This window comes from Anarhichas minor, unplaced genomic scaffold, assembly GCF_050575085.1.
Source record: "Anarhichas minor isolate MPS153535 unplaced genomic scaffold, ASM5057508v1 ptg000080l, whole genome shotgun sequence".
In the NCBI taxonomy this organism is placed as follows: domain Eukaryota; kingdom Metazoa; phylum Chordata; class Actinopteri; order Perciformes; family Anarhichadidae; genus Anarhichas; species Anarhichas minor.
Window position 1 is genome coordinate 3,369,927 of NW_027466526.1, and position 288,358 is coordinate 3,658,284.

The following is a 288,358-nucleotide window of genomic DNA, read 5'->3' on the forward strand; positions in this document are numbered from 1 at the left end:
TAATGATTGTCATTTTGTTTGTATAACCCAGTGTATCATGTTACTGATCACATTTTTTCAAGCAGCAAATTGACCATCTGAATTTTGGGAACTCCCCTTCCTGTCTGTCTGCAGGTCGTTCCGGCGAATGCTAGATGTCAACCAGAACACACACTGACTTCCCGAACCTGCAACCAACAGATAAGATGGAAGAGCAGCAGCGGGATTTGATACATCCAAGGAGAGGCTTTTTTTATTATTATTGTTTAAGAGCAACAGAAAGTAGTCTGTGTGAACCGGCTGTGAGGTGTGATGCTTTCTGCCAGTTAACTAAGCTACCGATCAGCAGCCTGCACCTTCACACATACACACACACACACACTTGTATACACAAGTTGTCACTTTCATCTCAATCAACTGAACAAGTTTTGGTATTTAGAATTTGAAGAGGCTTTGCCATGAAGAAACTATAATATAAAGCCTTTTGAGAATTTATTCTCTAACTCATGCTTTGTCATTCACGGTTTATTGTTCTGAAAGTGACCTGTAATGGTAATTTTTTATGTAGTATATATTTCTACTTACTTAGTATATATTTCTGCTCAGTATATTGTATTCATGCATAAGTAATTTTGCTCTGAACTTTGTTGAACTTCACCGTGTCTCTGTTGTGCAGAAGAAGAGTTCACATAGATAACTAACTGTGTTTTATGAGAATGTTCCACCACCAAGGCCTTTGGGCCGCTTGTTTTGGTTGCTGACCGTTTGTTTTTGAATGTTGTTCCTATCAGTCTCAGACCAAAAGTCTGAGACTGAAATGTGTGTCACATTGGCCATCGGCCCCCACCTTTGCTCATTCTGTATAAAGAAAGCTTGTTCACTTTTTTCGAGGTTCTTCCTCACTGAGACTGTACGCATTCTGTTGTGATGATTGAACCTTCTCTGCGCAGAGAATAAATACTTAACTTAAAGACAACCTGGTTTTTGGTATTATGTATTTCAGCATGAAAAGACTCACGCAAAGCGGGTATGGGAATTCTTTCCATTACAGACCGCATACAACAGTTAACACAAAATTATTACAAAGAAATTCCTCAAGCTTCCGTCAATGTCTCACATTACTTCTGTTCTCTGTATTGTGTCTGTAAGGTAAACATCGATGTAGATATTAGTCGCGTACTGTGACCAACCTAACCCGCTGTCCATGCTTTCATGTCACATATGTATATGAAATCCACATAGTCAAGAGTGTTTAGAGTGCTGTTGTTAATTCATGATAATCTGTTAATTCCCATGTTTAGCTTTATGGAGGAAAGTAGTGGATTGCACTGTTCAGATACACAGCAAAACTCTGTCATGTTTCTATAAAAGAACTATTGAAACCAACAACTATGAACTATGGGATATTATTTGTGTGTGTGTATGTGTGTGTGGGTGTGGGTGTGAAATGGGGGTGGGCTACTACCGACCTCCCTCTCCGACAGTGGCCCAGTGATGGAGCGGCCATGTTTGAATGGTGATGGGTGAGAAGTTGTACGCTTTAAAGGTCAATGTTTATGTGTCTATGTTAGGTCATTCTTTTGTTCCACACATACACAACCCGAAGAGAAAAGTCTAGTTTCTCTTTCTACAGTCCATTTGGCCATTATGAAGAAGTATCATGGTAATACCATAATTTTAACTCCCAAATTATCACAGTATTTCAATGATGCAAAAATACTATGATACTGTAGCCTAATATTATAAAATACCACGAGCAAGCACAACTGGCATTGAATGAACAGTCGTCTAATTTAAACAGAAGGAACAAAAATACACATGATTTGTTGGCTTCAACAGAAAACTCTAATCATTCACCACTTGCAGGGTTTCACCAAGAGATGGCGCTACCTCCACAAAAACACATTCAAGCTATAGCGTTGTTATTTCTTCTTCAAAGAGATGGTTACATAGGCCTCAGTGCTTTGGAAAGGCTTTCTTTAACTTGGCCAATACAAACCCAAGCCAAAAGCTTTACACAAGAAAAAGGCCCAACAAACAAACCTGTGGGCTTTGGGTCAGGTTGTTGATCACTAGCTGATAAATAGGCTAGAGGTGGGTTACTTGGACACAGCCAGCCAGGCTCCTCTGCCTACAGTCTTATGTTAAATTAGCCAGCTGCTGATGGTAGTTTCATATTTCTAACACAAATATGAGAGGGTCATCATAAATTGTCTTCTAACTCTAGGCAAAAAAGCGAATATGCTTATTTCCCAAAAATGTTGAACTATTTCTTTAATGTGCACAAACAATTATACACAAGAGTTAATGTTCAGCAAGTAAAGTTTAACTCCAGGTACTGTAAAGCATTACAATCTCTTGCAGAAATTGGCCTAGCAATGTGCGTTGGTAATAGTTGTGCATAAGTAAAACATATCTTATTAAAGGAAGAGAAGCAGAAACATGCATAGATTTTAGGGTTATTTCAAAATGATTTCAGACTCATCATATTAAAATAATAACAGACATATTCACTCGAATCCTCTGTTTACATACAAGGGTCTTCCACCTCAGGGACTTTCACCCCAGTGACTTCCACCTCACACAGTGTCAGGAACTGTCGTCTTCCAGGAATCACAATGTTTACGTAACGGCCTTCCATCCCGCTACACTGAAAGGTTGTGGAGGCCCCAGCTGACATAGACGGGATGACAGCACATCTGACGAAAAAGAAAACAGAATTATGAGTAAAACTACATCACAAGACAAAAAACTCTGCTTAGATCTCACCACTGGATCTATTATAGATACCGATGATGCTGTTGGAGTGAAACATAGGTTTCTGTTAGGAAATCATGTACTTATCCAGGACACTGATTTCCTGTAACTTACACAAGCAATGTAAAATGTTGAAATATAATATAAAACAGAAAGTTGGGTTACTTGGGATTAGTGTTGCCATTGTCATCGAGGGAATTTCCAATGCGGATCTCAGCACCATTGATCCTTTGATGGCAACAATCCTTTCTGTTGGTGATGGTGACGGTGTCGACTTTATACGTCTTCAGAAGGTCCAGTCTCCACCATGGTTTCACCTGATTTCGTGTATGGGTACAGGAGTTCTTGAAATAGTTGCTAGCACGGTTTCCGTCAATGGCCCGAGAAGCGATGGCATTATAGGCGGTGGAGGACTGAGTCACTTTTCCAACTCTAGCAATATTAGGTCCTAGATAAAGTCACAAAAGTTATTATTAAAGATTGGGGAAGGCACAGCAATATTACATGTTTTGATCTGACCTAAGCCACCAAATAACAGGCAATCAGCATATTTGAGTGCACTTCTACTGTGACTGTCTGCTCAAAGTTATCTATTTGACACTTTATTTGGTACAAATAATAACAATAATAATAATATAAAAATAACACCAGTTGGAGCAGTGTTTACTTATGAAATGTGATATTGAAGATAGACTAAGAAAGGCACACATATTACATATGTCTATGTACTACAATTGGAATTCATTGGGGGAAATATCAATAAATTGATTGAACTACTTAAAAGAGTAGTCTCACCCAAATTGCCACTTGTCTGTCCGAGAACAGCCAACAAGACAACGACCACAGCTGGAGAAATCATCCTGTGCAGCAAGTTCATAATGTTATTAAACCTATGCATGCATTTCTACACACACATACATTAATATACATAATACGCAAATACATTTTTAAGAACACGACCATAGCAGGCAGTAGTATATAGATGGTATGATAGCGCGTTCACCGTATAGTGAACAAGTTTGCGCGTGCACGTGAAAAAGCGTGCATGAGTCATTTGCATTTTCTTTTCTTTTTTTTTTCGAATTTGCATAATAATCTGAAACCTGAACTTTTTTGCGCATGCATGAGAGTGCGTGTGTCCGTAGAGGGGCGTATAGGAGGGCGTATAGGTGTGTGTGTGCGACTGAAACTTATTTAGGCCTGCTCATACTGTAGAGCAGGGGTATTCAACTAAAATTCCAAAAGGGTCAGATTGAGAAAATGTCTGAAACATTACAATAATATCTAACTCGCGCTATTTAGTGCCATATATATATATATATATATATATATATATATATATTCAAGAAGCCTAGTAGTAGTAACAACGTCTCTGTGTAGTCAACAACTGTCAGATCAAATAAAGTAAGTACACATCAATTATATTTTAACAAATTATTATTCTCAGTTTTCAAATTTACCTGGATGGATTATAAATAATACATAAATAAATGTTCTTCTCATTTCAAGTAAAATAAGAGCTGGATTAAAGAATAACTGACATAACAGAAAGCTTTTCAGAAAGGTGCATCTTAAAATAAAGTAATTCATTTTAGAAACATTAATTTCACTGAATTGTCCTGCTGCTTTAAATTCACTTCATTCAGGGTGACGTGATGTCAATACAAAAGCCACAATATTATATTTTGTCATCTAAAAAGAGAAATCAGTGAGCATGGACTTTATGTGTGGTTATTAACACTTGTTTCAGCTCTACGTGTCAGAATACCCATATTTGATTGGCTGAGCAGCATCACCTGATGTGATTTACAACGCATTGTCGGTGTGTTTCATGCACCGCTGAACAAGTGCCGTAACGGCTGAATAAGACGCGCCGGTTAAAGTACAAACTCTCAACTTAATATGTATAACTCCTAATTATCTGTCGGTTTTAGGTCCTGGGTCCGGACGCAACAGCGTCTCGGTCCTCCAGTGGGGGACCCGTGCTGTAGAGACACTAGGTGTCTCCCTTAGAGGGGTGAGCCAGGAGGGGAGGTGTGTGAAAACTGAACTTTTTTGCACGTGCATGTGTGTGGCTTGCAGCGAACGGGGATGCGCTGTACCGTAGTGCAATCTCCCGAAACGTTATTGGCCGACAGTCTACTGTGAGAAAGTGAAACATTTGCGCCCCCAGTGGTCAAAGCCTGCGTAAAGTCTGCGTTAATTGAAGAATGTGTAATGTCGCCATCAAGTGGTCAATTTATATTGGTGGCATCAATAAATGTAGAATGGATATTTGCTCCCTGATGTTGTCAAACTGTGGTATCAGCAGCAGAATCATGTACCACTATTTACTCCAAGCACATGTTAGTTTGTGTATCACAATGACTTCTTTCATGATTATTGTCATACATGTACCACAATACACAAGATCTGGAAATAGAAATCTGCACATTGGTCCACCAGCTGCTAGACGTGTCCCTTCATACGTAAAGATCTTTAAGACTTTCTTTGTGTTTACAGGAGAGAAAAATATGCACACAAGATTCCCACGTGTGGAATATGAAGGAGTCCACAGGAGGAGTCTAGCACACGCCTCACCTCCTTTCAAAGTAGATGTTGCACACACTGTTGTCATCATCTGGATTGATTCCATGTGTGTAAAATTGTCCATTTCAGATTGTAATTAGCTATTTATTGTGATACCTGTTGAAGCTATAATAGAATGACGCTATAAATAGAGAATCTCAAGTACATTTGTGTCTACATAATGCTACATAATTCATGTCATTTATTCAGGTCTTTTTTCAATAAAATGCATCTCATTCCAAATCAAAATGATACATGTGAGAGAATGCTGTTTGTTTACTTTTGTCACTTCTGTCTTTTTAAATTCCCTTATGACACCTGGGAGGCTAATTAGAAGTAGTTTTATATTTTCTGAGGCTGTTTAATGTTTCTATTGCAAAATGATCTGATATAATTGTAATATAGGCATGTGCTCTGACATGTAAGTAATCTGGAACTCTATATATCCGTGTCCCTGTTGTTGATGAAAACAAACGCACCCCTGTTGCATTCATTAATTGATATTCCACAACTCGATGTTACTGTAACACTTAACACTTTATTGAATACAGTGCATGAAATGGAGAACAATCAGAAAAAACAGTGCAGTCATAAAATAGAAGACTACAATATGTACATGAAGATCTAAACTATTTACAATGCATGAGTATGTACATGAAGATCTAAACTATGCTTGCTGATAACACCACATCACTACAGTTAAGTTACTTACAATGCAACTGTCCCATAATTACAGATATATACAGGGTGTCTACAGCTCATCGCTCCACCTTGTCCACAACAGAAGTGAAGTGTTCGTAGCTGTCGTACACTGTGTGGTCCAGACCTTTTGATGTTGACATCATCTTTACAGGGCAGAAAGCCTTTCTGTTGTACTTTTTGTCCCTGGGTCGGTTGGCCACAGCATGTACAGACAGGGAGATTCTGCACTCGTGACACCTTCACTCCTACTGCAGAGGGCTGTTCCAGACTCTTTAGCTTGTACTGCGTAGCTCTGGCCCAGGACGGTGGGCTTAACTCATGAGGAGCAGACATTGTGGGCAGAGTAGTAGGGACTGATGTAGGAGGAGGAGCAGGCAGTATGGCCGTGTGGAGGGGCCAGCAGTCTCAGCGGTTGCTTTAGATGCACAGAGGGAGGGCACAGGTCTGCTGATGGTAGAGGTGGCAGAGGTGTTTCTAACTGCCGGTAGCACAAGTGGCAGTGGTGGTTGAGGCTGGGAGAGTGGCATGATTATGTCCGTCCTTCTCTTCAACACTTTAGTCCCTGCCGTGCTGGGTGTGGGCACATACTCCATCAGAGAGTAGAGTGGTGGAGGGAGGACTGCCGGCTGGTGTGGTGCTGGAGGGAGGTCAGCAGATGAGATGGAGGTGGTTTTTGTGACAGTGAAGGACTGTTTAGTGACATGCAGGTTAAGAAGGCGCTCTTGACGATGTATGAAGTCCCGTACTGTCTTAATGTTTATTTTAGGGAGAGGAATGCCTGCTTTGCAGAGGATTGGATCCTCCACCAGAATCCGGTGCTGGATTCTCTCGTAGGCCTTCTAGATGGTGCTCTTCTCAGGACTGCTGCGAGACCCTTGAGGTGAGACCACAGCAGTTTCACCAGCGTGTACGTGGGCCTGTTGAGCACTGATGTCTTGTTGAGCTGGTGCGTAGCGCTTAGCCATCTTCAGCCTCTGGATCACAGCAGCATCAACAAGATGGTCCCTCTGTGTGTGGCAGTAGAGGGTGTTGCCCCAGTGTGTTCTGTACAGCTGGTTGAACTGCTGCGGCTGCTTGTCGTGCTCCTCCACTGCATTCCAGGCTTCAAGGACCTTGTTCCTCTGCTCAGTGGTGAGAGTCAGCTTGTCCTCTGTCAGGCTGACCTCCAGCAGAGCAGAGCCGAACTTTTCCAACCTTTCGAAGCCAGGAAGGGGGTTTGGACTGCAGGCATCCTCCTGTTGAAAAGTTGACATATAAAGGCGGTAAGTTCAAATGTAGCTGAAATACACTTGTAGAGTAAAACCACAATAACAAAATATTATTATTATAATATTAGATATTGTTATATTATAATAATACATTACTAATATAACAATGAACGTACAACAGGCCATTGATATCCTTTTAGCACCCAGGGAGGAAGAGGAGGAAGTGTCAGAGCAGGATGACAACTGCTGATTACAGATTAGATTAGAGATCTCTGAGGGAGAGTTCATATAACGTTAACTCATATATCATATCTCATAACTCCTGAGCCTACAACACTGACTGATTCCTCTGATATTTGATCAACTGTTCCCTTTGGATAAGTTTCATGTTCTTACTCATGGCAAAACTAAGAGTAAGACATCAGAAATATGGATCTTCTATTATTCCATATTCCCGTCATAACCACAGCAACGGAGACAAAAAACACGCTGACAGAAGTCTTTGTAGTTCATACATTCTCTTGTCTTTAATAATATAACGTTAGATGGATAATAAACACCCGAGCAAGCAGGTGTTTATGACAGCACGTAAATTATTAAAAGAACGAATTTAAACCCTCAAAAATACTGTCTCTGGAACACTGGCTAATAGTTGGTTATCTATTGATTAATGAGGGCCTGTTTTTGGATGCAAAGAATATTTGGCATTCGTAATAATGATTTAAGAGGTTATATTTAGGGACGCTAGATAACGTTAACGTTATCTTACCGGACCCGGCCCGTACTCGAGCATCAGGATTTGAACCGTATATGCAAGAGTTAATGGGTTAAGGCAAGATAAAATGGATATTGACAGTAATACAATTTCGAAGAGATGTTATTGAGAGCTGCTAAACGTGAACTAGCGGCGAAGTCTTAGCTAGCTAGCTAACGTTAACAATATGTCCGTTTTTTTCCACCCGACCAAAAGACAATTGTGCAGTATAAACAGTGTTCTGTATAAATAATTATAAAGACAAAAATATTTCAGTCTTACCATAATTACTGCAGGGTCAACGCAGTGGGTAGATTCGCAACTCTAACTTGACGTATTCAAGATTTGCAGGTCAACTTGTGATTGGTGGTCTGCAGTCGGTTCCTCCGATCCAATTGGTAGTCCACAGTCAAACTGACCAATGAGGACGCGTAAATGTCTACAGTGACTGTAGACATTGCACGACTGTAGACTCGAGCTCTGCGAACGGCATGTCTTTCAGGCTATGGGGAGGGCTATTAACAGGCCACTTAGTGAAGAGATCAGTCTCTTGAAACATGATGTTTTTATTTATAATGTTTGTGTAGCAATATAGTAACAAAATATTCAACTTTAGTGGATATCTTAAGTTTTATTTTTGGCACTGTATTAATTTAAAGGGCTACCCAGAAGGCAGGAGAGCAACATGTATTTTAGAATCTAAAAGAATGGAAGAAAATACTAAGTCTACACTTATGGGAATGCAGTTTTGTTTGTGGATTCACATTACAGTAAAAAGGTCCACACTTGTATTGTATGGAATGACAGAGGTCCACCGTTGGCAGGTAAATAAAGACACAAGTTCCCTCTTAGACAGCATGGAGTGACATAAAAACTCCATGTATGGAAAAGACAATTTTCAATTTTCAAGATCGACACTATTAATATTAAGTGTTACTCAGAAGGCATGGAAGTAATGAGAACTTCAAAATCTAAAAGAGGAAAAAACTAAAAAACAGGATGAAATTAGGAATAAAAGGGTCCGCATTTGGAGCCTTTTCTTTTCATTTTAAATAAATTGCTAAAAATATATTTATTAATAGACTTTTACTAGCCATTGAAAGATTTTACAAGTACTGGATTTCCATCAATTTTACAATGAATCTATGTCCTCAATCATTATTTACAGGAATTTATTTTGTTGATTCATAGTATAAGAAGAAAAAGCTATGGAGCGACATCCAGGAGGTATGGGAGGGGGTGAGCCAGGAGGGAGGTGTGTGAAAACTGAACTGCTTTGCGCATGCATGAGAGGGTGTGTGTGTGTGTGTGTGTGTGTGTGTGTGTGTGTGTGTGTGTGTGTGTGAGAGTGTGTGTGTGAGTGGATTAAATATGTCAGTATAATCTTTAAATAGCTGTATCAACTATTACAATTTAATCTAAGTTTACATACTTATTTTAACTTCAACCAAACTTCTCAATCGACCTTTTTTTTTTTGATGTGAAACACCTTGTTTAATTACTATTTCTTGAGTAGCTTGTAGTGTAGTGTAGTATCTCAGTCACTCTGAGTTGGATAAAACATCCATGAGAAGTTAGCTACTCTGAACCACAGGACACCAACGACACTCTGTAGACAACGAAGGACTGACACAGATTTTCACACTTTTCTGGCACAGATTCACACTCATTTCTCAGAGACAGCATTCCCCACCTTTCAACCTTAAAGTTAGGAGCTGTGAAGCACATGTGTGCTAGTTACTCCACTTCAGTGTTGAGGATTTTTCATGTCCACATCATGAATTGAAGCCATTAAAACATTTGCAACTCTTCCTAAAAAGGTGTGTAACTATGTAATAAAGTCACACTGTGTACAGTATGGCTTTATTATACAGGCCATGCACAAGGTCATTGTATGAAATGTACACAGAGAGATGAACAAAATATAAATTCCCCTTTGGATGGTTACATCAATTCAGATTGTTGGTACAACTATTTTGTAAAACTACTGATTGTTTCATATACATTCACAAAGTCACCCAAGTTATCATGCGTTATCACTTATTGTATAAATGATCATTTTAAATCAACTTGTCATCGGTCAAGACAATGTATCATGTGTAATATATTCTTAGATATTTAAAAAAAAAAAAAAAAAAAAAATGAGAACCAGAACCATCTTTAAAAGGCTGAAATGAACGGCACATTTGTGTCTCAATAGCACTTAATCACTGTGTAGATCGCTGCTCAGGATTGTGTATCCATGTTGGGCTCCTCACACAAGGTTCACAGGAGTTTTGGTGCCTTTTGGAACGGTTGGTCACTTTGACATTTTTGGAGGACTAAAACCAACCGTGAGACTTTTCTACTTTTACTCTTACTCGAGAGGTAAGTTCCATATTGTATTTTTTAGTTTTTTTTACAATTCAATTTGTTGGTAACACTACTTTGTAAATACTGATAGCTGCATATCCTAACCTAAGTGATCAAGCTTCTCCACACATCATTTATATACAATCATTTTTAATACATTTATTATAGGTCAAGAAAGTGTATCATCTGTAATATATTCTTAAATGTTTCACAGAAAAATAAGCCTTGTACTTCATTGCTTCTGAGGAAAGATAAAGTCATGTTTCAGAAAGAATTCATCAGTGAGGAGAAAGCTATGTTATAAGATTAGAATATAAGATTATCCAATGTACATACAGTATTGAACAGATAATAAAAAATGCACACGCCTCATGCACGCTTTTTCACGTGCACGCGCAAACTTGTTCACTTTACGGTGTACGCGCTATCATACCATCTATATACTACTGCAGGCTAAATTAAAGCTGTGTATCTGTTAATAATCCGGGGTGGAAATCAAAAAGTTAGTTAGGCTAACTTTGTATCACAGCACAACTACTACAATTACTACTTCACTGTAATTCAAGTTGTATCTGTTACAATGAAAAAATAAAGTTGATCAGCAATTTGACCACAGACCTACCTTGTAGCTCTCTTGCACCCTGGAAGCAGCTTTGATCTGCATGCATGGAAAGCAATTATTTTTATACTTTTGTGCAAAGAATGATTGACAACTGCTTGATCTTATAAATGGCCTTGTCAAATAATACGTGTTGTTTTTGTATCCCATTGAAAGGTCAATGTGCTTGTCTAACCATAATATTGGTCTTGAGGGCACACAGATAGGGCACACCCTGTGTTTGCTCAAATAATGGATGAAGTTTGTGACAGGTAACAGAGTCAATCTACACCTACAGAGTTCTGGTGCAAGACATCAGTAGACATGTATCTGTTAAAAATGAAATACAATGAAAGAAAACAGAAACACAAATCTCTTTTAATAGAAACATAGAAATAGAAATAATAGAATAGTGTCAGGATCCCTGTCAGACCAGACACCTCCCATGGCCACACAGCTGCAGCCACTCCAGCCGATTACCTTCTGCAGGCTGACACACCAGACTCAGGTCCCACTAACGCTTCCCCTGGCACTATATAAACTCTGGTCCTGCAGTCTGGGGTTGTCAGGTCGTACCGTCTTTCACCCGCTTCAACCCCGTTGCATCTTCTGCCTCGAGCGCCTGCCTCCGGTGTCCGTCGGTCCGGGAATCCCCCGTGCCCTCCGTTGTGTTAACGGACTACACACCGCTGCTCTACCCTCCGTGGTGTTAACGGACTACACACCGCTGCTCTGCCCTCCGTTGTGTTAACGGACTACACACGCCGTCAAGCTACCAGCCCTCCGGTGTCGAGCCACGGGACTCACACCGTCGATCTGCCTACTCTCTGGTGTCGGACCACGGGCTCCACACCTTCCTGTCTTCCTTACTCTGGCTAAATAAAGTCTGTTTCACCGTACTCTGTCTCCTGTGGTCTTGCTATTGGGTCCTCACCGTGAACTCACGTGACAAATAGAATAGAATAGAAACCCTTTTTATTTAAGATTTTTAAATGCAACAACTCTAAATAAATGTAAGCATAAATAATTTGAGTATACTGACTGAATTGTGCTCAGTATGCCTTTGAGAATCAAACCGCAGGCATTGATCCTGTTGGAGGATGTAGTTTGGGTTGGTATTGAACGGTACTGCATTGCAGAGAGAGATGTTACTGCCATTACGCCCACCGCCTGCACATTATAGCCTTCATGAAGGTTTTATTGCAGGACTGTTGTATTACAATAAACTGTCTATAACACAACAGTCCTACAATAGTCAGTATCAGTTGTTTCCCCTGGGAACTTGGTTTTTTAACTTGGTTTTTCTGTATTTAGTTGGGTTTTCTGCCATTGCAGCTTATTTCTATTTTTTAGAATGTGTTCGTGTTTGATTGCATTGCCTGTATTCGATTGTAGTTTCCATATTTACAGTGTGTTTTATTATGTTGCCAATGTGATGTGAACTTGATGAAGATGTTTTTTCTGAGCCATTAGGGCCACACCTTAATGTAGTTTGTTTCCTTGCCATATCCGCTTTAACTCTACTTTAACCACAGTGTAGTTAAAATAACCCTAATCCTTTTCTAAACTTAACCACACCTTTGCAGTGAAACGTGAAAAACAAATAAGAAAACGTACAACAGGATATGACGCCTGTAGTCAGGTGATAATTTTGTCCGGGTCTAAAAACCTCTGGGAGGCCGGTTCAGGGAACCGCAATGTGATACAACTGTATTGATAAAACTGTATGAAATAAACTGTACTTGTGAATGACTGGATCTAACAGAAACTAAGAATTGAGGTGGAAAATACTTGACTAGTGTATCTCACCGTGTAGATAACAGGGGTGCTAAGATCAGTGGCTCGGGTGTATTCCATACACACTGATTGTTTGCGTTCTGAAAGTCGAATTCCGGTGATTTCCTAACTGAGTATCAATTATCACAAGTCAAAGTTTGGATCGCGTAATTGTGTGAATAATTGTGTATAAGGATAACAATAGATTGATAAAACAGAATGGCAAATCTTGGACAGATATATGCCGCAGCAACACTGTTCGCACAGAGTAATGAGACAGGAGAATCAAGAAAAATTAAAAAAGGAGTTAAAACTAAAAGAAGATTATCAGAAAGAAGGCTTGTTCCCAGGGGAAGACGCCACAGATTACAACATGGACATGTGGAATAAACTGTATGAGCAATCAATAGAGCGCACAGAGCAGGCAGAAAAAGATCACAAAGACAATCAATGCGTAGTTAAACGTAAAACCAAGAAGGCTCTGGCCGATGCACAAAATAAACACCGGATTTTTGTCAGAGGACTGAATTCGTTCAACACAGCTCATGAGAATCAGAAAGCTAGAAAAAAAACTAAAAAAACAGGAGATAAGAAAGAACAAAGAGGGAGTGAAGGCGCCACTAGCCCCCACCTCTCCTCCTCAGTTGCAAGGCAAGGCAAGTTTATTTGTATAGCACATTTCAACAAGGTAATTCAAAGTGCTTCACATAAAACCATTAAAAGCATCAAAACATAAGGCAAAAGAAAAGGAGATTTAAAAACAATTAAGAACATTCATTGAAACAATAAAAAGTCATTAAAACATTAAAAAACAGTGTAAGAAATAAAATACAGTAGTAAAATGCAGGAAATTGATTAATATATTAATTGAATGTGGTTCAATTAAAGGCAGCAGCAAACAAAAGTCTTCAATCTTGATTTAAAGGAGCTGAGGGTCTCAGCAGACCTGCAGCTTTCTGGGACTTTGTTCCAGATATGTGGAGCAGAAAAACTGAACGCTGCTTCTCCATGTTTAGTTCTGACTCTGGGAACAGAAAGTAGACCGGTCCCAGACGACCTAAGGGGTCGGGATGGTTCATAAGGTAGCAGCACATCAGAGATGTATTTTGGCCCTAAACCATTCAGTGCTTTGTAAACCAACAGCAGGATTTTAAAGTCAATTCTTTGTTTGACAGGAAGCCAGTGCAAAGACCTCAGAACTGGAGTGATGTGATCCACCCTCCTGGTCTTAGTGAGGACTCGAGCTGCAGCGTTCTGAATCAGCTGCAGCTTTCTGACAGACTTTTTACAGAGACCTGTAAACACACCGTTACAGTAGTCCAGTCTGCTGAAGATAAATGCATGGACAAGTTTTTCCAAATCCTGTTGAGACATAAGTCCTCTAATCCTTGATATATTCTTCAGGTGATAGTAGGCAGGCATTGTTCCTGTTGGGTTTTTTTTTAACTTGTTTTTTCTGTATTTGGTTGGGTTTTCTGCCATTGCAGCTTATTTCTATTTTTTAGAATGTGTTGTTCGTGTTTGATTGCATTGTCTGTATTTAATTGTATTTTCCTTTTTTACAGTGTGTTTTATTATGTTGCCAATGTGATGTGAACTTAATGAAGATGTTTTTCTGAGCTGTTAGGGCCACACCTTACTGTAGTTTTAGTTTCCTTGCCATATCTGCTTTAACTCTACTTTAGTGTAAATTACAATAAGGATTAGGATTACAATAACCCTAATCCTTTTCTAAATGTAACCACACCTTTCCAATGAAAGGTGAAAAACAAATAAGAAAACATTGTATAACAGTATATGACGCCTGTAGTCAGGTGATAATTTTGTTCTGTAAAGAACAGGGAAATAATGAGAGGCAACAGGGAGTGTGCTGATCTGCTTGACCTCATTATAGACATGTTTTAAAAACGCAAACATCTCTGAGTTAAATAATCTCAAAACAGTCGGTGTAAAGCCGTCTCTTTCTACAGATCAGTATAGGAAATTCCATTAGCAAAATACCAATCTCACCAAACTTAAACATATAAAACTGCATTGAACACACACTTAACCAAACAACTTTTAACATGACAGCCGCCATACCAAATAATTAACATCACAATGTAGTCTCAAAATAAGAGTGTGATTGGTTCGAAGAGGTACATTTGAGATATCACTTCTCTCTTTTCTGCATTTCAGATTCATACTCTTGGAAATGACGGTAACACAGTGAAATTAGTTCAATTCATTCAATTTAATTTCTTCATAAAGAGTATTAAACTGACAAATCTTTAGTCAAAAAAGTAAACACACATCGTCCCTCCCTTAGCCCCTCCCTCTTGATTTAGTGGCTGACCGTTATGAGGGCGAGGCAGCATCGAGGTGGTCAGAGTTGGACCGGAAATTAGACGAATTTGCATTAAAAATAAAAGCCTAAAATATTTCGTAATATTGGTCATGTGTATGGAATCCGTTGAAGCTACTTTGAATGTTTCACAAGTGAATTCCCTGGCAGTTTTGTGTATTTCATGTTTGTTTCATAATTGTGGGTGTGTTTGTGTTCCACGTGTGGGAGGCTGAGGATGAAAAAGACATTTGTTGTTTATATTTATTTTTTAATGTACTCCTTTGTCTGTTGATGTGAAGACTTCCTTGAAATTGAGATGGTTGATATCAAGGAGTTTATCCTCACAGCAAATCTCATGACAGTGTTGATACACTCTATATCCTTGTATGGAACATTTCTTGGAATAATGTGTATATACTATATACACATATAAACATAGTGTGGAATGTACATAGACAGAAATACAAGCCAAGTGCTGACATTGGCCAGAGCCCTGTAAAAGCCAAGTGACTAAATGTTTTTTTTTCTTTTGCCTGTCCCAAAAGTAAACCTGCATCTGGACTTTTAGTGTTTGTGGCCTTTTCCTGACTTTTTATCTGTAAAGCCAAATGAGTGTATTTCCAAATTATTTCGCATATTTATTGATCTCTTTTAAGATGCAATACAACTGTGATAATTGTGTTAATTACTTAAGACGAAGTTCATGTTCTGTTGTTGAATATTTTCCCATAACCTGTGTATTCAACTTATTGTATTATATTTATTTTGCAATGCTCAGAGTTCACGGAAGGGATATCTCATGTTAGGTAATCTCATATTATGACATATAACTTCAGTACAATATATTATTCACTGCGGCTCTATTAGGCCAATCAAAAAACTGAGTACGTGTTCGACGGTGCTTTTAATTTGAAGGTCTTTACCGGAATTTCCGTATTCATTCTGCGTGACTTGACTCTGAGGAGAAATTATATCGAATCTCTTACTCAACTTGCCCAATACACTTTGTGGCAGCAGCAGTTTGAGGAAGAAAACTTGGCAGATCTAGGAATTTACCGATAAATAATTCAAGAAAATACTTGAGTTGTTTAGTTTGATAGCCCAAGCTGTTGCATTATGGACCCCTCTAAGTCTGCAACCGGTCTTCCACCGGAATGGGCCGGTGAGAAGTCCACTATGGGCCATGTGCCCCCTTCACCCTACCAGGACTACCCGAACCCGGGGTACCCTCAGCCCGGCCAGGGATACCCACAGCCCGGCCAGGGATACCCACCACAGCAGCAGGTAAGAAGCTCAACACCGGGGATAAAATAAAAATGCGAATATTTTTATTGCAGATAATAAGATACTACTCCTCTCCCCATTACCCTGCTGAAGATGATAGCAAGCCAATGAGAACACATTTTAATGTTGGTATTTTCTAAAGAGTCCTCTTCATGTGTATTAATGATGTAAAATAGAAGGAAAAAAAAGATGCTCAGATACACATGCTCTCTCTCTCTCTCTCTCTCTGTCTCTCTCTCTCTCTGTCTGTCTGTGTGTGTGTGTGTGTGTGTGTGTGTGTGTGTGTGTGTGTGTGTGTGTGTGTGTGTGTGTGTGTGTGTGTGTGTGTGTGTGTGCTCATTATCTGAGAATAAGTGGCAGTGGGTTAAGTCTTCACCTCAATCTTCACGTACACAGAATGATATCGTATATCATCACTGCCAACCAGGCTTAAATATTAGCCTCACCTTTCATGAAGAATTTACGTTGCTAATATGTTAATGATTGTCATTTTGTTTGTATAACCCAGTGTATCATGTTACTGATCACATTTTTTCAAGCAGCAAATTGACCATCTGAATTTTGGGAACTCCCCTTCCTGTCTGTCTGCAGGTCGTTCCGGCGAATGCTAGATGTCAACCAGAACACACACTGACTTCCCGAACCTGCAACCAACAGATAAGATGGAAGAGCAGCAGCGGGATTTGATACATCCAAGGAGAGGCTTTTTTTATTATTATTGTTTAAGAGCAACAGAAAGTAGTCTGTGTGAACCGGCTGTGAGGTGTGATGCTTTCTGCCAGTTAACTAAGCTACCGATCAGCAGCCTGCACCTTCACACATACACACACACACACACTTGTATACACAAGTTGTCACTTTCATCTCAATCAACTGAACAAGTTTTGGTATTTAGAATTTGAAGAGGCTTTGCCATGAAGAAACTATAATATAAAGCCTTTTGAGAATTTATTCTCTAACTCATGCTTTGTCATTCACGGTTTATTGTTCTGAAAGTGACCTGTAATGGTAATTTTTTATGTAGTATATATTTCTACTTACTTAGTATATATTTCTGCTCAGTATATTGTATTCATGCATAAGTAATTTTGCTCTGAACTTTGTTGAACTTCACCGTGTCTCTGTTGTGCAGAAGAAGAGTTCACATAGATAACTAACTGTGTTTTATGAGAATGTTCCACCACCAAGGCCTTTGGGCCGCTTGTTTTGGTTGCTGACCGTTTGTTTTTGAATGTTGTTCCTATCAGTCTCAGACCAAAAGTCTGAGACTGAAATGTGTGTCACATTGGCCATCGGCCCCCACCTTTGCTCATTCTGTATAAAGAAAGCTTGTTCACTTTTTTCGAGGTTCTTCCTCACTGAGACTGTACGCATTCTGTTGTGATGATTGAACCTTCTCTGCGCAGAGAATAAATACTTAACTTAAAGACAACCTGGTTTTTGGTATTATGTATTTCAGCATGAAAAGACTCACGCAAAGCGGGTATGGGAATTCTTTCCATTACAGACCGCATACAACAGTTAACACAAAATTATTACAAAGAAATTCCTCAAGCTTCCGTCAATGTCTCACATTACTTCTGTTCTCTGTATTGTGTCTGTAAGGTAAACATCGATGTAGATATTAGTCGCGTACTGTGACCAACCTAACCCGCTGTCCATGCTTTCATGTCACATATGTATATGAAATCCACATAGTCAAGAGTGTTTAGAGTGCTGTTGTTAATTCATGATAATCTGTTAATTCCCATGTTTAGCTTTATGGAGGAAAGTAGTGGATTGCACTGTTCAGATACACAGCAAAACTCTGTCATGTTTCTATAAAAGAACTATTGAAACCAACAACTATGAACTATGGGATATTATTTGTGTGTGTGTATGTGTGTGTGGGTGTGGGTGTGAAATGGGGGTGGGCTACTACCGACCTCCCTCTCCGACAGTGGCCCAGTGATGGAGCGGCCATGTTTGAATGGTGATGGGTGAGAAGTTGTACGCTTTAAAGGTCAATGTTTATGTGTCTATGTTAGGTCATTCTTTTGTTCCACACATACACAACCCGAAGAGAAAAGTCTAGTTTCTCTTTCTACAGTCCATTTGGCCATTATGAAGAAGTATCATGGTAATACCATAATTTTAACTCCCAAATTATCACAGTATTTCAATGATGCAAAAATACTATGATACTGTAGCCTAATATTATAAAATACCACGAGCAAGCACAACTGGCATTGAATGAACAGTCGTCTAATTTAAACAGAAGGAACAAAAATACACATGATTTGTTGGCTTCAACAGAAAACTCTAATCATTCACCACTTGCAGGGTTTCACCAAGAGATGGCGCTACCTCCACAAAAACACATTCAAGCTATAGCGTTGTTATTTCTTCTTCAAAGAGATGGTTACATAGGCCTCAGTGCTTTGGAAAGGCTTTCTTTAACTTGGCCAATACAAACCCAAGCCAAAAGCTTTACACAAGAAAAAGGCCCAACAAACAAACCTGTGGGCTTTGGGTCAGGTTGTTGATCACTAGCTGATAAATAGGCTAGAGGTGGGTTACTTGGACACAGCCAGCCAGGCTCCTCTGCCTACAGTCTTATGTTAAATTAGCCAGCTGCTGATGGTAGTTTCATATTTCTAACACAAATATGAGAGGGTCATCATAAATTGTCTTCTAACTCTAGGCAAAAAAGCGAATATGCTTATTTCCCAAAAATGTTGAACTATTTCTTTAATGTGCACAAACAATTATACACAAGAGTTAATGTTCAGCAAGTAAAGTTTAACTCCAGGTACTGTAAAGCATTACAATCTCTTGCAGAAATTGGCCTAGCAATGTGCGTTGGTAATAGTTGTGCATAAGTAAAACATATCTTATTAAAGGAAGAGAAGCAGAAACATGCATAGATTTTAGGGTTATTTCAAAATGATTTCAGACTCATCATATTAAAATAATAACAGACATATTCACTCGAATCCTCTGTTTACATACAAGGGTCTTCCACCTCAGGGACTTTCACCCCAGTGACTTCCACCTCACACAGTGTCAGGAACTGTCGTCTTCCAGGAATCACAATGTTTACGTAACGGCCTTCCATCCCGCTACACTGAAAGGTTGTGGAGGCCCCAGCTGACATAGACGGGATGACAGCACATCTGACGAAAAAGAAAACAGAATTATGAGTAAAACTACATCACAAGACAAAAAACTCTGCTTAGATCTCACCACTGGATCTATTATAGATACCGATGATGCTGTTGGAGTGAAACATAGGTTTCTGTTAGGAAATCATGTACTTATCCAGGACACTGATTTCCTGTAACTTACACAAGCAATGTAAAATGTTGAAATATAATATAAAACAGAAAGTTGGGTTACTTGGGATTAGTGTTGCCATTGTCATCGAGGGAATTTCCAATGCGGATCTCAGCACCATTGATCCTTTGATGGCAACAATCCTTTCTGTTGGTGATGGTGACGGTGTCGACTTTATACGTCTTCAGAAGGTCCAGTCTCCACCATGGTTTCACCTGATTTCGTGTATGGGTACAGGAGTTCTTGAAATAGTTGCTAGCACGGTTTCCGTCAATGGCCCGAGAAGCGATGGCATTATAGGCGGTGGAGGACTGAGTCACTTTTCCAACTCTAGCAATATTAGGTCCTAGATAAAGTCACAAAAGTTATTATTAAAGATTGGGGAAGGCACAGCAATATTACATGTTTTGATCTGACCTAAGCCACCAAATAACAGGCAATCAGCATATTTGAGTGCACTTCTACTGTGACTGTCTGCTCAAAGTTATCTATTTGACACTTTATTTGGTACAAATAATAACAATAATAATAATATAAAAATAACACCAGTTGGAGCAGTGTTTACTTATGAAATGTGATATTGAAGATAGACTAAGAAAGGCACACATATTACATATGTCTATGTACTACAATTGGAATTCATTGGGGGAAATATCAATAAATTGATTGAACTACTTAAAAGAGTAGTCTCACCCAAATTGCCACTTGTCTGTCCGAGAACAGCCAACAAGACAACGACCACAGCTGGAGAAATCATCCTGTGCAGCAAGTTCATAATGTTATTAAACCTATGCATGCATTTCTACACACACATACATTAATATACATAATACGCAAATACATTTTTAAGAACACGACCATAGCAGGCAGTAGTATATAGATGGTATGATAGCGCGTTCACCGTATAGTGAACAAGTTTGCGCGTGCACGTGAAAAAGCGTGCATGAGTCATTTGCATTTTTTTTTCTTTTTTTTTTCGAATTTGCATAATAATCTGAAACCTGAACTTTTTTGCGCATGCATGAGAGTGCGTGTGTCCGTAGAGGGGCGTATAGGAGGGCGTATAGGTGTGTGTGTGCGACTGAAACTTATTTAGGCCTGCTCATACTGTAGAGCAGGGGTATTCAACTAAAATTCCAAAAGGGTCAGATTGAGAAAATGTCTGAAACATTACAATAATATCTAACTCGCGCTATTTAGTGCCATATATATATATATATATATATATATATATATATATTCAAGAAGCCTAGTAGTAGTAACAACGTCTCTGTGTAGTCAACAACTGTCAGATCAAATAAAGTAAGTACACATCAATTATATTTTAACAAATTATTATTCTCAGTTTTCAAATTTACCTGGATGGATTATAAATAATACATAAATAAATGTTCTTCTCATTTCAAGTAAAATAAGAGCTGGATTAAAGAATAACTGACATAACAGAAAGCTTTTCAGAAAGGTGCATCTTAAAATAAAGTAATTCATTTTAGAAACATTAATTTCACTGAATTGTCCTGCTGCTTTAAATTCACTTCATTCAGGGTGACGTGATGTCAATACAAAAGCCACAATATTATATTTTGTCATCTAAAAAGAGAAATCAGTGAGCATGGACTTTATGTGTGGTTATTAACACTTGTTTCAGCTCTACGTGTCAGAATACCCATATTTGATTGGCTGAGCAGCATCACCTGATGTGATTTACAACGCATTGTCGGTGTGTTTCATGCACCGCTGAACAAGTGCCGTAACGGCTGAATAAGACGCGCCGGTTAAAGTACAAACTCTCAACTTAATATGTATAACTCCTAATTATCTGTCGGTTTTAGGTCCTGGGTCCGGACGCAACAGCGTCTCGGTCCTCCAGTGGGGGACCCGTGCTGTAGAGACACTAGGTGTCTCCCTTAGAGGGGTGAGCCAGGAGGGGAGGTGTGTGAAAACTGAACTTTTTTGCACGTGCATGTGTGTGGCTTGCAGCGAACGGGGATGCGCTGTACCGTAGTGCAATCTCCCGAAACGTTATTGGCCGACAGTCTACTGTGAGAAAGTGAAACATTTGCGCCCCCAGTGGTCAAAGCCTGCGTAAAGTCTGCGTTAATTGAAGAATGTGTAATGTCGCCATCAAGTGGTCAATTTATATTGGTGGCATCAATAAATGTAGAATGGATATTTGCTCCCTGATGTTGTCAAACTGTGGTATCAGCAGAAGAATCATGTACCACTATTTACTCCAAGCACATGTTAGTTTGTGTATCACAATGACTTCTTTCATGATTATTGTCATACATGTACCACAATACACAAGATCTGGAAATAGAAATCTGCACATTGGTCCACCAGCTGCTAGACGTGTCCCTTCATACGTAAAGATCTTTAAGACTTTCTTTGTGTTTACAGGAGAGAAAAATATGCACACAAGATTCCCACGTGTGGAATATGAAGGAGTCCACAGGAGGAGTCTAGCACACGCCTCACCTCCTTTCAAAGTAGATGTTGCACACACTGTTGTCATCATCTGGATTGATTCCATGTGTGTAAAATTGTCCATTTCAGATTGTAATTAGCTATTTATTGTGATACCTGTTGAAGCTATAATAGAATGACGCTATAAATAGAGAATCTCAAGTACATTTGTGTCTACATAATGCTACATAATTCATGTCATTTATTCAGGTCTTTTTTCAATAAAATGCATCTCATTCCAAATCAAAATGATACATGTGAGAGAATGCTGTTTGTTTACTTTTGTCACTTCTGTCTTTTTAAATTCCCTTATGACACCTGGGAGGCTAATTAGAAGTAGTTTTATATTTTCTGAGGCTGTTTAATGTTTCTATTGCAAAATGATCTGATATAATTGTAATATAGGCATGTGCTCTGACATGTAAGTAATCTGGAACTCTATATATCCGTGTCCCTGTTGTTGATGAAAACAAACGCACCCCTGTTGCATTCATTAATTGATATTCCACAACTCGATGTTACTGTAACACTTAACACTTTATTGAATACAGTGCATGAAATGGAGAACAATCAGAAAAAACAGTGCAGTCATAAAATAGAAGACTACAATATGTACATGAAGATCTAAACTATTTACAATGCATGAGTATGTACATGAAGATCTAAACTATGCTTGCTGATAACACCACATCACTACAGTTAAGTTACTTACAATGCAACTGTCCCATAATTACAGATATATACAGGGTGTCTACAGCTCATCGCTCCACCTTGTCCACAACAGAAGTGAAGTGTTCGTAGCTGTCGTACACTGTGTGGTCCAGACCTTTTGATGTTGACATCATCTTTACAGGGCAGAAAGCCTTTCTGTTGTACTTTTTGTCCCTGGGTCGGTTGGCCACAGCATGTACAGACAGGGAGATTCTGCACTCGTGACACCTTCACTCCTACTGCAGAGGGCTGTTCCAGACTCTTTAGCTTGTACTGCGTAGCTCTGGCCCAGGACGGTGGGCTTAACTCATGAGGAGCAGACATTGTGGGCAGAGTAGTAGGGACTGATGTAGGAGGAGGAGCAGGCAGTATGGCCGTGTGGAGGGGCCAGCAGTCTCAGCGGTTGCTTTAGATGCACAGAGGGAGGGCACAGGTCTGCTGATGGTAGAGGTGGCAGAGGTGTTTCTAACTGCCGGTAGCACAAGTGGCAGTGGTGGTTGAGGCTGGGAGAGTGGCATGATTATGTCCGTCCTTCTCTTCAACACTTTAGTCCCTGCCGTGCTGGGTGTGGGCACATACTCCATCAGAGAGTAGAGTGGTGGAGGGAGGACTGCCGGCTGGTGTGGTGCTGGAGGGAGGTCAGCAGATGAGATGGAGGTGGTTTTTGTGACAGTGAAGGACTGTTTAGTGACATGCAGGTTAAGAAGGCGCTCTTGACGATGTATGAAGTCCCGTACTGTCTTAATGTTTATTTTAGGGAGAGGAATGCCTGCTTTGCAGAGGATTGGATCCTCCACCAGAATCCGGTGCTGGATTCTCTCGTAGGCCTTCTAGATGGTGCTCTTCTCAGGACTGCTGCGAGACCCTTGAGGTGAGACCACAGCAGTTTCACCAGCGTGTACGTGGGCCTGTTGAGCACTGATGTCTTGTTGAGCTGGTGCGTAGCGCTTAGCCATCTTCAGCCTCTGGATCACAGCAGCATCAACAAGATGGTCCCTCTGTGTGTGGCAGTAGAGGGTGTTGCCCCAGTGTGTTCTGTACAGCTGGTTGAACTGCTGCGGCTGCTTGTCGTGCTCCTCCACTGCATTCCAGGCTTCAAGGACCTTGTTCCTCTGCTCAGTGGTGAGAGTCAGCTTGTCCTCTGTCAGGCTGACCTCCAGCAGAGCAGAGCCGAACTTTTCCAACCTTTCGAAGCCAGGAAGGGGGTTTGGACTGCAGGCATCCTCCTGTTGAAAAGTTGACATATAAAGGCGGTAAGTTCAAATGTAGCTGAAATACACTTGTAGAGTAAAACCACAATAACAAAATATTATTATTATAATATTAGATATTGTTATATTATAATAATACATTACTAATATAACAATGAACGTACAACAGGCCATTGATATCCTTTTAGCACCCAGGGAGGAAGAGGAGGAAGTGTCAGAGCAGGATGACAACTGCTGATTACAGATTAGATTAGAGATCTCTGAGGGAGAGTTCATATAACGTTAACTCATATATCATATCTCATAACTCCTGAGCCTACAACACTGACTGATTCCTCTGATATTTGATCAACTGTTCCCTTTGGATAAGTTTCATGTTCTTACTCATGGCAAAACTAAGAGTAAGACATCAGAAATATGGATCTTCTATTATTCCATATTCCCGTCATAACCACAGCAACGGAGACAAAAAACACGCTGACAGAAGTCTTTGTAGTTCATACATTCTCTTGTCTTTAATAATATAACGTTAGATGGATAATAAACACCCGAGCAAGCAGGTGTTTATGACAGCACGTAAATTATTAAAAGAACGAATTTAAACCCTCAAAAATACTGTCTCTGGAACACTGGCTAATAGTTGATTATCTATTGATTAATGAGGGCCTGTTTTTGGATGCAAAGAATATTTGGCATTCGTAATAATGATTTAAGAGGTTATATTTAGGGACGCTAGATAACGTTAACGTTATCTTACCGGACCCGGCCCGTACTCGAGCATCAGGATTTGAACCGTATATGCAAGAGTTAATGGGTTAAGGCAAGATAAAATGGATATTGACAGTAATACAATTTCGAAGAGATGTTATTGAGAGCTGCTAAACGTGAACTAGCGGCGAAGTCTTAGCTAGCTAGCTAACGTTAACAATATGTCCGTTTTTTTCCACCCGACCAAAAGACAATTGTGCAGTATAAACAGTGTTCTGTATAAATAATTATAAAGACAAAAATATTTCAGTCTTACCATAATTACTGCAGGGTCAACGCAGTGGGTAGATTCGCAACTCTAACTTGACGTATTCAAGATTTGCAGGTCAACTTGTGATTGGTGGTCTGCAGTCGGTTCCTCCGATCCAATTGGTAGTCCACAGTCAAACTGACCAATGAGGACGCGTAAATGTCTACAGTGACTGTAGACATTGCACGACTGTAGACTCGAGCTCTGCGAACGACCGGCATGTCTTTCAGGCTATGGGGAGGGCTATTAACAGGCCACTTAGTGAAGAGATCAGTCTCTTGAAACATGATGTTTTTATTTATAATGTTTGTGTAGCAATATAGTAACAAAATATTCAACTTTAGTGGATATCTTAAGTTTTATTTTTGGCACTGTATTAATTTAAAGGGCTACCCAGAAGGCAGGAGAGCAACATGTATTTTAGAATCTAAAAGAATGGAAGAAAATACTAAGTCTACACTTATGGGAATGCAGTTTTGTTTGTGGATTCACATTACAGTAAAAAGGTCCACACTTGTATTGTATGGAATGACAGAGGTCCACCGTTGGCAGGTAAATAAAGACACAAGTTCCCTCTTAGACAGCATGGAGTGACATAAAAACTCCATGTATGGAAAAGACAATTTTCAATTTTCAAGATCGACACTATTAATATTAAGTGTTACTCAGAAGGCATGGAAGTAATGAGAACTTCAAAATCTAAAAGAGGAAAAAACTAAAAAACAGGATGAAATTAGGAATAAAAGGGTCCGCATTTGGAGCCTTTTCTTTTCATTTTAAATAAATTGCTAAAAATATATTTATTAATAGACTTTTACTAGCCATTGAAAGATTTTACAAGTACTGGATTTCCATCAATTTTACAATGAATCTATGTCCTCAATCATTATTTACAGGAATTTATTTTGTTGATTCATAGTATAAGAAGAAAAAGCTATGGAGCGACATCCAGGAGGTATGGGAGGGGGTGAGCCAGGAGGGAGGTGTGTGAAAACTGAACTGCTTTGCGCATGCATGAGAGGGTGTGTGTGTGTGTGTGTGTGTGTGTGTGTGTGTGTGTGTGTGTGTGTGTGTGAGAGTGTGTGTGTGAGTGGATTAAATATGTCAGTATAATCTTTAAATAGCTGTATCAACTATTACAATTTAATCTAAGTTTACATACTTATTTTAACTTCAACCAAACTTCTCAATCGACCTTTTTTTTTTTGATGTGAAACACCTTGTTTAATTACTATTTCTTGAGTAGCTTGTAGTGTAGTGTAGTATCTCAGTCACTCTGAGTTGGATAAAACATCCATGAGAAGTTAGCTACTCTGAACCACAGGACACCAACGACACTCTGTAGACAACGAAGGACTGACACAGATTTTCACACTTTTCTGGCACAGATTCACACTCATTTCTCAGAGACAGCATTCCCCACCTTTCAACCTTAAAGTTAGGAGCTGTGAAGCACATGTGTGCTAGTTACTCCACTTCAGTGTTGAGGATTTTTCATGTCCACATCATGAATTGAAGCCATTAAAACATTTGCAACTCTTCCTAAAAAGGTGTGTAACTATGTAATAAAGTCACACTGTGTACAGTATGGCTTTATTATACAGGCCATGCACAAGGTCATTGTATGAAATGTACACAGAGAGATGAACAAAATATAAATTCCCCTTTGGATGGTTACATCAATTCAGATTGTTGGTACAACTATTTTGTAAAACTACTGATTGTTTCATATACATTCACAAAGTCACCCAAGTTATCATGCGTTATCACTTATTGTATAAATGATCATTTTAAATCAACTTGTCATCGGTCAAGACAATGTATCATGTGTAATATATTCTTAGATATTTAAAAAAAAATAAAAAATAAAAAATGAGAACCAGAACCATCTTTAAAAGGCTGAAATGAACGGCACATTTGTGTCTCAATAGCACTTAATCACTGTGTAGATCGCTGCTCAGGATTGTGTATCCATGTTGGGCTCCTCACACAAGGTTCACAGGAGTTTTGGTGCCTTTTGGAACGGTTGGTCACTTTGACATTTTTGGAGGACTAAAACCAACCGTGAGACTTTTCTACTTTTACTCTTACTCGAGAGGTAAGTTCCATATTGTATTTTTTAGTTTTTTTTACAATTCAATTTGTTGGTAACACTACTTTGTAAATACTGATAGCTGCATATCCTAACCTAAGTGATCAAGCTTCTCCACACATCATTTATATACAATCATTTTTAATACATTTATTATAGGTCAAGAAAGTGTATCATCTGTAATATATTCTTAAATGTTTCACAGAAAAATAAGCCTTGTACTTCATTGCTTCTGAGGAAAGATAAAGTCATGTTTCAGAAAGAATTCATCAGTGAGGAGAAAGCTATGTTATAAGATTAGAATATAAGATTATCCAATGTACATACAGTATTGAACAGATAATAAAAAATGCACACGCCTCATGCACGCTTTTTCACGTGCACGCGCAAACTTGTTCACTTTACGGTGTACGCGCTATCATACCATCTATATACTACTGCAGGCTAAATTAAAGCTGTGTATCTGTTAATAATCCGGGGTGGAAATCAAAAAGTTAGTTAGGCTAACTTTGTATCACAGCACAACTACTACAATTACTACTTCACTGTAATTCAAGTTGTATCTGTTACAATGAAAAAATAAAGTTGATCAGCAATTTGACCACAGACCTACCTTGTAGCTCTCTTGCACCCTGGAAGCAGCTTTGATCTGCATGCATGGAAAGCAATTATTTTTATACTTTTGTGCAAAGAATGATTGACAACTGCTTGATCTTATAAATGGCCTTGTCAAATAATACGTGTTGTTTTTGTATCCCATTGAAAGGTCAATGTGCTTGTCTAACCATAATATTGGTCTTGAGGGCACACAGATAGGGCACACCCTGTGTTTGCTCAAATAATGGATGAAGTTTGTGACAGGTAACAGAGTCAATCTACACCTACAGAGTTCTGGTGCAAGACATCAGTAGACATGTATCTGTTAAAAATGAAATACAATGAAAGAAAACAGAAACACAAATCTCTTTTAATAGAAACATAGAAATAGAAATAATAGAATAGTGTCAGGATCCCTGTCAGACCAGACACCTCCCATGGCCACACAGCTGCAGCCACTCCAGCCGATTACCTTCTGCAGGCTGACACACCAGACTCAGGTCCCACTAACGCTTCCCCTGGCACTATATAAACTCTGGTCCTGCAGTCTGGGGTTGTCAGGTCGTACCGTCTTTCACCCGCTTCAACCCCGTTGCATCTTCTGCCTCGAGCGCCTGCCTCCGGTGTCCGTCGGTCCGGGAATCCCCCGTGCCCTCCGTTGTGTTAACGGACTACACACCGCTGCTCTACCCTCCGTGGTGTTAACGGACTACACACCGCTGCTCTGCCCTCCGTTGTGTTAACGGACTACACACGCCGTCAAGCTACCAGCCCTCCGGTGTCGAGCCACGGGACTCACACCGTCGATCTGCCTACTCTCTGGTGTCGGACCACGGGCTCCACACCTTCCTGTCTTCCTTACTCTGGCTAAATAAAGTCTGTTTCACCGTACTCTGTCTCCTGTGGTCTTGCTATTGGGTCCTCACCGTGAACTCACGTGACAAATAGAATAGAATAGAAACCCTTTTTATTTAAGATTTTTAAATGCAACAACTCTAAATAAATGTAAGCATAAATAATTTGAGTATACTGACTGAATTGTGCTCAGTATGCCTTTGAGAATCAAACCGCAGGCATTGATCCTGTTGGAGGATGTAGTTTGGGTTGGTATTGAACGGTACTGCATTGCAGAGAGAGATGTTACTGCCATTACGCCCACCGCCTGCACATTATAGCCTTCATGAAGGTTTTATTGCAGGACTGTTGTATTACAATAAACTGTCTATAACACAACAGTCCTACAATAGTCAGTATCAGTTGTTTCCCCTGGGAACTTGGTTTTTTAACTTGGTTTTTCTGTATTTAGTTGGGTTTTCTGCCATTGCAGCTTATTTCTATTTTTTAGAATGTGTTCGTGTTTGATTGCATTGCCTGTATTCGATTGTAGTTTCCATATTTACAGTGTGTTTTATTATGTTGCCAATGTGATGTGAACTTGATGAAGATGTTTTTTCTGAGCCATTAGGGCCACACCTTAATGTAGTTTGTTTCCTTGCCATATCCGCTTTAACTCTACTTTAACCACAGTGTAGTTAAAATAACCCTAATCCTTTTCTAAACTTAACCACACCTTTGCAGTGAAACGTGAAAAACAAATAAGAAAACGTACAACAGGATATGACGCCTGTAGTCAGGTGATAATTTTGTCCGGGTCTAAAAACCTCTGGGAGGCCGGTTCAGGGAACCGCAATGTGATAAAACTGTATTGATAAAACTGTATGAAATAAACTGTACTTGTGAATGACTGGATCTAACAGAAACTAAGAATTGAGGTGGAAAATACTTGACTAGTGTATCTCACCGTGTAGATAACAGGGGTGCTAAGATCAGTGGCTCGGGTGTATTCCATACACACTGATTGTTTGCGTTCTGAAAGTCGAATTCCGGTGATTTCCTAACTGAGTATCAATTATCACAAGTCAAAGTTTGGATCGCGTAATTGTGTGAATAATTGTGTATAAGGATAACAATAGATTGATAAAACAGAATGGCAAATCTTGGACAGATATATGCCGCAGCAACACTGTTCGCACAGAGTAATGAGACAGGAGAATCAAGAAAAATTAAAAAAGGAGTTAAAACTAAAAGAAGATTATCAGAAAGAAGGCTTGTTCCCAGGGGAAGACGCCACAGATTACAACATGGACATGTGGAATAAACTGTATGAGCAATCAATAGAGCGCACAGAGCAGGCAGAAAAAGATCACAAAGACAATCAATGCGTAGTTAAACGTAAAACCAAGAAGGCTCTGGCCGATGCACAAAATAAACACCGGATTTTTGTCAGAGGACTGAATTCGTTCAACACAGCTCATGAGAATCAGAAAGCTAGAAAAAAAACTAAAAAAACAGGAGATAAGAAAGAACAAAGAGGGAGTGAAGGCGCCACTAGCCCCCACCTCTCCTCCTCAGTTGCAAGGCAAGGCAAGTTTATTTGTATAGCACATTTCAACAAGGTAATTCAAAGTGCTTCACATAAAACCATTAAAAGCATCAAAACATAAGGCAAAAGAAAAGGAGATTTAAAAACAATTAAGAACATTCATTGAAACAATAAAAAGTCATTAAAACATTAAAAAACAGTGTAAGAAATAAAATACAGTAGTAAAATGCAGGAAATTGATTAATATATTAATTGAATGTGGTTCAATTAAAGGCAGCAGCAAACAAAAGTCTTCAATCTTGATTTAAAGGAGCTGAGGGTCTCAGCAGACCTGCAGCTTTCTGGGACTTTGTTCCAGATATGTGGAGCAGAAAAACTGAACGCTGCTTCTCCATGTTTAGTTCTGACTCTGGGAACAGAAAGTAGACCGGTCCCAGACGACCTAAGGGGTCGGGATGGTTCATAAGGTAGCAGCACATCAGAGATGTATTTTGGCCCTAAACCATTCAGTGCTTTGTAAACCAACAGCAGGATTTTAAAGTCAATTCTTTGTTTGACAGGAAGCCAGTGCAAAGACCTCAGAACTGGAGTGATGTGATCCACCCTCCTGGTCTTAGTGAGGACTCGAGCTGCAGCGTTCTGAATCAGCTGCAGCTTTCTGACAGACTTTTTACAGAGACCTGTAAACACACCGTTACAGTAGTCCAGTCTGCTGAAGATAAATGCATGGACAAGTTTTTCCAAATCCTGTTGAGACATAAGTCCTCTAATCCTTGATATATTCTTCAGGTGATAGTAGGCAGGCATTGTTCCTGTTGGGTTTTTTTTTAACTTGTTTTTTCTGTATTTGGTTGGGTTTTCTGCCATTGCAGCTTATTTCTATTTTTTAGAATGTGTTGTTCGTGTTTGATTGCATTGTCTGTATTTAATTGTATTTTCCTTTTTTACAGTGTGTTTTATTATGTTGCCAATGTGATGTGAACTTAATGAAGATGTTTTTCTGAGCTGTTAGGGCCACACCTTACTGTAGTTTTAGTTTCCTTGCCATATCTGCTTTAACTCTACTTTAGTGTAAATTACAATAAGGATTAGGATTACAATAACCCTAATCCTTTTCTAAATGTAACCACACCTTTCCAATGAAAGGTGAAAAACAAATAAGAAAACATTGTATAACAGTATATGACGCCTGTAGTCAGGTGATAATTTTGTTCTGTAAAGAACAGGGAAATAATGAGAGGCAACAGGGAGTGTGCTGATCTGCTTGACCTCATTATAGACATGTTTTAAAAACGCAAACATTTCTGAGTTAAATAATCTCAAAACAGTCGGTGTAAAGCCGTCTCTTTCTACAGATCAGTATAGGAAATTCCATTAGCAAAATACCAATCTCACCAAACTTAAACATATAAAACTGCATTGAACACACACTTAACCAAACAACTTTTAACATGACAGCCGCCATACCAAATAATTAACATCACAATGTAGTCTCAAAATAAGAGTGTGATTGGTTCGAAGAGGTACATTTGAGATATCACTTCTCTCTTTTCTGCATTTCAGATTCATACTCTTGGAAATGACGGTAACACAGTGAAATTAGTTCAATTCATTCAATTTAATTTCTTCATAAAGAGTATTAAACTGACAAATCTTTAGTCAAAAAAGTAAACACACATCGTCCCTCCCTTAGCCCCTCCCTCTTGATTTAGTGGCTGACCGTTATGAGGGCGAGGCAGCATCGAGGTGGTCAGAGTTGGACCGGAAATTAGACGAATTTGCATTAAAAATAAAAGCCTAAAATATTTCGTAATATTGGTCATGTGTATGGAATCCGTTGAAGCTACTTTGAATGTTTCACAAGTGAATTCCCTGGCAGTTTTGTGTATTTCATGTTTGTTTCATAATTGTGGGTGTGTTTGTGTTCCACGTGTGGGAGGCTGAGGATGAAAAAGACATTTGTTGTTTATATTTATTTTTTAATGTACTCCTTTGTCTGTTGATGTGAAGACTTCCTTGAAATTGAGATGGTTGATATCAAGGAGTTTATCCTCACAGCAAATCTCATGACAGTGTTGATACACTCTATATCCTTGTATGGAACATTTCTTGGAATAATGTGTATATACTATATACACATATAAACATAGTGTGGAATGTACATAGACAGAAATACAAGCCAAGTGCTGACATTGGCCAGAGCCCTGTAAAAGCCAAGTGACTAAATGTTTTTTTTTCTTTTGCCCGTCCCAAAAGTAAACCTGCATCTGGACTTTTAGTGTTTGTGGCCTTTTCCTGACTTTTTATCTGTAAAGCCAAATGAGTGTATTTCCAAATTATTTCGCATATTTATTGATCTCTTTTAAGATGCAATACAACTGTGATAATTGTGTTAATTACTTAAGACGAAGTTCATGTTCTGTTGTTGAATATTTTCCCATAACCTGTGTATTCAACTTATTGTATTATATTTATTTTGCAATGCTCAGAGTTCACGGAAGGGATATCTCATGTTAGGTAATCTCATATTATGACATATAACTTCAGTACAATATATTATTCACTGCGGCTCTATTAGGCCAATCAAAAAGCTGAGTACGTGTTCGACGGTGCTTTTAATTTGAAGGTCTTTACCGGAATTTCCGTATTCATTCTGCGTGACTTGACTCTGAGGAGAAATTATATCGAATCTCTTACTCAACTTGCCCAATACACTTTGTGGCAGCAGCAGTTTGAGGAAGAAAACTTGGCAGATCTAGGAATTTACCGATAAATAATTCAAGAAAATACTTGAGTTGTTTAGTTTGATAGCCCAAGCTGTTGCATTATGGACCCCTCTAAGTCTGCGACCGGTCTTCCACCGGAATGGGCCGGTGAGAAGTCCACTATGGGCCATGTGCCCCCTTCACCCTACCAGGACTACCCGAACCCGGGGTACCCTCAGCCCAGCCAGGGATACCCTCAGCCCGGCCAGGGATACCCACAGCCCGGCCAGGGATACCCTCAGCCCGGCCAGGGATACCCACAGCCCGGCCAGGGATACCCACCACAGCAGCAGGTAAGAAGCTCAACACCGGGGATAAAATAAAAATGCGAATATTTTTATTGCAGATAATAAGATACTACTCCTCTCCCCATTACCCTGCTGAAGATGATAGCAAGCCAATGAGAACACATTTTAATGTTGGTATTTTCTAAAGAGTCCTCTTCATGTGTATTAATGATGTAAAATAGAAGGAAAAAAAAGATGCTCAGATACACATGCTCTCTCTCTCTCTCTCTCTGTCTCTCTCTCTCTCTGTCTGTCTGTGTGTGTGTGTGTGTGTGTGTGTGTGTGTGTGTGTGTGTGTGTGTGTGTGTGTGTGTGTGTGTGTGTGTGTGTGCTCATTATCTGAGAATAAGTGGCAGTGGGTTAAGTCTTCACCTCAATCTTCACGTACACAGAATGATATCGTATATCATCACTGCCAACCAGGCTTAAATATTAGCCTCACCTTTCATGAAGAATTTACGTTGCTAATATGTTAATGATTGTCATTTTGTTTGTATAACCCAGTGTATCATGTTACTGATCACATTTTTTCAAGCAGCAAATTGACCATCTGAATTTTGGGAACTCCCCTTCCTGTCTGTCTGCAGGTCGTTCCGGCGAATGCTAGATGTCAACCAGAACACACACTGACTTCCCGAACCTGCAACCAACAGATAAGATGGAAGAGCAGCAGCGGGATTTGATACATCCAAGGAGAGGCTTTTTTTATTATTATTGTTTAAGAGCAACAGAAAGTAGTCTGTGTGAACCGGCTGTGAGGTGTGATGCTTTCTGCCAGTTAACTAAGCTACCGATCAGCAGCCTGCACCTTCACACATACACACACACACACACTTGTATACACAAGTTGTCACTTTCATCTCAATCAACTGAACAAGTTTTGGTATTTAGAATTTGAAGAGGCTTTGCCATGAAGAAACTATAATATAAAGCCTTTTGAGAATTTATTCTCTAACTCATGCTTTGTCATTCACGGTTTATTGTTCTGAAAGTGACCTGTAATGGTAATTTTTTATGTAGTATATATTTCTACTTACTTAGTATATATTTCTGCTCAGTATATTGTATTCATGCATAAGTAATTTTGCTCTGAACTTTGTTGAACTTCACCGTGTCTCTGTTGTGCAGAAGAAGAGTTCACATAGATAACTAACTGTGTTTTATGAGAATGTTCCACCACCAAGGCCTTTGGGCCGCTTGTTTTGGTTGCTGACCGTTTGTTTTTGAATGTTGTTCCTATCAGTCTCAGACCAAAAGTCTGAGACTGAAATGTGTGTCACATTGGCCATCGGCCCCCACCTTTGCTCATTCTGTATAAAGAAAGCTTGTTCACTTTTTTCGAGGTTCTTCCTCACTGAGACTGTACGCATTCTGTTGTGATGATTGAACCTTCTCTGCGCAGAGAATAAATACTTAACTTAAAGACAACCTGGTTTTTGGTATTATGTATTTCAGCATGAAAAGACTCACGCAAAGCGGGTATGGGAATTCTTTCCATTACAGACCGCATACAACAGTTAACACAAAATTATTACAAAGAAATTCCTCAAGCTTCCGTCAATGTCTCACATTACTTCTGTTCTCTGTATTGTGTCTGTAAGGTAAACATCGATGTAGATATTAGTCGCGTACTGTGACCAACCTAACCCGCTGTCCATGCTTTCATGTCACATATGTATATGAAATCCACATAGTCAAGAGTGTTTAGAGTGCTGTTGTTAATTCATGATAATCTGTTAATTCCCATGTTTAGCTTTATGGAGGAAAGTAGTGGATTGCACTGTTCAGATACACAGCAAAACTCTGTCATGTTTCTATAAAAGAACTATTGAAACCAACAACTATGAACTATGGGATATTATTTGTGTGTGTGTATGTGTGTGTGGGTGTGGGTGTGAAATGGGGGTGGGCTACTACCGACCTCCCTCTCCGACAGTGGCCCAGTGATGGAGCGGCCATGTTTGAATGGTGATGGGTGAGAAGTTGTACGCTTTAAAGGTCAATGTTTATGTGTCTATGTTAGGTCATTCTTTTGTTCCACACATACACAACCCGAAGAGAAAAGTCTAGTTTCTCTTTCTACAGTCCATTTGGCCATTATGAAGAAGTATCATGGTAATACCATAATTTTAACTCCCAAATTATCACAGTATTTCAATGATGCAAAAATACTATGATACTGTAGCCTAATATTATAAAATACCACGAGCAAGCACAACTGGCATTGAATGAACAGTCGTCTAATTTAAACAGAAGGAACAAAAATACACATGATTTGTTGGCTTCAACAGAAAACTCTAATCATTCACCACTTGCAGGGTTTCACCAAGAGATGGCGCTACCTCCACAAAAACACATTCAAGCTATAGCGTTGTTATTTCTTCTTCAAAGAGATGGTTACATAGGCCTCAGTGCTTTGGAAAGGCTTTCTTTAACTTGGCCAATACAAACCCAAGCCAAAAGCTTTACACAAGAAAAAGGCCCAACAAACAAACCTGTGGGCTTTGGGTCAGGTTGTTGATCACTAGCTGATAAATAGGCTAGAGGTGGGTTACTTGGACACAGCCAGCCAGGCTCCTCTGCCTACAGTCTTATGTTAAATTAGCCAGCTGCTGATGGTAGTTTCATATTTCTAACACAAATATGAGAGGGTCATCATAAATTGTCTTCTAACTCTTGGCAAAAAAGCGAATATGCTTATTTCCCAAAAATGTTGAACTATTTCTTTAATGTGCACAAACAATTATACACAAGAGTTAATGTTCAGCAAGTAAAGTTTAACTCCAGGTACTGTAAAGCATTACAATCTCTTGCAGAAATTGGCCTAGCAATGTGCGTTGGTAATAGTTGTGCATAAGTAAAACATATCTTATTAAAGGAAGAGAAGCAGAAACATGCATAGATTTTAGGGTTATTTCAAAATGATTTCAGACTCATCATATTAAAATAATAACAGACATATTCACTCGAATCCTCTGTTTACATACAAGGGTCTTCCACCTCAGGGACTTTCACCCCAGTGACTTCCACCTCACACAGTGTCAGGAACTGTCGTCTTCCAGGAATCACAATGTTTACGTAACGGCCTTCCATCCCGCTACACTCAAAGGTTGTGGAGGCCCCAGCTGACATAGACGAGATGACAGCACATCTGACGAAAAAGAAAACAGAATTATGAGTAAAACTACATCACAAGACAAAAAACTCTGCTTAGATCTCACCACTGGATCAATTATAGATACCGATGATGCTGTTGGAATGAAACATAGGTTTCTGTTAGGAAATCATGTACTTATCCAGTACACTGATTTCCTGTAACTTACACAAGCAATGTAAAATGTCCAAATATAATATAAAACAGAAAGTTGGGTTACTTGGGATTAGTGTTGCCATTGTCATCGAGGGAATTTCCAATGCGGATCTCAGCACCATTGATCCTTTGATGGCAACAATCCTTTCTGTTGGTGATGGTGACGGTGTCGACTTTATACGTCTTCAGAAGGTCCAGTCTCCACCATGGTTTCATCTCATTGCGTGTATGGGTACAGGAGTTCTTGAAATAGTTGGTATCACGGTTTCCGTCAATGGCCCGAGAAGGGGGGCCATTAAAGTCGATGGAGGACTGAGTCACTTTTCCACCTCTAGCAATATTAGGTCCTAGATAAAGTCATAAAAGTTATTATTAAAGATTGGGGAAGGCACAGAAATATTACATGTTTTGATCTGACCAAAGCCACCAAATAACAGGCAATCAGCATATTTGAGTGCACTTCTACTGTGACTGTCTGCTCAAAGTTATCTATTTGACACTTTATTTGGTACAAATAATAACAATAATAATAATATAAAATAACACCAGTTGGAGCAGTGTTTAATTATGAAATGTGATTTTGAAGATAGACTAAGAAAGGCACACATATTACATATGTCTATGTACTACAATTGGAATTCATTGGGAAAAATATCAATAAATTGATTGAACTACTTAAAAGAGTAGTCTCACCGAGAACATTCACCCCAGTGACTTCCACCTCACACAGTGTCAGGAACTGTCGTCTTCCAGGAATCACAATGTTTACGTAACGGCCTTCCATCCCGCTACACTGAAAGGTTGTGGAGGCCCCAGCTGACATAGACGGGATGACAGCACATCTGACGAAAAAGAAAACAGAATTATGAGTAAAACTACATCACAAGACAAAAAACTCTGCCTAGATCTCACCACTGGATCTATTATAGATACCGATGATGCTGTTGGAGTGAAACATAGGTTTCTGTTAGGAAATCATGTACTTATCCAGTACACTGATTTCCTGTAACTTACACAAGCAATGTAAAATGTCCAAATATAAAATAAAACAGAAAGTGGGGTTACTTGGGATTAGTGTTGCCATTGTCATCGAGGGAATTTCCAATGCGGATCTCAGCACCATTGATCCTTTGATGGCAACAATCCTTTCTGTTGGTGATGGTGACGGTGTTGACTTTATACGTCTTCAGAAGGTCCAGTCTCCACCATGGTTTCATCTCATTGCGTGTATGGGTACAGGAGTTCTTGAAATAGTTGGTATCACGGTTTCCGTCAATGGCCCGAGAAGGGGGGCCATTATAGGCGGTGGAGGACTGAGTCACTTTTCCACCTCTAGCAATATTAGGTCCTAGATAAAGTCACAAAGGTTATTATTAAAGATTGGGGAAGGCACAGAAATATTACATGTTTTGATCTGACCAAAGCCACCAAATAACAGGCAATCAGCATATTTGAGTGCACTTCTACTGTGACTGTCTGGTCAAAGTCATCTATTTGACACTTTATTTGGTACAAATAATAACAATAATAACAATATAAAATAACACCAGTTGGAGCAGTGTTTAATTATGAAATGTGATATTGAAGATAGACTAAGAAAGGCACACATATTACATATGTCTATGTACTACAATTGGAATTCATTGGGGAAAATATCAATAAATTGATTGAACTACTTAAAAGAGTAGTCTCACCCAAATTGCCACTTGTCTGTCCGAGAACAGCCAACAAGACAACGACAACAGCTGGAGAAATCATCCTGTGCAGCAAGTTCATAATGTTATTAAACCTATGCATGCATTTCTACACACACATACATTATATACATAATACGCAAATACATTTTTAAGAACACAACCATAGCAGGCAGTAGTATATAGATGGTATGATAGCGCGTTCACCGTATAGGCAACAAGTTTGCGCGTGCACGTGAAAAAGCGTGCATGAGGCATGTGCATTGTTTTTTATTTTTATTTTCCGAATTTGCATAATGATCTGAAACCTGAATTTTTTTGCGCATGCATGAGAGTGCGTGTGTCCGTAGAGGGGCGTATAGGAGGGCGTAGAGGTGTGTGTGTGTGACTGAAACTTATTTAGGCCTGCTCATACTGTAGAGCAGGGGTATTCAACTAAAATTCCAAAAGGGTCAGATTGAGAAAATGTCTGAAACATTACAATAATATCTAACTCGCGCTATTTAGTGCCATATATATATATATATTCAAGAAACCTAGTAGTAGTAACAACGTCTCTGTGTAGTCAACAACTGTCAGATCAAATAAAGTAAGTACACATCAATTATATTTTAACAAATTATTATTCTCAGTTTTCAAATTTAACTGGATGGATTATAAATAATACATAAATAAATGTTCTTCTCATTTCAAGTAAAATAAGAGCTGGATTAAAGAATAACTGACATAACAGAAAGCTTTTCAGAAAGGTGCATCTTAAAATAAAGTAATTCATTTTAGAAATATTAATTTCACTGAATTGTCCTGCTGCTTTAAATTCACTTCATTCAGGGTGACGTGATGCCAATACAAAAGCCACAATATTATATTTTGTCATCTAAAAGAGAAATCAGTGAGCATGGAACTTATGTGCAGTTATTAACACTTGTTTCAGCTCTACATGTCAGAATACCCATATTTGATTGGCTGAGCAGCATCACCTGATGTGATTTACAACGCATTGTCGGTGTGTTTCATGCACCGCTGAACAAGTGCCGTAACGGCTGAAAGATTGAAAGATTTTACAAGTACTGGATTTCCATCAATTTTACTATGAATCTATGTCCTCAATCATTATTTACAGGAATTTATTTTGTTGATTCATAGTATAAGAAGAAAAAGCTATGAAGCGACATCCAGGAGGTATGGGAGGGGGTGAGCCAGGAGGGAGGTGTGTGAAAACTGAACTGCTTTGCGCATTTATGAGAGGGTGTGTGTGTGTGTGTGTGTGTGTGTGTGTGTGTGTGTGTGTGTGTGTGTGTGTGTGTGAGTGGATTAAATGTCAGTATAATCTTTAAATAGCTGTATCAACTATTACAATTGAATCTAAGTTTACATACTTATTTTAACTCCAACCAAACTTCTCAATCGACGTTTTTTTTTTGATGTGAAACACCTTGTTTAATTACTATTTCTTGAGTAGCTTGTAGTGTAGTGTAGTATCTCAGTCACTCTGAGTTGGATAAAACATCCATGAGAAGTTAGCTACTCTGAACCACAGGACACCAACGACACTCTGTAGACAACGAAGGACTGACACAGATTTTCACACTTTTCTGGCACAGATTCACACTCATTTCTCAGAGACAGCATTCCCCACCTTTCAACCTTAAAAGATAGGAGCTGTGAAGCACATGTGTGCTAGTTACTCCACTTCAGTGTTGAGGATTTTTCATGTCCACATCATGAATTGAAGCCATTAAAACATTTGCAACTCTTCCTAAAAAGGTGTGTAACTATGTAATAAAGTCACACTGTGTACAGTATGGCTTTATTATACAGGCCATGCACAAGGTCATTGTATGAAATGTACACAGAGAGATGAACAAAATATAAATTCCCCTTTGGATGGTTACATCAATTCAGATTGTTGGTACAACTATTTTGTAAAACTACTGATTGTTTCATATACATTCACAAAGTCACCCACGTTATCATGCGTTATCACTTATTGTATAAATGATCATTTTAAATCAACTTGTCATAGGTCAAGACAATGTATCATGTGTAATATATTCTTAGATATTTAAAAAAAAAAAAAAAAAAAAAATGAGAACCAGAACCATCTTTAAAAGGCTGAAATGAACGGCACATTTGTGTCTCAATAGCACTTAATCACTGTGTAGATCGCTGCTCAGGATTGTGTATCCATGTTGGGCTCCTCACACAAGGTTCACAGGAGTTTTGATGCCTTTTGGAACGGTTGGTCACTTTGACATTTTTGGAGGACTAAAACCAACCGTGAGACTTTTCTACTTTTACTCTTACTCGAGAGGTAAGTTCCATATTGTATTTTAATTTTTTTTTTACAATTCAATTTTTAGGTAACACTACTTTGTAAATACTGATATCTGCATATCCTAACCTAAGTGATCAAGCTTCTCCACACATCATTTATATACAATCATTTTTAATACATTTATTATAGGTCAAGAAATTGTATCATCTGTAATATATTCTTACGAGCAAACTTGTTCACTTTACGGTGCACGTGCTATCATATACTATATACTACTGCAGGCTAAATTAAAGCTGTGTATCTGTTAATAATCCAGGGTGGAAATCAAAAAGTTAGTTAGGCTAACTTTGTATCACAGCACAACTACTACAATTACTACTTCACTGTAATTCAAGTTGTATCTGTTACAATGAAAAAATAAAGTTGATCAGCAATTTGACCACAGACCTACCTTGTAGCTCTCTTGCACCCTGGAAGCAGCTTTGATCTGCATGCATGGAAAGCAATTATTTTTATACTTTTGTGCAAAGAATGATTGACAACTGCTTGATCTTATAAATGGCCTTGTCAAATAATACGTGTTGTTTTTGTATCCCATTCAAAGGCCAATGTGCTTGTCTAACCATAATATTGGTCTTGAGGGCACACAGATAGGGCACACCCTGTTTGCTCAAATAATTGGATGAAGTCTGTGACAGATAACAGAGACAATGTACACCTACAGAGTTCTGGTGCAAGACATCAGTAGAGATGTACAGTATATGTTAAAAATGAAATGAAATACAATGAAAAAAAACAGAAACACAAATCTCTTTTAAGATTTTTAAATGCAAGAACTCTAAATAAATGTAAGCATAAATAATTTGAGTATACTGACTGAATTGTGCTCAGTATGCCTTTGAGAATCAAACCGCAGGCATTCATCCTGTTGGAGGATGTAGTTTGGGTTGGTATTGAACGGTACTGCATTGCACAGAGAGATGTTACTGCCATTACACCCACCGCCTGCACATTATAGCCTTCATGAAGGTTTTATTGCAGGACTGTTGTATTACAACTAGAAAATGCATTTCCTGCTGAAAATGCGTTGGAATGCTGAAAGCTGAAATGAATCTCAAAAACATTGCTGAAAATAGATATCCAATTTTTAAAAAAATTGCAAAAAGCTTAATAATTCAAAAAGTTGAAAGATTACAAATATGAAGTCATATGTAGCTGAAAGTATGAGAAGAAGGCTTTGAAAGTTGAAGAAGTTTAACAGGATTTGAAGATTTTCTCCATAGAGATCCCATTCAAAAGAAAATTGCAAATAGCTTAATATTTCAAAAAGTTAAAAGATTACAAATATGAAAAGTCAAAGCACCCCTCTCCTGAAAGAGCTGAACATTTTGATATTCGAACGGTTTCTGTGGCTTAAAAAATGTCAGCAGTAGTGATATTTGTAGTATTAGTAGTACTAGAATTTGTAGTTGTAGTAGAAGTATCATTAGTAGTAGAAGTATTAGTATTTAGAAGAAGTAGTAGTATCGGTAGTAGTAGTAATAGCTGTAGTAGTGGTCGTAGTATTTAATATAACAGTAGTAGTATAAGTAGTAGTAGTAGTAATAGTAATGGCAGTATTTGAAGTGGCAGTAATAGCAGTAGTAGTAGTACTAGTAGCAATCGTACTAATAGCTGTAGTAGTATTAGTACTGGTAGTAGCATGAATAGCAGTTGTAGTATAAGTAATAGTAGTAGTGGTAGTAATAGCAGTAGTGGTAGTAATAATATTGATGGTAGCAGTAGTAATCGTAGCAACAGCAAAAGTTGTAGTAGAAGTAGTAGTAGTAGCAGTAGTAGTAGTAATACTAGAAATATTAGCAGCAATAGTAGTAGTTGTCGCAGTATTAGTAAGAGCATTCATTACTTCAAAAAAAAGCCTAATTTTCAGCTTAATGTTTAAATACAGTTAATCCATGAGGCTTTTATTTTGAAAGGGTGGGGCTGGGTGGGGGAGAGAGGGGGAGAGGAGACATAATCATAATGTTTGACACATAAACAGAGGTTATTAAATGACAGGCTTCATCACAAGCATTTCAGTTATATTTCACTCTGTGGGGCTTTTATTTTGAAATGGGGTGTGGGGGGGAGAAGGGGAGAGGAGATGGACTCATAAGAGGAGATGGACTCATAATGATAGGTAAACACAAACAGGTTATTAAATGACAGGCTTCATCATAAGCATTTCAGTTAGAATTCACTCTTTGGGGCTTTTATTTTGAAATGGGGTGTGGGCGGGGGGGGGGAGGAGACATAATCATAATGTTAGATAAACATAAACAGGTTATTAAATGACAGGCTTCATCACAAGCATTTAAGTTAGAATTCATTTTGTGGGGCCTTTACTTTAAAATGGGGTGTGTGTGTGGGGGGGGGGGGGAGTCCTCTTAAAATCTCTAAGACCTGAATGACTGTATGAGAGAGAGACACAGACAGAGAGAGAGAGAGAGAGAGAGAGAGAGAGAGAGAGAGGGTGAGTGAGTGAGAGACTCTGATTTCTCTGGCAATCTTTCTCATTTGGAGATTATCCTATGTTTTATCATTTACAGCTTACATGACTATTGTCCTGCTCTGCCATGTCTTTCCTCGTCTCTCCCTCTTGTGTCGCGGTGTGTGTAAATGTCACTCGAATCAGGAAACTTATCAGAATACCCACATTTGATTGGCTGAGCTGCATCACGTATATTTCTAAATCATGTGTGTGCGGCTTCCTGTAAAAAAGCTCTAAGACCTGAATGACTGTATGAGAGACACAGAGAGAGAGAGAGAGAGAGAGAGAGAGAGAGAGAGAGAGAGAGAGAGATAGAGGAGCGCGTGTGTGTCTGTCAGTCTGTGTGTTTATCAACATCACTAATGAGCTTAATCAGAAACACCTGTGTCCTTGCAGCCTTTTCATGGAGATTAAACAGGGAAACACCTCTCAAACAAATCCTCAAAACTCCCATAACCGTAGCTCCTATTGCTCCGATATTATGCATGAAGAGTGAAGATTGTGGACACAGTGGCAAAAGACAAATGTTTTTTTCACAAGAATCTCAAGCTGCTCTTCACTCTAGCGGTGACATCACGCACTCTAAGCTGCGCAATACACACCCATTATAAAGTCAGAAAAGGAGTGAAAAATTAAAAAAAAGTTAAAAATGGGACAGTTCAAAAAATATAAAATATATCAAAAAGCTGAATAATGCGGCAATAGATCAGGGTTTTCTCAACATTTTAAAGTTTAAATGGTGTCTGCAGCTGAAAGTATGAGGAAGTAGAAGGATTTGAAAGTTGAAGAGGATTTGAACATTTTCTCCATAGAAACCCATTCAAAAAAAAATTTGCAAAAAGCTTAATAATTCATAAAGTTTAAAGGTTAGAAATATGAAAGAGCTGAAAGAGCTCTGCTGAAAGAGCTGAACATTTTGATAGTTGAACGGTTTCTGTAGCTTAAAATATGAAGGAGCAGAAGAGTTTCAAAAAGCGTACGGAAGAAATATAATTATTACTAGAAAATGCATTTCCTGCTGAAAATGCGTTGGAATGCTGAAAGCTGAAATTAATCTCAAAAACATTGCTGAAAATAGATATCCAATTTTAAAAAAATTGCAAAAAGCTTAATAATTCATAAAGTTTAAAGGTTAGAAATATGAAAAGTCATAGCACCCCTCTGCTGAAAGAGCTGAACACTTTGATAGTTGAACGGTTTATGTAGCTTAAAATATGAAGGAGCAGAAGAGTTTCAAAAAGCGTACGGAAGAAATATAATTATTATTATAAAAATAATATAAAGAAGTATAAAGATTTGAAGAACAATAGTTGGAATGCTTAACAGCATTCCAACAATAAACTGTCTATAATACAACAGTCCTACAATAGTCAGTATCAGTTGTTTCCCCTGGGAACTTGTTTTTTTTTAACTTGGTTTTTCTGTATTTGGTTGGGTTTTCTGCCATTGCAGCTTATTTCTATTTTTTAGAATGTGTTGTTCGTGTTTGATTGCATTGCCTGTATTCAATTGTATTTTCCATATTTACAGTGTGTTTTATTATGTTGCCAATGTGATGTGAACTTGATGAAGATGTTTTTTCTGAGCTGTTAGGGCCACACCTTAATGTAGTTTTAGTTTCCTTGCCATATCCGCTTTAACTCTACTTTTACCATAGTGTAGTTACAATAACCCTAATCCTTTTCTAAACTTAACCACACCTTTGCAAGCACATATGAAAAACAAATAAGAAAACGTTGTATAACAGTATGTGACGCCTGTAGTCAGGTGATAATTTTGTTCTGTAAAGAACAGGGAAATAATGAGACGGGCAACAGGGAGTGTGCTGATCTGCTTGACCTCATTATAGACATGATTTAAAAACACATAAACATTTCTGAGTTACACAATCTCAAAACAGTCGGTGTAAAGCCGTCTCTTTCTACAGATCAGTATAGGAAATCCCATTAGCAAAATACTAATCTCACCAAACTTAAACATATAAAACTGCATTGAACACACACTTAACCAAACAACTTTTAACATGACAGCCGTCATACCAAATAATTAACATCACAAGGTAGTCTCAAAATAAGACTGTGATTGGTTCGAAGAAATACAACAAGCAAGAGCATTTGTTCCCCCCTGTAGTAGAATGATAATGTGTCGAGCCAGACCTTTCTTTAGCGCTAACACAGTGATTTTGAGACCTGGTCTGGCTTTCCGTGACGAGCCTACATTTGCATTTAACTATTTAAAATAAATGTTATTGACATGATAGGGTTTCTTTCTCAATATTGGAGTAATTTTTGTTCAAAATGTGGGTGCTGTGCAGAGGAAGAAGTCAAGAATTATAGGAACTAGAAAATGTCATGTGGCTACTGCCCAAACATGTTGCAATATACGCCAATATTACCAGTAGTAAGATGTATCATTGAGGTTCATTTGAGATATCACTTCTCTCATTTCTGCATTTCACATTCATACTCTTGGAAATGACGGTAACACAGTGAAATTAGTTCAATTCATTCAATTTAATTTCTTCATAAAAGGAGTATTAAACTGACAAATCTTGAGTCAAAAAAGTAAAACAATAAAATGACATATGAATACAATAAATGACATATCAACTATATGCAGATGGCTTGTAATGACAGGAAAAGCACAGGTGTAATTATTATCATGCAAGGTGGTTACACCTGTGCTTTTTCTGTCAAAACATGTCTGACTGCTTGAGAGACATTTCTGTGTCCTAGACATGCTATGTCTCCCCCTAGTGGACACCGGTATATTTCAGAATCAGAATCAGAACCGTTTAATTCCCAAAGTATGTTGCACATACAAGGGATTTGACACAGTGGATAGTGTATAATATTAAACAATCAACACAGTGCAAAAAATAGAAACATATTAAAATTTACAATAAAATATAAAATATAGTGCACAGACAAACAGATAACAGTACTTTAAACAAGTATAATGTAAGTGTAATGTAAACGTGTCAAGTGTATTTAAATATAGAAACATAGAAGGGATGTGCAGGGGAGTGTACCGGTAGGAAATTGTCCTGGGATGACAGAGTAAGTGGGGGTCCCGGGCTTTGTTGATGAACCCGAAGACGGGAAAAAAACTGTTCAAGTGGCCTGAGGTCTTGGTCCTGATGGACCGCAGCCTCCTAACAGACGGAAGGGAATCGAACAGTTTATGTCCAGGATGACAGGGGTCGGCTACAATCCTTCTTGCTCGCTTCAGGGTCCTTGAAGCAAACAAGCAAACAAGTCTTGGAGGGACGGCAGATTGCAGCCAATCACCCTCTCAGCAGAGCGAATGATGCGCTGCAGTCTGCCCTTGTCCTTGGCTGTGGCTGCAGCGTACCAGACTGTGATGGAGGAGCAGAGGATGGACTCAATGATGGCTGTGTAGAAGTGCACCATCATTGTCTTTGGCATGTTGAATTTCTTCAGCTGCCTCAGGAATTACATCCTCTGCTGAGCCTTCTTGGTGATGGAGCTGATGTTCAGCTCCCACTTGAGGTCCTGGGTTATGATGGAGCCCAGGAAGCCCAGGAAGGACTCCACAGCGTTGACGGGGGAGTCACACAGGGTGATAGGGGCAGGTGTGGCTGCGTTCTTGTAGAAATCCACAACCATCTCCACTGTCTTTAGAGCGTTGAGCTCTAGGTTGTTCAGACACAAGGTCACCACATGGTCAATCTCCCACCTGTAGGCGGACTCATCCCCACCAGAGATGAGTCCAATGAGGGTGGTGTCATCCGCAAACTTCAGGACCTTGATGGACTGGTGACTGACTGATGGGTGGTACAGAGGCATGGGCCCCTGCTGGACTGGGGGAGGGGGACCTGGTGGTCTGGAGCTGGTGGATTGGGCCATGGGGGATGGCGTCCGGACTGTCCCATTGTCTTTCAAAGCGACAGTAGAACTTGTTCAGCTCGTCTGTAGGTAATTCATAGAGTGGGGGCTTTAGGCTTGTAGTTGCTGATCTGTCTGAGACCTCTCCAGACAGAAGCAGAGTCACTTGCTGAGAGCTGGTGTTGCAGTTTCTCAGAGTACTGTCGTTTAGCGTCTCCCAACCTGTATTTTGTCTCTTTATACATGTCTCTGTCCCCACTCCTAAATGCCTGGTCCTTGTGCAGCCTTAGCTGTCTGATGTATGACGTCACAACATCTGTGGACTCATCCAGACTATTGGTAGCAGTCCTGAAAACATCCCAGTCTTAAGCCCGCTTTGTATCTATTATTCTATTCAGCTTTTGTACTCATCAAACCATTCAGTTAGCTCTTCAACCACCTGCATTATTTATGTTTCTACACGCACGCACTGACGCAGACACAGACACACACACACACACACACACACACACACAAACATCGTCCCTCCCTTAGCCCCTCCCTCTTGATTTAGTGGCTGACCGTTACGAGGGCGAGGCAGCATCGAGGTGGCCAGAGTTGGACCGGAAATTAGACGAATTTGCATTAAAAATAAAAGCCTAAAATATTTCGTAATATTGGTCATGTGTATGGAATCCGTTGAAGCTACTTTGAATGTTTCACAAGTGAATTCCCTGCCAGAGGATGAAAAATACCTTTGCTGTTTATATTTATTTTTTAATGTACTCCTTTGTCTGTTGATGTGAAGACTTCCTTGAAATTGAGATGGTTGATATCAAGGAGTTTATCCTCACAGCAAATCTCATGACAGTGTTGATACACTCTATATCCTTGTATGGAACATTTCTTGGAATAATGTGTATATACTATATACACATATAAACATAGTGTGGAATGTACATATACAGAAATACAAGCCAAGTGCTGACATTGGCCAGAGCCCTGTAAAAGCCAAGTGACTAAATGTTTTTTTTTCTTTTGCCTGTCCCAAAAGTAAACCTGCATCTGGACTTTTAGTGTTTGTGGCCTTTTCCTGACTTTTTATCTGTAAAGCCAAATGAGTGTATTTCTAAAATATTTCGCATATTTAGTGATCTCTTTTAAGATGCAATACAACTGTGAAGATTGTGTTAATTACTTAAGACGAAGTCCATGTTCTGAAGTTGAATATTTTCCCATAACCTGTGTCTTACATTTATTGTATTCTATTTATTTTGCAATGCTCAGAGTTCACGGAAGGGATATCTCATGTTAGGTAATCTCATATTAATCTCATATTAATCTCATATTGTAACTTCAGTACAATATATTATTCACTGCGGCTCTATTAGGCCAATCAAAAAGCTGAGTACGTGTTCAACGGTGCTTTTAATTTGAAGGTCTTTACCGGAATTTCCGTATTCATTCTGCGTGACTTGACTCTGAGGAGAAATTATATCGAATCTCTTACTCAACTTGCCCAATACACTTTGTGGCAGCAGCAGTTTGAGGAAGAAAACTTGGCAGATCTAGGAATTTACCGATAAATAATTCAAGAAAATACTTGAGTTGTTTAGTTTGATAGCCCAAGCTGTTGCATTATGGACCCCTCTAAGTCTGCGACCGCTCCTCCACCGGAATGGGCCGGTGAGAAGTCGACTATGGGCCATGTGCCCCCTCCACCCTACCAGGACTACCCGAACCCGGGGTACCCTCAGCCCGGCCAGGGGTACCCTCAGCCCGGCCAGGGATACCCACAGCCCGGACAGGGATACCCTCAGCCCGGCCAGGGATACCCACCACAGCAGCAGGTAAGAAGCTCAACACCGGGGATAAAATTAAAATAAAAAAAGCGAATATTTTTATTGCAGATAATAAGATACTACTCCTCTCCCCATTACCCTGCTGAAGATGATAGCAAGCCAATGAGAACACATTTTAATGTTGGTATTTTCTAAAGAGTCCTCTTCATGTGTATGAATGATGTAAAATAGAAGAAAAATAAATAAAAAGTAATTTGAGCAACAAACGGATCATTCATAATATAATTATCCTCATAAGAGTCCTGGTGGCAGGGACTTTTAAGAACTCTGTCCTATGTTATCCCACTGAGCAAATGTACCTTAAAAATCCGTTACATTTGATCAAGGTTACTAAAGATTGGAAAATGAAAGTTAAGAAGACGTCTTAGCCATAGACGGTCATCAGTCACACAATAATCGTCTATAATATGACTGTAGACTTATAACATTTGTTAATTCTCACTTTTAAACGTGTGTTCACCAGTGTTCAGCTTTAATCTACCTATTTTTCGACATGGACTAAACAAAAAAGGTGGCCTGTCATGGTAAAGTCTTTTATTTGAAATGGATATAGATTATATAAATGTAATTAAAGTCATATATACAAATGGGTGAAATTGTTATAATTTCAAAATACAAATATTAGAAATGAAAATACTATTCTACATATTTTTTAAATAATATATAGAATTTTTAGACATTGGGCATTATGTAATATGTTGAACATCATAAAAACAATTTTGAATGGTCTACTAAAGTGCATTTAACAGATAAACAGAACTGAGCATACACCCTTTTTCCAGGGCTTCACCTGACAAGAACAAGTCGTGCTAGAAATCAGTCTGGAGATGATGGCAATCTTCATAAGCAATATTACACAATAAAAAAATGCGTAGCACAAGTTATTGATGGACAGGATAGTCATTTAACTACATCTGTGGTAACAATTGGGTCATAACTACATCTGTGGTAACAATTGGGTCATGACAGCTGGGCAGATGTGTGACATGTCATGTGGTGTAAAAGATGGAATGATGGAAAAAAAAAAGGCCCTCTGAGGTTTGCTGGATGCCAGGTATTTTCCTTGACGGATCAGTGTTTACTGTCAATGAATTAACTTTGTTAAATGATTCATTACAGACGTCGATCGTATTAAGATGATAATGAAAGGAAATTCAGCCAAGGATTATCACAGTTTGAGCTTTAATATATATGGATGATCTAAATATCCAAGTTGAATTAATGTGATGTCTCTTTTCTTTTTTCCCTGATTATAAAGAAATCAGCTGAAGACCACCTCTTTGGTCACTAAAAGCACCAAACAAATCTGTTCAAGAAGCGAGAATTTCACCATTGGGGCCTGCTGTGGTTCAATTGTAGTTTTGTTTCTTGTTAAACCTCCCAGTTTACCGTAATTCATTCACTACTCCCCCCTCCTCCCCCAAAACGTGTTTACATTGTCCCTGAAAGTGAGTTTGACTTGTGCTTCTGGGGTGTGGCCTGCAGGGCTATGGAGCTCCGCCGCAGTATGGAGGTGCTCTTGGGCAACAGCAGTACCCGGGAGGACAGCAAGCCACTGTCACAGTCCAGCCGACAGTGTACGTGACCCGAGGCCCGCTGGATCACCCTGTCAACGACTACTTGTGCTACTCCATCTTCACCCTGCTGTGCTGCTGCCTGCCACTTGGAATTGCTGCCCTCATCTACTCCATCTCAGTGAGTTTGATTCACATGTATTTACAGTAAATTGTTCATGTATACACAAAGCAAAATGTCCCCCAACTCAAACCCAAGTAATTTAATTCTGACTATGTGCCAAAACAGAGCCCATGCTGCAGCTGAACCGTGCATGTTTCAAAAATACAATAAACTTATAATGAAGAATCCCTTTTAAGTAAAGAAAAACAGATGGCATCACACATTTCTGTCTTGTATTTCTGTATTGAAACATGTCTAATAATTCCAGTAGCGCTGATGTCTTTGTGTCTCGAGGTAATGACAGTGGATTAATGAGATTGATTTGAAATTTTAAAAAAGAAGAAAAGTAACCTCTACTCAGCTAAAGAATAGCTAGGTGAGCTTTCTACTTTGTCTGCCACAGCATGCATTATAGCTACAGACCAGAGGATGAGGAAAGAATTTAACATCTTGTCTAAGGTGATTATGTAAATAATTTATAGAGGACACAGGTCTCGGCAGAACGCATTTGCATGTGAGCGGATGAGTGTGTGTGAGCCAAGTTTGAGGAAGAGAATGAGATTTACTGGAAGGGGTGGAGATCTGTGAGGAAGAGAGCAGAGAGAGGACAGGGAAGATAGTGTCAACAATAAAATGGAGAAGACATTTTGTGGTCCTGAATGTTGTATTAGGTGAGAGGTAGACTGGTCTCGGTTACGAATATAATTTGCTAACTTAAGGAGGTTAGCATTAAGCTATACATTACCTCCCTTTAGGAGTGATTCTTCACTTTATTGGTAGTCCTGTCTTTTTGTTGGGTGAGGTAACTCAAAGGTTAGTGAGTTTGCTTTTGCACTGTGTCTCAGCACACTTCTTCGGGAGGAAAGGTTGACTGATTGTTTCCATATGGTCGATGTTTAGTCCTCACAGGGGAAAACATTCTTGTGTAGCTTCCTACACAAATCTATAAACAAATTAAAAGCCAAATATAACATTTATTCAACCCTGAAATATTTAAATATATTTACTGAGAGCCTTACTTGCACATGGAAAGTGGACTTTCTTTGAAGCTTTAAATGTCCTTTGAAATGTCTTTTATGATGGAAAATGTCTCATGGGGTTTCGGCTTGTTTCCATGCAATGTGTGGCATGAGGAATGTTTAATTATTAACGAGAGCAATGAAGTATACGGGTATATCATACACTGCAAAAAAAATCCATCTGACCAAGTCATTTGTGTGTATGCATTTTGTGTGTGTGTGCATGTGTGTGTGTGTGAGTGTGTGTGTATTTGTGTTACTGGGTGCGTGCAACTTGCGGTGGCATACCTTTTATAGCAGCAGCAGTTGTTTGACTTTATTTTAAGACTTACTCCACATTTAGTATTCTCTATTTACCTTGATGTTTGAAAGCAACGCACAGAATAGAGTCCCACATGTTGTTTCTACATTCTGTCCTCTGATCTTTAACAACAGATTTAGTTGTTCCATTATATTAGAGCTCAGACCTCTCCTGCTCTTTAGTGAACAATCTCTGTTTAATATGTACGCAGAGCAAAGTCCATTGAGGTCAGTTTATGGACAGTAGACCAGTTGACTGGTCCCAGTGTCTGCATCTCTAGAGACAGAATACCGCGACTGTGACAGTTATTCAGCCAGTATCCTTGTAAGGCTGTTACTGTAATGAACATGAACGTCAGCTCATAGAAAGTTACGCAAGATGATGTCAGCTTATGTTTTTGTTATTTATTGATCAACATGCACACCATGACTGATATAGTATCTGTGATAAGCTAAAGTCGCCTGAGCCCGATTAGCTAAACATTGTTTACATTTTGGAGGGTCTGTTAGCTGCGAGCAAATTACATTTGAGATAAAGTCAGAATTTGGTCATTATAAGGCCAGATCTGATATTATGAGGTTATATGTGTGATGTTTATCGTCGATGGACAAAAGCTCACCTAGCTGTTCTCACCCCTGGAAAGAGTTGGCTGATTTTGTTACAGCAGTATGTGTACAGGGTCAATGCATTGTGGTTAATGATTCTGAGAAGAAGAGATTTGATTTTGTCAATTGGGTCATGAGGGTTAAAATGTTAAGATCTTGTCCGTCGCTTATGTGAAGACAATATTTACATTTGGGACTTTTTTGTAGATATTCTATATTTCTTAAAATGAGATATTGAAAAATGTATTAGCAGTCAGTACTGAAAGATTGTTTTTTTCATATTTTTGGGAATTGAACTGAACCTTTAAGTTAAAAGACTGGCAAGTTCAAGCATCGTCCTCAAAGGGTTAAAAACAGAACCTAGTGTTGATGTAAATTCAGCTTTAGCTCATAAAGCCTTGTGGAAACCCCCAGTATGTCTCAACCTGTGCTCCTATCCTGCAGAGTACATGCTTTTAGATTTAGCAATATCAGAAGTTCTAACATATTTCACAAGCATTATTCACGCCTTCCTGTCAAACAAAAATACACTTAGTTTCTTTGATATATCTCAAACTTATCATCTATTACTTCAGATCTTATAACACTTCAAATGTATGAAATGATAAAGACCTTTGCAAGGGTCCACATGAAAAACAGGCCATGACCCCAGTATCTATTTCATGACAGTAAAATAAAAATCTAATTATTCTTTCTTAACAGAACCGCGTCAGATCGACACTCTGACAAAACTCGCTTTTTGTGAGATTATAGCGGCATGAATGAATAGCAGAGTCTCTCCAAAAAGACAGGGGAATGTTGAAATGTATGAAGTCATTTATGGTGCACATTGCTGTTAAGTTGAACATATATAATGTATTTTGTTACCACGGTAAACAAAATAGTGTGTTTTGGCAGTTCATTTGTATCAGATTTTGAAATGGCTGTGTCCATGTGGTTCCACTCATTTAATGTACAGTGAAGAAGTAGTAGACATATAGTAACTTAATTAGATTATCCGTAGGCGGTCTGGAACAAGAACAGAAACAATACTAAGCTGTGTACATATTGTAGGAACTTGGCTGGTATGTACACAGCTGTAACAGATTGTAGTTTCCATGATACGTTTACACGCCTCATTCTGGCTCTCAGTAGAAAAGAAAATAGAATTTTATTTATCCCAATGTTGAGGAGACAGTGGTTGCAGGGTGCGTTTAATGACCTCTTCTGCTGAAACTTTCCACTACCTTTGAGGTGGCAATAGTCTACAGCCATGCTAGCCACTTCGTGAGATTGCACTATAGCTTTGAGCTAAATGCTAACATGCTCACAATAGCAATATAGAGTCATTAGTTTTATGCTTATTTGGTTTTTGGTCTAAAATGTTGGCCCGATGACGGCACTAGATGGGATCCCCAGAATTATTTTTATTTTGTATTTATCATTGAGGTACCATTAAGGTCCCTACAAAATTGAATGGCAGTCCATCTGAAGGTTGTTGACATATTCCAGTCCAGACTAAAGTGGTGCACAGACGACAGACCGATATTGGCCTCCCTGGAGCAACTTCCTAGCGTGACGAAAAACATAAAGCCGAGGTTATCAGCCGTTTAATTGCCAAAGTATGTTGCACATACAAGGAATTTGACATGGTGGATGGTGCATAACATTAAACAATCAAAACAGTGCAAAATACAAGACATGATTTAAAAATAGAAACTTACAATAAAATATAAAAATATGGTAAATAAACAAACAGATAAGAGTATATTAAAACAAGTATATTATTAAAGTGTCATGTGTATATTAATAGGGAAAGGAGCGCAAGGGTGTTTGAGAAGAAATTGTCCTGGGGATGTAAGTGTCAGAGTCAGTGGGGGTCCCGGGCTTTGTTAATGAGTCCAACTGAAGACGGGAAGAAACTGTTCTTATGGCGTGAGGTCGGGGTCCTGATGGACCGCAGCCTCCCGCCAGATGGCAGGGGCTCGAACAGTTTATGTCCAGGATGAGAGGGGTCGGCTACAATCCTTCTTGCTCGATTCAGGGTCCTTGAAGCGAACAAGTCCTGGATGGAAGGCAGATTGCAGCCAATCACCCTCTCAGCAGAGCGAATGATGCGCTGCAGTCTGCCCTTGTCCTTGGTAGTGGCTGCAGTGTAGACTGTGATGGAGGAGGAGAGGATGGACTCAATGACTGTGTAGAAGTGCACCAACATTGTCTTTGGCATGTTGAACTTCTTCAGCTGCCTCAGGAAGGCTCTGCTGAGCCTTCTTGGTCACGGAACTGATCTTAAGCTCCCACTTGAGGTCCTGGGTTATGATGGAGCTCAGGAAGCGGAAGGACTCCACAGCGTCTACGGGGGAGTCACACAGGGTGATAGGCGCAGGTGTGGCGGCTTTGCGGGGGTTCTGACTTCTAAACAGCCTGTTGATGTCTCTCTCCAGAATAGAGGGAGTCGACACTGGGAGGGGGGAGTGTACACTAGGATAGGTGTTACAGAGGCATGGGCCCCTGCTGAGCTGGGGGAGGGGGACCTGGTTGATGGAGCCATGGGGGATGGGGTCACTGTCCCATTATCTTTCAAAGCAACAGTAGAAGTCGTTCAGCTCGTCTGCCATGCGTAGGTCATTCATGGAGTGGGGGACTTAAGGTTTGTAGTTGGTGATAAGTATGTATGTAAGTAAAGGATGTTACATTCGGCCATTTCGGTGTGTTGTTCAAATGGTTTGAAGCCCGGTAGTGTAGTTCTCTGACCTTTAGTTCTAACGTCATAACGATCCAACATAGAATTTGCACAATGCTTCATTCATTTTGCTTATTCTAAAAATATTTGGCAACACAGTTTAACGGTAAGCTACCATTGGAAGAAAGTTGATCCACAAATTTTGCCGTAATAACAGCATTTCAAGGTGGGGCTTAAGTAATTAACTACAACAGTTGTGTGGGGGCATTAATGATGTTTGGAGAGGGCGTCTTTGTTTCAGTGTGAGCGTTTGTCCTCAGTATGTGGACACACAGCTGCACAAACACAAATGCCAATAATCCCGGGTTCCCACCGGTATTTCTCAGTGAGAAAAGTAAAAAAAAATGTTTTTAATGTTTATTCTAATACAAGGATCTCAATAAACAATCTTCAACCATGCAGGGATAATACCGTAATCAGCAGTAGAATGAAGTCCACTTTGTTGAACAGTTAAAAATTATTTGTTGATCCTCAGTGCAGCATCATTGTTAACTGTATGTTCCTGCAGTATTTCCTGGAAGTCAGACTCGGACTACTGTTGACTCCTGACCAGTTGCTTTAGCTCTCTGTAAGTGTCTGTCTCTCCCCCCCCCCCTTCTGTTTCATTAAATCCTGCATACTGAGCCCACGCTCCCTCAAACACTTATGTAGACCAACACTGCAGGGGCACAAACACCAACGTGCTGCAACCTGAATGTCAGAGTTTCCCTTCGGAAACCTTGTGGTTAAGATGACAATGACTAACAGACAGGAAGGAAGATGCTCGATTCCCCAGTTTGCTTTATTTCCGTTTCACCAAATTTCTTGTGGGTTTGTTGTTGCTCAATAAAATGGTGTTTCACAAAGTAATGTGTCACAGTGATGTATCACAATAGCTGTAGTGTGAAGTTCAACTTTTCTGAAATGCCCTGCACTGTAAATAGCATCATAAACAGCATGAATGGCGGCTACCACATGGTCACAAAGACCTAATCAGTGCGGCACTACTGGGACTTTCCCTGGATTTCCCTTGAAAAGTGTCTGTTCGTCGCTGCTCATTGTGCCCACATTATTCTCTTATGTACATAATAAGGGAACTGGATGAAGAGGAAGGCAGAGAGAGAAGCAGAAGAAAGATACAGGCAAAAGAAAAAAGAAAAGCAACTGAAAGAAAATGGTCAAGACTTTGAGATCGGGGAGCAGAGAAGACAGAGACAAAGACGGACAGTCATGTCTTCAGCTGAAAGGCCAAACAGAAAAGGAGGCAGAGACGGAAACAAGATAGGAAATAACAGATAAGTACAGGGGGCGTGGTGAGGGGATATGGAGCTGGCTGCTGGAATCTGTCTCACTTAGCATTATCTCTCAGGCATTTCAACCTCGATGGTAAAGAGGGAAGAGTTACTTCTCAAACAAACCTGTCTGGAAACTGACTTAATGTCCATTTTAAGTGTTTCTGCCGAGAAAAGCAATACTTGGACAATATAATTCAACAACAAGGATTCTGATTCTGAGAACGATAATTAATTGCACCATTGTGTGTCAGCTCTCTCTTTGGGGGACTTTGATAATGAAGAGAAATAACTTTCTGCTGGACTCAGCATGAGACTTGAGAGTTGAAGTTCTCAACACAGCAGCGACTGGCGAGTTCGGACAACAGTCGCTTTTGTCAGGATCCAACATCAGCGCTCCATGTGTCTCGCTCCAAGCCACTCCGGGCTTCTGTGACAGCGTCATGAAGCGGCCCTTTGTTTCCCAAAGCATGAGCTTTTCTTATCGACACTTATCGACAGTGGATGAACATCCAGACAGTAACTTCCTTACAGTGTGAAGCCATGATCTGCACTTCCTGTCCTTCTGCAGAAACACAGTGCTGCAATAATACAGTGAAACCCTCATGTTTAGGGACATTTATTATTAAATGTTATAGATAAAAGAATTCACATGCAAAATAACATTTCTGATTTTAAAATGTATTTAAAATATATATATACAAATTTGATAATGTCTGACGAAGTATGCAAGTCAAATTCTAACTCTCCAAATGATGAAATAGCTCTACATCAGGGTCCAGGAACAACATGATTGTTGCACTGTAGTTGTATTTCGGGGCATAGTTTCACCATGAGATAATATCCGCTTGCTCGTCTTAACACGCTACACTATTCAGCTCCCCATTTCCTGAGATATTGCATGCAGCCATTTCCCATCAGAATGAGTCCAAATATAACTCTTAGGAATGCATTGCTTTTCTAGAGAGCATTGCACGCTGTTAGGCTGCCAGTTTTAGGGATTAATGTCCCACTGGAGGCAGTTATGTATGTGTTAAACCATCGAGCTGCAGAGAACAACATGAAGTCAAACATGTGAGGTCATGAAGGACTCAGCAGAATTGCGTGCTGTAAGTGATCATAATCATATCTGTTTACTGGAAGGCTTTGACTCTGAGGTATACGAGTACTGTTGAATTTCTGTTTGTATTAAACGTGATACCAAACAGTCAAATATTTACACACAGAGCAATATCAGCTCATTTGGAGATGTGGATTTAATATTAGACTTACTTTTGTGTCTTGATGAATTTATGTCCAATATTCACTTAGCTGTTTTAATAATGCTCCACTGTGTTCACCAGTGACATTAGGTGCTGGGTACATAGTGTACAGTTGGTTAATCAGAGCCTAATCAGAGTCGTGATTTTCTTTCTCTTCTGTGGGTTTCCCCCCACAGAGTCAGATTATAATACCTCACAGAAGGGAGGTTTTAAAGACCGACCCAGTGGACCTTTGAAGTTGAAAATCGCACAGAGCTCACTTTGAGGAGGCAGGCCTCCCTGAAACTGGCTTCGGTCTTGAGGCTACGCCTGTTTAGCCTCCATAAGCAACAGCAGCCACATGATCTCTGGTTTCCTAAAAAGTACCTGCAGAACACAGTTCCCGTGTCCCTGCATCTGTATGTAACTGTGATAGTATGAAAACAGGGACGTGTGTGCAAACCAGAGCGAGCGGTGTCACAGAGTGGAATGCGTCTCCTCCTTTGAGCTCGCCTTCAGCGATATCAGATGAAGGCTCGGGGCTGAGTCAGGTTGGAATGAAGGCTAGGGATGGGGGAGGTTTTTAGCAAAGTGATGCGAAGACGGACGGACTGAAAGATCCTCCGCCATTGTGACTTTCTTTTTGTCTTGCGTGAGAAAGCCCTTGCAGGATTTTGGTATCAGTTCCATTTTTTTTTTCATCAGCTCCATTGACTTCTGCTCTCTGTGATTTTCTCACAAATATCAGCCCCGTGCTCTCCCATCCCCATCCTTCCCCACAATGATTCAGGCTGCTCTCATGCACAGCAAACCACAGACAGACAGACAGACACTGGCCATCAGACAGGCCCACTCACAGAGACAGAGCACTCAGGTATTACTGCTGGCAGGCAGCCAAACAAGCAGAAGCAGGAAGAGGCATCAAATACAATTAAAGCACCACTGTATCAGTCTGTATAATATAATATAGTGATCCAAAGATGCATTCAAGCAGCTATTCCTAAAATACCCCCCCGAGTCAAGGTTTTTATTTTTATCAAACAACCTTCAATATTAAACTTCTTACAGGGCATTTCAGAAAACCTTGTATTCTTAGCGGATTCAAGAGGCTTTTTCTTTTGTTATTTTGTAACCATAGATGGACACCTGCTCATCCTGTGGTTTCTCCCATAGTTAAGACTGTTTGTGTTCATTTTTCCTAATCATTTCCTGGTAAAACTTGTGTAATTTGGTACTAACTGCTGTTTGCTCCTTTTTTTTGTTGTTGCTTGGAACAAAAGCACAATTCAACTACAAAGTTAATATTAATTCAATTATTACAGATTTAAAGTGGTGCTTTTGTGTGATTATTTGTGGAGATACTCAGTTTTACAGACCTGTTGATGAAAACAACTGATATAGAAACAATGTAAAAAATATCATCTAGACGGAGGACAATAGGGGCGATTGCATCTAATTGATTTACTTTGAGGGGTCAATGTTCTATTATTATTGTTGAGTTTGTAGGAAATTTGGGTTTAGAACTATGTTTTAGGAAATTATAATAGAAGTGTTTAATGATTAATAAATAAGAAATCATAATTAGAAGTGTCTTGGAATACATAATTAGAAGATTCATAATTGTAGAAGTGTTTTAGAATTTGTAGTTTCAAGTGATTTGTAGTTAGAAGTGTATCTTAGAATTTGTAGCACCTTTAGCTCTATGCTTGTGAAACGTGTGAAGGTTTTTGCCAAAAGTTGCAAATCTTTATCTTTATATAGAATGTTTACCATAGAAGTGTTAAGCCATAAAAGACAGTCATTGAATGTTTTAAACTGTAAAGAATAGTATGTTGGGAGTAAGGGACAGATATATTTCTAGACAGGCAATTACAGGTCATACCCGTGCGAGGGTCCTGCGAGGAGGAGGAGCCAACTGGATTTAGCCAATAGGAACTACGGACATTATGGGAGGTTTTTTGAACTATGTAAGGCGGCGGATAAAGAAATTCCGGCCTCTTGCTCCTGTACCACTGGGTGGGTGGTAACGACTATTGGGGTGAGCAGGTCATATTCGGTGTAACTGTAAATGATGTACTCCACTATGCAATTGTTTTAGCATGAGAGGTATTAAATGCTTTGTTTATAATTGAAACCGGTTCTCTTTGTGTAAGAGGCTGGATTACATGCGGTTTCCACACAGTCTAGAGGTTCCATGAACCTAACAAGTTATATTACATGTTGTCATAGGTAGAAGGAAGCATCAAGGTGTTGAAAAAATAAGTGACCACAGAAACATGTTTTATTTATTATCCAAATTCCATAACATTTCACCACAATAAAAGAATAAAAGAATAAACCATCACTACAACAAACCTTGTAGTGATGTGACAGTGCTGAGCCCCATGGCTAACAGCTCCAGACAGCATCTTTCCCTGATACAGACTTTTATCTAATCTAATCTTGTTGAAACAGAAAGAAATATATATTTACCAAAAGCAACAGAGGCACGGTTTTTGCAACAGGATACACAGCTGTGGCTGAAATTGAGCCAGACAGGTGCTGGTTATCATAACCAGCTTTACTAGAGCAGACAGGGCCTTCTCATGACACCTACAAAACACACACACACATTCCTGCAGCACTCTATTGTGTATATGACTGGATTTGAGAGTTATCATTTTTGCACTTCTGGTTCCCTCGTTTCAAAGTCAACGTTTTGTTCCATAATATGTCAGTTAATACCTTCGTCGTGGATTTGAAGCTTTTACGTGTCTGACAAGTGGCTGAATGAGAATATAAAATCTTCATCACACCGACTAGTCCGCCTTCACCTCATTGTGTATGATCTCACTTATGTGACCGTGGTGTAGTCCGTTTACGACCTAACGTTAGCTTTTAACTTCTGCCAATTACATTCCAGCTTCAAAAATCATGAAAGCGTTATTCATTTGTGAAGATTATCTTACTGATCGAAACCTGTAAGTATGATACACTTTTGTTTGCCACAGAGCTAATTTTCTGCAATAATCCAAATGCCAATGGAAAAATCCCATTGGCTTTTTGTCAAGGGGAAAAGTGCAATGCTCCTTTCGGGGCTGGCTTCCAAAAACACGTCATTCCTGCAGCACTCTACAGCAGTGTGGTAATGAGAGTGGGGGTTTGATTTGATTCAGGCTCTCTGGCTACACTCTTGATAAAGGCACAGGGCTCACTAACCCCACAACAGGCCTCTTGCTTCATGATCGAATCTATCAGCACATGGTTTGATAAAACTGGACACCAGTAAAACCACCTTCATCATTTCCTTTTGTAAGAAATCAATCTTCTTATGTCCTTTTATGGGTTTTTTTGTCCCAATATTGAGGTGCATTTTTTACACATGTGTCGGTTTATCTGAAAACATCTGTATTCAGTCTTTCTTTTCCTTCTTCATCTACACGCTAAATGGTATTTGAATAGTGGAAATAAATAAGAGATTAAAGCTGGGTTCACCTGGTCAGTTTGTATTCAAAAGGGACTGTGTGCTTTAGATACTATACCAAAATCTCAGCAAAACTTGTTTGTAAATCTGACAGATTACAGTTGAAAATGTAACCAGTAGTGATTAGTTTTAGTTCTGCTCAGCGGTTGGCAAATATCAGAACTGTGTGTTTCTCATACACTGAATGTTTTTACAGACATGACTGTTAGTCCATGATCATGTCGTCGAAGACAAGATTTAACAATTAAAAATGATAACTGCAGAGGGTTTTTGACAAACTCTGCTCTCAAAGTGAAAAACACAGACTTTGTGAAGATGGAAAGCAGAAGTTGAGTGAAAAAGATCCATTTTTAATTATATCTATAATACTAATATATTATAATTATATACATATTACTAATATATTATAATTATACCCATATTACTAAAATATTATAATTATGTCTATATTACTAATATATTATAATTATTTACATATTACTAATATATTATAATAATGACCATATTACTCATACATTTTAATTGTATCCGTATTACTAATACATCATTAATAATATTAATGCATGTCTCTCCACACTATATTATTGTGGACATGGTCTAAGTCATGCTATTCCACCAAGCCAGACAAGACTCTTTATCTTATCTTTAAGGTATTTCTCTTTGTGTACCAACACTTTATTTTAGATAAGAGGTAAGTTTAACATTGAATTCATAAGGACAACATACCCTCTTTAATTGAATTTCTGTTGCGTTAGCCACACTAGGTCTGGTATGACCAGTAGCTCATGCTGGCTAATGTTAGCTGATGTTTGCAAACCAAAGATAGATATTGCTGTATTACTGAGGTTTGGATTGCACTACGTTTTATCATTTACCTGTAATGGCCACTTAATGCCCCAGTCAAGCAGAGTTATGTAGGGTTGAATGCATGGCCTGCTAGCATAGCACTGCAGGTCTTGCCCATACTATACTACATACGTCTATTATGTGATGCACATGTCTGGTTATTCAGTACATAAATCGAACCTAATGTCAAAAAAACACAAGTTTAATTACATTCTTTCACATGTTTTGTTCTTTAAACTCACTCATATCGATTTCAAAATATTTTTCAGGCCCGTGAAGCCAACCATGCCGGGGACCAGAATTCGGCGGAGCGGAGCAGCAGGATGGCCAGGACACTGAACCACGTGGGCCTGGGACTCGGCATCGGGTTCTTCATCCTCACCATCGTTTACATTGCCGTTCTGGCAGGTTCATTTCACTAAATCTGTTTCATCATCTTTCCCATATTTCTAGTTCAGGTAATTAGACCACATGAGGAACATTCCTGGTCATCAGGAAGAATTTTGAGTTGAAAATGTGGAACCCTGAAGTCCCCAGATTGGCTGAAGTTTATTGATATATTAATCCACAGAAGATGGCCATGTCATCCATTACTCTCCAACACTGTAGAGAGTAACCAGTACAACCTTCCAAAGATTCAGATTTGTTCAACATCTGTTGTGTCTATGATTTGCTTTTACTATGTTATCACACATCACAAATCAACAAAAGATATATATTTCCAACTTTGATGCCTTATAAATTCACTGTAAATCAGTGTTGCTTCACCACACATGTATTATTATCCAAAGCCTTTTATAATCCGTGTTTGAATAGTAAATGATTATCAATACATAGTTTGTAGTGTGTCAAAATATATCTTGAGCTGAGGTTTGTTCAGTTTTGCAATTGAAAGATTGAGATTTGTCTGATTGTATGATGGCGGACATTTTGCTGCCCTTTCAGCAGAATTGTTGGCTGTAAATATTCACTTAACAACCTCTAGCTTTCTTAAAAGTATGCAAACATAGAATAACATACTACTAACCAAAGGATACTTCAAAAATACTCTCAGAAGTAGAGATGTGGCTTTGAATGGCTCCTGCTGAACAAGGGAAAGAAGAGATGTTAAGCCTGTTTGTGTACGGGGTCTGAGAGTGCACACTACAAGGTGATCTACTCCTCTTTGAATTGCACCAAAGTCCTCCTCTTTATTCCAGCTGAACGGGAATGCACAGCTTCACATAAAATCTGCAGAAATTTAGCAACAGCAGAGCCAATATGGCTGACTCAGCCAGTTGCTCCATCAGTGGCTCTGGCTCTATTTTAAAAGCATATCGTTATGTGTATTGGTGTTGTTTGTCATGCAATGTCTGTATGTTCTTTTATTAACCAAAGCTGAAAAAGTAAGATTTACTGTATAACAGATTTCTTTATAAATAAAGTGAATATATTGAGAGGGAAAAAAGACTCTGTGCTGTCTACTCTGTTTAGATGATTTATATCTGACCAGTATCAGAGTCCAGAGCCTAGAAGTCCAGCTCTCTGAGAGTGGCACTATTAAACTTTAACTGCATCCATCAAAGGCTGGTCTCAAGCAATGTATCAGACAACAAATGTGCATTCTGCAGTCAAACAAACATTCCTTTGTGGACTTTAAATATTGGTGCCTCAAGTTGCAATCACATGTAGTAGTGCATCTGTATACAATTGAAGTGGTAAACAAAATAAGCTCACTATTTCAGTTTGTCTCTGTAGCTGAAGTTTCTTGAGTTGGAGGAGAAAAGTGGCTTCCTCCCAATTTCAGGTAGAGGCTCAGGTTCCAGGGAAGGACTGCAAGAATGTGATATAATAATAGACAATTCTAGGCACTACCTTCCCTAGAGGTTTTCAATCGTACTATAATGCTTTGGCAGGTATTATATTGCATTCTGTGTGGTATTAAAGGGTCTTAATAAAGAGTAATTAAAAGTAACTTGCAGTCACCCTGTTGTGGAAGAATGTTTTTTTCTTTTGTTCGCTCAACATCTCAGGCTAGCCTGAAGCTGCCAGTACCCTTTGTGTAGTTTAAAGTGCAGACATTATAACTGCGTCAGGGTTTTTAGTGTCAACACAGAATTGTTTTCCTACATTATGTAAGCTGTGCAAGAGAACAAACTGACATGACACAGCACTACAGCTGTGGAGTAGATGGTTGGTGCGTCACTATGAGTTAATGGAAGTGATCCAAGGCTGTTTCGGTAAATGATTCGCCTCGGTTTCCTGCTCCCACAGCCCCTCCCTCATTGTTTCCTTGGACACAACTTTATCTCCTTCAAGAATTAGAAGGAGGAGTACTGGCATAATTACGTTATATTCTTAACGTTCTTCTCCTACATCCTACTGGCCTAATATCTGTTTCGATTTTTTTCATCATGAATTTACTGCTTGTATAACACCAGACATCTGACAAGGCTCAATATACTTTACAGGTTTATCTCATTCTTTTTTGTACCTAGAGTTTTTGCGATCAGACTAACCAGGATGAGACCTCTTTGTTTGGGACCAGATATGAGCAGCCGGCCTGTTGACGACTCAAACATGTTTAATTTTCTCCTTTTTCATATGATGAAGTAATGCAACTGGATCAACGTGTTGTGACAACTTGTGCATGTGGTTTTCTATTTTTAAGGGAACTTTATTTTAACCACTGAGCTCAAAATGGATCACAACTGGGATCATTTGTTAAAAGAGCTTTTTGAAGCGTGATCAGGCATGTATTCATGGATCATCATTATGTGGCTTTCCTTTTGATTTCATCCAGTTTAATGGAGGATTCCTTATAATAAGTGTTTTGTATTTAACTTGTGTTTGCAAGAAATAGAGGCAGGTTCCCAAAAATGTCAATGTTTTTTAAATTAACTCCTTAACTTTTAGTTTCTTTTAACTTGTCTTGTTTGGTGTTTTCTGTCTCTAACTATGTGTTTCTTATATTGCTGCCTGTCTTGGCCAGGTCTCCCTTGAAAAAGAGATTTTTAATCTCAATGGGACTCACCTGGTTAAATAAAGGTTAAATAAAATTTAAAAAAATAGCTGCCTATTTTGCACTCTCTATATTTTTAAAGCCCAATGTAGGGACAAGCACTGCAAATGAGCTTCGGTTATAAATGCATCCGATTTGTCTTCCTTCCCCGCTCAGTGCTTTAGCGAAAGTGCAGTTGTCTGTGGTGAATGATTCTCTGCAGGCCTGGATCATCTTCCCTGCATGGAAGCCATTAATAAAAGCCAATATCTGTCATTTAACTTTAAAAGACGCAGCGCAGGCTGACTGAGCACGCAGGAGGCAGGAGGCCCTGTTTCTGATGATGTCAACTGCTTGACAAAGAGGAGCAAGGTGCTACGGTGGCACAGGTTTGACACATTTACAGCCGTTGAAATCTACCTTAATCCATCTTCCATCGGAAATAGACCACCGACATGTGTCAAGTAGCTTGCAGCTTGCTTACAGTATAACCACTGTGCTCAACAGTCTTGTGGTTGCTTCACTACACACGAGTTTTGAGAAGGACCACGAGTAGCAACGATATGTGGTAATATAACATTCACACGGTGCCTTACGGAAATGTCTGATACAATAAGGTGTTGTTTGTATAGTACATGTAGAGAGATGAAGAATGGAAGTATTTTAATAAGAAAGCTACTGTTGCAAAATTCCTACTTTTAAAGAAAAGAGTTACTTAGCACATTACATTACTGTATATATGTCATGGCAGTGTGTAGCTTCTATTTCACACTTAACTGTGTTGTATATTTATCATAAGCTCAAACATCCATAAAATTAACCATAATTCATACTTAAAATATATGAGTTCAGCACTTTCTAACCCCTCGACTGGTCGTGCCTATAACCAAGTGCAAGCTGCAAACATCCATCGTCTGCGCCCACATCTGATGCCGTGACCTCAATACCACTTTGCAGTGACTTTCTCTATGTGTGCTCTTACTCATATTTGCTTTCAGTGGTGGTGTACTGACGGTTTTCTGGTATGAGATCATGATTTGATAAGATCGCGCCATGCTGATCATGTTTCAGAAAGTATTCATACAGGTACCTGCACAAGGTAAACAGTTTTGTTTTTCCTTTCTTTACTCACAACAATCCTTTCATTCGGGCTAATATCGAGAGTGCCAACAACCTCCACCCCTTTCAGCACCGCCCTTTTTGGCTTTTACCGCTGGTCAGGATATGAAACGGGAAACTTCATTGTTTGTTCAGTGATTATCGACTTCGTCCTGCAGAATTTCCAGTAAGGTAAAAACACGGTTAACAGATGGGCTGTAATATTACTTCCCTTTATTGGAATGTTAAACAGCAATATTGATGCCGAACAGGCATTACAAGGGAGCAGCCGTAGAGTCGAGAACACATGCATGCTGTTCATGAACAACAGCTGTAATGCTGCTGCAGTGCTTCTGGCTCAACAATGTGCTGTCTGCTGCCCCCTACTGGCCATAAACAAGCATTGGACACAATAAACATGCAAGTCAATACAACTAGAAAAGTACAAGATTGAATGTGTGTCTGAGACAGTCTGAACAAAACTCACCATGGTTATGTAAATGTGGGATTGATTAAAGGGCTCTGTTACTGCATAGCAATATGCAGGTGTCTGTGTTGTGTCCACTCCCTGCCCATTGGTCGAAGACAAGCCAAAAGCTCTTGTTTCTATGCAGTCTACGCTTTATTGAACGTATGCAAATAAGTACAGATGGAAAATAAAGTCAAAGCTTTTTAAAAACAGGCAAACAAACGAAGTCTCCCTTTCAGCGGTTAAATACAGTACAATTTGTGCAATACAGTCAAGTGACAGCACCGAGTACATCCTTCAAAGTCATTCGTGGAGTTCCAGTTAGTTGATTTTTCCCATCAATTCTACATTCCACACAGTTTTGTTTAATGGAAACCGCTCTTATCTCAAGTGCTCTTGAAGTACTCAGAGCTGGCACTAATGTTGGTGAACAATTCATTGCTTCTGGAACAACGCTGGTCAGCAACCTCAAAATCCTTGTTTACATCACTGACCCTTACTGGAACTTATCTTGTGTTCTCAGAGAAAGCAACACCAAATGTATAAAGAAGCCATTGTCGGGGTTCGTACGGTCATGGAAAACCTGGAAAAGTCATGGAATTTTAAAATGGTTATTTCCAGGCCTGGAAAAGTCATGGAAAAAAATAAAATCCCAAAAGTTTTGGAAAAGTCATGGAAATTTGTTATATTCATATTTTCATGTCGTTCATTTACGCTGAGTTGCCAGCCAGCGTTTCTCAGATTGGAGTGAGACGAGGAGAAAATGTGATGTGATCTTCGCAATAGAACATCTTTGATGTGTCGAGTCTTGGCCAATCAGCGTTCAGATGTCTACAGCGTCTTCATTTCCCTCCGTTAAAGTTTGAGTTACGTTATGTTCCGTCACCGTTCAGACTTGCTGGGTTAAGTTAACGTCCACAGCATGCGGAACTTTGTCGACTGTTAACGTTCGTCATTATCGCGATTTAGAGGGAAAAAACGTAGCGTGATGAAACATGCAGCCCCCCCGTGTTCCGGTTCAGTTCACGCGGTCACTCATTAACGTTAAACCGGAACACCGGCGCATCTGGTTGCAGGTTGTTTTGTTTAACTCAAAGTAGAATGAGGATGATTTCGTGGTCAGAATAACTTTCATGACCACGAAACATGAGACCCAGATACTGATGAGATGATGAGGTCAAAGAGCTTCAGGAAGAGGAGGCTGTGTGTGTAGCGCAGCTTGACGCAGGGCTGAGCTGTGAGTGGAGCTGGGCCTGGATAAAGGTGGAGGTCTAAACAGACGTGAGTACAGCTTCCCGCTGTCACAGTGTTTTAAATACATTGATAAGGCAGGGCATGCTAAATGCAGCCTCTGCTCCAAGGAGATGAACTACAGCAACAAGGGCTCACATGTCCTCTCATCACACTGCCAGACACTGTTCACTGTGATGACCACAGCCAGTGTACCAACAGTCCCACGTGCAGTTGCTCTCAAGAACCCTGAAGTAATGAGAGGGTTAAGGTGCCTGTACCTTCATTTCAGCAGGTTGCTAATGCAGAGGTGTGTATAGATCACAGCTATTATTTTACTCTTGATAAGTTACCTTAGCCAGAGTAGTATCATTTTCATTTAAATAATTGAACTGGATTGAATGCATATTAATTGCAAATAGAAGATAGGCCACAATTCTAACGGCTGTACAGTAACAGTGGAAGTTAATATGAAGCCATACAGTAACAGGGTTCAATGAAAAATTTGCACTACAAAAGGGAAAGCAATATGTGCACTAGCTGGATGCTGCTACCTACTAAAGCTCTTATTGATGTGTCAGTGTCAACCAGAGTATATTTATAAATGTTTATTCTTTTAATCAAACTATTGTCTCTCATTCGTTTGTGTCATTTAAGGTATACTGTATGCTTTGGAATTCTCATTGTTAGTTTAAATACTACATTTTCTCACTTTTTCATGTATACACCGAGATTTCACAAAATGTTTGGTCATGGAAATTTGGTTTAAAGTCATGGAAAAGTCATGGAAATCAATTGGTCAAAATGTGTATGAACCCTGCATTGTACCAACAGCTGTGACACCATATTTTGGCTAAATACATACTACATCAAGCTGCTTAACCTTAGGAGTTAAGAATTACAGATAACTTAAGGTCAATTAAGTTTATCAGCTGATTATGTACTGCACATGAAATAGATGTACTTTGTTGTTTGGACCACACGCATGAAGTATCAGCAAAAGCATCACAGACCGAAGGCCATACTGAGTGAGGACAGACTACCTCATACTCAACAAGTACATTAAGTATAACTCCTTATGTTTATTGTACATTTAAGCAATATTTACATACTTAAAATATCCCTTTGCGGCTTGCCATACGTGTGTATTTCAAATTGCAATAATTTCCACCATCTCTTCACTTTAGAAAGCAAAAGGAGAGAAGTTATAATTGAAGAATGCAACACAAGACTTGTAAATGTGAGTATGGGGTCATCACAGAAAACCAAACTTAAGTGGTGCAACACTTGGTGAATATTTTTTGTACTTCAGCTGGAGGCTGAAAAGTCACCCACTAGTCTTGAGTGCCTCCTAATACATAGAAGAACCATGTTGAAATCTATCTGCTGCACGCAGATTAAATCAAGGCAAAACACACAGGAACAAGGAAGGGGAGATAAAGGGATGGAGTTTAAAGACAAGACAGATTTGTATTTAACCATCATAAATGGATACATGTGCAACCATAAGCAAAGCTTGTCCCAGATATCATCATCTTCTTCATAAATAGTATATAAATGAGTGAATTGCTTGTAAGGGGTGAGAGGAAAGGAGATCTTCTTAGTAGGAGCGGATGGCAGGAGGGACAGGGGCACAGACCTGCTCGTCCAAAGAGTGGTCGATAACAGGGCGGTACTCCAGGGTCACCTGTGATGAGACAAGAACAATGGATAAATCACATATTACTGACTATTCAGGCCTGCAAAGTTAATAATGGTTACTACACCAGCCTGCTGTAAGTGTTACAACACACACATTGAGTGGGATCGTACCTTTCCAGTCTTGGAGTCGACGTAGGACATAGTGTGCTTCCTCCAGTGCTGCTCGTAGGGCACCCTCTCCTGACTCTCCAGGGGCTTTGAGAAGTCGAACTCATCGAGACGGTCCTGGAATATATTAAAGAAAATCAATATCAGCTGCAATACAGAGTGAGAAGTTATGTACCCAGTTATCCACGAACACAAAAAGAAATACAAAGTCAGTTTAGAAAAGAACAGATCAAGCGATGGAATGAATGTTCGGAGCAAACAGTGGGCGATTGATCTACATCTAAGGTAAGCAGAGAATAACAGAAAGAAAAGGAGAACACTGACAGAATGGTGAAGCAGAGGAAAAATCACTGCAAAAACAAAACAATGGATAAAGAAACCGCATATACACAGAGTACAAAGTGTGGTCCAACTGACCTTGAAGTCCTCTCTGGCGTGGGCTCCGCGGCTCTCCTTTCTCTGCTCAGCAGAGTGGATGGTCTGGACGGCGTTCAGCATCAGATTCTGCAGCTCCAAACTTTCCACCAGGTCTGTGTTCCACACAATGCCTGGAAGAGAGAGGGGAAGTTATTTTATCACTTACAGTGCTTCACAGAGTAATACTGCAGGAGACGTTTTGGTTTGTTTTGGTTCCGACCTACAAGGCGTCGCAGCTTCTAAATGACTCAATCACCGCATGTCCGTCATCATTTAGAAGTATTTTTCAACCGCTTGGCTTTTGAGTACTTTGCAAACTATAGTTTCATAATTTTGTTACAAAGGTAACGCACAGCACATTTGCAACACAAACCTAGATCTTCAAGAAATGCATTGTTTTTGTGAAGCGTGTTGGAATCAAGTCCGTCCCTGTAGGCGTCCATTGAGCTTGAACAAATGACCTAAAGCCATGATGAATAATACTAGGACACCTCTTTGCAGAAAGATGCAGAAGGAACTGTAAACAGACAGTCACAGACAGTGGCGCATTACCTCTGTCAAAGGTCTTGATGTCATCCATGGTCTGGTAAATGGCGTCCATCTTGTCGCATCCCTCCTTCAGAACAGAGCCGGTACGGAACACTGCAGCATGGGCCTGCATGGTCTGTAAGGGAAGAAGAGACGGATGATTTAAGTTTGTCTATAGTGTCTGCAGGGCTCAGTGAAGGAAACACAGCGTCTAACGTACAGTGACTTAATCTGTGCTTTTGATCAGGTGTACCTACACTTTTGTCAAACACATTTCCAAATAATGTCTCTAATGTTAGCGACCTCATTTTGTTTGTGTGCATGTTTTGTGTGTACCTTCTGCATGTTGAGCCTGATCTCGGAGGTTCTCATGCTTCCATTAGCAAACCTCAGCTTGTCCAGGTTGGCCACAGACTCCTCTCCTGCACTGGGCATCAGAGGGGACAGTTTCTCTCCTGAAGAGGAAACAACACCACCAGAGTGAGCAGGTAATGTGTACTACTGATGTCAGATATCCTGTCCGTAAAGCTCTCAAATGTTGACAAAGTAGTGGTGATATTTGATATCTAATATTTATCTATTTTGATTGATACAGACATTGTAGTGTCAAATATGGAAAAAAAACAAATCAAAGCAGAACTAAAGAGACTCTTCATTCTAATTAAACTAATGAACAGAGGTCATCACCAGGTTTGTGCTCCTCCGCGATGGTGAGGGCGCAGGCTCTGCCGAACACCACCAGGTCAAGCAGAGAGTTAGCACCCAGCCGGTTTGCACCGTGGACACTGGCACATGCCGCCTCGCCGCAGGCATACAGTCCAGGAACTACCTTGTCGCTTCCGTCGGTATGAGTAATCACCTGTTAGGGAAAAAAAAACAAAGGCGTGTCACTTTGTAGGTGAAGTACTTAAAAGAGAGTGAGGAGGAGATGTATGTGGATCTACGCGACTGTGCACACTCTACCGACCTGTCCCCTGTAGTTGGTGGGTACTCCCCCCATGTTGTAATGAACGGTGGGCAGGACAGGGATGGGTTCTTTAGTGACGTCGACTCCAGCAAAGATCATGGCTGTCTCTGAGATACCAGGCAGCCTTGTGGCCAGCTGCTGGGGAGGCAGGTGGTGAAGCTGAAGGTGCACGTGGTCCTTATCTGGACCAACACCCCTGAGGGAACAAAGACAAACAGGAATAAAGATACGATGTAAGTGTGTGCATGGATTAACACTTTTTTTACATGCAGTTATATCTCAGACACGTATATATTTTGTCCTTACCGGCCCTCTCTGATCTCAATGGTTATGGAGCGGGACACCACGTCTCTGGAGGCCAGGTCTTTGGCATTGGGTGCGTAGCGCTCCATGAAGCGCTCTCCCTCACTGTTGATCAGGATCCCTCCCTCACCACGGCAACCCTCTGTGATGAGACAACCAGCTCCGTAGATCCCTGTAAAGGTTCACGTGTTAAAAAAGGGACACAGTTCAGTTATTCCTTGTGAATATGAATATTGCAGTCTCAAAATAGCCGTGTTGTAGTCAGATAACTTTGAGCTTAATCCTGGGTTTTTAGGACAACAATTGTGTTTTATGTTCGATACCTTATTCCTTCGTTTGTGTTGATGAACACAAACAAAGAATGTTTCAATAGTAAACTAGTAAAAAGCAGTTATCTTTGCAATGAAAATACTTCATAGTAATAACGTCATCCTCAGTATGATTGATGTCATAGATTTGAACCACATTGCAACTACAAAGAAGCATAAAGTCAACATTGTGAACATAAAATCCTCAAAACTTTATTGTTATGAAACAATATTGTCTCAATAAAAACTAAAATGTGCGCGTTATTTACTTAACAGTGATATGTATATTTTAGTGCTGGGCAAGTTAACGCGTTATTATCGCGTTAACGCATTCATTAATTAACGCCGACAATTATTTTATAGCGCGTTAACGCATATTTTTTTTTTTTTTTTTTGAAAGTCTGTTGCTCACTGGCAGCGGTGGAGGAATGGAGACTACTGGACATCGCTGCGGTAAAGTCAGCAGACACTCAGATCTCCGTGGTCAACTCAGCAGACACTTACATGTTAGTGCACCTATATGCTGAAATTCACAGTAAACGCATTTAAACGGCACAGATCGGGAGCGAGCGAAGGACTTTGAAAGCTAGCGGAAATATTAACGTGAGACAACATCCGGTTTCTTCAGACGAACATCCGGTCTTCAGAATAAGATGCCAACAAAGTATGAATTATATTCACATTAAGTATAAAACATGCTGCATCTCGTGAGTTAAAGGGAAAATACACCTAAATTGTGGGTAAAGTGTCTATTCTTTGATCGCTGGGTAACCATCATTACCTCGGAGTTACAGCATTATATTGATGAACAGTAGAGCTGCATTCACATGCTCTGAGTGTCATGAAGACACAAGACACACATTTTTGCTGAGACGTGCTGAAACATTTTATTCCTGTTGCACAGCAGTGGAACGTTTCACACTGAGTCAGCACACTGAGCACAGGTAGTGAAGAGATAGAACTGCTGTTAAAAAGCGCCCGATGTGTTTAAAGTGTTTACAAACCAAATGTTATTGCCCTTTTGTTCATAGAGCAGTACTTTTAAAATAAAAGTGCGCAATACACTACTTTTAAATTCATTATTGAACTTTGCCATAACAATGCGATTAATCGCAAAAAATCCATGCGATTAATCGCGCTAAAAAATTTTTATCGTTGCCCAGCATTAATATTTACATTACATTTTTTTAACCTCAAATTGTATTTAGTGCTCAAATTCATTCAGTGCATTAGTTTAAAAAAAAAAGGAATCAAGATCTTTCTAATATAAAACTCTTGACTTCCTGACAGCATTTTACACAATCCCTTCAGCTACTACTTGTTAAGCTGTTTTTTATTGTTTTATTATGTTCTACAACAAAAAACATTTGGATATTATGATTTTGGCTCTCGTTGTCGTTCAGTGTTGTGTACTCACATTAAAGTGTCAGTTTTATGGGCTGACTAATGAGAAAGTCGTAATCGTTCTGATGGCATACTCCAGTCTCCACAGTCAAAGGCTTTTATGGATCCCTTCGATATTCAAACTGTATAAAGAAGGTATGCTGCAAAGTTGGTGCATCACATATAAAAAGTTGAGAAAACTCTGCAGTGGCTGAGCCTTTGGTTTCCTCCTACAGGCCACATCACAGGGTGACTGAGGAGTCTGGTGTCAAATGTCCAGCAGGAACAAAAATAAAGATGACCACATGTCTTTATTTAACAGCAACCTGTTTTTGGATCTCAATGTAAACAGAGAGGCCTGAACAGACTCATGGATCAGCCCAGAATTAGGGAGCTGAAATAAATGTATGCCAGACCGACTCATTAACTTAAAAGTCCTCCGAGTGTAAATAAACAAGATACGTTACTGTCCCATATAGTAAATGGGACAACGGGCATTGAATTAATGCACTAACAAGTTGTCCAAGCATTACACCAGAGGTAATTAGTCCATACACCTCTCAGTGTCTCTTAATATGTCTGTGGTAAAATTAAAACGCAAAGAGGAACGGAGAATGGCAATAACTGCCTAACAGACTGAGAATGAAACACAGTTGACACTATTAGTCTCAACAGCCCTTTACAGCGCGACAATAAAATAACGGACTTTGAACGTTCATTGATAGAATACATTTACTAGTTGACATTGCTATAAATAATATAGACATGTCCGTTAAGTATGTATGTATAGCTGCTGGTATGCAGCCTTTCAAAATAAGATTCTGCTTTTACTTTGCTGCCTTGACGCGTCAGTACGACAATTTTACGACTTGGGTTTAATAAGTAAATTTTTCTTACCAGTGGGATGGAACTGTACAAACTCCAAATCCTGGCAGGGCAGGCCAGCTCTGGTCACCATTGCATTTCCATCTCCTGTACTAGTGTGGGCGGATGTGCAGCTGAAATAGGTTCTTCCATAACCCCTGGAAGGAAAGAATGAAGACTCATTTCATACACTTTTGTGCTTTGTCTCATATTGACTCTCAAACTATGGCAGTTTATTGAAGTAAGGGCGAAGACAAAGTGTGTGTACTTTTGTTATTTTTTTTGCCAACAGTGAATGGTATACCTACCCAGTAGCAATGACAGTATTCTGGGATCTGAAGCGGTGAATAGATCCGTCCTCCATGCAGAGAGCAATCACTCCTTTACACTCTCCATTTTCCATCAGCAGGTCCAGGGCAAAGTACTCCACAAAGTAATTGGTGTCGTAACGAAGCGACTGAACAGAAGACAGAGGGTTAAAGGGTAATTCGTGGTACTTTATGTATGAGCCGAGCAGAAGAAATGATGGAGAAGGTGTGTTGACTTACCCGTCCATAAAGTGTATGCAGTAGGGAGTGTCCTGTCCTGTCTGCTACACAGCAGCAGCGGTGGGCCTGGCCTCCTTTTCCATACTTGAGACTCTGACCCCCAAAAGCCCTCTGGTAGATCTTCCCATCCTCAGTGCGGCTGAACGGCATGCCAAAGTTCTCCAGCTGGAAAAGAGCAGCAAGTTGTTGAGATTTGGAAAGAGCCTTTGTGATGGTGCGACGCCAGAATGAAAATTAGTTCTCTTAATTTTTTTTAAACAGCTCATACAAACTGTAACGGTCCATGTATTTGTTCCTGTTATGTATCGCCCAGTGACTTGTGTGTATCGTTACACCCCTAACACATATACGTCTAAACAGTGTTAAGTCAAATAGATGGTTTATTGTTTGCATTTGTTTTCTGTTTGCTTTCTACACCCACCTCTTAATTGTTAGATGCAGCTTTAACATGTTAACTATTACAAAGATATATCCATATCTTACGAAACACAATCTCATACTCTGGACTGAGAAGTACTCTTGTGTGCAAACATTTTTTCCTCAAATTGAATGCTGTATATTGTAATTTAATGACTTACAATCTTTTTTTAGTGCCAAAAAGCCAGTGAACATAACCACTGATGTGCACTGATGTGCGTTTGAGACCTTACCTCCACTACGGCTGCAGGTGCCTGCTCGGTCATGTAGTGAATAGCGTCTTGGTCTCCCAGCCAATCGGATCCCTTCACTGTGTCGTAGAAATGCCACCTCCAGTCATCCTCCTCCATGTTCCCCAGAGCTGCATTGATCCCACCCTGTGAATCAGGTTAATATTCAATAATTTAATACAATTGATTATGAAGCTTTGAATTTACATAATACATCTGTATTGTGGGTTTGCTAAAGCCCCGTCTAATCAATGCAGAACGTGAGCTATTATACCTGTGCAGCGACAGTGTGGGACCTGGTGGGGAAGAGCTTGGTGACGCATGCAGTGTTGAAGCCAGCCTCGGACAGGCCGAAAGCTGCCCTAAGGCCTGCTCCTCCAGCTCCTACCACCACAGCATCAAACTCATGATCCACAACTGGGTACTGGGTAGAGATCTGAAAACAATGAAAGAGAGAAGTTACTAAAGAACATCCAATTAAGTAACAGCCGCTTGCTTGTGCATATTGGAAATCCCTGTAGTCAGAGTGTTTTAATTATGCTTAGTTCAAGATCAGTTTGAGGCCATTATTGTTTATATCAACAAAATTTAATAACTTTGATATCGACATCCAATGAGCAAAATAAATCTGGACAGAAGATTTCGAAGACAAAATACAATACTGTACCCTATCATGCATCCACACGAATGACCCTATTAAATGTTCATCTTACACAAAAAGAGCAAACATAACTCACATTATCTGATACTTTGGCACTTGTCTTCTTGCCATAGATAGAGAAGTGAAAGTTTCTGGATCCCTGAACTGCAGCAGCAGCAGCAGCAGGGACCTGGCACAAAAGAAAACAATTGATATTAATGGAGAAACCAAACAAGAGAACTATTGCCACGTTGATCATCCTAATGGCTGCTTGCCTATAGAAAACACACTCTTCTGATAAGCATGTAATGCTATGTTTATTCCCATATTAAAGAAAGCTTTCAATGTATATCACTTGTAACACTTGTATAACAGTCTATACTATAGCATTAATATCCGTCATCATTTAGCACTTAAATCTAGCGCACTTTGTAACTAATGGACGTTTTTACTTAACTATGGTCTGATCATTGTCAGATTATTTTAGTGTACAGTTGCCTTTGAGAGATTTGCATTGCATCCTTTAACAAATGGCTAGCTAACGCACAGCGGCTACAACCACAAGGGCAACTGAAGGGACTTTTATAACTATGTTGGAATACCACGAGTATCTTGACAGTTTTCTGAAAACATTACTTTCTATGTATGAAGAGAAACAAATAGAGATGGCACAGCTACATATAACAAGTAGTTGAACTAGCATGATAGCTTTTCTTCGTGGTGTCACATTGAAACACCCTAAGCTACATAACGTGGGTTACGCAAGTCGAAATCTGTGGGTTACGAAAGCTGTGCGGAATAATTCCCCCTTTCAGCGAAAAAAAGAAGACAATCAACACACAAAACCAGATCACATATAGATATATGAAAGACTTAGTATCCAACTACTAATACTCACGGCTTTTGTTTTAGAGAGCACCCTCTTGGAGAGGAGTCGGGAGGCAACGCCTACACTCGCCATGTTGTCAGTTGAAGGAGCGATTCTGAGCCACGGTGGAGGATGAGATTTTCCGTAGCAATGGGACAAACCATTCTCCGAGAACGGGGATGACACTCATGTCACACCTAATGGGTATTCCTTAAAACCCTTATTAACGCGATTAAACTGGGAAAACAGTATTCTTATTTCTACAATGCATTCAGATAAACACACATAACATTTTATTATAACACATAATGGGGTCTTAATACAAGTGACATTCCATGAAACACCCCCAGTCGGTAAAAATGGACTGCTGCAGCGTAATGTTGTGGAAGCAGGCAGGGTGTGCAGGAACAAATGTATAAGTGACCTAGACGTTTCATTCAAGGTGAGACACAGCATCATATATTGAACAGACGTAAGCAGACTTGCAGTCGGACTTACACAACTCTTATGTCCCGTGTTATGTTTATGTATTACATACTGTAGTGAGCATAAGCCAGCGAGCTAAACGCTAGCTAGCATGTTAGCTCATAGCTAGCCTTGTTTATGGTTAGCAGGAATGTCAAACTTCCAGTCATGACACACCGGTGTTGTTTTTGCTGCCTGACGCGGTGTTTTAGTGAAACAAATTCAATGGATACTCGGACCTTCAGTGTTTATTGAAACATGAGACTTTGCAATTAAGTTGAATTAATTAATTTAAATGAAGTGTCTGGTTATGTCTATGGCTTAGCCACCTCATAACTGTGTTGCTTCTGACACTTAGCTGCTGTCAGTGATAAACACCATTACTCTTCAGATTGTGTTGCAAAATGTAAAACAAATGTCATATTGTAAATTCAAAAGGAGTCCGTTATTACTGATGTGTTTGTCTCCCTGTGTGTTTGTGTGACAGCAGTCTCCATGAACAACTTGAATGACCCCCCCAGATGGAACATCCAACCAGACCCCAGAGGACGGGGGGCGGGGGCCGGTGATGGTAACCAATGGAACTACGCCTTGCTGGTCCCGATGCTGGGACTGGCTGCATTTCGTAAGTTACACAAAGGCATATGTAGAGTGTGTCTGAGGTTAAGTAACAGACATAGGAGGACATGTGAGCCATTGCATGTATCGTGTCTGTGCTCCTGCAAAGCTGGTTGAGTTTGTGTGAGGTACACACTTTACCTCTGAAATGTGCAGAGGGTTTTTCTTTGCTTTAATTTGTCAAATTAGTGCCTAACTCTCTGGGAAGTGTACAGTCTTATATACATGTACAATATGCATCTTCACTGGGTCTCTTTTCTTCTGAGATTGTCAAATGACAAAGGTAGACATAATAAGAAAACATGTCCCTCATCTTCCGATGGTTTATTACCACCTGCCTGTGACTGGGTTGGGCATTATGACAAAAAATTATATAAGTATATAATAATAATATGTATGCGTTACTGAGACCAACCTTTTCAAGCGGTCTCAGTTCACATTGTTGATCTGAACCAGGGTTTGATATTGCCCACCAGCCCAAACAAACTGGACTATCCAATGAAAAGCTGCAGGGTTTGTTTAAACGGACCAAACAGGTTAGCGTCCTAAATACCAAAAAATATATCTCAAGTCCCACCGTGCCCTCAGGTTGGATCTGGACCAGGGAGTCTGAGAGGGAGATCCAGAAGGTCAAAGACCAGTATGACAAGGACGTGTCCACACTAACAAGCGAGATGGAGGCACGATACCGGGACACACTGACAGAGAGGCGCAGGGCAGCGGCTATGCTAGAGCTGGAGCTAGAGAAGGAGAGACAGAGGGTCAAAGGTTACAAGCAGGCCTTGATCTCACAGAGCCAGCAGCTGATGGAAGAGCGGAAACAGTTGAATCAGGTAAAAATCTTGCCTTGCAATCCATTACTGCTATTGTGCATGTTTCCCTTCAAACCTGTAGCCCAAAACGCTGTCTTCTCCCTAATAAGGAGCGCCAGTCCTTGGAGGAAGAGAAGCAAAGGCAGGTAGCGTCCGGCGCTGCAGGGGCCGTGCTGCATCACGCCCTGGAACGAGAGAGCGACTGGCACCGGCGAGCCACCACGACTCTGAAGGAGCTAGAGGGTCAGCTTGTGGAGCGCCAGAATGCCTACTGTTCCCTCATCCAACCTCGGGATCAGAGGCTGGAGATGGAGAACAACATGCTGCTTAAGGTCGTCAAAGACCCCATCGGAGCGGAACTGGATCTAGAGTCCGACCTGAGGGATATTTTTAAGAGAGATAAGCACTGTGCGGACTTGCTGAACATGGACAAGAGGAAGAATGGAAGCCTCATGTGGGTGTACCTAAAGTACTGGCAGCTGCAGGTCACGGTCCAGAAACACAAGAGAGCTGAAGAGGCTATATTTGGAGGAAAATTCCAGTCTCAAACAAAGTGACAAACCTTGTGTTTTTCATTTGACTTTGAAAAATGTTGGATCAGAAATGGAAATGCATGTATTTTTTGGTTTAATTATCTTTACGCTATTGGGATGTTATGGAAACACACAAGAGGTAACCCCAATAAGATAATGTCCAACATCTGGAAGTTCCTCCCTTCATCTCAGTGTAAAGAAGGGGTGTTAAGTCAGGTTTTGAGCATGCAGAAATATTACTATTACTTCAGAATCCCCAGTTAAAGCTGGGGTTGGTAATCTTGAGATACTAGCAAGAGTACGCTGGATTTAAAATATTATCCAGCTGAAAAACACAGCCCAGTGTTGCCAACTTTTTTTCAAATAAGAGTTGCTAGCAGCACTAGCTCCAAAACTTGCTAAATTTAGCAAGAAAGTTGCTGAGTCTGCAACACTGACAGTCCGTCCCTTCAGGCCTCCCACCAAAGCCACTCCCCTCAAAAACATCCATATGAACATGAACAACAAACATGGCTATCTTTAGTGCTCAAGCTTGCAGCTTGTGAAAGACTCTGGTGACGAGCAATGAGTGCACGCAGGCAGGCAGGTGGCCCGCCACAGATACCAGATTTTCTTTTCTTCTTTGTCAGATCATTTAATTCATTGATTGCTGTCGGGATGTAATGAGAATTTCAACAAAAATACACATGCACATGGATCATTCAGGTGATATCCATATTGGACGCACATCTGATGTTAAATACATGTTTTCCATCAAGCCCTTTGGATTTTTATTGCTAGAACATGTCTATTTGACTCTCGTTCTCTTGAGTGCCATGAATTACTGCTAAGTGCATATTTTGTTGGTCTGGAAAATGTATGTTCGTCAACCTCGGGAATGAATTTAGAGTTCCCATTAACTGTTCCCCATGTGATGTGATATTACACGTCCCTTTGTTGCTGCAAGTTTCTTCAGGAAGGAAATGAATCACAATGAAAACTACTGTGTTGAACAAAACAGCCAGCAATCCTTAACAAGAACATTATTTTGATGGAAATATTATTGTAGTCTTTCTGTGTAGTGTGTTGACACCATGCTTTAATACGTCGATGGACTATTGGAGGTATTAGTCTTGATATCTGTGGGACTTCCAGGTTTTCCTTCGATTGTGTTACATCTCTCGTTACACTCTGTAGTGTGTTACCATTTTAAATATCTAGTCTTCAATGCAGGTTTGTGGGAATAGAGCACAAAGTAGTGCTCAGTACTGCAACGCTTTACCACAATACTGCTCTGAAAAGTAGTCAAATAGCACCCTTTTACTTTACACTTCACCACTGTATTGAAAGGATAAACTAAAGCTGTAGCTTTTTCTATATGCCTACCAAGCTTCTCTATGCTGTTGTGTTTTTATTTGGACTATAACTTAGTGATCAAGTGCTGGATATGATGCCATGAATTGAAATGTACTGACTCTAATCACTCTGTGAAATCATCCTAATAAATTCCTGGTTTAAGAACTTCATTTTGTGTTTTTGTTTTCTCATAAGAATCTCAAAAAGTGCTGCTACATTTCGCAAAGTATAGTATCAGGTACTGTTACGATGCCATTGTCTTACCACAGGGGGGTGCTGCCGCTGTGTTTGTATCCTGAAGAATGAGCATTTATTGTGGAAGCTCATGATGAAAAAAACCAGTATGCAACAGGAATACATGGAAATAATTGGTGCACTCATCTCGTCTATAGTCCCAACCTTATCATAGCCAATGTAGGTAAAGGTATTTGTCGTATTTTCTCTAGCAGGACAGTTTTATTAACTTTAATGTCATGTAAGCCAGTAAAATGAGGTTCCAGACACTGTTTCATGAAGCTTTGTTAGGCATGGAAATCACTGACAGTGATGAACGTAGTCTCCAAGCGTTGTGAAGAATCTGTGTCAGAATGTGTTCATGTCTTCAGTACAGTATCATTGCATTTGTTCAGAAAAGTGTAGCACATGATTCATCAATTCAGCTTGATTCCAACTTTTTCAATGAAATAATTTGCTAATTGAATTATGAGAAAATCTTTTTTTTTAAGTCTAGGTCTTTTGTTTGGATGATACTAAAAACATCATGTTTCCTAGATATGTTTTACTTACATAGAAACAGTACTCGTGCAGCATATGATCAGGAGGTACATTTTTGTTTAAATGTCTCAGTTAAAATAGTTAAGACAATGTACAACTTTCTTTTTTTAATATCGATGTGTAAATCACGGCAACAAAGGCCACACCATACTTTCTGAACTTTGAAATACGTTGGAGCTCCTTGCTTCACTCCCTCCTCTGCACCCGATGAGAGATTTCTCTCGGTGAGATCATCAGACTCGAGGCTCTGAAGTTCACTCTCAGTGGTTTGCTGAGGTCCTGAGTTATGGCTGTCACTTCCTGTTTACCCACTCCATTATTCCCCTCCCCTTGTATGACTGGCTTTTTGCCCCCGAAGGTGGATGTAGCATGATGTTGTTGGCTGGTGTTGAAGAAGGGCAGCTGGTGCTCTGCCGTGACTCTGCTGTTGCTGCTCAGCCTCAGTGTCTGGCTGGGACTCCTCTCCACCATGAAGTCGGTCACCTGTTGCTGCTTGTAACTCTCTCTACGAATGCTGTCCATCTCTGACAGAGTGAGCCTGGAACACGTTACACACACACCGGACAAAAGATTTCTTTATCCTGTCTAGAAGACGATTGCTGCTTCACTGCTCTTTGTTTCTTGACACTTTGAAGCTGGTCACATTTTTGACCACACCACATGACATGTTACAGGCGTTTTCCTTTAGGCAACATACCTGCAGTGACACCACTGATCAAGATGAGGTCATGAACTGCAACTTGACTTGAGTCAACTTGAGTTTCAACCCAAACAATGCTGTGCAGCAGCAGTTTTCAGACCAACTATGTGCACGTCACTGTGGATTTTATGCTCTAAGTGAAAATACAGCGTACATGTTATGTGTTTACCATAAAAATATAATGAGTACACGTCCTGCTCTGTTGTCCTTGACCCTCTATCCTGCTTATCACAACATACTGAGCACTACGCCACATAATAATAAAGCTGAATCTCAACCACCTACTTGTATTGTGGCCTCGTTTCAAGGACCAGGCTCAGCCAGCATTGTTGGTAGCTCTCCTTCCTCCACTGGTTTTCCTCCTGCAGATCACAGTAGGAGTTCACCAGGTAGCAGCCTCCTTTGCTCACACAGTGCATGGTGTGATGGTGTTGAGAGTGTAAATGTCAGTAAGCGAGCGTGTGCCAAGACGAACGTCCACTTTCACTCCTGTCCGACTTGACTAAAGAGAAACGGATACAGAAAGTGATCAAATCATTTGTCATCATCGATGTGTGTATCTCTGTGTGTACCAAGTAGTCTGAGACGTGAGTGTGTTTGGCAACGTCTTATATACCCAGCCTTGTTGCTATTTTTGCTCCTCTGCATCACTTTGTCGTGAATGTCATCACTCCAGGCATCCTGAAGCTTGGTTTTCATGTGAAAATGAGCGTTGGCTCTTTCCATGACATGAGGCAACCAGATGAAATCCCCACTCATTTTGTTTACGTAACTCATCTGTGTTGTATCATGTGCCTGTTGATAAAAAGATAAATCGCTTTCCGGAGTCAACCTTATAATTCTATGTATTGTGGTCTGGGTTTGATTATGGAAATGTGTTTGCATCCATACTATAAGTGGATGTGCATGTTGACAGAAGTGTGAAATTACTAATCTACTTAAATTACATGGATTTAGGGTTTATCCCATCAGGTCAAAAAAAAAGTATCCTCTGACTCCTCGAATGTCTCTCACATAGACCACATCTCTGCAGGAAGGAAACAGCTTAGGGCAATCAGATCACTCACTGACAGTCATAATCCAACTCATTAATCCACAGCTACGTCTGCTCCTGCCAAAGTCATGCAACCGACGGCAAAATCCCTGCTTGTGACTAAGTTTTAGAAACATTCTCTGGCACCACAGAGACTGTGCATTTGATTTGTGAACGGTTTACTCTCAGCTGTATCTCTCATACTCTCTGTGAATGTGGAATAATGAGTTGTAACGATTAGACTTTCTACAGATGTGCTACCAGTGTGTCTTTTTATGTCACTTGTAATGGATGGATGTGACAAAAAGTTTGGGAGGCAATAAAAGACCTTGCTGGACTTCTGTATGTGTAACTACTGACAAAGAAATTAAATTCCACACTTCATTTCTGACCTTTTACTTACTTAATGATTTGTTGTAGTTCACAGCTCTAAAGCTCATTCGAAGATGTGACTCTCTTTAAACCTTGATTACTCCGTCTCTTTGGAGGATGCTGGCAACGCAAGTTTCCTCAAAGCTGAGGGTGAAACTGAATCAGAGTGTGTGTGATGGTGTGACTGAGGCCCTGGAAGGTATGCTGGACTCATCCCAGCAAAAACAGTCTGTTCCCGACACACAAGATCCAGCACTTCATGACTTGAGTTTGATGCTGAATCGTGACGAACAGACGTTGCTGTGGCTACACAAACATTCATAAACAAAAACAGGAATCTCTTCATGTTCAGAAGTGGCAGTTAGTTTTCGAGCACCAGCAGGCAATTCTATAGCCCAGTCATTTAATGTAGAATATTTGATATGAATGAATGTTATTTAATACGAGCAGTAATGTTGCGCCACTAGTAGTCATATACATGTTTGTTATATATCCGTTGCAGATTTTTAATTAAATGTTTGACATCACATGCCATGTGGTTTCTTCATCCCTGACTAAGATTAAAAAAACCCACTAATGAACAGCTTTAGCCTATTTTCATCCATTTAAAGGTTGAAAATGAGCCGCATAATTCAGGTTTAATCAGAATAATAAAATCTTAGAGGATGCTTAAACTCTTTATCCGTTTATTACACTAATAACATCAGAGCACAGTTCATAAATATATATATTTAGCTGTTTCTTATTGTATCATGAAGTGGAAGCTCATTGCCCTGTACATTGCATGGTCTCACTTATTTTTAAATGGTGAATGAAGTAGATACACAATATTTATTTTTCAAATAATGGATTTATTGTCAACCAAATTTACAGTAAATTTCTCTCAGTCGGAAATATGAGTTGAAACAATAACAAAACTTTGAGGCTGTGTGAACCCCAGACCAACACATCATTGATATAGTACAGTATGTTCACAGATAACATGTCTGACGTGGCAGTATTTATCAAGGCTCCCGGTGTCAGTGCTGATCAAACAGTTTGCTTTATGGAAACAAAACTGACACAACAGCCTCCTTCATTAACTGAATAACAGACTGGACAAAATATGCTGTTTTCTACATCATATAAAGAATCAGTGTGTGTGTGTGTGACCTGTGTCAAACTCAAGCTATGTATCACACACAGCAATAATATCTCAGCATCATTAGCTGAACCAGGCGGGCCTCTTCCTGCCCCTCTCCACAATCCTCTTGTCTTTGTCCAGCTCACTTGGTGTTTCGCCCTCATACAGGACGACGGTCTCCACGGTCGGGGCCCCCAGCGGGCCGCCTTCCATCGCTTTCATCTGTTGACGAATAAGAGCCGTCTCCTTGCACACTTTAGCATAACAGAAGCCACACATGATGTGTTTCTGCTTCAAGTGGCCACACTCTGGACACGGCTCGATGTTGTTCTGCGAGAGGGAGACAGAGAAACTGTGGGTGAAACAATGTTATGCAAAGACTGTTTCTAAACTAATTCTCACATATCTATGACATTTTAAAGTAACTGCTATTTCTTGTTACTTATTGGCCAACATATAAACCAATGTTGATCTATGTGTGATCAGCTAAGGAGCAGCCGGTAATACCGGCATGCCATTAAACGGTTCGGAGACATTTTTTCCTTCCCTGTATTGAATAAGAATGAAATAACATTTAAGTCTTTAAATAATCTGTTGTGTGTATGCATGTCAAAAGTAATTTGTTGACGCTGCATCTACCGAGCTTTTATTGGAGTAAACATCTGATACATGATACAAACTAAATGCTATTGAGCTTAAATGTACAGGGGTGAGTTACAGCTGATATCCCCAAACCTTTTCTAATCACTCACATTCAGTATAGATAGTAAGTAGCTCTCTAGGTAAGACAAAATAAAAAAAAATATATAGTTAGGTTTTTGGGGAAAAATTTGAGGATCCACAGTGTACTTTGACTTTTAGGAGATTGCTGTCAGCTCTCCTCCTGGTGCGGTTAATCTCTATAGTGCGCCTCTTCTTGGGTACAGCCATCCACAGGATGCCGTCTAGGAGGCCGGGAGACTGCTCCGGGTTGTGCTGCTCCTCCATCTCATCCTCCCTGTCGGGCTGAGGCAGGAGGCTGGGGCCATTCACTGCCAGAGCTGGAGCTGCACACAGAAAACACATTGATACCTGTTTTTAGCTGCAACCCAATGATGCAAATGTAGAGATTGTAGAGAGGGGGTAGTCAAAGGTAGCGTGTTTAGATGTTATGTAAAAATCACACTGAAATAAAAAGAAAAGACGGTGAAATACAGTGTGTGTGAGGGTGTGTGTCAGTCAGTCAGGGACCGCTTGTCACCACAATCAGCAGTAACGTTAGAAGACGTCCTGAGCTCCAGTCAGTAAACTCACCCAGTTGCGTGTCTAACGTCAGTCCGGCGACCTGCAGAAGTCTGCTTTCAATGTGTAGCAAAGAGCATCTGAGGCTGTTAACTAAAGCAGCTATATTCATCATGTTTGTTGTTAGCACGCTTCTTTTCCGTCCAACATGTCAAACAGCTCACGGTCACTGAGATCCAGCACGTCATCAAACTGCGACAACAAACTGCACTTCTTCTGTTTAATTCCGGCAGGCAAGATTAATTCAGGCGTTTTACTGCCACCTAGCGGCCACATGTCTAACTTCACTCTTTAGTGTACATATTTACAGATGCTGCAAACCACACCGAGTCTGTCCCATATGAAATCTTATACTTTGTCATGATAGTCTGAACTATATATGAACTATAGTCTATTGTCCCTACATGTTATAGTTCCAAAGCGATGTTTTTAAAATATCTTGCCATATTATACTGTGATATCCATTGTAACATACAGTATTGCCTGTTAATCAATCTAATTGATTTACATTTTAGAATGTGTTTTAGGATGTAAAATAAAGTTGTTCAATAAATACATATTTTAATAATAATTCAATATTTTTGTATTCTTTGATTTCAGATAATAATTTGATACAGTTGATATGGGACATAAAAAAAGATCTAGATTAATTTGTAATTTGTATTGTAACAACACCAGATTACTGGCACTGTCTATATATTGGTACTGGTCCTTTATTAATGATAATTATGAATAGTAAATATAGTTAATAAGCATTGGCTATCTTTGTCTATATGCTTCCTCAATTTATAAGGTGTTTAAATATCCCCCCACACACTCCGCAGTCCACGTGATGTGTTCATATCTTAGGGGGCAGTATAACCCTTACAGTGGATTTACACTTCTTCAGTCAACACAGAGTAGAAGAAGAAGAAGAAAATGGCGGAACGAGGCTACAGTTTCTCCCTCACCACATTTAGGTAAACTTGATCAAAATTGCCATGAAACTTTATAATAGCATCTAAACTTTCATTCTGAAGATATTGTTAAACAGCAGTTTTATAAACTGTATGCACTGTTTCACATTTTGATGTGAAAAGAGTGTTTTTGGGGTCCATTGTAGTCGATGCACTGTCATTGCGGGTATAGTGGAATGAATCGGCTAACTGTTAGCCTGTCTGCTAACGTGTTTCTAAATGAAACACTAAAGTGAATCTTTTCTTCTAATGGCGATGATAAAATCTCACCAAATCGTTTTCATTTCTGCGCGATTTACTGAATAGACCGAAACAAGTCCCGTTTACATGCTACATGTAGCCTAACGTTAGCTCAACGTTAGCCACATTAGCTCAGATGAGTCGGTTGTTTTACCTTTTGCTTTCAGTTTCGTCTGTGTTAATCGGGATAAACTAAATATTATTTGCATGTAGCTTTGTGGATTGTATTCCGTCTCGCAGCTTAGTACTGCAGCATCATCATCATCATCATGTGTTTCTTCCTGCAGCCCTTCTGGCAAACTGGTCCAGATTGAATATGCGCTGGCAGCTGTAGCAGCCGGAGCTCCTTCAGTCGGCATCAAAGGTATGAAGGAGTTCTTCTGGTGATGAGTGGATCAAATACAAGATTATTTCATCTCTGACAAAAGAAGTGACACACTTTTGAATTCAGAAGCTTTGATTAATTGAGGAAATATAACATATTAGTTTGTCTGATTGTTATCAGAGGATGCAACAATACTGTATTATGCTCAATTGCATTCATTAGCATTAACTAATGCATTGCCAATCCGTAAGCAGTTGAAGGCATGTGAAGACGCTGGTTGTGATGTTCTTTCATTTTCAGCTTCCAATGGAGTTGTCCTGGCAACAGAGAAGAAACAAAAGTCCATTCTGTACGATGAGCAGAGCGTCCATAAAGTGGAGCCCATCACCAAACACATAGGCATGGTCTACAGCGGCATGGGGCCCGACTACAGGTGGGGAAGTGAAAACAAAACACCAGCATCTCGGGTGTCTTAACTTTGGACAAGCAATATCTGTGTGATGCCCAACCGTTTTTAAATGCACTACAGAGAGGAAGATATTTGTTGATTGATCAGAAGCAGATAAAACGACAATATAAGCCGTATCGGGTTTATTATTTTTGGAGGGTTTGCATATTATATCATCATTCAGGACTTTGTTGGCTCTGCATGTGAGACATCTAGGAGATGCCACCAGAGTTCGTCTGACTACTGAACCTCATTGGTTGTGTCTTCCTTGCAGGGTTTTAGTGCGACGAGCCCGGAAGTTGGCCCAACAGTACTTCCTGGTTTACCAGGAGCCAATCCCCACAGGTCAGCTTGTCCAGAGAGTGGCCTCTGTAATGCAGGAGTACACACAGTCCGGGTGAGTATTCACAAAGATGCATTAATACACACATTGCTTCTAGACACATCACCTTATAGTTGGTATCTAATCTGTGTTTACTTTAATGTGTGTTCTCCTCCAGTGGGGTGCGTCCGTTTGGTGTTTCATTGCTGATAGCTGGATGGGATGAAGACCACCCCTACCTGTTCCAGTCAGACCCCTCTGTATGTTGTACTATTTTACATATTTGTTAAATAACATTTGTCTTCAATTACTTTACTCTTTTCAGCTCAAATATATTATTATTATTATTATTTTCTATTAAAAGAGCTTTGACAGCGGACTAACCCTGCCTTGCTGTAATAATACTACTCATCAATCCCCTTATGGAAATTAATACTTTTATATTCATGTGATGTCAGGGTGGTTAAGTGCTGTTACCCACTCCAAATACCGTATTTTCCGCACTATAAGGCGCAGTTAAAAGCCTTTAATTTTCTCAAAAAACGACAGTGCGCCTTGTAATCCGGAGCGCCTTATATATGGATCAATTGGTTAATTGGTTGATCCATACTGGTTGTACACGGCGCTCTGTCAAAATGTTTCAGTACGACTGGTAAACTACAAAGCCGCACCGCGGTAAACACCGGTACTGTGCTTACTCCTAGTCCAACACCACTTGTGTGTATAAAGACCCCAAAATGGCACCTTTCAAGAGACACGCTTACGACGCTGTTCTATTCTATGCGCCTTATAATCCGGTGCGCCCTATATATAAAAACAGTTCTAAAATAGGCCATTCATTGAAGGTGCGCCTTATAATCCGGTGCGCTTTATAGTGCGGAAAATACGGTACTTGTTACAGTCGCATCGGGGCCGTCACAGAAGCATAAGTTTTATCTTTGTGTTTCTGACTGGCAGGGCGCATACTTTGCATGGAAAGCCACCGCCATGGGAAAGAACTACGTTAATGGAAAAACATTCCTTGAAAAAAGGTAAGATTTTACAGTAAAGAGCATCTTTTTGTTTAATGAAAAGAATAAAATTATTTTGCGAACAGCAAATGTATACATGTGTGAGATTAGTACTTTTGACATTCAGTGGCCAATCTCCAACAATCTGTATGTTTATGATGGCTATCACATCGATATGAACTCAGTTGTAAAAAAAGACTTACACAACTGATCTAAAACAACTATTTGTACAGTTTAAGGCACTTTCAATGTTGCTGCAGATTGATTTAGAGCCCCAGTGTGGAAGCCTTACTATCCAGTTAAATTAATTTGTAGTTGTCACACAAGGAAGATGAACCAGGGCGGTAACTTCTTCACTACACTTCTGGAAAACCATGAGACGTTTACTTGAGGCTCGGTGTGTAGGACCTGATTCTAATGAGGCATGCTCCCAGCAAATTACTTTTTGTGACTTAAGGCCCAATTCTGATTGTAGAAAAATTCTGAGGACCATCTTGCCAAATACATGACAAAAATAAATAAATATTCATAATAAAGTGAGCTGTAAATATACCTCTGTCAACTGTAATGATAAATATAAAATAAATATGCTGCTCACCCATCACTGCCTGCCATTATAAATACAAATGTGAATAGCTGATGTACAATTCACCATGGATGCACATAGTTGAGGTGTTTGGTTCAGTGGACTCACAATAGTTACTTGATGCACACTACACAGGTTGCTTGATGACCACTTTGTTTTTGTTCTCCAGGTACAACAACGATCTGGAGTTGGAAGATGCCATCCACACAGCCATCTTGACATTGAAGGTACGATGTTTGTTCTAAAAATATACCAGAGGTATGGAATCCATCTCATTTTATTATCAGTCATTTATACTCTCCTGTCTTTGTGTTTCAGGAGAGTTTTGAGGGTCAGATGACGGAGGAGAACATTGAGGTGGGGATCTGTAACGAGGCCGGCTTCAAAAGACTCACCCCAGCGGAGGTGAAGGACTACCTGGCAGCTATCGCGTGAACACGACCTCCCTGATGACGGGGCTCTCTGGCCACATTTCAAGACGTAACAGCACAGTAGCCAACAGTGTCACGTTATTTTAGACCAGTTATTCAGAGAGTTTGGCCGCATTGTGTTTCTGTCCTGAAAACATGAGCGGCTATAACTTTACTATAATCCAAATTATTAATTAATTAAATTATGAGCTGGTAGAATCAGACCTCCTGTTTAGGATTATGCCCAGACCTAATTTACTTAATTTACTTCCTTTTGTGTGCATGTGCACAGCTCATGTGGCGTCCACTCACAACTGAACTGACCAAACTCCATTAGTTGCTGTGAGATCGCAAACTCATTTTTATCACATAACTAATTGACTTTGTTGTCAAACACATGTGACGTGTGGCAGTTGGCTGCTGTGCATATGAAGAGGAATGTGGCCTCTGATGAGTGAAATCTCAAGTCTTTCATTGAATCCTTCAATTTTCCTATTTCTCATTACTGTTGCAAAGGCAATGCTATCGGATTACAAATCGACCACTGTTGCTTTACGCATGTATTCAAAATATGATTACTTGTAACCATTGTGACAAATGCCCTTTGGATGAACACAAATGAAAATATTAACATGGTAATGAGGCTAACAGTTATTTCATTAGTCTCTCAAACACTAGTAATTATGATCAATAAAAGGGAGGAGGCAATGGAAAGCTTTGTGATTTTACAGTTGGGATCTGGTTGCCTGTACAGCAGTTTTACACAATGTACTTTTTTTCAGGCTAGAAACAATTCTAGAGTTTGTATTTTCTCTTCTGGTATCTGTCACTTATTCAAATAAAAGATGAGCTGATATTGACTCTGTTTAAATTAATATGCTTTTATTTGGAAGTCAGTTTCTAGCAATTTCATCGTTAAATGTGTAAAACATTAGCTCTCAGTACATCATTTGTGTGTACATAATGAGCGCGCGCGCGCTAGAGTGTAGTTGGTAGAAGAACACGCTCTAACATCAACCGGCACACCTTTTCAAATTGTATTTGTATCCTTCCGCCCACGTTATGTATAAACAAATATACCGGCACTCAAATAGTGAAATGGGCTGCATCGTAGATGTGTTAAAATCAGTTAAATATACAACCACTTAAACATGTGGCCTTCTTTAACAGTTTTGCTAAGAGATCTATCTTTCCTGGCGGCAGCTCTTATCCCCTTAAGTCATAACCTCTGACGACGTTTGTGGCGCCAGAAATCAACGGTTTGGTGAGGAGCTCGTGTTCGTCAGCTGGCGGTTATAAACCGTTATCTGTGCTATGTTGGAGGCACCGTAAACATTGGACAGTTCAAGGCAGAATAGCGGGTAGTTATCCGTGGTTCGTGCTGGTATAAGGTCGGTTTGGAGTCAAGATGGTGATACTACGCAGCAGCAGCGGCGGTACCGGAGCTCAGCCGATGGCCACTACTCCGAAGAGGAGGTCGATGGAGTTGGAAACAAGCTCCGAGTTTCTGTCGCTAATTCCCGCGTCGCAGAGGAAGTCCGGCCGGCTGACCCGGTCCTCCCAGGCCCTGGAGGACAGCTTCAGCAGTCTGGAGAACAACTCGGTGAATGTGAGCATTAACACCCAGCTGGTGAAACAACTAGACCACCATTTAGTTATTGTATAAATTATCCATGAACAGAACTTTGCTGTGCTACTTTTGCTAGCGTGCTAAGCTAACTAGCCACCTTGTCACTTAACGTTACCGACAGATGATTTGCATGAGCACTTATAGTCCCTGCTGATATTTAACTCAAACTCTCATGTCTATTGACACAGCTAGACCATTCATATTGTAATGTTTGGTTCAGTGTCATGTGTCATGGCCATATGCCAATGTTATAACTCTATATTACTAGACTGTCAATAGGCGAAATGCCTCAACGTTAGATGTCATAAGTGTCTCTTAATGGGGTGTGTTTCGTGTTTTTTTGTGGAGGTAAGGGGTCTGTTCATTCATTCTTTTGTTAACTTTGTATCAGGGTTAACTGTTACTTCATAATAGAAACAAATTAACATAAAGACATGAGGTTACTGATAATGTCACTTGTTAATAGTGAGGATTCACACAGTTACTTTACACTCCTAAGTCAGTACACATTTTAGGGATTCATAGTGGTAGCTGGTTTTTAAATGTGTATCCTGTACACTTCAGGTTTGCACAGACTTAGAAGTTCAGTCCATGATTAATTTTAATTTCTAATTCAATCAAGCTGACACTTATCAGTTGTACATATGCAGTAAACTTTAAACTCACAATGTTTCTGTGCCAGGGACATGCTGATATGAAGCCGGATGAGGGAAGTGGACCTCATCACTTTCTCAGGACCCGAGGACAGAGAGTTAAACTAGAGGTCTCTTTTGCTGACATGGAGCCAAAGACCAGCTCCCCTGTGAATGAAGCCAACACTGTAGAAGGATGCCTCAGGTAACACAGGCCCACTTACTTTCATGTTATTGATGCGCTCAACCTGCTTTTGTGTGTCTAAGTTTTTTTTTTTAGTGTGGCAAAATGTGAGTCAAAAGATTCTTTGGAACCTGAATGTTATTAATTGTCCAGAGTATTTTCTAAATTTTTTACGTTGGCTCTCCAAATATATGCTTACAATATCAAATTTGATGGGAGTGTAAGATTTGTGCACATTTTAAACACTCGCATAATAAGAATATACATGAGGAATTAATTTTAAATGTTTTTGTTTCCTTTTATCTTCAGGAAGTCTTCCAGGCTGCAGAGAGAGGGGAAAACATCCAGTGACAAGCAGCAAGCAGGTACATTTAGCTACAGTGTCATTTCTTTACAAAGAGCACTGGAGAGCTTAAATGACATAGCACACAACGCATGTTTAGCAGCATTTAGTGTTTTGGAGGGTCTATACTACGAGTAGGCTGACAATAACTGTTTCCGTTGCCCCAGATGTTCCAGATAAGGTGGAGGGCTCATCCACTCCCAAGAGGAGTCGATTTGATCTACAGAGCCGAGAAGAGGAGGAGGAAGAGGATCGCTCAGTGCGACGTAGTTCCCGAATCACCAGATACAAACTGGATTCCCGTAACCAGTCAGTGCTCTACGACCGCCTCATCACCAAGTGAGTTCAGCAACAATCACTCGAGCTTCGTTTGGCTCCTACCTCACTGCTTCAGTTCAAAATACAGCTGATGCTATTACCTCAAGTAGTATCTATGAACATATTGACATACACACACAGTAGGCTGTGGGTGTTTATTTTAGAGATAAACTTTGATGAAATCTGATAGTTTTTTCCTCTGATTGTCTCTCAGCACTGCTGAAGCTGTTCTCCAGAAGATGGACGACATGCAGAAGATGAGACGCAGAAAGAGGAGCAGAGATAGGGACAATGAAGAAGAGGTAAAAAAAAAAAAAAAAAATCTTTTTTTCATTTCAAGCTCTATGTTGCATTGTGTGATCCTAGTGTTTATGTTGACAGCACGTGATTTTGCTGTGTGATAATGCTGAACAAGCTTCTAAACTGTGAATGAATCAGCATTTGACCCGTTTCCTCTCAGCAGCTCGGTATGTACACCAGGGCCAGAATGACCAGGTCTCTGAGGAAAGATGTGGAGACTAAAGACACCAAGGAAGAGAACCACGGTAAGATGGTCTAAAATTAATTCAGAATATTATACACCTCAGGTCTTCAAGTTACTGCAGGGCATACTTCAGACATGAGTGACACATGTTCTATGGGCTATCCCTATGTAACATAATCAAAAGCAGAATTGTTTGAAATATTTATTCTACCTCTTTTCTTAATTCACAGGAGGGGATGAGGATGATCACAACAAAGAGGAGGGGGAAGATGTACAAGAACAAAATGATGAGGAGGAAGGGGAGGAGGAGGAAGAAGATGGGGATGGCGAGGACGAGGAAGAAGAAAATCAGAGGCGTTATGACTTCAGACAGCGAAAGACTGTGGTTCGCTACCAGGCCCCACAGGATGGTACTGCATTTGTTCAACTCGATCGTATTGTTTAAATGGCAGATATGCTGCTGGAAACGCATGAGAATGACAGTTGGTCGTAAATGTTAGGTCATTTCCACCAGTTTGTTTTTTTATTTTGTGTTTTTAGTTTCCACAAATATTACAACTGATAGCATTCAAGTTGGTTTCAATTACATAATTGAAAATCTTAGCGTACCCCTATTTGTCAGGTACAAATACATCCATGCAGAAACTGGATGAGTCTTTAGAACTCTTAAAGCAGATTTGGCACAGGAGAAAAAGGATAAATGACATTCAATACTTAGTCTTTCTTTGTTGAATCATTTGCGAAAGCTGAATCATTGTTTGGAATGAATTCATCCTGTTAATTACTGTACTTAAGCCCCTGTTAGCATTTTAATAAAATTGATCGGGTTTGATTATGTCTGTCATTGTATCTTAGAGCCCAGGAAGCGCAGCATGTACTTCGGGGACCACTCGTCTCCTACCAGACGCAGGTTTAGATTCAGCTCCACGGCCCCCAGGAGCCCCTACACCAGGAGAAGAACCAACAGGTTAGTATGAGCTCACACACCTGCAATCATCAGCCTTTGAGAAACAAAACATCTACTATCAAGGGATCTGTTTCCTCAGTAACACTTGATGTTCTGACGAATACATTTTGAAATACTGTTTGAAGAATCGCAACCATCACACCGCTGTAGGTCATAGCACTGTCTCTAGTAGCCACTGGAATTACTGCATGTAAAATCAATCCCAACATTTATTTTTTTCCCTCTTTTTTTCTGATTCTCTCCATCCCACCCTCAGGAATAGTTCTGAGAGGTAAGACCCTCACTGCTTGTCCATGTTGGTGTTTATAGTTAGTGCTGTCTGTCTTTACTAGCACTGTTGTCAACTTGGTAACAAAGAAAGACCTGTTGTTGGAAAGCTGACTTTCTATTAGCCAGTGTTCTTGATTTATTACATTAAGTATTGTTCAGGCAGTGTCATGCATGGCGATGTCACTTGAAGTGGTTGGTTATTACTGTGTATTTGTGTATATATATGAAAACTGCAATACTTACCAATGAGTGGTAATAGTGTTGTGTATGTTTGTTTTGTTTCTTTGACTATGTGTATTGTGCCTACTCACTAGCATTGATAAGCTTAAAAGAAAAATAAACAACCATTACCTAAATTTGGTCGGGATTGTCAGTTATTGATAAGCTGATAGTCATCATGATTCAGATAGGGCGAGAGATAACGTTGCTTCTTTTGCCTTCGCAGAAGAAGACACGCCATCCACAGTAGTGACTCTACTTCTTCATCTTCAGACGATGAGAAATTCCAGAGACGGAGAAGTAAGAACAGGAGCTTATCAGTCAACAGGTGAGAACAGCCGTAGCTGTCACACAGTACAGGTACAGGTTGACGACACAAAGTGTTCTTCAGCACATGGGTGGAACACAAAGGTGGTGACCGACGGATTAAAGAGTAACTATTGAAAAATAGGTCAACAAAATGTATAATTCTCAACCAGAAAATGTCTACTGTCATTATTTATTTAATTTATCTCTGGATTAATAGACTACTCTTTTGAGAAACAAATCCAGCTTGATTACTCTTTGTTCCCTTAATGATAACAACCTACATGCTTCCATTACCCACCGTCCTGTCCTTTCATTATTTCCTATAATAATTTACAAGGATGGAGTAGGACCACTGACTTATTGTGGTTGATTGTAAAAATATATAATATTTTAGATTTTTTTTTTAAAGTGTCTATTTCTGTTTTCTATGTTTTTCCTACAGATGTCTGCCGATGAACCTTGTGAAAGACGACCTGCTGGGTATCCACAAGGACAGGATGAAGATTGGAGCCAGCCTTGCTGATGTGGACCCCATGCTCATCGACAAGACGGTAAGCTGCATCTATAGATGGAGAGTTGCCCATGAGTCTGTGTTGAGTTGATGGTAAATATTGCATCGACGTAAACGTATACACACACATATAGCACTTCAAAGTAGAGAAAAATACCATATTTGTTTGAATAGATATGAAGTTGAATGTAACCTTTTGAATGGTAATTACTGAAGATATAAAACAAAGCCTTGTATTCCTACTAATACAACACTGATAAATGGGTTATTGTACAGTCAGTAGTTGTATTTTGAGCAAACAATCTAAACTGAACACCTTTTGTCATCCAGGTGCGGTTTGAAAGCATTGGAGGTTTGAGCAAACACATCTCAGCGCTGAAGGAGATGGTGGTGTTCCCTCTCCTCTACCCAGAAGTCTTTGAGAGGTTCAAGATACAGCCTCCCAGGTAAACAAACGTGTGATTATGTGGTTAAGCTTTTATTTTACATTCATGTAAATTCATTCAATATCTCATTTACTATGTTTTTTTAAGAAACACCCAAAAAGAATAGATATATGATGTCCTCTATTGCTTTCAAAGAAGTTATTTTCCCAACATCCCAAGTTGTAATTTTTTGCCAGATCAGTGGAAAGAGCTTTGTCATTTTTGACAAGCTATTTAACCCTCAGGTTGTCAAGTCTCTTCTCTACCACTTAAGACTTTGATTGGATTATAATGGCTGTTAAACCCTAATAAAATCCCCACTATTTTTCTTCGTCATATTTCCTCTTGTCTTTAGGGGCTGTCTATTTTACGGTCCTCCAGGCACAGGGAAAACCCTCGTAGCCAGAGCGCTGGCCAATGAGTGCAGTCAGGGTGAAAGAAAGGTGTCCTTCTTCATGAGGAAAGGAGCTGACTGCCTCAGTAAGTGGGTGGGAGAATCTGAGAGACAGCTGCGACTGCTTTTCGACCAGGTAAACCAAACTCCTCATCAACATACAATACACTTTTTGGGATGGATGGAGATTATCCGTTTTATTCCCCGTCTTCCTGTTGTCAAGCTAACTCACTAGATTTTGACACATTCACTTGTAGATTAGGATAAACTAAGTAAATTGCTTCACATTATCAAGTATAGGGTCTAAAGGTAATGCAATCTGCAACTGATTGACTTGTTTCTAGGCGTACCAGATGCGTCCGTCCATCATCTTCTTCGATGAGATTGATGGTTTGGCTCCAGTCAGGTCGAGTCGCCAGGACCAGATCCACAGGTGAGCAGCACCCGTGTCCCTAATGTTGTTGGGAGTTCACTTACTTTTTCATGGATACTATGATACTGTTGAAAAAGAAACCAAAATAATTTGACTCCGTGCACTGCTGTATTTGTCACCGGTAGGTAGTGTTGACAAGGTAGAAAACGTAATCTTAAGTCTTTTTCTCTCCGTGTAGTTCCATTGTGTCGACCCTGTTGGCTCTTATGGATGGACTAGATTGTAGAGGAGAGGTTGTTGTGATAGGAGCTACAAACAGACTTGACTCCATCGACCCCGCACTGAGAAGACCGGGGCGCTTCGACAGAGAGTTCCTCTTCGGCCTGCCAGACAGAGAGGTGAGAAACTGTAGATAGCCTTGAACGCTTGGCAGAAATTAAACCACAGAGAGAGAATTGACATGTGAAATGATTTTGTGCTAAAACAGTCGAAGCCTTTCAGCTTGGAAATGTAGGATATGAACTTGCTGTGATCTTATTGTATGGCAGGCGAGAAGGGACATTCTGAAGATCCACACCAGACAGTGGACTCCACCGCCCTCCGACACCTTTCTGGAAGAATTGGCAGATGCATGTGTTGGTATGTTTGCATTATAATGGGGGCAAAAACAGTGGTCCAACAGCTTGAAAAATACATATCTTGCTAAAAATAACAATTGCACTAATTTAACTTGGGATACACATCAGAGAAAGACATTTTTATTCTTTTAGTGCAACATCTACTGGAAGTGATACTGGTATGACGCCAGGACAAAACCTGCGTCTCGGAACCAAAACTATTCTTTATCTCCTTTCAGATCATTTCAATAGGAAACACTGGCACACATTCGTACACGCCCACAACTACAGACTGTATACTGACTGTCTGTTTTTGTTTGCCAGGTTACTGCGGAGCAGACATTAAGGCAGTTTGTTCAGAGGCTGCCCTGTGTGCATTACGGCGTCGCTACCCACAAATCTACTTCTCATCACAGAAACTTGTGCTTGATGTCAACTCCATCGCTATCACAAGCAAAGACTTTATGTCCGCCATGTCCAAGATGGTGCCTGCTGCCCAGAGGTATAACCCAACTAACTGTAAAATAAAGTGTAAAAAGGATTCTTACATTTTCAGTGCCTTCTTCTTGCATAATATGGTTCTTAAGTAAATATGTTAATTTTGATTCTTAGGGCAGTAGTGTCACCAGCCAAGGCCCTGATACCTGCCATTCATCCTCTGCTGAGCGCCACCCTACAGAACATCCTCCAGACTGTCATCAGACTGTTCCCGCATGCTGAGCAGGGCTTAAAGAGGAAGAGAGAACGAGGTGCAGTCTTGCTTTGGCTTTTTCCTCTTGCTCTGTTTCACATTTGTTTATTCTGGCCCTCGTCATGTCTGTTCATGGGCAAATTAATTCCCTCTTTGTCCATAAGTAATTACAGATTGACTGTTGATTCGGCAACAGCTTTCGGGGCATCCGGAGTAACTGCTATACTGTGTGTTTATTTCCAGGTGCGGCCGGTCGAGTGTCTGAGGATGATCTGATGTTCAGTGAGGAGGAGGACTCAGAAGTCTGCTCCAGTGGACAGACCTCTCACTCCCAACTCCAAACACCTGCTGTTAAGGGACTCCTCAGCCTCAATGGGTTTGTTAGCCATTTTTTCAGGAAGGAATGTTAATGCAGGAGTCTTTATTAAGAAATATTGTTTCACATGATTTTCAATCAAAATGTTGGTCGTAGTTCTATTCACGGGAAAACACTGCTGAAGTATCTTCTGTATTTATACTTGTAGTCTTGGGTCTTGTAGTTGTCTCACTTCTATTCCCTTAATCTTTGCTTTACTTAAGAAGTGCTGCGAGCTGTCTGGTGTCCCAGTGAACCAAATCTTTTTGAAGGTCTTTTAGGCTAATGAACGAGTCCTTTCCTACCACTTACCCATCTCAGTGTCATCTCTCGGTGTGTAGGAGTGTGCTGAGCCACCCAACCTCCTACCGTCCCAGGCTGCTGTTGGAGGGCAGACTAGGTTCAGGTCAGAGCTCCCACCTGGCTCCTGCTGTCCTCCACGCTCTGGAGAAGTTCACTGTGTACACATTGGACATGGCCGTGCTGTTTGGAGCCAGCGCAACTTCACCGGAAGAGACTTGTGCTCAGGTAAATGAGACACCAGTATACAAAAGAATACACGGTTTAATTATTATTAATGTACATATTTAGGAACATTTAGCAGCTAATGACATGTCCTAGAATTGGGTCCTCAACGTTTAAACAGGCCCCTGATCCATGAGAACTGAGGTAGTCTAGATGTAGTCTCTACTTTTGCAGCCTTGTCAAATTCAGTGTGTTCTTTTCAGTGGACCTCACTGGCCAAAATGGCTGCCACAGTGACTGTAGTTCATGGGCCCCACCTCCTTACATGGTGGGCAGTGGGGATAAATATGTACTACTGACAAATACTTGTATGAAAGAGCCATGTTGATGGCAGGTGTGAATGGGCCATCGTGTTACCAAAAGTGATGTCTAGAAGCTGCTTATTTTTTATGACCAGCAGATGTAACCTTGAAATGTTTCCTTCTTTTTTTTCACTTCACTTAAAGTTATTATCAGGAACTTTTAAGTGGTTCTAAAATGCCTCTATATGACCAACACAAGTAACCGAGACCATCAGCGAGAAGCTGGCTATTTCTATATCGTTATTCTAAATGCTTGTCATCGGTGCCACCGGGTCAGATTCTGGCAAAATCAGATGAAATCATGCAGGTTCACCAGAAACTTCCTTCAGCTCAGTCTCCAGTGGGGCCTCTGTACAGTCTTCTCTCCACTCTCTCATTTCCTCACCATACCTTTTTGATTTAGCCTTCATCGTCCCATCATGTTCTGTGAAAGAGCAACTGTACTGTTTGCTCAATTGTTGACATCCAGATTTTGCACACAAAAAAACATCCCATTCATTATTGTGTTATGTGTTCTGCAGATCTTTGTTGAAGCAAAGCGGACCTCTCCCAGCATCCTGTACATCCCTCACATCGGACAGTGGTGGGAAACAGTGGGTCCGGCCTTAAGAGCCACCTTCCTCAGCCTGCTCAGCTCCATCCCTCCCTTCACTCCTATACTGCTTCTGGCTACGTGCAACCTGGAGTATGACCAACTCAGTATGGAGGTATGGAAACGAGAAGTGATGTCCTGTTGACTTAGAGTGTTGATACATGAGGACACATCATTTAATACATTGTTGTGGTGTGAAAATAATATGTCAATAAGTCTGATTTTTGAAAAAGGATTTTCTCTGACAGATGGACACAATACTCCTCTATAAGTCTTCTCTCTGCTTTCTCTTTTCTTGTATCAGGTGCAGGAGTTGTTTCGGGTGGAGTATGGAGAGGTTTTCCAGGTCCAGGTCCCCACCAGCAGAGAAAGAAAAAACTTCTTTGAGGATCTAATCCTCAATCAGGCGGCCAAGGCCCCTGCATCAAAAAAGAAAGCTGGTGAGAAATATGACTTTAGTTATAGAATAGAGATATAAGCTAATTATGTGTGATCTATTGTTAAAGTGGACTTTAGTCCTGCTTAAACTCAGGGCTAGCATAGCATTGTTCAGGGTCCATGCTTGTTCTTATGAGGGGAAAGTATATTATCCTTTTTCTTCTTCTTTACCAGCTTGGTTTGTCAGCACAGCTGAGTAGGTTTGACATTTCGTTGATATGCGATGGACTCATTACACCTATTAGCTTTAAAAAATGCATGAAAAATGTTCATTAAACCTGCCATGGATGGAGAGAGAAAATGGGAAGATGGGCAACAAAACGGAACAGAAGATAATTTGTGTCAGGGATTTTTGGGGGTGAAAAAGAACATGCTGGTATTCACATCCAGCCCGACTAGAGCAAAAAAAGCAATTCAGGTGGAAGATGGCTGCACACTGAATGTCTGTATGATATTAATGTTGAGTGATGTGTTGAACTATGTTGGTTACATTCACGTCTATCATCATTCCACTTTCTGAAGTACTCAATGCATTGGAGGTGCTTCCTGTCGCCGCTCCACCTCCCCCACGTCAGCTGACGGAAGAGGAGACCCGGAGACTGGAGGAGCATGAAGAAGACACCCTCAGGGATCTCCGCCTCTTCCTGCGGGATGTCACCAACCGCCTGTCATTGGACAAACGTTTCAAGGCTTTTACAAAGCCTGTGGATTTAGAGGAGGTAGCTGTGCCATTACATTCTATTGTCTCATTTCATATTCCCTTTTAAAGCTCTACTATCCAGTGTTCAGTTTTATCCCTTTGCCCCACCGTTGTACTCAGAGCAGCCTCTTTGTCATGTGTTTTAGGTGCCAGATTACGCTGAGGTGATCAAGACGCCCATGGACCTGTCAACGGTTCTCTCTAAGATCGACCTCCATCAGTATGGGACGGTGAAAGAGTTCCTCCATGACGTGGATCTCATCTGGCAGAATGCCCTCGAATACAACCCAGACAAGGTCCCCTCAGGTACACACAGTGATCAGCAAAAAACATACTCGCCATCCTCACAGAAGCATTATGCCGTATTAATACTCAAAGTAACTGACAAGTGTAATGCAACTGTTTGAACATAGAAGTTGCAGTGTTGCTCTTTTGTGTGTTTCCTTCAGACCGCCAGATCCGCCACAGAGCATGTGCATTGAAGGACACCGTCCATGCCATCATCAAAGATGAACTGGATGAAGAGTTTGAGAAGATTTGTGTGGAGACCAAAGCGTCACGCAGCACAAGAGGTAAAGGCTGTTTGTATTGGTGTGTGTGTGCAGGCGTGTAGTTAGAAGACAAATGTGATTAACTTAATTAACCGTGTCCTTGCCTCAAGGTTAGCCGCTGACTGACTCGGCTCAGTGGCCAAAACCTAGTGGATGATTTGAAAACCTTTTTATGAAGAATCCCGCACTGAGTTTATGCTTTTAATTTGATACTACTATACTCTGTTTCCCTCCTCACTTATTTTGTCATTGAGTCACTCGACTTCTCATAGAAATAACTTGAGCTTGCGTGCATTTCTCAAGTATGAATTTGTACATTTTCAGAATGAATAGTGTGTCACAAAGGTGTAAATTGAATTATTTTTTGACTACCTCAGAGTGCTCCACTGCCCAGTTTGCTCCCTCCTTCTACCACGTCCTTCCCAAGATCACTGACATAACCCCGCAAAGAGAGCCGGCTAGACCCACCGCTACGGTCACTCCCAACACAAGTGCCTCTGCTGTTACAAAGCCTAAAAACACAGGTAAAAATTACTGTAGATAACTAAATAAAATTATTTACTTAAAATATTTTTGTGATAGTCCTTTTAACGTCTTTTGTTCCTGCAGCCCAGAAGAAGAAAAGGCGAAAGAGTCGTTGGTCTACTGGCTTATATCCAAAGAAGAAGTCTTCCTGCTCTCCTCACATGTCCAGAGATGAAGCACACGTGGGGTCTGATGAGGAAGATGAGGAAGATGGGGACGACGAGGACGAGGAGGTTGAACAGGGAGGAGGAGCAGAGTGTGACGAGGGGACTGGAGGAGAGGAGGATCAGATGGTGGTTGATGTAGAGTCGGGGCCTGCACCGGCCCAGGAAGGTAGCTTTGGGCCCACTGTGAAGGAACGGGACAGTCGAGCTGCTGATGATATGCTTATCCAGTGTGACACGGGGAAAGCAGAAAATGACGACCAGACACAGAATGAAAAAGAAAGGGTGGATGAAGTTGTCACAGATCAACCAGGACAGTCGGAGGAAAACAAAATGTTGACAACAGCAGGAAATGACAACGGTGAAACCATTTCAGTTAACACTAATAAGGACAGCCACACTGAGACAGAACAAGATACCCAGGGGCAATCCAACACAGAGGAGAGCGGTGAAACTGAGAAATGTCCAACTGTAACACAGGCAGACGACAGGAACAACAAAGTAGTTACTGTCGAGGCGGCAGAGCAGAACAGCCCTGCTGAACCAATGGAGGTGGAAGCAACAGATACCTCAACCACAGATGTCTCTGCAGCTATCGGAGGAGAGGAAGACACAGGCACAGGTTTGATATTAACACCATCTTACTTGCACTTAAAGCTTGGCTCTTTAACCTAAAGTGTAGAGAAATATTTAGGGTAATGCAGACCTCCACTAAATCTCTGGCTAATGAAAGTCAGTGGTGTTTCAAGAGATAGTAACCCCAGTGTTTCAGTGTGGTTGTGTCAGCAGACTGTCATCTATTACACTGGTCTAAACACTGCATGTTTTCTGTGTCTCAGAGAGGTGCGTGAGGCGCATAACTCGGGCTCTAAAGAGCGCTGTGCTGCAGCAGCAGGTGGTCGATGTGGACAAAGCTCTGCAGATCCTGCACCAGGAAACTCCTCCTCTGGTGGTGGACAGAGACAAATTACAGGTGTGGGATATGTGGCTTATTCTTTAGACTTTTTATAGTTCGTGGTCAGATGGATTTTCTTCATCTTGACCTTATTCATAGAAGCCTTTATAAATGGATGAAGACACATGGATACTTTACGTCATCCTTTTCTTTTTGACAACTAAAAAGGTAATCTGGATGTCATTCCTCTTTCTCTTGCCTTTCGTCCTCATTTCTTCAGGAGCTGCTGGAGAGAGTAGTGATCAAGACTGAAGGGTACGAGGTCGACAAGCTGGAGAAACTCTATGCTCTGCTCTGTCAGAGCGTCTATAGACACAGACGAGACTACAACAAAACTTCACTACTACAGGTTAGTATTGGACTGCACTGATGAGCAGATGTAGCCTTTTTTACTGGAGATATTCTGACTTGTCGTAGCAAGAAGGGCACATGTCTAACTAACTAATAACCTCAATGATGATGTGTAATAAATGTCTGCGGTAAAGGAGGCTTATCGTGTTTATCATCGCAATGGTATCTAAGAGGAGTGAAATGTAATAAGTACCGTAACAGAATATTGCCATTGTTATTCAGCATTAATTCAATTAATATCTTATACTATTAACATACAGTAGATGGTTACTTTTGCCTAACCTACTTTATTGTTTCTAATCCTTTGTCCTTTCCTGCTCTTCTCATTTGATTAGGAGTTGAAACAAGAGATTGAAGACTTCTGTTGACTTTTCTACAGGAAGATATTTTTGTATACACATGCTCATCATCCTCAGCTATGTAAATATACATCGTTTCTATTTTCATAGAAATCTACAGGCACCTTTATTTGTGCGTTAGCTACATGTTTGTGGTACCTCTTTTGTTTATATTTAATTAAATGGGTTTCCTCTAAATGGCGTGACTTTTTGTGTGCTCATCACATCACCTTTGCTGAAACTTTTAGCAAACCCTCATTCACCGGACCACCACAGTGTGTGGAGGATTTGTATTAGAAAGTGTCAAGATGTCATCCCGGAAGAATCACTTGAGTTATCTTGTTTTGTGCACAGGGACCACACATTGTAACATTTTAAAAGCCTGTGTTATAAACTGGGCGTCTGGTATGAGCCTGTTGCATGGGAGGGTCCAACAAGATACTATAGAGTTGCATTATGGGAAGTGTAGGATCCAGGGTTCTTGAAGTCTCACCCATTTAGAGACTAAACGTCAGAATATATCTGCATCTGCTGCATCATTTTTGACATGTTCCCAGCTTAATGGAAATGCAATAATAAACTGTTACTCAAAAAGTGTGCAGTAAATCCCAGTTTTCTATCAGCCATAGATTGTGTCCTTGTCTGACGTCCATTTTCACTGCATTTGGGAAATACCAGTTCCATTTACACCCTAGTAATAACATCTTCCTGTGTTAGTTCATCTCCCGTGTTGATCGTTTATAGTAGCAGGGGGATCCAAATAGATTTGACTTTGAAATGATCTACCTACAAAGTCAGCTATCTATAATTGCGTTTTATTTATGCGCAGGTATTAATATATACGTGTGGGAGCAAGCGGTTTAAATTAACAGAAACGTCTGAACTGCAACAAAAGATGTGAACAAGTGTCCGGAGAAGAAACTTAGTGTAGTCAGTGTTGTCCTCAAATGGCTTCTTATTCTACCCTGACAGGTCATATCAGGACACGTTGGCAGACAGCCCGGTCGGGGAACGGACGAGTCTCCGCTTTAAACAACATTCAATACCACGTGGCTTTTTCTAGGCAACGCATTGCTCGAACCACCTCCTAATACATGTATAGTAATAGTAAAATATTGTATATTTTTGCCAGATTTCCTAAATTGTTAGAGCACCGAGAGTCGCCGAGGAATGACGTCAGGACGTATCACATTGAATGATGACGCCGTTAGATCATTAAAAAAAAATCTGCCGTTAAAAAAAATATCAGAATTAGGTCAGCAAGCTAACACAGTACAACGGCCACGCGATGAGTGTGACTACCGTGTTTTTGACTATAACTTTAACAAAGGCGCGACTCGGGCACAACATAACCTGAAAGAGGTGAGAGATGTCCGGTGTTTCCAGCATCTGCAGACGGAGACGTAGCCGATAGACCGGTCCGTCTGTCTGTCTGTCTGTCTGTCTGTCTGCCCGTCTGTCTGCCCGTCTGTCTGCCTCCCTCCGCTGGGTTTTGGAGACCCGCAAGCCCCAAAAACGTAAACGCTAGCTAGCTACTGTACCGAGTACCGGCCCGGCTGCGGCTGATTGTTCACCGGGAGAAGGAGAGACACCGACAGACTGAACCCGAAGCTCTCAGGGAATCACTCCTCGCCTGGACCGCCTGGTAGCAACACAGTGCACGTTTCAGTAGTTCCAGTAAGTTTACCGCCAGACATGATCAATAGTGATGACTGCCCCGGCTAACACCGGCTAGTTGGCCCACCTCACATACATGCTAGATGCCTCATAGCTAGATTAGATGTCCTCTTATTTTAATTTAATAACGTTACTTTAATCATTTGGAATTAGCTAGCGCACACCTCCAAATTGTTATTGATGTGCTAACTGTTAATCCTAATCTCACGATGGCAGCACAGCATAGAGTACACACAGTTAATAACGTTATTGTTACCACTGTGCAATCTATTTAACAGACTTCACCAGCACCAATGATCCTCAGGCATACTGCTGGGCTGTCTTGAAGACTGAAATCAAACATTAACAGTTACCACACAATGTGTAACGTTAGTTAGAAAATGTAAAGCATATCCTGGTGTTGGTTGAATTAATCAGTGATATAATTTGGGGCCCTGCTAGTGTTGGAATATCAATCACCTGTCTTTTTGTGGGTTTGCCTTGTGATACATATTGAATGAAGGTTTGGGCGACAAGTCAGTATTAAAGTTAATGTCCATGTGGAATATTGTTTTAGGATTTTACAAAACTCTGCTGCATACAATGTAAAAATAGACAGAGCCCAAAGGACACATCTTCACATTGCTTGTTGTGTCTAACCAACAGTTCAAAGATATTCAGATGTACAGTTTTAGCTTTAAAATACCTCCTTTGTCTAAGTGAAGCATATTTCCTAAAGGTATACAATTTCTACACATAGGAAGCAGAAAGGGAAAACTAGTCCCCGCAGACGTGAAGCTGCTTTTTATATGACTTATAACACCACAGGAGCTGCGTACGGCCAATCGCCAACAGGAGCATTTGAGAGTTTGCTATCTATGAAAGAAGTATCTGAGAATAACACTTTTCCCTTCTATGACATTTGCATATTTGTTTGGTTTCCTCCACCAGAAGTACGTAAACCAAGGACTCTTGCATGTGAACACAACCACGTAAGACATGTGAGCCTCGACACTTCTGTCCCAGATCTTCTTTACCCTGAGTAGAAGTAAACAGAGTGTGCTTTGACAATGTCAAGCCGCCGGAAATCGACCACACCTTGCATGGTGCTGCCCTCTGAAGTGGTGGAGGAGAAAACAGAAAGGACAAAGGAGGAAGAGGCAGAGGAGGAGGAGGAGGAGGAGGAGGAGGGAAAGGTTAAAGAGGGAGCAGAGGAGGGGCCGACTGCAGAGGAGCTGGATCAGGCAGTAGTGGTCGTGCCCACCCCTCCAGATACAGGTACGATTCTGTTTGGCTTATTCTCCCGTGTGTAGACAACAATGGCCCTTTGTTAGCTGGACATATACATAACCTGTGTCAATGAATGTATTATTATAATCACAGATGAGCCCAGTGTCTCCACTGTAGAAGACAGCGAAGTCCTTGCTCCCTCGCTGAAGCGCAGCGCTACGAACCCTCCTGAGGATCTGAGCAGTGACCAGGAGCAACAGTGTGATACACCCGAAGAGGGAGGCGCAGACCCTGCAGCGATTGCGGCCATTTCCCTCAGCAAGACCCCCATTATGAGGATGAAGACCAAATCTGAACCCAAAAGGATCGCCGTTTCCTTAAAATCCACAGACGAGGCGGTTGAGGGTTTTGGAAGGGGTGGCGAGGGAGAGGTGGAGGGAGATCAGGAGCCCATCGAAGCTCCTCTCGGGCCGATGACGCCCGTGGAGATGCTGCTGCACGACGCCATGAAGCTCGGGGGAGGCGGCTTGCTGGTCAGCCCGTACTCAGAGCAGCAGAGGAAAGCAGCCACTTTAAACCCCGCAGTTCTGCCTGCTGGCCTGGCACAGGTAGAAAGTCTTGTTAGACAAGAGTTTACACCACTCATTACAGCAGCTGGTGTGTAATAATACTCCATTACCCCTATCTGTGAAAGATTAGTGCATGTTTCTAAACTAAACAGTAGCCTGCACTCCTAAATGCGACGGTAGGCTGTGGGTAATGGGCGGCCATAATGTTAAATATTCTCAACAGAGAGGTTAGATGTAAACTTCCTTGTCTTGTACAGAGACCCTTTGGCAGGACAACAGCTTGCCAAACAGAGCTCGAGCTGTCAGTTTAAAATTTCTTTTTATTTTGCCACTACGTAGCATTATCAGTCCAGACTTTTCTTAATCTCCTCCCTGTCTCTTCCTTTATTTCAGGTGCTTTCTGCTTTCCAGGCCCAGCAGAGTGCAGCAGCAGCAGCTCAGTCTCAGCTGCTGATTCCCCTCAGCAGCATACCATCCTACAGTGCGGCTATGGACACCAACCCCCTGCTGGGCAGCACATACAAGAAGTTCCCTTACCCTTCCATGGCCGAGATCAGCAGCCTGGCAGCGCAGACACAGTTCACAGAGGAGCAGATCAAGGTAGGTGAAAGGTGACAAAGTATGTTGTGTTCACCCCCGTCTTTTACATCATAAAGCTACAAACAGAAGCTCCTTACACCGTATATTTATTTAGTTAAGAGAATGTAAGTCTATTTATTATTGCCTTTTTGCTCATTTTGTAAATGGTGGAGTCAAATGTACTCGATCTCCACCCAGGTGTGGTTCTCAGCCCAGCGGCTGAAGCACGGCGTGAGCTGGACTCCTGAAGAAGTTGAGGAGGCCAGGAGGAAACAGTTTAACGGCACGGTGCACACTGTGCCTCAGACCATCACCATCATACCGGCTCATCAGCTCTCAGCCGCTGCCAACGGCCTGCAGTCCATCCTTCAGACCTGCCAGATAGTGGGCCAGCCCGGCCTGGTGTTCACACAGGTAGGTAAGGAAAGAAAACACGCCATATCGAACTGGACTCGGCTTTGACCTACCCTGTCTTGAACCCAGTTACCTTCAGACTGGTCTGAAATGCTTTCAGTGAAACCGGCTTGGATCGCCTGCTTTGGTTTTATTAGACTTTGTTTCGGCTGGTTTCATTTGACATGTCAGCCTGGTGTGAATTTGGTTTAACTTGAAACAATGTGACTGTTGATATTTTTGATTGGACATGACTTTGACTTTTCCTACTTGCTGTATGTCTGACACCTTTCCTCAAATATATTGAACCAGTTTAAACAGGCAGTAATGCCTTAAGAGTAAAGCCTTAATAGATCACATATGGAGGATACACTGCTGTCAGCGATGTTCCCTGAGCTGTGGAAGTAAACATTTTCTTTGGTTGCTTTTTCTTTGCATAAATTATGTTTTCATGAACATGGTGTGAATATCTGGACCCTGAGTCTGAGATAAAGTGTATATCTATTTATGTATCTAATAGTTGCCCATGTATCTCTTTATTAATTATTTTACCAGGTTATTAATGGTCATAAAATGCTGACCAGATTCACTGTTAGTAGATATGAGTAGTCTTTTGTGATGTTTCTCTAGTTTAATGTGAATGAACTTGCAGTAGGGCTAGCCAATACAAATCATATACTGTATATAGTTAACTCAGACTCATATTTTACAAATTAGAAGAGAAAGGAAATGTAAGTGCAGTGACACAAGTACATGGAAATATTATGACCGAAAACCGGTTTTAGGGTTTTAGGTAAGCGTTATAGATAATGCCTGCGGTCACGTTAAACTACAAATATGTTCCGGTCTTGCGATCCGTCTCATCCTCACATTCTCCGTGTCATTATTTTTCTGACTCTGTTAAGGTCGGCCCAGGGGGGCACCTTCCAGTGACCAGTCCCATCACTCTGACAGTGGCAGGGCTGCCCAGCCAGTCCCAGAGCTCCAGCAGAGTTTCCTGCCAGCCCACCCCAACAAACAGTGAGCTGAAACGGGCTACCACCATCCAGCCTCCCTCTCTATCGCCACAGGTAGGCACAGATCTGCTTGCTGCCTTTCGGGCAAATATTACATTTCTGTAGGTAAGTAATGTTTTGACCTCAGTCAATGCATACAATTACAACATTGTGTCTCTATCAGTTGTATGTAATGTGTGTCTGAACTCATCTGTAGCCATTTTGTCTTCGTCCTAGCAGGTATTTGGTACCCGTGTATGCGAAATGGCCCTGTAGAAAGAAACCCATATTTAACATATACATCTCCCCTCACCTTTCTAAGGAGAACTCGGCCCTCAGCGCTGACGCATTCGGTTTGCGGCCCAAAAAGTCCAAAGAGCAGCTGGCGGAACTGAAAGCCAGCTACCTGAAGAACCACTTCGTCACTGACGCAGAAATTTCCCGGCTGATGAATGTCACCAACCTCACAAAGGGAGAGATCAAGAAATGGTTCAGTGACACCAGGTACAACCAGCGCAACTCCAAGAACAGCCATGTCATTGTTTTCCATGATGGAGGGGGCAGAGGAGGTGGCAGCTATGGTAACAACAATGCCAGCACCACCATTATTATCGACTCAAGCGATGAGACCCCCACATCTCCCCATCCTCCACGCACTCCGCCTGTGAAGGACAAGGAGACGCGGCCCAAAACATGGAATCCGTTCCCAGATTTTACTCTGCAGAAGTTTAAGGAGAAGACTCCGGAGCAGCTGGTGGTGCTGGAGGAAAGTTTTGAGAAGAACAGCATCCCATCAGATGAAGAACTGAGCCGCCTGAGGACAGAGACTAAACTGACCCGGAGGGAGATTGATGCCTGGTTCACTGAGAGACGAAAAATGCCTTCTGCCAGTACTTCCTCCCCGGATTCTTCAGAGGGAGGGAAGATGGAGGCAGACGGAGCGAGAGGCGGAGAAGGAGGCATTTCTTCTTCTCCTTCTGCCTCTTCTTCTCGTAAAGGTAGTCAGACACCTCCCGGCGGTCGCAGTAAGCAGCTGCCCACCAGCAGCAACAAAGACATGAAAGATAAGAGTAAAAAGACTCCAGAGCAGCTCCATATTCTGAAAAGTGCCTTTGTGCGGACCCAGTGGCCCACACCAGAGGAGTACGACCAGCTGGCCGAAGAGAGCGGCCTCCTTCGGTCCTACATAGTCAGCTGGTTCGGGGACTCCCGGTACTCGTGGAAGAACAGTAACCTGAAATGGTTCTTCCAGTACCAAAGTGGCAACGTCGAAGGGCCAAATGGCGGAGGAGGCAATAAAATGGGAAGCAGCAGCAGCAGCAGCAGCAGCAGCACCGGTCGAAAAAGACGCGGCCGAAATCGTGGGTGGGGGCGGTCCCGAACCAGAAGGCAGCCAAGAAGGTCCGCCTCCTCCAGTGCAGATGTCGATAGATCTCCCCCGCCAAAGAAGTTCAAGACTGGGAGGGAGATTCTGAAGGAGTACTACATGAAGCACCATTTCCTCAATGAGCAAGACCTGGATGAGCTCGTCACCAAGACCAACATGAGCTACGAACAGGTAATTACATGCTTTTTCATTGGGATGTGAGGATGTCAAGCAGCTTCCATTTGGCACTAAATACTTAATATTTAGATTTATTTAATATTTTGCCTCAAACAAACAAATGTTTATGATGCAATATACGGGATTTTTGAATTGTCTTTCAACGGCTTTCAACATGGCAATGGCTGAGCCGGCGGATTGCAGCTTTCGGCGCTAACATGGCAAACTATGGCAAAAGTGCTTGACGAATCAGAAATGTGTAATATGTGTCCTTTGGTGTCCTCAATGTTCGCTAGAGCTGTGCAGTCATCACACAGTTGATGCATTTCTCCCTCCGTCCAAAGGTGAGGGAGTGGTTTGCCGAGGTCCAGCGACGCTTGGACACGGGGGCCGATCCCTTCGTGGAGGCGGCTGCAGGAAGGACGGATGCGGGCGAAGCCGGAGAGGGAGCGGAGACGCAGGGAGAGGTGTCTGCGGCCAACGAGGAGCAGACCGGCACAGGAATGGGAGACGAGGATGACGATGAAGGAGATGAAGAGGAGGACGGCGGTGACGACACGGACGACAGTGAGGTTTGGGAGCCGTCACGTAGCGTCAGGAAATCCTTGACAGTCTCTGAAGACTAATGATTGTGGAAAACACGGTGAAACATTACGGAATTACAAGAGAAATAGTGGTATGATCAATGCTGGAAGACGGGTAGCTAAACCGAGTCTTTTTGCCGCTGATTTCTACTCATTTGCAACAATAATTTGCTGTATTTTCAAACTATTTCTCACATCACGTCCACATGAGACTAACAGATGGACTATTAGCTTTAGCTCACTCTCGCTATACTACTATTAGTTAATCATGGTAAAGAAGGAGTTTTTCAAAAACCCTAAGAGACCTTGCTTTGATAAAGCTAAAGAAAAAGTTACACAATATTTTGACAAAAGGAATACCATAAAGTGCAATCTTCAAGCTGAAGATGAAATCTGTTGTGATTAGATACCCCCCCCCCAAAAAAAAGGTGTAACTAGACGAGTGTTGGGCAAGTTACTCAGTAAGTGTAATAAATTACTTTTTACTTAATACTCATTTAAAAGGTCATAATATTACTTTACTTTCTTGGAATCAAAAGTAAGTTATATCACTAAATTACTGAAAAGGACACCAGTCTGCTACAATAAAACCATAATACAGACATCAGCTTATAACTCAATATTCTGGTTACCAGGGCGCATCGTAGCCTCTTTTCCAACTATGAGACCAGCTCAGTGACTGAGAGAGTATTTAAACAATCACCACACACCTGCTGATCGACACTCACCTTCACCCAACAGTTTTGCACGTTGCGGTGCTGCACATACACGAACCAAACTAGAAGGTGCACGTGGAGACGCCCACACAGTCCTCAGTGGCATTTATTATTCAAATTTCAACTGAGGGTGCGACATTTTCAACTGCCGGTGCAGTACATGCTTTTGCACCCTGGTAGAGCCGGGTCTGTCTCTTCCTCTCTCTCAGAGCATGATCACACAATGCGCCCGAGGCGATATTTGCCCAAAGATGCAAACCGACCTGCCGTGTGTTCACATCATCGTAACACAAGCTTACCTGGCACAAAAATGAATAACTGTGTATATATAATTACTGTTTAGGAAAATGTAATCCCTTACACCCGTTACACTGGGGGATGTAATCATGTTCCAGTAATGCGTTACTGAGTAACACGTTTCTGCCCAACACTGATCCAGACACATTCGTACATTTGATTGCGATAGATGAATACTGACTGTGTGAGAGATTTTATGTCGACGATGCCCCTTGTTAGATTTGCACTCCTTGCTTGGTCAAATGAAGCCAGTGAGGGAGATTTATTTATCCAGTTATGCTGCATTTCCTTGAGAAGGTACGTGGAGCCTGTTATGAGCACAGGCCTAAATTCAAACTTCGATCTCCCATGTTCTGAATGTTTTGCCCCTGGTCCAAAACTAACATCAAACACAGAAGAAAAAAAAGACTCATCTTTGTATTTACAACGGTCCCTAAAAAGGAATCGCAGCTAGATGTCACTGCAGAGCAATGTCCCCAATGAAACGAGCATACATCCATTTGTGGAACTGGTTGATTTTACATATGACAGTATCTGTTTTTCTAGCGCCTGTGAAGTTCATCGCGTGGACTGGATATGACTCAGCAGGTTCTTTGAGCTAACATGGATTGATATAAGTACACAGAGAGTCGGACATTTTATCTCTCAGAGATAAACGTCTGAAAAAACGATATGAGACAAAGTACCTTACTGCTGAATGAATGCCGATGCCATGATGCTTTTAAACACAGGACGTCTACTCAAGTCTTCCCTTTACAGCAGCTTATTGTTTCATGAGTGTTATAGACTTTTAACTGAACACATACAGATCTGAGGGTAAAATGCCACAGTATGCGTTTAGTATGCACTGCTAGTAATGTTTCTACTCGTCCTGTGTTAATATGGTGACCCTTTTTAAAGGGTGATTCCTCTGGAATAATAATAGAAACAGAAATAGTTTGCTGCAGGGTTTCGCTTAGAATTTCCTCAAGGTGGGTCTCGATGGGTGGAAAGGATTGAAATGATTTGAAGATGGGGAACGCAGTGTTGCAGAGTTTTACCCAAACCATGTAAATGTAAGCAACCAGCTGCAGCTCCAGTGTCAATTTAGAGTAATTCAATCCACAAGTTTGTCACCTTGACTGCAATCACCAACACCTTGCCTTGAGGACTGGGCTCATGTCAAAAAACGAGGCCTGTGACCATTTTGGATCTTGACCCGTACATTAAGAAAGACCGGTAAGCAGTATTTCAAATAATAATTTGACTCCAGTCTGCACTGAAGAGACAAATGTGAAGCACCTAAAGTTAACTTTTTTTAAAAAGCACTTTGTCCACTTGTATGCACAGTGGACTGAATCCTGATTTGGCACCTTAATCTCTTATTAAACCATAAAATGGCTCTGAGAGACCAACTCTGTTTTGTATACAAACTGCACCAGTGTTTTGCCTTTTTTTAAATCCCTGATGTGTTTTCAGGAGGACGAATCAATTTATCCACTTTTCTAATACCATGTGTTGTTTCATATTTGGATGTTTATGAGGCTCAAAAAACTAGTAAAACAATCACCCACCACTTTCTTTTGCTATATTGCACAATTTGAGCACCATCTTTAAGCTTCTATCCATTAGAAAATGCACACGTGTTATATTTGCCATCATGTTTTGTATTTTTGCTTTAAACCATTTGAATTGTTTCCCATCTCTCCTTCTCTGCTCCCAAATAGCCCCGTCTGATTCTTTCCCCCCTCTTGCTTAATGAATGCCTAGACCTATGATGTGCACTTCCCGAGATATGTTTCTGTAAATGTAAGCGGTGTCCTGTTGGTTCTCTGTCTCATTAAATTGTCTACAAAACAGGCAGACAGACAGGGCTGCACGAACATCTTCAAAAGACTGAAACTGCTCAGCAAATTAAAGCAGACGTTCTTGGAAAATTCGCTTTCTCTCGTGGAAGGAGTTGTTATGATGCGTGAAGAAACGGCGCAGCGTTCCCTCTGTGGTGGGAAAGTCTACCAAATAACGATCCTCTTTCTAACTGTTCTCCTGGCGCTTCACTGCATCAACTTGACAGGACAATAGACAGAAAACTGTCTCGACCACAGTTCTTCAGAGACTCTGATGAAGCTTTTGCAGATAAACCTATGTGCCTACATGGCTTGTACACTTGTTGGAACAGAATGTCACCAATTCCTGACAGAAGATGAGAGAGAATTTGTGAACGCTAACACATACTCTTTGAGGGATTTGTAAAGGGAGGCTTGTTCAAACTTAAGTTTTGATGCATGACCGAGCTCTGCTTCCTGCTGGCGCTGAAAGATGCCTCGATACTCTGGAGTTGACTTTGGAAACATCAGTTGTAAGTCCTTAAACCGATACCTTGGTGTTTCCGAAATGTATTGTAGTATTTCCCCGAGCACTCGTCACACTACATGCCGGCACCTTTTAGCTGTCCAACAAGCATTCACCTGTGACAGCGGTGTGTTGTCTGCTAGCCGTAGATAGCTGCGATAGCTAGTTTACAGCAACAGCAGGAGAGCTGGAACCTTGATACAGTTTGTCGTAATGTGACAAGTGCTTGTTCATGAAAAATAACAAATTCCAAATGTAAAGGTATACCTTTTGTCTAATACTGCATGCAATAACCAAGACAAACAACTGCTCATTTTGTACATACAATATTTTGGGTTGGTATACTTGGCACAGTAGAAGCCTAATCTGGGATTAAGTCTTTGTGTAGCTTTAATAATACCAGTTACTTTTCGTTAGCAAGTCAACTGCAACTACGGACCTGTCTTCTTTTCTTTCTTTAAATCACGGACACGTTTTAGTCCTTTGTTATCACCACACTTGCAGTCAATGTACAGCAGCCATTCTGTGCCCTTTTGTTGAATCCTGGAGCTTCACGTGCTAATATGTAAAATGTATGCTAATTTGTACACATGATTCAAACTGGCTGTCTGCCATTAGCGTGTTTTAATCCACAGGTTAGGCTTAATCCTGCCCCCGGGTATCCAGCCCACAGTCTTTTACAGTGTGCTCTGTCTTTCCTATCGTCGGTCTGTTTTGAATGGTTTTTATATGTTTCTATCTATGAAAACTGTGTCTGTACAACTCTCTCCAGACATCGGTGGACCGCTTGTTACCGAGACAGACTCATTCAATATGTACAATAGAGTAGTGCTTTTTTAAACTAGAATCAGTTTTAGTGTTCAGACTGTATTGTTCACGTGGCTTTTTGGTACTTTGGTTGCGAAAGTATAGAATCAGAACTCAACAGAAAAGACATGTTCATAGATGAAGGAATTGCTCTAACCGATGTCCTGGTAGCACTGGGGGAATGTTTTTTTGCTTGTTAATAATGTCTCCAAATTTGAGGCTCGAGAACTAAGCTGTTTTATACAGATACATTAAATGTAAAATTATTTAATATCTCAGAAGCAGTTTGCTCGACATGACTCCTCATGTCTACTCAGACTCATGCACTATATAAAAGCAGGACTTGGTAATTTAGAAGTTTGGGAGAATCTAATAAAAGATACAAATCTGTTACATTATAGGAAATGTAAGTTCTCATGTTCTTCTCTGGATATTTCCGCCTCTGCTGCTCACATTTTGACCATTCGGTTTTAATCTGTCTCTCATGAGTCCCCCAACGTTATGGCATGGCCTTACTAAATCCCTTTAAATATGTTCTGTTCATTAGACAGGAGGTAGAAACAGAACCAGCCTGGTTCTGCTGCAATGTAAATATCTAATAAACCTTCTGTTTTAAATATGAATCGTGCATTTAAATAGATTTTTCCCAGGTCGCTGAGGTGACATGTCTGCTCCTTGAGTTGTGATTTTAAATCCAACAGTCATCATGTATCCCAGTTAACGTTGTGCAGTAAAGCTAAGAGCTACCATTGTGATCTGAGTAGTTTACCTGATGTCCTATTGTGCACATGTCACATCTGTAACCTTTGCTATACTTCTGCTACCGTCCTCACTTGTTTTCTCTATTTAGACAGGTAGTTGGTTGGATGTTTCTTACAGCAATCACAGAGTCAAATGTTTTCACTGTAGAGCAGCCAGCTTTTTGGCAAAAAAGAAGGAAAAAAACACCATGTCAGAATTGTAATGCACTGATGGTTTTCTTTTTTTTTTCATTTACAGTGAATTTTTCGCCGTTTTTCTGACCTATTTTTTATCTGTTGACAGTTTTTACCCCAAGTAATTGCTTCTCAAGGGCGTGCTTTGCTTTGAACATGTTTCACTTTGTTCCCGCTTCAATACAACTCTTACTTCTATGTATGTTTTACTGAATGGTGACAGTGATCTCCCAGCTCCTGTATTACGTTGCAGTTGGTTCCGTAGACACAGATGCTATAGGAAGAATACAATGATCTAACTGTATACTCTTAATAAATGTTGGAATGGAATGTGAAAATGACTTACTCGAGGTTGCAGGCAAAGATCTTTTTGTTAGTGACGACCTAAAACAGTTCACATTGGTGATATTCTGTGTCTACAGAACTGACACTTCCATCTACACTAAGTTATTCCTACACTCTGTCTGTACATCTGAAATGTGTTAAGAACTGAGAGTATAAACTTTGATTAAACATGGTATGTACTGTATGTGCGATCGCCTCGGCAGGCTTGCTTTAGAAAACTAACTTTTCCTTTCGTGGTCCCTCAATCATCAGCTTGTGGCTACCAGCTGTGGAGGCAGACCATTTGTACAATGTTAATTTAAAATCCCAGCTTTTATTGAGGCTTTGCTTTGGTTTCTCGCTTGATTTAGATAGGATTTATATTTTATACTTGTTTGAGGACAAAACCCAATAAATTTTGATCAAAAGATTTGTGCAGTTGTGAGCAACATGTTGCTTGTTTTGCTTTGAATAAATGTGAAATGAAGCAGTCTGGACTAAATACAGAAGCATAGAGGAACATACTGGATCACATTCAAACTATGACCCAACAAGCCAGTCAATCAATGGAGCTAACTTCTTTTGAGGAGGTTATCGTCACTGTTGATGGTATTAACAGTGTGCTTTACTAACTAAACCATCAGTGACGCAGTGTCATTTGTTGAAAATACATAGTTGTTGGTATTGTTATTTTCTTAGAGTCCATCAAAAGGCCATATTTTGTAACTGATAATCAAATGTATTTTGCAGCAGACCTACAATAACAGTACTTCACACAGACGCAGGTGGAATAGATTTGTATATATTTGCGTTTAACATAAAAATGTTTCTGTTGAAGCAAAGATCAAGGAAATGCTGTGGTATTTGCATGTGTCGGAACACTCATGCATTGACCGTAGGTGGACCAGAGAGAGAGCATTGTAGTCCTAATGTGTTGACAGACGTGGATATGGATCTGGAGGTGCTTTGGCTATGGAAATAACAGCTGGACTCCGAGTGACAACCAGGAGAGATGACGTTGCACGGGGTTACTGTATTTCTATAAAGGCAGCAGTCAGGGAAGAGAGATAAGTGCAAATATAGCTGTGGCTGGAAGAAGGCATCATTTGGAAATCATTGTCAAGAGATACAAGTCAGGCATCCATCCATCCATTATCTTCAACCTCTTATCCTCAACAGACTATCGCAGGGCAAAAGGCAGACAAGGTAAGGGAATTTACTACATCCTAAATTGTCTATTTTTTTTAATTTTTATAATCTTAGAGTGTCCTTACAACGTATTTTCTTCCTCTTAGATGTATGTAAATACATTTGTGCAATTTAAAAGAAATTGAAAGCTTTATTCCTGATCTCATTTGTGGTCACTTGTATAGAACATTTAACTTGTCCCGAGTCAACTGATGTATATTTCCTCCTTCAAAGTGAAGATGCTGTGGAGTCTAATACTAATCTCTTTGATTGGTAAGTAGCTCACTATATGTGCATGCATATCAGTGGATTTTCAAATGATTGACACAGAATGAGTTGTAGGGCTGGTCAACAAAAATGTCAATCAATGATAAACTGTAAATTTACTGCAAATTGCTCAAAACTCCCAAATGAAGCGCACGTAATTTCATCTTTTAGACGGAGGATTTGACTATATTGATGTATGTATAGTGCAGCAGGGTCAGTCTGCCCCGCTCAGTCCTGGTTCTGGTTCTCCCGTGCCTCCCTTCCCTCACGCGGACCAGCAATAAGGCCTGGGCCTGCAGGTGTTGGTGTTGGCTCCCAGCGGGGAGCAGCGCAGCAGTGAGGTGAAGCTCGGCTCTTGGCCGGGGAAAGAGCGTTGAGAATAACTATATAGAAATATCTTCTACTGATGGTCTCGTTTACTTATGAAGGTCATATAGAGTCATCAGTATTAAATTAGATTGTTTCACCTCCAGTTAAACGTTCCTCATGTTAAATTGAATTGATGTTAGCCTAAATTTCAGGTTTTGTATGCACTTAATTTGTAAAATGTTTGCAATGTGTATTTACAGTAGTGTAAATGTATCCTTCATTTCCATTTCATTATACTGTAAGATATTGATATTATAGCAAAATGTTTTTGAGGTTCGTAGACTTTTGTTCAACTGTGTAAAACCTTTGTTACAACATCAACGTTTTTTAAATTCACTTCTTTAAAATGGCGTTGGGCATTTTCACGGCCTATCATTATTTAATTAACTAATGCTGATGTGAAAAAATATGCCCATTCAGAAATAATGTTTGAGATGTCTCTCAAATATACAGAAATTTAAAAAAATGGATTTCCATTTGTATGAAATATATTTCTTATTTGGCCACATGTATGTTGTAAACCTTTGCTGATATATAACCTTTGCATTTCCAGCCCTCACTATGTTGTTGTTTTTAAATTACATTCTGTTTGATTGCCACTTACTGTATATGTTACTTCCGCTGCTTATAGGAAATATATGGATGTACGGTTGATATTATATATGTGTTCACTTTTTTAGGTTGGACACTATGAAGATGCAAACTTGCCTTTCACAATATATGTTTTTCGGGTGTCGGTATCAGTTTAAATTAAAGTTCAGATGTATTTGAACCACTCATTCTTGTTTTGTTGATGTGCCCTGCATGCGTCCATTTACATCATGGGTCGGAACCTTTCTGCCCGGAACCATTAAACCCCGGACACTGTATTAGTCGTGCAATTTAGACGTAAGGACTGCGTAACTGCGGTTTAAACAACCCTTAGCTGTTTCTTGTGACACGCTTACCTATTGAAATCAGGGAAGTGTTCATACTTGTCGGGTCCGAATGGAGATATTCGCCACGTTTGATGACTCTGTGTTTTTGGAGGCGAGAGACAAAGTCTCCGTGACTTTGTGTTCTTACAACGCTAAACTGTGTGAGCCGGAGGTGAGAGTTCAACTTAAACTGTTAACATGAATACAGCTGCAGTGTGGGACACCAGCACTACGGCGTGTGTAGGTGATGCTGGACACGGATGAAGGGACACCGACTTAAAATGCTCTTCATTGTGATGTGCTGCTGCTAGCTGGTTAGCTAACAAGCTATGGTTGATTTGACTCTTTCGTAAACGACATACACACTTATAATGTTAAATACGTAACAAAAAGAACAATAGTCAAAGACTAAATCTCACACTGCACATGTGAAGACAAAAAAGGATGCACGATGAAATACAATAAACCAAACTCTAAGTAGCATGTAGCACATACAAGTTGTGCTACATACAATTCAAACATAGACACAGAATGAGATGAAACACCAACAGTTTATATCTCCGTTGTGGGCAACACGTTGATATTTAGGCTCGTAGATATAGATGTATAACTGTAAGATATGATACTTTAATAAAGAAGGTAAAATCAATCCAGTTTATCCCGTGTTATTTATTTTGTGTGTGATCTTTGCATGTGGAGAAACACTCTTAAACGACATTTGGTGGATTTGTAATATGTTTGTAGATTGAGTACATTTTTTAACATTGCTCCAAATGATATGTGCTTTTAAATCGTTGTCTTCTCTTGTTTGTCTGCAGTGGTTCTGTGAGAATACTGCTCTCAATACAGATGATCCTTTGGAGAAGCAGAAAATCTACAAGTTCAGAGGTGACTTGGCTGTGAGACAGGGAGACCATCAGGTAATTCAGCAGGCGTTCAGTTTAGTCACTCATTTCTAATTTGAAGTACTTCTCTGCGGCCTTTGTGATTTTTCAGTTATGTTGACAAACTACCATTGAAGTTGGTGACAACTCACCGCTGGAAGCTCTCATTTGAATGTCCGTCAGCTGGTCCATGGGGAGCAATTTGCAGCAGCACTGGTGTCATGGGCCAGTCTTTGTTTCTGTAGAGCCACCAACATACAGGACTGAGATCAATAGATTAGATTTATTGTTTTAATGTGTAACAAATAATAAGACAACAAAACAAGAATAACCAAAATGAACAGGAAACATATACAGCAAAATTCAAATTAATATATTTACTATAATTAACACGGAATCATTTCCAAATAACAGACTTGTGAAAACCCACTCGTCACAACACACTGAAACTCCAGGGGGCGTAAAACCAGGTTAAATGTTATTTGCTGTATTTGAACAATGTACTTTCTGCTGTCATTATATGTAAATATATACACACACACACACACTTTTACATTAATTGCTCGAGGCAATTGAAACACTGGGTTTGACTTGGCTCATAACTTTTGTCACGTTATGTCATTCACACCGCTCTCCGTTGTCCACTATGAGGTGTGTAATGTTCTCACGGTGTGGTGGTACAGAAAGCCTTGGATGCATACAGCAGCTGCCAGGAGTGGATCGCTGACAACAACCTGACCATCAGAAGAGATGTACTGGAGGGAATGGCCCGATGCTGCACCAAACTGGGCCAGAGAGACAGAGCGCTGGACTTTGCCGACTTACTGGTAATTTTCTGTGAGCTTTTTTTCCTGAAAGGTTTCCCATGTAGAACAATGTCCCCTCTCTAACTGGAACAACCTGTTGACATTGTGAAATGCTTTATATACCACTTGGTGTTAAAGAAACAATCCAAAATTGTTAGATTGGTTGTGATTTAGTGTATTTAAATAACATTTATGTTTGCTCTTACTGTCATGAAATACTATTAGTTTATAAACATGAATTATACTGTACACACTGAATATAATATTAATGATTGTTATCAAAGTATAGCATTGTTTTGGTTGACTTTTTTTATATTTACCTTCCAGGCAGCCATTGCTTTTTATTCACAGGATGTTTGTTACTTGGTTCTTACTTCAGCTTTAAGAGCCAATAAAGATTAAGCTCAGATATTAGAACTTACTTGTCAAACAGAAAACGTTTTAATTACCAGAGTCCACATTTGCTTAGTGTCAGTCTTCTGTTTTAAAACATCCACCAATGCAGCTCATTATTGTAATCTGTTGTCTCTTAAAAAAATGGACCTACGTTTCCCACTAGCACCTGAACGCACCACCCCTGAAGAATGTTTCATCTCTGAAATAACATGAACTAAGCTTAAGTTCCTTAAATGTTCTCTGTGATAGACAACCTATCTGATGGAGCGAGTTGCATTTCTTAGTCTACTAAAATTCGAAAGGAGCCAGAACTCGGTAGTAATTTATACATCATCTTTCTCCAGAGCAAAGACGTGTCCAACACCTGTCACCTGACCAGCCTCCTGCTGCTCAAGGTCAGCATTAGCCAGAACACACACACGTAAAAACACAGTTCTTTGTGGGTCCCAAATCATTTTCTGCAAATGTGATAATATTCTTATTTAACTGAGATATATTCTTTTACCGAAGGTCAGCATCTACCAGCATTTTGGAGCCGTAGGATCAAAGATGTCTGCTCTGCAGCAGCTGTGTAGCCTGCTGCCCTTTAACCCCTGGCACTGGTACAACCTTGGACAGATGTGTCTGCAGCTGCTGGAGAGCGGCAGAACCACAGGTCGGATGGAGTTCTCTTCCTGTTTCTTTTAGCACCAATATAATTTAAAAGTAAATTATCCAGGCGAATCGTTGATTCATCGTTTTTATGGCTATGGTGAATGAACACTCTTGCTCTTTTTCTCAGGCAAGTAGCAAACGCATAGATGATAACTATATGATGTGTCCTCATGGTCCGATGTGTTCACCTCTACTAGGATCGTGTTCCCCAGAGAGGTGTGAGTCATCAGAAGAGCAGAATGATGGAGGGACTGAGGAACAGCAGCAGGAGGCAGCAGAGCTCAATGACAACAGAATCTGGCTGAAAGCTTGCGTCTGTTTCATCAGAACGAGGTACAGAGATTCTAATCTCAATGCTTCACGTACTGAAGAAAATATCAGCCAATTCACAGTATATATATTGTAATAGTTGAAAGAGCAGCTGGACCAGATGTTGTGTAAAGCACTGGCACTCAACCTTTTCAACTTAAGACTCACTTAAATTACGAGGAACACCTTCCTAAATATATAAGAAAAGAACATAACACGATAATAAAGGAGAAATATAAATCGTCAGCTGTAATGACCAAAATAAGTATTCTGCTTACCCTCACCCATCACTGCCTGTCCTTATGAATCCAGATTTAGATTCAAACGTAACTGGTCCTTTAAATTATGCTTTGTTTGAATAACTGTTTGTATTTATGTAAATTACTGAGCATTATTAATCTGAGCATTTATTTGGCAGTACTTGCGTGGCCCACTAGATGTCGCTCTGAGGCCCAACAGTGGCCCCTGGCCCGGTGGCTGAGAATAGCTGGTGTAGCCTTAAAAAAATGAATCTACACCTTAAAATACCTAGTTTTAATCAGTTGTCTCACACATCAGAAGTTCAGCCAGATACTCTGCAAAACATCCACTCAGTGACGATGTAATCTGTACAGATCCCACAATTAAATGTGTGCTCAAATTACAGATTTGCTCTGAGTATTTTATCAAGAGTTAAATGTGAATCATAGTGTCTGAATGTCTCATCGTCTCTTGTGTCTCCCTCAGACTCCTGCTGAGAATCCTTCGACAGCAGCAGTCGTCCTTCGTGTTGCAGCGCACTGAAAGCACTCTACAAATGACAGATGAGGTGTTACAGAGGCTGAGTCCCAAAGAAACAACCCTGCAGGCTCTCACTGAGGTGAACACTTGCTCCTGGGTTTGTTTGTACATGTGTCAAGGCCTTTGGGGCCGAGTCAGAGGATAGTTTTTACACATTAGCAGACTTTCAGTCTCTCTCTGTTTTGATCTCCCAGGTGGTGTCAGAGGACCTAATTCCAGAGAAGATGAGGGAGGACTGCCAGGACGGGGACAGTCTGGCCAGCGTGTGTGTGCAGAGCTTCAGGGAGCGCTGGTGGAACAAGATCCTACTGACTGGTGTGCTCGAGACTGATGGCCTTCAGACACGGACACAGTGCTGATGCTCCAGGGATTCCTGTTCATATATTAAGAAGTTGGCAAACAGAAAAGGGACCGAAGAACATGCCGAGGGTCCTGTCACTGTATAAATCCCATCAAAACGTGAAAGACACTGGATGAACTGAAAGCCAGATCCAAAGTCCTGCAACAGAAGTGGAAAAACACAAATACAGTTGACATTCTCAAAAATACCAAAAACAGCACAATATTCAGAAGTATAAATCACCGTCTTAAAATGTAATAGATTTTTTCACATTCTGCTCCTCACTTTATTGGAGCGCTGGGAGAACTGCGCCGTGAATCGTACATTTCAAGGCTTCATCCACTTCGTGTGTGCAGTATGATTCAGACGGGAAACAAAGTCACACATTTGTAAATCCTCCAATGTTCTGCCTAAAATGTCACGTATGCCTTAACATGTTCATATATTAAGAATGATTTTAAGAAAAATATTTTTTTCTGAAATATTCTCAAACAAAATGTCTTCTTTGAAACGGGCCTATTTCTATTATACGTAGGTACTTATGGTTTATCTACAGTTTATGAGGTGTCTGCCTGCAACATTGGCTGTTCTTAAAATGAACCATTACAACCGAAAGATAGCCAGCTGGTTTGATGATGTAACTCTGTAGCTCCACCCATCATTAACCTGAGCAGATGTCTGATTGGCTAATTACTGAAAAACACCTGTCTGTGTGGGGGTGAAGTCTTTATGACATTTTACGATATTTTTTAGACATGCTACAGTATAGCATATATATATATACACTGACTTTTTTCAAGAAACTGTTTTTCCAGATACAATGACAAACTAAACTGACTTTTCAAAAGACTATTTTTTTTTAAATGATTTTTTTCGACATACTATACTATGACGCTTTTATTACTATTTCTGAAATACTATGTTCTGACTTTTAGAATACAATAATACGACTTTTAGACTTTAACGCTCAGTACTACGGCCTTTTTATTTTTTTTGACATACTATCCTTTTTAGAGCTACTACACTTTTGCTTTTTGTAACTTTTTGAGAGTTGACTTTTTCAACTTGCTGTGCGATGACTTGTATAACTTATTAGACGTTTGCACTTAAGCCAACTTATTTAAACATTTATGTCTACAGTTTATGAGCTGCTTGTCTCCTAAAATGTGAACTTCACAATTGGCAAACTTTCAACGGTAACAAAGATTGCCAGTTGGTTTTTGTAGCACAATAAAAACCCGTGGCATAGGAAAATAATGTACATGCTTTTTTTATTTTATTCTTACACAAAACCTGATGCTCTGAAAAAAGTTAAATCGTCATTTTGTTAGACAACACTAGTTTATTATAATTACATTAGTTTAACACAGTAGAATATACTGTATATTTCACAATAATATTATAATACACTATCTTTCATTGTCCTGTATGATTGTACTGTGTGTGAGGGTGAATAAATGTGTCCAAGCATGTCAGTTTCTATAACACCAAAGGTCAAAATGAGTCCGTATATTTCTGTCAGATGTTTGGATTGAGGCTTGCCGAGTGTTTGCCAGTCATGCTCTTGCTCCTTCCAAATGATGTATTCCTACTGCTGTGAAACAGCCTCAAGTCCACCTGTCTGTCTGTCCCGCCCCGTAAGTGGTATTGAAGGAGCTATGGCGAGCCATAGGTCTAGGTCTTTCAGTGTGACTCTGGGTCATCCAGTTTAGTCTTGGAAGGGGTCTTCCCTGGTGGGAAGTGTGGGGCTGTAGATGTAGTATGGCTCCTGTACCTGGTAAAAACAGCTTGGAGTTGGACTGGAGCTGAGGTTTAAGACAAGCTCCCATGGCTGATGATGTTGACTCTATAGTTGGGTTTGCCTGAAGGGAGGGTTGGTGGTGTCTCTGGGGCTGATCTTGCCTCCTGGTTCCTAGAGAGGACATGTTAGTGTGTAGCCCAGATATCGGTCCTCTTTGGTGGCTCAAAGGGAACCACGGGCCTGTCTTTGCTTGTTTTTGCTGTGTTGTGGAAGGGGGCAGTTCTTTGGGATAATCACATCGAAAGTCTGATTTATATTTAAGTGAATCGTTCCATTGTCGTCTTTTTGTGTCGAGACCTGCAGCAATCCCTGAAGGCTCTGTTAACCTGTTCCTATTCCTTTGCCAAAAGACAAGACCTTCAGTACCCACATTATGGTGCTCGAGATTAGTCCCGAAAGTTGATTGAAAGCCGACAATCCTGTGCTGTCCTTGTGTGGGTGAAGCAGTGTGTACAGGGATATACTCTGGAGCCCTCACATGCTTTTCCGATGTCGTGTTGATGGTAAGGCTGGTAAGCTGAGACTGAACATGTGAGACATGGGTCAGACTGAGAGGGTTTGAGTGACTCTGGATCGGGGTTTCATTCTTCTCCAGAGGTTCCACATTCTTTTGTGCACCATGCTGCGTGAGGACAGCCCCCACTGTATGCTTTGATTTGCCCACAGACTGAACAAGATGTTTTGGGTACAGTTGCAGAGGTTCTTCATGCATTTGTGCACCAGTGCCTGCTCTGTGTAGAGGCTGGGTATCTGGATATCTCTGTGGATTGGATGAAACCGGAATCTTTGCTTTTGTCTGAGTGTTTTGAGCATTTTGATTCCAAACTTTGTGGCGCGCTGTTGTGGTCAGGCTCAATCTTGACTTACTGGCATCAGTGTTAGTGTTTTGAGCTGCATGTAATGTGGTGTAAAGAGGAAGAGTGCGAGGCACAGTGATAAAAGTGACAAAGCTGGGGACTGGTTTAGAGCTAGAGTATAGTCTGAGGAATTCCTGATGGAAAGGTATGACCCCGCTGCCCTTTACAAGAACAGCAAGACTACGATGGACCTGCCAGGACAGCCAGGAGAAACTGAGGAAACAACCGACACACACACAAGTCACAAAGGTAAAGTGGAAACTGACTAGACATGCAAATATGTTAGATATACACTTAGAAGAAGACAAACATTTATTTTACAAGATATGTTTTTTTTGTTCATGTGCATACATACAGTATGTGTGTGTGTGTGTACCTGTATGAGCCAGTCAGCACCTCAGTCCAGTCAGTGATGATAAAACTCTCCGTAATGTGACCGGTCAGCTTCCTGCCTGTCTTGGCACAGTAGGTTTGTCCGTCCACGCTGCGCACTGACAGCTTCTACATAAACACACAAACGCAAGACAGCAATTATTAATCAAGTATTCAATAAATACAAGTTTTGTTTTCGGGGGAAACAGACATAAAACACATTTCCTTAGCTATAGGCAGTCAGAAGTTGTGATGGTTTGAAAGTTTTGTTTGTTTAATTGGTACATATATATATATATATATATATATATAATGTAAATCGATATTTTTCAAAAATAGCTGGTGACTGCAGCAGCAAATTAAACTCTTTTAAAGATAAAAGTGCAAACAATGTATTACATATATGTTACATATGGAGATGATGGTATTGAAGATATACTACTGCAATGTACTTTACAGGTCAAATTGTGTGCTTTCTAACAATGAGTGTTGAATCAAATCCACTAAAAGATTGAACTTATTTAAAATAAAAATGACCTGCGGCACATTTATATCCCAAAATTAAAAATCACTTTTAGGTCAGACTCTTACGCCTGTGCTTCAACACCCTGCTGAGGGTCAAAGGTCAGCTTGTGAAAGAGAGCTAGAAACGTCTAATGAGACAAAGCAGACAGCAGCATGTCCATCACGTACTGTGGTTGTGGTGCTTTACGTGTGCAGAAATGTGTGCTGTGTGGTGCTTAAGCAGGGAAGCTGTAGCTCTTTGGTCAGAAGAGGTGGAGGTTGACTAAATAGCACTAATGATGATGGATGGAGGGTTCTAGCTGATGTCACATCCACCCCAAAAAAAGCTAATGCTTTGATGCACCTTCTTCTTTATCTTCAACAAGTTTATGCAGTTAAAGCAGCTAACATGAAACGTACAAATACAACTCATTTTTAAACCTCAGGGTTACATTTGACAATTTTAATCTTTCTCTAAGAAAGTGAGGCCTTGGATTTGTGAGTTTTTAAAATAGAAACGCTGTGTGTGTGTGTGTGTGTGTGTGTGTGTCACCTTCCGGGAGAGATGGGACGCAGGGCTTAGATGAAAAGGAAAACCTAGTTTAATTATTTTATCTACGGGATGGGAGATGAAGTAATGTATTCAAGGGTCCTCATTACAGAGACATACCCTAACTGTTGTTCTATCTGAAGTTTTAAAGATGGGAAGAATCGTATCTTCCTATTACAGAAGCAACTGTTAAACTCATGGCTACATCCTATCCTATCTCAGACCACTGATCATAGCTTAACTTCTTCAATATAACTATGCAATTTTATTTTTGGATGAAAAACAAGACTATTACTATTTTATTACTTTTTGCAGGGTGGGGGGGTTTCTATGTTAAAAACTTTATAAGTTATGATAGGACATGTAGTTTAAATCTATTTCTGTAATGAGGCCCAAGTGCTCCTCAAAGTGAGGCAAAATGTGTTTTGACCCGCCCCCCCACAGGTTTTCAGACAGCAAAATAAATTTCCAACAATTTTGATGAAGTCTGATTATTTCACAAGACCAAATGTTGGTAAAAAAAACTTAACGCAGCCAAGCTCAGACGGGCAGGTGGAGGGAAAGAGGAAGATGAGCAGACTCACAGGGAAGCTTCTGCTGTCGAGTTTGAGGTCCTGCCACATGCTGACGAACAGGTTCAGGTTGAGATGATCCAGCAGCAGATGAACAGACACATTCCTCTTCCTGCTCGCCTCCAGAAGATCACACAGCAGCTCTACATCACTGAAGTTGTCCATCACTATGGCCAGGGCCTACACACACACACACACACGGTCACATGTCAATCACTATAGCAAAGACCTGTACAGACAGATATGGCTCACTGGGTTTCTGACTTTTCAGCCCACGAAATCCAATAGCAACATTTTTAATCTTCTCTCACGTGTACAGGCATGTTATGTTCCTTTTTACGTGCAGGCACACGCTGAAGCACACACACACACACACACACACACCATTCCAGCTTTTCTGATGAACTTTCTGACCAGGTCTTTCATGCAGGCCTCCCTGGTGTCGGACTGCAAATAAACCTCAACGTTGGTCTTATCCAGGACAGGCTCAGTCAGCTTTACATCTGGAAAGGGACAAATAGATGAGAATGATTCGCCATGAAATTACATTGGGCTGACATACAAAAGTCTCTACAGGATAAGACAAGTATTTTTTGGAAATGACTTGCTTCCATAAAAGTTTTCTACTCCTGCAATACCTTTTGCAATAGTAGGATCACTGTCTGTGGACACTGCAGGACGTTGTGTGGCATCATCAGATGCACCAGGATCAGCTGTGTAAAAAACAAAAACTTGCATCAAGCTATGATAAATAAAAAGTGAAGCAACCAGCAATAGTTCTTTTACATCTAATCAGAATCAGAATCTTTTTATTGCGTAAGTACGTACACATACAAGGAATTTGGCTAGGGGATTTGATGCGTAACTGTAAAACACTGTGCAATAGTATGACATCATTTAAAATAGAAAATATGAAAATTCACAAAAACAAAAAAAACAAGAGTACGTTAAAACAAGGATATTATGAAAGTGTCACGTATTAAAAGAGAAAAGATGTGAAAAAGTAAGAAATTGTCCTGGGGATGTAGCGTCTGAGTGAGTGGGGGTCCCGGGCTAATGAATCAATCTCAGGCTATATCTTATGTTTTTAAACAATTGACAGCAAAGAGCCGGCCAAAATGTGAGAATTATACATGACAACGTAAAAACAAACATTTACAACCTGTGTTGCCATCCCTCCCATTTTCCAGGATGTAGGTCTTCTCCAGCTCCGACAGAAAGTCCACTTCTCCCTCAGCGTGCAACACCTCGTGGTATCCCTCTAAACCACGGCTGAGCAGGGAGTCCACTGCCAGCCGAGCGCTCTCGTTGTGGCTCAAGTCCAATGGGGGCCTGCTGGCTATAAAGTCGTAGCAAGAGGAGGAAGGGATGCGGAGGTCCTGAACCCGGCGCCTCACCTTCCCCTGGGGTTTTGACCTCCTGTACAACAGCACAGACGCACCACCGGTCTCCATGGATGATGCTTGTCTCCTTTACTGAAGTTTGGTTTGTAAGAGGTAAAATGATCTCATCAGACAATCAGTTCAACCACAAGCAGGCCCACGTAACAGCTGTGCATAATGAAAGAACTACTGGTTGAAGCACATAGAAAGGTTAAGAGGTGGACCCACCCCTGCTAAGACGGTTTCACAAGTGATGAGAGGTGACAGGTGAGAAAAAAAGTCATGCAATTAGAAATACTGAAAGAAAGTATGTTGTATAAATGTATAATGTATAAATGTTGATTCATAGGTACGTTCTTGGCATCATGAGTGAGATGTAATATTTGGCTTCAAGATATATTCCTATACTTCTACGAGGCATCGTGTGTGTGTGTGTGTTTCTGGTCGTTGATTGAGAGCAATGGAACAGAAAATGATCAACTGATTTAGCCTTTTTCCTTTCAGGGCCCGAGAGTGATTTAGAGCAGGTTAGGACGGATAAATGATGGGTGGAGGGAAAGAAAGGAATGAGTGACAGCAATGGAGACGGCTGTCATTTCAGCTCATGTCAAACAACACCTGGATGATTGAAGGACCAAAGCCTGAGAAAGTTCCAGGCACACCCAGTGAGCAGCAGACGCACACAGATCCTTAGCTGGAGCTTTAAAGTAAGAACACTTCAGATCTGCGTCTGAAATAAAAAAAAAAGACAAATTGCCTATTGTCTTGACATAAGCAGACACACAGACCATCAACACTCTGAAACAAACTCACTCCCCAAAATATCCGATCAAAACATACAGTGGGTACGGAAAGTATTCAGACCCCTTTAAATTTTTCACTCTTTGTTTCATTGCAGCCATTTGCTAAAATCAAAAAAGTTCATTTTATTTCTCATTAATGTACACTCAGCACCCCATCTTGACAGAAAAAAACAGAAATGTAGAAATTTTTGCAAATTTATTAAAAAAGAAAAACTGAAATATCACATGGTCATAAGTATTCAGACCCTTTGCTCAGTATTGAGTAGAAGCACCCTTTTGAGCTAGTACAGCCATGAGTCTTCTTGGGAATGATGCAACACGTTTTTCACACCTGGATTTGGGGATCCTCGGCCATTCTTCCTTGCAGATCCTCTCCAGTTCCGTCAGGTTGGATGGTGAACGTTGGTGGACAGCCATTTTCAGGTCTCTCCAGAGATGCTCAATTGGGTTTAGGTCAGGGCTCTGGCTGGGCCAGTCAAGAATGGTCACAGAGTTGTTCCGAAGCCACACCTTTGTTATTTTAGCTGTGTGCTCAGGGTCATTGTCTTGTTGGAAGGTGAACCTTCGGCCCAGTCTGAGGTCCAGAGCACTCTGGAAGAGGTTTTCTTCCAGGATATCTCTGTACTTGGCCGCATTCATCTTTCCTTCAATTGCAACCAGTCGTCCTGTCCCTGCAGCTGAAAAACACCCCCATAGCATGATGCTGCCACCACCATGTTTCACTGTTGGGATTGTATTGGGCAGGTGATGAGCAGTGCCTGGTTTTCTCCACACATACCGCTTAGAATTAACGCCAAAAAGTTCAATCTTGGTCTCATCAGACCAGAGAATCTTATTTCTCATAGTCTGGGAGTCCTTCATGTGTTTTTTGGCAAACTCTATGCGGGCTTTCATATGTCTTGCACTGAGGAGAGGCTTCCGTCGGGCCACTCTGCCATAAAGCCCCGACTGGTGGAGGGCTGCAGTGATAGTTGACTTTGTGGAACTTTCTCCCATCTCCCTACTGCATCTCTGGAGCTCAGCCACAGTGATCTTTGGGTTCTTCTTTACCTCTCTCACCAAGGCTCTTCTTCCACGATTGCTCAGTTTGGCTGGACGGCCAGGTCTAGGAAGAGTTCTGGTCGTCCCAAACTTCTTCCATTTAAGGAGTATGGAGGCCACTGTGCTCTTAGGAACCTTGAGTGCTGCAGAAATTCTTTCGTAACCTTGGCCAGATCTGTGCCTTGCCACAATTCTGTCTCTGAGCTCCTTGGGCAGTTCCTTCGACCTCATGATTCTCATTTGCACTGACATGCACTGTGAGCTGTAAGGTCTTATATAGACAGGTGTGTGCCTTTCCTAATCAAGTCCAATCAGTTTAATTAAACACAGCTGGACTCCAATGAAGGAGTAGAACAATCTCAAGGAGGATCAGAAGAAATGGACAGCATGTGAGTTAAATATGAGTGTCACAGCAAAGGGTCTGAATACTTATGACCATGTGATATTTCAGTTTTTCTTTTTTAATAAATTTGCAAAAATTTCTACATTTCAGTTTTTTTCTGTCAAGATAGGGTGCTGAGTGAACATTAATGAGAAATAAAATGAACTTTTTTGATTTTAGCAAATGGCTGCAATGAAACAAAGGGTGAAGAATTTAAAGGGGTCTGAATACTTTCCGTACCCACTGTACCTGATAAAGCCCCTGATAAAAACTAAATTAGCATATTTCATGTTGTATTAATCCATCTATGGATTCTGTTTTGTAGGAAAACGGCACCTGGACCTCCTTTCCTGCATACAGATGTGTACGTTACCCTAAAAGTATATCAAAAGGGTTTTGAGGGGCTGCATTACAACTCAATGACTGCTACGATCATTGTACAATACCAGACATAAGAACACAAAGCCTAACGCATGTGTATTTTAAAAGGCACAATGAAACAGAAGGTTGAATCAGGATTTTTAACAACATTTTATCAAAACCAGGGTTTAAATAAGACGAATCGTATAAAACTTATTTGAAATAAAAATTCAAAAAGGAGGCATCAGCGCAAATACTTATACATTGTCCAACTGAACTGGTGGGTAGTACAATAACAAATGCAGAGATGTAACAGTTTGTCTGTAGTCCAGTTAGATGTTCGTTACTGCGCTGTAGACACTATAGAACTAACAGATGTTTCGTCATACAGTTAACAGACTAGACACAGTACCTGAATATTGTATGTTGCATCAGATTGTCCCGTGATCACACGGAGTAACGCTCACCGGCTACAGACGGACTGCAATGATACAACACTGGCCATTGTCTGTGTCTGGAGTGGCCACAGAGTAACAATAAATTAAACCGTTGTTGCTTGTAGGGATGTTATCAGAGAACCCACCTATGAATGATGGTTGACTTAGATCCTAGAGAAGTGACACAACCTGAACAATCATGTGCAGATCGCATGAAGCAACACCACAACCCAAAGGATGAGCCTGTTTCTGTCCTCAGTCAGAGGACTACGGTCTTAATGGAAGACACGGGGTGTTCATGAGATGGTGGCTGATGGTGCACAGTTCAAATGTTTGACTCCATGAGCATTAATAATGTTTAGTTTAAGGATGAGCACTTGGGAAGTGGTAAACAGATAGCAGCTGGCCTGTATGCTCCTCAGTCTGAGTCATTGTTTCTGCTGTTGCAGCTCCCTTGAGACAAGAATATGTTTTTGTGACGCTCTGACGCCAGAGAGCCGTTGGTGGTCACTGGGAGACAGAGGACAGTGTGTGCACAGACTGTGAGGAGGCAGCGCTGCCCTCTCTGGCTCTGACCGCCAGCTTCCGTCTCAGCTCTCGGATTTCCTTCATCAGTTGTCTCTCGCCGCTGTCCAGCTGGGCCCGGCCTCGGTCCAGGGAAACTGTCAAGAGAACAAAGTATTTATACACAAACCTAAGATAGAGACGGTCATGTTATGTAGAGCTGAAACAATTATAAGATGAATCGATAAGTTGATTGACAGAAAATGAATCGACAAATATTTTTTTAATAAAAGAACAATTGTTTTAGTTCATTTTCAAGCAGAAATGACAAACATTTAATGGTTTCCTAATGTTACCCGAACTGCTTTATTGCAACAATTTCTGGTTCGGGGAACGCTTGAGGAGCTACATGTCTGTCCAAGGTGGAGCTTTCAATTCTATGATGCTATAATTAATTAAAATGTATATTTTAATTGTTATATTTTGTGAGTCAAATCAGAATCTGCAACGTAACCAGTGACATTTCTGTCAGGGAAATGTAGTACTACAATGTTTTCCTCTGAAGTAGAAGTATACAGTAAGTAGTGACCTACTACTGTATGTAGTGACCTACTACTGCAGGTGTACTCAGGACCCAAAGGAAGCGCAGTGTTGAGTGTGAAGTCGTTTGTATGAGCGGTTGTCGAGAAAGCTGCAAGCAGCAACAAACACCACGGGCCAAGCATTGAACAGGCACTGCGCTCGTCTTTAGAAAACATCACAGCATATCCACAATGACTTACAGTTGGTGGAGGTGCTTTCTGAAGGTGAGCTGCTGTTCAGACACACCGTGTTGGTTTCTGCCTGCTTTGGGAAGGTGGCAGATTTGGTTCCAACATAAACAGCAGTGGTGGCACTGGGTCTTTGAGGCAGTCCTGTGGTGGAACAAAGTGATGTTATCACCGTCTGACACTAAGCAAACACTGTAATATTAGATCCACGATGCAATGGACAGGTCAGCAGCACAAAGGCCACATGAAAACTGGTGCACGTGTGGAGAAATACCTGTGCCTGCTGAAGACAGGGGCTGTTGCTGCTCCTGTAACCGGGCTCTGGAACTCATTACTTCATCCCACTGCAAATCAACAAGTATTCATCTTCTGAGTGATCAGTGATGTTTTTATATTTCAGACATTGAGACGCTCAGATATGACGTTTCTAAGTGACACAAATATCAATATTTTATTATAACAAAACAGACCTTAACATATGTCATAGTAATCATACATACACAAGCCAACGCATCATGTAAATTGTTGTGTTGACAAACATACTCTTGTTCTTCTCACCTTCCTTCCTGCCACATCTCTCATGGTGTCAGCCAGTCTCTCCTCCTCTGCCAGGGTTTGCCTGTGAAGCTCTGCCAGTTTCTCTCTCTTCCTCTCCTGCTCGGCATCGACCTGCTGCAGGCGCTCCGCCACCTCTCTCTGCCAGTGCGACTCCAAGTCCAGTTGGCACGCCTCCGCCATGGACTCCTCCAGGGCCTGTGTGTGTGTGTGTGTGTGTGTGTTGAGGGAGAGAAAGTTAGAAGATTGTGTGCCGACGTATGACGATAATATTACACCGACTCCATATTGGAATGCGCCACCCACCTGCATGTTTGTCTCGGTGCAGTGTAGCAGCTCTGTGTAGCTCTCTTCCTCTTTTTCTGCCCTCCTCATCCTCGTCTCCACCTCCCCCTCAACCTCCCGTCCCATGCGCTCCTGCTCCTGAAACATGTGCTGAGGGAAAGGGTCATGGAAGAAACTAATGAACACTTGAGACTCACAATTATTACAACAATCAAGAGGTTGAAAGTGATGTTATTACATGGTGGGAATTCACTGTGATTATTACATCAGCTAAATATGTATTGTCCGATTGTCTAGTCCTCGGTGTTTGATTGTAAGTACATGTGTGATATCCATTTGTTGTGATTAAAGGAGGCTACAACCCTGAAGTCTTGGATTAGATACAACCATGAGTGAATTTGCTTCCTGTAACTTAATTTTGTTTCAAAGTGAGATAAAAACTTTAGAGGCCGAGTTGTGATTGTTGATATATTTAATGCCCAGTGAGAAAGCACATTTTATACTTCCAGGTATTTCAACAGCAAAATGTGTTTAAGAGACTCATCATTTGGGAGTAAAGGGTCGCAGAGAGAGAGAAAAAGGAAGGGAGTAAAATGAATGAAAAGAGGATGTTGTGAGAGAGGAGGGAGGGGTTTAATGCGAGCAGTTTGTCACCTGTTCAAGTCGCCTCCTCTGAGCCTCCAGCTCCATCTGTCGGACTTCTAGATCCTGGACTGCTGCAGTTGTTTCTCGCTCCCGGAGATCCATCTGTTGCACAACATAAAGGTTGCTGTTGGGTTAGTGCTCAAACATGGAGGTTATTAAGTCCATGACAGATTCTTTTGGTAGAAGTTAACAAATTGAGACAAGCGTGTTAATGTGTTGAGCAGAGGGTGGGATTACAGCCCAGGATCTCTGCTATGGCCAATGTGGGCTCCTTTATATAAGAAGACCACTTTGAATCTTAACCACCAGGTTACCTTTCTACTGATGTCCTGATCTAGTCTTTGGACCTGTGAGGCTCTCAGGTCCTGCTGGTGTTTGAGGAAACGTCTTTTAGTTGCATCCAGCAGCTGTAACTCCTTCACCTTCAGCTCTCTCTTCATGGCTGCCAACCTGCAGAGGACAGAGTAGTGTCAGCAGCAGCCCACTCTGCTAAATAACATTGTTCTTTTTTTCCCCTCATAACAATGAGGTGCGTGTCTCGTGCTTTTACTTTGCCCTCTGCTGCGTTAGTTTTTCCTCTTCTTGTGCCAGGATGTTCCTGCGCTGTTCCTCAGCCTTCTGCAGCAGCTCCTGTTTTCAAATCAATCAAAGTATTGAATTCATTTAATTTACATACCAGGCTTGCATTTCATAGACAGATTAAGGCCCAATATCTACCTGTTGTGCATAATAGGCCTCCTCTTCAGCCTGGCGACGCACAAAATCTGTGTGCAGGGCTGACACCTCCTGTCTGATGAGACATAGACACACAATTCATCTGCTGCATATTTTCTCACTCGTGACTTTGATGTGTATTATCTAAGGCTCTTTCTAGCTAATTAAACATACACGTCTGCTCATACTAACACTGTCAACACACTATGTTTAATTTCACCTCTCACGGAGATACTCCACCTCCTGCAGTCGTATCTTCTCCCTCTCTCGGCTCTGGTATTCAATGATGAATTCAGGGTAGTGGTTGAACACGGGGTACTGGCCATTGGTCAGTGGTGTTAAGTCAGAGAGCATATTCCTGGGATGGATGTCAGCTGGTGTGCCGCCCATGAGCCGGTACGCTTCTTTTATCATGGCTCCCAAATCCAGGTTGTTACGGTGGTGGAAAAAATACTGAAAGGAAAAAGAAGGGGGGGGGGGGGGGGGGTCAATTTGATGGAGCAGGAGAGAAAGACACAATTACAGACTTAATATGGGTCTGACTTTATTTTCAGAGGACAGTTACCTCAAAGTCCTGTTTCTGGGAGCAGAGCAGCAGAGGCTCACGGCAGCAGGTGATGTAGGCCACACAGGCCATGAGCAGGAATGATGGATGGTTGGAGAAGATGTTGTCAAAGAGTCGGAGCCACTCATCACGGGTCAAAACCTCAGAGAACAGGGTCTCCAGCAGGGGCCACACATAGAGCTGAGACAGATATAGAGATGCACAATAAAATCTCTATATCACATGGGTGTGAAACTGTGAGTGTGGAGTTCCAGGACAGTGGTCTGTCCACTCGTCCAAGGGTGGACGAGTGGACGAGCGGAGTGACTCTTCCGGGTTGTGCGTACTTGTGTACTTTGGTTACCTGTGAGGTGATGCCACAGTCCACCAGGTGCTGCAGCAGTTCCTTGTCATGATGAGCCAGAACGTTCTCCGCCATGCTCAGGATGTTCAGAGGAGGGTTGGGGAAGTACTCAAACCAGTGCTGACCCCAATTCACTGTGCAACCAAACATCCAAGTAATCAAGAGACTGATAATACATCGACGTTGCCTCAAGACATTCATATGTCTGATAAACAGAGACAAAATTGAAAAACTTGAAATAAGTTTAAAGAATTAAAATGGTTCCAAATCCATTAGTGTCAAAGTTTTAGTCTTTGGCTGCGCACACTGAAGCAGTGTTGTTTGGATTAAATGCTTATGAATGTAGCAGTGCTACTCTCTACACATGAAACGGGTACAACACGTGTAGTAATTCAATACTTTACACAAAGCAGCAGCCCAAAAACACAGGAAAGCTTTCAAATGCGTGTAGTGTACATTTCATACATTTTCATAATGTTGTGTTTACTGGGAAAATGGCCTTTCATAATAACCATGAAGTACCTATAACAGTGGCCACCACCTCAAAGCACAGCATTGGGTTGTTCTGGAAGAGCTTGACAAAAGGGAAGGCTACTAGGGGAAGGTACTCCACCTCTCCAAAGATGGCCGCCCAGTGAGCTAAGGCAGACAAAACCCTGTTGAGTAGAAGAAGATGAAAAGTATGCGATTACAAAAATAGATTTAAAAAACTGAAATACTTAGAGTTGCAATAGTGTGTGTGTGTGTGTGTGTGTGTGTGAGGGAAAGAGAGATTACCTCTGTAGTCCCCTCTGTAACTTGTGACTTTTGATGGGGTACTTATCATGCAGAGTGAGGTAGGCTGAATGCAGGCCTTTATCAGTCAGACTGCTGTACGCCGCATGGTTCTCTGGGAGACACAACAAAGACCGCCACACAAACATCCTGCGATGTGGACACAAAAGTTAAATCGTGTGAATCTGACCACACAAGTGTTAAAAGTTGGCATGCAATTGTCAGTTATCAAATAAATGCATGAATCCCCCTCCTGTGAAGGTAATCTTTACCTGTATTTAGCAGGATACTCTCCAAATGCCTTGAGCATAGCCACCAGCCTCTTCTTATTTAGACCAGCAGGTAGTTCATTCTATTGATTGACACAAAAGGGTAACCCTCTATGAAGTGACACACTTTAGTCTACTTTGTCTAGTCAGGGGGAGGGAATGCTTTGTGTGCATTTATGGTGGAACATCTCTGTAGTAAATAAACTCCACATCAATCTATAAAAAAATATATATAACTCACTATATAAAAAAAAAAACCCAGTGTGTTAAGACATTGTGTGTGTTGCTCCCACCTCTTTATCTTCAGCTGTAGACCCAGCAGGGGGTCTAAGTATCTTCACATGTGTACGCCTAACCGAGCTCTTGGCTGGTCTCTGAACGACCTCTGACCTGACCTGGACCTTTAGGTTAGACAAGTCCTGATCAGCTCCACCGCCAGAGACTACTGCCACCTGGGAGGGAGGAGGCTGGGTGAGGGGCACAGACAAACACACACAATATGAATACATATAAATTATTAATATCAAAAAACGAGAAAGCTCTTGAACCTCGTACATCTTTGTACTGTTATCGTAACGGACTGTCACCTTGTTTAGTTCCTGTGTGAGACTCTGAACACTGTAGACATTTATGCTTCCATTATCCATGATGGCCACAACATGTCTGCCGTTAGGGCTGACCGTCACTGTGGTGATGGCGTCTTCGTGGGAACCCATGTGGAAAAGCAGCTTGTAAGTGTGAATGTTGATGAAGCGCATAACGCCGTCCTGACTCAATACACCTAGTGTCTGCAGAGACAAATAAATAGTCTCAAACTCAGAGGGGTACACAAGCAGAAAAGTTAACATGTTAAACATGTGCATACAGAGATACAGCAGCCGACTATAGGCTCATTAACATGCAGAGATAAGCAGACGGGGCGGGGCCTCTTCCAGGCAAGTGATGAACAAGATGTCTAAAATTGAAACAAACAAGATCCCATTGCAGGAGCACAGAGGAGGTGAGAGAGAAGTCTGTAGTCTGTGTACCTGACTGGCTCCTCCGTCAAAACTGTCGGGCAGGAATTCAAGCTGTCGGACGGTTCGGACCTGCGTGGGCATCTGAATCACCCTAATCAGCTGTTTGCTGTCCAGACACCACAGGTGCAGCAGGTTGGAGCGCCCCCCAGCAGCAAGGCTCTTACCATCACTGCCAACACAAGTCTGGTATCAGCATTCGATGAAGCCTTCTGATCCACATTTTATTTTTATTGTGCTTATGAAGTGTTTAGAGGTCAAGAAGGGTGGGAAATATAGTCACGAAGAACTACGCTGGAAAGCTACATAATCGACAAGCTAGTTAGCAGTGGTGATGCAGGAGACCCACCGTGTAACAGCAAAGGCCTTGTAGGAGATTTTGGGTCCGCATTCGGGGACCGGGAGCTGATATTTGCAGAACAGCGTGTCGCTCTCCCAAGCAAAGATGGAGTCATCGCTGAAACAGCTGAGAATGGTGTTACTGAGAGGCAGGAAGAACACCTGCAAAACAAACAACAGCGTAGAATGACCATGACAACAACGAAACAAATTTAAGGCACATCATTAATGTACCAGACATATCCTGAAGTATCAATAGCTTGAAATGAACCTAAAACCTAAATCCCTATCTGACAGAAAATATAACACTTTGTCAGTCCTCAGAAAAATGATCTGGTCATGATGTGACCAAACATCAATTTGTAAATGTTGCTCTTTTTTTTGCACGTTTACCCTCTGAATGCCAACAGACTGCCGGATGTTGAGCTTCCTCTTCCTCTGGAAGGTGTCCAGGTCCCAGAGCTGAGCCGTGTCCAGGGACGTGGTGATGGCGTAGCGACCTGAGCTGTGGACAGAGATGGACGAAATGGCCCCCTCGTGACCCCGCATCCAGCTGACCAGCTGCTTTGTGTCTGAAAGAAACAACCCAACAATACCAAGTGTCATTGAAAATGAACTTGTTTGGAAAAAGTCCCGAGAGCTTAAAAACAGACTACATCTCTGAAAATCACTACTTAACAAAATGAAGCAATGTATGGATGTGACCACACTACCTTTGTCAAAGCACTTGATGGTGTAGTCAGCCAGAGCCACAAGGAACTCGGTGGTCCTGCGAAGGCTGAACGCCAGTGCGGTGCAGGCCTGGCCCGTCTTCTGCACCAGACGAAATCTGCCCCAAGAAAGAAACAGTGAAAAACACAAGATCACAGAAATGTGAAAGCACTATCTGCTCTACATAGAAAGAGAGATACATGTATTGTTTTAACATGATCATGTCCTTGTAGGTTTAAAAAAAAAAAAAATTGAGTAGAAAATAGAAGTGTGCAAGTATATCTATCATTTTTTTCCAGGTGGGAGAAGAGCAGTGTCAACATTAAAAGACTATGACTGGCACTAACAGGACGTGAGGACACAGTAATGACAGTTAATGGACCACAACATTCCTGAATGTCACAATTCCCATGTAGCCAACTGTTGTAAAGCAAATAATATTCATGTAATATAATACGAGTGATAAACAAACACTTAAAACACTATTTTTGGGACTTTTGAGCACAGTCAGTCACCTGTTTCTACTGATGTCAAATACATAGATGTTGCCATGCTGGTCTCCAGCCAGGAAGGAGTCTCCCGTGGTGTCAAAGGCCACATGGAGGAAACGCACCGTCTTGGCCTGCTGAGCAGTGCGGACCACCGTCACGAGCACACTGAGGGAGACAACGTCACACGTTAAAAAAAGGTTTAACGCACACTCAGACAGGTCTCACGTGAAGAGCGACACATTTCAGTGAGTCGCGGCTGCCCTCTAGTGGTTAGAATACACTCTGAAAAAGTGTCTGAACGACAACAAATCTTAAGAAGCATCCACTGTGAATAAACAATACAACGTTACAGTTTATGAGATGATAAGTAGAGTGATGCCATTCAAGTGTTTACAGTTCAGACTCGTGAGAATGTACCAATGCAACAAGTGTGACTGAACTTAAATGCAGCCAAAGCAGCAATCTACCCTTCAGTGTTATTCCAGGCTGAGACATTTCTGTTACAAATACATTTTACTATAAAACATTAATCCAGATAACCGTGTCACTCCCTGCAGCATCAGGTGGTCATGACATCAACCTACGTCTTGCCTGGTGCTGGTTTTCGGTGCCAGACTTTCCCCTCTTCTTTGTTTCCGATGTCCGTCACCTCCATCTTAAAGACGTCTTTAGAAACACGTTCATAAAACAGAAGGATACCCGTCCCTTACCCTCCGTACTTAACTTAATGTCACTGCCCCAGCAACAATGATAGCTAACGGGCTAAGATTAGTCGGCTAATCTCTTTAAAGGCGGAGCAAACAGCGCGAAATTTGAAAGCGCCTCATTCAGTAGCGTGATATTTAGTTTTAAGTTACGCTCAACACCGTTTAACTTTAGTCTCGACTCAACAGTCCCGGTCTACTAAACGCGTAGCACACTTTACGCTAGCAGTTTTCTTCCACTTCAGTTTCAGTGGATTTTTTGCTTGTTTTAAGGACGGTTATTTTGTCGCCCAAAATTGACGTAAAGGTAAACAGAGGAGTGCATGTTGGGAGTTGTAGTTCAAAACTGTTTTGACTAAAATACAAGATTATGATACAAGACCTACAGATAATAATGTTGTAAACTGTAAGTGACACTCAGTGAATTGTAAAAAAAACAACAACATCTTCTTTGATTTAAAAAACGACACCATTTTTTAAAAGTTTGCTTGTATTTCCCTCAATGAATGTCTAAATACAGGTGTCCCTGAAGACAGAGCGTCGTCAGAAGGTGCGCTTGAAAACATAAATAGTAATGAAGACTCAGTTAGTACACTGACTTGGACTAAAGCAGTCAGTTAGCGACGTGTGTCTGTTAAAGAACGGATCTGAACAGGATCCTGTTTTTTTAACTAAACATAAGCAGCATGATTTCAGAATTACTGATCAGTATCACCTTCATTCACTGAGCGCCTGAGTTGTAAGAGATGTTAATTAAACAATTGAACAATGTATATTTGTGTAAATGGTTACATAAAATAAGAAATGAGTGGAAGACAATTCTAACTTCTTCATTTCTTTCTTATTGCGTCTTTGCTTCTGTTGTCGGACCATCAGGTTTTCCTTTTTCTTATCTAAGGATATATGCTAGCTTTAATTCACCCATGCCTCTTTATTCTGTCTTGCACCCCATTGCTTCAAAAAGGTAAGTCAAATAAAGTAAATCAATCGATTTGTGCACCACAAAGTCCTGTTTCCTATCTATTCTGATCATTAAGGTACTACTCTTGGCAACAACAGGAAACTCCTCTTTCTGTTGCTGGCTGCCCGTTGATTGGTCAAATGGGACTTTTGCATATTACTCAGGAAGTACTAACGATGCAGAACAAAACCAAATAAATTGGTGTGAGATAATAAAAATACATCCGGTACTTACATTTTTCCTTCAAACTAAGAGCATGATATAAACCAGTCATCAAAATGAATATACAATTATGTAAATAACTAGATAAATAAATACATTTACAAACCTACAACTTGTAGAAATAACTAAAAAGTATATATATGCTTTCATTGGTGTCGCCTGTCTTATTATCACCTGTGTAATAATATTTGATAAGAATGGGGTAAAACAACAATTCTGCAACAATTGCTGCTTAAATGAAAGTACATTTTACTTGAACAGAAACATATTTTTCTAAAATCAATCAGTCATATTTTCAGCAACATTACAGTCCTACACAAAACTAGTGAACTCTTTTATTGTTTTCGATACAAATGTTATTTATTTCCGTAGAATATCACTTCTATGTTAATTTGCAATATGTCCTTTTGTTGTTGCTGTCAGATTAGTGGTAGTTGTATTAGTAGTCGGAGCACGTTTGATTTTACTTTGAAAAGGTGAACCGGATGTGTCTGCTCTGATCTCAGTAACTCTATATGCTAGCTGCCTGTGATTAGCCACGTCATGTAAAGTTAGCAGTGGAGCACTTCTGATAAAAAAAAGCAGCGAGGGTTCGCAGTGTGTTGGTGATATTAGCTCATTCTTAAAGAGCAGCTTTTGTTTCATGGTTATAACTCGGTGTGATCATATGGAAAGATGTCAGACATTGGGGACTGGTTCAGAAGCATCCCTCTCATCACCCGGTCCTGGTTCGCTGCTTCGATTGCAGTTCCCTTCATTGGAAAACTAGGACTGATTGATTTCAGGAACCTCGTGCTATTTCCAGAGCTGGTCATAAGCAAATTTCATGTAAGTGTACCTTGTGTCTTGTCGCCTGTGTGTATTGGGGTAGCTGTTAAATGCGGTGGTCGGTGTGTTTTGGATGTGGTCGGTTGGCTAGCTAGTGGCTAACGAGGCTAACTGATAAGCAGGCCTGTGTTGTGTGACAGCCAATCAGAGGGCGAGACGCAGAAGGTTAGAACTTCCGGGTGCTGTCAAAATGCTACTTAATTTAGCAACCCCGAGCTAAAGTGTAAATATATCACCAGTTTAAGTATTTTAATAACCAGAGATGGTAACATAGCCGAGGTGTTGAATTATCTGTATTTTTTGGGATATAAGAACGTTAGTTTCAGGTGCTGTTGCTGTATAAACCACAAGGTGGAGAAAGTATTTTGGATTTATTGTAAAGGGACTTTCCTGCTATGAAATGAGCTATTCTCGCAGTGTTTCTACGGGTTCACAGATTGTCCGTTTATACGACGTTAGGGGGCGGCATGGATCCTCAGGGCCAAATTAGCCTCCTAAAAATAATATTTGCTGGAGTAAAGTTTTGGCCTACTTTATTTATTCTAGAGGGAATAAGTGCGTTACTGGTTACTTAGAAGAATCACATTTTATTATTATCTATATTGTCAGTTTATACAAAATGCTGCATTGCTAGATTAAACTATCTAGTGTTGGTTACAATTAGCTCTAACTTCAGTAAAATGTTACTTTCACATTAACACACAACAATAACTAATTTAATATAACTTGTATAAAAGGTTAAACTCACATGCTCCACCTGCAAGCATAATAGCAGCATTACTGCTTATTTATATTGATACATTTTGAATATGTTTTTCTGTTATTAATAAGTAAGATTTTTCCAAATTCAAATGCTATAAATCGGAAGTCATGGACAATGTCAGTAAATAATAATAAATACTCAATTAACAATTGATATTTTTGGTTGGGACTAACACTTCATCATTATTGTAATTAATGCTGAATCTTAAAAAAAATATTGAATTAATTGAAAAACAATTTAGTCAACGAAATGACAAAATGAAAGCGATTGCTCATCACTAAGTGTTGCAGCCGCATTTCTAGTAATAACTGAGGCGGAGTCACGATTTGTTCCACCTCTGTTGCGTGTTGAAATTGTATCCTATCAGTTTCCCCTTGATTAAAAGCAATTTAACACAAGAAATGCTCAGCCGCCCTTAAGCCGCCGAGTGAATGCTGCATAGATCTGATGTCTGTTACCACCACACAAAACCTTTGAAACAACTTGTGTGCCAACATATTCTGCAAAGAATCACCAGCTGCCTGGTGCCACTTTTTCAGTGCTTAGAAGTTAATATTTACAATCCACATGAGACTCATGTGTGTTACAAGCACATCCTTAAAAGTCCGGATCTTTGCACCAACACAGCTGTGTTGATGTGTTTCTATTAGACTAATGTCTCTTCTGTTTGTTCCAGCTCTGGAGACCAGTGACAGCCACCTTGTATTTCCCCATAAGCCCTAATACTGGGTTTCTGTACCTGGTCAACCTCTATTTCCTCTACCACTACTCCAGTCGGTTAGAGACAGGTGAGACTACTGGCCTCTACTTGCATGCAGTGACACACACACACACACACACACACACACGATGCACCTTTAATCATGCTAATCCTATTCTTGGTATTGTTCTCCAGGGGCGTTTGATGGCAGACCTGCAGACTACATCTTCATGCTCTTCTTCAACTGGATCTGCATTGTTGTATCCTTTTGTCTTGCATTACAACATATGAAACCCTTTAAAACCTTTTGTTTAAATGATGAATTGCATTTTACCTTCAATATTTAAGGTTACATCCCTGCTGGTCTGTTTTTCACTCCACCATTGATTCTATCTCTGCTGCCTTCTTTGCCCCTCTGCGTTTCTCTCTCTCTCATCTGTCTGTTCTGCACCCCCCCTTCTTTCTTTTTCCAACCCTCTGTCTCTCTGCAGCACTGTGCCATGTCAGGGTGGCTCTGTGCCAGTGGCCCTGTGTCAGTCTACCCCTGCAGAGCAGAGAAACCTAATCTAGGTCACATGCAGCACATAGATCTCTACACTCTTTTCTGGAGTTCAGCTTTGACTGTCAGCTTCTCACTGACATCTTTTGTTTATGAGACACATTTGGGCAAAGTGCTGTTCTCCTTAAACCTGATCCAAACCAGGTGTTTAGTTTTTGTTACTACAGGAAAATTGTGGGAATGGGTGAACAGAAAGTCAGGTGTGGGAGGTTAGGCTTACTAACTACGGGCAGTGTGGGGATTTGACTGGCAACCCTCCCTTCACCAGCTGCTCTAATCTCAAGGCTCCAGCTGTGATTGTTTTGAGCCACGGGGTTGTTGTCCTTGACTCTGGCTACAGATAACCGGGATGCTGATGAACATGCGGGTAAGAATCCTCCTCTCATTCTGTATTTATACCACAACACATCATGATGACTAGGGCTGGGGTTTAAAAAAATGATTATTCTCATTCAAACCGATCTTCATTTGATTGATTCATAAAATTCCAAGATCTACCTTTCATCGCATACCTTTTCCTGTGGATGCAAGAAGCTTCAACCTGGTTTTCTCCCATAATCGGGACCTTGTAATTATGAGAGCTGGTGGACGTTCTTATGAAAACATCCACATCTGATTTCCAATCATTAAAACTAATCTTCCTCATCAGCAATAAACTTAAAGTTTGAGAAGAAGGCAGCGGGTACCAGCCAATCAGTGGCGGAGTCGGGCGTGTGGTAGCAGAATGTGAATGGGGGGGAAAATATTAAACTACTGTAAATAACAGGCGGAGCAAATGCAAACAGTGGATGAGAGGGCACTTCAACATTTCCAAAAAAACTCTCTTGCACACTTAATGCTAGTATGCCATCGGCTAGGTAACCCACCCCTGCTGTATTATAGAGATATAGTTTGCAATTATCACTTGAGATCTTTGGAGTGTTTCATAATGCAACATCAGCACTTTAACTCGGCTTACATAAAGAAAAAGATTGACACTTTGGGAAATGCGTTTCACCTTTAAATGTCACAAAACGAAGACTAGCTGAAATCAATTTTATTATTTTCAAAGATAAAAAGATGTATGTCAAAGTGGTGCTGCATCGCACATTCATATGCTGTTTGTGTTGTTCATCAGCTGCTGATGATCCCACTGATCATGTCGGTGCTCTACGTCTGGGCTCAGTTCAACAAAGACATGGTCGTGTCCTTCTGGTTCGGAACACGGTTCAAGGTACCACTCGTTACATCACACGTTCTACGCTGTTATCCTTTTAAAGGTATCTCACGTGTCACAGTGATATCAGAGCACATCAAATAGCATGTTTTCAATGTTAAGGACTAACGTGTGATATTTATTCCACATTATCTTCACTACCTGAACGTGAGGCTAATTCCAATGTTCATATTAATATTCTCTATTATTCTGTCCTAGGCACATTATCTACCTTGGGTCATTCTGGTTTTCAACTTCATCATCGGAGGCTCGTGAGTAACTACTTTTAATTGGTTGAATCAAAGACGGTGTTTAATAGTTTTATCTCAAACGCACTGCACTATGAATGTAAATTCAAAGTCTTTAAATTAATTAAGAATGATCTTTTGTTGGGAATAGTTAAGCTGCCCCATATAGCACATAACCAGCTCATTAATGTTATTCCTGTGAGGTTTGATTCTTCTTCTTCTCTTCGCTGTTATTGTGCAGGTTTGTGAATGAACTAACGGGGAACCTGGTGGGTCACCTCTACTTCTTCCTCATGTTCAAATATCCCATGGACCTGGGAGGACGCGCCTTCCTCTCAACGCCAGAGTTCTTGTAAGTTCCTTTTATTTACCGAATTGGTTTTATATGAAGTTTAGGCCTTTATTTTTATTTTGTTACAACAATTTACCCAACAACTTCATTGTTGAGGCTGTGCAATACAAAGCTTCAAGAAACAAGACTATGCAACTTTTGAATGATGAAATAACCCATATATAAAAAGTAGCATTCATTTGAATTCATAAGGAACATAATGCAACCGTACTTATTCCAACACACTCTTGATTTTTGCCACTACAGCCTTACTTATTCTGGTATGACCAGAAGCTTATGCTGGCTAATGTCTACAAAACGAAAATAGATTTCAATGTCTTACTGAGTCAGTTTGCTGACTCTTTGATTTTTCTCTAATAGCACTTGTGTAACATCGTTTTAGCTTTTACCATGACGGGGTTTAAACATGTCTGGAGCTCGTCTCTATTCCCATAACCACTTGTTTGGAAGACAAACACAAAAACATTTTTATTACCCAAACTGTGTTAAATGTTCATTAGATCTTGCGGAGCTTCTTTTTGGTTCATCTTGAACCATCTGTGTGCTTCAAGAAAGAAACAAACAGTGATTTGCAATCATTTTTGGTTTCGCTTCCAAACAAGTATTTTAAATATTTTTGAGTAGAACTTGGTTCGAGTGGAGGAAATGCGTTTAGTCCCCCACGCACAGTGACTCATAACGAGAGCATCGAGTCAGACCAATCACAGCAGACGACCTATGAAAAACACACTGCCCCAGGAGACCGACTAATGAACCAAGACAACAGCTCGCCCAGACATTAAATCATTTATTTGTATGACTGTTTGTTTTTTAATTTATGACTTATTTGTTGTTTGAAAGCTGTGGGTACCTTCCATGACATTTTTGTCAGATCTCAGGATGAAACAGAATTTTTCTTCTTCTTTTAATTAAAAAAGAAAAACACAATTTTTCTTTTCAATAAATAGGAATTGTTGCTCGATCAGCTGTTTTGCAAAATAGTGTTAAATTGCTTGATTTCAAATGTTCCAATGACATCTGTGTTAAAGACCACATTTGAATGCCTCCCCTCTCCTCCTCTCTCCAGGTATCGGTTCTTCCCCAACAGGAGGGGAGGAGTGTCGGGCTTTGGAGTCCCCCCCAGCAGACCAGCTGCCCAGGAGCAGGGAGGAGGAGGAGGAGGTGGGGGAGAAGGAGGGGGAGGGGGAAGAGGAAGAGGACGTCACAACTGGGGCGAAGGCTTCCGCCTGGGGGGTGAATGAGCGGGGAGACGAGAGAGAGAGAGAGCTACCCCCCCCACCCTTCTTTTGCTCCCAATAACAAATGGTGTTGTTTCAGGTTAAAGTGCTTGCTTCCTCTCTTTTCTTTTGTCTGAGGGCAACCCTCGACTTAACATTGAATTCACAACTATGTTTTAAAGGCTCAAAGGAGATGAAATCTGAGGAAGCACGCATTTTAACCAAGAAAGCAGCGCACAGCAGGACTCTGACTCTGGCCATAGGCTCAATTAACTATTACTACTACTGCGGGTGTGTCCATGTGAAGCAGATAGAAGGAAATATGAATAAATGTTTTTTTGTTTTTTTTAATGTGATGATTCTTGCGCTCTCCTCCCCTTCTTCCTTATTTTCACCCCCCTCCACCTTTTTCTCTACACCCTTCCATTGGACTGTCGAGACCAGAGATGTTGCAGCTGCACACTAGCTTGCTGTTAATTCTGACTCGTGTTCCTGTCCTGTTCCCCCTCTCTCTCTCTATGATGCCATATCAGATTACATTGTAATTACCAACGCACTGGGAGTGTGCTCTCAGCTGAACATGGGCAAAGCTATTTAGAGAGCACTGTTTCCAGGTCTGATTTTACATTGGTGTAAAATGTTTTTAAGCCTTTGTGGCACAGACCTGATCTTGACCGAAATAAGGTGAAGATGGGATTTTTGCTCTTTTTGTAAATATAACGATTGTTTATTGAAAAGATGAGCGAGTCTGAGAGTGTAATTATGGTACTATCCATATCTCCTTAATCTTCTTCTCCAGAGTCGGGAGAGTTCAGCCAATGATGTGCCAGTGTGGCTGGTTGAGAATCAGACTATACAAGTATGAACAATATACAATTAGGGCTGACACCAACTATTATTTTCCATGTCAATTAACTGCCAATTATTTTTTGTCATGAAGCACTTCTATAAATGTCAGAAAATGGTGAAAATGCTTTTCTTGTTTGGTCCAACAGTACAAAACCTCAAGACATAAATTGAACGGTCAAATTCAACCAAACCCAGATATATAGTTGTAAAAAGTTAGTGTCCTGATGTCTAGAGGAGGTGATTCATGTCACTGGCTCAATACTGGCTTTACTTTTACTGTTTTGTCTGTTAAACTTAAAATGCACAAAAATAACTTTGTACTGAATACAAGCAATCAGCCACCCTGTCCAAACCAAGCTTTGATGCACGGAGTATACACTGGAAGGCTGAGGCGGTTTTACAGCTGGTTGTGTATTTATTGAGTTACAGCAGACTTAAAGTAGAAAATGAACAAATGCAAGCGGTTCTCCATTCTAGCCAACCAAATGTACAGTATCCCAGATACTAGTCTGAACATGAAACTAAAGCAGCAACAGCCGCTGTTCAAACCAGGGTTAAATGGCTTTCTTTTTGCTGCACAAATATTGCAAGCGCTTTCAATTTGACCCATGAATCACACATATCCCTTTTAAATCATTTCTAAAAGTGAGTTAAAAAATAAATTGAAGTGCATGCAAGAAGTTCATGACAACTTTGGCTGTTGTGATGAGATTGATGAACCACCATTTCAGGTATTCTAAAGCGGCTGTACAGAAATCAACTAAACTCAGCTTTGAACAGGGCCTTCCTAAAGACGAGAGAGGAGAGAAGCCAAGGGGCGTGTTCACGGGAGCTTCAGTTACTTCATGCGTGAAACACATTCTCCAAGATGTTCTTAGCAGGTTCAGTCGAGAATATTTAAAGTTCTTCAAACATAATAAGAGAGCAGAAAAGGCAGCATGGTGCGATCGGACCCTCTTCTCTACGCGATCAATCATTTCTGTATCATGTTGCGTGTCACTCCTAGCTGCCCCTCGAGCACTTCTGAGTGATTTCCACCGTTGTCAGCGTAATTCTATGAGCGTGAATCAAGGTGACGCTGCAGGAGAAAAGGAAAAGTTGCAGCATGTACATATCTATCACTACCACAGGGATATACACAAGTGATATCGAAGACTACTCATGAGTAGTGCACAGGTATGGTTTTCAAAAAATAGGACTAATTTTCAGCGAACACTAGAATACAATTTGATCTTAAAACAATTAAAAAAAAAAAAAACATTCCAGGTTTTGGGGCACCAGTCATGACTTTTTTTTTTTCTTTTTTCTTGTTCTTCAATGTAACAAAACATGCCCTTTCAGTAAAACTGTACACACTTTGTTTTTGTTATACAGAAAAATATTTACAAGGGTGCTTGTTTAATAAAAAGAAAAAGATTAGTAGTAAGAACAATGCATCAAGTCCAGCTTTGGCACTCCTCTTAATGTCAGCGCCACAGTTCAGTCAGTGGAACTACAAAGTCCCCGGCGCTTTGTGATGACATCACAGACAGTTACATTACTGGTTCCACATTCGGTCATCTTGAGTCGGTGCATGGTCGGTCTGTGACTTGGCAGTCAATGATTTACTCGACCTGGAACAGAATCAGACAAACACGGTGTGAAACGAAGACATGGGGCAATTTAAATAAGTGATTGCTATGGTCGCACAAATTCAGAAGTACTAAACAAAACTTTATTGGGTATAAAAAGGTGCAAATTATTATAAAAAGTACTAGAAATATAACACCATTTGCACTGCCTGTGAGAATAACACTGTCTACATAGATGATGCTAATGATGGTGTGGGTCCAAATATCATCCGGTCATCCCAGCATGCCATCTTTTTTGGAGGGCCAATCAGAGGTAATTGCCCTCTAATAGCTTCCTGGGTAGCTGGAGACTGCAGCTGTGGCATCTTAAAGGAACAGCTCACCATTTATTTATCTTTTTATTCAAGCCAAGTTACACAAACTCAAAAAAATATATATGCACGGATCAATATGTTTAACAATAATGGGTCAAATGTGTTGCACCAGTGTAATATTCATTTGTGATGCTTTCCCCAGTTTCTTAACACTCCCCATACAAACCACATACTAGTGTTCTTTAGAAGGATATTTCAACCTACTATCAACCAGTGACCCGTCCAGGTTGCTCCAAGGAGAGAACTTCACCGTCTGTAGCCAGCCTTTGTCTTTCCTCTCCTGCTTCACCCTCCTCTCCCACTGCCACAGTCACCTGTACCCACCTGGCAATGAACCAGACGCAAAGTTTAAACACAAACGGACTCCTTCTAGGAACTAAAAAACAAAAATCAAAGAAATGTTTTCCTGTGCGCATTGAATGATCTGTGAAAAAAAATGCCATAAACCATACGCACGATGTCGAGTTGATGAAACGGGTAAGAAATGCAAAGAACGGAGTAATTCAGCATCCACAACTTGTGATGCCCATACGGTGCTGTATTTTTAGACTTATCACAAAATAAATCTTAAAATAACTCCTCAGATATTCCTTTAGAATTGGCAGTGAGCTGATCTTTTTTTGTCTGTATAACATCTCACACTAGAGAATAAATATAGGATGAAAGATCCGTTTCCCTCTCTCCACCCACCTCCCTTTGTCAGCAGTGCTGGAGCTGGTTTGGTCCGGTCTGGTCCGGCTCAGGTCTGTCACACTGTGGGCTAATCTGCCAGTCAACCACTGGACTTTGTCTTGGTCAGAGAGCTTGGAGTGCTCTGGAGCTGCTGCTGTGCTCTCACCAGCCTCCACTGCACCAGAGAAGAGACAACACAAAGTCAAACAAGGGTATAAAACATTAAATAAGGGAATACAAAATGTCTACTTCAAGTTCTCTTCCAAAACTCACCTTTCACAGCCTTGACTTCCAAGGAAACACTCTGGGTTTTCTCAGAACTCTGGCCGTTCTGTTCCTGGCCCGCTCTCTGCTGCTCTACAAGGTTTTGTTTTTGGAAACTTTCCATCCAGTCCAGAGTTTCCCCTTTCTTCAGTGCCGAGCGGTGGTCCTTGAACCAGCGGACAATGTCGGTGCGTCCGAGGCTTGTTTGGACCTCCAGCTGGCTGTACTCCTCAGGAGACGGCCACCGGGTCTGACAGAACATCTGTCGAGACAAATCGTGTGACCAAACACAAAACAAGTACTGTTGCCGTTCAAGACATCTCATGGATATATGTTCGATACTGCAGTTTTCTAGACAACTTCACTTTAGTTCGTCAGATCTTATCTCACTTTTAATAATAAAGTATCAGCAAATGTCATCATGTAGTGTCAATCACACAGCTTTCAGTACCTTCTCAAGATTAATATACACCTCAACTCACTTCATATTGTATTTAAAAATGTGCCTTCTCATCAATTAATCTCTTTAAAGTCACAACTTTTTACCATTAGCAGCTCATCTCGTCCCAACTTGTGCCATACTCTTAATATATTGTCATCTGATCAGCGTCGACATGTTTTCGTCAGCTTTTCTTACCTCTCTGAGCAGGCCGAGGGAGCTGCTGGCGATGGGAGCCGGGCTGGTGGAGGCCGACAGGATGGGAGGATGGGGAGAAGAGGAGGAGGATGAAGTGAGGATGGGAGGGGATGCAGAGGAAGAGAGGGTCGGCGGGTGAGGGGATGCAGAGGAGGAGAGGGTCGGCGGGTGAGGGGAGGAGGCTGCGAGCACAGGAGGGGAGGAGGAGGATGATGATGAGGAGGAAGAGGAAAGGACAGGTGGATGAGGAGAGGAGCGCAAAGGTTTCCCGCCCTGCTCTCGATGTGAAGTCCCGTTCAGCAGCGCTCCGGGCCAGTCTGCTCGGTCCTCTGTGTTCTTTGAAGACATGGCGAGTAAAGCCTTCTCCATGTTGTCCCTCAGCGCCCGGCGCTCAGAAAACCAGCAGTCCACCTCAGTCTTAGACAGCCTGGTCTCCTGGGCCAGCTGGTCTGCAGCAGGACAGAGTTCAGTGGATCAGATGAGTGGAAGGCTTTTTTTGGGATACCTGGGAATTCAGTCTCTCTCCGAGGGACTTAAAAATGAGCTCATTAAAAACACTTCTGCTATTCCTGTCTGCAGGAACCCACCAGAGACTGGCCTGCAGCTCCTTTGGGGTGAAAGGAATTAAGTCACGTGTTGTGAACTAGTATAAAGAGTGAGGGCATTTGACCAACTGACTCGCACCCAATTTTATCTCCCTCAGTCAGTAAGTTTCAGTCTGTAAAAGTTCGGAAATAACTCTCAGGAACTTCCCGTCATCATCATAACAACAGTTATGACTGGCCAGCCGATTTTGTAATTCATCATCTACCAGCCTGCAGGACAGCAGTCTTGTGTTTCGAAATATGTAGTCTTGTATCTTGTGTAGGCAAATATAATGTGTACAATGTGCTCACATCGAGCGTCTGAATTGAGGACTAAGGCTTGACAACCAGGAAATGAGTGAGTAAAATAACATTTACAGAAAAGCATTCAGTACAGGGTAGTGGTTTGTGCCACATTTAGTAATTCTGTTACTGAAAAGGACGTTTTAAAAAGGGGGACGTTAATGCTTTCCCCCCTCTTCCATCTTTCTTGCCACACTTCATGCGATTAAATCAATCTGCTTGTGAGAGGGTTGGCGGAAGGCTTTACCTAGCTCCGCCTCTGTCGGAGTGCCGCTTCTCTGAAAACTCTCCTCCAGCGCCTTCAGCTGTTCTGACGACTTCCCCTTCACCCTCTCCAGCAGCGGAAACTGGTTGGGGACCGCTTTCTTTATGAGGGCGTCTTTAAGTGCTGGTGTCACCTCTGCTTTCACCAGCACTGGAGGTGGAGGAATACCTTCAAGAGAGACACACACAGAGAGACTTAAAGACCAAAACATGGTGGGGTTTGCATTTTGTTTTGAGGACAACACCGGCAATTGATATTACTAAATGACACACCACAAATAGTGCTTAAAAAAAATCATTATAAACGTAGGGCTTTTTGTGGAAAAAAAACGCAATTCAAATGATTAGGAAATAAATTGTAATATTGTATCTTTATTTAAACACTTGCTTTGATGAATAAAAATCTTGGCATTTGTAGTTTTATTTATGTATCATAAGCTGATTGGAGCTAAAGTTAGGAAGCTAAAAGGTCATAATTTTGTCTCTAAAATCTATTTAATATTGCTGAAAACATCGCCTTCAAACAACTGTATTTATTCAAGTTTCACGCCAAAAAGTACATCGATTACATATTACCAACAGGTGACCTCCTGCTCGCCCCCGGTTTGGAGAAGCAGACAGCAGTTACCGCACAAATACCGGTGAAAATATTCTAAATATAGCATAAAATTAAGCTGGAATTGATTTTTTTAGGTCGGCATGTATTTTAGGTGGCCAAAATACATTTTGCTGAGCGTCCACAGCAGTGCATTGCTTTGCTGCTGTGCCTGTACTCATGTCTGCTTCTCCAAACAGGGAGTGTGCAGACCACCGTCTACCAGAACCCCCTGAAGGTTAGCCGTTCAGCTCCATGCTATCAGCAGACAAGCGGGTCACTGCAATTACTCTGAGCAGCAAGCATGGGAATGAACTACAATAACAACTGTCTGATTAAGTTGGTTGTTTCAAATAGTGAGATTGTTGCTCCTCAGCGCATTTTGGACATGCAGTTGTGACTAATTGTGAACTTTATGTTTTCTTCTCATTGACACGTTTGTGTGTGTGTGGCTGTGACATAACGTCCTGCCGACATGAAACTATCATGCGACAATGGCACCCGTGTGTAAACGTGACCGCCAAGAAGTATTAGCCCACAGCACAGTAGCTTCCACCCCTACATCAACTACGATTAAACACAATTTTGCTTTCTCAGTGTATTGTTTTAATAATAGCAATTTAAAAACTACTTCTGTAAAACTAAATGAGCTTGTTTAGAACCTACAGAAAGATGTGTGATCAGTCAGAGTGGTTTATCACTTTAGATGTGTGGCCCTGATCCCACCACATACCTTTCAGATTCAGTAGCCTCTGTTCACTGAACCACTTCTTTATCTCTCCTCTGGACAGCCCGGTGGTCTCTATCAGCCTGTAGATCTGTCACATGACACGATGCAACACAAAATGAGACAGTATGTGAGGGTCTTTGTCAGCGATAGCGGCGTGTTAAAAAAAAGAAAAAAAAAACAGTAGCACAAAATCTAAAGCAGCTACAAAAATCCAGAGAATATATAAATATGTACACGACCTTCTAAAACATGGCACAAATAATGTCATCTCACTCACTTATTCTTACCTCATCTTCCTCGGGGAAAGGACAGTGTGTGTAGCTGGACCTCAGTACTGATAACTGCTCCGCTGTTTTGTTGTGGTCAACTGTGAAACTCAGCACTTTGGGTGACGCCAGCTTGGATGTGACCATCGGCGCCGAGATGGTTTGAATGATGGACGGTCGTTTACTCTCCGTGGAGATCATAGGGGAGGTCAGGGGTCGTTTGAGCGACTGTGCCACCTGAGAGGTAAAACATGGTGGAAACAGTGACCAATCATACGGCTTTGTGTTCGTACAAGTTAACATTTCCGCCCGAGGTTTCGTACCTGGTTAGCCACGGTGAGTGCCAGCGGTGCACAAGTGACAGTGGAGCCGTTGGCTACAGTAGTCAGCACCAGGCTGGTCTGTCCCAGGAGGTGACAGGGGAGGGACTGCAGGACAGAGGCTGCCGACTGCATGGCTTTGGAGGCTGCAGTGGAGGCATACGAGTTGGATGACTGGGAGTTGAGCTGAGGAGCTACCACGGTGAAGGTCTGAGGCACGGAGGAGATTGTTCCGTTGAACATTTTCTTCCTGGCTTCTTCCACCTGCCAAAGAAGGAACGCAATTGTTATACTTGTACGTAAAAAAAAAAAAGAAGAAAAAAAAAAAGAAGCCCTTATCGGTAATGTATGGCTGCCATTTTAAATATCTGCAGTAATTAAAGTACCAAAATTCTTCTTCTTCTTAACATCTTGACTATTTTCAATTAAAGCAGATAATCAAACTGTTGGTGAAATTGCCCGTTTCAAAATGGATATTATTGTATCATTTTCTAATTCACTTTATTGTTTAGGTTATTACCAGTAATAATCTCTAATACTTTCATTTAAATAAATCTAGTCTGTTAAATCACTATCTATCGCCAAATGAGGTGACACAATGGTGATTGAGCATATCGCCCGCTGATGAAAGCCCTTAATATTTGCAGTATTACAAACTGGGTATCTGTGGCAACATTCTGGGGAAAGTGAAAATGAACATCAGCAATCAGACAAAAGCCCAAAATCTGATCAGACAATTTGTTTACTTGAGCTATTATTTGCCTTACAGTTCTATAAGAAGATGGGATAGCCAACATAAAATGCAACACAGGATAATTATTCTCAGTATTTGTAATCTGGATGCAAGTTAAATGATAAGTTAGAAATACAGTTTCTATCACCATTATTAGTTTTGGTAAAACACACTAAACTTTACTTGAGGGAAGAGAATTGAAAGAGTGCCTCAAACATCATCATTACTGTACTTCCTACCTCCTCCGGTGACCAGCTAATGCCCTGCTTCAGCCTCTGGGTGGTAAACCAGACTTTGATTTGCTCCTCTGGATGCTTTGAGGCTGCAGTGAGCCAGGAGAGCTCAGCCTGTGTTGGGTAGGGGAACTTGTTGAAGGAAGAGATGAGCGTCAGGTTGTCGTCCAGCGAGGGGTTGTATTTGGTTGTGTTGAGGGGCACTGCGATCTTCGGCACCTGAAATGATATAGTAAGTAATGGCAACTGAATAGCCTTTGTACTGTGATCAGTTCACAAACAAAACACCATGATGTATATTAAAAACTGAAAAAAAAAGGTTAAGCTATAACTTTAGGAGTCTTTAATTCCCTAATAATGTCCGAGGCAAACCCTAAAAAGAACCATGAAATTTGGTGCCAATTATGTGGAAAATTAGAGTTTCCTTGAAAAATCGAATAATGCATTTATCGTCGAGCAGGAATAGTTTATAAAAGAAAATGAGTATCCTTCCTCCACCGGGTGTCCTACCTGAGTGTAGTTTACAGGCCGCTGTAGGGAAGGCATGATGTGAGAAAGGCCTTCTGCTTTGAGTAGAGTCGACTCGGGGAACAGGACCGTTCCATTCAAATTGAAAGCTGTAATTGGTTTCTTGGCCAAATCTGTCCGTTTATTATCCGACGACATTATTTTTGGTTTCCCGATCTTCACCGTGGTGGGTTTGCTGAGTGGCAGAGCGCCCGGTTCGTCCCCTTTGCCACAAACGGCACTGGACGTGTTGTAAACGAATGCGCTGTTACTGCACCCCTCTATCGTCTGTTCCAAGATTGTCTGATTATTCATTTTGATGCGTTTGAATTTAAAGTTGCTCTCCCCTGGGTGACACCTCTCGTTGTGTTCCGTCAGTGTGTCGAACTTCTTTGTGTTGAAGTTGCAGACGGCGCACAGGTACAGCGGGTTGAGGATGACGTTGGGGTGGTTGGCGTCGACGTGTTCTTTGAAATTGTTGAGGTTCTGCGTGGAGAAGGGGCAGTATTTACACTCGTAGCCCCCCTGCTGCCTACGCGGAGGCTTGGATAGGTCTGGTGGCTCTGTTGCTGGTTTGTCTGGACCCATGGGGGGGTCCAAGGCCTTGCCCCTCAGGTCTAATTCCGTCTCTGTTGAGAGATCTGCCTCCATAGGCCCCTCCTCGCTATGGTTCTCCGTTTTCGTCTGGAAGAAGAAAGTTTTCAGATGAAAAGGAGACTTAACTAGAAGTGGCATTTACGTGTATCGAATCATTCTGAAATCAGTACACAACCACTGAAACACACAGATATACAAGACAAGGTATCCTAGTGAAGAGAAAGATAAGGATGATTACAAATGACTAATTAAAGTGCAGTGAACAAAAAACTGTTTTAAAATGACAAGTTAGAAACTGTTTTCATACGACGCTCTATTTAAAGAAAGCTAGCTGCTCTTGACAGACGCATTGAAAGTGTACCTCCATGTCTTCTTCTGTGTCGTCATCCAGCTCCACCATGGTCCGCTCTGGTCGGATCATCAAGGGAGTGGAGGCCTTCCGTCGACTGGACATGATGACGGGTCCTGGGTTTGTCTGGGTGGACAGCTGCCCTCACTGGGTGCCTGTGATTGGCCACAGATGATATCGAGAAGGCCGAGGTGCCCAGGGTGCGGGATGCAGGACTGCTATCACGGAGCGGTTGGCGGATAAACAGCTCCAGGTACCGAAGAATAGCCAGGAGACCTGGCTTGTACTTGGACCAAGATGCAGGCCTGGGCTCTCTTGTATATTAGGAGGGGGTAGGGAGCACAGCACAGTTTGTGGGATAGGGAGTGAGCAGCCAATGAGTCTGAAGAGCCGTTTTCCCCAGGAGTAAGATTAGAGAGGAGGGCAGTAGAGGGTGAAGGTCTGGTAGAGACGGGACCGTTTATGCCGGGCTCGCTGACAGCGTCAGCTCCAATGCTGGCTGACCTCCTGGAACGTCATGACGGGATGCTACCTGGATGGTAGAAAGAAGAGAAGAACCAGAGTATAACAGCGGAGTATTACTAACATTAGACAGAAGTTTTTATCAAACGCGGAAGTCGGACAAACAAGCCTATTATTTTATTTTTTAGACCGCATCTTCATTAACGTAGATTGTCTTTAATTAATTGACAATAGCATGGCTATATGCTTATTTAAATTCTATTGTTGTACAGTAGCCTCTCTGCTCAGTTTGCAAAGAGTTAATTCTGCTTCCTTCTTTTAATAGAATACATTTGTTGGAACGTGGATCACAGCGTTTGTGGGTTTTTAGTGTTTCTTTGCAGTTTACATGTAGGCTATTATATACCCATTTAAAACATGCATCCAGTAGTTGCCATATTGGCCTGCTATGACTTAAATACATTTAATAAGTGAAACCAGTGACGTGTCACAGATCTCATCTGGACTGACATGATCACTCAATAGAAGTCACAGAAATAACAATGGAGCAAAATTGAAAATTAACATTTTGAGACAACTGAGACGTTGGAGTATACATAGGGAAGAATGAACAAAAGTGAAACACGGGTAAGGAAAAGCCTCCGATACCCTCTGCAAGTGTCTTTGAATTGCCTTTAAAAGTATGGCAGCAGGCACCAAACAGGCTGGTTTGAGCGTGTCAGGAAAGGCAACGTGCTGGGCTATTTAAGCTCGGCGGTGTCCCATGTGGATCTGCAGCAAGCCACCATCCAAAAAGAGGTAGTTGAGTCAACAGTCAGCTGGCGGGCAAAATTGGCTCAAAGGGAAAAAAGGTCAAAGGAAGCCGACAAAGAAACGGCAAAGCAGAGCAGATGGCCTACAGGTGGTCCACCGCCAGATCTGCTCAACAAAGGTGCTGAAAAGAAAAGCCAACGCCCTTAACAAGAAACTAATTGCAGTGGGCTGAGGAGCAATCACTAGACACTGGAGGTCTGAAGAAGCGGTACCCCGCTTAATGAGTGTTTGTGGTTTCATGCTGATGGAGGGAACAAACAGTGTGTGTGTGGAGAAATCCAGAGGACATGCAAAGCACAACTATACACAAACCTAGAGGCTAAAAGGAATGAAAGGCAGTATTGTTAACAGTACCTCGTGTTTTTGTCAGTATATATACATATATATATTATATATATATATGTATATATACATGACACAATTATAAATGAATGATAGAACCTTAAGGAGGAAGTAGCAGCCATGGGATGGAGAGACAATACACAAATTGATTAAAAGAAAATAAATTGGCAACAACTTCATAACTATAACGTATTTAACAAAATGCCAAGAGTTCCCTGGTTTCCGCTTCTCAAATATGAATATACTTTTCTTAGTGTTCTATGACAGTAAATTGGGTTTTACACCATCTGTCAGACAAAACAAATGATACGAATATACCAACCCATCGGACCCGTCGATAAACAGTCAAGATAATGGTGAGATTAGTCGATAATGAAAAGCACCAGTTCACCGGCTCTTGTAACTTCTGTCTGTAAAACTGTGTACACTGGAGAATGTTCTGGAGTGGCACCCTGAGTATGTGTTTTAACGTGTTGTTTCTTTCCGTCTCAACACAACTATGCATATATCTTGGATAGATTAGAGTTAGGCTTACTACTCACTGATCAGTAAGCAAGTTGCTGTAATAAATATTGGCACATTTCTTTTCTAATACATAAAAAAAACAAGCGGTTGCACAACCAGGGCAACAACACGAGCAACAATCTGTTCGACCAAATGAACTTTGGCCAACACACACACACCTGTTATAATTACAGTCCGTCAGTGTGAATGGCTGAGACGAGAAGCGTTCAGGTGGCAGCTGTATTTTGCAGAGTAAATATGAAAACAATTTAGCTCCACGGAGCAGCTTGGACAAGTTTTACACAAGGATTTTCGAGTGTCTATTTATGTAAAAACACTTATCATCACACTTTGATAGCGTGTGCAAATATATAAGCAGCTGACAGGTCTGCAGCTGTCAGGAAGACAAGTTGTCCTGAGAATTACTGACTAATCATAGATCAGATTGTGCTGCGGAGTGTGAATAAAGTGAGAAACCAGAGACAAAGCCGCTTCAGATACATATCTTAAAAAGCCCAGAGCAGCTTTTATTTGGGTTCTGCTGAAATAACAACTCCCTGAAGAAAGGCGGTTAAGAAAAGCAGAGTGTGAGCAGAGGAACCTTTCCTAGACCTAGGGTAATATTGTAATGAGCGGAGAGACTGAAGCTTATCTGGCTCAAACGTCTATTGATATTCTGGAGGCCTCATGCAGAAGCTCCACTCTCATATTCACGAATAAAAATCAAATGAGTCGATGCAGCAGCGGCACGTTCTCCCATCAAGACATAATGAGGTTCTATAAAACCAAGTCGGCACAAAGTCCTCCACCAAATTAAAATCTCATGTCTGCAACACTAAAATATGTGGTGCTTACGAGTAGATATTGACAGAAGAAATAAGTATCTTCCCAGACGGATCATATTTAAGCCTGTATAGTTGCTGTATAAGGGTGGGGCTACAGTAAATATGAGAAAAGTAAGACTTCTGTCATCTTGGCGTTGTACCTTGCAGTCATGATTTGGGCCTCTGCGACAGCGTCGCATTAATCACACGGCGCCGTACCCTTCGAGGCTCGGAGGCTGTCGCTCGCTGGCCGACTCGCCGTCCCGAGACATCTCAACTACTCGCACGACCCACTGAGGCATCATTAGAATGCAGCCTCATTGCCATGGTGTCGCCATAGCAACCGTGGACGTAGAGCTGTAGTCAAGTGGCTGCTACATCCGTGTCGTCCGATAGACTGTATACGCGGGGACGACCATAACACGGCTGCTTTTGGGAGGTTTCTTCAACTTCCACCCACTGAACGTCAAGGACAAGTTCACAGGGAGAAGACCTAAACCGTCTCCAGATTAATCAGAGCTGTTTAATGAACCCCGTTTCTCTCTGTCACAAACTCAGGGAATGTGACTCTGAGCGAGTCCACACAAGGTTGTACTTAAAAACTAAATATGGAACAATGGAGTGTGCCAATCGGCAAAGTTAGCAATGAAGCACAGGCCTGGACGAGTGTCAAGTGTGCTGCGGAGGTGTTGAAGGTGCAAATCAAAATGACAATCATGCAGAGTGTATGTTTGCTGCAGCGAAGGAGAGAGACAATGAGCATGAGGACCAGCTTTTAGAGTCCGATAGCCCAGGTGAGCTTAATCAAGCTGACGACCCTCCCCGTTTTTCAGCCAACTGCCTGCTGCGGTTTGGCCAGGAGAGCCTCCATGACTGTGGGGGGGGGCGTCACAGTGAGGCACCAGGGAAGGTTACAAGCTCCCTGATTATCCTACCAACTCTGTTTTGGAACTGTATAGAGTGAAGGCCGTTAACACTGCAGTTTATTTATTCTGCCACTCATTATTTAATCACCCCGTCCCTCAAAGTCTGCCTAAAATCCAACATCTGGTAAGAAGGAGCCGGATATGCATCTGAAGCGCCACTTCATACGACCTGCTGAACCTCTGCTGCATCACTGCCGACACAGCCGGAACACTTTCCGTGTGCGCTGGATGAGGATCTGACTGTGAGCACAACGGAAGAGAGAAAGCTGTAGCTGGAGCTTTTTTCTTTACCTCCTACTGGTGTGTTGAACCCACACAAGTACAGGGAGAGAGGATTTCCATTATGCAACATCTATGGCCGTGGTTACACTCGTCTTTTCAAAGCGACTTTTGTGAACGTGATACGTATACACACACACACACACACACACACACACACACACACACATAGATATATATATATTTATTTTCCTATGCTTAATGTCCTGGTTGTCAACTCATGAAAGCTGCCAATGGTGCCTCACAAATGTGCTACAAGTGACAGGATGACATCAAACACTAATTTGCATATTAACCCTCTGTACCTTTTGCCCAAAATAAACCAATTGCACTAACCACATCCTGTAAAAAAACATCAAATTCTGTGCTCCTTACTGCAACTGGGAAGCCATGATTGACTTGCCTGAGACCAACAGTCACATGACAAAGACTGTGAAACTTTGACATAACTGCAGGCTGCTGAACACAGAGCAGAGAGGGTTGTAAATATGTAAATAATTGAATTTCTAGAGCACATGGAGCCTTAAACATATAATACTTATAGGCACATGGAACAATGTTGGATATATATAGATACTACATTTTGTTTTCCAGGTTGAAATCTGACTTGTGGCCCTCAGAGGGTTTTAAATAAATGCCTATTGAGTCATTTAAAGAAAAAGTGCTCACAACACGACAGATTCTGAGCATTGGCTGGCTCAGAAAAAGGCACATTATCTTACACAATACAAACAAACACAAACAGCTCCACCGTTCGAGATGTTGCAGTCGAATTAAACTCGTGTTGGCTGAGTCAGGCTGACTCTCTCAAACAAAGAGCAAAGCCTGTGCAAAGAGTGCTGAACACTGAGGACACACCGGCTCTAAGATCCTCCTCCTCTCTTTACTCTACCGGGAGAGAGGCCGCTCTCCTGCTGCCTTCACTGGCTACTCTGGCGCACTGCATGCCATCAAGGAAAATATATAATTGGTTTGTGAATAACAGCCATGGCACTGAATTAGTCTAATCAACAGTTACAGAAACTTTATCAACAAAAAAAAATATCAACCTTACTACCAGGCTCAAAAATAATAATTTGGTTTGTTTGGTTGTAAACATCTCAGCTGGAAGAAATGTGCTCAGACTGCAATCTGAGCTTTTCACATAATTGCTTTCACTTTATTTCCAGTACAAACAATAATTGCACCCAACTCAGCGGCTTTCATAGCCAGGGTCAAACCGTGTGTTCGTTAGTACGTCTAACCTAGTCAGCCAGTTAGCGTCTGTGTGCAGAGTGAGCTCTGTGCTGGAGCCACAAACTCCCTACTGTCTGGATGCTCATTAAACATGTATGAAGACCCAGCCTGGCAGCCCCTTGCCTGCCCGTCTGTCTGTATTTGCCCGTCGTCTGGCTGGCTGTCTGTCTGATTGGTGCATTATATTAGCGGAGTCATTTTTCTGAAGGAGTTCCATGTATTTGCTGCCAGGCAGCAAATACATTTATCAGCCCTGGCAGTGATTTAGTCTACACACTGGCATACATACTGGAGGGGGAGATCAATACGAATCCTTCGTACCAGATGATCTAATACAACAGAAATATCAGTGGCGCTATAGGAAGGATATCTATCCAAAACAGCAGCGAGAAGAGAATGAACAGATGAGTCACAGCAGCGCTCTCCACTCAGCTCCTATTTCTGTGCCTCATTGATGTAATCTCACAGTGTAGTAGGGGGGGGGAACAAATATGACTCAGGCTGTGCTCTCAGAAACTGGAAGTTTGAAAAGGCAGTGTGGCCTTCAGCTGCAGATCTCCTCTATTAAAACACATCGGTCTGAACCGAATTAGCCCGCGTGCCAACACTCGCTGGCTAAACGTGTCGTGACTGATGTTTACAGGGAATTATTGGAAAACAACTTTTTCTTCTGGGTTACTACAGTAACTGCTGCTCAGAGGTCCAGGTGAAAGGCTGCAGCTCTATTTTCAGAGACACATTGGTAAGGAAAGCACATGTGAGGTTGGGAAGGCGTGCCCCTGCTCCATGAAGGCAACAAGTGCACAACACCGATATGATTTACAGTCAATATGAAATGATGTAATGCAGCCAGCCAGACTGGTCAGGTGCACTCGAGTCTCTTGCAATGTCATCCACTGAGGCCATTGTGATTTCTGCGATGCGGGAAAATAAGGAGAGAACTTGAATCAGACTAAATATCTTGGAATTTGCCAAAATGTGGATGCACTTTAGTAAAATGAGGGTTTTCTCTACCATTAGAAGAACTTGTTTCACAGCACCCAAGCTGAATGAACAGGGGGTTTTAGGTTTATTTACGGGCACGCTGCCTCTCTCCTTTGCTCTCTGTGTCAGTGATTCCCCTCCACACAGACAGACACAATCCTATCACAGAGGCCAGGCGGCTAGTTTGGATCACACTACACCATTTTGGGTCCGTTATTCACTCACCCATAACTTTTAGAGATTGCTGGTGATGCAGCACTTCATCTTGTAGCCCAGCGGTCCCCAACCACCGGGCCGGTCATTTGGTACCGGGCCGCACAGAAAGAATAAATAACTTATATTGTTTCCATTTTATTTTGAAAAATTACCATTCTCTCCCAATTTCATCCGCCTGTGCCTCTTGACACATGTCAAGATTAAGCCAACAAGCTAGCGAAAATGAGTAAAACACAAATGTCTTTGGAGAGCTTCTTTGCACTGATTCAGCGTTAAGGTGAGTTGTATTTATTTATGAATTTTATATTTGTTTTCATGCCGGGCGTATCATTTTATGTCATCGCGTTTATCCGCCACACCTTGAAGGCCGGTCCATGAAAATATTGTCTTACATGAAACCGGTCCATGGCGCAAAAAAGGTTGGGGACCGCTGTTGTAGCCCATTGAGAGGGCCCCCTATTAAACGCGTACCCTTCTCACTCATGGTTATAACATAATCAATAACCCACAACTAACTCTCTTTAACGGGGTAAAACACCATGGCACACAACTTGTGACATAAACAATTTGTAAAACTAATAACTGTACATTTAAAAATGTACACCGCTGAACAGCATGCTGGGTATTGTTATAGTTGCTAGCTTGTAGCATCATAACAATCTGTTAACAGCTTAGAGAAGCTCCGCCGCTACTGCATATTTAAGAACAGAAAAGAGGTTTAGGATAAAGAAAGAGATACCAGAGATGCACCAGAAAAAAATTAAGTATTTTTTAACAATCCGATGTAGCCACTGCCTCCTCGGATTCAAGGTCGTCAGTAGCGCCAATAAACCAGCGAAGCTAAAGGGTCAGACATCGCTTGAAGAGGCATGTGCCCGAGGCACTGCATATGAGAGGAAAAGCAGGCGGTGGAGGTTTTACTATGTTGCAGTTTGCACAATAAGAATTGTTTACACTTAATGTGAAACCACCAAAATATACAAAAATACAGTGATACACCGTGAAAAGGCCAGAATCCTGAAAAAGTCCCGTGATACAGTGATACGGTGCTCGAAGGCGCGAGCTGAGAAACTCGTCAATGCATCAACCAGCAGGCTCCATATCTGACCTGTCAGCGAGTGACAGCCAACCAGAGCACAAGGCTGTGATGAGGGCAGACTTAGGGGAGGGGTCTCCAAGTCGACCAAAACACGGAGATATCTGACACAAACAGCTACATTCAAAGCATTTAAGTTTACAAAAGGATTTAATGTTTTGCTTTATAACTGTATTGAACCACTGTAATAGTGAAATGTTGCGTTACATCAAATTCATTGATATTCATTCAAGCTGGAATATTTTCTAATGAATTATTGGAATGTTGATTATCCACCACATGATTAGACACCTCTTCTGAAGACAAACTCTGCTTAAATCGCTAAAAATTAGAATTGGATTTCATAAAGCCCTCGCCATGCACTGCCTGAAATGTAGAGACACAGGCGGCCATCACACGCACAAAAGGCGTATGGATGGCAACCTCTGCGCTTGAAGCCATGCATGAAGTACAAACCAGCCAGTAACACCAGGGCTCAAAAATAACGAGCACAATGAGACAAGAAGGCGACATCAAAACCACAAGCTGAAGAAACGCTTTACTGCAAACAGCCACATGACTTTGTTTGTAGCATTAACTAAAACTTTGAAGCTCCGACAAACACTCGTATATCACGAGTAACAAAAACGTATTGCACAGAGAGAGTGCACACACTGCCTCTTTCTTTGGCACTGGTGTATGGGGTGAGTTTTCCCTCCAGACTGCTTGGTCCACAAGTCAGCCACTGCAGTGAGGCGGACAGTGTGTGTGACTGAGTTGTGTGGGTGAGGAGAAGCACCGCCACCATTAGTACAGCGTGTCCCAGCAGGGGTGGAAGAGGAGGAATTTCGGACCGTCGCAGAATTGATTTGAATCTCATCACGCGGCTCCTCTCTAGACCAAAGCAGTGCTGCACTGCATGTTCTGCATAGCAACAGAGCAGCGCTACTTTTGCTGGGCTGGGATAAAAGACTCAACGTGGACAAATGATGAGAACGGTTGTTTTGTCACTTGAGCTCAACCTATAGTGGGTTTCTGAGGCCAGAGCTAATATTGGGTGGTAAGAAAATTGCTAATTTTCCTTTGCAATTGTGTATGTTGCACATTTTCACTTTATAAAAGATCAGCACTTTTCCTACACAGTATTTCATTCAATCTACTAAAAGGTGCAGCGGGGAGGGACTACTTTTGCAATATTATGCACCCCTCAGCTTTTGTGACAAGTTGCTAAACTTTCTCCGTGTAGAATAAAATAATCACTGCTGTGACCTTATTCAATCTACGGACACCGTGGCCTATATACAGCGTGATGGAGATACTGTCATGCAGACTACACTACAGTGGACCAAGAATCCAGTCTTCCGTTTATTCTGGTTCACGTAACAATGAACACAGACACTAGTCTCACGTTGCCAGACCTGTCTCACTGAACACACACCGTCACACACACCGTGTGTCTCACACACACACACACACACACACACACACACACACACACACACACACACACACACACACACACACACACACACACACACACACACACACACACACACACACACACACACACACACACACACACACACACACACACACACACACACACCAAGCTTTAAAAATATCCAAGTGTCACCCACTCTGCTGCTGATGGTTGGGTTACTATGGTAACGCTGCAACCAACAGAGACGGTACTTGTATCCGGGAGCCGAAACCCAGCAGAGGTTAATCAGTGTCACGACAGCAGCGATGTTTAAAATCCAGCTCCGCTTCACTTTTCTGCACCAGGGTAAGGTTCACCATATGACTGATTGTACACATTAAAAAAATATATTTTACATTGTTAGAATGACATATTTAGAGGTGACAAATCTTGTGTATGCCAGTGCGCATACATGCAAAACATTACGTACCGCATCTTCAACTGAATGCATCCTACAGCCGCCGCTATTCCAACAATAGACTCTAAATAAGCCATTTTACATAGTTAGTAGTAAACATGCGATTAAAACTACGGTGAGCTCAGAATTTGCGTTGCCTGCACAACATCAGGGACTGATGCGTATCCAATGGGCGTACCGTCACTGAACATGCAAGGCTGTCTCACATCAGTTTGTTTCTGCAGCCCCATATAAACTCACAGTGACCCCCATGCTGAAGGGCCAACACGTCAGCGAGCATTCACTTGATCCCAGGGCTGCGAGTGGGAATGAAAAGCAGATGGGGGTGCTGGACCGAGTTTTTATTACAGCAATCGGAACAACACAGGGGTTAACGCCCCTCTTCAACATTTTTTATTTAGCTTCCATAATAATGGTCCCCCCCTTGACTTGAATTTGCTGTCCCATTTGCGCTCCCCCTGTCCAGCTCCATGCTCCTCTTTCACTCTCCCTAATGGCTTTCTGCACAGACAGCCACACTGATAACAGCACATTCGTCTACCACAAAAGCATTAATCTCCACCGTGACAACTTTTAAGAGCTTAAAACCACTCTTGAGTGTTTTTTTGTTTGGGCCAGGTAAAATTTGAGTTTTCAGTTACCCTAAATGTACTGGGGTAATCTCTTGCACCCAACCAGCAGCCTCCAAATTAGGTCAACAATGACAAAGGACATGGACTAAAGTTTTGCAGAACCCCTACCACTAGCTACTACATTGTAGTCACTGCAGATGCAATGTAAAATAAAGTTAAGCATAGATTGTTGTATGCGTTTTACAAAGTATGTCCTTTACATTTGCGAGCATGCATGGGACAGAGAGGAGGATGTATGTCACGAGTCCAAATGAGAACACTTGGAGACTTTGGATTTTGTTTGTTAGAGCCTCAGCGAGCACTTACTGCGTCTGCGCTGCCAGACTTCCCACCTGTCAATCTCTGCCTTCCCTGCAGTGGGTGTGGCTTCTGAATCGTCTCCAGCCTCTCCTCATTGGTCTCATGCCGGGAGGGGTGTGTCTGTGCCGTGCCAGCGGCTGACGTGGTGCAGTGCAGAAGGACTTTTAGTAAGCTCTCTCTCTCTCTCATTTCTCACCCTCTTTCCTTTTTCCCCCCCCAAAACTTGAAATTTGGAGGACACAGTCAGATGGGAGAAGGGGAGCTACTCCACTCACATGCTCACACAAGCCCCAACGGTCTACGTGACATACAGACACCGATTTGCGCGCAAGGGTGTGAAATGAACTTTTTCGACAGTTCCATGTAGCGGTGATTATGTTCAGCATTTCACCAGAGCATCCGATTCAAACTTTCATGTTCTAATAAACTGCAGTGGCGAAAAAAAAAGAAGAAATGAGCCTCTGGCTGGTGATGCACACGGGGTACTTTGATACATGCTTACACATTCAGAACAAACCGCTGCACAGACTGCTTTGCACCCGTAGACATAGATAATAATCAATGCAGCGATGATGCAGTAGTCTTTAATAAAATATGCCACTTAAGATATGACCGACTGCAGATACTAATGGTGAGGTCCGGTGCACCAGCTCTTACTCTCTCACACAAACACCTTGCAGTCTGTCACTCACTTCTCATTCACACCGCTTCGACATTCCGTCTCTCGTTTCTTCTTTCTTTTCCCGGTCACTCTCCGTGTGGCCGGTTTTCTTTGCGACACCTCTAGTTCGGTTGGATTTTCCGACATGCTGAGCACCACAGACGTTGCGATTTTCATGGGCGCAAACGGGCGACACCATCTTTAGTAGAATACCAGAAAGGAGGATCGCCTCAGTGGACACATAAAACTGTCAAGAGCATTGTGACCTTTTGTGTGCTTAACCTGGAAATGTTGCTGCTTTGGTTTCCAGGAATCCAACTAGGTCCTGAGCTCGCAAATAGCAGCCTTGTACAGCAAAATCTGACATGACACCAACGTGGACCATTGCTTTTACAGGTTACGGTGCTAGTGGGCCTTTAGCCTCCATCGGCTTCTCATTTCTGTCTCTCGCTCTCTCGCGGGCGCAGAGTAACTCCGTTGCCTCTTTCTCTGCATCGCCCCGTCTCCCTCAGACGTCACATGCACTCTCTCACACAGTGTTGCTGTCATGCTCCCTCTCCTTCTGTCCCTATGTAACCCTTCAGCTCTGCCTCTCTAATTGCATCCTTCCATCCGTCACACACCTCCAGGTGATGAGCTCATCTCTGTGGTTGCCTTAGTCACCTAACAACACGTCTGAGAAGCTGGTGGCGGCACAGCGGAGAGGGAGGGAGAGAGAGAGAGGGAGAGAGAGAGAACCTGAACTGAAAACACTGGAACAGAGCGCAGCGTATATGTCGGTGATGTCATCACAGAGCCCAGCTGAGCACGACAGGCCATGATGACAACAACCTCCATCCCACGATGACTCATTCCAGTGTCTCACAAAGAGAACGGACAGCCATTATAGAGCTCGGGATCGGATGTGGACGTGTGATGCGAGAGGTCAGGAAATGCTGGATGTTCCTGATGAAAGTGAAAAAAAAAACTAAAACTAGTTGAAACCCACCATAGGTCTGCTGGCACGGCTCTAAAAAATAACAGCCACACATCATGACAATAAGGAGGTCTGGGCTCAAGACAAATGCAAAAATATAGGACTGATTCATTTTGTCTCCCATGCAGCATACGGTACAGTACTGCAGTCAGCAAAGCCTAAACAAGTAGTGAGTAATTGAAGTACAAAATTCAAAAAAGAAAAATGGAGATCATGGTTCACTGTATCCTATAAAATCAACCTCTCGGGGCTCGACATTTATCACCGGCCTGCTTGCCCGGGGCTGGTAAACTCTGTGTTCAGGCAAGTGCATTGCCTCATGCAGTTGTCTGATTGGGTAAGGGAAAAATAAATGTGATCTTTATAAGGGAAGTCGGTTCCCAAGATATTCAGTAAAATATGCGATCTGTAGATTGGCATTAATGTTTTGTGTTGGAATCAGCTGGAGCGCTAGTTAACATTAGATTTTAGCGGTTAGCAGCCGGTGAGCAGCACAGGCGACAATAACGGCGCTAAAGCTAACGTTAGCCGAGATTGCATTTAGTTATATTATGATGCGTTCAAGCACTATTTAGTAAAACTGAGTATTGGGGGAAAACAGATTATAAACGCATGAGGTAATCAAATTTAATCTAGTAAATTTAGTTTTTTGAAAAGAAACTTGAATAATTTAGTTGTTTGAAAGAGATTTTTTTTTCACAGCACATAAACAAGATATCAGGAAGATTATGATCTGTATAATTTCCTAACACTAACTCTTTGCAGCTTATATTACATAATTTAAACTACGAATGACAAGCGCCTGTAGAAAGCAACCAGAGTTGGTGATTGACCTGCACCGTAAGCACTGTTTCTGCTCTTTTACAAAGAAAGTGAGTCTGTTCGTGCATAAACAATCGTTAGCATAGCTTTACTAATGCTGTGTAGTCTAGCTATATAGCTGTCGGTCAGTGATGGACTGCTAACGCTGGATAGAAAGTAATAATTGGAATCCCTCAGTTGACCTTCACATTAATATTTCTATCACTTTAAACAGGAGTCTTTGGGCATTCAGAGCTGAGCAGCAGCTTGTCCTTTCAGTCTCTGAAACTAAAACATTGGCTAACGCAACGTTAGCTCAGCAGCTGAAGGAGGGGACTGGGAGCTGGATCAACTTGGACGTTATCTGATATCTTCAGCTTTAATCGTGAGATGTCACCTACCAGCAGTTCCTCATGGTTACCGAAAAGGGAAAACTACATAACAATCATCACTCATATAATATAATGACACATAAGAACGATTGACTAGTATAATGAAAATGATTGTTAATGTGAACTACAGAAAATTGGTCTTGTTTTGTAGACACAGATGAACTTCGTATTTGGCTGTAGGTAAATACTGATATTTGTCAGTTGTAGTTGAGCTCCCGGCTCAAACACGGGACAGCTAGAACTTAAGCAGCACACACACACACACACACACAGTTTCTCACACATCACTGGAACAGGACTGCCTGCCACCTGCCCAGTTAAATCTACCGAAAACAAACATAGCGTCTCATTGTTTTACTGTCAATCTTCTGCCTCAGGTTAGTTCCAGATAATGTTAATGGCTCTTGCTATTGTGATTGACACATGCAACATCTAGCACCGGTGAGATGACTGTCAGGAATCAGATCTCACACATCATTTGTAAGAATGATATTTGACTGTAGTGCACTTTCCTTGCCGTCAGCCCATACCAATGGTTTCTATTTAAATGAATCTCACTGACTGAGTCTTGTTCAGTTCCCACCATCTGAGTACAGTAAACAGATAAGCGCCTCTAGGAACAAATACAGCGGATCGCCTCACAGCTGGATGTTTTGGCTGTGACATTCTACGAGGTCACGGTACATTGAGAAACCCTGCAAGGTTGAGCAAGGCGGGAAAAATAGGTGATCCAATGACAGTAATTTATCGTTCATGCCACTTCTTCCAAAATAATAGCTGCCAAATTCCTTACTGTAAACAAACCAAATGATTTTAGGCTTTTGAGTAAATCTCTCGTGACTGAAATGTGCTGCTGCTGTCACAGTGATGATGGGACAATCACTGATGTTATGGACAACAAGGTAGTGTGGGGACATCTGTGCATTTCTCTAATCCCTTGAGCAATACTGAGAATAACAATTTCCCAATTTTTTTTAAAAACAACGCCTTAATCTTGCATCTGTCAAACTGTAAAAACAATTCAGTGATGTCCTATATACCCAACACTGGACAAAAACAGGGATTTTAAATCATTATTCTATATTGTAGTACTGACCTGGTGACAGTCAACTTGTTTGGGGCAAGCAAATAAACAAAAAGTTTCATTTTATTTAGGTGGATTAATTGAATATATTAATTTTGTATACACCTATTTATGGCTGTATTCCCGACGTCATTCTACAAAAAAGCTTGGCTACACAATACGCTAAGCAACTGTGTGTGATCTGAAATATGACGGGTTACTTTTATCAACAGACACCGTTTGATTGTTCAGCCACCAATAAAAACGGGCCGGCTGTCATTCTAAATTATACTAAATTATCTGTGATTTGACAGATCACACGTGGAAGCCATGTGAAGAACAAACATGAGCCACATGTCTACTCACACGGAGAGAGCAAGAGGTGCATGGCTTAGCGAGCGAAGCCAAGTTTATACCCAGAGGAATTGCCGGTAACGGGTATGACAGGGGGGGGAGGGGGTAAACTGCGCTGCGATCAAAAACACTTACATCTTTTACGGATTGGGCTCCGTCGGGCTGTTGATCAAGGAATGTTTAGAAATGCAACATAGTAGGTCGTCCCAGTATGAGGGGGATGTCGTCTATTGAACGTACTTCATCAGACACACAGTAAGAACGTGAATAGTCTGGGTGACAGCTTTACTTAGAAAAGCAGCATTCATAACAGACACCAAGTTCTTTTCCATTAACTTGCCCACCTGTAGGGGCCGAGTGTGTAGACCTGTCAGAGGTCTGAAACTGTGCACTGCTTAACAGGTGCACTGAATTACAGCACAGTAAATCTGTGTCACGGACTGTTTATCACAACCGGCAGTATGCAAGATATGAAATGCTACTTTAATCTCAACCAAGTGCTGCAGAGTCGATATATAGTATCCTTCTCTGGGAGCCGGACTGTGTCTTCTTGTAATGGTCGTAGTCACCAATACTCACGTAGACGTTGTTTGGGACAGACTCAAATCAAACCATTATTATGTCCATAGTATGCAATACAGAACTGAAATTCAGTGAAATGTATGATTGTGTCACAGATAAAATGTATTTGATGTGGATGGGTGTAGTCACTTGATATGGACCGTGTCAGCACCCATACCAATCCTGGGTATTCAGGCATCCAGGGGACGACGGCCTGTTGATGGTATTTAATTCTACTGTGGGCGTTAACGCTGCCAAAATTATGTAAAATCTCCAAAAAGCAATAAGACAACTTGCGTGGGGCTTGAATAGAATGCACTCGGGTCTGATGGAGACTTGCAACTCCCAACATATTGGAAAGTTTACTGTGACTTTGAAGAAACTTTACGGCGTTATCCCCCAATAATAAACCTTAATGACAGAGTAGTGCATGTGAAATGTATCGTTGCATGACACAGTGATGGAAGAAACTAGAAGACAAGGCGAGGGATGATATACACTGGCCTACAAAAAGCAAGCAGACCTTCCCTGTTTAAAGTATGTCACGACTGTGTGTAAAATGCTGACATGGGATAGGTTTGATCCTCTATATAAATATGTATGTTTGTGTTCATAAATCACAGTGCTGGACAACATGTAGGATGCATAACAATGCAATAAGTCAAACTACCACTTTCCCTTTAAAGGGTTGCACTGAGGACACGTTTTCCTCTGGTTGACACTGCGTTCATTATTAAAGTTGTTATTCTGAATAAAAACAGCCTTTTATACAGATGTAACGCGCCTGCTGCACCGGCAGGATACAAGTCCGCTCCTATGCTACGGTGTGTCTATCCGTCTGCATGCAGTAAAAGCCGTGGTCTCGGAGGGGAGGAGGCATCACCAGGGGTAACGTTACGCCTACATCACAGAGTCGCACAAATCAAAGTCTATAAACAACGTCGGACTCCCAAAAGTTGCGACCCGAACCTCAGTACCGCTGAACGCGAGCGGGCTACACCCGGCCGTGGTGCGGAGTTTAATAACGGCCGTTTCCACCGGCCAACCCGAGATGTGACAGTGGGGCGCAGGAAAAACCCACTCTCCCCAAATGTTCCCCCCTTCTCGCCATCGACGTAACAACATGTCGGCAAAGGACGGCCATGTTTTGCTGGTTATGTCGACACGGGGAGGAGGAAAAGTAGACACGATGTATCTCCGCTCCGCCGTCTACCACCACGGCCTCGACGTATCAAAGTGAAACTTAAACACCGGGGGGAGAAAACGTCCAATTAACAACTTGGCGGACACATTGTCTCAGCACGCAGGTGTGAACGGCAGAGCCAGGCAAAGTTCACGCGGCTAGACAAGTTAAAATATTTATACAGAGGCGTGCGGGTGTTTGGGAGACACGCAGAGGCAGCGCGAGCCAAGAGAGGGGCACAAAAAACAACTACATGCAGTTTTAACTTGAGGGACTTTTAAGGGTGGGGGGGCGTTAGAAAAACAAGAGCAAGAGTTGATCCATTTTCTTACCTGCCCACCGTTTTGGCGCGATGCTCAGGTGGCGCGGTACAATCCCAAAGCGACTGCGAAAACAACAAAAATGAGACGGACCGGTGTTAAACACTCTCGCGGCGGTCCGGTAACCGAGCAGACAACAGGCGACAGGAAAGAGAACATTGGCGATCACAAGGAGGATCTACGCCAAAAGCCACATGATCGCCGACGTCAGAGTACGTATTTGCATGCCGTACCGGAGCGCCGGTGTCCGTCCACAGCGGGTCCATGGCGGCTGCTGCCGCGAAAAGTTGAGACACGGGCTGAGGAAAGTGAACCAACTCCGCTTCCAGACGGCAGGAACGGCGCTCGTGGCTCCATGTAGCATGCCTGCTGCGCATAAATGAATGAACGGCGCCTTGTTGCCGTCAACTTGTCCCCCGTGCTGATGCCCGCCTGCCTCTTCGCTGGGAGCTAATTGAATATTACAGTATCAGAGGGGGCGTTGGTTACCCCTAAGGTCCCACCCCCTCTCTTTCACCCCGCCCACCCCTTTTTCTCTCCCCTCTGTCTCTCTATATGCATGATGCGATGCTAGGTGAGGAGTTGCTGCAGTGCTTTCTTAAGTGGGAGCTGGTCTGCAGGGGGGGGCTGCATACATCTCCGTCTTTCATCACACACACACACAAAACACACTCGCATCTGGATCCAGAAAAAGGTTAGTCTGAGGTCAGCTGATACAGCTCGTGTGTCGGTGAGACAAACTGGCCTGAATTGACACGGGCGGCTCAGCGAGCTCGCGCACAACAGTGACCCCCACTGGATCCTCTTTAGAATTGATTTTGACCTTGGCCCGTGCACGCATGCACGTTCCTCGTGGAGTCACGTACACAGTTTGCCCTGCAGCGGTTTCACCAAACTCAGTGTCATTCGTGAATACAAAAAAAAATGTTAAAGGACCACGAAGAAAGTGTTATTGTAATAAAGTGTGAAGTCAGCATGGATGGAGGCTGGCTGAACATAGATTGCAGTCTTTGGTTTACAAGCTTAAGATAATTGAGACATCACACATGAGAAAGGTTGGCGCAGGTTAAAAGCATGAATGTGTTGCAGAAAATGCTGTACTTTTTGTAGTTTAGGCACTCCAATTTTAACCACACATCACTTTTGATATGGACATTTGTTCCACGGTTAGGACTACCAGCTGCCGACCACAAAATAAAGGTGATAAGATAATGATTGAGTGGAAGAGAAATTGCTGTTTGTGCGAGAGCAACAGCATCTCTTTGTATAGTTTGAGCTATTATGTATTTAGTAGCTATATAGCTTGTTCAGTTTCTGCATGACCAACGGTAGTGTAGCTGTCCCCGATGTCATAGGTCAAACTGAGTGTATTGGTGTTGATATTCTTGCTTGAGTATTTCTAATATTGTTACTTGCTCTCAGACCAGAACACCGAGACAAACTCCCCTGGCTCGATGAAAAAGAAACCATGAAAGGAATGCTGATAAATTGCCTGTCTCTCACTATACTATGGAGGGAAAATGGTGAAACATCAAAACATAGTTAAGACAAAGAGGTTATTTCTCCAACCTTGTTTTGAAAATGTAATTTTCCTCCAGAATGTTTTGGCATGTTGTCGATTCACATTTTGTACATATCTTCTGGACCTGACATCAAAACCCTCGTATGGAGGTTAAGAATTTCTAACATTCCTTTTGTTGTTGTGTTTGAGCAGTAATGAAAGAGTTATCTTTCATGAAGTTGACCACCTGTCTGCTCTGATCCTTTCACACAAAATTCCGTAACAAGCTATTTGAATGAGTCAAAGTGGTCCATTTATCTCTTAGCTGTCAGGTCACTGATGTGTTTCACTGATGTGTTTTCTGCTGGTTTAATCATCCCTCGCAGTGGTTCAATTTAGGCTTGATTCTTTATCATGTTCTCTTGGTCTTCATTGAATGTGGACCAAGCTTCTCTCTTTGAATGTGAAAGCAATAGAGTTGACAAGGTGTCACCAAGCCTTCTTCTTCGCCTCCCACAGGCCTCAGAGAAAAAGTCAATAGGAGGGAAAAAAATCTGAATATGAAAGAGAGATGTTTTCTTGCCAGTCTGGATTTTAAGGGCTGCTCCTTGAACCTGTCCATCAGAACTCAGGCCGGACAGAACAAAGCAGCGCCCCACTCGACCAGTGAGGCCAAAACAGTTCTGACTTGAGAGGACAGAACAACCACCTCATAGCTGAGGGTCAGATTTCTCTTCCACAGGTCAGAGCAAGCAGACACACACACACACATATATATATATATGTGTATATATATATATATATATATATATACACGCATTACTTTTATATATATTTATATATATTTGTCAGAACATTTTACACCACGTTTACATCACTTGAACATCTATGTAGTTCTGATAATGTCAAACTTAGTACAGCATTCTGTATTAGTGCATAGTGCTGTGTCATGCATGGTCCATTATTGTGCCGACTGATGGATGGATGCTGGTAGTAATACTACACCTGCTGGTAGTAATACTACACCTGCCAATACCTAACAATACAATTCCAGACAAACATGTCTGGAATTGAGGTCAGGAAAAACATAAAACATAGAATTACTTATTTGTGGCTTATCAAATAATAACAAGGCAAGCGACGGAAAGGCTCTGCGTTCAACCAATCCCCCCCTGCCCCATTTTACATTTGCTTTAATGCTAATCCCGAACACTTGAAAGAACAACAACACAAGGACCTATACCAAACATCAGCTCCAGTTCAAAATACACCCAATGATTGAAGTTTATATGGAGACGTGCTTCGGGTGTAAAAGCCCCCTTCTGTTTCCTACACAGACAATGTTTTAGGTGACGTGGCATTCGGGGCACTTCAAAGGTTTGGATGGGCATGAAACTTGCTGGGTTAAACCATCAGTGCAAAATATGAGCGACTGTGTTAGAAAATATCTGGTTCTTTGATAAAAACCATACAAGCTTCTGTAAATAAATAAAAAACACAAGGAGAGAAATTAGCTATAACTTCTGAGGTGCATTTTGGCACAAAACATCACCATCACAAACTTCAAATTATTTTGTGAGCTGTTGCAGCCAATGTTGAGCTAAAGTTACGTTTAGGAATAAATTCAGCAGCAGACAATGGCACAGTGTGTTGTTCCAAAGTGCAACACATTTTAATTTGCTACAGCTGTGATTCATACCTCTGACATGCTTTTTCTCCATAGCAACAGTGGCTCATGTGTATTGTAATATTTATTTAGTATATTTACAATCATAATACTTTTATTGGCACGTTTTTCTTTTGAAAGGTCACATCCAACCTACAAGTTGATAAAAGTTGATTACTTGCAAACTCTGACAAAGGAAGCGAACTTGACTATGCTTAAAATAGGCTCTGATGCTGTCGGACTTTCTGTAACTACAGATGTTGTTATGGTTGTGTGTCTTTTTCCCTAAAGAATTTGTTACAAAATGTATTCAATCCCTTAATCTAGATTTTCACTTCAATTCTCCAGTGAGTGTTAATAAACTTAGAAAGGACCTTTCTAATCCCAGAGACGGTGAATTCTGTGAATGTATAAATGTGATTAAAACAGAAGGTCACTAGATGGTGCCACATGGCTGTACAACCCCCTCCTATGTAGAATCCCCAAACCTGGCTGGGACTGAACTAGAGTTTATTTGTTATCTGAAGTGCACACATGGTGGAAGTGCTGCCGACTTTCAGGGCATCTAACCTAAAGTATGTATCAGAGCTTTGGGCCTGACTGGGTCTGTCCTGTGCTTTTTTTATTGAATTGCAGTTTTTCTGACACTTATCTCTTTCATCTACTTGAATCATCTGATGAGGATGCTCTGTTCGCTTTAGCCTCAGTCTTTACTGCATTGTTAGATGGCACAGAATGAGCATGATGTTTCAAATTCAAATAACTTGGTTGGAAACATTAAAAAGTCGTCGACCAAATCAAGAAGTTCCTGTTTTGCCAGAAATTTGCCAACAGAGGCAAGTTAAAAATTAGAAGTCTGTCTGAAATCAAGGACCCATAATTTAAAAAAGAACTATTAATTTGAGTGATAAATCTGCACAGTAACTGTAAACTACATACAGTATGTGTCAAGCTAGACAGTAAAGGACAATAGGTGTAGCAACAGTAACTGAGGGCAATGGGGTTTAGCGAACAGTCAATTGACACATTTTTTGTCCTACAATTACAATAATAGACCCGTTGTCGTGTTTTACTGCTCTTTAACTGTTTAACTGTTGAGATTAAACTATGTCATGGAGATGCTGTAGTTCAAATGAGATGTGGCAAGTTAGTGTGCATTTGTGAATGTGTGTGTGTGTGTGTGTGTGTGTTTTCAGGTTAGGTTATGTACTTCCCCGGCGAGCAGTTTTGGCCCATTCAGACAGCAGACAGTTGGAATATATTCAAGATGCTGTTTGGTAAAAAACGCATTCACAAATAGCTCATCCAGTGGGGGTTTATAAATCCTGTTATCACCAGTGAAACCAAATACCGACTTCCCTTCCCACGTTCAGGTTCAACCATGACACAGCTGTTGATGCAACCACGATACGGCAAACAAAGAGGAGAGAGGAAGAGTGCGGTAAACTGTGGGAAGGGAATAAATGCAACGTGACAGTAGGAGAGGAGAAGTAATGAAAGAAGAGAGGTTTCAAAATCAAATGATTGGGACTTTTTATTTACTTACTGTACATGTCACAAGAGCACAAACAGAAGGACGGGAGGACTTAGTGGCTCGAGAGACCATCCTGCATCTGTACCCTTACAACGTGTTCTGGCTAAGTCTCCTATAGCTAGACACTAAGCAGTACAAAGAGTAGAATAATATAGCAGAGTACAGAAAAGACCCCCTCTCAGTCACAGGACAGGAGCGCTAAATCGAGTCCAGAGATGCTGGAGGTCAATTAAGTTCACAGTGCTGGTAGGTTTAGCACAGAAAAGGAGCAACCTTTGAATAAGGTATTTTTACAGGGGACTTCTGCTTTTTAATACAGAAAATGGTCTTGTTGGCTCGGACGAGGACCTTGAATCCAACTATAAACCCCTTGGCTCATCTTTCTACTGTACACTGATCTAAGGAGCAGCGGTTCTCAGATGATTTCCTCGGATTGCAAAATGATTTCACACAATGTGAGAATATACAAACACGCTGTAACATAGTGTTTTTCAAGCACCCCATCTCCTTCCATTAACGTGATGAAGAAACACGTCGTAAAGCCTGAAAATCCTACAAGTCAATACAAGGAGGAAACCAGATCACTCTTCTCCATCCTCTCCTACTCCCTCTGCGGGAGACTACCTCTCATCCTCGTTTAACTACGCTTTCTTTGATTTCAAATCAAGCCTTTTGTTTTGCAAGACAAAAACAGCATTGCAAAAGCACATTGTTCAAAGATTGGCAGTATTGCGCTTTCCCAAGGCACATGAGAAAAAGGGCCATTTACCCGACGATTCATCACCATTTCAGTGAAACACTTATCCTTGTGGCTTTGGGTATTGTCACTTCACAAAAGCATGATACGAAAATATTTACCACAATGACATGATTTGGGAGGAGATTCATTCAAATTGCTTCCTCTTTGTCTTGAGTCATCTCTGGCGTGATGCAAGTTTTTGTATGTGTGCGTCTGTCGGTGCCACTTACGTGTTATAGCAAAGGTTCTCAGAGTCTGACAGAGCAACCACTGTATTCATCAAACACACACATGGCAACAATCCGACCATATGGCTTCAAGTAACAGAAGGAGGGAGAAAAAGGAAAGCAGAAAGAGAGAGAGAGAGATAGTGGAGGCAAAACAAAGAGGTAAGTAGAGGGAGGTGAAGAGGAGAGAGGAGGAAGAGAAAGAAACCACAATGAAGGGGTACAGATGAAGACATGGGTGTTGAGATGGAAAGATAAAATGAAACGGGCAGATGAGGACAAGCAGAGAATGGAAATAAGAGGAAATAAAGGGCACAAAGAGTGAAAGAGTGGTTTCTGGCAGCTTCTCCTTTAAATCCACTATTTGATTTCACTGTGTTACTTGTCATCTTCTAACTATGAGGTGAGTGTGTGTACAGTGGTTTCGTTGTAGGTTTAAAGGTCCTACATACGGCATTGAGAGCAATAATATAAACATGTAAAGATAAAGAGGCGGATGTCTCCCTGAGCAGAGAATGATCTGTCTCTCTCTCTATGAGGCATGCATTTTAGTACATGCGAGTCCTGTGTATGGCTAGCCAATGGCCGTCACTCACGCCGCTGATAACGCCGTCCTGACCCACGGCAGTATCGTGGAAATGTAGCGACCGCCCTCTTGATTTTCGAAGTTGATGTAGATGTCATATTTGTCGACGCTGCGTCGATGCTTTCGTCACACGGAAGTGGGTGTGGTTTCATTGCTTTTTCAAAATGATGCAATGGGTGGACTTTGGCTTCGAACTTGGGGTGAAGTTACACTTTGAGGAACACCAAGAGCAGAAATATTCTTGCACTGCTATCACTTTTATTTACTCACTAAAATAAAAAGTTATAATAATTATAAGAAATAAAACACCTATTGTGCAAATTATGATTTACATTGTATGAATGAATCTCTTTTTACATGCAATTCATTGTACAGCATTTATTGAGCAAATTCAACTTCAAAAACTGCTTAAAGCCAAAAGAGGCTGTGAGTTTACTTCAGTATGGTTCCAAATGCCGGAGGAAAACAACAATGCTTGTTGCGTTATATCAAATCATAGCGGTGCATTATTCTATTGTGCAACCATCCACTTTGTCAATGATACTTTGTTCCCTGCTCTCATTTGTACGTGTAAATACCCCTCTCTTCCCCTGGTTTCAGTGTGTATCTACGTGGTTTACATATGCATGATGCACTTGTGCTGTTGGTCTGTAATTAAAGTATATACGGGATCAACGTCATGTAATCTGTTGCAATGTGATGGCTATTACGAGGCATGTTTCCTCTTTTATTTCTGTGTATATAGAGTTTCAGAAAGCCTCTTCTTGCTTGTCTGGTAGACACTTGACATGGATCCAGTGGTAGAATTAAGACGGGGCTGTATAAACAGTGCTGTGGATACATTTAGTGAATAGTTTCGATTTTTTTTTTTATTGTTACGTTTTTATTGCAGGTCATGGGAGTAAAGCTATAATCTCTTAAAGAACACACTCTTCTTTTCTCCATTGTCCCTGTCTTGCTGTTTCTGCCTGTTCGTGTATACATTACTCATTGAGTCATTAAAGTGTTTCCCTCTTTCCCTCTGTCGCTCTTCTCCTCTCTCCTCTGTTATTTGTAAGCCACAGCATTTTGTAATCCTTTGTATGTTTGGTTGTGTTTTCATTTTGGTCACTGATTACAGATAGCCCATCTCTTTTTGACAGTTTTAACTTTCTAACCTATTTCAGTGATAACAAGAACCTATAGCTGAATGAACAATGCCTGTGAACATTTGATGCGTTTAACCAAGTCAGGACGCTGAAAAATCCTCCTGTAAGAAAATGACCGTGGGATACAGAATGAAAACACTGAATTTCTGTTTCACTGCCTCGCTTCCTCTCCTTTTCCTTTCCCACTCCTCCCTAACTTGCTTTAACTTTTCCAATCTCACCCCAACTGATCTTTCTGCTGGTCTGTTCCCTCTTACTCCCCTATCCTTCCTCTCACTCACTATCTCTTTCTCATCTACACCATACCACTAACTGTGGTAACCTCTGCACCAAAAGATGGTCATGCCAGTCTTTAATTAGTGCTCCAACACCACACAAGAATAAACTGTGAGCTAAATGCAAGATCAAAAGATGTTAATGTAAAAATGTGAAGAAAAGAAAATATTTCCACATCTCTGTCTTCCTCTTCCTTTTCTCTTTCTCAAAAACCCAAACATGCGCCTTCCAGCTGGGCGTGTTGCGTGTAAAGGAAAGTTAATTGGCCTGAAGTGGCTTAACAACCCGACCAGCTAATGGTGTCCGTTTACAGCCAAGTGAACCAAACCCAGCAAACCAGTGAATGGGGGCACTGCTGTGACCGCAGGCTGAGCCGGTCAACTTGAATTGGACTCACCTGAGAAGCAGGATTTATTCCAGTTTGATTCACTCAGATTTGCTGGTTTAATTAAATGAGTGACCCATTGTCACGGACACGGGTTAAACAGCTTCCTTGAATAACAGAAAGGAACAGGAGTGGATGGGCATGTGTTTGCTGAGACGGAAAATTGTTTGAACCCTGAGAACATTCTTTGATGTCCAGTTTGGGATCTGGAGTAGTAACTGATTTCATGCTGTTTCCTCTCGGTGTTGTGTAACAAATTCAGTTGTGGCTAGTCATCCAGGAGGTTGGCACAATGTTTACAGCAAGGGGTCGCTTTCGATAATAAGTGCCATTTTTTAAAATGTTCTTGTTAATCAGTGTGCCATATCAACATAAGGTCAGCATTAAGTTTAATTATGACACCACATCAAATTTAAATCTCCATCAGATCTGTAATTCTATTCCAGCCATAAAGGTAACGTGCATAGCAACATTTTTAACAACATTTTTATCTCATAGTCAGGACATTGTAATTATATATGAGAGCACAAGAAGGCATCCATCCTATTGACAACATCCACATCTCAGGTTAAATCATTAACTCTACCAAACCTCCACCAATGCTGTTCATTAGCAATAAACCTAACAAATTCTGCTAAGATTGGAACAAGTACTAGCCAATCAGAGGCGGAGTAGGGCGGGTGTTCGTGGATTGCGGGTGGGGGAAAAAATCTATCAAACTCCCATAAAGCCACTGTGAAAGAGAAACATTTCCAAAAAACTCTCTTGCACACTTATTGCTAGTGTGCTATTAGTTAAGCTATAGCTAGCCAATGGCGGCACACATGCCTAAGGTTACATACCCCTGGTTTAGAGGGACGGATACTCTCTACTGTACTGTGCACCTCTATTATACTAGAGTTGGGCTTAAAGGTGTATACTCTCTTAATATGACAAGTGTTTGAGAAATGGTAACTAAATGTGCTTGATTTTTTAAACAATGTGATGATATGATGCACTCCTGTAGATCATATTGGGCACACTGCCTACAGCCAAGAACAGGTTCATGCAGGAAGAGGTAACAGAAATGCTGCAGCAAGCTGCCCCATCTCCATGTTTGATTACTGTTGCAGCATAATGTCCGGTGGTAGCTGACCATGTCGCATGGTTTCTAGTTTGGCTCATATGCCACCATATTTTGACCAAACTCAGGGATTTCAGAAATATTGGGCCCCCTGAAAACATCCCAACGACACTTAATATAAGACATGTCATGAACCCTTGACATGTTTCAGGCTGCCTGTCCAGTTCTGGGCCCCGGGAATCATTGAAGGCCCCCTTACAAAACACAATACTCTCACATGCTGCTCCTTGTCTCTGTGTCCTAAAAGAACACAACTGATAAAATCAGAGTATTTGCGCTTAGTGGGATATCTGCTAATCCCAAACTGAAATATAATCCCTCATGAATCTAAACTGAAACTGTAGGCTGCTGTTGAGTCCAGTCTTCTCATATATTTGACCACAGTCGGTCCCCTCCTTATCGCTTTTTAGTGGCACGTATGTGAGCCACAGTGTGTGTGTGTGTGGCGGCTGGAGGAAGTTGAATGGCATTCTGGTTTCCTTTCCCCAGCTCTATAAAGCCTGGAGACCATTTGTTAACTGTCACTTGGTTAGCCTCTGTCCCCACTCTAACCCAAAATAAAACCCCCTGGACATCTGTACCAGCTTTGAGAAGGTGAACCACACTGCTGTACCTTCTCCATCGGCAGGCTGGAGCATTTTATGCCATTTTAGTGGCTTCTTTGATCTGAAGCTCTTTCTCAACTTCGAGTTGACCTAGTCCACAGGCCATTCTGCAGTTTCTGAATATTCAAACAGCATTACAATGAAGAATGATTCACATCCGTGTATGGTTAAAACAAATATCATGGTCAGCCTCTAGATATCTTTTGTGCATTGTGCTCATTACCAAACACATCTTGCTCAGGCTCACTTCTGGAAATGACGTCAGTGGATAGCGAAATGGACGTAACGCTCATTGCATGAAGGTTACTAGTTTCCTGTAGTAGTTAACTGTTTGTATACCACAATTTTAGCTTGAGCCATTGAGGTATATCTGGTCTGGGACAAACATCATTTCAAATCGATTGTACAACACATGATTGACGGTTGTCTCCTCCACTCATGAACTCTTCGTACACCTGACAGGTCAAATTTTCCTTTGCTTGGCTGTCATTGATCTTCGCTTCCAATGTTTTGCAGGACGACTTTCAGTTTGTATCAAAATAGATGAAAACCACCAGCTACCTGGAGGGTACATCAATCTAAAAGTTTCTAGGAATGTAGACATGATTTGTTGTGTAAGAGCTAAAGCATTCAGATATGTTATAAATCCGTAAATTAAGTCCGCAAAATGTATCAGCTGGAGTCATGCCAAACTTTCTGTCCAGTACAAACGTCAGAACTCTGGACCCGACTCGGGATTCATGCTCATGACTCACTAAAACCTTGTCTGACTATCAGTCCCACCTGTGTCTGATCAACTAAAACTGGGTTTTCTTCAAACTGTTTATCTTGCTGACCTTAACTTCCTCCACAGCTGTTCTGTGCCAAACAACAGACAAGCAAAGACATTATTAGACACAAATCCCCAAACCACACACATCAGGCAAACATTGTGTAACTCTGAACAATGAAGAATAGTGACTCAACACATTACAACCATTACAACCGAGGGACAACTCTGCAGTTGTAAAAAAGTCCCAAAGTGTGCATCATAAAAGTCACAATGCAATTAATCTCATATGTGTCCTGTCATAAGAAGTTTAACGGGGGCATCCGCATTGCATCCTGTACAGAGAGGGTGAAATAAGAAAGATAGATCTTTATTCATCCCGAGGGACAGATGTCCAGGGTTTGATGTGATATGGATCCATACCAAACATTTCTGAAAGCTCAGATAATATATATAAGAGTGACAGCACAGTCAGAAAGGAAAAAGTTGGACACTTATGGAAGACATTGAGCTGGTCGAAGGTGAGCAAGAAAGGAATGTTTCATAGAACATCTGCACAACACAGCGAACAGGAAAGTAAAATAGTAAAGCCTTGAGGCCTGATGCTGCCAAAAACTGCTTTAATCTGCCCTCAATCTAAGATCAACAGCTACCAAAACGGGGGATGTTAAGCATATTCTACATCTGGTACATCAAGTACAAAAAGCTGAAAGCTGCCTTCAACCGACTAAGTTTATTTGCTGATCATTTTTAACCATGTTACCAGCGTGGCTCTAGGGTCGGCAATGTCGGTCTGTTGGTTGGTCCACCACTACTGGGTGGATTGGCATGACATTTTTCTACAAACATTCATGTTCCTACATCCAATACAATCCTACAGATTTTTGTGATCCCTGATTTTGTCCCTTAACGTCACCATTAGGTTGAGAGAGCACAAGAATTTGAAACAAATTTGTATAGTGGCCAAACCGTGGAATTACAACTTCAGGTAAATCAACTTCCCATTACTGTCACTTGAATGGACTTTATTGGAATTGTTGGGCCTTAAAAGAGACGGGGTTAAAGGAAACAATACTGCGCTTTCTTTATGGGCCTATGGATGGAGAAGATCGATGGAAAATTCAAGTAATTTCATACTCAGAACATTTTTTACTAAGCAACTTTTAGCATGCTAACACGCTAAACTAAAATGGTGAAAATAGTAACCACATTATCTGCTAAACAGCATGTAAGCATTGTCATTATGAGAGTGTTAGCATGCTGATGTTAGCATTTAGCTCAAATACAGCCTCACAGCTGCTAGCATGGTTGACTCTTAGCCTTGTTTAACCTTTGGAGGATCTGCAAAGTGAGCCCACTTTACCTGAACAAAACTGGTGTAGCAACCACATACATCAGACTCACAATTGCCATCTACTTTCACGTACACAGAGTGTTTTCAGGACCTCTTCTGTTGGAATTAACTCTAAAAGGGCGTGGTGCGCAGAAGGAGTCAGAGGTCACGTGCAGTACGAGTCAGAGGTCACGTGCAGTACTCATCATTGGGTGGTCTGGCAGTATCAGGATTCCAAATGACTCAATAAGAGCTGTTCCTTGGGGGACTCCAGGCCAATCTAAGTGCAAACACCAGCAACCAAGTAAGAACCTGAATTAATAACTTGACCATGGATGTGCGTATGTGTGCAGGGTGATGTCATCTTGATATGAAAGGTCCCAACAGTTAAAACAACCAATTAATGTGTCGCTTACGGACTCACATCCTGTTACACAAGCACATCCCCGCGCGTGGAGAAAGGTATTTGATATTTTAACTGATTATGATGACATGAAAATTGACCTTGTGCAAAAGCGTGACATTATTATAGTGCAAACTTTTCAACTCTGCCTTGCACAAACCTGCATTGGTGTCAAATTAAAGAAAGTAATGCTGCCCACACACATTTGTTTTTGAGAAATTCACAGTTGCATGTAAGATTCTACAATTTAACGTCAAGACAAGTACAGGGCTATTTCTACAATGTGGAAATTGATTGACATTGAGCCATCTTTTGATCTTACATGTTGAAATCTCCATGAGGGCTCATTATGCCCGTGCAGCTCAGGGAATATGTTACCATTTACAAACTCTAGCCCTTGTGCAGCTCAGTGGACTGACTAACTGTGGGGGCTTTGTTCCATCTGTGAGTGTGTGTGCTTATGTCTTAAAACAGACAGGGGGGGGTCTGCCTTGGTGGTGGCCTGTTATGGAAAAAGGCAGCAGGAGGCTAGGTACACACTCATACTACCCCCAAACAGACACAGACACACATCTGCATCCATGCACGTAGTCGCTCTTTTCTCTTGCACACAGACCGCCTGATCAGAAACGCTACTGGAGGTAATTGTGTCAGGGGTGTAGGAAGCAGAGTGAACAAGGGTGAGCTGCAAAGAGAGAACAGAGGAGGCAGGGAGGGAGGGAGGGAGGGGGAGACAGAGGGAGCTAGAGGGGGCTGCATGCTAATTGGAGCCAAATGGGCAGCAGATGAACTGAAGTGGTTTGCTATGTAGCCTGGACGCTCATTCTCTCACACACACTCTTTCTTCATTGCTCCTCCTGTGTCTGTCTTTTTCAATATATCTAATTAGTTTGTGCTATACATTTCCTCCTTTGTTCTCTCTTCTTGTGTGATATACTGACCTATAAATCGCAGCAACGTTAAAGAACACCAACCTGGGCTCAGTTTATTTCAACTGAACACATAGTAAATTGATAGTTTTTGGACACTTGGGGGTTAGGGCAACATATAATCACCTTATAAAGGTGATATGAAGAACAGACCAGCAGCTATATTAGCATTTGGAGTTTATAATATAAATAATTTGGTAAACATATTTTACTCTTGATTAATTCAAGATCAATAGCTAATGAAGCTGCCTGGAGGTTTGCTTTGAATGTTTAAACTCACTTTTTAAGGCTATATTGCCACATATATATTTCAAAATACAAAGCAAGTAGTCTGGGACCCTGAAATATATTTTGAACTATAAAAATGTGCATGTACTACTAAAGAAGGGAAAAACATCAGCTGAAATATGTAGATGTTACAGGAAGTGACTTCGAAATGTCTCTCCGTGTCTGGATTTGATTTGCAAAACACGCCATAATCTGTTTTGCTTTTATGATAAAAATTGCTAAAACATACAGAGCAAGCAAAGGAGGTACTGTACAGCACGACATGTTTGTTTAAGTGAAAGAAATCAAGGAAGAGTAAAACAAGAGCATGAAATGTAGAGGACAGAAAAGAGGAACCTGGAGGCACGACTGCTAAATATCAGACATAAGTAAGGGGTTATAAAAACAGTCAAATCAGAGAGGTAGTGAAATATTTGACATGTTGGTTTTGAAGTTATGAAACTGGAGTTGAAACTGGATTTCCTATAAGCTCCGGCTGTCAGCAGAACACTTAGCTGACTCTTTATCTTAACTCCTCTAAAATCTCTACTTACTCAACATATAAGATTTAAATTTAGCTGCTTCCAGTACCTTATCATCAAGTGAATGACCAAAAGTCTGAGAATGAGATTGGAGTCAGAGATTACAATAGCATTTGTGTGTATGTACAATTGTGTAATTACAAGTGTACAAGTGTTTGACATGTGTGTGCATGCATGTCTATGTTTTTATTGGTTTCTAATATAATTCAACACATGAAGCAAAACCCTCAACATGGTAAGAATGTCAATAATTATGTTGATCCAATTAGCTGCTGGCCTGCAGTGTCAGAGCCAGCCAACGCCACGGGGTCGTCAGAGAAACAGGCTCTGTGTGAGGAGGAAGAGCGGGCAGCAATACACACACACACACACACACACACACCCTTGCATAGACACAGTGGAGGCAGTAAGTGTGCACTCACAGCCAGCGAATACTGTGCGATTTCTGAGAAGCACGCATAATCCACCTGTTATTGCTTGATTTCACGATGAAGGTGATTAAAACCTCTTAAGCCCTAGCCCTATTTTTAGCCCTCTGCTCGAAAATTGCATACCCATACTCAAAAGAGTGCATCTTTGCAACCACAAGGTCTATTTGAATAATTGTTGTGTTGTAATAAAAGGGAACACTTGTGAGATTTGTTCAGATGTGTAAATATCAGTGTATAAGTTACTGGTTAAGAGTAAATGAACATGGCACATAGCTCAAATTGAAAAGTTTCAGGTTCACCTGAAAAGAAAGCCCTTTTATTGTTATTATTTCATTGAAATGATGCAGCTACCAGCCTAAAACATCTCCCAAATCATAGCACATATATGTGAACAGTCTCTCTGCAAAGTCTTACTTTGATAAAGTGAAGCACAACAAAATGAGAGAGGTTTTAGTACAGAAGGTTTAGGCGAGATTTCCAAAATGTGCATTTGGGCACTATGTGTGCCATTTGAATTTCCTCATGTACTAAGCTACATATTTCACTTATATATTACTAATGGTGTTCAACACATCCAAATGCAGCAATTTCTGGCTTTTTTTGAAAAAAAAAAAAATATATATATATATTTTCCCATTCAAAATAACACAAATCAACTGAATATTAAATCCAAATGTAACAGATTTATTTTTACTGTAAACATTTGAAACAATAAACTGTAAAAACCACACAAAAAAACAAGGGGAGTGTCAAATGTGGGTCCTGGCTGGCATGAACCTGAGAGGGTCTGGTTGGATGCACTCCTCTATGTTGTGCCACCTGTCGTCCTCCTCACTGTCTGTTGTTGACCTTGGTTTTCCATGCTTGGTAGCTGGAGCAGAAGCTCCCAGAGAGGCGCGCCGTCTCTTCTGTTGAGTGGTCGGGGGGTGATGCTCCGCTCCACTCTGAATGAGATGCCAACGACTGTGGGTGTGAAGCCATGGGGGGAGGTGATGCGGCTGGCTGTGGACGTCCTGGAGCTGATCGTTGAGCTTTCTTTTGTCCTCGTTGTGCTGGCTGTGAGGCACTTGAAGTACCTGGCACACTGGCATGGGGGGGGGGGGGGGGCTCGTACTCGTCATCACTGTAAACACGAATGTGGAAGAAAAATAAATATGTGCATTCAGTGGTCTGGTTCTGAAATTGTAATACATGTAACCATAAAAGCAACTTCAGCCCCCCCCCCCCCCCCCCACACACACACACACACAAACCTCCATCACACACACACACTACAATCAGACTTAGCTAAACTAGGATTTTGGCCTGAACAGGCTGAATAGCCAGAAAATCCGATACCAATAAATCAATAAATCAATAAATATAACATTTATAAGACAATCCATACCTTTCCGATGATGAAAGACAGTAATCAGAGTCACTGGTGTCCTGTGTTTTTTCCCGAACCACGAGGCCCTTTTCATCATACACGAATCTTCAGGACGTGTCTGGACGTGTCTGGACGTTCCCAGTGCTCAGTCTGCGGCAGTTCCAATATTTCCTCCCTGGTGAAATGTGTCTTCGAGACTTGTTTAGACATCTTCCTCTAAATCAATTCCCAAAAAGTGTTGAAAAATAAACCGTAAAAGCTACTCACACGACGCTACAAAACATGCAGAATCTTTGCGTAAACTCGAGTGCGTAATGCTGTCTCTCGTTTTGCTGGCTCTGTTTCACATACGCACATCGATAACTTAGAGATAACGTAGAGGGTAGAGAGCACATTCCTCCTCTCCCTGAGGGGTGAAATCCCCCCTTCCAAAGGAAAGGTGTGTCTCTGTTGCTAGACAGGAAGTCCGTTGAACCTTTTCCGGCAAAATAATGCGGGGATATTCGATTTTTCTTCTTGAAAACGTCAAAAGTGAGTCATATTTATGATCATAAAGCGATAATGTGATTTATGTTGCTGGTGTCTGTTGGCTCATATCTCAGCGATAGTGTGACGAAGAGAAATGTTACGGTTATGTCCGTAACCGTTGTGTTCGTGGCGTGCTTTCTGCCATCTCGCTTTGTTTGTTAGCATCAAGCTACGATTGCTAAGTCCGGAAATGTGCAGAGTGTGCACACTTATGGCGAAATATGAATATGGTGTTGTAGTTATGCTAAAGGTTGGTGACTGAGTTGCTTTTGGAGTATGTTCAAACGGATTTTATATTATTTTAACCCAGGTTCTGACGTTTCACGTGATATGCGACATCATTATATTCATATTTAATATGTGTTCAATGGTCTAAAAATGACACTACCGAGGGTCCCCAGATCTGGGGGCCCTTGTGCGAGTGTGAAAGCAGATAACCCTATTAACAGTATTTAATCAAGTTCCAGTCTCATGTTAGGCGATGCCTGTTTGTCTACTAATAATATTTGTATTGAAATCAATATACAAGATTATTTAGCAGTGTGGTACCCATACATTTGTGATTTAAAGGTTGCTGAAAACCAAATTACATAAATTCCACAGAGTTACAAGCTGAGGGGGCAGCTACTGAGATCTGCTAAGCTAGTTAGCATTACACGGAGTTTAGTGGTTTTTTATCCAACACACTGCTTAGTTATGTGAATTAGGAAACTGAAGCAAGCATTGTCATTGGTACTTTATAAAGGAAGGAGTAATTAGAAAAGACAGACTTTCTCTTTAGCATGACAGCTAATAGTTAGCGTAATGACTGACTTTCTGTTCGAAAGAGCCGCAACCGTCATAAGCAACATAGCAACATAGCAACACATTGATTGATTGACTGACTAGACGCATATAGACAAAAATCAGTGTTGAATTCAGACTCGTTGGTCAGGCCTCGGGACTCGGGACACACAGCTTGACTTCACTGTTTTGCTAGCTCTCTTGCTTTTGCTGTCCAGCCGCTGGCCTCTCTGTAGCAGAGGGTGTATGGCAGCACCTTCCACAGTCCACAAACTACTGAGCCAGAACGCAATTACTGCAGTTTAGTTTGGTTTTGAAGTTGCCTCCAACACTGCCAATTCAAAGAATTATTATTATTATATGGTAAAACATAAGTCAAAAAAGCAGATTCAACTAAACTGGGTTTTGTCTTTGTAGGGCAGTATACTGCTCCACATATATTCTAACCACACAGAGGGGAACTGAAACTGGGGTTCTTGATACAAAATTAAGTTTCAGTGTACTCCTGCGTCATAGCTGATCTAACATACAAGACAAATACCTGTCCATCCTCTGAATAGGCTCAGCACTCCACAGCTAAACCTCAACATATGGTATACAATACTTATCTTGGCTCTGACAAAAGTTACGAAATAGCACAAGAGGTGATGACAAAAAATGGTCTCAGTGATTCATGTAGTTTCTCGCTCTTGAGATTCGGGGGACAAAATGCAAAATAAGTAATTCCATAATCTTAAGGATTCTTTGGGTTTTGTCACACGGAGTATCAATTGTTTTCCAGCTGCTAACCTTCTGGATGACAATGAAGCCAAGTCACATGCTGAGTGTTTCTGGCAGGATGAACCTCTTGTGGGGAAAAGTATTATAAGTAGTTGATTATTGCTGAAAAAAAACAATGTACATGTGTGTATGTGTGCTTGTGTTTGTGTGTGTGTGATTATGTTTCTATGTGTGTGTGTGTGTGTGACACACACACACAAGGAGATAGCTTAACCTTACAATACATTTGTATACATAATGATACATTTAGAGAACAAAAAAGATATATATAATATCAAAACTGTTGCATTCTGTGTTTGTGCAATCTTGTAATGTGAAGAACTTTAAATGAGCTTTTTTAAATGTAATTGACTGTTCTCTGAGTACTTTTCGCAACATTAGCTCTGACTTCACACTTTCCATTCAGCAGGTAGGTGGCAGTAGACGCCGTTTGTGTTAATAAATGCTGTGATACTGTGAAGTAAGTTGTCTGATTTAAAGGGTACATTCGCCCATATCACAAAAATAAATAAACATTTTCCCACTTACCTCCAGTGGTATTTCAATACAACTTAAAAATGATGTGCATGGCTGAATACCCTCAAGGATAAGTCAGAACATATGTCTTTTGTGTGTTTTTGGGGAACTGACCCTTTAACGTGTGCTGGGCTGTTCTATCATCATCTATCATCTAACACTTTAAACTCTACTGGTGTCCTTCACTTAGCTGCAACTTCCCCCTGAGTTGACTGAGGCCACATTGCTTCTACTGGGAGATCATTAGTGACTGTGCTCGTCCTTCAGTGGATACATTTTCACTTTGAGCATTTTATGAAACAAAATATATCACGAGTTCAGCTGTTCGCAGATGATTAGCTGGTTAGAAAATGCACAACACTGGGTATTAGGACAATGAAACCCTTCTGCAACAGAAGTGGCAGAATGAAATCTCTCCTGACTCTGAATTCTCCATTTTCCCTGTCACCCCCAAACACTTTTCCATTGCCATTTGAGCCGAGAAAACCGTCACTGTGCACAATTTAGTTTTGTGTATTTGATGAGTAAGTCCCACAGCGGTTATTGTTTGTGTTATCAGCCCAAAGCTTAACACGCAATATCAATTATATCTGGACACCACCAAGATATTTTACCACTTGAAAATAATAACACGATAATGGCGATTCCATTGGCTTCTCTTCCTCTGTCTGCCTTTCTATCTCTTTTTGATTGTGGCCTTTGATGTGTAAGGGTGCTTGACTGGCTCTCTTCCCCAGTGTCCCTAAGAAAACATCCAGAACACTTAACCCAATTACATGCTCCCTGACTTTGAAACGGAGATGCATCCCATGGAGGAAGCGTAATAAATCAAGTTAAATACTCAAAAATTCTCAGTCTCTGGCTACAAAATAACTTGTTTCAAAGGGGAAGTGAAGCACAGTGACATTATATTTTAGCGGTAATGTGAATATATATCACCCACTGTGATTCTGAATTGTGAAGCGGGGGCGAATCCAAAATCCTGCTTATGTTTGGTGCATGTACAGTTGCAGTTCCTGTTGTCTTATGAATAAATACAGACACGATGATGAAAACGTTTGTTTATATTATCTTACTGTCTCAGAAAACATGACGGTACAGCATCTGGGTGTCAGGTATAGCGCAGAGCAGCATTTTCTTTGATGAAAAGTATAGCTCTGGAAATGAAGATGCACTACTGATGATGAGGAACATGTTTTTTATGCCATGTATGGATCAGATCATTTAAAAGCAGTAGTGGAGCATTAATATAACGAAGCTAGCTCAGACGCCTTGAGCTTTGAATGTGACAATGGTCAAGATACCTTACTGGTTTATCCAGAAACAGAATCGCTTCAGCTCAGAAACTCCAACAAAAATGCTGGACATCCACGTTCGACTGCCCCGTTGGGGTTGTGGGAATATGTTAATGAGCACAGGCACCAAAGGCAGTGTAGTGGTGGGACAGTGATGCACAATCATTGAAGACAGATGCCAGTGTATTGGAGGCTTTGTGAAATGTCATTGATGCCACTGACTGCACACCATTCTTGTATTTAGAGCATCAGAAAGAGCATTTTCTTTTTTGGCATGCCTTGAAATGCATTTTGATGCTGTTTGAAAAACCATAGTGGTCACATTCAATTCATTCATTCATTTTCTTGGGCTTATAATGATAATAATGCATATGTTCCTCGTTTTTAAATTTTAAAAACTAGTCTTGGTTATAGCAAGTCTCACTAAGGCCCTGCTGAGGATTAGGCACTAATGATCATAGTTAATGATGCAGCTAGGGCTGGGGGGTCAGATAAATCCTAGATGCCAGTAATTTGCTGCTCTGGAGTCGGACAGGCAAACAAATTGTTAAAAGGCAGAAACAGGAGAGTGAGGTTCCGTAAGAGGGGACACCGCCTGTGTTTATCGTGATCAAGTCTGACCGACGGATTAGCAACTTCCTGGAGAGATCGGGGGAGTGGGTGGTCACAGACAGGGAGGATTATATACAGAGTGTGAGTGTGCATTCGTGTTTATGAGCGAGTGAGAGAAAGCGTTAGGCTCTGGGTACTTGGTTCAACTACATGGACATCAGTCGTTATGTCATGAATCAAATCGACACTAAAGTCTTGCTTAAAAAGTTCAATAATAGTCTGTTATTTGTAAATCCCTTTGTCACTGTTCTTATATTATGCACAGAACATACGAACTAACGGCGGCAGATTTACCACTCAAAATTCAGAGTAATGCAGGATTGCCATAATCAACTACCAGCTGGAGTGAGATTCTGTTTTTGGTGGTGGTGGGTTTTAGAGATTTCTACCAACACAATGGGCTATTTGTATGACAATCGTAGACTGTTAATTCTGTGGATTATCTATTCAGCTCCTTTAATCCCATGAAAATTTATATTTTTACACATTTTAATTTGTCATAGAAATATGAACTGCAAAGCAAAGTGAGCATGGCACATTTCAACATACATGAAAAGTGTTTTGTGACTTTGGAGAGGTCTGTGTGTGCGCACCTCCGTCCACGCCCTCTGTAATATTTCTGAACCACATTGCATAGCTTTTTATCGACATTGAAACGCAGAAAAATCCAAGACTAAAAAAACCCAGACTAACTTAAATTTGCACTCAATGAGTTTGTGATGTTGTGCTAGACTAAAGCCGTATTTGCACAGGACTTGTATAACCTTAGGAACCTCAAGTATTTTGTAATAATTGCGGAGGTCGCCTGTGATCTTAATCCTGTGTGAATCTGCCATGTCAGTAATTTGTCAAGTAAAAATTCCACCACAAATGACCGACAATATTTTGCCAAACATTAATGTCATTTCATAATATCGTCTTTATTGGTCGAGAATTATGGAGGCTGCAATGGCAATAATTTAAGCAATAAAGAAAGTTTTGACAGCAACATATACATTGTTTCTTTAGGAAATTGTTGCATATTATGCTTATTGAAAAGCATTGCATTTGACTTTAGAACTTAGAAACTTGAAACAATACATCCGTATGAACCTTTACTTCTGAAAGACTTATGCCATCTTGAATTCCTTTGCCCAAGGGGGAACTAAACAATTTGCCATTGTGTCAACCTAACATTATATTCATATAATAACAGTAAAAGCATTGTAACTAAATTTACACGCAACTGTGGTTCTATGAACTTGCTGCAAAGACAAACAACAGAGATAATGTCAGCGGGAATGGTTTCAATAAAGAGGTAAATGGGTGCATTTACAACATATAAACAACCAACTTGGCAGAATGCATTACGCTTTATGGTTATGTGTGTGCACATGTGTGTGTGGTGCCGCATTATGAACCATTAAATAGATCTGGATGGAAGCCTAGTCCACTATGTAGCCAGGATAGAGAGCCAGGGCAGAGATGATGGGAGGGGGTAATGTGAGGGATTACAGACAAAGGATTGGAACAGTGTGGTAGCTTTTGGCTTCTTAGCAACATTTGACGTTACAGCTCAATTTCTTGTATTCAACACTGTATTGTCATAACCTGTTTTAATGCTACAAGTAGTCTTCTTATTCATATTACACCTTTTTCTTTGACTGCTGATGATAAGTACGCTTCTATCCTTTCTTCGTGAGAGATAATTGTTGGTTTTATTGGGATTGTGCTTGTTTTCTAATGCTATTGCCCCGTCTTTAAGCTAAGCTAAGCTAACTGTCTGCTGGCCCTAGCTTCATATTTAGCACACAAACATGAGAGTGGTACATAAACTATTTCAAGGGGTATGAAAAAATGACTGATACACGTGGAAAAGTCGATACAAGAGTCTAGGATATGGCTACATCGATACAAAATTCAAAATTTTTGAGTGTAACGTCTAGCCTGCCAGTCATGCATACTAGCAGGCAGTCACTTATGGGCAACAAATGGGATTAAAATGTGTCAGGCAATCATTTTGTGTGCGAGAGGCTAGGCTACATTCAACAGTAGTAGGCTACAAGAGTTTTGGCTACATCGCTACAGCATCGCAAGCTTACACTGCCTAGTGTTCCACTGATAAAATCTCCTTTGGGTCCAATTGACCACTGCTACACTAAGATAGCGGCTAGCTGTGCACAGAAGGTGTCAACACAGTGGATGCAGTGAATAACATTTGTCTGTGCATGTGCAAGTGTTTCGTATCGTTTATCGTATTGTAGACCATGTATCTAGATACGTATTGAAAGGGAAAGATACACCCCCTTATCTATTTCCTCAATCATCTTTCATGTCTGTCTCCCAGCTAGCTTGTTTAATTCAAAGATCAAATTAATTTTCACGTCATCTAGTCTGATTCATGTTCACAGATGTGTATGAGCTGCTATGGCATTTAAAAGGCACAGGCACTCTGCTGTGAATTACTCCTAAAGTGTCCACCAGCCAAGCATTTCCTCACTACATGGAAACGAGACAAAAAGTCTCTATTATGGTCATTTTATTGCAGCCATAATCTGTTAACTGGTTGTTTAGTCAAATGTGATTTAGAGTCCGCTTTTGGTCAATGTTTGTATAAGCGGTTTTCTTATTGTGTCATCTGCACAAACTGGTAATTAGGCTGTGTGTAAAATATGCAGGCAAACAACATACACAGTGTTTTCTTTATTTTTTGTCTTTCTGTCATTCTTAGAATAGGTATATATAGTAAAAAACAAAACACATATCACTATATTTCTGAAGATGTTTCATTACGTATATGAATCATTAGTTTAATTCAGTTTCCTAAATGAATTCCTTAACACATAACTTATAATACAGACACATAACAAGCATACACTTTCTGTTCCTGGCTGCTCCTTTCAGCGTGTATTTAAACAACACTGCTCTGCCATGATTGCCTAATGGTGATGAATTTGTGCAATCACACACAAGGTCCTCAGAGGATTGACCTTCACTACCATTCTACCAACAATACATGGACTCACACTGCTGCCATACAGTTTAATGGGCTGAGGAGACTGTAACCGCACTATGTATACAACCCACTCAGAGAGAGGCCAGTGTGGAGCAAATGAGAGAAAGAGAGAGAGACCGAGGGGGGTAATGATGGGATGGGAAAATATGTGTGCGTATGAAAGAGAGAGTTTAATGGCTACAACAATAGAATTAAAGGACTTGTTACCCTGTCACTCAGCCAAATAAGGCAAGGGTGTTTTTACATTGTTACCCACAAGTAGTCATCTATTTCCTGCCACTTTTTAATATCATAAGATTTATGAAACTGCAACACCTCAGGAAGGAGATTATACTGCATACGTGCACCAATTACTTCAGTTACAACTATTCAGTTAACTTAATCTGCTTCATAAATTTCAAGTTTTGTTTATAGATTTTTGTTGAATTTATTCCTCACCATCATTTGAACGTATACTTGCTTGTCTAAGGCAAGAATAGACACTTAAAATACATTTATAAATATGTTCAGCTCAGTTGTGTTAGTGTCCATACCTGACATAACCTACGTCATGACTTAACTTAAAGCTGCATTACTTAATATATGTTCTACCTGGGGGCAGGACGACAATCTGAAAACAGATACATATTGACATATTATCATTTTATAAAGGTGTTTTATTGAATGTGTTGGAAAACAAATGCCTTTTTGCAATCCACCCACTCCTGAAAAGAATTGATTGTAAACACTGGATGTATCAGAGCTTCTGTGCAAAAAAAAGCTTCTTATTTTTTTATTCCTATGACATTACCTGCAAGGGTCCTTGTATTCTAAGTGGATCTTTGAGTCTACACCATAATATACATCAACATACAGCCCTATTTGGGAACCAATATGAGAGAAAATCTCAAATTAAAGCCACCAAGAGAGCAAGTAAAAACATTCATCAAATGGGCTGCTCTAATGTCGGCCACTGGTTTTCTCTTTTTAACCTCAGTCTATCTTTGTTTACATTTTGGCAAATTGGCTCTATTTAGATATGCCAAATATGCTGTTCTTGTTTACTGGAGGATGTACAGATAACAAACAGTGGATTACTTTGACACTGAAGAAAACTTAAAAACCTGATGATTCCCAGGCAAGTTCATGAGAGTCTTTTTTTCTATGATTTCTAGGTGGGACGTTAGACGTTTATTCACGGCAGATATCAGAGATAATGATGTCCTGGAACAATGAATTCAATTACTGAAGAGGACAGTGAATATTTTATAACCATCTCCCCCTGTAATATTAATCCTGTCTAAATGGGGTTTAAAAGAGACTAAAACTCATCGTAGAGCTGAAAGGAACTGCAGAGTCTGGTGAAAATGTACAATTTGCCTTAATTGTTCCGAGAAAAACTCTCATGAGGAGTTTTCAGTTTAGATGAGAAGAAGTAGGGGCGATGTAGCAATGAAATGGCTCTATTAACAGTGACAGCAAAGCTGAACTTATCAGTCGTATTGATCATTGGCATGAAAACTGGAACTGTTCGATGCAGCCTCACAAAAGTGAATGTTTGTAAAAGTATAACTTTTAGTTCTTCTCTCTCTCCCTCTGCTCCTCCCTGGTAATTCAATCAGAGGATTAAATGTTGCAACATCAGCTCTGGATGTGGACACTGTTCCTTTTATCACTATGGAGATGGTTGCTTTATAAACAAAGAGAGAGTCTGCGTCTCCCTAAAGTGTCATGCAAGAGCACAACCACCTCATTTGCTGACGTTGAATGAGAAGGATGAATTTTGCAATGTGTGTTTCAAAGAGATATAAAAATACGATCAGACAATATACATTTAGCAATTTTATGCAACGGTGTTCTTTCTTTCAACAATAAAGTCTTTATCTGGGCCATTAATGTGTAACACTGTTGTGAGCTGCACAGTAATTGCAGTTTCCTCTCGGATCTTTTTACGCCATTTTGAATGCTGGTATTCAGCGGTTAAATTCATCATGTCTGAGGTTTTGACAAAACTGGAACACTAGTGTGTCACATGTCCCACGAGACACGCGAGTTGGCAAATGTAGCAGACTCATTGAAATGCAGGATTGGAAGGGCAAGTGCAATCATATCTGATATATACTGTATTTTACATGTAGAGGACAGATGGACAAACGAAGAGAACAATCCAGACTCGCTGCCCCAAATCCATCGTGGAGTACAATTTAGTTCAGTATTAGAAGTTCAGTATTACCACTTTACAGTGATTGCCAAAAAAGGCTTGGGAGTTCCCCAAACTCTGCCCTTCATAACTACTCATAACTACTCCATTGCTCATTTATTCAGAAGCGTAAATCTGTGGTCCATGTTTTCCTGAGAAGTGACCTCTTGAGATTGTGTAAATACTGTCTTCCCTCAGTAGCATATTTGGACATTGCCTAAGACATGTTATCCTGTTGTAAAGACTCTTAAAGGAAGGTGGGGTGCCTGTTATTTATTAGTTTGATCTCGTCACAACCTCCACAAAATGCATGATGCAGTTTGTGTGGCGTGTGGCTGTGTGTGCAGGGAGGACTTGTCTTCATGATTTGTCACGGGATCTTAATCTAGTGTAGAAGCGATGGACCAGGTGTTTAAATATGACAACTTTTTGGTGTGATGTCGCTCCCACAGTGCAACGCATACTGCCATCATCTGGGTTTCGTTAGAAAGTGCTGAGTGAGCATTACACTGTGGGACTGTACTTGTATGCGGTGTCAATTTCAACACACCCACAAGTGTTATTTAGGACAATATACATTGTGTGTTATGCGACATGAGGGAATAGCAATATGATTCAAATAATGCAGGCCTATGTACTGATAAAGGACACATTTGTTATGAACAAATCAGTTACTTGATGACACACCCTTATGAAGATTAGCAGGAAAAGAGACACTCATCTAGTTTCCCCCCCTAGAAACTAAAATGTGATACTATCATGACACCATACATGTGCAAAGCCCACAAAGGACAAAAAAAAAAACACATCAAAGTTAAGAAACCTTTGGATGGCCTGCTGGTATTAGACCTCTAGCAGAGTGTCTGCCGGTCGCTTAGTCGGTCGGTCCACCACTTTGGTCAAGACTAGCGCCACCATGAGGTTAATATTTTAGTTTTTTAGTGAAATGTCCCTCCAACTATCGGATGCCATGAACACAAACATACATTAAAATATGCCCAATACTTTTGTTTATGACCAAATACCAGCAAAAGTAACGCCGTGTTCACACTGGACGCCCGAGCAGAAGTCTGGCTGTACACACCAACAAGCTGTTCTGCTCCTCTGCTGTTTTCTATAGAGCTAATCTCTCTCTCTATGTCTGCTTGTGTGTGTTGCTCTAATTGATATCATATTTATCATTCATATTGTTTGTAGTAGATTATTGGTGTGTTTTTTTGCCAGATTCGCTTAACTAACCTTTTATTGCCTTTCAATAAACATACAGCTCAACAGTTGTCATTGTGAGCGTGTTGAATGCTGATCAATCTAATGCCAAAGACACAGTTCTTCTAATGGCAGCTGGATGGTTCAAAGAAAATGTCAAATGTTTTTTATGTCAATATTTCCCCCCCAGAATGAGATACGGCCTTGTTGCTAATTTTACTTCTTGTATGCAGTGAGACCAAAATCAAAGTTTCAAAACACACTCTGTTTAGGTTTTCCTCAGTTTATGAATGAGATTCATTTTCTCATGAAAATGAGTTGTGACTCTTGTCAAGATTTTTGGGGGTCTTGACCCTTAATTACGGAAACCAGAAGTGGACTGGAGTAAATGGCTTCTTTGTTGACAGCTGTCTGTAAATCAACTCCAAATGCTGTTTTCTAACGGGTTAAGAACACCATGTTTATTTCCTACTTTTGAAAAAGCTCTACTCACTACATCTCTCTGTAGTGAGTAGAGCTCACTACACAAGAAAATATCCACAGCAATGTAGAGCAGGTTCACACGATGAGTGTGGAAAACGTGTTCTGTGTAGAGCAGTGGGCTGCAGGCCAGTCTCTGTACAAAGTGCTTCATCTGAAGTGACGGCTTGCTGGAGCGCAGTCTATATTGAGTTCACATTGGATCAACCTGTGATTTATAGTAAATGGCTGAACTACAACGTTAACTTAATTTGTCGCAAAGATTGCAGATTTAGCTGTAATCAGAGCACATTTGTCTTCCGACTTTGTATCGTATTTCCTATCCCACAGATACAGTATGTCTAAAGTAAAAAGGGCTTGTTGGGCTGTAATGAGAATAGAAAGAGTGGAAAATAAACACTATTTCCTCCCACAGTTGGGGCTCCTGAAGTTTCCTTAAGCATCCTTGTATCCAAGCCTTTTACAGGCTGTGTCATATTGTTTTTTAGGTACTTCATTAACTCGTGTCACAAAATTCATTGATAAACTCCATCTGGGGACAATGTTTTTTATCGCTGCTGTCAAAACAATTAACTAAATGAATTAATACCTGTGTTTTCTTAGTACGTTCGTTAGCGTAGAATGAGACATTTACATCTACATAGGGAGCAGGTCCTCTTGACAGAGCCCGCCATGTCTTACCGCCATTTTTCTGCAGTAACCTAGAACAGACAAATCAAACACTGGATATACTGTAGAGAGAGAGTTTCACGTTTGTACGTTACCTGAAGGCCACCGTAGTTAGATACGCTTGGCACACTGGAGAAGTTTCAGCTGGTTGCAATCTGCCAAATCCTTTTAAATAGAGATGATGGAAAAGCATCATAAACCACCAAACACAGGACGGGGGGATACCATAACTCATAATACAGTATACTTGGCGTGGAACATAACTGGGGATTCATAATCTTTTTGCATTGCTAATTGAAGACTATGGTCTGAGTGGACCCCTTTGGAATTTAAAACCCTTAATATTCACCACAAATATTTAGCCCCAACTCTTTTGTCTTCCTCACCAGCATCAGTCACTGTAACTGCATTAGTCCGGTTATGGGAATGCTCTTTGATGCTTGATGACTTGCGCTGCAACTTAAGTGCTGGAAGTAACATGAGAGAGTTTGTGGTCGCAGAGTAGCTCCACCAGAATGATGTGCATTCGGCCCACCTGTGAGAGTACACACCGCACACACGGTTTTACCTTTTCCTTGCCTTTGTGCATCTTATTTTCCTGTTAATCACATTTTCTCTCACTCACTTGTCTTTTGAACGCGAGCCAGTTAAAGCTGTAGTTCTCGTCAAAGAGCTAACCATACACACATACACACAAACACACACACACACACACTGGGTCATGTAAACTAGGGCAATGGAAAGCCCCTTTTCTCTCCTGGCCCTCTGACTGTCCGTTACCTTGAGTCAACTGCAGCGCTATCACTGGTGCTCCCGAGCTGCTCACAGTAATGCTTCGTTTACACACTGGCAGCACGTTGGAAGTTCTCCAGCCCCCAGCAGCGATGCAGAGACCTCTGCAGCCTCTGCTGATCGTGTCTCTAAAGTGTTTCCTGCTGCGCCTGGAACAAAATCAGATTTTCTGGAGAAATCCCCTGTGAGGCTGGAGAAGTTCAGCTCAGACAATAAAAAGAAAGGCATACAGTTACAGCCTGTATAATTTAGTTCCACAGTGCATTAGTAACACAAAATGCTTCGGGCAGTTGCTTTCTTCTGCACAGCAGTGTAACATATGGAGCAACAGGACAGTATGGACATGTGGTTACTCAGCAGGTCATTTTTTAAAATAATGTTTGGTTTCAAATTCCCTTCATTGCTTTTTTCCCCAATCTCTAGACCACCTGATGTAAGCTCATCAGGTACAAAACCATCAATCTTAAAGAAAACTGCAACGAGCTATTTAGAAGGGACATTATTTTATGCTTTTATCTCATCAATGCACGGCTTTCTCTCAGTGTGCTGTTGAATCGTCCCATATGTTAATACTAAACCAGTGTTTTTGGCAGAGAGGTTTGTGGTCAGTGTTGTTACTTTCAACAGATGTTGAGCAACACAACACGCAGGGAGAACGTAGCAGTTCATTATGTGCTGCTTATGTATTGATGGAGACCAGAGCGACAAAACAAAGGATGACAATAGTTAAAACAATAAATCGCACTACACTACTGTCCAAGTTCTGATGCCCCTGCTGATCACGGATAATGCAGAGTTTGTTTTAGGATAGACCATAACTCAATGAACCCTATGCCCCTTTCCCTTAATCCAGGCTATAACAAACTTCAGGTTATCGTTTCATGTCACTTTTCAAACGTCGTCACAGTTTATACTTAATGTTTTTAGCAAGTCTACTGTTTACTTTGTAATATCCTGATGAAAAGGACAGTGTTGTTGGGAAATGTAACAATACCTCTTTATTCCTACACTGCAAATGTGAACACACTCAATTAAAAAAAAAAGATTATGACGTCATTATGGAGACATTGGCATCAGTTTGCACACTGCACAGAACATGACTTTTTGGTGAGTGGTGCCAAAAAGTGGAAATACTTATTCTAATATTCACTCTGTTAAATAGCATGTAGCTGATCTGGACAACCCAAATGTTTAAAACATTTAAAACAGTCAATTTGAATAACATTTTGCACATTACACATTGTTGTAATTGCCTCACTGCCTCTTTTGCAATCTTTTCTCCTTCATGTATAAACAACTTTCCTTTTTATTTAGTGTGATTAATCCATAAAATTAAATTTACAAGTGCATGTGGTCTTTGTAAAATGCTTGTGCTCTTTAGAACATGTTGGCAGCGTGGTTAATCAGCAGGTCTGGCTTGTATCTCTGATAAGCTTGCTGTACTGTCACGGCTGTTAACCGGAATCCTTATCGGACCGCTTCCCGTGACGCAGAGCCAGGGGTCAGAGGTCAGGAAGTTCCGGTCAACAGCAGAATAGTTATTAATTTTACCAGAATGAATAATGAGATGCGTAAGAGGCTGGGAATGGTGTGACCAGACTCATACAGTGCTATAAACTCCAGTTGGCCTGTGTCGTCTCTCAGATAGACTCTTGACCAGTGACCATTGTAGACTTGTTCCTGTGACAGTGTTAGAGAATTAACGCCTTGCATAAAACACGATGATCAACCACCACGAGAGAGACTTCTGAAAGACATTGATGAGACATTGTGTCAGAAATCGTAAAACCATTGCTAAACACTTCTATCTGTCCAAACCGCTGCCCTTGTCTTAAAGAACCATTCAACTGTGGGTCACAAACTGCAGAAATCATCTGCTGTGAGTTAAGTTGAAACTGACAGTTTCAAACTGTCAAGCATGTTTCTGGCCCCACCTCAGTGATGTCACAGCAGGTGTTTGTTTTTTAACAGCTTATGGGAAACACCTGCGGGCCGAACTAGGTGTGGTCGCATGTCCACATTACTGCCCTCTGTAATTTGGTTTTGATTTACCCTTTAAAAAGGGACATTGTGACTAATTCATACCTACATGATCAAATGTCTGTATGTTTTTAACAACGAGTGACTTTTTAACTGCAATGATTACACCTGTGTCTTGGTGTCCTCGTATTGTATTGTATTGTATTTTATACATTGTTGTTGTATTTGTGTTTTTTGATACTATATGGACTCATGAGTCTGAAATAAAAGTTGAATTATGTGTTTTACTGGCAAGAAGAGAGAGTCATGAAGAAGTTCACTCTGCTCACATTTTCACTGCATTAATCTGCGGGAGAGAAAACATTGCATTTGTATCTATACAACTATGCAAGTCCCTGTCACTTGTAAATGTTTTAGTCACCCGGCTTCTGTAACTGTGTGAACCCTAAACCTAACAGAATGTTTGACTGATGAACTGCATATTCTAAGACTGTTAACTAAAGCGATGTGATCTTCAAGTGAGCAGTTTTCTGTACATTTAGCTGGTTGACAAAGAGAAGATCCACAACTGCACTCATCACTAACATGCTTTCATTTATCCTTTAGTTCAGTCTGTCAGTGGACTCAGTGACTCAGACACATACAGCATAAACAAAGAGATTTCAGGGCTGTAGGTCAGTTAAACACAACTGTTTCCATTCCTGTCATGTATCACACAGCCACATTGATCTGTATTCCTGACCTGTTCTTAGGGTTATTTCAGGGCGGGCAGATTATTACACCATCATTCCAATGACTTTCACTGCGAGAGGAAACTCCCTAACAACTCTAAGCATGAAGAGAGTTCTGATCATTTCTAGCCACCCTAGCAGCATGGCTCTAGGGATGAGAATGTCTGCCTGTAAGTATGTGGGTCCTGCACTGAAAGATCTCCCGGATCGATTGCCATGAAATTTGGTGTATTCATACATGGTTACCACAGGATGAATCCTGATGACTTTGGTGACGCTTTAACGTTTCCTCTAACGCCACCCAGCAGATCCAAGTTTTCTCTCATCCAACTCTCCATCTCTCATCTCAACATCTATTAGATGGATTGGCGCATTCTCTTCAGCTCGCGTTGGGTCTTCTCATCCCTTTTTGGATAAGCTAGAGAAGCCAATCAAAAAAAGTTGTTTATTACCTAATATTTGCCTTAACCCCAAGACTAAACCCACAGGAGACCTCTCGCCCAATTGTAACATCAAACAGAGTTTTTGTGTTCATCGATTTACAAAGATACACTTAAGAGTTTTGCTTCAACTAAACTTCCTTGCAGATTTTTAAATGACTTTTACCTGGCTGCTGATAAATTCTCACATTGACTATCATAACGTTTTACTGGAAATATGTACAACTAAGTAGTGCTAAAGCATACTGACATTTAGATAGACTAAATTATGTCCAACAACTACAAATCTACCGGGGGTGGAATTCTGATATCAATGTAGTATCTTGCATGAATATATGCCCAGACCAAACTGTATACAGTAGGTGTGAGACCAAATATACAAGTTATAGGGAAACGTAACATAACTCACCCCCCATCGTGGAAAACTCATGAACGTGCACTCAGAGCGAAGCGTACACTACTATATCCTGCAAAACCATCCAGGTGAAATACCGAGTTTTCAGTCTCATCAGCTTTGTGTTTAGTTGTTTTATTCTAATCATCAAATAGAATGGACAAATATATATCAATATCAACTTTAGCATGCTAACAAGCTAAACTAAGATGGTAGAAATGGCAGATCTCTACCATCTTAGCATCAGCATTTAGCTCAAAGCACCACTAGGCCTGAACAAAGCCTCACAGAGCTGCTAACATGGCTGCAGACTTACTTGTGTTTCCATTTTTCTAGGTCACTGGAGGTGAGCGGTAACTCCATTCTGTCAGTATCACTTATACCATATACATCTTATGGTACGGCTCAGTGATCCACAAACAGTACCCGAGGCACCTGCAGAGGGTCACAGAAAGGGTTTCTGCTCTGGAGGAGCATCAAGGAGAAGAACAAGAATCGAGTAAAAGACGCCAGTTTGAATAAAACAACAAGCTGACACCAAGCCAAATCCAAAATCAAGCCCACATCAATGCTTTCCGCTACTGCAGATGTGTTTCATTAAAATGATTCTTCAAGGTTGTTATCTACGCAGATTATGAGGTTATTCATTTCGTAGAAACAAAATCATCTCATGTCCTGGTGTTGAACAAGACTGTTTGATACAACACGGATTACTGCATTCAAGGTTACATCTACCGCTCACTAAAGCTTTTGTGTGTCTGTGTGCGTCCAGGTGTGTAGGTGTGTGTGTTTGTGTACATGCTTTTTGATCTAAAAGCCTTTATGATACCTTTCACATGTCTCCCAATGATTAAACCAAACCATTAGCAGCAACCATAGCAGTATAATAAAAGTCGTACAATAATTGTCAAACCATGATTTCCTTGTTTAGATGTTAAGATGGAGACAGGTCAAAGAAAACCAATATCTGTATGAATACACACAAATGCCCTTGTGCTAATCAAAGGCAGATACAGTGATTATGTGCGCACACACACACACACACACACACACACACACACCAAATCAACTGCTGGACTCCTCATCTTTTCCTCTCCTGTTCTTGATGAATTTAAGCCTTTTTAACAATCCTTCAGTCGGACAGGTCAACTGGGGTTCCAAATCATGGAACCAGGGTCTCTGTAGTTTTCAAAGCAACACACAGGCACACATGTGTTTTAATGCAAGCGATGGAAGGAGAGAGCTGCTGAAGAGGAAACAATAAATAGCATCCTGCTTCAGAGCGAGAGTGAGAGAGTCTTTCACAAACACCTCTGTCCAATAACAACCATTAGGTCACACTGTTCTCTTCGTCGCTCGCACCAATGCCCATGAACTCTGCAAGGTCACTTTTCAGGTGTTGGCAGGGTTTGAAGTTTAATTTCCACTTGCACTCTCTCTCCCATTTCTCACAACCGCTTCATGCATCACAGAGACGAAACAAAGAATCGGCAGGTGGGTGATGCTCATGAGTTTAACTAAACTCACGTGTGGCCACGTACAGTGTGTTGTGGCTGGACTCGAGCTGATACATTAACCTGTGAGGTGATAACGGATTTATTCAGTTTGACGACTGCAGCATTCCCTGGAAGACCCGTGATACCCAAATCTGAGGAGGAGAGGTGTTTCAGTTGTAAAGCCTATAGAAGTTAGTTTGCTACACTTTGAATTTTAAAGTTGAAGATCAAAGTTGTTTCTGGTCATGTTCAGGTCAACAGGAGGGAGCATAGTACCTGCATTGCTTGGTAAGTATTTCTACTGGATCTACCAGTATGAGGAATGTTAGCGCTCACAGTACTGTACATTTGTATTTACCATATGGGCCTTCACTGTATTACATATGGGCCAATCAATGGTTACAAGATTACCAGAAAACCTTCACTCCCACTCCAAATAAAATCCTTTAAAACAAAATCCCCCAAAAATCCTCAAGCTTTCAAGTGCACACATTTAATCAGACTAACGAGACTAATCACTTACTCAATGCCATAGTTGTCATGTATTGTCAGACATTTAGTATTTTACACGTTTTAATGAAACACGTTGTTGCTTCTTTATTAGATATTTTACAAGCTGTGCCTAAATATTGCAGTGAGCACTTATGGAGCCAAAAACAATAAAATAAACTGAATACATATGAATTACAACCTTAACAACTTGGTCTATTTGTACGGATGGACACACATCTACTCGACCCAAAGATAGTCATTATTTCTTGATCTTGGGCTCAGTATGTGTGACAAAGTAATCACAATTACTAGTGTATTGTTTTTTTTTTACGTAGTATATATTTTTACTTACGTAGTATATTGTATTCATGCATAAGTAACTTCACCGTGTCTCTGTTGTGCAGAAGAAGAGTTCTCCCTTGCCTGTCCACATAGATAACTAACTGTGTTGTATGAGAATGTTCCACCACCAAGGCCTTTGGGCCGCTTGTTTTGGTTGCTGACCGTTTGTTTTTGAATGTTGTTCCTATCAGTCTCAGACCAAAAGTCTGAGACTGAAATGTGTGTAACATTGGCCATCGGCCCCCACCTTTGCTCATTCTGTATAAAGAAAGCTTGTTCACTTTTTTCGAGGTTCTTCCTCACTGAGACTGTACGCATTCTGTTGTGATGATTGAACCTTCTCTGCGCAGAGAATAAATACTTAAAAGACAACCTGGTTTTTAGTATTATGTATTTCAGCATTAAAAGACTCACGCAAAGCGGGTATAGGAATTTTTTTCCACCACACTAGTAAGTGGATGGTAATAAAGCTAGGGTTGGCATCTTCTTCAAATGCATTTTTTTGTTATATTTCTTAATGTTGTTAAACATAAATCAATAAATCACAAATCTGACAAAATAAAAGAAAAGAAATGTGGTAATCTGTGGGTGTGGAAGGACTGTAATTGGCCCGTCTAATCATTTCATTCGGCCCGAATGGTTGGCTGGTTCAATACATGCAGGGCTGACAACACAAACATGTGATGTTTTGGACCAATCATGCAGTGGTGAGTCAGGGTTTTCTAAAACCTGTCAAGCTTTGTTCCCATAGTGAATCTTAAATATACAATAGAGTGTATTATTAACCATTTATTAATGGTCGGTTTGCTTAGAAATGTTAAATAGTGGGGGTTAAAATAAGGTATCATCACTTTTCTCTACACAAGCCACCTTTGTTTGCATAGGCAAGAACTACTGCCATTGGATGCCATTTAAAATCATTCACAATAATGAGTATTTTGGGTGATTTTATATTCACAAGCTGCATTTCATCGTCAGAAGAAGTAATAGAGAACAGGGCAGGAATCTACAGATGCAACTTCTTTACATACATGTTCTTTGTTGGACCACATTCACAGTGACACCGTGACACAGTTCTGAGCAGTGCTGCACACTGGCAGCTCATTTAGGCAGACTGCTCCTCACATGAAACTAAAACTCCTCAATGCCAGTGGATCAGGGCTGATTAAGGCTAATAGTTTGATCTGTGCTGACCCTGCCTCTCCCAGAGTTTTCCCAGAGTTAAAAAAAAAAACCCCAGCACATAGTGAAAATTCTAAATCACTTAATCATTTCCAGCCTCTGGGTTTGCTCTCCATACCCTCCAGGAAGTGCACGATTTCTTTGGTCTTTTAATCCCTCTCTTCTTCCACACTCTTTGCTCTCTCTTATTTCTAGCCACCTTTCTCTTGCTTTACCTCTATATATATATTAATATAATGTTGGTCTGTGTCTCCTGTGACTTCACAGAAGCGAAGACTGTGACTGACTGTAATTACTATATGGCTACCACTGTTTCCACTGCGCTTGCTCTCTTCCCCCTGCAGAGTCACGTTTGGGACTGATGGGAACCACATTGTGGGATCTGCCAGGTTAGACAGGGACTTCAAAGACACTTTAACTTTCTGCTGCTGCGTTGTATGTAATCATCCACGCACACACGCACTCACACACACACACCAATTTAAACGCTGAATGCCTGGGTGACTTTGCACTACGGTGTGCACATTGTCTGGACAAACAAACTGAAAACTTTGCACATCAATCATCACAGCATGATTGGTCTGAACCATCACGTTTGTTTGTGTTGCTTTCGGAGAAAAGTTCATTGTTGGATCTCTCTTCTTCCGGTTTGGTTCAGCAGATGTTCATACCATCCCTTCTGTCCTCTGATGTTTGAACTACCCTGTGTAAAATATATTTAAAGTCTCTAAGGTTTATCTCCTAGTCTTCCACAATTATGGTTAGCTGGATCATTTAGGATTACATTTAGTGACAATATTTTTTTTTTAAGTCAGTGCCAATGTTTCCTCTCTACAATTTATATTCTTATTACACAGCTTTAGTGAACACTCGGTCAATGTCTGTTACTTCTTTATAGCAGGCCGCTGCTGTTAACTGTTGCAATGGACGCAGTTCTGATCTCTGTACAAATGGAGCTAAATGTTAAAAGTTTAAGCAACAACATTATTTTCAAAACAATATTTCTTATCAATTATTGATCTCTTTAGAAGGTAGCCGTATAATAAGTGGGATAAAGTACAGTGAGCGGGTCATTATTGTGCAATGAACCCCTTCAGGGGGATTCATCATTTTGCAATAATGACCCGCTCACTGTATGTTATTCCTGACATGACTTTCTGTTTATGGCTGAGGTTAAGGAAGAAAATAGTTATTTATGTTTGTTTTTTTAATGGCGGATACGGGTAATAAAAAGGAGAACACACTTTAGGCCTTGCTGAATAAATGGCACACTACTTTTATGACCTTGTAATCATGCAGACATTTCTCATTCTGCAGCAGCTTGTGGCAAAAGAATACTAAGTAAGGAAGGACTGAAACTACTTTTATGCATTACTTTCACTTTTGTGGATATTCTGTGTGACATTCTTCCACATGCAGCATACATGTTTTATGCTAAGTGTACCGACTACATCGGTTCATCAATACGATGATTTCAGGTGTATATGTGTATATGTCTGTCTTACCCTATATCAGTCATGAGCTGGTTGGTCGGATTTTGTCAGTAGTAGTGGAGAACATGTGGAGAACATGTGGAGACTTTGAAGTGCACAATCGCCTTCACAGCAGGATGAGCCTGTCATGGGTCGTCTCTGTGTCTCTCTCATGCACACATATCCACGGGGCTCCATCCCGGCGAGGAGGAGTAGCAGTGTGGAAATCATATCACTGTGTAGAGAAAAGCAGACAATTTTATAATTCATTGGAGAGTGGAATCAAACCCTCATGTCATCTGTGCACACGGTCTGTCCCTCCTCGCTCCCTCTGCCTTGTTCTTTTCCGTTATCTGTCTATAATCCATATGTCATAACTCATAAGTACTCGCATGTAACCTTTTTCCCCTCTGTCTCCTTCTCTCTTTCTAACCTGTGTGTCATCCCGCAAATCAAATTTTGTCATGGCTGCCCCCCCCACACTTCCTTTCTCTGTGGTCTCTGAGTTGCCTTCACTGCTGAGAAGACAGGAAGTTTGGATATAAACCAAAGCGGGAACACGGGCCACATCTTAGCATGAGGTCACCCTATGGTTTCACTCACTTTGGCTGTGATAAGGGCCACAGAGTGGGCGCCATTAGAGACACTGCAGGTAAACACTGCGTTTGATGGTCATAGCACAGAGCCATTCATCTCGTTCTGCTGACCGTAAATGTAAGACCCCAGATCACAGCTTTGTTGATGTACTGTGAGTTTTATATGTTCGTCATTTGCATTTGTTTTGGGAAAAAGAGACCAAATGTTTTTTGTTGGTTTGCTTTACTGTTATTTATGTGACTGGCTGCATTTTGTTGGTATGGTTGTGTATATATATATATTAGAATAGACATTGCATTGTTGGAGAATATTTACTGTTTTTTGAAGGAAATAAATTCATGAATCATATTAATAGATTAATGAAGTGATATATATTATGATGCCAATAAAACAAACACATTGTCGCTGGGAATAAAATGTATTTGAGTGATTTCATTCATTATTGACATGATCGTAAATTCCAATTAGATGAATTAAATAATCACAGCCATGATAAAAGCAGTTTGTGGACATAGTGTCTCTATCTAGATGCCCACAATTAGGTTTAAACAAGTTTAGGAACATTTAGATATAATGAGACAAAGTCAGCCGGATCATAATATTGCCACATGCTCATTACACACATGTCGACAAACAGGAAATGTGTCCACAGAATGTGTACGTTCTCTCACCTCAGCCACCTACTTCATTACAGATCGCCTCTCCACTTACAACTATTGGACTACACTGCTAAGAACCTAGCACTGTTCTGCAAACAGCTGCTCGGGATTTGTTTTGCGAAGAAAATTGTTCACGACCCTTAACAATCATTCATTATTCAGTTTAACGAACTCAACTGTCAAAAGTTTACTGATCGCAGATATAAGTGCCTCTGGGACGCACTATATTCCTGTTTGGCATGTTGCTCTGGTCTCAATGATAAATGGGAACGTCAGACCAAAAAACTGACTTTGCCAACAAGGGAATATTGCATCATACCGTGGCCCACTTAATGCAAAGAAAGTCTGTTTAATGGTTTTCCCATACATACACATGTAAAATATATCATCATTGTATATAAGCCTCAAGGCTTTGTTTTAGGACTACATGATGACCGCATTGTACGCCATTTGACAATGTCCATTATTCCATAAATATCAAATGTAAATGTCTGGTGCCTGAGAAAGATTTTAAGAAATAAAAACCTTCAATGATGTCTGTGGTTTTAGCCCAACATTATGGCTAATGTGTCTGCTTGGGCCTACTTTTTCTTTATACAGAGAAGCTCAATTGTACAGTACAAGCTGCTAGACTGGTATACTGGATCCTTTATGATATCTAATCCAGTGGTGAACCCACAGGGAGGTGCCCTCACCAGGTTCAGCCCAGCAAGGCCCGTGTGGGTCAAATTTTGACCACCGCTCACCTTCCAGCTCCCCTTCTGGGCCGGGAGCTGGAGGAGGCCCGGGAAGGCTTTAATAAGATTACACTGTAAGTAGACCCTCAAAGGTCTGCGGCCCATGTGGGAGATTCAGGTGTCTGCGTTGTTGATTTTATAATATCAACAGGTGCCTAATGTGGACTGGGAGCATATTTGTGTCATAAGCTTGAAAGCAACCAATAAGCTTAGCAATTAATACTCCCATTTCTCTAATACTTTCTGTATCATGACATATCAAAATGTTGGCTGAATTCGGTGACCTGCAAAGCAACATTTTTAATCTTCAATGTGTGGCTTCTTATGATTTGACTGTGATCTGAGCAGACTGTTTGACCCAGTCATGTCTTCCCTCACTTCAGACTAAACATTGTTAATGAGTCTCTCATGACTCATGCGTTTGATTTCTCAATCCTCGCTGGCTAACGAGAACATCAGGCTGACTCTTTGACCTTGAGAACAAATTAGTTATTTTTGGTGGGTGAGCAACAGAAATCAAGAATTAGTTTTATTTTTTTAATTAGTTATAGTTGATCAAAAATCACACGTTGAAAAACACACATAAATTTGATTTAAATTAGGTAAATGATCCAGAGTTGGGACTATATGAAATAAACCAGTGTCAAGAACTCAGATGATTGTAAATGGTGAGGTATCGGTATAAATGTCTAATACCAATAAGATTCCTATAACTCCCTCTAACGAATCATCCGTCTGAGTAAATGTGCCATGAGAGAGACAGCACAAGCCAGGGAGACAGAGTGAGAGAGAGAGTCAGAGGTGGACAGACAGTCTGCCAAGTAGCAAGCCATGCAATCATCCATCCAGACAGCCAGACAGACAACATGCCCTCTTACTGTTCACCTTCCAGGTGAAGGAGGTCAGTGGCCCACTCCTGAGTGCTTCACCCAGACTCGTCTGCAGAGAAAAAATAACCGAGCCAGAGCATCTGGGGGATTGTGCTGCTGACTGAGCAACAGACGGTACAATGTTGTGACAGGGCTCCGTGTTGTCTATCTGAAGATCTGTCCTTCAACCTACACCAGAAATATTTTGTTAGCATTCTCCGAACTACAAATTCTCTTAGACTATTTGGTTCGTGGACCTGAAGTATTTCACACGTGTTAAACTCTGTCTACCCCCGCGGCCTATAAAAACATTGGTGTTATTTCTGTGTCGGTGTGACCCGAGCAGTCCTTTATTCTCAAAGCAACAGGCTGTGAAAGTGAATGACTTTTCACACGTTACAGCAGCAGCAGGAGCCACATCTAGCACTTCACTACAGCAGATGTTAGTGGCTTTAATTTGAAGCACAAGTGCTTGGTGGATGCCTTTATCCTTCCAGGGTTTATAAGTAGAGAGCTGTTGGCTCCTGACTGAAATGTTGACAGTATGTGTCTACTCAAAGGAAACACCTGCGTGGTGTCTGTGAGGGTCTCAGGGGCCACAGGCGGCCTTTGAGGTAGTGGAAAGTCACACACAGCCACAGAGAGAAACATATACAGACCCTAACTTAAGGCTAATGCTAACACTAACCCCAAAGGACAGAGAGAAGTCCCCAAAAGTAGTATTTGTAGAACTTCTGGACCTCACTGGTTCTTTCCAAAGGTGATGAAATCTACCAGTACTTTCAAAGTTCACTAGTTATCATGTTATATCACATTAGTTTAATTAATTAATAATAAGTATACATTCCAAAAAGTTGTGGAATGTTAAACACTCTGGCTTTGAAGCATACCAGTACAAAAAACTGAAATGTCATATTTCATAGAGGTTTTTGAGATATCCTACCAAAACAATAACAAGTGAGCTAAAAATGGAAACAAAAACCTCTTTGGTGCTGGTGTACTTTTAAATTAATGTAATGTGTGCCAACAGGACATTATCTATTTGTAATGGACTATTCATTGTCTAAATCACTGCCAGTTTTGCCTTCAAACACCTTTTCATATTTCATTAAGTCTTTCGTTATCACTCCTCTCCTCCGGGTCAGGACTCCAAATTGTGCTGACCAATAAACACTCCCTTCAATTTGTCTTCAAAATACCAAAACACACTTCAAAGTGGTAATGATAAATTATAGTCAGTAAACACTTGTCCTCTATTTGTCTAAGTTCAAAAAGCAGTCTTCCTCATATATGCCTCAAATGAAAATATTTAGGTTAAAAATAGGTCAAATCCCCATGTGTTCCGTGCCTGCAGTTTCCCTCAGCTATACGTAGCGCTTTGACATCTTGCTGCTCATTGTTTCGGTTTTATGGTTTACAAATGCATTGTTTTAATTCACTCTCAACACTCTCATCATCCTTGTTTCACTGAATGAAACCAGCATGCAGCTGCCAAAAGCTAATGTACAAGCCACAGACAGTTAGCAAACAGCTGCTGAACATAGTGAAGCATCTAACAGCTAAAGAGACAGATATTTCCCTCAGGATTTGGAAAGCATGTCTAGTTATTGTATTAGAATATACAGAAACCACGTAATTTTTCTTTATTTAGATATTTTAACAAAGCTGATCAGACTGGTAGTTACTTTGGAACGTAAAAGATATCAAAAAATAAGAAAATAGTGAGTCTTGTCCCATGTAGTGATCTTGAGTTTGCTAAAAGTCACACGTGGGTGTTTTTATTCATTCATGGTTAAATACTGGCTGGTTAAGGTTATAACCTTTATTTGCTCATTAAAGCCACAAAGCATTGATCTGTTTGGGGTGAGCAGTCGCTCAGTGCCTTGCTGATGGGCACTTTAGCACGAGCTGTTAAAGGAAAAGATAAGACCTTGTGCTCAGTCACATCCAGCACACAGAATTTTCCAGCGTTTCCTGGAATTTAAGCCGGCTACATTCCAATATAAATGTCTCTTCGACTAATCATCTGGCTACTGCTGCCCCGAAAACCATTTCAGTAGTTCGTTGCCATCCTGTGATTCAGACATTAACAGGAAGCCAGAAAACCAGCTTGGATCTGCACACTCTTTGTAAAAGATCAAGGTTTTCCATGAGCTCACCAGCCTTTCCAGGATATGTCTGCAGCAAAATCCATTACATACAAGACCTGATGTCAACCTTCTCCTGCCACCACACAACTTCAGTTTCCACTGTCGTCCTTGCAACCATTATACTGTCACGTCAAAGTCTGGATTAAGAAAATATAACTTAGTGTTGATCAAACTCAAATTAAACAATTGGCTGTAATTAAGTTTGTGTTCTGTTTTCACAGAGTAACACTAAAACTGCGAGAGCAGGTCTTTGATGAGACTTGAGCAGCTCACAGTGTCACTGTTCAACGATTGCAGTAAAATCTTTATTTAAGCCTCAGTGGAAACACAGCTTCTACGTCTACTTCAGCTGAGTGCGTTAAAGGCCATATCACATTTTATAGGTTAGACCAGAGAGGGGATTTGGTATGTGCATTGTTTGTATGCTTTAACTTACATCATTTCCACAGGCTTAAGAGACGTTACATGTGCGCTTTTACAGTATTCTCCAGAGGTCCCACCGTCCATATGTTAACTTGGAAATATGCATTAGCACACTTGTGCATATGTGTGTAGATGTGTTTGTATCAGCACATGGCAGTGTGCTGGATAGCCTCAGAGACCTCTCAGAGGGGTCCAGAGAAGGAACTCTTGGGAAAACATGGGTGGACATGTTTTCTCACCCCCTTGGTCTCCTTTTGACGACCCCACTGTGCTCAATTATGACAATGCATTAAAGGTTAGAAATCATTTGTCAAAAGCATTAGACAGTTTAAACGGCACTCTTAGTACTTTGAAGAATTGCCACGAGTTCTGTAACACAGATGCCCAGTCTCCAGTTCTCATCTTGCTGGACCTGTCAGCAGCCTTTGACACGATGAACCACCAAATACTCACAGTGGCAAAGAGTCCAAGTATCACTTTCTTTCCAGATGTGTCCCACAAGGATATGTACTTGGACCCCTTAATATAGACCACCTCCCTTAGTCTGATAAACTGCTCACATGTTTTTTTATACCATACTATGCCGATGATTCTCAGCTCTATCTGTCCGGCTCAGATCTCAGATCTCTGCTTGCCTCACTGATATCTCCAAATGGTTGAACAGCACCTTCAACTCAGTCTCTTCAAAGGTCTTTAAACATTGGGGGCATTTTTTTGTGTGCAATCAAGTCACACATACAGTAAATATATATTTTTTAACTGTTTTGTCTCAACCAGGACAAACTTTATTACTCCTTTCAACTTTGACAAAGGCAGAGCATACCAAATCCACACGTTCCTGCCTTTCATGGCACTTATTCTCGATGATTTTTCCGTGATCTACTGTGGCTCAGATTGTACCTCTTTTGTATGTCGCTTTGGGAACAAGGAATATATCAAATGTCAGCTATAAGTGCCGAAAGTGATTAAAAAATTGCATTGGTGATGATGAGATAATACGCAAATTAACACTGTTGTCCATGTGCCATTGCAGAAACCCTTTCCCTACCCATGATGATGCTGGACAGAAAAAAAAGCAAAAACATGATCTTTAACCGACCATAATGCCAGTTTTAAAACCACAGTGATAGTCCAAGGACTTAACCTTCAAAGGACCCATCACTCTTCCTGAGCCAAACACACCTCAAATGTTTGTCTATGTACAATGCATAAAACATGGACCTGGAATGTTATTTAGTCAGCCATGACACTATAGCCACATATAACAAAGAGTGCGTAACAGCACTTTCACAACCATACACACAAGCATGTGTGCTGACACTCGAGGCAGGAGAAGCTAACATTCACCGCACAAAGTCAGAGAGTGCTGCTACGTAATGCTGTAATCAGTAGAAGGAATTTGACACAAGGTTATGTCAACTACTCAAAAACGCCAGCAGACAGTAATATCCAACAGCATGTTAGGAGGTGAGTTTTCTTCTCATGACCAAATTAGGCTTGAGCAGATCCTGAGAGTATATGGAAGTGAAGGGATAGTGAGAATGTTAGGCTCCAGTATTTCTGTTATTCCAGTCTGCTTTGTCATGTTGATCTGTGGGAACTCCTAACTTCAGAACGAGACGGGGGAACTCAACACTTCTAGTCTACTCATAGTCAGTCTATTTGAGTTTTCTGTTGTTACGGGAAACATTCATTGTTTGGGGGAAACATTCTGCACCCATGCGAGTGGGGGAAAATGTAGAGACATTTTTGCAAAAGGCGGCCTGTTAAATAATGTTTTAGCCATGTACAGTAGCTACAGTTCACTGAGTTCGAAATGGAGACATGTGGAAATGACACTGTAGACTCATATCAAGCTCCTGCGGCCTGAAGTGCTATTGCAAGTAGATGCATGATGGGAAGCAAGTCATAGCCGGCGAAAGCTTCACTTGTTTTTCTCATCTCCAGGGAAGGACCAGTGACTCCAGAATATGAGACCACCTTTAACCTCTTAACCGTGCCACACCTCAGTCCCTCAGCTCAGACTCCCCACAGCATGATCACACACAGGCCGCACGCACACTGTAAAACTCAAGCCAAAAGGGTATCAAGCAATTGTACATTAATAAATATAAAAATTCTGTGAGGAATATAGTGTAAATTAAATTTCCTTCGCTCTAAACCGTAAACCCCGGGGTTCTCTTTTACTCCCCTTAAAAACACATGCACACACACACACACACACACACACACACACACACACACACACACACACACACACACACACACACACACACACACCTACAGCCCTCATACACTTGACATATGTCACATTTGCCAGAAGTCAGCCGTGGTCAGGTGGTGTCAGGGAGCAGAAGGTAGGTGAGCTCATGTGGGAAAATCCTACAGAGACAGGTTGACGTAACTCAGAAAAACATTAGGGTTTCTGCTAAGGGAAAAAAGAGGCATTTGTGGTGCTTGACAGGCGATTAATGTACAAAACCGTTACTTTAAAAATCCTCTCCCGTACCAAATAGAAATAATTACAGTTCAATAAAAAATCTGGTCTCTCTTATTACTAATAATCATGTATTAAGCAACACTTGTAGCCCAGGGATTGAAAGACGTCCCCCTTGTCAGAAGTGTTTCTCCGCCGTGCTTTCCTGGGACTTTGAGAAACGTAACCACAGCAACAATGTATTTGTTATGGCAGTGCTGAGTCCAAAGCATCAGGAAAACACCGAAAATGAAGAGAGACAAAAAGAGAAAGAAAAAAGGTAAAGGGGCGTTAATATGGAGAGAGTGGGAGGGCGTCTGAGTGTCAGCTGTGTTTCAAACACCTACAGCAAGCTAAGTCGAGCTGATGTTTTGGCAACTGACTAGGTGACTCCTCCGCATGACATTAATGTAAAATATTACAGGAGAAATGTGAATCTTTATTTTTCAAACTGGACATGTGGAAAGATGACAAAAAAGCTGATAGAGGATAAAGGTCAGTGCACTCAAGTCACCGTGAGGATGTTTTGTTGAGTTTTGCCTCGTCTTGGCCATGAGGATATGAAAAATTTGCTTGTGAATTTTTCTGCATTGCCCCGGTCTTTGCGGCTTGTAGGACTATATACACCAGGTCCTGTGGGAAATATCAGCGTAGCTGTGTTTCATTTTTATCACTCCCAGTCGCATAAGTTCGAAGCGTAACTGAGTGAACCCGACCCAGAACGTATCTGTGTACTGTGCACAGCAGCTGTGTAGGAGACTCGAGAGAGCCAAACATTTTATCAATACCTCTTGAGTGTTGTTATGTCCAAAAGTCAACAATCATAGAAAAAATATAGATGTAATCATTTCCAAAAATTCACAACCTACAACTGTTTCACAAAACATCCTGCTTCAGTCCATATTTGTTGACGTTTAGATTTTCAAGAACAACATTTTCACTGCGGAGTAAAAGCAGTTTGCTCTCCCGCTCGCCGCACACAAAAGACGTACTTTGAGTACCGGGGTGGTCTGGAAAGTTAGTAAAGAAAGTTGATTTAATAAAAAAGACTAGTTCATTTAATCCAATGAATTACTTAGATTTTTAGGGTAATTTCATAAAATATGACGTCAGATATTTAAAGCTTAATTCGAAAACCTCAATAAAAGTCACCTGGATTTATTCAAGTTTCTCACCAAAAACTATATTTTACAAGACTACATTTGAACACATCATGATAACATTATAATTTACTTTCGTCCAGTACTCAATTTTACTGAATGGAGCTTGAACGCACCACAATGTAACTAAATGAAACCTTCATATCAGTCCATACCAGTCGTTACTAGCTCTCATTACGCCGATACCAACCCGGATTGACTAGAAAGCATCAATGTAGATCTTCAGATGGCATGCCCCCACCCCTAGTGTTTGGATTTCTAATTACAGGCATTACAATAAGCACCAAGGCAGTGAGAGTAACATCCTGCATAAACACCCCAAAGAACCTGGTAATTCATCATGACATGCACAAAGTGTGGCAACACCTACACTGTGTTGTTGTTTTTCAAGGTCTTGGATCTGTGCGCTGTGGTCGGTTTCAGGACTCCACATTACCCTTGTGTGTGTGTGCATGTGTGCGATCGACTTCAGGGGGTTTACGGAGAAGAGAGGGTGGGAATGTTTTTGACCGTTGTCATGGCAATAAATGAAGATGTGCGTACTGTATGTTGGAACGTTCTGATGTGTGTGTGTGTGTGTGTGTGTGTGTGTGTGTGTGTGTGTGTGTGTGTGTGTGTATTATATTTACAAGTACATCAGTGAATCTGTATGCTTTAATTGCTACGTATGTGCATTCAACTGTGCACTTGTGAACTTCTGAGCTCTGCGTTTTGTGTGCACGGTTCATGTTTATGTGTGTGCACACTGAGGTCCAGATGTGAGGATTTGCTTCTTGGTGACACCCACCATAAATCAAAAAAGCTTTAACTAATGAACAAACAGAGGAAACGCAGAGGGAGTCTAATAAACAGAATCAGAGGGAGGAAGAAAAACAGATGAGTGTAGAGGGGGAACACATTAACAGGGAGAAAGTAGATGGTGGTCAGGAGAAGTGGAGCAGAGAGAGATGGTGAAAACGGATAAAAGCTGAGAGAGGATGGTAGGGTGACAAAAGGAGAAAGTGTCACATATAGCTTCCTTTGACTATTGCCTTCAGCTGTTTATTAAATAACTTATTGGTTCAACTAAATTTGGAAAAAAGGTTCGACCAATGACTGATGACAATAAAATGTGGACAATGGAGGATGGCAAGCCACTCTATCAATGTCTTTACCAGACTGGCTAATATCAGACATTGCATGGAAATAATTGGTCTTTTTAAGACACACAATAGTTTTCATTAACCCTTAAATGCATACCTCTGGTGCTTAGTGACACCTAACAATATTACACCCTGTCTAATTCATCCATTCCATTCAATTAAGCATTCAACGTCTAGGTATTTCTTAAACTGTCTTTGACAGAGTTCGATTTGTGTTATTTATATGGCTGTCTCAGAGGTTCATGCTGCAGGAGCACAATAGACAGAGATAGGAAGACTCAACGTTTTAAAACAAGACGTCCGCAGCCCAACTGTGATGCTGAACCAGTGAACCGATCAATCAATGAACAGCCTTGCCTCAGCTGTACTCAGGAACAGCAGTACGACTGAAGATGATGGGAATGTCGTAATTAACAAGTAATTACAATTCCTCCTGCGGGTGACATGAATGTTCCTGCCAGCCAATAGAAGTCAACATATTTCCCTGTAGACACGAATCTCCTGACCAACTGACATTGCCAACAAGCCAGTTTTCACATATTGACATGGACCAGCTGTTTTGTTTCAGTAACAATAGGCTGTATGTCCTGGTTGTGGTGGTAATGTTCCTTTATCAGCGTGCACACAGTAGCGCTGTGTATCAGGCAGGTTCGCTGCTGATCACGTCTTTTACATTTGGACAATTCACAAACACCTTGAGAGGCCTGAGTCAGCAGCCCTGCTTCTGTTTATGACAATTTCATCAGCTTTTAACACAATGCAACCGCATTCTGGCTGACAAACTCCCAAACAACTTCCATCTGGATCATCCGTTTATCATTTGGATTAAAGGACGGAGACCGTGCAGTGTACGGTCAGAAACATGCTCAGACCCACCCGTCCTCCACCACCCACACCTTCACTGACTGCTGTTCCCTCGGCACTTTGTACCTTTGATGTCTTTCGTTATTTACTTTGTTAATTACCTTATTAATCAATGCAAGTTGTCCTATTCTTCCCCTCCTCAGAGTAAATGAACTAAGCCTTCCATGTTGGAACTAACCTAAACATCTGTCACTGAGATTCGTGTGAAGCATCAGGATCTGTAAGTCAGCTGGTAATATGAACTACTGGAAACTTTGTGCTTTTGTTTGTGTTTGGAAGTGCAGGGGTGTGGATGTTGACATCTCTAGCATGAGAACTTTTGAATGAATATTTATGATTTCCTCCATTCACATGATAAATATGTATGTTTGTCATGCTTTGGTCTGATGGTTGATGTGAGAGACACTGACAGTAGAAAAACAACGGACCTGTATGGCAACATTCCTCTCTATTATGACTATTCATACGATATCAACTCACTCGGGGGATTTGGAGTAATATGCAAATATTTGCACAGCTTCCTAGAAATTTGTCAAGTGGACCATCTGGCCATAGCCTTGGGGTGTATCCCTCTGTCTTCTCATTTCTGACAGAAATTTCCCGAAATCCTCACATTGCAATGCTTTCCTGTCACACTTGGTTGGCACTTTACACGTTGTAGTTTGTTTACAACTAAGAGACAAAAAGCACATTGCACTTTTATTGAATTACTTTCATTCAGTTATTGTGCCAGTAGTATGACCCTATATGACCACACCCCCAATAAAATAGCATGCAATATGGATTTGGGACAGAGCCCATAATTACTCTGCGTTTGAGTGTGGTGTTGACTCCATGGTCCCACGCACAGTGGAAATTGAATGAATTGATTAAAGGCAGCCAGTCGTGAGACAGACGTAGCTAAACGCTGACACATCCCTATGAAGCCCGTTTCACAGCATTTCAAGAAAATATGTCATACAACCGTAGCAAAACATGTGCACATATTATATTACTTATTACATAATTAGTCTCTTTGGGGCATTCAATATAAAGTAAAACTGCTAATTAGCCTCTTTTTTTGGGGATATCTGGAGAAATGCGAGAAAACATGTCAGTAGTTATACATACGTACAACTTAAACAACATTTTTGTTGTGAAATATTAAATTATTTTCTTCCGAATGTTTTTTTTTGTTATGTTGTATTCTAATGTACCCGCTCCTTATGTATTTAAATATCTGTGTACTAAAATGGTGAACGATAAAAATGATCAAAGGTGATATTGATTACATGGGACAGAATAATGAGCTTTCTGTGTCTCAATCCAAAGTTTGTTTGTCTTATAGCGATAAAAGCAATTCACAGCACTCCAAGCTGTCCCCAAACCAGACAAACCTCTTGTTGTAAGAGGCACCCAGAGTGTTTGGAACAGTCTTCAGAGAGACAGAGAGGTTTGCTACAGCGTGTGAGAGACATTCATGACTGAACGAGGTTGTGGGGAATCAACATTCCCTTCGAAATGGCAATAAAGGCAGCAATTTACATGCTGGAACAGGACATTAATTCTGAGTTATTTCCTGCTCATTTAGGATATAATAACCTTTTATTTCTCATTTCAATGATTGTGAGCCCTGTTTCAGATTATCTGTTGTATGAAAGGAATGGGCTTCTGTGAAAATCACATGGAGCATATTTTAATTTCTCCTTTTTTTTGTAGCGTGTCTGAACTTGGCACGTGTCATTTGAAATATGCTTCGAGATGTTTTCCTCAAACCGTCATTGTGGCACCTCGGTGAATTACCACATGATCTTTAGCATTATGATGCGTTCTTATGCGGCTGCCGGAGGGACTTCACACTGTCCTCCCCTACCACAAAATCCATACATTATAGTCTCCCCATTGCTACAGCGCACCACTTAACCACTTCTCACAGTGTGCACCATCTGAGTGCACTTAAATAGATCTTTAGAGAGTTGTCTTTGAAGATGCTGGTCAGGAATTAAGATGAATCACATGACGATGAAAACGTTTTGTTCATTTTACACCTCAGGATGAAATAAGATGAAGTATTTTGAGTAAAGAGGTCAGAAACCAGATTAAAAGTGGCCACTAAACAGCAGAAACAGATCAAAAATGATGCTATTATGTAACTTCCTAAACAAGATTAGACGCTGCACAATACAATCCCCGCTGGTTATTTCTTCAAGAGTTTTACAAATGGAACCTCGGAATTGTTTTGAAAATAGAAAAAAACTCTCTGCTAAGAATTACAAAGCACCGCTGAATCTTTTCGTGCTTATCAGACAGACAGGATGTTGACGCTTTGTACCAACTAATGAAACCTGATTTCCTCGTAGAGGGTCCCTCGTCTGTCCACCGTAGCCCTCCACTTGCTGCAGCCCCCACCGCATGTTTCTGATGCTTTGATTTTCACGGCCACAGTTTACGTTTGTTTAGACTATAAACCAAACATGCAGTATCGAATGGAGGATGCTCAGGGCGTCCGGCCAGCTTGGTGTCCTGGAGCATGTACCAACGTACAGAGAGATTCTAGAGTTACAGTCCGGCTCATGAACTAGCGGAGATGATATGAAGAGCTGCCAAGCTTGTTTAACTCGTAACAGGATACACAGCAATGTAAAACACAAAGATGGCATCACATTTTGCTCAGGAGCGAACACTTTAAGGCACTTTAAACGGTACGACAAGTCAGTTGAATCTAAAAGAACAGCTGGACAAAATCTACTTAGGTCATATGTTCACCTGGTCTATACCATTAGAAGGTGTTAAGTCTCACTTCTAACTACTGCTCCTTTTTTCTCATCATTGTGTTTCAAAGTTTTTCTTGTTATTTTAACTGATATGACTGCTAGAGAGACACATTTTTATAAGTGGTTTATTGTTCTGTTTTTTCTTTTAGCTCATTCCAGCCACAGGCTCTTACACTATTCCACCGATCTACAGGCGGCAGTAACATGTCGAAGAAACACACAAATGCACCATTAAAGGCAGTGAAGGAGCAAGTAAACATGGATGTAAACAATGCATACTTTCAAACATTTCAGAGAAATGTGCTTCGCAAATGTTTTATGGGGAAAGGAATGAGTTTACCACCATGCTTTTTCGCCTACAGGGACACACACAATGCGTCTTGGTGAGTAGCACGAAGGTAAACAGACATGTACTTGTTTTGAGGGCACCTTCAACTCTGTGCTATGTTTCTTCCCCCCACGTTTTTTACTGGCTTGTTAAATCATGCCAGTAGGGGGAAGCATTTTCAGTACTGCCATTACTCAGGGGCCGTTAGCTTCTTGCCATTCTCCTTATAGAGTGACTTATGTAACAGCAGCAAAGCTATTTTCCCTCTCGATATAAATTGTGTCTGTGTGGTTTGATTCGATTTTACTGACAGTGACCAAACAATCCACAAACTTCATTAGATTCTGATTCAAATATTGATTGGTTCTGGGATTTCTGAATCCTGATTGGTGCACAGAGGTAGACGTGACATCACCTTTATTTTTGAGTCCCGCCAATTGAAGCAAGTGCAAAGAGCACAGACAAAACTGGAAAAAAAAACAGAAATCTCAAATGTTAAATAACCTGTTTTAAGTTTACAGAAAATGGTTTGCCCATGAAGAATCCGAACGTTCATAGTAAGTAGAGACGTTTTACACGTTTCCAGGGCCTTTAGGTGCACAACGACACACTCCATTTTCTTTGTAAAGGGTGTTTAGGAAAACCAGCTAAAAACTGCACGCCCCAACTTCTCTAAACCATTATGTGTTGCGTTGAGCATTGCTTACAGTGTACAAAAAAACCTGTGCCGGTGCCTAGAAAAAGAAACAAACCAGCTGCAGACTGTTAAAAGCCAAATACGTTTCCTGTCCATGGACGTGTGATCTATTAAGAGTTGCTGATGGCACTGATGGAGTGATATGGTAATGATGTCAAAGTCCGAGCCAGTAACATTTGCTCCCAGCTATGTGATGCTGTGATGATATGTCATGACAACAACAACAAGATACAGTTTGTTTTTGCCTACAACACAATAAGTCCTTCTACAGGTGCAGCTGTTTATGTAAATGCTTCTATGAATGAGTCGACCGATATTGAATGAGTGTCTTGTGCGAGAGCGTTCTTGCACACCACTATACAACCAAGGATCTCAGAGAAAACACAACGTTATGTTGAATTCATTTTACATTCTCCCAGTGGTTTGGTTCCCATATATATATTTACTTGCTATGTGTGGTTTACCAAACAGAGTTGGCCTGTGGTTTCCTGATCCGGAAGGTGTCGCTTCATAAACCCATTTATATTCCCTGCGGAAAGAGTTTTGTGAGTGGCACATTCACGTGACCAGTCTCTTCATACGCAACCTTCAGTGAACGCACGTGCACGGATGAGAAGACGACTGATGAGTTAGATGGTGGTCATGGATTAATGAATGAAGTGACATTGGATACCAAAGTACTAACAACCGTATTTAACGGTGTAAACAAACAAATCTGTCCCACATTCTAAATAAAGATGGTCACAGTCGGTCTTCCACTCGTGACGTACTCTCAGTATTGGTACTCTTTTCTGGAAGGTATCAGAAAATAACTCATTACTATAGAAAGTCAATGAGTTCAGTGTGTTGGGTAATATTCTGTGTCTAAAACACAGTGGTGTGCCATGAAATGTTGATTGTAGTCTGGACTTTAGTGCTCTGAATCTGAACATAATAAAGTCTTCAAATTGTACAAATTACGCACTGTTACATGCAGTATGCATTCAATTTGGACGTACTACATAACATTGCTCCTTGAACTTTGACCCTGTTGCTCAACTATCCGACATAGTAAAACATTTTTTCAGGCTCACTAAATAGTATGGTAGTGTGAACGCACAGTGTATGATCCATTCCATGTGAGCACAATATACACATCCTGCAGGCTGTCTCTTCTCATATAAGATGATTAACAGTTAACGAGAAGTCGTGTGAACAGCGGTGAGGTTAAATACTTCCGTTACATCAGGCAGCAAGTCAACAGTAAGCCCGCTTCGGTAGAACAACCACGAGCAATCAAAATAATCCTGTTACTCTACAGGAGAGCCGGGACACTGGTGCGGTGTCTCCCGGTCGGTGGAAAACATTACAGAGAGCCAACGCAAGGCTCCGGCAACGACGATACGATTGCACAATGCACTCTGTAACAGAGTGATGCAGAAGAAGCTACGTAGGATCGGATAAAGTAGCAACTACCCAAACAAACCGTTTGTATACTGTCCTTGTGCACGCATTGTACACAAACATCAACCTATGTACACAGAAATTATTCTAATGGGCAGATTAGTTTGAGAAAAAAGAAAAGGAAAGAGGAAACACACTTAAGTGTAAGAGGGAAAGAAGCTCCTCTCTGTCATCGACCCCCCCCTCCCCGAAGATCAGATTGCTCAACTGTTTGGGTAGGCCCTAAATCCCCCTACAGACTCACTTACACTCACACAAAGCCCCCTCACACAGACACACACTGTCATAGACTCCCGGGGCTGCCTTGTAACTGCCGTGCGGGTGTTCCCGGTCACAGTGACTCACGAGGTGACACAGTTGACACCCAATGCGGCTGATGACGACTGCTGACGCGTGCATTTTTGTGTTCGTGAGGGTGTGTGTCTGTGGGAGGTCACAGCAAAGACTCTCTCACATCAGTGTGACTCCGCTTTAAGGTCGCTTTAAGAATGAAAGCAACGGAGCATATTGTGTTCATGCTCAGAGGATGTACCCTTGGAAAAAAAAAATGTTTGCATTGATATTTCCGAAATTCCAATGAAACAGAAGTTAGAGCTTCTGCTTCTGTTCTGTATTCCCCATTATAAAACGGGCAATCTGATTGGTTCAAAGCAGTGATGTAATACCCATATACCATCGCTATGACCTCTAATTCCTTTGCACTTTCAGTATCATTGCGCGTTCGAGAAGAAAAAGGTGTTGTCATGGTTGCTCAGCGACAGGGTGACGGGGGGGATCACTTCCGCCAACACGTTGGGTGACAGATACGAAGTAAGAAAGTTAGCTGCTGAAGCCTGTCCTGTTGCCTCTCCTTCTATGGAGGAGAGGCAACATACAAATAAAGAAACGAAGATAACGCTAGCCTCTGGTGAAAAAATAAATATGCTAGCTGCCACTGTAAACTGTAATAGCCCGGGATGGCCTATTTTATTAAGTTTGAATGTTACTATAACTTTCATACTGCCATCCTTGATGACCGTTTAAAAAATTGCAATAGCTTGCTTCAGTCGGTGATTTTATCACAGCTAAGTCACCCAGCACAATACTGATGACTTATAGTATGTTCTGAATATGTTAATCACGTCATACATTGATTTGGCAAACCCGTGAGGATCTAAGACGTCACTGTGGGATCGAGTGTTCACCAACTGCAATGAATCTGTGTGACTCCATCATTAAAGACACTGGCATAACGGATTCATGCCAACTGCTAATGCAGCATGACTGTATTTGATATGCATTGAGCTTTGTGAGTGCCAACTCATTTCTGTGACATTTAGTAGTATTTCACTCTGCTGAATGGATCTCAGCCAAAAAGGCAAATCCGATGAGTCCTGCTGTTGACTAACGCTGGTGTCTTTGGCATCAGACGCCTGCATGCAGTGTTAAGAGCTAGGGTTCCATGGGAGACACTTTATTTTATAAAACTGAATACCAACATGTGGGATATAATACTGCATATATAAAACCAACCCAACTCTATTGCAACACACAGCGGAATTACAAAACTAAAAGTTACGGTTAACTTGGCCCCGGTCAGAGTGTTTGTGTGGAGCGTGTGCGCAGCAAGTGGAAGCTTTGTGCTCGCTTCACTTCAGTCTGCTTGACATCTAATTTTACATCGGAGTGTTTTAGTTACGCAAAGTTACATTATGTATGCAGACAGCACGGACAGTTTTCTTTGTAAATTCCCACTGCATCCAATGTTGTGTAACGGAGCACAGTGAAAGTCAGACGGCTCCATCCGATTGTTTTGACCTCCACGTAATCACAGTCGCTCCCACTACATCAGCCTATTTGTCAGCACGTTTCCACGACGGTGACTACTCACTTGCAATTGGCCTGTGCACTGGGTGGGACGTGTGCCACGGCTGGCAGTGAAACTGAAGGCGGGCTCAGACCCAGTGATGAAGTCACGCTGGTTGAAAAGTTTTAATTCATGCCGACCCTTCACATACACGCAAGCAAGCGTCTGCGTACGCTGCTTGCGTGTTTCCAGATCAACACATACACACATGCACACATAGATGAACAATGCATACATACTCTAAACACACGGTCAAAACCCATCCATGTTATAAAGAGACATTTTATAAAATGTAACCGTGTGTAACTGCAGTGAAACAGCTGACTGTTTTTGTACCGGGGAATTCAACGCAATAAAATAAATGCTGCACAGCAGGAAGTGTAGACTTATCAATTGACAAGGCTGTCCTCACACTGGATGGATGCTCCACAAGAGAGCTCTATGTCCCACAGCTGGTGAACGGTCAGCTGTGGGTCTCTCCCACTCATGTCGACCGGCTGCAAAAAAAAAGGCTTTTGTGACGAATGTTGCTTTGAAACAGAGCATTTTGAGTAATAAATTTGCTTTTTATATTTCAATGTTGATGTTCTCTCGCTTAGAAACAGGCTGTATATCACTGCAGATTACTCAATGACTCATGATTACATCATCGGCTGACATGAGCCGGTCTCGGGTCGTAGTCTCATGAAGCATGTGAGGACAGTTGACCACCTGTCAGTTTGTTAAAGGAGCTGAAGCGGCCGCCTTAAAACCCAAAGGCACAGTTATCTTATTGTGTTCTGACACCATGAGGCTTTCAGTGCCTAACTCCACCAAAGGAGAGTAAACATGTTCATTTCTGAGGTAACGTTGGGTATTTTAACATGGATGCTCATGGAGACTCACTCGGTTCTAGAGCCAGCCTCAAGCCTCATCGCTTTCTCAGTGAGCGGCGGTCAGCCAGATAAGGATGGTCTCTCTGTCTCCTCTAGTGGAACAGAAGTGATCACAAGAGGCCGCACTTTGGATGGCGACAAAAAGGCAACTCAGACCAGTGATGACCGAAAACAAACCCTGTCACTGTTCTTAACTGGTGTGCCGTGGAGTAACATTTCCTTAAATATTGTCAATTTTGCTGCATTCACATAATTCAGAATCAGTTCTGTGGTGTCCTATCACCTCCAAGAAAAGAAGAGTGAACTCCACTTGTAAGTAGTGTCTGTGTGTGTGTGTGTGTGTGTGTGTGTGTGTGTGTGTGTGTGTCTGTAGGTGGGTGTGTGAGTAAAGGGAAACCCTCCTGGCTCCTTCTAAAATTACATTACAGACGGAAGTGGATAACACACTCTCACACACACACACACACACAGACAGACAGAGATAGGCAGCCATTGTGACTCCGTGCCAACTGGTGATTAGCAGAGGCGGAAACTCAAGATGTCGGACTGTCTTTACGCACACACTCCCGTCTCGTGAGCAAATTTTCCAGTGGAAACACTTCCTCTGTGCGTCTGTGACCCCGCTCCGGTCCATATCAGAGGGAAAATTAAGGGTGTACTAGATCGGAAATGATGCCACGCATGTAGTGTATATATACACACTGTATATATGTGTGTGTGTAGGTGAGAGAGAGAAAGTGCACATGATCATGAGAGAAGAGGAGGGTCGATTTCTCTCAGCCATTTTTCTATCCCATCTTGTGTGATAAATGTCTTCTGAGGTGTGTTTGAACATTTGATTTGGAGTAAACATTAATGCAATTAAAAGGAAGGCTGACTGATACAGTTGCTTCAAGTCTGGCATGAATAGTCCAGGGCCAAACACACACACACACACACACACACACACTATCATCATCATCATCTCCTCGTTCCCACTGCTTTATTGAGCATCTGGGCTCAATTTCACACTTCAAAAACATTGGGAACAGCACAAACCAGCGTTGGCCAGCGCTGCGTGTGCGCACACGCAGCAGTCGTCCCATCGTTTTCCTGCCTGTTCGTGGCACAGGGGGCCACCGCCGAAGATATGCCAGGGACTAGAGCCTGCACAGCAGACGCAGAGCAGCCGCTGTGCAGGGGGTGGCCTTGCTTTATGTGAATGTCTGTGCGGGCTGTCGTGGAGAGCTGGAGTGTGTGGGGGCGAAGGTCGGCTAACAGGCCCGCAACCCGCCAACTCTGACCAGTTATATACATGAACACACGTGCGAACACACAAAACAGGATTTTCTGCCTTTAGCCCAGAGAGGCAGGACCTGTAACACACACACACACACCTGCAGCATCCATGTGACTGGCGCCGATCTAATCTCAGCTTCAAGCAGAAATAGACGGACAGGTAGACTCTCGTGTTGTTAACTTGCTTCGAGCCAAAGCGCAGTCTAAGTCTTCACATATGAGTCTAGCCCGGGGTCACAGGTCTATTTACCTTAGGATCGACCTTTGCCTGATTTCCTCTTTGAATAGCGCGTCAGTGATCCTCATCATTATTTTTAATATTGTCTTCAGATCCACATCCATCATTCAAAGCCTCTCGGTGTTGTTTATGCTCATCTCCTTCATCTCTGCCACTACCACCATCTCTTACACTGTCAACATCGGTTTCATCACTGTCCTCTTCTTTCTCCTTAAGCGCCCCTTAAAGTTTAAAGCCCCTCGTGTAATCAGCTGTGCGGCTCAGGGGGGAAATCCCCTTAAAATGACTACAGGAACCACTCCAAAACTAATCTCACTTTTAGTCTCAGGATCCCCCCCTCCCTTTCCTCCGCTGTCTCTTTCTGGTTCTTTTCTGTCTTCGCCCTCTCTCCTCGGACTCCTTTCACGAGGATCAACGCCTGTGTTTTTGGTGTTTGTCGTGTTCTTTCTTTGTGTGCGATTCCACAAGAGATCTTGGCTCTCTTCAGCGGGTTGAAGCAAGGCGGAAAAAACAGCTTTTTCAAAACTGCTCACTTGTGTTTGTCAACCCATCATTTTTGCACAAACATGACAGTAATTCCACTCAGAAGCAACATTAGAATTATACTGCAACCTAAATGTATCTGAGGGTCAGAAGCTCATCCCCGCGTGCTTGCCATGCGGTTGTTAGAAGGTGTCGGTTTTGTCTCGAACGTGAACAACAGTGGCAGGTTGGCAGGTTGGCAGGTAACTGGTCCCAGCCACGTAATTGTTCGGTCGGACTATTATTTAAAATTCTCGTTACTTAAATTCTTGTCAGATGCATAGATGAGCCAGTTTCACAGTAAAAAATGTTCTGGAAACAATTCGGCACTATAATCCTCTCCTGCTCAGTTTGTTACAATTACTAATATATTTGCTAAAATACTGAAAATATAGCTAAACGTTGAGTATTCACAGGAAGTATGGGCCAAGGTCTCACAAGTGATCCTCCTGTGGTTGAACTAAACCGATTCAATTTAAACTTTTGCTCCAACTCCTGCTTGATTAACAAGCTACTGTATTTCAATAAATATAACCACACAATAGCAGTGTTTCCAGGATTAAAGTAGCATATTGTGTATCTGCTGTAAGGCAAATCTACAAGGAGAAAATCTGATGGAAACTTAAACTTAAACACTGACCAACTTATTTCTAATTTTTTCAAAACATTTAGATTTATTTACTTGAGTATGACATTTACCAATTGAAGTTACTGGTTTTGAGGTTACTGCGTCAAAAACACACCTCCAGTTTTAAAGTGAAAAGTGAAGTCTTTGACTGCTAACCATGAAGGGTGCTTGACCCTGAATGAGCTGCAGAGCCCAAAGGTATAGAGCTCAAACAGATGGACCCGAAAACCAGCTGTTGCCTTGGACGTCACACACACACACACACACACACACACACACACACAGACAATAGACACTAATGCACACGTTCAGAACCTACAGCTTGCACGGACGTACACACATACCACACTCATCCCCACCTACTGGGGCTCTCCAACCTGACAGCTCTATTCTCCGATAGAGGTTTTTTTTAAGTTTAGGGGAGAGGAAGTAATCACACAGAAAATTGCAGCCATGAAAGTTAAAGGAGAGATCGGAAGAATCAGGCTGTAGTCATAATGGGTGTAGGATGTAGGATGTCTGCTCAGGGTTGAGACATGCTTTTTTACCATTTTACCTTATTTAATGTCAACTACGTGCACAAGTCACTGAACTAAATTATATCATTTTGGGTGGGTGGCCTTTTGGGAATGATTGTTCCTGGAAAAATGCAATTTGATTCTTAGGAAATGTGAACAACACGACTCTACAGTCAGTGTCACTTAACTTCATAATAGTATAATTGTAACATTCCCTTTGTTAGTGAGCATTACAGTCAACCAACCAAGAATTAGAGTTGGCTAGTGAGTTTATTTAAAAAAGGTTTCACAAACCACAGCAACATTATTATTAAATACATTGTGTATGTATTTATTAATAAAATACAGGATAACTTTAATCATTGCTCATGATTTGTGGGTTGATGAGAGTATAAACTTTGCATTTTAATTAATAAAACACTTTTAATCTGAACTTGTTTTTTAAAAAAAAACTATAATTCTATGTTGCCCCAACCTAATTTGGCATTAGGTAATAAAAAGGCTACTGCCCCAGTGCATATAGTGCACTAGTGAACTTGTTTTTAGTTTTTTTGATATATTCATCTGGTGAATTCAGTCTGCAGTATATTGAGGTAAGGATTTAAGGGTGTGTTCATCCTAAGAGACAAAGCTTGGAAATTTAAACCTGAGAAAGTCTCTCTGACTCTGTTATTCATTGGCCAAGACCGGACATTACTTATACAGCATTTGACAAGAACACTTTTAAAGTTTCCAGTTCACTTCTCAACCAATTCTTACTGTCGGTTCTTGTAAAAAAGGACGTGGATGAAGACCTTCTCTGGCTTGAAGGGAAACACCAACAAGAACAACCGCACATGAAAGTTATTTTTCATTTGGTTGTTTATTGATCACAGCTACCAGTTGTCTGGTTGTCCGAGTACAATGAATGTGTGTGTGTGGTGCAGACAGTGAAAGAGGTAAACAGACTCAGCATCCAGCCCATTGGAAAAGTGACCGCTCCCTATCTCATGTCTTGCAGAACCAGATATGGTGACGTGTGTGTGTGTGTGTGTGTGTGTGCTTGTGTTTGGCTCCCAGGGTGGTTATCAGGAGCAGTAGGCGGCAGGAACAGCTGCACTGACCATCAGCTGATACCACTTCAATGCAAAAGGGACAAAATTGGACCTTGTGTGAAGTGTGGAAGATATATGTTGTGTGTGTGTGTGTGTGTGTGTGTGTGTGTGTGTGTATGAGAGAGAGAGAGAGCGAGAGAGAGAGAGAGAGAGTGTGTGAGTGTGTGGAAGATATATGTTGTGTGTGTGTGTGTGTGTGTGTGTGTGTGTATGAGAGAGAGAGAGCGAGAGAGAGAGAGAGAGAGAGTGTGTGGAAGATATATGTTGTGTGTATGTGTGTGTGTGTGTGTGTGTGTGTGTGTGTGTGTGTGTGTGTGTGTGTGTGTGTGTGTGTGTGTGTGTGTGTGTGTGTGTGTGTGTGTGTGTGAGTATGTGGCCTGGCACAGTAGTGACAGGGTTATTTGTTTTGGCACACGGTATTTAGGTCTTGGAAGAGTCACAGCGGTTCCAAATGCTGAAACATCTTGTGCTCCTGGAAACATTCGATGATTTGGCAATTTTTACTCCACTGAGCCTCAACACAGTTCTCTGTCAGAGGTCTACATAGATTTGCTTTCTTGGACTTCATGGCTTTCTCACACAATACGAACAAGGAGACAATAGACAATGAAAGTATTTACTCTCACTTTTCTGTCTGCAGCTATTGTACATTTTTGACAATGATTCAAGATTCTTTTGGGGCGTCTAAGTTGAAACCTCCGTGTGGCTTTTTCCCATGGCAGTGACCGACATCTGAGGGCTGATGCTGACAGATTATTGTGCTGTTAACCTCTGCGGTCCCCTAGAGCAGTGGTTCTTAACCTTTTTTGTGTCATGGGCCCCTAAATTGATGCACATTAAGTCACATCACAGATTTCACTTTAGGGACCTCCATCTGAAAATATTTTGGATGTTAGATATGATTTGACCAGATTTTTTTTACATTTCAACTACAGTAGAGCAGATAACTATGGGAAAAACTGTGGGAATTTATTCAACGTAGAATCCTATGGCAGGAGCATTATTAAAGTTGATTAATATCTCTTATTGTCTCTGAAACAGGCAGCGGATTGAAGGGTCAGCACTGAACAGGGCTGTCTGAGGCTAAACAATCACACAGCATTACATCAGGAAGACGGTAACTTGCTTTGGTTGGAGACTTTTTGAGGTTTTACCCAACATTTATTTTCTATTTAAGCCTCAGTCTCTCACATAAAGTAACTAAATGGAGCTCTGGCTCGGGCTCATCCAATTCAGAGAAGTGTTGGGAAATGTCTTTTCTGGCATTTGATGATCCAGCTCCATTTTTAAGACTGTAATCTTCAACATGGGAGCAGAAACAAAACCTGATCTGCTCGGGGGGGGTAATTCCCTGAATTTGAATGTGTGTCTGTGTTTATGTTTTTCTGTGTACACAGTTCATGCATTCAAATTCATTCCAGTCTTAGTAATATTTTACCAGAATAATAAATCAGCTTTTTGCTTACAGAACAACCACAGACGCGTTGGCAAGTGGAAACTCTATCAACAAAGACATTTTTAATGTAAAGTCAAACTAAACTACACGGTTTACAACAGGTTGTGGTTTCCTTTTGGATAAATATATGAAAACGCTGTAAAGCGCAGCCTTAATTACATCCAGTGCTACTGTGCGTGTTTCTAGCTTCCGGGTGGCTCTCATCACATGAAATTAACCTTGTTGAGTATTTCACTCTCTCTTAATGATTGGCCCAACTCACAATACAAGAGCTTATTAATGTGCAAACACTGAATTGATGTGCATCTCTTTTAAATTCTTCCACACATTCACGTGTGACCTGAAACAGATGTGAAAAATGTAAACCAGAATTGGAGACATCTGGCGGCAGCAGAGCCATGAAAAATAAAGAGTCGAGGTGATTAATTATTCAATGTAGTTACGAAACACAAATATTTAGTGCACTTTCTGGTTCCCAAACAAGGACACATCGATGGTTATGTCTCCTATGTCTCTCATGTGATGATGGGGTGTTTAGACCATTTATCAGACAAAGTTAACTTGTTCATGGACATGTCGATGACGGATTCCAACCCTGTGTCGGAAGAGAAGGATTCAATGCCTTGAACGCTGTCTTTTTCTGCCTCAAAATCTGGATACAGTCAGGTTTTTCCTCAATCAGCCATGCTTTGTATCTAAAAAAGTCAAAAAGGTTCACACTACCACACCGTGAATCTCTAAATGACCAGCCTCCCTAAAAGCTGTGGTAGTTAACCCTGTGTTTGAGGGAGGTCAGGCTGGATCAGGAGGTATGAGAGGTTAATGAGGTTAGTTATGGCTAATGTGTCTTTTTCTCCTCAGCATCTCTCCATCACAGTCAGTTTTACGGTTGGCTGCCTGGTGACAGGGGGCGGGGCTAACAGAAACTGGCTGAATTCTCTTCCACTGGTTTTAGATTCGTTTTGACCAGGGGGTCACTTATAGATACAACTGCTAGGCTACTTCCATATATATGGGACTAAATCATAGCACAAGTTAGACATTATTGTGATGTTGAGGACGTTTGTATAAGGAAATTCTCTTTAACTGGACCACGTTGAATTTTAATTGAAGACCCCTGGTTTTGACCATGTAGGACAAGTCGTGCTACTTTGGTTAGAGCAGGTTAGAACAGCCTCAGACACAGTCTGTAGCCAGACAGCAGCAGGGTCAGTAATGTATCTGACGTAGTTCTCTTTAGCAAACTGTCTACACACAGGAGAAACTATTATAAAGCACTGATAATAGGATCAATGCTCTAAGCACAGGTGATCCACTGATCAGAACGAATGTGATGACTAATTGGCTGCTGTGTTAATAAATGAAAAAAAGACTCAGAAGACAAAATAAGTTGCTGCTTCAGCACTGAAACATCTCTATTTGTTTTACATCTATGTAGACATCTTTGATATGCTCAATTGTCTTCAGTCTTTACTTCACCTCTTCCTTTGTCGTTCTATCTACAGGTACAAAGCGAAACATTCATTCATAAAAGCGTTTTTGTCAGGACATGAATAAAACATGGCATTATCTAGCAAACAACATTCATAAGAGCACACCTGAACATAATAATGACATTCTGCCATTTTAACAAGGTGCTTTGTTTTAACAAGATGCCTTTGTCAATATAACAGGATACGTTTCCTTTGTTTTAATATCATGACATAATGTGAACCAAAGGATTCAAATGGTTTCGACATTAAAGCAGAGGTTAAATTAAGACAATCCAAATGTTTTGGCCCCAAGAAATTCAGCTTCTATTGTATTTGTGCCAGACTCTTTATTGAGAAGACACATTTGTAAAGCCGTGGTTTCCTTTACTCGGTGAGTTTTTACCCCCAGAGGGTTTGGAGTGAGTCGACGACTGAAGCATCAAAGCAGCTTTCTACAAAAACATATAGTGCTGCAAGCATATACAGTATGCACACACACACACACACACACACACACACACACACACACACACACACACACACACACACACACACACAGGGATAGGCAGATGTAGAGCTACAAGCACACATGCACACACACCACCAGATGTGCCGCATTGTGTTGTAACACAACGTCACAATACGACCCCCTCGTCTGTTAATAATTGATCCAAAATGTTTTGCATCTGCTGGCTTTCCGTTCCAAACCGCTGCCTTATAAGACAAAAGTTTGTCTGTGTTGCGCAAAGAAAAGTACAAAATAATTTTAACCGTTCAAGTCCCAAAACGTTTTTCTGCATAAGAGAGGTTGGACAGTTTCATTCGACCTGATCCTGAGAAGAAACTAAATGTCTTCATTGAGGACTCTGAGCTCAGAAACGACGCATTAGAGGATACAGATTTCAAGGAAGCCTTGAGTGGTTGCCCAGTGGTATTGAGTAATACTAAGTATTTCCAGGAATAACACAACCGCTGCAACAACAAAAAAGAGCGATGCAAGACAAATATCGTCAAATCAGGAAGTAGGCACACCCCAAATGTTCCTTTCCCCCACCAGTAATATCCAGAATCTGTTCTCTTTGATTCTCTAATGTCACAGCCACTGAACAAAGACAGCAGGGGTGTAATCAGCCTCATTATATCATATTTCAAAGCTTCTTACAGAAGACCAAGTCCTGTGCATACTGTATTATACATTGACACTCTGGAATTACAGAGAAGTTGGAAAAGTTGTCAAACTTAAAATCGACGTTTTCATGAATCATAAGATTGGGCCGCTAGGTAATGCCAGCAGGAGTCTGAGTGATCTATTTCCTCGTGTCACCTCCCAGCATGGGGGTCAGACTTTGATTAATTATTCAGGCTTATCTCAGGGTTTTTTTCTGGCGTTGGTGTGTGTATTTCCGTGATGGAATAGCACCTTTGCTCCCCTTTACAGCACCCACCGTAACATAAACAGTGTTATAGTTTCACGTCTCGCTGATCTACACGAACACTGTCCGGGGCACCAAACAGCCTCATGGTTAAATATACTACTTTGACTCAAAGGCCAAAGGGATTCAACAGTTACATTGTCGATAATAAACTTACTGAGGAAATACATGGGAGAAAAAAAAACAGATCTCCTGTGTGGAAAGTGTTTGATTTCAAAGGGCACAACCGGCACATGTGGCTCTTTTTTTTGGAAGGGGATTCTGTGTCACACATGTGGAAGTGACTCAGTAAATGAGAGATGCTTCAAGGTAAAGTCAGATCCCTTAAGAAGGTCCTGCAACAGGTTAAAGGGTTAAAGCAGATCATAACGCGCGACATCGAAAGTGCAACAGGTTAACATGATGTGTGAAGAGACGGCTGAGACCTCTTACAACCCCGTGATCAGAAACACAAGGCGGGCAGGTAGGAGCAGGACCACAGTGTATGAACCATGCAGATGGTTTGACAAGTCCTTCCCTGCTTCATGTGACTTGGTAATTTACAGATTCTGCATCAGCGTTTTACAGTAAATTCAATGATAGTGTGGGAAGTAGTATGAATTTCATACAGCTCAAGGGAAAGTGCATTGTGTAATAAAAATGTCAAAATCATGTTGCAGATCTGTACAACATGAACGTGTGAGTCAGGCATGTTAAAGAAGAATCCTGGCGCATGAAATTTACCCCAAAATGATTTTTGGCTGGAGCAAAAAGAAGAACACAATTCACAGCTGATGAGGTTGACCTCCTGATAAGGCATTGTGGGTACTTTGTGGTCATTTTTTTGCAGTCAAAACCAGCTTTGGTTCAGCTATTAGTGAGGCAATGAAACACAATCCAAGAAGGCCAGTTTGAGAAATCGATTCATGAGTTTATCAGATGACTATGATAGTCTATAACAACTCTGGAAACTCATTTGATTCTCTGTCGCGATGGTCCCCAGATAAACAGTAGAAGCATGGCATTCATTTTATCTACCATCAATGTATTTGATTGGCCAATGTAGCATCTTGCAGAATGATGTTGCATTGTGTTGCAGCAAAAGTGGTGGTCTTCCTTCTTGGCGTGCTGGATGAGATTCACACTCCCAGGCACCTCCCCTCCCCCACATACCTCAGGAGCACGGACTACCTAATAGAAGTTACTAATACTGCTATGGACAAAAAAGTCAAAATAGAAACAAAGACGGTAAAACACCCAGGCCTGTATTTCTTTTCTTGATTTATTTTCCGTTAACATCTGAGCTCTTTCTCTGCAGTACAAAATACCCAGCATGCATTTCATGAGATGAACGATTAAACCTCACTTCAGTGTATCAGTATGTTATACATTAAAGGAAATCCAGGGCATCTCAGGATCCGTTTTAGGATTTGAGAATGTGATTGGCTGAAAATATAGAAACATACTGTCGGCCTTGTGGACTTTGTCGTGGTTTGTTTTCACTTTCACAAATCCAAACCAGAGAAGCCTGCGAGCACTATTTATCATTAAACGCATTAAGCCCATGTGTGTTTTTGGACCCGTGGCTCACTTTCAGATGGTGGTATCTCACTGAGGGAGAAAGAGAGGCTTTAAGGATAAGAGGAACCACACCACTGGCCCTCCTCATTTCTCTCTTTCGCTCAACAACCCTTCTCCCCTTTCTCCCACCCTATTCTATCTCTCAGTGAGACGTTGACACACACTTTACATGCCTGCAGATGGTTTTCATTTCCCCTTCCCACCCTCCCATTTGCCGTCTCTATTTCGACTTTGCCCCATTTCCCACCGTTCACTCCGGTCCCATTCGTCCCCCCCGTGTCACCCTGTTACTCAGAGTAACGATCGGGTTAGGTATGGATGGTCCGCCTGTCTCTTAGAAATTACGTTTAGATATTTCAAATTTTCTACAGCAAGTATGTTTTAACGCAAGCGCAATGCTGCTTTACATTTATGTTTTTTAACATGAATAGGAAATTTACATAGAGTGCAAGTGGCGAATCGTTTTTTATTTGTTTTCCTACAGTATCCACTCTTGCAATACAATATGCACTTGTAGCAACTACATAACTATATATAAAATGCAAGGTTTTTTTGGTCATGTTAAGGCACTCACAGCACTTTGTTAAGGTTAGGAAAAGGTCGTGGATTGCTGGAAAAGTCAATTTGAAGCACAAGATGTGAAATGTTTTCTGTGCTAACATGTAACCACACGCAGGCCAATGTGACCGTATCTTAAAAGGTTTCGTGACGCCTCCCTCCGTCTTTCCTTGCATCCCCGTCTTTGTTCCGTATCACGTCCCCATCTCTTTCCTCTGGCCTCTCTCGATCCGCCGCGTCCCACTGTCTTTCCTCTTTGCCAGCCGTCCAATCCCTCTTCAGCTATCTCTCTCTCTCTCCACCCTTAATGGGTAAGCCAGGTAAGCCAGGCCTGACAGTGTGTGGTAATACGGAAGGCAGCTTACGGCCCCCCAAAACACACCAAGCCGTCAATCTCTCTAACTCAATACAGTCAGGCCCTCAGATCGACAGAGCGATACGACGAGGAAAGACTAGGTCATATCTGGGTGTGCAGCGGAGTTATTATGGAACCAATATACCCTAATATTGTTATCCTTGTGGTGGGCCGATACAGATCTGCATGGGGAAAGTGTGATCTGACAGTTTGATATAAAGAAGGAGAAATTAGAAAGGCCGAGGCCCCGAAGTGAAATGGATATCCTTCGCCCCATGATACAAAGCTGAGCTTGTCTGTGTAGGTCATGTAACAGCAGGTCACTCCATGTGGTCCACTGGGCCTCAGTGAACATCAGGTAGTGTCCAACATGGAGGTCTGCATCACTAGTAACAGTGGTCCCAATGATCGACATTGTTCTCTGATTGAGGGGGTTTATGCTTGAATATCTGAGCAATTTTCTAAACAACAGCTTCCGTGGCCCCCAGGACTTGGAAATGGTAAGAATTTGAATTTATGTCGGACAGATGTATTTGTGTTAGTTAGCTTTAAAACTCTTCCTTGTTGTGTCTCTAAAAGTTGAACTGAAATTTGAATTCACTAACTATAGAAAAGACTGAATGCATGTAACACATGGACGTAAACTACAGATGATGATGGCAACGTAAAGGGAAGTCAACAAGTGTGGACCAGTATAAGTAAAATATGTAATAACATTGTTTAGTGGTCTATGACAGTAATATGATGTGAATTTAATACTGTATGGTTGATACGTTAAAAATATAAAGAAATGCATATAGAAGAAAAAACATGCACATTGCTGCTGAATTTAAGATGTTTTGATACTCTTATACATTTTGTAAATGTTCACATAAAGTAATTTATTCAGATGGTTTTGTGTGGAGATTAGCAGTGTGAATAAATGTTACTAATAATATATAAACCGGCGTATTACATATGGGAGGACCCATTGTGCTGATAGGAGGCTAACTAGCTTCCGTGAGGAAAGTTAAAGCCAGTCAGCTTAGCTCGCTAACAATAGCCCTGATCCCCACTAGCTTTTAGTTTATGTTATTCAAACATGCTGAGTCATCAACAGCTCCTGTACCCGCGTGAAAGGAAGGGTTCTAGCAAGGTATAGCGCTCTGTTAGAGATAGTGACTTGTCAATTACAAGGTAGCCCCGCCCTAAAGCATACGCTGCTTCATGGTCTGTTTGACTCTAAATGGACCATAATGTACTAAATGAACATCATGCTGTATTGAAGAAGACTTGAAACTAGAGATTAAGAGCATAACCTCATGTTTACAATGTTTACTGAGGTAATAAATCACGTGAGCAGTAGGGTAATTTTCTCATAGACTTCCATACAATCTGACTTATTTTTGCAACCAGAGGAGTCGCCCCCTGCTGGCCATTTGGAGGAAAGAAAGTTTAAGACACTTCCGCATTGGCTTCTCTTTTCAGAACCGGAGGTTGCCTCCTCTCCTCCCTGTTCTTGTAACTAACAAGCTGGATACCTCCCTGTGTGGCTGTTGGTAATATTGTCAATTATTTTGAGCACAAGTCATATTTGACAGCATGGACATCTCCAGTACCACAAGAGCAGGATCCCTGCACTAATTTAGGGAGCACTATCTCAGCAGAAGATTTGGTAAAAACCAAATAACTCCAGAAGTCGTAACACAAGCACCAAGACTCTACTGATTTCTGATTGCAGTTCAACTTTAAGCAAGTGACTCGAAAAAAATAATCTCACAGCTTCATCTCACATTACGTCAGACTCACTGCTCTGCTTTCTATATCTGTGCTAAATTCTATGGCGGAGGTTGAGCCAGACAACTTGACTTTGATTTCGCAAGCTTGGCCCATGCTTCAGAGATGTTGAGGATAATCGATTTGACCGTGGCGAGGTGGAAGGTATACTTCGCCTAAAATGTCATCATACTGAGTCGGGTTACAGTGGTGGGGGAGCAGGCCTAGAGGCCTTTGCTTATTTCTGTCTGTGTTGAAAAGCTGCTACATCAGATAACCAACACTACCTCGCCTACCTCCTTCCTTACGGTTTCAAGCCAGAGCTCGCATTTGATTTTGTTGCATCCACGTGCACACACAGTGTGATTTCAGTCTCACTAACAAGCTGCATCATGAGAATAAAACGCTGTAGAAAAATCATTTCCACACCAATCTTCTGCACCGACCATAAGCCTCAAAAGAGTTGGATAATAATTTATACTATAAAAGAAAACTATTTGACGAAATGTCAAAAGGTAAACCCCTCGTGAAAATGTTTCTTTGAAAACTTTGTTGATATTGTATGCTTTCCTTTTATAGTACCATAACATATTATATTAAAATATGAGGTTTGAATCAGCAGGTCAAATATCCTGTTTACAGTTTAGTGGTGCTAATAAGTCCTTTATCTTTTCCACACATCCTCCACAGTAGTTTGTAATTTCTTTGAGTGTGATATCTACTCAAAGCATGAAACTGTGCCAAACAAAGCAACCTATCAAACTGCCCTTAAGCGTTTGTAACCCTAAGGACGACTTAAGGCTTAAATAAACAAGCCACGCAATAATAAGTATCCAGCGTCTAAGAGAGGGAGTCCACTAAATCAAGTGTGGAGATTGCGGTTTGGCAGGGGGTCTGGAATAATAAGTGTTGTAGGGAGGAAGGCGACGAGCACAGGTCAAAGGATTAGGACGTCTCACCGTGGAGTCTGGGCTGAACTCTGCAGGATTCTTGTTCCACACACAGGAATTTACAACAAAAGTATTCATTTTAAATGTTACTTTAAACTATTCTTAAGTTTTGTGACTTCATCAGGTGAGATGTTTTTTTTACATGTGCTCATGTGCTCATTTAATTACAACTGTCAAATGTAACACAGTGACATCATTCTCTCCTACGAGGAGAGAGGGAGAAACACAGGGGGCAACGGTTGAAACAGAAGCGTGAAGAAAGTAAAGACGGTGCAAAGATGAAGAAAAGGATGAAGTAGAAAAAGAGAGAAACTGACTCGGAAGCAGTCCAGGAGTCAGGTGGTAGACATAAGACTTGTAGCCAACAAGTTCTTTGAGGACAGAACAACTGTTGAGTTCTAACTTACACACATTCAAAGGCATAACTAAATCAAAGCTAATTCAAAACACAAGACAGAAATCTGCTTTAAAATGATTGAGAAATACTAAATCAATACATGTACTGTTTTCTTCTGCTGTTTAAGTTTTGTTTGTAGACACGGCTGGAAAATGTGCAGATATCTTCAGTTTTGATAAGTTGAGAAACTTTTAATCTTTGATGCTTGAAATTTGTACAAAATAATTACACACCTGTCAGTTTTTTTCTGTTATATTCTATCGTTCTATTGAACATTAATCAATAATTAAGACGTAAAGATTGTTTTTGATTCAAGATATTTTGTTCTTTTTTTAAACAAGTGCTGCATGAAACCTCTCCACGTTTTCGTAGACCAATCACGTCATTGCAAAGGACAAGGCTACGCTGACCTTACTGCAGTGAGGAAACGTGTTTTTCATGGGACCTGCCCTGAAGCCACAATCAACGGAAAGTCCAAATGGCCAAATTACAGCAACCACAACTCGCCACAGAATTTGTAGACGTCTTTTGAATCTCACACAATTTTTCTAATCCTCAATCCAGACTGTTATTTGGGGCTGGTTGCCAGGCAGAGTGAGCCCTCAACAGGCTGTTTTCCCACAAGAGGTGGGTGGAATCTGAGTTTTACCTCTCTGCAGTTACTGGTGTGAACAGTTCTAAACATTTTATAATGCATCATGTTTCTTTTTTGTTTGTTTGTTTAGCCCTCCAGTCACGAATCCTAAAGCACACAGAGGCTGTGGTCTTTTCAAAGGAAAGTCTGTAAAACTACACTCGGTAGGAGTCTTAAAATCCAGTTGGCCAACAGGATACTGACGATGAACTCTCAGGAGTCCTGGGACTCATTTGTTGTCTCTGCAACTCTTTGTGTTTGTATGTGTTGCTGTCACCTCTGGTCAATATCAGTTCCTCTGCCTCAGTCTCTCTCTCTAAACATTAATCTTCCCGGCTCTCTCCGGTCCACAGCGAGGCCGGGCCACAAACAGTTTAGACCTCTTTATCTCCTGCTACTCTTTCTTATCGTCACAGTCGACCGCTCGCCTCACAGCTGGCTCTGCTGATGAAACAGCTTTTCCTACAAGCCACCCCTGGCCTCATCATCGCATGTGTTGTTTTTCGTTACAACTTTGTTTTACACATCGTTTGCGTGTTATTCTAACATCTGTGTCACGTTGTCGGTAGGCGACGTGGATCTATGTCAAATTATTATTTAGTTTCCAGTGAAAGTTTGCTAAACGTTAAATTTGCTTCACGATAAGCAGACTGTCGACAATTTCGAGAGCCTGAAACTGTCCAAAGAAACATAAACGGACAACCGCTGAGGCGTCCAGAGCTTTTCAAACACCACAATCAACAAGAATAGAGCTAATATGAACAAGTTATTAGGAACTATTGAAAGTTATTCCTGTGTTATGAGGGAGGGGCTCCAGATGTGAACTTTGATATTTTCCTGGAAGGGAAAAACAGACCCACCCTGCCTGTCTTGAACCCCGGCTTGACCTCTCTAAAAGCCCAATCTGTCGTCTGCTGCTGTCATTCTAACCTACATCTGCCCGTCCACTAAAGGCCGGCTACAACTGCGAGAAGTCGCCATGGAACCTCCGCCTACAGTACCACCACCACCTCCTCCTCCGCCTGCACACATCCTAAACAAGGTGTGTCCGTATTTTCTGCAGAATCCCAGATTTTCTCATCATTTTTTTGATTGAAAAATCTATTTCCACAATCAGAATAAAGCATTTATGCACTAAAAACATAAAACGAGCCTGTCAAATTCATTGACAGGATGGCTGTCTTGCAGGGTGTGGTGCTTCTGCTTCCACAACCTGGACTAAATGTGTGTGTGTGTGTGTGTGTGTGTGTGTGTGTGTGTGTGTGTGTGTGTGTGTGTGTGTGTGTGTGTGTGTGTTGCTGTCTGGCCAACATGTGTAGAGGTCTGGCTGAAGGATTCTCACCAGAGTGTTTCTCCCGGATGACTGTGAGAAAATCTGAAAGGCTGGAGAGAGACAGTGTTTCTCAAAGCTGTGGATTAGGAAAGGACCCATGCTCTGACAGCTTCTACTGTTATCAAGGGTTTGATCATGGGAACTGTGCTCAAGGACTCTTCAGCAGGGCGGACACTCAGGACTTGCTGAAAAGCAAGGCTGGCTTGGACCTCGTGATAGGTTGCATAACACATTTCTTAAAACTGATCCACATGATTTGACTTTTAGTTGGTGGCTAGACATGATAATCTCTTGGACGGGTTGAGATTTCCTCTCCATTTAGTTTCAGTCTGTTTTTTCAACTCGAGATGGACAAATCCATGTGTGTTGGATGTTTTAGGGTCGAACATTTCCAACGAACACATTCTCTGTTTAAAACACTTGAGAAATACTCACCGTCTCCTCCATCACAAAACCACAAGTAGAGGTTGAGTGTTGTAGCTAATCATTTTGCACCTATTCTGTCCTGATGCAGAGGAATGAGTACTTGTTCATGGTGTCACTATACGGACTCACTTTCAATTTAAGGACAAACATGTCCCCATAAAGTTAAACGTCAAAGGAACACTTTGGGAAATACGCTTCCCTGTCGAGGGTCAGATGAGAAGACTGATACCACTCCCGTCTGTACGCTGAATATTAAGCCAGAGCCTGCTGTCAGATAGCTTAGCTTAGCATAAAGACTGGAAACAGAGGGAAACCGCTAGCCTGGCTCTGCCTTAGGGCAAGAAAATGTGCCTACCGGCACTAAAGCTCACTGATTAACATGCACCACAAAATTGTGTCAAATCAAGAAGTAGTGGCTTTACTCGGTACATGTGTCGGACTATTTCTTGAGGCTGAGTGAAGTGTCTCCGCTGGTTGCCTGGCAATGATGACAAGACTTCAGCTAAACCGCCCTCCTGGCTGTAGCTTCGGATTGAACGGACCGATAAAAAAGTGGTATTTAAATCAGGATTTGTTTTTGTATTTCTCCAAATGTTGAGCTATCCCTTTATGTTAGGGTTGCGATCTGGTTTAGAGATCAATATTAGGGTCTGGGTTACTTCATGTTAAGTCTTAACGAAAGTCGTGTGACTAAGTGACAAAGAAATAGTGCATGTGTGTGTGTGTTATGTGTCCAAGCGTATATGTGTAGTAGGTCCATAACCTTAAAGTTGGGTGCATGAGAGCTGTGTGCACACAGTGATTGCACAATCTGTCATCTCTGCATCTACTCACATTTGACTTTTATTGATTTCCATCCCTAATTTGAATGTTTGGATGTGTTTTTGAGCAGATCTGTGAAAGCTGATATGACCAAAGTGCTGTATGTTGGCTCTCACTGGTGGGCCAGTGGGGAGTAAACCAAAAAGTGGGTCAGGAGTGAACATAAGGAGAAGGGCAGCGATCAATGTGTAAGGGCTGAAGCATGGTGTTTACGCCAGGAGCAGTATAGGGACACTTTCTGCTGCTGCCAACCATTGATACAGTCATGATACTGTAACGATGTGGATGAAAGAGGAGCGTAACAGTGTCCACATGTTTTATGGGCTTGCTGTAATAATAAAATCAACTGCAAAGCCCTTTATGCAGTTTCTTTACAATTTATAGTAATGTTCAAATCCCATCTGTTGTACATCATCTGAGAACCTATTCATGATAAAATACTCATAAAGAAATAATGTATTTACAATAGTAATTGGTCAAGAAACAGTTTGTTGTAATCACAAATAGATTGTTAGTCATTTAGAGTCCATTAGAAGTAATTATGAACAATACAAACATAAATAAATGGACATTATGTTGTTGAAATGTGTATAAATGCTCTGCAGACGCAGACATTTGAGACATGGACATGATTGGCTAATTTACCTGCACAGTATCCTCCAATCAGAGCAGTGGTCTATGACATGTTTTAACTGTAGTGATCTCATTCGGTCGGCTGGCCTCACCCTAACTCTGTCCTTCACAAACAATTCAAGTCGGTCAGTTTGTCAAGTGAAAGTCCTTGGACACTGAGCCCAAATCTGTGATGGGGAATAGTTTATTTTCTGTGTAAATCCAGGTGTTTGACATTTTCTCCAAAAGATCACAGCCGTTCTTCTGAGAAACATTTCAATACCTCTCATCGCCGCTCATTCAAAGAGCCTGGCGTTCTTCATTCTAAATCTCTGGAGGGGCTTGGTGTCAGCTAAAAGAAAATAAAAAAATAAGGATTAACATGAAGCAGCGTGGCAAAGTCCCTCAGTTGTCTCCGTGCCTCTAAATCGGAGGTCTTCTCCATGTACTCCTCTGTTATGAGAGCGGCGTGAGTAAGTGTTGTGGATACAAACACGCTGAGGAAGCAGTTAGGCCGAAGCTGCGCCGGGATTCTACAATAACAGACAACGCGCGGCTCGGGGTCGATCGGATCTCGATCTTATAAACACTTATAAACAGCGGAGGCCGCTGCTCTGCGAACATTACACCGCACAAAAAGACAAGAGGAGCTGGAAACACTGATAACCATGATGTGTTCTGTTGTTACAGGATGATGCAGACCATTCCACTTTATAGCCTCACCACACACACACACACACACTATAAAGTTGCTGAAGAAAAACAAGCAAACAAACAACAGACCCTCCCATGCCAAGCCACCTAAACATGCAACAGGAAATATAAAAGGCAATGTCAAACTCACAAAATTGTACATAAACTGGGCTGTGGTCAGGAAACACGGGAGCTGAGGGGCAGCCTCGCCTCTTTCTGTTGCATTACACCACGTCTCTTCATCCTCGTCATCAGTGTCTTTGCATCTTCCTTTAAATCGTCTTGTGTGGTTTGTGACTTACTTGGACTGATCCGGGAAAACTGCAATTATGTGCTATTGGATCAGGGCTGTACGGGTACCTTCCCTAACATGTCCTGTACAAGAACACATACACATTTACACACAAATAATGTTCAGACCTGTGCTGACAAATGACAAATTTGCTCTGACAAACGTGCATTAATTAATGCATTTTTTGCCGACATATGGTTATCACCCTAAGAAAACTGAAATGGCAAACTTTCATTTGCAGTCGTTTTTCTGGCTGCAAGTCCAACATTCACTCTCCTTTCAGCATTGGAGAGTTCGATTTAGGGCTCTGAAGATAGCGTGCTGGAGACGACCCTGGTGAGAACCAAAACAATGAGCTGAAAGGCCCTAAAAGGCTCTGAAGAGCTGAGGGGAACTGCAAAGTCGGGTAACAATTCATCAATACGAGCAACATGAAGTCATTTAACCCATCGGAAAAAAATATAAAAGTGTTTACCTCCTAGACCTGTATGAAGAGAACATATAATGGTAGAGGCATTACATGCAGGGAGTGTTGAGATGATTCAACGTCTGATCAGACGTCCCTGGTCTCACTGTCTTTTTTAAAATGATTTATATTTGCATATTTACTACACGATTTTGACCTGAGTTGACAAAAGACAAAATTATACAGGAAAAAAAAGGCCTGTATAAAAGGAATATGGCCAGTTTTGGTGAGCTTTCCTGTTCTTACTTATCGTAATCTCTGTTCATCACAGCCGGTGCAGTTTCAAATCAGAATGAGCCTTTATGTCGCTGGCTCAGCCTGGTTTTTACCGGCGATGTTCAGAGCCACGCTGTGAAAGGAGAGTCTCGCTCCCTCTCCCACCATCTTCACAAACATTAGACTCAGTGTGAGCCACTCCATAAATCTCGTACTGAGGGTAATTACTGCATTACATTATCCAGCCAGCAGAGTGGAAGGAGGGACATATGAGGGGGGGGATGATTCCCCAGTTGCATTAGTCATGTTTCATGGGGTTTTGAGAAGCTGCCATCTTTACATGCTCACGTGCATGATTGCTTATGTAGATAAAAAGGTATGTGTGACCATGCACACACACACACATACATTTTGATCGTGCACATTCTTCTGTTTTCTCTATGCATCTCTCCCTTTCCCTCGCTGTCTCTCACACACGCACGCACACACACACACACACACACACACACACACACACACACACACACACACACACACACACACACACACACACACACACACACACACACACACACACACACACACACACACACACACACACACACACACACACACACACACACACACACACACAGTGTGTTGGTTTTGGCTGATGCCGTCTCCTGCGCTGAGAGAGGAGATGGGAGCCTAACGCCTGATGTATGTTCATTGAAAGCTGAGACCCAAATTAAACTTGAACAGCTGTAGGTGTTTGTGTGTGTGTGGCCATGCATGCTTGCATCTGTGAAGTAATTTGCATGTAGGTTTTCTGTATGTACACAATAGCGGCATCCAAGCTCTCGTGTCATTGCGGATTTCTGTGGATTTCATGGCAGCGATGCAGCTACTTCCATGAATTACTGGCAGTTACTGGAAGACTCTCAGAAACACAAACACACACTTATCTGCCACTCACACACAGTGTGTCTTTCATTCAGCGCCAGCATGTAGCAATGGAGGGTTGAAAACACAAGAAGTTAGGCTCAACTGTAAGAAATAAAATGGACACAATGACAATTCTCATTTTTCCACACCAAAATGGACATAAAGAGCTCTGTGAGGCATTTGTTTGATGTTCTTGCAGGTCGCTGTGTCTCATGAGAGACACTGAATGTAAGGAGCACCACACAGTAAATTTGTCAGAGTAAATTTTACTCAAATTGAAAAAAATTTTACTCAATAAAATATAACATTTGGTCCCAGTCTATATAGAGTAAAATCTACTCTTGCCTCAGAGTTAATAATTCAGAGTATTTTTTACTCTATTCAGTTTGTATTTAACTCTACGTGATGATAATTTACTCTATGTAGCATAAAATGAAAACAACTCCTGCCATTTTACTCAATTTAGAGTTATATTCCACTCAATTTAGAGTTATATTCCACTCGATAGAGTTATATTCCACTCGATATAGAGTTAAATTCCACTCCATATAGAGTTAAATTCCACTCCATATAGAACTAAATTACACTCGATATAGAACTAAATTACACTCGATATAGAACTAAATTACACTCGATATAGAACTAAATTACACTCCATATAGAACTAAATTACACTCCATATAGAACTAAATTACACTCCATATAGAACTAAATTACACTCCATATAGAACTAAATTACACTCCATATAGAACTAAATTACACTCCATATAGAACTAAATTACACTCCATATAGAACTAAATTACACTCCATATAGAACTAAATTATGATTAAAACCTGTGAGAAGGTTATCATTAAACCCAACAAGTTAAATAAATCAGATATCAGTATTTACCAAAGCACAATTTATTATTTTTATAACAAATGTGCAATGTATCCATACATATTTTACAGAATACATTTTGGACCTCTGTAAAATGAAAAATAACATTTTGGCCTTTTCACTATGACATCATAGGAAACAGTATGGCACAATAAACAAACCTGCGTCATCACACCTGTATGACATTTGTACATCAAATGCTTTGTAACAGAAAATCTCTTTCACATCAACTACATGAGGTCCGTCTTTTGTGCACACAACTTTATATGCATTAAAATGCTCATCAAGACACACTGTTTGCAGGGCAAATGTAACAAACAATAACCTCTCATCTTTCAGAACAACATGGTAGATTTTGTGAAAAACTGGCATCTCACAATGAACCTTCAGACAAACGACTAAACCTGTCCGATACATATTTCCATGGTGTTTGGCCCATCTAATATTTAAAACCTTGGTGTCAATTGGTACCTGAATAGTCTCAGCTATCTCATAGCCCCAGTCTAGCACATTTAAAGCTACCATTTTACCTGGACCAATTATCACTCCGTTGGGATCAAATGTCTGCCACCTGTATGCTATTTGATTTTGGTGTTTCTTAGCCAAAGTTTTAATGATATTTTTGAAGCTTTTTAATTGTTTCTTAAAGAAATTATGCTTTGCTTCATAGCGCATGCACCAACTATGCAAAAGTGGTCCAATTTTAAGAATACACATAGGGTAATGCACCATAAAATGATGTTTTGGTAGCAGCCTTTTGTTTGGAAACAAATGCTTGAACAACCTGTGGTGTTCCGCGATTAAGTGTTTCAAAAAAATAGTAATACCCTTTGATAACTTTGGTGAAAATACAATGTTTACAATTTGAAGCAAAAGCAGTAGCAAATACCAGTGTTGATCATTTGGACAAACCAAGTCTCCAAAGATAAGTGGTAGATTGCGAAGTAAACACCAGGATTGGATTGCATTCAACCCCAAGTCATTTGAGTCCTCCCTTAACTTAACTGTAGGAGGTTTGTTGTTTTGCTCCATATAGCCATAGTTAAAACTCCTAATTCTACTGTCTATTGTACACATTTACCAGATCCTGGTTGTACAAAGTACCAAAGACAAAATGAGCTTTGAAAAGCTCATCAAAACAGGCAAGTGTGTTTGGTGACTTACAAGGTATTGCATGCTTGTCAATCACAATGAAGTATTTGTGAATCAGACTCTTCTGGGTCCCCACAGCTAGCAGGTATGGTTGAAGGCTTTCCACGATGCCGTCCAGATGCCCCTGGATGCTCGTCCCAGTCTGTGACAGAAAAGATAATTAATTAGTCAGCTATAAAATTAGTCAGTTTAAGGAAATGTCTTTCAAATACAGATATACATGATCTTACCATTATTTGACCATAATCTTAAAAAGGGGATTGAAAGGTTTAGAAAAGGGGACAGAACAGTGAAGATTTTCCAGTTTAATTGAACTGTAACCTCACCTTAATGAATTTCACAAGACGGTCACTGGCTTGTCTGGCTGAGAGTTTTCCTGGTCTCTTGCGGCCATGTGATGATGGTGGTAGAAGGTGGACAAGAACCAAAATGGATGACATGTCACTGTCCCATCCTGGAAGTAAAAATTCATAAACAAGCATTTACTACAAGCTAACAGTCAATCCATTTTTCATTCAAAAACAATTCTCTCTTCCATAACTATGATCCTTTACTTTTAGCATACCATTTTCCACGTCTGTTGTGCATTCAGCATTTTGAACCAGGTCTTGAAGATCGGCTGTCTGTGTGAGGCCACGGCTTTGTTCGAGGACTTTCTGTTTGTAGATAGTAGGCCACCTCTCCAGGAACTTTGTAGCAGCAGCATCACCAAACATCAGACCAAAGTCTTGGTCAATCTGCAGACAAGATAGAATTGGTCAGAACAGTAAACATTATGGTGTAGCACCATGGTCATGACAGATCTTACAGCCCTACCCAGGCTATTGTAGAACAGAAATAATATTGTCATGACAGTGGCAGTAGAATGTTCACATACCAGTCCTGCTATGTCCAGGAATCTTGGAAACGCTGAGAATAGTTCAGAGGACTTCACTGGGTCATGAACCATGTCTTGGCGATAGGTAAAGGTCTGCCTCATCTTCTCCTTCACAGTTGCTTCATCAGCTGTATGCTTGCGCAATGGCCTCGCAGCACAGGCTTTCTGTGGTTAGCCCGTTTTCCACTCTGAATGCCTCTCTTTCTGCTTTTGGACCACCTGTAATAGTGGTGGAACTTTTATCAATTACTGGGTTAGTATATGATATTGTGTCCTAAGATATAAGAAACAAGGCTTGGAAAACTCTGCAAGGATGGCCATGCAGGCACTTACGTCTCCAGAAGAAAAATAGGACATATATATTACATGATTATTCCCTCATCATGTAATATGAATTAGACTTCACACATACCTGTTAGTGTTTGTGACTGACTGCAGGTCTTCTTTTTTCCCTCTGATGCTACCTTCTGAACAAATTTCAGTCTCCATGCCAGATACCCACTCCCATCTTCTGCATTGTAATAATGCTCCTAAAGTAAAAAGGGTTATTCAGTTTGATTGAACAAGTTGAAATAGTTTCATCTTTCCCCTAAAACTATCATATTTCCTAGTATTGTGATGAGGCCTTTATTTTTAATGAGTTATTTTGAAAAACAGATGTTATTGTATTACACGGTTAGTGTTGTGTCTTGTTAATGGTCTAACCCTTGCGGTGCGAAAGTAAACTGGGCTTTAACACCGCCAGAGTTGAACTTACGGGGGAAGGCAGAGATGGTGGCCATTAGGGCTGTCACCTTTTCCAAAAATTACACTCGAACAAATATTATATGACACGCAATACGTTAGAGCGCCCTCTGTTGGGTGACAAAGTAAACTACGTTAAACAGTCAGCTGTGGATATAGACTGTAAATTTTTAATTCAAATGGGTCATTAGAGTTTGAATGTTAATTACATTCGAACGAATGTTCAAAAAGTGACAGCCCTTGTTGCCATGCAGTAATGTTTACAGATCTTTATTTGAAATAAAAACACTACCCATCTGTAAAACAGCAGTTGAAATATTTACATTCCAAGCAAGTGAAAAGTAAATAGGTTAGACGTTTTAATGTACTTACATTGCCAAACTTGCTCCTAGGATCGGTCAGGTATGGGTACAAGGTAGTGATGCCCCTTGCGTAGTCCTCTTTAACGCGCCTTGAAGGACTTGTCCTACACACAAACACACAGACTTTACTATATGTGCTCCAATCAAAAGTATTGATGTGTAAATTCCACCTGCTAAAAGAGGGGTGTTGTACTGTATCAATTCAAGACAAAAATGTGTATTAGGAGTGCAGGTATGTAATAATAACATGACAACATACCCATGTTCACTTGTCATATGTGCGACCAATATCTTGACCATATCACGTCTTCTGGCATCTGTTAGGCTTTTTGTTCGGGCATACTCATTCATGATCCTTTCTCCTCCAGGTTTGTTCTTCAGGATGTCTTCAATCATCTAAGTGGGAAGAACAAAAACTAACACAATGAAACGTGTAAAACAATAATGACACATCAAGTATTATAAAACAGAATGGCCATCATTTTACAACTTCAGTTATTCAGCCATTTACCATTCAACCTTGGCATTTTTTTAAACCTTCAGAAAGGATGCAAGGGAAACTGCAGAGCTTACCTGAGCTAGATGACTTCCCTCATCTCTTTGTCTTGTAGCAGGACTATGCTGCAATATAGTGGTGTCGTCCGAGTCCCTCTCATTGTCTCCACTGAAGCTTGCAAAGGAGCAGCATGAAGGGGAGCTCAAAGAATCTAGAAAACATTAACATTTAACTAACGTGATTAACATTGTGACTATAACACAATATAAGTGCACACATCCATTATTACTAGAGGAATGCAAATATTTCACATTGTATCATGCCCACAACAGTTCCAGAAATGGTGGAAAGGGTGAGCAGAGATGATTTCAAAATATCTAAATAAGTTAAAAAAAAAAAAAAAAACTCAGATATATTCAATTGTCTTGCATATTCAAAACATGTTAGATTGACCAAGCCGTACAGATAAATATAAAGTTACAAGCTAATAAGTAACTAACCCTCAAGATTTGGGTCTTGGGGTAGACAAATCTCCAGCACACCAATGTCTTGTTTCTTTAGTAGAAACTCAAACACCTCCTCATCAACTTCGGTCTTTGATTCATCATAGACTTTTAAGTCCAAGGTTGGAAGGTCAAATTTCTTGGCAACTGTGAAGACAAAATACCAAGGGACAAGCTTAGTGATGAATCGGTTGTGTATTTGCAGAAAAACATAACAGACAGAAATCAGAAGGCCATCTTTACTTGAACATTGTAATCCCAAAACTGACTTAGTATTCCATGCAGACCTTTGCTATTCCAGGGAAAAGACTTTCAGTTATGCAAAACATAGACTGACATCCCAAGTATATTGTTCCACAGGTTGGTGTGTGCAATATTTTTCACTCACCACAATCCACAAATGATTTGAAGGTTAGTTGCCCCTCATAACAAATGTACTTCTGACGATCTCTGTACTTCACTCTTACAGCCTGCATCCTTCATGACAAAAAAATTGAATTAGTTTCATTATCAGAAACAGCCAACAATTCAGTATTTTTAACAGTTACAACTCCAATTAAATGTACAGAACCAGTGTAACTGCCAACATTAGTAATACCATAGTAAGCTAACATTAGAAAGACATGATGCATGGACTAATGTCTCCACAGGGGTAAACTATTTCATTATAAAAACGAGGGACATTTTAAGCATGTCTTTATTACACTGTACTAAAGAGACCTGTTCATTCGCTTGAATCGCCAATTCGTGTCACTCCAGCATCACAGTAACAGAAATGTAACGAGTTGTCTCATCTTGAACAATGTCTCCTTCACCTGGTTGTCTCCGACTTGGCCGTCTCTAGCATGCCACAGTGCAACAGACCAATCAGCTTATGCTGCCGAATTCTACCCGCACTTCGCGGGTGGCCCAATGTCAAGCCCAGCTAGTTTTAGCAGTCAACAGAGTGAAGTGCATTTTTTTCAAAGTACAACACACATGTTGCATCGACCAGGGTGCTGACGAACTGCAGCGAAACACAGTCCATCTACAGAGCTCGTTTCAGAGTAAAATACACGTGTTGGCGCCGACAAACGCAGCTAGAAACAGTCCAACAGTCATTAACAGCTCATTTCAGAGTAAAATACACTTGTTAGCGCCAACAAACGCAGCTAGAAACAGTCCGCTTAAAACAGTCGTTAACAGCCCTTTTCAGAGTAAAATTCACATGTTAGCGCCAACAAACTGCAAATTGTAACGGTCCGTCTACATAGCCATTTTCACAGTAAAATGTACCTGTTGCACCAACTAACTGCAGCAAAAGACGGTCCCTCTATCAGTACTCTACACAGAATAAAACACAAGTGCACCTGCTCAGTGAAGTCCGCTGGCTACTGATGATAGCTAATACTACTTTATTGAGACTTTAATCCAGGTGCGTCGACGTTAATATGTCCATAAACCACCAAATATTTTGCGAATTGATGTTAATATGTTAGAAGCTAACGTTTGACTGTGACTATGTGAAAAAGTTAGAAGCTAACGTTAGCATCTGGTAACGCGAACAATCAGAAGCTACGGCTCATATCTGACAATGCAAATAGTGAAGTAACGTTAGGTTAGCTTCAGCTAACCTAACGTTGTATGTTGCTACAAAATGTACCTTACACACATGAAGTTAACCAAAAAGAATGACCTTACCTGACATGCTATTTCAAATGCCGTCTTCTGTTTCTCACTTCAGCTCTTCCGTACCATAAAACGTCAGCTCATTCCAGCGTAGCAAGAGGTGTCATGGCGGCAGAAACGAAACTTAAGGAACCGTTGTGGGCGTGGTCACGCTGTTTTACTCCAATAGATTTTATTCTGAATATTTACTCACACTCTACTGGCTACTGGAAGTAATTACACTCCAAAATGATTAAATATGACTCCTTCAGTGGAAAATAATAGTAACTCCGGAAAAATTACTCTCCCGTTTTTCCTGTGCAGGAGATGATTTATTGGATGACTGGCTTATATAATCTAGTTAATAACTGATGCATCTCTAGAAGACTGGGACAGAAATCTGTATAATCAAAAGTAGGCAGGGAAACGCTGAAGGATTGTTTAATGGAAAGTCCGTAGATTTCAATATCAGAATGAACAAATCTGTCCAGAACAAAGTTATATCCCAGACAGGTCCATTACAGCGTCCTATTCTGTATTACATGATATACCTTTGATTTGTCCCACACACATGAGGGAGGCTTTCAATTTGCCCCCAATTGCACCTTTAGTGAACCTTTAGCTCACTTTTGGAATATCCCGTTTAGGTGTTTGCGCATGTAAACACCATATTTACTGTTGAATGTGAACACCTTATTCAAACTATAGTTTAGTAGTAAATGTACTGCGTAGTGCGTAGTGTCCTGTCGCTCTCATCTCTGGTTTGTTTTTAGTAAACGTCACAGGGCCTACACAAATAGAAAACAGTTATCAGTAACGTGGTTCCTTTGTAATGTATACGAGGATATGAATGAAGCTGATTCCTCTGTGCTCAGAACCGGGATAATCCTCATCAACAGGTCATTCATGTCCATGTAAACACAGTCAGTATGAGCTAACTAGACATTCTGGCATATAGAATGTTTACAAGTTGGGCTTTCCTCTGTACTTCTCAGTAATTACACAAAAACCATTGGAACCTGCCCTCACACACCTCACTACACACACACACACACACACACACTAGTGGTAAACATAGTCAGATGGGTGATATTGAGCACTATTGTACAACTATGGGAGCGATCAAAACAACTTTGCATCGTTAGCTGGTTAATGATGACCAAACGATGGGTTTCTATTGTCCGACTGTTATAGCCGTTTGTGAACGAAGAAACTCCACTGATGTGATGATGATGATGATGAGGTGTTGTTGACGGCTGAGGATGAAGCACGGAAGTGGACAGAGGGTTATTGTTTTGTGAAATTTGACCAGCTTTTTCACTCTAAGCATGTAAAAAATAAAGTAAATTAATGCTTTGAGTGTGTTGTAACTCGCATACACACACACACACACACACACACACACACACACACACACACACACACACATATACAGACACACAGAACCGTTGAGATTCTGAGTATTGTCCCAAGGTGACCTTTTTTAGTGTGGCCAGCCAATCAACGGATTGATGTGATCAAGCTGTAAACTACACAGCTCTGTTTGACGGAGTGTGTCTGCTCCAGCAGTAATCCCACCCACACTGTCAGTGTGTGTGTGTGTGTGCACATGTGCAGACACGCCACTGTGTGCTATTGTGTTGCACGTTTGCTGCCAATCTATTTTGTTTTGTGATGATTGTCAAATGAGCACATGTGGAACTGACGAGTATTGTATTTTTTCCCCCCAAACGCTTGTGATGGTTTGATACTCATAACTGACGTGGTTGTAAATAAATCACTCGTGTGTTTGTGTGTGTCTGTTTGTGTGTCGTATCCACTGAAGAGAAATGGGCATTTTTTCACAGATGGGTGATGACAGCTGTCAGTGACAACTCCCACAACCACACACCCACCCACACACACACACACACACACACACACACACACCTGTACTTCTATCTTTGTAAGATTGTCATAATGCATTCCCAAGCCCCTTAACCTAACCCTCACCTAAACCTAATTTTAATCGGAACCTTGAAAGCGAGACTAAATCCTCAAACAGGAAAGTGAGGAGCGGCCAAGATGTCCTCACAAATATATATGTACAAAGGTACCCACACCCAAACGTACCAATTCAAAGGGATATCACTGTCTCATGCACAAAACTCTTATAAACTCAACACAGTGGGAAATTACCCATGTAAATCAATGAACACTCAATATGTGTGCTGTATAACATAAGACAATGCAATTATTGCCCTGTGTTTATTTCTATTGGTCTTAACACACACACACACACACACACACACACACACACAGAGTGTGCATTCAGATGCACACTCACCAGTTGTGTGCATCATCGGACAGCTGTTTTCTATTGTATTGTGATTGTTTATCAGGATCCATAACAAACAAGCACCACGCCCACCAGTCTGGGCGTACGCAGAGAGGGAAACGATAAGTTTGACCTTTACCTCACAAATAATTTGTATCCCAAGTTGAGCCAGTACTCGTGCTCGTGTCTGCTGTCTTTTCATATCAAATAATCCAGGTTGATATTAAACAACATGTCAGTAGATGCCTGCAAGTTTACAGAAATATGAGTTGGCAGGAAAAATTGAATCAACCCTTGTTGTCCTGTAAATACACCGACTCCGTATCATAACACGCAGGGTAAATGAGAGTGATTTCATAATTGGAAGGCACTTACAATACAAGGATATAAGTTTCCACTGCCGTGCCCTTGGTCAAGGATTAATAGGCTCTAAAAGCAGAACTCCTCCCAGGCCCCATGCAACTTAAATCTGGCCAAGTGTAGCGAGTGGACATGTGTGAAACAAACATGAACATGATGGTTTCAAGAGATCCAGTCTGCTTCCAGCTGCAGTTAGAATGACTGCATGTTTCCATGCGGGACTCTCGAGCCATCATTAAAAAGGAACATCGATAGAAGAAGTTAGTTGTCTTTTAGTTTACAGCTGTTAATTGATTGAACATTCTGTTCTTGGCTCTTTCTGTGCGTAATTCTTTTGCTTTTGTCTTGTTCTGTTATTTCACGTTTGTATTCTCAACTATAGATGGTCTGACGTTGAACGCTTTGCCGTTGTTGAAAAGTCTTACTTGGTATCACGTGGTCATGGTGTAGGTGGTTTCCAAATACTGCTAATTGCAACTTAAATGGAGGATAATGGTCTGGTCGGAAGTACATTTCACAGTTAGGAGCTGTGGATGAACGTCATTAACGTCATTTGTGTGTATGTGTGTGTGTGTGTGTGTGTGTGTGTGTGTGTTTATATGTACATGTGTATTCTACATGAATGTGTAAATGCTTCACACAACCACTGATGTTCTACTCTTCCCCTAAACACTTTAATGCTCAACAGGCTCTAATGTTAAGCATGTGATACGGCCAGATGCCGAACAAGAAAAAAGTTCAAAAAAAGTTCGCTTTACTGTCAATTCCACAATGTACTGAACATACAAGGGAGTTGAAAAGACGTTTCTCTCTAGTCCAACATATAAATATATAAAGTGAATACAGTGCAATAGATTAAAAAACATTTAGACAATATATATATATAATAAGAGAAAAAAACAAAAAAACTATCAATTGTTGAACTTGAAGCTTGTGTTTTTATACATTTTTTTGGAGTATTTTCTCAACATGGTAAAAAAATGTTGTGCTTGGTTGGCAAAAAAGAAAGAAAAACAACGATGCATGTTGAAAAGTAACCAAGCTTGGATGTGTTTGTACAATTTAGCAGCAGTTGGACATGGGGAGTCTTAAAAGAGAGGAGGGAGAGAGTTCAGAGAGTTCAGCTTCCTAACAGCCTGGTGGACGAAGCTGTTTGAGAGTCTGGTGGTGCGAGCACGGAGGCTCCGGTATCTTCTCCCAGAGGGCAGGAGGATGAAGAGACTGTGTGAGGGGTGGCTGGAGTCGCGCACAATCATGGTCACTTTGCGGGTGAGGCGAGTGTCGTATATGTCCTGCAGATACAGTGGGGAAAAAAAGTATTTAGTCAGCCACCAATTGTGCAAGTTCTCCCACTTAAAAAGATGAGAGAGGCCTGTAATTTTCATCATAGGTATACCTCAACTATGAGAGACAAAATGAGAAAAAAAAATCCAGAAAATCACATTGTCTGATTTTTAAAGAATTTATTTGCAAATTATGGTGGAAAATAAGTATTTGGTCAATAACAAAAGTTCATCTCAATACTTTGTTATATACCCTTTGTTGGCAATGACAGAGGTCAAACGTTTTCTGTAAGTCTTCACAAGCTTTTCACACACTGTTGCTGGTATTTTGGCCCATTCCTCCATGCAGATCTCCTCTAGAGCAGTGATGTTTTGGGGCTGTCGCTGGGCAACATGGACTTTCAACTCCCTCCACAGATTTTCTATGGGGTTGAGATCTGGAGACTGGCTAGGCCACTCCAGGACCTTGAAATGCTTCTTACGAAGCCACTCCTTCGTTGCCCGGGCGGTGTGTTTGGGATCATTGTCATGCTGAAAGACTCAGTCACGTTTCATCTTCAATGCCCTTGCTGATGGAAGGAGGTTTCCACTCAAAATCTCACGATACATGGCCCATTCATTCTTTCCTTTACACGGATCAGTCGTCCTGGTCCCCTTGAAGAAAAACAGCCCCAAAGCATGATGTTTCCACCCCCATGCTTCACAGTAGGTATGGTGTTCTTTGGATGCCACTCGGCATTCTTTCTCCTCCAAACACGACGAGTTGAGTTTTTACCAAAAAGTTCTATTTTGGTTTCATCTGACCATATGACATTCTCCCAATCCTCTTCTGGATCATCCAAATGCTCTCTAGCAAACTTCAGACGGGCCTGGACATGTACTGGCTTAAGCAGGGGGACACGTCTGGCACTGCAGGATTTGAGTCCCTGGCAGCGTAGTGTGTTACTGATGGTAGCCTTTGTTACTTTGGTCCCAGCTCTCTGCAGGTCATTCACTAGGTCCCCCCGTGTGGTTCTGGGATTTTTGTTCACCGTTCTTGTGATCATTTTGACCCCACGGGGTGAGATCTTGCGTGGAGCCCCAGATCGAGGGAGACTATCAGTGGTCTTGTATGTCTTCCATTTTCTAATAATTGCTCCCACAGTTGATTTCTTCACACCAAGCTGCTTACCTATTGCAGATTCAGTCTTCCCAGCCTGGTGCAGGTCTACAATTTTGTTTCTGGTGTCCTTTGACAGCTCTTTGGTCTTGGCCATAGTGGAGTTTGGAGTGTGACTGTTTGAGGTTGTGGACAGGTGTCTTTTATACTGATAACGAGTTCAAACAGTTGCCATTAATACAGGTAACGAGTGGAGGACAGAGGAGCCTCTTAAAGAAGAAGTTACAGGTCTGTGAGAGCCAGAAATCTTGCTTGTTTGTAGGTGACCAAATACTTATTTTACCGAGGAATTTACCAATTTAATTCATTAAAAATCCTACAATGTGATTTCCTGGATTCTTTCCCCCCATTCTGTCTCTCATAGTTGAAGTGTACCTATGATGAAAATTACAGGCATCTCTCATCTTTTTAAGTGGGAGAACTTGCACAATTGGTGGCTGACTAAATACTTTTTTTCCCCACTGTATATAAGAATTGAGAGAACAATTATTCAGCACTACAACATGTACCTCTGCCTGGTCCGTCATGGAGACTTTTTTTCTACCAGACAACCAGACAAGAGCTTCAGAATGCCCGTACATAGCGCAAGTTGCTGACCTAAAATGTCTAATTGCTTTCTGTTTTGGGATATTGTGGGTGGTGGCGTTTGCAACTTCCTCTTCTGTCTGTTTGAAAACCACAAAAAAAAAAATGCATTTTTGAGTTTATTTAATTGGGTTTGGACAGATTTCATAAACCCAAGGCATTTAACAAACTACAGGGGACACGTAATCCTCCAATTAAATGGAAAAACAATTTTAATTGCTAAAATGTGAGTTTTTTAGTTTTTTGTTGGTCTGATACAGCAGATATTGTTGACAATACAGCAATGAATGGATGGATGGATGGATGGATGGATAGATAGTAGCAAGAGCTAAAGTCAAAGCAAAGGATGAAACATAACATTGGCTGGTTGGGTCATGACGTAGCATTTGTATACAAAGCACTGTAAATACAGAAAAGAAGTAACAGGGTGGAAAAAAAGAAGATAGAAAAAGCGTAGCAAGGAGAGAGGAAAACCGTTCAACAGCTGGCTCTAAGTTCATCTTAAGTAAACTGAGATATGATGTTACAAAACGTATTAAAAGCCGCAACACTTAAGATGTCCTCCACTCTCCTGATCTTCCCCTCCCTTCATGTCCTTCTTTTCTGTCCTCTGTCTTTATGCTTTTTCTTCTCTCTCTCTCTTACAACTATCTGGTTCCCTCTCTCTCTCTCTCTCTCTCTCTGTCTCTCTCTCTCTCTCTCTCTCTCTCTAGTAAAACATGCCAAATTGTTCCACTAACAGAGCACTGGGGCTGTCGTCCCCCACCCTGTGTGGGGAAACAGCTTTAACGACACAAGTGAGGTGAGGAGTAATTTCATGGACAGTAATGGACCAGCTGTGGGGGAACAAAGGTGACATGGCCATAAGTTGTGGTTGTAAAATGGAAGTTAAAATCGGGTTAACATATATCAAAGAAGTCGAAAACTGATCCAAATATTGCATCCCAACCAAAAGAGTTCTACAGTTAAGTGTGGCAGCACTGTGAGGATGGTAGAGACTCTTTTCCCAGCAGATATTTTGACTTGTCATGGTAGGAAAAGCACAAGTGTTACTGATGAAACTAACGAAGGCTCTGTTCTATTCACGTGTTACAGTGAGAGTGACCGTGAGCAAAGCAGCAAAATGGCATTCGGCCATCATTCATTTCATTATTTACGCCTGTGTTCTGCCTAGTATGTCAAGTCAAAATATGTTAAACTAAAACTATGATGGAATATGTACGTAAACAAACTTTTTGACGGCGCTGACTTCATTAAACATGTCGCGAAAAAAGACAAGACTAAAATGTATGCTGACCAATTTTACAAATATATTAGAATTAATTGATTTTGCTGCAAAATGTTCCCATTTCAAATCCCGGTGTGCCCAGACCTTTATCATTCTTATTAACTCCTGAATCTTGGTGACCTCACATCATCAACCTGAGCAGAGGCCCAATTAGCCAGAATAACTCTTAACACCTGTGATGGTGTTCAGGGCCTTTTAGCCTCTTCACTGCCACTAGAGGGAAGTAACTGTGCACTGCAATGGAAAAAAGTGATCGCAGTCAACATAAAATTCAAAAATTAGCTGTGTGATTAAGTCATGTTGTAAAAAAAACTGCAATTGACGTGGTGTTCGCCATGATCTATTATATGAGTCAAGCAGCGGCGTATTTAACTGCAGCTATTTTTTTAGAAACAATGGGAGTCTGTGACGATTGGGAGTCGTACTGTGGCAAGCCTGCCGGTCTTCCTGACGTCACATGAGAGACAGTTGTAGCTTCTGACTTTGGCAGAATTAATTGGTTAGTTATATATTTTCATGGGCAGTGAGAAAGAAAAGTGTAAAGCCGCACCAGCGTTATCTTTCACATGTCAACAAGGACACAGACGTAGCCTGGCAGGGACTGCTATTGCAGCTGCTGTTGTATACGCCATAGGAATGCATGAGTCTCCAGTATAACATGCTTAGGTGTGGTCCACATTGAGGGTAGCCATAGCTCTGCGGAGAAACACACTCTGATGGAGGCTAATGCACTGGGATTAGACATGCACACTTAGCAGTACGCTGAGTGGATAGTGGTTAGTTCTTCACGCTGCTATAGCAAAGCTGCTTCGTGTCGATGGACCACATCAATGTGATAAGTGAGGACCATGTATCAGATCATGACATTAATAGGCAGCTTGTGCTGGCACCGACTTTAAATGCTCTCAAATGAAGCACTGTGGTCGTGCTGGTCTATCTAAATCCTTATAATAAAACTATTGTGGTCTCTATGCGAGTATTTCCGCACATGCAATTGATAAATCATGGCACTGATTGGAAACTTACACAAGTAGGACGCGTTATGACCAGCTCAGGTTGTAAAGTTGCCCACCGCGTCAACGCTAATTCAATGAAGCCGAGGACTTGAGCAGGTCGACCTGTACTTGCATTATTGAGGTCATCAATAGAGAAAGGACACCGTCAAAGAACCCTGCTGTTGCTTTAAGAGGGTCAGGGTGACCCCGGAGATTTTTAGGAGAAATTACAACATCTTTCACTTTTGCATAAAATACAGGTTTCAAGAGTACTAAGCAGCAGCAACCAATACGATCCAGCAAGGACACCAGTCAGGTGAGAGACCCCCCAACACGCCTTTGATGGTCAAACCCATCCATCCATCCATCCATCCATTTTCCTCCGCTTATCCAGGGTCGGGTCGCGGTGGCAACAGGCCAAGCAGGCTGACCCAGACTTCCCTCTCACCGGCAACATGTTCCAGCTCATTCTGGGGGATCCCGAGGCGTTCCCAGGCCAGCTGGGAGATGTAATCCCTCCAGCGTGTTCTGGGTCTTCCCCGGGGTCTCTTCCCAGTTGGACGTGCCTGGAAAACCTCCAGTGGGAGGCGTCCAGGAGGCATCCTAATTAGATGCCCGAACCACCTCAGCTGACTCCTTTCGACGCGAAGGAGTAGCGGCTCGACTCCAAGCTCCCTCCTGATGACCGAGCTCCTTACCCTATCTCTAAGGCTGAGCCCGGCCACCCTACGGAGGAAGCTCATTTCGGCCGCTTGTAGCCGCGACCTTGTCCTTTCGGTCACGACCCAGAGTTCGTGACCATAGGTGAGGGTAGGAACGTAGACCGAGTGGTAAATTGAGAGCTTTGCCTTCCGGCTCAGCTCCCTCTTCACCAAGACGGTCCGGTGCAGCGCCTGCTTTACTGCTGCAGCCGCACCGATCCGCCTGTCGATCTCCCGCTCCATCTTACCCTCACTCGTGAACAAGACCCCGAGATACTTGAACTCCTTCGCTTGAGGTAGGCACTCCGTCCCCACCTGGAGGGAGCAATCCACCGGTTTCCGGCAGAGCACCATGGCCTCAGATTTGGAGGTGCTAACTCTCATCCCCGCCGCTTCACACTCGGCTGCAAACCGCCCCAGTGAATGCTGGAGGTCACGATCCGAGGAGGCTAACAGGACCACATCATCTGCAAACAGCAGAGAGGCGATCCCGAGACCCCCGAACCTGACGTTCTCCACCCCCCGACTGCGCCTAGATATCCTGTCCATGAAAGTCACGAACAGGACCGGAGACAAGGGGCAGCCCTGGCGGAGGCCAACACCCACCGGGAACGTGTCTGACTTATTGCCGAGAATGCGGACACAGCTCCTACTGCAGTCGTACAGAGACCGGATCGCCCGTTGTAATGGGTCCGGCACCCCATACTCCCGCAGCACCCCCCACAAGAACCCCCGAGGGACCTGGTCGAAAGCCTTCTCCAAGTCCCCATGGTCAAACCCCTTTGGCGCCATTATAAAATCCCTTTACAATATTACCTAAAATTTGATTTCAAAATTAGACCCAGGATGCCAGTGTGCACTGCTTTTTGCAAAGCATTATTTGGTCAAACTAAAAGTGTCCCATTCACGTACTGTATTTCAGAATGATCATTGCACTTGGGGAGAAAACCGCTGGCTTGTTTCTCACTATCAAAAGCACTATGTCTGTTTTCTATAAGCTTTTTGTACGACACAGACAATATACCAGAGCGATTGTAAGAGAAGATCTGAATGGCTTCCTTGTCTTCTGACCGATCTCTCCTGTGTTTCCCAACTATTAATGTTACTGGCGCCATATGCTTGGCTCCTGTTGCTACAGTTTACCATGATATATGTAGTCCAGGTTGGACCAAGCCAATAAACAGCAAACTAGCTGGGAAAGCAGGGAGAAGATGATGACATAATGGTGCCTGTACCACAAACACTGAACCTAAAGATACTATAAACCTGGAAAAAAAGCAGCAGCTGAAAGATGGATGATGGATTTCATTCGTTTCGTACATCATTAAACAACATAGAGAACGTATCCAATGTAAAGTATGACACATAATGCATCATATGATCCTAATTTAAACATTCTTGTGAAACCTCTGAAAATACTGTACAAAAAGATGAAGGATTAACTTTACAGAGAAAAGGTTTACAATAGAAAAACAAAAATACATTCTGCAAATGTAATTATGTTAAAGCAATGCAGCTTTGGGTTTCAGTTGGTCCTGTAATCATAATCATGAGTTTGAGAACCATCAAAACCATAGCTCAAACTTAACCTTAAGTACCCATAAATCTCCACAATACACAGAGGTACTTGAATTACTATAATGGACATCTATCCCCTTTTTTGTACCACAGTTGCAGATTCATGAGCTCGGCTAAAGCAATTTCAAAAGATTTGCTTCATGGATGCAAAAAGAGGCGAGACATTATGAGCAGGATTTAGATCTGACGAGCTCACATTGCTTTTCACAGAGGATTTCAGACTCTGGGAAGGCTGTAAGAAAATGAGCGTTTCTGTCTAGACGAAGTAGTGAAAAAGCAACCGGAGGAGTTGGTTTTATTGGCAACACCTATTTGCTTCCTGGTTATTTTGGCTTTGAGTGTTTCTCATGGGAATATGCGTTCACCTGCTCAATGTGTGTGTGTAGTTGGAGGTGCGATTAGAAATGTAATGCGTTGGCCTGTTAGCGTGTACAAGTAACGTATTGCTTGTGTTCATGTGTCGTGGAGAGGTGTGGAGTGTGTGTGTGTGACGTCATTAAACATCATTGGAACTGAATATATTGCTTCCTTAAAAGTAACAAAGGGATTCTTCTCCCACCAGCTGCAGTTTATGAGACAGAGGCCCATATTCAGACACGCTAATTACGCATTTGAATATAAAAACCCCTGCACTGTAGTAGTTTTGTCATTTGTTTTAACAACATTTAAACCTGACCAGCTAATAGGAAACAGCATCAGAATAAGCCCCTTCTCCCACATTGCAGAGCAGCATAAGCTCACCACTGTGGTGACTCGACACTGAATAGAGGTCAGTGGGTTTGACAGCCTGCTCATCCTGTAATAGCCCGTCTGAGGCAACACTGAAATCCATCCTGCTATTCGTGGTAAGTCACGCTGCATAAGATCATGAGCTGAGACAGCCAACTACGGTGCAAAGATCTTTTTCCGTGTCCTGTGATTTTTCATAACCGAACAAATGAGAGGCAGAGCGCCCGCAGAGTTCTGAAGGTAGACCATCTGACCACTTGAAAGAGGAACTTCTGGTGAGTGGATGTGAGACTTGCTGCTTGTTTGAGAACAAGGTGTAACAAAGTGTGACGGGAGCAGCCATTTGGCCGGATTGTGCCTGTGTGAGTCCGTCTTTCTTCAAGTGTCTGCATGCATATGTGTGTTTCCAGGTGTTATAGGAGGAGAAGACAGTGACAGGAAATTCTTCCCAATAGCAAGAACCAAAAGGTGTTGAGTGACTGACCGGCTGACTGGTTGAACCAGTGCTTTGCGACTTGCCACCTGGGTGGCTGACGGGCTGAACGGCTGACCTGCTGGTTGGCTAGCGGAGTACATTATCGGCGACCGGGGCGGCCAGCTGATTGGGTGGTTCGGACGGCCACCGGCCGGGATGACGGACGACGTTTGCTGACTGTCAATCAGCTTTGGAATAAGGAGTTTGGTCGATGTGGGGGTGTGTGGTGGGGGATGTCCGTGCAAGTGTGTTGTTAACAAGGCTGAAACAACACGATCACCCACTTAGTTTCCTCTCCGTATCTATTTACAGCCATGCCCTGCACTCCTGAGGAGACATGCAGAAGACTTTATCTCAAAGATTACCAACCCAGTAAAAAGCAGGCCATGTTAAAAAGGGATGACGATGGAAAACTGCATTGGATTCACATTATTGAATCAATTAAGCGACTTCAGTCAAGCTTTTCTGTTCAAACATATTAAGAAAATTAGAAGTGCCATTTAGATATATGTCTCATTTGCTATTGCTTTTATAGAATTCCCCAATCGTCTTGTAATGCATGTTAGACGTAAATCATATTCTTAATTGTGTAGTTACTTTCCCTGTTATGATGACATATAAAATATTACTGTTTTGTTATCAAGGCAACAAAGAAGCACTAAGTAAAAATGGATGTGACAATCCAGACTGCAATATGTCATGTTGTGAGGGATTATTTCCTGGCAGAGACTTCCACTTCTTCCCGCGGGTGATTGGCTGTAAGCAGAGCGTAACATAATGCACACCGATATATAAAAACACTCCAAAGTCTGACAAAGCCAAATAAAGGCCTCGTCATTACTGTGATGGATGATGGAGCGCAGGCACTTTTTCAGGTCTGTGGAAGTTGTTTTTCTACCAACAATGAGTGCTGAAGGCAAACAAGCCCAGATATCTGTGTCAACAGGAGAAAACCCGTCCTCCAAACAGTAATTGTCCAATCATAGCTCAGCAACTGTATCCAGGCACAGTGGACTGGACTGCTTTCTCCACATCCCTTGGAGTCTTTTTTTAAGAGTTCCCAAAACCAGAAACACAACTACAAAAGTGTAAGGACTAGATTCAGCGTGTTTGTGTGCTCTAACTTGAGATGTAAACTTTAGCTTGCCCTGCTAACTAGCTTACTTCTGAAAGTAGAAGGAATCTCATCAAAATGTCATTAATTATTATATCATTAGCAAACTGCAATATTTTCTCAGTCACAGGTTACATTTGTAAAAGCTCCATTCCCAATCAGCACATCAGCTGTGTAGAAGATGGTCCAGGATGATACACTGACGGTTACCTATCACAGTTTAGGCTAACGTTAACTCTGTCCTGCTCTTTTTTGGGGGATTTGGGCACGTTTACACTCCAGCAACCCCAAAGTTATCCAAAATATCACCCCAACATTACATTTGTCAAACTCACCGGTTAGTCGAGCATCTCTAAGCCTTTTCTCTCGTAAAGCTAAAACTGAAACATGCAAACAAAAAAGCATTAATACACGCTGCCTTGCTTGTCCAACTCATGTAACGTTAAGAGTTATTTTTTGCATGAAATAGCACAAAAGATTTGACATTTATTTATACTTTGGATAGTCGGGCTGACTAGCTACACAGTGCAAGAACAATGCGTTTTTATCTTATTTTTTTCAATGTTTAAGACTAAATCACCACCTTTAAATATAAACATACAAAGGTTCATTTGTCCCTGAACTACAGGACTGCACCGACTCTTTCGCCACTGCGATAAAAGAAGGTGTGATGGGAGCTTGAACAGCAGTCTGACTAGACATTTTACCGACTTAGATAAATCGGTCCAGTCTCTGCAGATAAGATAATAAAGTCTATGGCCTTTGTGTGTGCGTGCGCACATGTAGCATCCCCAATGCCGTGTGTGTCCACGTGTGTTATCAGATGCCAGCAATTAAGAGCCGCGCTGGCCTCCTTCATTTCATTTGATTATAATGACGGTATAAGAACAGCAGGGGGTCACTTTGGGCAGCTGAATGCCTTTAGAGAAATGAACAGTTGTGTGTGATTACAGAGGTTATTGTGCTACGGGCCTTATTGGGCATACTGTTCCTGTGCTTTGAAGGTAACAGCTTCAATGAACGGACTATAGTGTTTGCTCTGCCTTTTGTGCGTCATGCTCTCTGCTGCTGCAGGTCGGCTTTAAGCTGGTGGTAATTTAGAGAACACTGTAAAAAATAAACAGAAAGATGAAGACATTAAGAAACTAAGTTATTCAGCAAAGGTTCTGCGTGACATGGGTACAAATTAAAACTGCGTTTCAATGGAAACTTCAGTCACCATAAGTCTTTGTTTAATTTACTGTATATTGTACAAGTCAAGCTAAAGAGGAGGATATTGAAGTGTACAGGCAGATTATTTTCTTTTAAATGAACAGCTACTGAAAGAACTGCTCAAACTGTGTAAAGTATGAGAGACGTGGCACGGATCCATGTACAACATATCACAGTGAGACTGATGACACTCTTTAACACGTGTTATCTAAATGAGAGCTACTGTTACATCCAATATTCACGGTGTTTGTATGAGAGGAGTCGTGTGTCATATCCATGTGAAACTGGAAGCTGGAGCATTATGCCCTTTGACATGTAACATGAAATGTGTCCACTGGCTTTAGAGATTTTCATGAAAACATGGTGGAAGTGCACAGCTATTGGTTTTCTTATTTATTCTTCCTTGTATCTGTGTGAATGAACATTGGCCGATTCTGGTTCACTATAATTTAGTTTTTGTGAACAGTTTTAGCCAGTGTGTATTGGTTTGTACGATGCACTTTGAAATAGGAAAAAAGGTTTCAGCTTACTTGCTCCTAGGCCATGACAAATACGGAAAAGGACACAATGGATGATGGTAAATTAAAAGTATCTATAATAATGACGTGTGTCAGTCAGTAACATCAGTAATGGAAACTTGAATGCGTCTGCATAAATGAAGTGTGGGGTGTTGTCAGCGGAAACAAAACAAGACCAAACCAAGGCATAAACGAGCAGTCGCTGGCAGGGATGAGTCCATGTGAGCAGCACTGGAGTAGAGCTTCAGGACCAGGTGCTCTGCATCCAGTACTCTGCCACAACCACGTTCATGTGACACCTTCAGGGACACAAGGGCAAATAAGTGGCAAAACCACACTTCCACACTGCAGTTCATCTCGAACGAGCCTAATGTTGCATGAAAACTCTAACATTTAATAACTTTTGATCACAAAGGTCTTTAGATTGTCCTGACTGAATTTGAAATTGACCTGATTAAATCTGTAGGTGGATTTCATAAAGCAAAGAGCCTGAAAAAGGCACAAAATTACATAAAATGCCACATTTATTTCAAAATGGCTGGCTTCCTGTTGGGTTTTGGGTATACTTCAAAGAGCCTTCTTTACATCTCCATATGTAACATCTGCGTACCAAATTTCATTCTTTGCATAATTGCACATGGCATGAAATAAACATGTAGTTTGTGAATCTGATCTGAAAGATGAGCAAGTTAGATAGCATTAGCTAGTAGATCATATATCTTCACTTTTCATCTTTTTTTCTGCTCCAGATACATAATGTCTTTTCTGGGACATCTTGATCTCAATGGCAGGGTCAATACTACTGTCACCACCACTGTGAGCTGAATCTGTTCTTTTTAAATGTTACTCTTTGTAGAGACAGTACGGTGCTGCTCACTCACTGGTTTGTAATTTTTTTAACAAATTTAGACTTACCGTATTTTCCGCACTATAAGGCGCACTTAAAAGCCTTTAATTTTCTCAAAAAACGACAGTGCGCCTTGTAATCCGGAGCGCCTTATATATGGATCAATTGGTTAATTGGTTGATCCATACTGGTTGTACACGGCGCTCTGTCAAAATGTTTCAGTACGACTGGTAAACTACAAAGCCGCACCGCGGTAAACACCGGTACTGTGCTTACTCCTAGTCCAACACCACTTGTGTGTATAAAGACCCCAAAATGGCACCTTTCAAGAGACACGCTTACGACGCTATTCTATTCTATGCGCCTTATAATCCGGTGCGCCCTATATATAAAAACAGTTCTAAAATAGGCCATTCATTGAAGGTGCGCCTTATAATCCGGTGCGCTTTATAGTGCGGAAAATACGGTAGTCTTAGTCTATTAACTAAAATGTGTCAGTACTAGAGAAAACTATAGTAGTTTAGTCTTGTTTCAATTTAATGAAGTGCAGCGGACTTTGACACAATCACCACCCACAGCCGAACAACCAAACTGACCCATCAGACAAAACGCCACCAAACTACCCCAGGAGGAGAGGCAGGAGAGCCGGGATGGAAGCTAAATTAACCCAACCCAGCTAGAACCTAAGACTACTCCACTACCCAGTGTACTGCTGGCTGTCTGATGTACTGTCGCAGAACAATTAGATGGATGAAATAAAAAGATGTTGGCCATATTATCATATTATTTCTCTCTACATTGCACTTATTTTTACCATATTCCCAGATCTCAGTACGTTGGTAAGTGTAATTATAAATGCTTGGAAGACACATGCCCACACTGACACAGAGACAGACATGGCATAGTGTCATTGGATTTCTCATGTAATATCTGCCACTGTGATTTGTAGTGCTAAATCTGTCAACGAGCCAAGTGAAAAGTCAACGCGGCGACCGTGAGACATACAGAATGTGGATTACATAGATTTCTAGGCATGCCTTCGTATGGAGCTGTGGCTAAAGCTTCAGCTGCAGGAAATCACATCTGGATATACGTTTGCCCCATCTAACACAGTAATAAGTCATTTTGCCCCCGTGTGGAGAGCCATCATCCCAAAGTATTCAGGGGAACAGCGATCAGCTGGATCCACAGCGCCTACTGTATATCATAGGCTGACTGAGGGAACAGTACACCCTGTACCCTGTCTGTCAGGATGTTCACTTTCTCACGAAACATTACACATGGAAACATTTCTTTAAGTATTTGACTGAACATTAAGATCTTTTTCAGAGCCTGGTTTCCACAGCTGGTCACAGACACCTGCTACACAAATCACTGATGTACTATAGCTGACAATTGGATTTGTATGCTCGTATTCTATTTTGTTGCCTGACACGAGTTGTTAGGACTCGAGTGTGTGAAAATTCAGCACATACCGGCTCTTACCACACCGGAGCGCCGACATGAGGCAAGATGATCCATTAGCGTAACCATTTCATGTAGCTCTGGTTTGGATGCGGGCCACCAGCAGATGCTTTGCGTACCATTATCGTCAACACGGTTGTAGCTGGTCATGAATCCTTTTATAACTTGGCAATGAGAGGGGCTGTCCTCATGTCCAAAGGATATGAAGGCAAGACTGGACTGAAATACAGATCCAAGACTGTATGGTAGTAAAACGTTCCCAAGGAGTAACAGATTGTGTAGAGTTATACTCTAATTTCACCAAGAGACTGATGGGCTTCTGCACAGCAGACTGAGTCTTGGTCTAGTAGATCTGTGGGAAAGCTAAGAGGGTGGCAAAGTGCTGAAAATGATCCTTTGAAACTCCTCCCATTGTGGAAGACCCTTGTTAACATTAATTCAAGGCAGTTATTGCCGTTAAATGTTGTATCTCTTATTCGTCATAGGACGAGAAAACGTGCTAGTGTAAGAGTTTTAACTCGCTCCTGTAGTCTGGATGGATGAGAGCACAGTTACTGTACACTCCAATTAAAGTGCTTGTTCAGTGGCCGGAACAGCATCTCAAACTGTGTGGAGCTGAGAAAGTAAGTTAGCTTGAACTTCTCTCTCAAGGTCTCATTTTAGTCACTTTAGTTTTTCCAAACGAGTGCACGATTCATTGAATGCCTTTAAAAAAGGTTGTCCAAAAGCACATCCCTTCATCTCAACAAATGTGTTAAATTTCTCCACACTTCATGGCTAAAACACACACACACACACACACACACACACACACACACACACACACACGCACACACACATACACACACACACACACACACACACACACACACGCACACACACATACACAAACATTACTTCAAATGACAGATACTGTATATCTGACTATATCAGAGGAAACAAACTACAATGAGAAGTCAAGCTTCAGCACTTGCCATGAGAAGCTTTTCAAGTACTGACAACAGGCTGTGTGATCAAAACAAAACATCACATTAACAGTTAAAGTGATACAAAAGGTGGGGAGCATTAAATACACTTCAGTTTCATATAATTTATTGTGCAGAACAATTACTGGGCTGTTTCACTGTGGTTCTGTTCAGTAGCTGGATTTAGTGTAATACTCTGAGCGATGTGAGTCTTTATGTTTCCAGTATCAATTCATTTTACTGGCAATAAAATTAATTTGTATTAAATGTCATGAGGACATTATTCAGTCTATATTCTCCTTTAAGGAGATTCAAAAATCAACCAAATCTGGTTCCCAAATACATGTCAAGAACTTGATTGGACACACAGCATGTGTCTGTTCTAGGTGTCTATACAGGGGGGATACCCTAACATCACAGCCAAATACTTGGATTTTCCCTCTGGAGGACATGACAAATGTCTATGTCCGAAGCAACACACCACTGTGCTTCTTGGCACAGACAAGTCTCAATGTAATTCCCTGACTCAACCTTGGCTGCGGTCCCAGAAACATATGGTAGACACGACGACGGAGCTGGGAAACAGAGCTGAAGCTTAATGTAAAGAGGGGGCAGGGATGGCTGTGGAATGAAGAGAGGAACAGGAGGAGAGGAAGTCAAATGGATGGGGGGTGTGGAGGCTGAAATCTTCTCCACAGAGAGAAGGCCGGAGAGCACGCTCCACTGTTGTTCTACAGTAGAGTCGCTACTTAATACATCTACCATAAACTGGTTTACAATTAAAAAGTATTTAATCCTACTGAAGCTAATACAATTACAGAATGAAGTACACTACTAACAGAATATATAATATATGATCCGCGCGGAAAAGCTATTCACTCGCGACTCAGCCTGGAAACACAGATGTTGCAGAAAAAAAGAACACACCAAAAGACATTTTTCAATGTACAAAATAAACCAATGGAACTTCTGCGTTCTGCAGTGTCAGTGAAGCTTGCTGTGTGCAGCAAATCTACAGTAGAGGCATCTTGCACAATGTAATGAGTTAACTGGTTAAATCTGACAGTGTCCTTGTGGAAACATGGCGCATTAGGATGTGTGAAATGCCTCTCATAACCACAAAGCCCAGTGATATCACTTTTTGGTGCCCTACACTGGCCAAATGTCTTACTTTAAGCTCGGTATTGTAACGAATGCAATGCAAGCATCACAATCACAGCACAGATGTTACACCTAGAAAAATGCTATGTGAGGTTGGTTTCTAAACTAAAAATAAGGCTATAAAAGGAAGTAATACAAAAGCTTGAATTAGTCTAAATGGTGCAAGGAGCATCGTCTGGTTTGATCTGATCTTAAATAAACAATGTGGAGTATGTACAGCAGATATTAATGTTTTCATCACTGGTATTATGCAAGCTTTCCAAATGTGGAATACAGCAAGCATCCATAACCCCATCCATGACTAACATCAAACGATGTAATCATTAACATTTCAGTTAGGGGTCTATTTCCAAGAAAAAGCAGCCAAAAACGAAGCTTAAATTTGTAATATTTCATCAAAAGCATTTTATTCTATGTGTGTCATTTAAATAAACCGTTTGCTCTCACCAGATACTGTTAAAAACAATAAATTCTGCGCTCCTCAGCGCAACTGTGAAGCTATGATTGACTCGTTTGAGACCAACAGACCTATGGCAAAAACTCTGTGCTGAGCACAGTGCATTGACAAGAGGACAGGAGAGGTTGTAAAAATCTAAATAATGCAATGTATATAGCAGGTAGAGCCTCCATTGTTTCTTTCCTACAGTGGTAACATTTGTGGACACTTGAAATGTTGGGTATGTAGATTCCATTGTTTTCCTGTGTTATACTAAAGACATTTTGAGTTCTCTCTACTTCTAGCCATGATTGTGCCTTTTCCATAGAGGTGCAGGACTTATAGATTGCAGTATAAATCAAAGCCATAAAGAGTCAAATGTGACAGGAGCAAAAAAACGCCCTGAAACTGCTTGTGGCTCAGAGGGTTAAGAGCTGTAGAAAACACAAGCAGGGGTCACTTTCACAGTGACAACTAATACAGCCACTGTTTCTAAGCTGTAGGCCGGGAATATTCCACCACAGACAGTCTTAAAGATTGATCAAGTGTAGCCAAATGAAGACATGCACAGTAGTCCCGACTTAGCTCACTAAAGCAAACATTATCCTGTGCAAACCTTGAATGAAATTGCCCTTTTTAAAGTGTCAGCATTTGTCTTGAAAGGCCCCTGCAAACCGTGAAATGTTGATCCGTCCCAGATAAAAGTTGACAACCATGAGAGAAATGTGGTTATCGTTGGTCATCAATTATCGGTGGCCTTACATCGCACGGTGAGACACATCCACCGACAGCCCATTCAGAGCAACCAAAAACGATCAGAATTGAAAACAGCTGTGTGGGGATGCAGCTGTACTAAGGTAGGTTAAATGAAAAATACTACCTGCATGATTTTAGAAAACCTCACCTCCTTGTGTTTCATTAAAGAAGATCCGCAGCTTAACCTGCTGGAGCCACTCTTAGCCTGTTAGACTGTTGGACCAGATCTTCTAGAGATGGTTTACTTGTGTCTGAGGGGTATTTTTTACTAGCAGAAAAGCATTGACAAGGCGTCTTTCTCAAAAGTTCAGAGATTTTCAACTAGAAGCTCAGAGTGTCCGCACAAAGAAGTTGGAGCGTTTAGAAAATGTATGGACCTAGATAATGATAATTCAAATGTCAAAGTTATGAATGAAGCTTCAAACTATTCGCTACAGACCTACAGGCCCCACAGCACCATTCTCGTTGGGGAGTACGGGGAAAGGCCATGGACGTATAAAGAGAAAGGCAGTGGGAGTGAAAGGGGCAGTACTTCTGGAGGGGGGTATCTGTTTAAGTGTTGAGTTCAAATACTGACAATGAACTATTTACTTATAAACTACCCCACCGCCTCGTCCTCCGTCGACATTTGACTCTCTGTGGTCTCGTCTTTCACTGCACTATAAGTCCTGCACCTCTATGGAAACAGCACAACAATGGCTAGAAGCTGAGATAACTCAAAAATGTCTTTTGTGCAGTATTACACAGATACCATGCCATAAATCATAAAAAAGTTAAATTTCTTTGATAATTTCTTTTACAAAAAATGGAAAACAATGGAATCTATATATCAAACACAAGTCCACAAGTGTTCACAATGTCGAAAAGAAAAATGGAGGCTCTACGTGCTATATACATTGGACAATTTACAATTTTACAAGCCTCTCCTGTCCTCTCCACATGTGCTCAGCAGCCTGCAGTTTGAAGTTTCACAGAATTTTTGTCGCTGTTGGTCTCAAGCAAATAAATCCTGGCTCCCTAGTTGCATTGAGGAGCACAGCATGTAATGCCGTTTCTGGATTTGGTTACAGTAAAGGGTTTATTTGGGGCGAGATTTTAAATGAGACAGGTAGAATAAAATGTTTTTGAAGAAATATCACAATTTTAAGCTTTGTTTTGGTTTTTCGGAGGGAAGCGTTCCTTGCACATGATGTGTTTATGGGGCGTCGGAAAATCTGACGATAATGATGTTTTTTACAGCTTATGGTGAGGATAAACGGTGTAGCTTAAAGAAAACATGCTTTTTCAATTCTGCCAGCGGGTTCTGGGGCTCTGAGGGTTTTAATATATAACTGGTCCGCGGAGGGGAAAAAAGGTTGGGGATCCCTGTCTCTACAAGTTCCCCATGGCTCCAACTCTGAATCTAAGGTTTGGAGTTTGCATTTAAATCCTGAAGGGAGGAATGTTTAGATTTTTACTTGGCTGAGGCTCAGACATGGATTTGATTAGTGATCATGATGGATTGAAGGGTTTATAGAGCTTTCTCTCTCTCTTTCTCTCTCACATCCTCTTCCTCTCTGCATGGGTCTCCCTCAAACAACATCAGTCAAAAGCGCTGAAAATGGGATGAAGCCTGGTACTGACAGCGGATTAACATGAACGGGATGAACCAACACTTGATCAGGAAAATACATCTGCCAACCGTTAACTGCTAATGGACAACATGCCACCTGGCAAAGAGCATCTTTGGTTGCGCAAAGTTGCCAGTTAGCTCTCTCAATCTTCTTCTCTGTGAATAGTGCTCTACTGTAATGGGCATAGCTGGCCTTAAATGTGCAATATTCAAAAAACAACAAGGTTAAAATGACATTCAACCGAATGAGAACATTTTAATGAGGACTGAAGAGATTGAACTGTGTGAGTACAATGACAGGGTGGCCTTGCTCCTCCAGCATTTGTTGGGTATTTTGATTGAGAGATGGTGCTCTAAATGTGTGTTTTTGCAGTGTGAGACCTCTGGTCAATCCACGTGTGTGTTTGTGAGATGTGTTTCCGCAGCCACGCAAACGCCTGTGAGTGTATGTTGTCCCCACCAGGCTTTTTCTGCAGTTCTTTCGGAAAGAGAAAGAGATAAATTAATAAATCAAATAATGACAATGCTGACATGTTCATGTTTACCATGTTCACCATCTTAGTTTAGCATGTTAGCATGCTGACATTTGCTAATTAGCACTAAAAAACTTCATAAACATAGTCATAAACCAAAGTACTGGACAATCTGAAATGTTGACCAGACAGTGGCACTGGAGGGAGAGTCAGAGGATCATCAGAGTCAGTACAATTCATCCTCTGGGGACCATGAATGAAAATGTCATGGCAGTAGTTAGGTTAGGTTATCTGTGAAATGTGTTCAGTGTTGTTTTGTTGAGATATTCAAGTCTGTACCAAAGTTGACGGACTGACGGATTGACCAATCGACCACTTGAGCCCCACCACGAGCATGGCTAAGAACTGGAGTCACTGGAGGTCATAACTAGAGGTAATCATGGGTATTTGAACCAAAACAACTACTGCGCACGTCGAGTCAAATTAGTTCACTTATTGCGGGTGAGTAAACCATGGGCAGTGTTTGAGATTAAAAAGACAAATGGCATGAGACATTTTTTACCAAACACATCAACGTATTAACAGGCTTACTGAGTGTGAACAGCCGGCAGCCCACATGCACATTAGAAAACATGTGGATCAGAGTTGAACAGAAGGACCGTGCATGGGCAAAGGTGAAGATTCTTGTGCAATATGTGCTTTTTCAAAGTCTTGGGGGGGGGGGGGGGCAAGAGAAAAATAGAAATAAATAGGAGAAGGAACTGGGACAAAGGGAATAAGAGGGAGAGAAGGAGGTGGAGGATTGTAGGAGTGAGAATGTGAGAGGGTTAACACAATTTAGGAGAAGCAAAGAAGGTGGGGGGGGGGGGGGGGGTCATTCAGCAGGGAAAGTTAGTGTTTGTGTATGTGTGTGTATGTGTGTGTGTGTGTGTATGTGTGTGTGTGTGTAGAGAGAGAGGTAAGCAGAGGATAGATAAAAGGAATGGGTATAAATCTTTTCCAGTTGGGAAACTATTGTCTGTCCATCCACTTTGAAACATACCTACACACCTACCACACACACACACACACACACACACACACTGTGAGGGTAAGACAGGTGTTAATAAGCATGAAATTCCTTCCACCCTCGACTCAATACACACACTTCCAACCCTCTCTTTCTCTCTTCCACTCCGTCCTCCTTCCCTTATCTCTAAGCTACCATCCTCCTCTTCTTCCTTCTTCCTTCATCCTCCAGATTCTTCTTTACAGACTTTATATATTTTTTCTCTTCTGATGTGACTGACGGTGTGTCACAGCTCTTGCAGGACACTGAACAGTACCTTTAAGGATGTAAAAAATGTTTTGCCTCAGTGCTTTACAACAAACCGAATGTCAAATCAGCCAAGCAACTTAAAACCTCAGTGCTTTGTGCATGGCAGGGCTTCTCCCCAATGTATGTGTGTGTGTGTGTGTGTGTGTGTGTGTGTGTGTGTGTGGTGTAACAGTTGGGATTGTTGGCCAGTATTTGTGTAAGCCCTTCGCGCCATATCTTCTCACACACACATGTACATGTGAGCCCCAGCATGATGTTTGAAAATGACAACATCTAAACGTTGCTGTGGTAATCTGCCTTACTATAACTAATCACATTAGTGATGTTGCTCATATGTTGATCCAAAAACTGCCCAGCACATCACCAGGACGGAGCTGCCATCTGTAGCGGTCCTCTGCACCCAGCGGTGCAGCAGGAACGCCAAAAGGATTATCAAAGAAACCAACCACCCCAGGCTCAAACTGTTCTGCCTGCTGCCGTCCGGCAGCCAGTAGCACAGCATCCAGTCCCGCACCACCAGGCTTCACCAGACAGCTTCATCCCACAGGCCATTAGACTGCTGAACTCTTGAGCTCATCACTTGACACTTTATCACTACTTACTGTCTGTAACAAACATTCCTGTATACATTTCATTGATACAGTTACAATTTATATTACTTTGTTTTATATTTTATTTATGTTATATTTTATCCCTTATTTTAACTTGCACTATTATGTTTAAGATTCTTTTTTTTCGATTTAGTTTTTACTTGTGAGATCTTCTATTTCTTTTTTTATATATATATTTAATGAGCATCTTTAGAGGGCGCCTTTTCATTGCCAACGACTGCTTCACTGTTATTGTTGTTGTGCATATGATGAATAAAGAACTTGAACTTGAACATAGAGCCAAGTAACACTTATGACAGAGTTGAGCATTTATAGCAAATGGTCATAAAAAAGGCTCTGCTGGGTGAGGGAGCTCTTAAAATAACGAAGCAGCAATGACAATTCTGCAGTGAGAGCCAAATCCCCCTGAACACATACAGTGGGTATGGAAAGTATTCAGACCCCTTTAAATTTTTCACTCTTTGTTTCATTGCAGCCATTTGCTAAAATCAAAAAAGTTCATTTTATTTCTCATTAATGTACACTCAGCACCCCATCTTGACAGAAAAAAACTGAAATGTAGAAATGTTTGCAAATTTATTAAAAAAGAAAAACTGAAATATCACATGGTCATAAGTATTCAGACCCTTTGCTGTGACACTCATATTTAACTCACATGCTGTCCATTTCTTCTGATCCTCCTTGAGATTGTTCTACTCCTTCATTGGAGTCCAGCTGTGTTTAATTAAACTGATTGGACTTGATTAGGAAAGGCACACACCTGTCTATATAAGACCTTACAGCTCACAGTGCATGTCAGCGCAAATGAGAATCATGAGGTCGAAGGAACTGCCCAAGGAGCGCAGAGACAGAATTGTGGCAAGGCACAGATCTGGCCAAGGTTACAAAAGAATTTCTGCAGCACTCAAGGTTCCTAAGAGCACAGTGGCCTCCATACTCCTTAAATGGAAGAAGTTTGGGAAGACCAGAACTCTTCCTAGACCTGGCCGTCCAGCCAAACTGAGCAATCGTGGGAGAAGAGCCTTGGTGAGAGAGGTAAAGAAGAACCCAAAGATCACTGTGGCTGAGCTCCAGAGATGCAGTAGGGAGATGGGAGAAAGTTCCACAAAGTCAACTATCACTGCAGCCCTCCACCAGTCGGGGCTTTATGGCAGAGTGGCCCGACGGAAGCCTCTCCTCAGTGCAAGACATATGAAAGCCCGCATAGAGTTTGCCAAAAAACACATGAAGGACTCCCAGACTATGAGAAATAAGATTCTCTGGTCCGATGAGACCAAGATTGAACTTTTTGGCGTTAATTCTAAGCGGTATGTGTGGAGAAAACCAGGCACTGCTCATCACCTGCCCAATACAATCCCAACAGTGAAACATGGCGGTGGCAGCATCATGCTATGGGGGTGTTTTTCAGCTGCAGGGACAGGACGACTGGTTGCAATTGAAGGAAAGATGAATGCGGCCAAGTACAGAGATATCCTGGAAGAAAACCTCTTCCAGAGTGCTCTGGACCTCAGACTGGGCCGAAGGTTCACCTTCCAACAAGACAATGACCCTGAGCACACAGCTAAAATAACAAAGGTGTGGCTTCGGAACAACTCTGTGACCATTCTTGACTGGCCCAGCCAGAGCCCTGACCTAAACCCAATTGAGCATCTCTGGAGAGACCTGAAAATGGCTGTCCACCAACGTTCACCATCCAACCTGACGGAACTGGAGAGGATCTGCAAGGAAGAATGGCAGAGGATCCCCAAATCCAGGTGTGAAAAACTTGTTGCATCATTCCCAAGAAGACTCATGGCTGTACTAGCTGAAAAGGGTGCTTCTACTCAATACTGAGCAAAGGGTCTGAATACTTATGACCATGTGATATTTCAGTTTTTCTTTTTTAATAAATTTGCAAAAATTTCTACATTTGTTTTTTTCTGTCAAGATGGGGTGCTGAGTGTACATTAATGAGAAATAAAATGAACTTTTTTGATTTTAGCAAATTGCTGCAATGAAACAAAGAGTGAAAAATGTAAAGGGGTCTGAATACTTTCCGTACCCACTGTACATGAACCATAAGTATCATTTAAATCCGCAAGATACAAAGAATACAGCACATAAGTGCACTCTGGATCTACCCTGTTTCTGCAGGTCAGAGACAGCCTCCTCCTCACAGAACATAAAACGTATAAGTTGCACAACCTGAAAAGTTAAAGAAACCTCTGGAGTAACAGCAGTTTAATCCACAAGGAAATTTATTTCATTATGTTATGTTTGGCACAGGGGCACTGCTCAGGACTCCAAAGACACATCATCCAGCGACTGGACGTCACGGGGGACAATGTACTCGGCCCTGTTGGGGAGGTTGGACAGCACACAGCAGCTCAGGGCACTGCGGGAAATCTCCATGTCACAAGCATCAGTCCACTCATCAGTTGTTACGTCGTAGCACTCGACGTTATAGGAGGTGGTGAAGCCGCTGAAGCCCCCAACAACAAAGAGCTTATCGTCGAGCACTTCGATGCCGAAGTTGCTGCGGGGAGTTGACATGGGGGACACTTCGCGCCAGGTGTTGTTCTGAGGGTTGTAGGCCTCTACGTTGCACAGACGGATGGAGCCATCAAAGCCACCAACCTTTGGGAGGAAAAGTGAAATGAAGGTGGAAACGTTTGAGATCGAACCAATTTCTCAACGCCCTTGCAAAAAAGAACACTTGCAACTCAACTTTTTCTGACTCTCTGAGACAAAAAAAACAACTGCTGACCAAATCTCTTCGTATGTCACACAGTTAGCGTGTCACTGTTTTATGTACTTACTGCATAGACATGGTCTGCATATGCAATGATGCCAATTCCACTGCGCTGGTAGTTCATGAGGGCAATCGTTGTCCACTGGTTGGTCTCTGGGCTGTAACATTCAGCCGTTTGCAGGCACTCGGTTCCATTGAAACCACCACAAACGTAAACCTGGGGAGAACAGAGGGTCTTAGCTTCAACTGGTTATAAATTAAACTGATACATTTCTACTCTATCGCAAGTTGATTCGTGAATTACAGCTGAGAATCGTACAACTGATTTTTTTTTTTTACTTTCAAATATCAATATTGGTATTGGTCTTTAAATCCATTAGGGTCTAGAATCTAATACTTTGTATTATCATGCCAATATTTCTTTAAATTATTATCATTATTACAATTAGTTAGGTCTATGTCAGTGCCATACATGTAATAAGTAGTCAAATGTGTTAAATGTTTAACATGTTGGCCTTTCTACTTACACCATCCTCATACAAATTAACTATATGTAATAGTGCCACACACATCTCTTGTCACTTCCATGCACACATCATGAAATCTTCCCATAGCCTTTAGGTTGCTGAAGACCTTTAGTATGACACTACCCTCTGGCCAATTATTCCATTTACTTCAACACGACCTCGAAAGGTCAAACAGAACCACTAATTGTGTAACTTGACTTTTATCTTATAATTTGGTTATTTTTACAACATTGCAGTCTTGTTTCAAACTGGTAGAAAATCAAATTAGCAATGTTCCAGTCCCTCTCATGCTACTCTGTTACTCTTGAATTACTCCCAGATGCTATTTCACTTCACCCACCTTGTTGTGGAGTGTTGTGCTGCTGGCATCGCTCCTATGCTCTTGCATTGGTGCAATAAGACTCCACTGGTTGGTCTCGGGCCTGTAGCGTTCTGCAGTGCAGAGTCGTGCGTGCCCATCAAAACCTCCCATGGCATAGATGCACCCGTCCAGCACAGTGACGCTCACATAGCAGCGGCGGTGGTTCATGGATGCCACCTCATGCCAGGTGTGTGTTCTCAGGTCAAACCTGCGCACGCTGTTGAAATGCTCCACACCGTCAAAGCCACCAACACAGTAGACGCTCCCATTGAGGAAGGCAGTGCCGTGATAAGCGCGAGGATGCTCGAGATGGTTTGCCACTTTGATCCAGGAGTCAGCGCAGACATCGTATGCCTCAATGAAGTTTGTCGAATTGTTGCTACTCCAGCCTCCAATGGCCAACAGGACGGCGTTAGGCAGGCGAGGATGGACGAGATGGTTGCAGAGATGAGAGCGTCTGTTTGTCTTTAAGTGACACATAGTTGCAATGGCTTCCCTGACCATGGGCCGGCACTTCATGTTGTTTTTCACCAGCTCATTGGACATCACATTGATCCTAAAGTAGTCCATACTCATCAAGGCCAGTCGAACCTACACAGAGAAAACAGGATTGTACTTGAGTCCAGTGTCCAGACCTCTGTAGCTTTTTATAATTATTTTAACTGTGGCTAATATTCGCCCTTTTTTTCTTGAATATTCAAAACTTTTAGACTGGTGACCTTCTATATTTCTGTTATTGTCAATAAATTCCTTTAAAAGCTTTAAAATTTAATTAACTTTCCTGCAATCAGGATAACACCATCAGCCAAATGCAGAAGATGTAAGTCTAAACAAAATCTGGTGACAGAAGGTTATCATACCTTAGACAAGAGTACTGCGATGTGTGCTTTTCGTTCTTCGGGTACATGGGCGATCCAGCGAAGGACGGCCTCAAACGCAATGCTCTCTTTTCTCACATTGAGGTCGTTTCTACCGAGGATGTCGGTGAGTTGCTGCACCGAGAGCTGCAGGAACTCTTCAGAGAAAACAACCTTCTCAAAGTGATCAATGATGTAGCGGTAGGCCTTGTGCTGCAGTTCGGTGACGAAGTAGATGCCGGTGAACTGAAAGATGCCGATGCAGTTCTCTGGGCAGAGCTGCTCCCCCAGGAAGTCGCAGCAAGTTTGCACCACGCCCATTATGTTGAACTGACTGGCTGCCAGCAGCAGCTCCTGCACGTTTTCCCACGTCACAGAAACAGAGCCGGTGTATGCAAACTCAATGATGAGCTGCATCACTTCAGGAGACAGGCCGGGTATGTCGAAGACCTTTTTGTCTGGATGTGGCGTGTGTGTGAAGAGAGCCCTGCGGGTCAAGATGAACACACATCCAGAGGATTAAAAAAACTGACTTCAGATTTTTCTTCTCATCTTCACATTGATAACAATAATAATGTTTTTAAGTGAACATACACAGAAGCAAAGAGTGTAACTAGCACAGTCACTTTCTGAAGACACATAATACTCAATGCTACTACATAATACTAATCTGCTTAAAAGCACAGTACTATGGAACTGAGAACTACTGTGGAGTTCAAATAATAAATCCAACTTAAATTAAAG

The 288,358-nt window shown here is 41.3% G+C and overlaps 14 protein-coding genes, 1 long non-coding RNA gene and 1 other non-coding gene across 21 annotated transcripts in view; 6 read left to right on the plus strand and 10 right to left on the minus strand.

Moving 5' to 3' along the window:
- Positions 1-19,287: 19,287 nt before the first annotated feature.
- On the minus strand, positions 19,288-20,376 carry LOC142938126 (fucolectin-like). Its single transcript, XM_076081354.1, has 3 exons — positions 20,313-20,376; positions 19,683-19,965; positions 19,288-19,459 (listed from the first exon to the last, which is right to left on the minus strand). Exons 1-3 carry the CDS (start codon positions 20,374-20,376, stop codon positions 19,288-19,290), a joined length of 519 nt encoding a protein of 172 aa, XP_075937469.1.
- A 15,752-nt stretch (positions 20,377-36,128) lies between these two features.
- LOC142938127 (uncharacterized) lies at positions 36,129-40,935 on the minus strand. Its single transcript, XM_076081355.1, has 6 exons — positions 40,883-40,935; positions 38,154-38,218; positions 37,525-37,807; positions 37,153-37,301; positions 36,524-36,806; positions 36,129-36,300 (listed from the first exon to the last, which is right to left on the minus strand). Exons 2-6 carry the CDS (start codon positions 38,215-38,217, stop codon positions 36,129-36,131), a joined length of 951 nt encoding a protein of 316 aa, XP_075937470.1. The 5' UTR covers position 38,218; positions 40,883-40,935.
- A 27,546-nt stretch (positions 40,936-68,481) lies between these two features.
- On the minus strand, positions 68,482-76,956 carry sdha (succinate dehydrogenase complex, subunit A, flavoprotein (Fp)). Its single transcript, XM_076081378.1, has 15 exons — positions 76,885-76,956; positions 76,084-76,176; positions 75,621-75,782; positions 75,350-75,493; positions 74,700-74,864; positions 74,460-74,608; positions 74,185-74,309; positions 71,600-71,768; positions 71,294-71,489; positions 71,014-71,185; positions 70,663-70,781; positions 70,351-70,462; positions 69,799-69,929; positions 69,385-69,498; positions 68,482-69,259 (listed from the first exon to the last, which is right to left on the minus strand). The coding sequence occupies exons 1-15, from the start codon at positions 76,945-76,947 to the stop codon at positions 69,173-69,175; spliced, it is 2,001 nt and encodes a 666-aa protein (XP_075937493.1). The 5' UTR covers positions 76,948-76,956; the 3' UTR covers positions 68,482-69,172.
- On the plus strand, positions 76,940-80,787 carry LOC142938141 (coiled-coil domain-containing protein 127-like). 3 transcript variants are annotated; one of them, XM_076081379.1, is made up of 4 exons: positions 76,940-77,058; positions 77,807-77,944; positions 78,526-78,770; positions 78,860-80,787. In XM_076081379.1, exons 1-4 carry the CDS (start codon positions 77,034-77,036, stop codon positions 79,304-79,306), a joined length of 855 nt encoding a protein of 284 aa, XP_075937494.1. In that variant the 5' UTR covers positions 76,940-77,033; the 3' UTR covers positions 79,307-80,787. The 3 variants fall into 3 exon arrangements, with proteins under 3 accessions (XP_075937494.1, XP_075937495.1, XP_075937496.1); XM_076081380.1 differs by lacking the exon at positions 76,940-77,058 and adding an exon at positions 77,213-77,296; XM_076081381.1 differs by lacking the exon at positions 76,940-77,058 and adding an exon at positions 77,213-77,296 and having other exon boundaries at positions 77,810-77,944.
- Positions 80,788-81,535: 748 nt separating this feature from the next.
- LOC142938220 (telethonin) lies at positions 81,536-82,510 on the minus strand. Its single transcript, XM_076081477.1, has 2 exons — positions 82,377-82,510; positions 81,536-81,929 (listed from the first exon to the last, which is right to left on the minus strand). The coding sequence occupies exons 1-2, from the start codon at positions 82,508-82,510 to the stop codon at positions 81,578-81,580; spliced, it is 486 nt and encodes a 161-aa protein (XP_075937592.1). The 3' UTR covers positions 81,536-81,577.
- A 1,816-nt stretch (positions 82,511-84,326) lies between these two features.
- mrpl32 (mitochondrial ribosomal protein L32) lies at positions 84,327-86,227 on the minus strand. Its single transcript, XM_076081402.1, has 3 exons — positions 85,913-86,227; positions 85,469-85,665; positions 84,327-84,949 (listed from the first exon to the last, which is right to left on the minus strand). The coding sequence occupies exons 1-3, from the start codon at positions 86,013-86,015 to the stop codon at positions 84,701-84,703; spliced, it is 549 nt and encodes a 182-aa protein (XP_075937517.1). The 5' UTR covers positions 86,016-86,227; the 3' UTR covers positions 84,327-84,700.
- Positions 86,228-86,751: 524 nt separating this feature from the next.
- psma2a (proteasome 20S subunit alpha 2a) lies at positions 86,752-91,057 on the plus strand. The gene is made up of 8 exons (XM_076081401.1): positions 86,752-86,859; positions 87,384-87,460; positions 87,722-87,854; positions 88,144-88,266; positions 88,370-88,451; positions 89,149-89,222; positions 89,957-90,014; positions 90,106-91,057. The coding sequence occupies exons 1-8, from the start codon at positions 86,819-86,821 to the stop codon at positions 90,220-90,222; spliced, it is 705 nt and encodes a 234-aa protein (XP_075937516.1). The 5' UTR covers positions 86,752-86,818; the 3' UTR covers positions 90,223-91,057.
- Positions 91,058-91,202: 145 nt separating this feature from the next.
- Positions 91,203-104,558, plus strand: atad2 (ATPase family AAA domain containing 2). Of its 3 annotated transcripts, none has more exons than XM_076081394.1 (30): positions 91,203-91,806; positions 92,510-92,664; positions 92,953-93,008; positions 93,154-93,325; positions 93,519-93,606; positions 93,765-93,849; positions 94,019-94,198; positions 94,644-94,755; positions 95,012-95,026; positions 95,471-95,572; positions 95,996-96,104; positions 96,395-96,510; positions 96,845-97,019; positions 97,228-97,316; positions 97,495-97,654; positions 97,805-97,895; positions 98,198-98,375; positions 98,486-98,622; positions 98,808-98,940; positions 99,261-99,447; positions 100,268-100,453; positions 100,643-100,778; positions 101,299-101,495; positions 101,623-101,782; positions 101,926-102,048; positions 102,405-102,551; positions 102,637-103,338; positions 103,556-103,689; positions 103,892-104,020; positions 104,358-104,558. In XM_076081394.1, the coding sequence occupies exons 1-30, from the start codon at positions 91,606-91,608 to the stop codon at positions 104,388-104,390; spliced, it is 4,488 nt and encodes a 1,495-aa protein (XP_075937509.1). In that variant the 5' UTR covers positions 91,203-91,605; the 3' UTR covers positions 104,391-104,558. The 3 variants fall into 3 exon arrangements, with proteins under 3 accessions (XP_075937509.1, XP_075937510.1, XP_075937511.1); XM_076081395.1 differs by having other exon boundaries at positions 93,768-93,849; XM_076081396.1 differs by lacking the exon at positions 95,012-95,026.
- Positions 93,977-106,097, minus strand: LOC142938158 (uncharacterized). Its single transcript, XR_012949533.1, has 5 exons — positions 99,232-106,097; positions 97,784-97,867; positions 96,381-97,639; positions 95,377-96,115; positions 93,977-94,731 (listed from the first exon to the last, which is right to left on the minus strand). It is a non-coding gene; the product is annotated as an uncharacterized LOC142938158 (long non-coding RNA).
- On the plus strand, positions 99,614-99,748 carry LOC142938228 (small nucleolar RNA SNORA5). Its single transcript, XR_012949543.1, has one exon. It is a non-coding gene; the product is annotated as a small nucleolar RNA SNORA5 (small nucleolar RNA).
- zhx1 (zinc fingers and homeoboxes 1) lies at positions 105,329-125,486 on the plus strand. Of its 2 annotated transcripts, XM_076081397.1 has the most exons (15): positions 105,399-106,037; positions 106,968-107,294; positions 107,400-107,854; positions 108,209-108,415; positions 108,593-108,808; positions 109,693-109,857; positions 110,105-111,340; positions 111,670-111,897; positions 120,879-120,980; positions 121,628-121,771; positions 122,491-122,541; positions 122,657-122,801; positions 122,998-123,133; positions 123,836-123,968; positions 124,084-125,486. In XM_076081397.1, the coding sequence occupies exons 2-15, from the start codon at positions 107,087-107,089 to the stop codon at positions 124,246-124,248; spliced, it is 3,591 nt and encodes a 1,196-aa protein (XP_075937512.1). In that variant the 5' UTR covers positions 105,399-106,037; positions 106,968-107,086; the 3' UTR covers positions 124,249-125,486. The 2 variants fall into 2 exon arrangements, 1 of the variants encoding a protein (XP_075937512.1); XR_012949532.1 differs by lacking the exons at positions 123,836-123,968; positions 124,084-125,486 and having other exon boundaries at positions 105,329-106,037; positions 122,662-122,801.
- On the minus strand, positions 125,286-130,342 carry LOC142938155 (uncharacterized). Its single transcript, XM_076081400.1, has 6 exons — positions 130,048-130,342; positions 129,524-129,598; positions 129,270-129,388; positions 128,898-129,065; positions 127,264-127,388; positions 125,286-127,100 (listed from the first exon to the last, which is right to left on the minus strand). The coding sequence occupies exons 1-6, from the start codon at positions 130,337-130,339 to the stop codon at positions 125,837-125,839; spliced, it is 2,043 nt and encodes a 680-aa protein (XP_075937515.1). The 5' UTR covers positions 130,340-130,342; the 3' UTR covers positions 125,286-125,836.
- Positions 130,343-133,005: 2,663 nt separating this feature from the next.
- tbc1d31 (TBC1 domain family, member 31) lies at positions 133,006-142,251 on the minus strand. The gene is made up of 23 exons (XM_076081398.1): positions 141,856-142,251; positions 141,296-141,436; positions 140,783-140,898; positions 140,463-140,641; positions 140,080-140,231; positions 139,743-139,902; positions 139,302-139,502; positions 139,008-139,181; positions 138,718-138,797; positions 138,449-138,595; positions 138,194-138,327; positions 137,672-137,805; positions 137,329-137,508; positions 136,984-137,216; positions 136,767-136,839; positions 136,600-136,679; positions 136,364-136,499; positions 136,059-136,151; positions 135,426-135,554; positions 135,123-135,317; positions 134,839-134,908; positions 134,577-134,708; positions 133,006-133,952 (listed from the first exon to the last, which is right to left on the minus strand). The coding sequence occupies exons 1-23, from the start codon at positions 141,924-141,926 to the stop codon at positions 133,798-133,800; spliced, it is 3,165 nt and encodes a 1,054-aa protein (XP_075937513.1). The 5' UTR covers positions 141,927-142,251; the 3' UTR covers positions 133,006-133,797.
- A 1,423-nt stretch (positions 142,252-143,674) lies between these two features.
- On the plus strand, positions 143,675-149,991 carry derl1 (derlin 1). Its single transcript, XM_076081488.1, has 8 exons — positions 143,675-143,986; positions 145,426-145,537; positions 145,645-145,709; positions 146,349-146,375; positions 147,126-147,221; positions 147,423-147,475; positions 147,693-147,803; positions 148,870-149,991. Exons 1-8 carry the CDS (start codon positions 143,834-143,836, stop codon positions 149,042-149,044), a joined length of 792 nt encoding a protein of 263 aa, XP_075937603.1. The 5' UTR covers positions 143,675-143,833; the 3' UTR covers positions 149,045-149,991.
- Positions 149,992-150,261: 270 nt separating this feature from the next.
- Positions 150,262-176,103, minus strand: zhx2a (zinc fingers and homeoboxes 2a). The gene is made up of 14 exons (XM_076081487.1): positions 175,904-176,103; positions 175,683-175,735; positions 158,881-159,400; positions 157,926-158,606; positions 157,422-157,634; positions 156,453-156,713; positions 156,151-156,366; positions 155,867-155,951; positions 154,522-154,707; positions 153,388-153,836; positions 152,760-153,012; positions 152,505-152,661; positions 152,019-152,138; positions 150,262-151,482 (listed from the first exon to the last, which is right to left on the minus strand). The coding sequence occupies exons 3-13, from the start codon at positions 158,971-158,973 to the stop codon at positions 152,021-152,023; spliced, it is 2,712 nt and encodes a 903-aa protein (XP_075937602.1). The 5' UTR covers positions 158,974-159,400; positions 175,683-175,735; positions 175,904-176,103; the 3' UTR covers positions 150,262-151,482; positions 152,019-152,020.
- Positions 176,104-285,412: 109,309 nt separating this feature from the next.
- Positions 285,413-288,358, minus strand: part of LOC142938128 (kelch-like protein 10) — a 3,431-nt gene continuing 485 nt past the window's right edge. The window contains exons 2-5 of the mRNA XM_076081356.1: positions 287,618-288,101; positions 286,737-287,348; positions 285,937-286,086; positions 285,413-285,754 (exon numbers count right to left, since the gene is read on the minus strand). Of these exons, the coding sequence (XP_075937471.1) occupies positions 285,413-285,754; positions 285,937-286,086; positions 286,737-287,348; positions 287,618-288,101 (1,588 nt within the window). The remainder of the gene's footprint in view (positions 285,755-285,936; positions 286,087-286,736; positions 287,349-287,617; positions 288,102-288,358) is intronic.

Bases quoted from the DNA above. Each gene is read 5' to 3' on its own strand.
- derl1 (XM_076081488.1), top strand. From the start codon at position 143,834: ATGTCAGACATTGGGGACTGGTTCAGAAGCATCCCTCTCATCACCCGG. The intron at 146,376-147,125 runs GTAAGAATCCTC...GTTGTTCATCAG, and splicing joins GGATGCTGATGAACATGCGG to CTGCTGATGATCCCACTGAT. The intron at 147,476-147,692 runs GTGAGTAACTAC...GTTATTGTGCAG, and splicing joins AACTTCATCATCGGAGGCTC to GTTTGTGAATGAACTAACGG.
- LOC142938141 (XM_076081379.1), top strand. From the start codon at position 77,034: ATGACACTCATGTCACACCTAATGG. The intron at 77,945-78,525 runs GTAAGTTACACA...CCGTGCCCTCAG, and splicing joins GCTGGGACTGGCTGCATTTC to GTTGGATCTGGACCAGGGAG. The intron at 78,771-78,859 runs GTAAAAATCTTG...CTCCCTAATAAG, and splicing joins AGCGGAAACAGTTGAATCAG to GAGCGCCAGTCCTTGGAGGA.
- zhx1 (XM_076081397.1), top strand. From the start codon at position 107,087: ATGTCAAGCCGCCGGAAATCGACCACACCTTGCATGGTGCTGCCCTCT. The intron at 111,341-111,669 runs GTAATTACATGC...CTCCGTCCAAAG, and splicing joins CCAACATGAGCTACGAACAG to GTGAGGGAGTGGTTTGCCGA. The intron at 123,134-123,835 runs GTACAGAGATTC...TGTCTCCCTCAG, and splicing joins GTCTGTTTCATCAGAACGAG to ACTCCTGCTGAGAATCCTTC.
- atad2 (XM_076081394.1), top strand. From the start codon at position 91,606: ATGGTGATACTACGCAGCAGCAGCGGCGGTACCGGAGCTCAGCCGATG. The intron at 97,317-97,494 runs GTGAGCAGCACC...CTCTCCGTGTAG, and splicing joins CGCCAGGACCAGATCCACAG to TTCCATTGTGTCGACCCTGT. The intron at 102,552-102,636 runs GTAAAAATTACT...TTGTTCCTGCAG, and splicing joins TACAAAGCCTAAAAACACAG to CCCAGAAGAAGAAAAGGCGA.
- LOC142938127 (XM_076081355.1), bottom strand. From the start codon at position 38,217: ATGATTTCTCCAGCTGTTGTCGTTGTCTTGTTGGCTGTTCTCGGACAG. The intron at 37,302-37,524 runs GTAACCCCACTT...CTTTTTCGTCAG, and splicing joins AATGGCAACACTAATCCCAA to ATGTGCTGTCATCCCGTCTA. The intron at 36,807-37,152 runs GTGAGACTACTC...GACTTTATCTAG, and splicing joins CACTGGGGTGAATGTTCTCG to GACCTAATATTGCTAGAGGT.
- tbc1d31 (XM_076081398.1), bottom strand. From the start codon at position 141,926: ATGGAGGTGACGGACATCGGAAACAAAGAAGAGGGGAAAGTCTGGCAC. The intron at 141,437-141,855 runs GTAGGTTGATGT...TGTCTCCCTCAG, and splicing joins AAACCAGCACCAGGCAAGAC to TGTGCTCGTGACGGTGGTCC. The intron at 135,555-136,058 runs GTGACAAACTGC...CCTTTCCCTCAG, and splicing joins AGAGGAGGCGACTTGAACAG to CACATGTTTCAGGAGCAGGA.
- mrpl32 (XM_076081402.1), bottom strand. From the start codon at position 86,015: ATGATGAATATAGCTGCTTTAGTTAACAGCCTCAGATGCTCTTTGCTA. The intron at 85,666-85,912 runs GTGAGTTTACTG...TTCTGTGTGCAG, and splicing joins GACGTTAGACACGCAACTGG to CTCCAGCTCTGGCAGTGAAT. The intron at 84,950-85,468 runs GTACACTGTGGA...TCCCTCTCGCAG, and splicing joins GCAATCTCCTAAAAGTCAAA to AACAACATCGAGCCGTGTCC.
- zhx2a (XM_076081487.1), bottom strand. From the start codon at position 158,973: ATGTCCAGTCGACGGAAGGCCTCCACTCCCTTGATGATCCGACCAGAG. The intron at 156,714-157,421 runs GTAGGAAGTACA...CTTCTTTGGCAG, and splicing joins TTAGCTGGTCACCGGAGGAG to GTGGAAGAAGCCAGGAAGAA. The intron at 153,013-153,387 runs GTAAGAAAAGCT...TTGTCTCGACAG, and splicing joins CCCTCGGCCTGCTCAGAGAG to ATGTTCTGTCAGACCCGGTG.
- LOC142938126 (XM_076081354.1), bottom strand. From the start codon at position 20,376: ATGATTTCTCCAGCTGTGGTCGTTGTCTTGTTGGCTGTTCTCGGACAG. The intron at 19,966-20,312 runs GTGAGACTACTC...GACTTTATCTAG, and splicing joins ACAGACAAGTGGCAATTTGG to GACCTAATATTGCTAGAGTT. The intron at 19,460-19,682 runs GTAACCCAACTT...CTTTTTCGTCAG, and splicing joins AATGGCAACACTAATCCCAA to ATGTGCTGTCATCCCGTCTA.
- psma2a (XM_076081401.1), top strand. From the start codon at position 86,819: ATGGCGGAACGAGGCTACAGTTTCTCCCTCACCACATTTAG. The intron at 86,860-87,383 runs GTAAACTTGATC...TTCTTCCTGCAG, and splicing joins TTCTCCCTCACCACATTTAG to CCCTTCTGGCAAACTGGTCC. The intron at 88,452-89,148 runs GTATGTTGTACT...TCTGACTGGCAG, and splicing joins TGTTCCAGTCAGACCCCTCT to GGCGCATACTTTGCATGGAA.
- LOC142938220 (XM_076081477.1), bottom strand. From the start codon at position 82,510: ATGCACTGTGTGAGCAAAGGAGGCTGCTACCTGGTGAACTCCTACTGT. The intron at 81,930-82,376 runs GTAGGTGGTTGA...AACGTGTTCCAG, and splicing joins GAAACGAGGCCACAATACAA to GCTCACTCTGTCAGAGATGG.
- LOC142938155 (XM_076081400.1), bottom strand. From the start codon at position 130,339: ATGGAGACCGGTGGTGCGTCTGTGCTGTTGTACAGGAGGTCAAAACCC. The intron at 129,389-129,523 runs GTATTGCAGGAG...GTCCCTTTCCAG, and splicing joins TGATCCTACTATTGCAAAAG to ATGTAAAGCTGACTGAGCCT. The intron at 129,066-129,269 runs GTGTGTGTGTGT...GTGTGTGTGTAG, and splicing joins TCATCAGAAAAGCTGGAATG to GCCCTGGCCATAGTGATGGA.
- sdha (XM_076081378.1), bottom strand. From the start codon at position 76,947: ATGGCGAGTGTAGGCGTTGCCTCCCGACTCCTCTCCAAGAGGGTGCTC. The intron at 71,186-71,293 runs GTCGGTAGAGTG...TTTCCCTAACAG, and splicing joins CCACCAACTACAGGGGACAG to GTGATTACTCATACCGACGG. The intron at 70,782-71,013 runs GTGATGACCTCT...TTTCCTCTTCAG, and splicing joins CGCGGAGGAGCACAAACCTG to GAGAGAAACTGTCCCCTCTG.